Source organism: Streptopelia decaocto (genome assembly GCF_964273445.1).
Source record: "Streptopelia decaocto genome assembly, chromosome: 12".
Classification (NCBI taxonomy): domain Eukaryota; kingdom Metazoa; phylum Chordata; class Aves; order Columbiformes; family Columbidae; genus Streptopelia; species Streptopelia decaocto.
Genome location: NC_138667.1, coordinates 3,762,695 through 4,025,810, shown reverse-complemented (window position 1 = coordinate 4,025,810; position 263,116 = coordinate 3,762,695). Strand labels below are relative to the sequence as shown.

Genomic DNA, 263,116 nt, shown 5'->3' with positions numbered 1-263,116 from the left:
TCTTCTTACACCAGCCCCCATTTGTGCTGGGAGCACACCTTCCCAGGGCCAGCGCTTCTGACACCCCCATGGGGGAGCAGGGACAGCTGGCAGGACAAGCAGGGCTTCACCCCGTCCTGCTCTGCTCCGAGTGACTTCGCCTCACTCCCTGCCGCTGCCCCGGGTGGCAGGACTTTGCCAGCTCTGCACACACCTGGAAGAAGTGCTGTGACACAAAGCCCGGGCCCTAGGTTGGTGGCTGTTATTTCATTCCTCTAACAGGTCCATAAAATAGGGATAATTAAATCTCTCCTAAACTCTCTTCCATTTAAAATAAAAATCTATAGTCCCTATTTCATTAGCTGGCTCTGGGTTTTACAGCTTGATCAATTCCCCTCGCACAGCCCTGGTCCCGGGCAGGCAGACACAAACACACAGCAGGCAGCTTCCCCGGTGCCAATCAATGGGGATTCGCAAAGTCTCCTCTCCCGTTCTTTGTTCCTCACTTACCAAAGGGAAGCCACACGGCGTGGTAGGTAGGGACAGCGTGTGTGGCTTCAGAGGTCAGATTTAGCCCCTGGCAAGAGCAGAGGCAGCAGCAATGCTCCCCCTCTGGCGAGGGAAAACCCCACAACACCCACAACCCCAAAGGCAAAGCAGCCCAGCACGCAGGTGAGGTGACACCTCTCCACTCACTCCAAGGTGAAGAGGGATGAGGCTCAGGTCTCATGGCCAACGGCTGGAATCAGAACCCTCCACAAGCATCAACTGGCAACCAAGAGCAGCTGCTCCTGCTCTGACCTCCCTGCGCATGAAGCAGAAGAGACTCGCAGCAGGGACCCGAGCACGCGGGTTCACGTTCCCTGCCCTTCCCAGCCCTCCGCTGCTGCCCTGCCGTGCGCTGCCTTGCCCCGCTGGCGAGCCAGGCCGGTGGCTGGAGCAGCTGGGCTCCAGATGGCTCTCGGCACCCCGGCAAGCTTCTCCCTCTGCTGCAGCAGGGAGCTACCAGCTCCTGGCAGCAGATGGAGGGACCACAGCAGCAGCGGGAGCTGCACAGACAGCGGATGGGCAGAGAGCCTGCCTGCCCGTGGAGCGGAGATAGTCCCGGGACAGCACCCAGGTGCCACCCAGCACCCATCACACCATTTCCTTCTGCTCCAGATGCACATCCCTCCCTCCCACCCTTGCTCAGCCAGAAAGCAGCAAGATGCCACAGTCCCTGTCCTGCTCGTGCCAGGAAACACCGCACAGGCAGCCCTGACCCCAGCGAGCTCTGCCCTGGCCACACAGTGTCGGTGACACACAGACCACACCACCTGGGCCTGAACCCCCATCCCTGCCATCCCGCCTGCGGGCGGGCCAGCATGCTGGTACCTGCCAGGGGACATGAGGACAGGTCACTGGGACATGGGAACAGCCACACACCAGAGCGCCCAGCTCCCAGCAAGGCTGGCAGGCACAACGCCCTGTCACCCCACAGCAAGTAATTGCACAGCTATGTGCAGCGGGGGTGACACCAGAGCCTCCCAAATGCAGCCAGGCAGCTCCCACCTCACCTCCCATGCCAACACCTGCCCCGCTCTGCTGGCAGCGCTGCCGGAGCACAGGGGCCGCAGTTCACCTGCTAAACCAAACCCACCGCCCGAGGGGTGTGACACCGCAGAGCGTGGCTCCTGCTGCCTGGCCGGCCTCAAAACAGACACCCAAAGGTGACAAACAAAGGCACCCAGCAGGCACTCCGCATTAGCAGTATTTTTAGACACCACTATGGAGCCGGCCTTATTATTTTCATTGCAACGTGCATAATTACCCACCATGCACTGCAGTGACATCAGACGCAGCCTGTTCCCCTCCAACACCAGCGAGGCCAGCGGCCGCTCCGCCTCCCAGGGCTCCCGGCCTCGGGGACCCATCTGTCCCCCCAGGCTGTGCCTGCGCATCTCCCCAGGGCACGGCCCCACCACTGTGCACAGGGGCCAGCGGCAGAACCGAAATGTGTGCAGGTGGCAAGGCAGACCATGCTAGGCAGTGGCACAAAACAGCAAGGAGATAAGCATGGAGACAAGCTCCAGAGCTGCAAACACGCATGGCTGCCTGTACCGGAGCACAGGGCTAGCGTAGAGCTCATGTCCGAGATGCCAGTGAAAAAAATGAGCCATGTTTGTGGGCAGAGGGGTGTCCCTGCACGGAGGGACAGCTCCCGTCTGGCTGCAAGCTGCCTGCGGGGCTCAGCTCCTGCCCGGGCAAGCAAGCTCCCTGCTGCCCGTACCCCGCGTCCTCGGCGGGTCAGGGTTGCAACGGGTCCCACACACAGCCCATGCTGCCAGCACCCACACCACAGGTCCCACCGCCGCGGGTGCCGTCACCCCATCACTTGGTGCTTATTTGTTTCCTACCTCTTCCCCATTTACAACTTTCCGAAGAGTTTCACCACTTCCCCTCCCAGCCCCTTGCACACGCTGGCGGCCCAGCCTGAGCCCGTCCCTGCTCACCGACAACGGGTCACGCAGCAGGGCCCGGGGGCTCGCAGCGGCAGCCGGAGCGTCCCCGGGGTGCCCAGCGAGTCGAGGCCACAGAACCAGTCTCTGCAGGAGCCACCGACTCGAGCCCGGCCGGGGACGCGGGAGCCGCCCGGGGAGCGGCCACGGCCGGGCAGCCCCGCTCCGCCGGTGGCCCCCGAGGGGCGGCAGCGCTCCGGCTCGGCACCCCCTGCCGCGGCCCTGCCTCTCCCAGGGGCTCCCCAAAACCGGGGGCTCCTCCCGCCGGCTGCCGGTGCACTGAGCGTCCTCCGCGGCCACCTCCCCCGGTCCCGGTGTCCCGCGCAGCCACCGCCCCCGCGCCCCGGGCCCCGCGCTCGGCCTCGGCGCACCGGGGCCCCGTCTGCCCTGGGCACCCGTCCCCTTCAAGCCACCGCGCAGCGAGCCCGGCCTGGCCGCCCCCGCCGCGCCCCGGCCCCGCTCGCCGCTCCGCCCGCCGCCCCGCGGGCCCGCGCATCCGCCCCCCTCGCACCGGGCCCTGCTGCGCCCTGCAGCAGCTCTGCCTGCCGCCCTTCCCGGCGCACCGGGGCCGGCCTCCCCACCCCCCTGCACCGGCCCTACCTACCTCCTTCCCCCGGTGCACCGGGGCCTGCCCTCCCCGAGCCCCGGGCCCCGCCCGCCGCCTTTTCCCTGTGCACCGGCCCTGCCCCGCGCAGCCCGGGCCCGCCGCCGCGCCCCGTACCTACTGGAGGCGCGCCCCCGGCGCTTGCAGGCCGCTCGGTGCCTGCCCCGGCCCTGCCCGCCGCTCAGCCCGCTCGCATGGCGCGGCGGCCGGGCCCGCCGGGCTCGGTGTCCGTTCCGCTGCCGATCCCGCTCCGGCCTCGGCCCGGCCTCAGCCCCGCCTCATTGCGCCCCCGCGCCCACCGCCCCGATGGAACCGGCCGCGCCGCCCCCCGCGCCGCGCAGATGGGCGCGCCCACCCCCCCCCGCCGTACTGCACCCAAGAGCGGTGTCGATGAAACCCAGCGGCGCGGCGCGGCGGCCGTAATACTCCGAGTGGCAGCGCATCCCGCCGGCGGCCCGGGAGTGCGCTGGGGAGGGTGCCCCCAGTCCTTGGGAGGAGCCCGGACCCCGCAGGTTCCCAGGGGAATAGAGGCAAAGGGGGCCAGGGCCGCAGAGACGGGGGTCCCACAAGCCCGGGGTCCCACAAGCCCGGGGATGTCCGTGTTTCCCCCCCGGCCTCCAAGCCTTTTTCTGCCTGAGCGGAGCTGCACAATCCACCCTTGTCCCCAGCGGGTCCGAAGTAGGTCAGGAAGGCTGGACCGAGCCCCTGGGGAGGGGAGCAGGTGGCAAAGGGGCGCAGAGGGCCCCAGGCACCCGCCCTTGTAGCTGCAACACTGATTTGGTGCCCACCCACTGTCCTGGTAAGACCCCAGTGTCCCCATCCCAGGGGACGCGGGGAGTTTCCCCAGCCCCTCTCTGGTCCCTGGAGTGGTTTGGGATCCCCCGGCATCCCTGCTGGCTCTGCATCCCTCCTGGGAGCTGGAGTCCCATGGGTGCAGGCTGGGATGGCACCCAGTGTGCGGACCTGAGGGGCTGAGATTGGGGAGGCTGGGCTGGGCAGGAGCTGGGGTATGAGCACAAGGAATAAGGAAGATAAGAGAGGGATTTCTCACCCCTTAATTGCAGTTAATAATTGATAAACATGTTTACTGCAGGAGTCAAAGGTCCCTGGCAGCATCAGGGTGTGCGCACAGAGCAGCCTGCCTGGCAGCATCCCCAGTGACGCGGGTGCAGGTAAGGGATTTCAACCCCAGCCCCGGCCCCCACGGGCACCGTGGTCCATCATGGGGGGAGGTGGGGGTGTCTGTTTGCTGTGGGGCTGCCCACAGGCCATGTCACAAGACAGGGAACACTGTGGTGGTGTCACAGATTGCTCCTGGGCTCCAAGCACTGCTTGCTGTGACCCCTGTTGAGCTTGGGGGATGGAGCCTTCAGCCATGCCCAGGAGAGGGTCCTGGGGTCCCCAAGCACCTCCATGGTCTCCAGCAACTGGTGGCCACCTCTGTCCCCCTATGTCGCGTCCCCAGGGATGGAGCCTGGTGTTTGCTCACCAGCCCAGCTCAGCAGAGCGGACTGCCCCCACCGAAGCCCCTCCTGCCTCAGGGGCTGCTCCCCAGGAGGGATTTGGGGTGCTTGGTGGGAGCCATCAGCCCCAGGCGCTGGTTCTCTGGTGTGTGTCCGCAGGCTCCCTGGCAGGATGGCATTGCGCTCGCTGATGCTGCTCCCCTTCCTCCTGACGGCAGGTGAGGACTTTGCTCAGCAGCTGGAGCGGGTGGGCAGGTGTTGGAAGTGCTTTCAGCCCCCAGCAGTTGTTTTGAACTCCCTGAGGGCAGCTGGGGTCCCCAGAACGGCTGCCCACCCCTTGGGCACCTTGGAACCCCGAGGGCAACCTTGCTGCCTCAGGGCACAGCAGAGTGGGCCAGGCAGCAGGGATGGCACCCAGTGTGGGTGCTGCAGCTGGAGGTCAAGTGTGTGATGGAGATGGGAGGTGTGGGATGAACAGGAGGAAGGTGAGGGGTGGTGGGTTCCCCTGCCTGCCCTGGAGACCCAAATCATGGCTGGGATCCGGGGCTAGAGCTATGTAGGTGCTGCCAGGTGTGGGGTGCAGGCAGAGCCTGGCGCAGGGGTGCTCCTCAGCACACCTTCTCCTTGTAGTTTCAGGCAACACAGCCCCCTTCTTCAACATGACCCTTGTCCACGTGCCCGAGGACCTGGAGCTGGGTGAGTGGGGCAGCCTCGGGGAGGCCCCGAGGTGCAGGAGGAGGGTCTAGGGGGTCCTCTGTCAGGGGCTGATGCCACCTGTGTCCCCAGGCCACCAGGCTTTCCAGCTGACGGCTATTGACCTAGACGGGGACCCGCTCACCTACGGCATCGATGGGGCAGAGTCCTTCTACTTCTCTGTCGATGCCCAGACAGGCAATGTGACGCTGAAGAACTCCCTGGACCGTGAGGTGAGGGCACGGGCCGGGCTGATGTCCCTGCCCAAGCTGGGGTTCTGGGGTGACGAAGAGCAGAGCTGTGAGTCCTTTGGGGGAGCTGCTCATGGTGGTACTGTGGGTCAGTCCCTGGCCCCAAAGCCCTGACCAAGACCTGTCTTGTGTCCCCTCCAGGCCCAGGCCAAGCTCACCATCACTGTCAGGGTGTCTGATGGGAAGAACGAAGCTGTGAGTACCGGGGCAAACCTGGGTGGCTGCACCAGGGATGGGGATGGGAGGGGAGCAGGGGCTCAGCGGGACCGTGGATGAAGCTGGGTGGGGAAGGGGGCTGGAGGGGGGCTTGGCCTGGGGGCAGGTGATGCTGGCTGGCTGTGGGGTGCTAGAGCTGTATCCAGTTGCACCATCTCCCACACTCACGCTGTGCCCTCCCTGATACCCGGTAGGTCTCCAGAAAGCTCACAGTCATTGTGGATGACCGTAATGACAACGCCCCAGTCTTCCAGCACCTGCCATATGAAGCCATTGTCCCCGAGGTACCTCCCCAGGACCACCCAGCCCACGCGGGCAGCAGGGCAGGGGCACTGGGTGGCTCCTGTGGCATAGGTGTGCCAGCAGTGGAACAACAGTGTGCCAAGAACCGGGTGACCCCACACCCGCGTGTGCGGTGATGGTGTGCCTGGGCGTGGGGTGACAGCGCTGCTGGCAGGGGTGACCCAGGAGTACCCAGTGCTGGGCCAGTTCCCAGCGGGCACCTCTGCTCCAGTCCAGGGCGTGGGCGTGGGGACGGGACTCTGCCCTTGTGATGAGTTTCTGATCAAGGAGTGCCTGGGCTGGGATGAGGTTGGATCGGGGTGCAGACAGGGTGTGGGGCTGCGTCTGACCCTGCTCTGGCAGCCCCAGAGCTGGGGTACAACCCCTGCTCCCAGGGAGCCCCGGGGAGGGGTCGGGAGGGGTCAGGGAGGGATGCGGCCTCTGCACAGCCTGAGCAAGGGCAGCAGCTTATCCCTGCATGGCTGTCGGCACTGGGCAGCCCCTGGAGCCCTGCAGGGCCAGAGCAGCCAGAGCACTCACAGCAGGGCTGGCAGGGGCTGGTCCCAGCACCACCCATGCTGCTTTCTCGGGTGATGCCACCAACACCCTCCTGTGCACCCAGGACACGCAGCCCAACAGCATCATCTACACCGTGTTTGCCAATGACAGCGACACCGGGAACGCCTCCAAAGTCAGCTACAGCATTGAGGAGGTGAGCGTGGGGCTGAGCCCCAACACCTGGCCGAGGGTCAGTGTGCTGGGGGGTAGGTGGCTGGGAGGATGCTGGGGGTCCTACGGCCTGCCAGCTGGAGAGCAGCAGCACATCACAGAGAGGGGCACGCCATACCCAAAACCTGCCCCTGAGCCACTTCTGTGGGGCAGAGGTGCTGGGAGACCTGGCCAGGGACAGCCCCATGTCTTTGGGGAAGCAGGGTTCTGGTTCTGCACCCACTGGGCAGTGGGTGCGAGGTGCTGAACAGCTGCAAGCTGGGGACAAGCCAGGTGTCAGGGGGTCCCTACAGCCAGTGGGCCAAGCCTGGCAGAAGCATGGGGATTGAGCCGCCATCTCTGCTGGGGCACCTCTGCTCCCTGCCTTGGTGACACAGGGTGATGTCCCCTGCCCAGGTGATCCCAGACAATGCAAAGAATCACTGGCTCTTCTACATCCTGCCCAACGGGAGCGTGGTGCTCAACGGCTCACTGGACTATGCCAACAACACCTTCTACCAGCTCAAGATCATTGCCAAGGTGGGGGCCAGCTGAGCCAGGGGTGCCGGGCTGCCAGGTAAGAGTACCATGGGACTAACGGGTGTTCTGCTTCCCAGGATGGTGGGGGGTTGCTGCACAACGTGTTGACCTTCCAGCAGAGCTCGACCTACCTGTCCCTGACCATCCGCGACCTGCCCAACCTGGACCCACGGTTCCTCAACGAGCCCTACTCCGGCTCCGTGCCAGAGAACTGCGCCCTGGTGAGGAGCTCACCTTCCCCAGAGACATGTCCCTACCCCTGGGTGGCTCTGGCACCCCAAAGTGTCTGAGCCACTGGGCATGGGGACAGCTGGAGGTGTCAGGGTCCCTGCCCTGATGGCCGTATCCCCACAGGGCACCACTGTGCTGACTGTCACCGCCATGGACAGAGACACGGGGGTGAATGATGAAATCTCCTACAGCATCACCAGTGAGTGATGGGACAGGGTGGGATGGGCAGAGGGGTGTTCAGGCAGTAGGGGGCACGACAGGGACTGGTTCTGGGCTGGCGGGCACCGCAGCCTGTCCTGCTGGCAGAGGCCTGCGTTCCCCAGTGGCCGCAGCCAGTTCCTGCTGTCCCCTTGTCCTAGATGACAGCGTCACCTTTGCTATCAATGCCACAACGGGCACCATCACTGTGAGTGGGCCCCTGGACCGTGAGCAGCTGCCAAGCGAGGAGGTGCTGCTGGAAGTCATGGTGAGCAGGAGGCAGCAAGGGGATCCCCATCCTCTTCCTCTCCGCGGGCTCACCTGACCCACACTCTGCTCCTGCCCAGGCACGTGAGAAGCACCTGGACATCCACGGCAGGGTGGCCCAGACCAGCACTCTGGTGACAGTCGTGGTGACCGATGTCAATGACAACAAGCCCCAGTTCTACCACTGCTCCCTCCCCAACTGCAACTTCTCCGCTGATGCCCAGAACAGCTTCAGGGGCAGCATCATAGAGCACTCCTCCTCCAGACTGCCTGTGTCCGACCTCAGCATCGTCACCCATGACCCAGACAAGGTGGGAGCCTGTCCCGGAAAACCAAGCTGGGGTGCAGATATCTGTCCTTGCTGTACCACCCACCCTCACTCCTGCATGTCTCTCCCGGGCAGGGTATCAACAGCAATTACGAGCTGTACCTGCAGGGCCCAAGTGCCAGCGCCTTCACTGTCTCCCCCGCAAAGATCACAGGCACAGGAGAGGTCCAGCTCCTGGTGCAAGACCCATCTGCTGTGGACTACGAGATAAGCCACGTCATGGTGGTGCAGGTGGGACCCATAGGGCTGCCTCGCCATGGGGACAGTCCCTGCTCCCTGCGTATGCCAGGACACAGGGCACACACAGCCCTTCTCCTGCAGGGCTTCAGAGCCAAAGCAGAACATGGCTCTGCCTTGGCAGCTTCTTTGGTGCAGGAGAGTGGGGCTGGAGTGGGACAGGTCTGTTTCTCATGTTTGGGGACACATGACAGTCACTGTCCCTTCTCCATCCTGCAGATCGTTGCAAATGACACGGGGAACCCCGCAGACTGCTGCTCCACAGCCACCGTGACCATCGACCTCATTGACAGCAACGACCACATCCCTGAGTTCCCCCAGAGCACCTACAACCTGAGTGTGATGGAGAACAGCCCTGATGGCACCGTCATCGCCCCAAACATTACGGTCAGGCACAGGCCAGGGAGCAGGAACAGTTTACAGCCCCCAAGCAGGGCCTGGGCACCCCTGGCACTGCTGGTGCAGCTTGCCTTGAGGGCACTGGTCTTTCTATGCACATGGAAAGGAGACAGTGCCAGCAGGCACACGGGCTGTGGGACCCCGTGCCCATCAGGGCCACGGTTTTGGGGTGCTCACTGCCAGCAGTTGATGCCCCAGACTCATCGCTGCTCTGGGAGCTGAGGTGGATTGGCCAGACACTTCCCTCTCTCTTTTAGGCTTATGATCCAGACAGCGGTGTCCTGGGCCAGATCACCTACCAGCTGCTCCCACAGAGCATGTACGTAGAGGCACGGTCAGCCGCAACCAGGGCATCGTCCTGGCCAGGGGGGCTCCAGGTTGGACCCCGGTGATCGCTCCATGTGTGTTGTAGCCTTGAAATCTTCATGGTGAATGCCACAACCGGGGCAGTGCTGGTGAAGAATGGGAGCTTGCTGGACCGGGAGACACGCTCCATCTACTACGCCAACCTCCAGGCCAAGGATGGGGGCAACCTGGTGGGCACCACTGTGCTGGAGATCACCGTGCTGGATGACAACGACATGACACCCATCGTCACTGGCTCGTACTTCATCTCAGTGGAAGAGGGGCAGAACGTCAGCACGCAGATCCAGGTATGCACCAACAGAGGTAGAGTGGACAATGGGGGGCTGTTGGAGAGGAGCAGGGACTGTCCCCAAGGGGCCGGACAGCCCTGTTCCAGCCCATGACCTTTACAGGCCATTGACAACGATGAGCCTGGCAACCCCAACAGCAAGTTGGGCTTCAGGATCTTGCCAGGACCATTCAGCAACAACTTCACCATCAATGAGATCACAGGTGAGATGCACAGCAAGGAGCCGCTGGACCGCGAGGCCTTGGAAGATGAGCGGGGACAGATGGTGGTGACAGTGGAGGTGTATGACCACGGCGTGCCACAGCGCAGCACCTTGGTGAACGTCACCATCACCGTGGGGGTGAGCCCTGGGCACAAGTGGGGATGTGGTGGGACAGGCAGGGGTTGGAGCTGGGATGTAAGGGCAAGGAGGGGATGTGAGATCCCTGGCTGTGGCAGGGGCACCGTGTCCCCAGACCTTCTGTGCAGGCAGAGGAAATAGCTGATGCAGGGAGGCAGGAGAGGGCTTGTGTGCCTCCTGCAGGCAGGCAGGCAGGCTTCCACACTCCTGTCCCCAGCCTGCTGTGGGGGACCTTGTTTCCTGGAGCAGCTACAGCCATGGACTTTATCTTCTACAGGACGTGAATGACAATGCACCCGTGTTCCTCAACCAGTCATATGAGTTCTCAGTCTTTGAAGACTCTCCAGGTAGAAGCTGCGTGGCTAGGCTTGTGTGATGAGCAGTGGCCCACAGTCAATGCCCACTGGCCACTGAGTGTCTGTCTCCACCTTCAGGGTCCTTTGTGGGTGAGGTGGAGGCCACAGATGCCGATCGGACAGAGATCAATTCCCGCATTTCCTTCCAACTTCAGAGGGGCAGTGGCTCCAGCAACTTCTTAATCCGCTCATCCTACCTGGCGTCAGGGCACTACAGTGGGCAGCTGTCCGTGGACCCTGACGTGTCCCTGGACTATGACACCCTGCAGCCGAAGTTCTTCTCCTTGGTCGTGCTGGCGGAGAACACAGCCGCCGACAATGTGGGGGACACTGCCAACGTCCCGGTGGTGGTCCACATCCTAGACGTCAATGACGAGCCTCCCACCATCCTGCCGGCCTCGCTGCAGGACGTGCGCGTGAGCGAGAACGGCACGCAGCAGGGTCTGGTCCGCACGCTGGTCGCCTCCGACCCAGACACCAACCACTCGCTGGTCTTCGAGGAGCTGGCAGTCGCCTGCTTCAAGGGGGCGAGCAGCGCTGGGGATGTGTGCTGGGACTGGTTCGTACTGACACCCAACGGCTCGGTGCTGGTGAACAGCTCGGACATTGACTATGAGCTGTGTGACGAGGTGGTGCTCACACTGCGGGCTGAAGACCTGTACACCGAGAAGGGCAACCGCTACAGCCAGAACGGTACGGCAGCCCCTGCCCGCTCCTGCCGCCACCACCGGGCATGGTGGGCGGTGGGACCTGCCTCTGCTGCTCCCCAGGAGGAGCTGTTGGGAGCAGGGCAGGAGCTGAGCAGTTTGGCGATGGAGGGAGGGTGTCCCCAGCTCTTTTGGCCCCTGCCACGGGGATCTGAGCCTGTTGGGAGGATGGGGCTCCCACAGGAAGCAGAGAAGGGTGCTGCAGGGCTGCTCTGTTGGTGACTGGAGCTCTGCTTTTGGGGCATTTGCAGAAACCCTAAGGATTCTGATCACCGATGTGAACGACAACACACCAGTCTTCAAGCCCATCTCGGAGACCTTTGGTGAGCAGCTGGGGCTGGTGCACCCTGTGGGCTCCTCCCTGTGCCCACACATGCTCTGTCACCACCCCAGCAGCGGGACCTTCCCCCAGCCAGGGCAGGGCTGTGCGAGGTGCAGGGCCAAGGGCTGTGCGGGGGGCCGCTCAGAGCTTGGCTGAGCCTGGGGGCTGTGTGGCCATGGGGTCTGCAGCAGGTCTGGCTGCACACCAGCATGACCACACTGTCCGCCTCTCTGTCCTTGGCAGTGGTTGTCCCCGAAATCTCTGTTGTGGACCTGCAAGTGGCTACCGTGACGGTGAGGAGCTGTGTGTGTGCTGTCGGTCTGTGGAGCCAGGCTCACCCATCCCCGCCATGGGAAAGTGGTGGCCATACCCATCCGTGCTCCTGCCACGCTTTTCCCACAGGCCACGGATGCTGACTCGGGGCGGAGGGGAGCCATCACCTTCTCCATCGCCAGCGTGGTGCTTGTGCAGGACAACGGTGTCAGCCAGCCCTTCGAAAACCTCTTCAAGGTGGTGACAACGGCCAAGGACGACAGCTACATTGGGAGCATCCAGTGAGGCCATGGGTCTGGGCTGGGGTGGGGGAACGCGGCTCGGCTCCTGCCTGCTGCCAGGCAGAGGTGTGGGCAGGGCCACCGCAGATTGGCAAGGGGACAAAGCCATCCTGGGTCCTGCCCGGGTTTGGTGGCAGGGTGGAGTTCGGAGGATGGTGGTACCCTCCCAGGAATGTCCTGTGGGGTCGCTGACGTCCCTGTCCTCGCAGGGTGGCCAGCAACCTTGATGGCTCGCTGAAGGGGCAATACCATGTGACAGTGGAGGCTCGGGATGGCGAGGAACCAGTGCATGTGGCACAGACCGTGCTGACCGTGAGTGTCACCCCGTCCCCTTGTCCAGGGACGCCCTGCGCCCTGCCCAGCCCCGCTCACCCCTGCTCTGCCCACACAGATATTCACAGTGGATCAGAGCTACCGTGTTCGCCTCCAGTTTGTGACAACAGTGGAGGAAGTCCAGAGTAACTTGGAAAATATCAAAGTGTAAGGGGTGCCGGGCTGGGGCGGGGGGTGCCTGGCTGTGCAGCGGGGGACATGAGCACACAGACCAGCACCCACCGACCATGTCTCTGAGCTTCAGACTGTGAAGGGGACGGGGGCAGGCAGGTCCCCACTGGAGCTGAGGGCTACAGGGGGTCCAGCTGCTCCCCATACCCGTGAGCAGAGCAGCAGGACACCCAGCCCAACCTCACGCCATCCCTCCTGTTCCAGGGCCCTGACCAGCGCCACCAAGGCAGGGGTCTATGTGGTGACCATCCAGGGCTTGGAGGACACCCGCGCCTCCCAGTGAGTGGGGCCCTGCAGGTGGTGGGGAAGGGGACATGGCGGTGGCATCGGGGGAAGGAGGTCACCATGGGGCAGGGCACTGCACCCTGCACCCTGCTCACCCTGCATCTTTGATCCCGCAGGGTGGAAGCCAAGTCGGTGATGGAGGCGTACTTCGTCTACAGCAACGGCACTGCCCTGGAGGTCAACCAGCTGAGCGTGTGCGTGCTGGGGTGGGGGGGACACACGGGCACCATCGCACACCCGCTCCGGCCCCGCTGCTCACGTCTCTGCTTTCCTCGGCAGGCTCATCCAGTCTGACCCACTGGTCCTGGCCGAGCTGGTGAAGCTGGGGCTGGCTGTCATCGTGAGTGGGGCTGGGCGAGGGGCGTGGGGAGACGGCACCAGCCCCGGGTGGGCCTGGGGCTTGGGGGGGATTTGCAGGCTGGGGCTGTGCCCTCACCCCTGCTCTGCACCAGGGCCCCGGGGAGGTGGTCAAGCCCACCAGGGAGACGGAGCTGATCGCCATCATTGGAGGCCTGGCAGCGTTCCTGCTCGTCTTCATCCTCATCATGACCCTGGTCTTGGTTCTCACCACCAGGAGGTACCACACTGCCTGCACCCCCTCCTGCCCCTCATCCTCACTGGCACCCCCAGACCCATCCCCACCCTCCATCCCGCTCCTGCCCACCCCACCCCATGGCCCAGCTGCCCCCTGCCCCTCTCATTTGCCGCATCTCTGGGCTTTGCAGCTACAAGAGGAAGCTGAGTGCGATGAAAGCCCTGAAGGTGGCCACGACGCTCAGCCCTGCCACAGTGCAGCAGGGAGCCGGCATCCCCGGCACCAACCAGTACAATGCAGAGGGGTGAGTGGGGGCTCCCTGCGGCAGGAGGGGACAGCCCAGGCACATCCCCACACCAGGAGCTGCAGGGCTCACTGTCACAGCACTCCTGCCTGGGGAGACGGCTGCCACAGGCTGGACCAGGGGACAGTCACTCACCTGTCACCCATCTCTGGCCAGGGCCAACCCTATGCTGAACCTCTCGCTCGATCCCTCCCATGACCTGGGCTTCCACGAGGACTCCCTCTCTGTGGCCAGGTGAGCTCTGCAGGCAGGTCCTCAAGGCCATGGGGCCATCAGGCTTCGTCCTTGTTAGCCTGGGCCCTCTTCTACCCTCCACCTTCCACTCTCCACAGTGTGAATTCCCTGGATGAAAACACAGTAAATGCACCTGAGGACAAGAACCTCAAGGCCAAAGTGAGTGTGCAAAGAGCTGCTGGTGCCCAGCAGGGAGTCCTGCAACTGCACCCCACATCCCCTCCTCTCTGCTGTGCCCCCTGGGCTCCTGCATCCCTGGTGTCCCTTCATCTCAATCTCCTTGATAGCCCCCAGTTCCTGGGAAGGACAGGGGTGTCCCTGTCCCCCATCTTGGTCCCCATCCCCTCTGAGCGTGGTCTCCTCCTGCAGCAGGGCAATGCGCAGCTGACAGGCCCCGGCGACGAGGAGGCGCTGGTGGCCGCCCTGAACCTGAAGGAGCCCACCAAAATGGCATACATCAACAGCACCTTCACCACCACGGACTTGTGAGCAGGGAGCAGCAGGGCCAGAGCAGGACTCAAGCAGCTGCTTTGGTGATGTTGGGTTCAGAGGCTGGCAATAAACCTGTCCCACAGGGGTCATGGTGTCCTGTGGGTATCAGCCCATCTGTCTGGGATGCTCATCCAGCTTGCGGTCATCTCTCCTGGCACAAGGTGCTGGTTTCGGGCCAGGCAGGCATCAGAGGGAGGTGAGTGTCACCACGGGGCTTGGCCTGGCTTCTTGTCACTGGGAACCTTCCCCGGGCTGCCCCACTGTCCCTGCTCAGCCCCAGGGGAGGGAGGTGCAGGCAGCCCCGCCAGAGGTTTGTACAAGGTTTTATTACCCAACATCCACATTGACAGGTTGGTCCTCCCGCCCCCTTCCTCCCCACAACCCCCCAAAAAAGAGGAAAAAAAAGAAGAAAGTAGGTGATGCAGCCGCGGTGCCAGTATGCCGCAGCTCCGCGGTGCCGCTGTGCCGCCGCTCCGCAGCGCGGGGCTGGAGTGGGGGACAGCCTGGGGCAGAGTGATGCCCCAGGGCTCCTGGCCTTCCCTGCATGGCCATGGCACCGCTCCTGCAGCCCACAGCACGGGGTAGAGCCGGCTCCGGTAAGCACCACGGCACAGAGCGGGCACTAGCTGCGGGCTGGCACTTCAGCAAGTCCTTCACAGCCCTCCCCAGGGCAAGAGACAGCCACGCCGGGCCAAAATAAGCCCAGGATGTACCACAGCAGTTTGGGGGGGCAAGACTTGCCTCTTCAAGAGGGGAAGCAGCTGCACTAGTGCCCCCAGCACCTCCAGCCCTCCTGCACCTCTGCCGAGATGGTGCAGCTCCCCAAGCACCCCCCGTTTGCAGCTTCCTGCCCATCAGAAGCTGGCACAGATCTGGGCCCCCCCTTGTGGGGCCGGTCCTCTGCGCAGGGCCAGGACCCACATCTCAGTGGGATGCCATGGTGCTGCTGGCCACAGGGATGCTCAGCTCCCCCTGCGCACCAACCCCTCACAGCCAATGCTCTCCAGGCCAGTGGGGTGCAGGCAATGTAGGAAAGGTGTTCGAGAAGAGGGTCACAGCCTCACAGGCCACTGGGGAGGAGGTGGCCCCAGGCAGGATGTGCACGCCTGAAAGTGTCTCTTAAAAAGCTCCGAAAAATGCAAACACGGTTCAGTAAAAGCCCCCCTCCCCCCTGCCCTGTAAAACCCCAGCTGTAAAAAGTGGCAGCGCTTTGCAGCCTGCGCAGCCCCGGCTGCTGTGGGGGAGAGCAGCCAGTGGGGCTGGAGGGACCTGCACGGGGACATGCACCCACGTCCCCAGCACACAGGACCTCTCTGGCACTGGGCAGGCTGGATGGCAGGTCAGGCTTCATCCCCACCGCCAGCACTGCGAGCTTGCCCTGAGCTCTGGTGGCCACCCCCAGGCAGGTCCCCAGGTAGGGAGGGCTGGAGGCTGTGCGGACAGACTTCCCAAGTGCCTCCAGCCACAGTGATGATGGGGACAAGCGGCTCTTCACTACAGGTGTGGTTGGCCAGTCTCTCCCATTTGAGATCTGCGCCAGTGCCCTGCGTAGCCATGTCCCCCCAGCTCCAGGGCACCCACGGCAGCGGGGCAGAGGGGACAGGGCTGTGGTGGGCTGGGCTGAATGCCCCCACCCTGGGCAGCCACGGGGACCTGCGTGTGCACAGCATGGGCTGGTCGGAGCATGGCCAAACCCTGGGCTGGTGAAGTGGTGGCACTGTGATGCACCAGCATCCCTCCAGCATGGGGAGCGACACTGCTGCCCAGAGCATGAGCCAGGACAGAGCTCAGAGGAGCCAGCAGCAACTTGCCCGTGGCCACCCTGAGCCATCACCAGACCTGTGTCATGGGCAGGAGATGCCCCAGGAGCAGCCACCTCCGTCTGGAAGGAGCCACGTGCTTCTTCATGCTAAAAAAAGCCACCATGCACAGAAACGTGGCACTCATGTCCGTGGACATCTCCATGGGGCCAGGCTGGTGGGGGGACCTCAGGCTGGCAATGGGACCCCTGGCAAAGGAGACGCCTTGTGCCCGCATGCAGTGCTCCATTACCATCCACCCCAGCCCCAGGAGCCCTGCACACCTGCAGCAGGTGTCTCAGGATGCCACAGCAGGGACCCCTCCCCCTGGCACCCCTACCCCACCAGTGCAGGCAGTGGCTCACTCCATGGCAGGGCCGGCGCGGGAGCAGCACCGTGGCCGCCGGACGTTTTGCAGCAGAGCCCGAAAGACGCTGGGCTGCCCCTTGGCCTCGCCTTTGCGGGGGGCTCCTTTGACGGAGCCGGTGCGGGTGCTCTGTGGGGTCATCACCACCTGCCGCCCATGCTCCTCGATCTGCTTCTCCAGGTGCTTCTGGATAGCCATGCCCAGCACCTCCACCTCCATGGAGGCCCCGTAGACCTCCCACGTCATCCCCTTCTCATCCCAGCTCACCTCCCGGATGGGCTCTGGAGCCTCCTCTGCCACCGTCCCCTTCACATGCACCTCTGGGTACGAGGCCTGCGGGGACTTGGCCACCGGTGTCATGGGCCCAGTGGCCACCGAGCGGGTCTCCACGGGCATGGACACCTGCATCTCTGCATCCTTCTTGGAGGGCTCCAGGCGTGGGGGGGCAGCGGAGCCCGTCTCTCTCTTGGGGAAGGTGAAGGCAGCAGCCCCGCTCGGGGGGCTCATGGGGCTCAAGGCCACTGATACCAGGGATGCTCGGTTGTCCACTTGTGTCCCCATGTCCTGCGTCCCAGCATCCTGTGGTGGGGTCACCTCAAAGGAGAAGGACTCGCAGAGCAGCTTGGCCGTCCGGGGCTGCTGGCTGCTCCCGGCATCCACATCCTGCGCCGGGCTCCCCTCGGCTCTGCCCTGGCCCAGGGCAGCGGGGCTTGGCCCTGCCTCGCTTCGGCCCCCGCTCCCTGCAGTGCCGGCACCAGGGGGCTCTGCTGTGCCCCCCTGGGAGTGCTTGGGATCCTCGTCACCGCCCAGCTTGGGCACAACGCCTGGGGACATCCCCATGCCACCCTGGGGCTGCTCCTGGCTTAGCAGCTCATCTCCTTCGGCACCTGCGACAGGCTCCACAAACGCCACATGTTTGGCAGGAGCCGTTGTGCTCCCAGTGTCCTTGCTGGGTGCCTTGAGGCAGGGCTCAGGTTGGGGCGGCATGGGGGCCGTGCTTTCCTTCTGGGTGCCAGGGCCCCCCATCCCTGCGAGACTGCAGGCAGGGGCAGCGCCACGTGGTCCCCCGCAGCTCCCTGCTGCCACACTCAGCTCCACACTGGTGTCCAGAAGTGTGCCAGGAGCTGGTCCTGTCGGTGATGCCACCTTCTTCTCTGTTGCCAGGCTGGCCGTGGTGCCCTGGGCCTCTGTCTTGACCGCACAGCAGGTCCTCATGGCATGGCCCGCCGTGCCACAGCCAGAGCCAGGCAGGCACTCACCCGCCAGCGGGCAACCGGGGGAGCTGGCGCTGGGCTCGCAGGCGTCCTCAGCCCCGGGCTGGTGGCTCAGCAGCTGCAGCCCCTCGGGCTCCTTAGCACTGCCCATACTCGGGGAAGGCTTCTCCCATGCTAGTCCCACCACGGGTCTGCAAGAGAGAGGATGGGGCAGTGAGGGAGGGGCAGTGCACAGACCCCCGGGCCCCTTGGTTCCCAACCGTTTTTCTCTGTGCCACCCATGACAACAGGTTGGGCAGCCGCCCAGAGCACCCACCAGCTCCAGCACAGGATGGCACCCGGCGCCGCAGGAGGAATGGTGTCGGTCGCTTACCGTAAAAGCCAGCTTTCCCCCGGCGCAGCCAGACTGGGAGCGGGATCCAGGCACTGCTGTGGCTGCCAGAGAGGGGGTCGAGGCACAGGTACCCCTGCGGAGAGAGCGGCAGCTTGAGCACGGCCCCGGGAGCCAGGCTGAGAGCCTGGGGGGTCAGCACTCCCCACCTGCCAGCTGGGTGCAGCACATGGTGAGAGCGAGCAGGGCCTGGGGGCTGAGGGGGCTGCAGGGCATGGCAGGGGCACAGGGCAGCCCAAAAGTCCTCTTCACTCACTGGGCCCACTGTCCCCAGAGGTGGGAGTGACACGTGAACCCCAGCCACAGGAACCCTGAGCTCCGAGCCTGTGCCCCGTGTCGCGGGTGCAGCGAGCTCCCAGCCATGCTGTGCCACGCAGAGCTGGCTGCATGCAGGTACCCCAGCATGGTGGGGGGGACACAGGCCAGTATCACCCAATAGGCACCAAACCCTCCCCAGCCCCACAGGGCAGCCGGGCAGTGGGAGCACAGCAGGGAAGCCCCAAGCTCTCCGGGAGTCCTCAGCTCTCCCAGTGCCAGTGAGTCCCTCTGCAGCTGGGAGCACACGCATCCCGCAGCCGTGGGGCACACCACGGCTCTGGCCACGGCCACTCGTGGGTCCCGGAGAGGGCAGGGCAGGGCAGAGCAGACACGGCTGGAGCCAAGGGAGTCCCCGCGAAGGGAAGGGGCAGGAGCCTGGACCAGGCTCGCACCGACCCCCCGCAGCCACCAGCAGCGGCGGGACCCCGGAGGCAACGATCCAACGCCCCCCCGTCCCCGTCTTCCCACGCAGCACCCCATTCCCGGGGGGGGGGCGTGCTGCCCCGCACCCCCACCTGTTCTAACAGCACCTACGGGCCGGGGTTGGGCGTGCTGCCCCGGTACTGCCGTTCACGGAGGAGCCCCGGCACACGCGTGTGCACACGCCAGCACATGGCTACGGGCACACCCGCACCCACGGACACGCGTGTGCACGCCCTGGCCCCGGTGCTCAGGCTAAGCCTGGACAAAGCCGCCCCGCGGCAGCCCCGGCCCGGAGGAGGCCGCCCCCATCCCCGCCACCCGTGCCGGGGTCCCCGGCGCCGCCGCCCCCCGCCGTGGGGGTGCCGGTACGGGGCCGGCGGCGGCCGCAGCGCCCGGCTCGGCCCCGCCACGTGCGCCCCGGGGCCACCGTTACCTGTGGCGGCGGATCCTCCCGCCCGCTCCCGTCCCGCTCCGCTCGGCTCCGGCGCGGCGGTGGCAGCGGCGGCGAGCATGCGTGGGGCGGCGGCGGCAGCGGGGGCGCAACCGCGCCCCGGGCCGCTTCCCCCGGCTGCTGCCCGCCCGCCCCGGCGCCCCCGGTCAGCGGTGGAGAGGCGAGGGAGGGTCGGCTGCCGCGGGGTCCCGGCTCACAGCCCCCCCCGGTGTCATCGCTGTCACCGCACCGGCCCGCCCTGGGAGCGCCACTCACGCCACAGCCCCCAGTACCCCCCAGCATCAGCACCCCGGCTCCCCCAGGGATGGTCACCCCGGCACCCCCCGGTGCACCCGGGCACAGCGGGGCACATGGCTGGCACCGGCCTGGTCAGTGGGTCCTCAACCCTTAGCGTGGGTCCCGCGGGTGGGGGTGACAGCGACACAAAGCCCTGTCCCCCCTCCTACCTGGTGATGGAGCCGGTCGCTTCCCTCCCGGGCATTACTGGGAGGGGGCTGCACCCCAGCCGGCCCGAGGGACAGGGACAAGGTGCCAGCGCAGCAGGGATGGAGATGGGCTCCCGCGCACCCCTCGCCCAAGGGTGGGGGAGGACGGGGAGGGGAGAACGTCCCCGCTTCCCTCCCGGCAGCGCTTGCCTCTGCTCCCGGGCTCAGGCTTTGTCTAACTCCTTCCCACGCACTCCCGCTCGCGCTGCGGGGGGGAAGGCGGCCTGCCTGCCTCGCCTGCATCCCTGCATCTCCCCAAAACCCTCCAGCACCCCCCCAAAACACCCCAGCTGCCCCCCATCACCCTATGTGTTCAGGATGCCCTCCCTGCCCTGGGGTATTCGCACTGGGGAAGGAGCTACTGATCTATGGGGCCCGAGGGGGACATGCTAATGGGAACCCCAAGATGAGGTTCCCCCATCTTTGGGTTAATGTTAGCAGCATCTCCCTGGCCCTATAGATCTATAGGGTGAGGCTGGCACGATTGGAGCTGGCACACCTGGTTGCTTAGAGACAAGGGAGGTTGGAAATGCTCCTTCCAGTAAACAGCCAGGCTGGAACAAAACCCCGAAGGCTAAAAATAGGGAGGCAGGATATGGAAATAAAATAATAATAAAACAAAATAATGAAATAAATAATAAAATAAAATAAAATAAAATAAAATAAAATAAAATAAAATAAAATAAAATAAAATAAAATAAAATAAAATGCATTGCTTTAGCCCCCCTGGGGCAGAGTGGGGCACCCCCATGTCACTGCTGGGCACCCCAATAGGTGGCTGGGATGGATGGTGTGAGGGTGCATCACTGCACCCATCAATGTGTCCCCCCCGCAAGGTGTTTCTCCCCATCCATGGTCCTGTGTGCTGATCCCAGTCTCACAACAGTGACTGGGTTCAGAGCATGGTGTGGAGCACAGATATGGGTTTACAGCCCTCGCTGCTCCATGTAGCTTCAAACCCAAGCCTGGGCTTGGGGAACAAGGAGGAACAAGGGACACCAAGGGTGGGATGAAGTCCTGACAGAGGAGGGGATGAAAACCTCCCCCACACCCTGCCCAGGACTTTGCCACGGGGCAGGGGGCTGCAGGGCCACATCCTCATGGCATTTGCTTTCACCGGCTGCTCTCAACTCTGCTGACAGCTGCTCTCGCTGTCCCTGTCAGCATCTCAGCACCCAGCACATCCCCATCCCCACCGGGGCTGGCTCGGGGGGTCGTGAGGAGCATCCTCCCCTCCCTGCAGGCAGCCTTCATCCCCGGCCAGCTGCCTCCTCCTCCTCCTCTCCCCACCCGGGCACCTCGGGGCTGGCAGGAGAACAATAGCGAGGAGGATGAGTAAGATGGTCCCCATTGCCTTGGCAACGCACTCCCGCGCTGCCGGCGCGCGAGGAGTCAGGCAGCTGCCTGAAAAGCGCATTCTCCCTCAGCGGAGGGGGCTGCCGGCGCAGGTAGCATGGCAGCCCCCTCCCTGGCACCGTGGCCCACCTCCCACGCTCGCACGGGCAGCGCCACGTGAACACGCCGGGCTCCCCCACAGCCGCCAGCACGTCGCCGGTGCCCGCACACGCCGGTGCAGGCGGGCACACACGCCTGGCACACGGCTGGGCCCAGGCTTGGCTCTGTGCCATCCGGCTCACCGGTGCCTGGTGGTGCCGGGGAGTGCTAAGGCACAGCCAAAAGGGTCTGGCTGAGGGCGTGTGCCGCCTCCAGGGCTGCCGGGCAGAAAGGTGATGGGTTTCCCATGGCTGCTCACTGCTGCACCGCCTTCACGCATGGCTGCCCACGTTACTTGCGGGCAGGAAGGCCGGGGCGAGAGCTGATGGGGTGCTGGCAAATGGGAGTGGCAGGGGCACCAGGGGCACCAGGGGCACCAGGCTCCCATCACCAACTGCAGCTGTGCATCCCACACTGCCCCCCCAGCCTCCCCTCCCCATACTTCCACTGGGAGGACCCACAGGGTGCCCGGAGTTGGGATGACAAGGGCACCAGAAGGAGATCCAAAAGCACCAAGCACCCTAAAAATAGCGCTGCCCTGCCAGCCACCTCAGCACGGAGGTGCTGGGGGGTCCTGATCCCTGCCAGCACCTTCTGCCCCAGGTGCCCAAAGCACAGCCCGTGGCAGTGTCCCAGCTCCGCGGGTGGGAGGGCACTGCGCTGGGGACACCACAGCACATGGCCCGGGGTGCTCCTGGGTGCAGGCAGGGACACAGCCCCGCGATCGGCCAGGGGGCACAGGGGGCATAACCCCCGCTGCTGGGATGGCAGCGTGGGGCTGTGCAGACCCCAGGAGCCGGGTGGGACCGCTCAGCACCCCACGGTCCCACAGCCCCACAGCCACAGCGCCCCCCACACCCGCCCCTGCTCCCGGTTCGCCCCGCCCCCAATGACCCCGCCCCCGAATTAGCCCCGCCTCCTCGCTTTCCCCACCCCCTTCGGGCCATCGTATCCTTGTCAGATCCCGCCCGCATCTCCCCATCTCCCATTGGCCAGAGAATCAGCCAATCAGAAGAGTCTTGCCGTACCCTCCACCCATTCCACTCTCCACAGCGCCCCCCGACGGCCGTCCCGAAGGCCATCAGCCAATCAGAGCGCCGTTTGCTAAAGGGCCTGCCCTCAGCCACCCGGGGCAGCTGTTATTGGCCGCTGGCCGGGCGGAGGCATGGCGGTGGTTGTGCGGGGGGCCGCGGTGCGGCGGCTGGGCCCGGGCGGCCCCGTGGCGGTGCCGAGGCGCTGTCGGGGCACGGCTGGCTCGGCGGGGGACAGCCCCGGGGCCCCCGGGCTGCTGGCCATGGTGGAGGCCTTCTTCAAGCGGGCAGCCGCCAGGGTGGAGACGGGAGAAGCCCGGCGGGGTGGGCAGGCCTGGGTGCGCGGGATCCTGGAGACCATCCGGCGCTGCAGCTGCGTCCTGGAGGTGTCTTTTCCCCTGCGCAGGGACAGCGGCACCTGGGAGGTGGTGCAGGGCTGGAGGGTCCAGCACAGCCAGCACTGCCTGCCCTGCAAAGGGGGTGAGGCCGGGCGCCGTGGCCCTGCTGCCCAGTTCTGTGTCCCTGCCCAGCCCCGCACGAGTGGGCTCATGCTGCGGGGGTCAGGACACATCCTGAGGTGCCCGGGACGATGCTGTCCTTGGTTGCATCCCGCAGGACAGGAGGCACCTGGGGGAGGCAGCTTTGCCACCCTCCACGGGAGCACAATAGTCATATGGCCGCCACCACCCCTGTGTGTGACTCCTCATCCTAAACAGCACATACCTGCTGCCCTAAACACGCCTCAAAGCAGCGACGGCTGTTCTGAGCCTGAGGGGTCCCAGCCTCTTGTCCCCTCAGCCTGAGGCCTCACCGTGCTGCTCCAGCGCTGTTTGAGGTGCTCACCGCAGCAGAAGCCTGTGCGTGTGGGGTGATGGGCTGCGAGGAACCTGCTGTCCATGCTGTGGTGTTCAGGGGGAGTGGGTCTAGCTGGACAATTGCTGATTGCCTATTGTGACTGGATGCTGCCGCTTCAGAAGTGTCAAAGCCTTTCCTACAGCGCCTCTGTACCATTTGCGATAAAAAGGCAAAGACTCTTCATCTCTTCTCTCTCCTTTCCCAGGGGTTCGTTTCAGCAGCTCAATCAGTGTCGATGAAGTAAAAGCCCTGGCTGCATTAATGACTTACAAATGCGCTGTGGTGGGTAAGTACAAGGGGAACGTAAAGCGTGTGTTGACTTGCGCATGGGATGATGCAGCGATACAGCGAGTCAGAAAAGCTCCTTAGATGCTTTGAAAATCGTAAGTGCTCTAGAAGTGCAGGACGTTCCTGTGGGCACAGATGTGCAAGGGCAGGGCTTGCTGTAGCTGCAGGATACATCGCTGGCAGCCCGGGGTGTTTGTGCTAATCAGGGAGCATCAAGCATCATAGTGCTCAGAGACGGTCTCTGCGCCGGGGTTGTCATGGATTCAGCTCTGGCTGCTACCAGCTGTGGCAGGCTCAGGGTCCGCGTCCTGTCCTGCCTTCAGCTCTGCTCCATGGGGGCTGCGTGGTGTTAGGAGGAGCTGTGTGCAGCATGGGGGTGACCCCTGGGATTCGCCAACAAGGTCGTGATTGCCGTTGTCACCTCCTCCTGCCGGGGAGCAGGCAAGCCAGCAGAGAACATCTGTCTGCTTTACCCACTCTTTTCCAGATCTTCCTTTTGGTGGTGCCATGACGGGTGTGAGGATCGATCCGAGGAAATACTCGGTGAGTTTGCTCCTCTCCTTCCTCTGCCAGCAGCTCATCGCTCACGCTCCATTTGCACAGCCCTCCCTCCCCATGCAGATCACAGCAATGCACTCTGACAAGCCGGGGGAGACATTTATAGTGTGTAATGCTCCCCCAACAACTGTGAGAAGCAGCTTGGGGTGGAGCGAGGGGTGGTGAACTCTGATTGATGGGTCAGTGCATCTGGCCAGGGACTCTGAAGGAGAGACGCTCCTGCTGCTGGCTGCTGTGCTGGGGGAATCTGTGCATCAGCGAGGGGTTGGAAGGGCACTGAGCAAAGGGACCAGGAGTTCGCACATCGCTTTTCTGCAATCCAGGGTCCCCAGCTGCTGTGAATTAACCCCCTGGGGACATTGGGGTGTGCCTGTTGTGGTCAAGGGAGCTGCCTGGTGCTGTACCAGGGCCCTGTGATTTGTATTGGGGCCTGTAGTAATAACCGTGTTTTGTTGTTCTTGCGCAGGAACATGAGATCGAGAAAATAACAAGGCATTTTACTATACAAATAGCCAAGAAGGGATTTATAGGTGAGAGTAGTTTTGTGTGTGGCTTGCAGGCAGCAGCTGCCTGGCTGGGCAGGCGCAGGGGCTGCCGTTCACCCACTGCCTGTCACAGCACCCGCCGCTCTGGAGTTCTGCTGCCCATTCACCGCATGGCTCTGCCTGCGCTGCGAATTTGGAGCAGAGTGAACCTCGTGCGGCACTGCGCATGGTGGGGCTGGGTGGGGGCTCACCTGGGCATTATCCTCTGCTCCCACCGGCCCACACAGTCGCAGGGAGGAGTGAAGGTTTCTCCTGTATGTGATAAGAGAGCTCAGTGGGTGCTGGTCACAAGGCAAAGACCTTTACATTCCCTCTTCACTTGAAAGTAGTGGGAAGGGACAAGGCAAAGACCATGTGAAAGCCAAAGCTGTTCATGCCCAGTGGATGGCCCAGGTTGGCCAGAGAGGTGTTGGATGACCCATCCCTGGAGACATCCCAGGCCAGGCTGGACAGGGCTCTGAGCAACCCAATCTGGGTGAAGATGTCCCTGCTCATGGCAGGGGTGGGACTGGATGAGCTTTGAAGGTCCTTTCCAACCCAAACCATTCTGTGATTCTATGAAATCACCTGGCTGTACACATGCCACTGGTTGGAACAGAGCAATCGAATTGCAAAGACAGGATTTGACAAATTTTTCTACCTCCGCAGGACCTGGGATTGACGTGCTGGCTCCTGATCTCAGTACTGGGGAGCGGGAGATGTCCTGGATAGCTGACACCTACAGCCACACACTGGGGTACCGGGTAAGCTCTGACAGTGTTGGTTTGGCACCTGGGATGCTGTGGGCACTATGGAGGGTTGTGCCCAGAGTTGCTTTAGTTTTAGTCAGGCCTTAGGGAACGGTGAGTGAAGCTGCCATTTGGAGAATGTCCTCACTAGAGGACTTGCACCAGGTGAGACTGTAACCTTTGCTGTCCCCATCCTGGCCTCGCAGGACATCAATGCCCAGGCGTGTGTGACAGGAAAGCCCATCAGCCAGGGCGGCATCCACGGGCGACTCTCTGCCACAGGGCGGGGGGTCCTGCATGGCATCGAGAACTATATCACCAACACGGAGTACATGGACCGCATCGGGCTGAGCCCCGGCTTCCCCGGCAAGACCTTCGTGCTGCAGGTGAGTGCTTGGCCCAGCTAAAGCTCTGAGGAGGGCACTTCCTTGGGATCTTTCTGCTCCTCCTTTCCAGGAGAGCTTTCAACCTCAGCTCCTGCAGTTCTGCCTGGACATGATTTCTCAAATCTCTCCTCACCCTGTGGCAGCTGGCACTCCTGCGAGCAGTGTTTCAGACCCACTGCATGCGGAGGGGCAGGGGTGCTGCACTGCTCACACCGCACGGGCGTTCCTGATGTTTCTCTGTACCTGTTGTGTCTGAAAATACTCATCAAATGGAAGCTGTGACCAACTGTCACCTGCACAACAGGCAGAGCGGAGAGGTAGCAGGACACAGTGGGCTCTGCCACACTGGATGGAAGGAGCACACCCCAGGGACAACTTCACATTGCTGTCACCTCCAAACAGGCTACAGCAAACTGAGATGTTACCTACTGCAAAGGTCCTGCTTGTGGGTGCAGCCACCATCCCTTCTGGGTGCTCTGTGGGTCTGGCCCACCTTGCCCAGCAGCCTGGGAGCTCTGTGGGACATGGTGGGTGCCAGCCCTGCGTTCTCCCCTCTCCTTCCAGGAAGGACCTTCCCTTCCCTGCAGCCCAGGGCCTGCTCATAATTGCAGGGAGGTGCTTCCCCCTGCTGTAGCTGCAGGATCTCCTGCTCTGCCAGACACTGCTGCCCCGATCCGCTGCCCGCAGCTGCCTGTTCCCTGCTGAGACCACTGCTCTCTGCAAGGGAGAAATAAACTGGCAACCGCGCAGCTGAAGTCTCGCCTGCGGGCAGCACTCTGCACATCCCTCCAAGCGCTCACTGCCCAGTGCAGCTCCGTGCTGCGGGAGGAGGCTTTGAACCGAGGCTGTGCCCGGAGCTGCTGCGTGCGGTGCCCTCGGGAAGGGCCCTGCCTTCTCTCATCCCTTTGCTTTTTGCACATCCTTCTGCTTCACTGATATGGCAGAGAATGGCATAGCTGAAGTCCTTGGCTACTGTGTGTGTAATTTTGCTGTGTTTGGGGCTGTTTTGGCGGTCTCAGGATCGAGCGCTGCTTTTAGGAGCTGTACCAAGCTGGCAAGCGCTTTGGGGCAGACTGTGCAAAATCATCTGTTCCCGTGAGAAGAGCTGAGCTTTCCCCGTGGCCCTGCCCTGCACCGGTGCTGTGGCAGCTGATCGCAGCCCCTTGGTGTGGGGTGCAGGAGGACTGGTCGGGTTGTGCCTGGGTGCTGCATGGTGTCCACCAAGGGACTGTGTTAATAATCACTGGATCTGCTTTTTATCGAGATCAGCTCTTAGAAACAGAATGGCATGCTGTGCTTGGAACATCATGTCCAGGGGCTCTGGAGGTGATGAAGGCAGGCTGAGCTGGAAGCCCTTATGCCACAGGCTCTGCTTTTCACAACCCTCTAACTAGCCAAGGAGATCTGTCCCACCAGGTCCCAGTCTCCATCCAGCCAAAGCATTCACCAAGAACCGCTATAGGTCAGGGGTTCCTATTTGTGCTTCTCAGCTCACGCTCCTGAGAGGGGGTTGTTACCAGAGCAGCGGGTCAGTTTTCAGTGTTTGTCCCCGGGACGTCCCTTTCTCCAGACTGTCTGTGCTCTGTGCTGCCGTAGGGCTTTGGAAAAGTGGGGCTGTACACCATGAAGTACCTGCACGAGTACGGAGCCCGCTGCATCTGTGTTGGGGAGACAGACGGAGCCATTTACAATCCCAAAGGGATTGACCCCAAGGAGCTGGAAGAGTACGAGCGGGTGAGTTGAGCCCATTCCCCCCAGCCCTTGTTCTTAGGCAGGCTGTTCAGTGCCTGTCTCTGAAATGCCCACGAAGAAGGGGCTGCCTCTCGTCTCCTGCAGAGCCCGGCTCTGAAGGCAGTGCATGATGCTGCCACACCAGGCCCAGCAGTGTTCTCCTGCTCATTCCAGGGCCATGGCACCGTCGTTGGCTTCCCAAAAGCAGAGCCCTGTGATGGCAGCATCCTGGAGGTGCCCTGTGACATCCTCATCCCTGCCGCTGTTGAGAAGCAGCTCACAAGGGAGAATGCTCCCCGGGTGCAGGCAAAGGTACAAACCGCTCACACCACACACCCCCCACAGGCCCTGCCGCAGTGTGCGAGTGACAGCAGCCCGGCCGTGCCTTCACCCTGGGCACTCAGCACCCCAGGGAGGTGTCACACCACCACACTGACAACTTGCCCTCTGCGTGAGAGGGATGGAACATGAGGCAAAGGTGGCAGGTCACATAACCTGGGGAGGGGAGGAAAGCCCAAGCCCTTCCCTTTGCTGGCAGGGAGCAAGGCTTGTTGGAGTCACCTTGGCTGGCTCCATGGCATCCTCAGTGTTCAGTGTATCAGATCCTTCCCGCACGGCAGAGGAGATGATATCCTCAAGGGTACTGCGTGCCACACTGAAAATCACAGGCAGCAGATAAGAGTGAGCAAAGCAGGGGACTTCTACAAACCCCAGCTTTGTCCCTTCACCATGAGCTCTAGGGACCAAAGAAACATGGTGTGCTGGGACCTGGGACTCTGGGACCTGGGACTCTGTCACAGCCAAGGTCTGAGTCTTCAATCATCTCATACAAAATGTGAGGTCTGAGCTTCTGCTCATCCTGAACAGCCCTGGTTGGGGGGCAGGTACCCAGACTGCTTCCACCAGGGGAGGGCATCCCAGCAGCAGGGAGGGCAGCCTGTCACAGGTTTCATCTTTGATATCTTCCACCTATCTCACCCCTTCTCTGCTTGTGCTCTCAGATTATTGCAGAAGCTGCCAACGGCCCCACTACACCAGCAGCACATGAGATATTCCTGCAAAGAAACATCCTGGTCATCCCGGTACGTCCATGCCCACGCACATGGGGAGGTGGTGAACTCATGGCTAATAGCCACACAGTGGTGACAGCTGGATCCAGCTGGGGTCTGTCAGGCTCTGGGATCTGGTGGCATTGATTGTGCCTGTTCCCTGCCTTTCCCCCAGCTCCAGAGCAAATCTCAGATGCTGGTTTCCCATCTGAACCTTGTTGGTTCTCAGCTGCAGCAACAACAGACCATGGGGCTCGTGGCCAGCACTCGAATGTCCTGCGGTCGCTGATGGGCCAACAGCAAACTGCCACATCCTATGGGGTGTCAGAGCAGTGGGTGTCTCTGCTCAGGGCCAGCGCAGAGCCACTGTGGCTCTAGGATTCAGCCATCCCAGTAACCTCAGGATGGCCCCTGAGGGCAGAGCCCAAGGGTATGGGAGAGACCCAAGGCAGAGGAGGAGAGATCCGCAGATCTGTTGTGGGTCTTGGGGTCACCCTAAGCAGCAAATCTGAAGCATGTACTTCCCTCGGCAGGACGTGTATGTGAATGCAGGTGGTGTGACCGTATCCTTCTTTGAGTGGCTGAAGAACCTGAACCACGTTAGCTATGGCCGCCTCAGCTTCGAGTATGAGCGCGAATCCAGTCACTACCTCCTGCAGTCAGTGCAGCACAGCCTGGAGCAGTGGTTTGGCAAGGCCAAGGGGGAGATTCCCATCATGCCGTCTCCGGAGTTCAAGGCCCGCGTGGCTGTAAGTGCCTACAACCATGGAGGTTTGTCCTGGCTCACTTGTCTCACATTCCCAGACACTCCGATCTGCCACCCCAGTGCTGAAAGCTGAGCTTGTGGCACTCACAGAGTCCCCTCACGGTATCACCCCACTGATGAAAGGGATGGGGTGTAGATGCCGTGTGTGGTGGCACAGGCCTGATAATCTGAGAGTGCTGTAGGGAGTCCCTTAGGAGCCAAGCCATGTGCTGGAGCCAGATGCAGATGTGGCAGGTGAAGCTTGGACCACCTGTGGTGGTCATGCACTGAGCAGGGGCCTGTATTTAATTAAATGGGTTCAGAGAACCAAACTCCAGCCTCTCCCATGAAGGACTCACTTGTTCTCCCCCTCAGAGTGCGTCGGAGAAGGACATTGTGTATTCAGGACTGGCCTACACCATGGAGCAGTCAGCCAAGGTACTGCGAGGGCTCCCGGCCTCGCTGCAGAGGCTCTGTGCTGTATTTGGGGGGTGCCCAACCCCAGCACCCCATCACCACTCGCGCTGGGTCAGCCCGAGGCCTGGGGTCATCTAGCCTGTGGTGGCTGTTTCCACTCTGATTAAAGCTTTGTGCTCAGCAGTGTTCCTTGTTGCTGCTGGGTCCCTGTCCCTTTCTCCATTCCCCCAAACTTGTGTTCCCCATTTCCAGGGTTGCTTAGAGGAGCCAGGGTGTACACAGCAGTGCTGGCACTGCTTGGCGGGGGGGGTCTCATGCCATCCCTTGGGGAGGTGACTGCATGAGTGGTGTGCGTGGAGCCCACCTGTGGGCTCAGGGTCTGTCCCCAGGGGCGTGCTGTGGGGCAGAGCATCCCCAGAGCCACTCGCAGGCGGCTCCAGATCTGACAGAGCATCCCCTAGGTTGTTTGGCGTGTCTGGGTGCTTCTGGGGCTCACAACTCTCCTCTCTCTCTAGCAAATCATGACCACGGCTGCAAGATACAACCTGGGCCTGGACCAGAGAACCGCTGCCTACCTGTGCGCTCTGGAGAAGGTGTTCACCGTGTACGAGGAGGCCGGCTTCACCTACTGACCCCGCGCCTGGCAGTGCTGCCCAGGTGCCATGGTGAGGGTCACAGTCCTGCTGCGCAGGGGTGCCCAGGACACTGTGTGCTGCACCATGGGGACACCTCAGTCTCTATAAATGATTGGTTTGAGCATGTTCTCTCCCTGTGCTTGGCTCTCAGCTCTCTGGGGCAGGGGCTGCCTTCCTCCACACCCCTCTGCCCAAGCCTCTTTCCAGCTCCCTGCACACTGGAAGAAGCTGTGCCAATGCTGATTGGAGTCTGTGTGCCCATGGCTGGCAATAATTGAACAAGGGGAGGAAAAAATGCAATTAGCTCTAGGGGAGGGGACAGCCCATGGCACAGCCAACCCCGGGAACATCTCAGGCCATTTAATACTGCGCGGTCGGCGCTGCAAGCAGTGCTGCAACTGGCGCAGAGACGGGGAGCAGAGCCAAGGCGGGGATTTGCAGGCATCAGCAAACCTGTTGTGTGTCCATGCTGACGGCTGCAGCTTCAGTCCTTCCCCACAAAACTGGCAAGCCAGCACGGATGGCGGATTTAATCTGATATTCACAGCAGGGAGACTCAGCCCAGCCTGTGTTGCAGCCACAGGGCTGAAGGCCAGCTGGGGACCCAGGCTGGCTTGGTGGCCCTACCCCGGGGGAGCTAAAGGCCCAAGGGTCATGCTCAGGGTTGGCCCAGGACCCGCCTGCTGTGGTGGGCATCCCTCAGTGGTGTGTGGCAGTCACCTGTCCTTGAGGTGGTCACACTGCAGCTGAGCAAGCTGCCATGTCCCTGTCCCCCTGAGGGCAGCAGGGTCACATAGGAAGGTGGGGACAGCAGAGGAGAGGCCCTCGCTTTGTTCTGCACTTCTAGCACAAGGTCAGGGTGCGTCTCTGGAATGTACCTGACAAACAGCAGCACATCCTGACATGGTGGTGAGCAGCCAGGAAGGCGTCTTGTGCCCCAGCCTCTCGTTCCTTTTCCCAAAACTGTCCCTACTGCCAAAGTGCAGGCCCCCCCCCTCTCCCCAGGGAACCCACAACCAGGACCAGGGGGCTACAGACAAGAGTTGGCTTTATTCACGGACACGGGGGCAGCTGTGTCACTGGCAGCTGCCCTCGTATTGCACATCCAGCGATGGGGGGATATCCATGCCACGTCACAACACAGCGTCGGCACTACGGGACCTCGGGGTGGGGGGCGAGGGCACCGTCACTACCCAGCAGGCTGGGGAACGGGCTTGGACGCCAAGGGTTCACAAAGGCAAAAGACCTGTCCACCCATAGATAGAGAGATATATAAAAAAAACCAGTTCCACGATGACCAGAGCAGAACCACAGGGACACGCGTGCAAGCAAAATGTACAGCAGCCCGCGAGCAGGTAAAACATGCTTTGTACAGACACAGACACACTGGGATGCAGCTGGGGTTTATGGCGCTGGGAGGGAAACAGAGCGATAAACCCCAGCTTCATGGACACACACACGCACACACACCAGCCCGTGTGGGCAGTGCCCACAGCTCGGGCACACGCCAGGGCTTAGGGGCTTGGACATGGAGGGTTTTTCTCATTGCTAGACACGGTACAGAGACACAGACACGGTCCCTTGGAACGGAACTGGAGGAAGAACTCGTGAGCGAACGGGGCAGGGGCACCCCTGCTCCTCCCCGGCACACAGGCAGCGGCCGGGGCCGGCTGGGGAGGAGCAGGGGGCTCCCGGCGGTTCGTTGTGCTGCTGGTGGAAGAGGCGAGGACGGGGGTCCATTATGCCTCTGGCTCGTATTCCTGGTATTCCTCCTGTGGGGTGGGGAAAGAAAGAGCTGGTGAGAGAGCCCAGGTGGGGCACAGGACCCCTGTGCCCCCCAGCCCCCTGAGGCTGCAGGGGTGTGTGCCCAGAGCACTGGGAGCTGGCGGGCTCAGGGCTTTGCTCTGGACAGCGATGGCCACCAGCATGCTGAGCACTGGCAGCCAACACCTCCGCAGCGCCCCGTGCACCCCAACACCCCGTCCCCTCACCTGCGGGGACTCCTCGTAGTTCTCCCCCTCTGGCTCCAGCAGCGGCTCAACCAGCGGCTCCTCAACAGCCTCCTGGGCCACTTCCTCTGGCTGGGCATGAAACAGGAGGGTCAGTCACACGCACACAGCTCTCCACCCAGCACCCACCCTCCCTGCCCCTGCCAGACCCAGGTGACCTTGCAGGGACCAGCAACACACCCGGGATGCTGGAGGGTTCATGTGGGGGGCACCAGTGGGGGGGGCTGGCAGGCACCCCGGGCACACAGCAACCCACCTAGCTGGGAGGTGACAGGCAGGGGCCCTTGGGAGCAGGGCCTGGGTGTTTGTGTCACTGCTTTGCCCCCAACTCCAGCCCCAGGTGGGTGATGGGTGCTGGCACTGTGTGAACCCCCACGGGCTCCAGGCGCTGGTGGGGCCGCGGGAGCATCCTGCATCCCTGGCAGGGGAGCGTGGCGCTGGGTAACCCCTCCCCGGGGCTGGCAGAGCGGCTGGCAGGAGGGAAAGGGGGGCCACCAATCCCCCCATACAGCGGCAGTGGTGGCAGTGGCCTCATTTCTTCAGCGGATGCTATTTTGGGCTAAGCTGGAAGCCAACGGGCTCATGGGGGTGGCGAGATGCGAACCCACTGCCCCTCCCCGCCCCTCCGCTCCCGCAGCTGTCAGGTCACCTCGCAGCCGCTGGAGCGACGCTCTGCCGGCCCCGCGCTGCCAGCCGCCATGCGGGAGCCCGCGCACGCACACGTCCGCAGCCAACACGCTCGGGGCAGCGATGCCTGCCCGCCCCAGGCACAGGCAGAGCAGCCGAGGACCTTCAGGGTCACCACCAGCACGGCAGCAGCCAGAGTGGGGGGGTCTCACCTTCAGGTCTGCGGGGAACTCCTCCTTCTTCACCAGCCCGGTGGCTGCCGCGATGTTGCCAGCGCCTGAGAAGGCTGCTTCGCCCAGCTGGGACGCCTGCTCCTTCGCCTTCTCGGCCACTGCAAGAGCCAGGGGTGCCCGTCAGTGCCCCGCCATGCCAAGGAGGGCTGCCCAGCTGTGGCTCTGTGCCCAGCATCACCCAGGGGGGCTGGTGAGGAGTCACTAGGGAGGATCAGGCCCTCCCTGCCCAGGGACTGGGGGGGGCTGGGACGCTGCTCTGCAGCTGGGCAGGGAGTGTGAGCAGCCACTGCAAATCCTTCGTTGCGGGCCCTGTTATATAAGAGGCTTTAGCCGGGTGACATCAGCCCCTCAATTAGCCTCCGATCTCGTTAGCACAGCCACACTCTCCAGGCCAGAGGGGCACTGTGATGGGGAGCTGGAGGGAACCATACCTGAGGTGACACCTTGCACCACACCTTGGGTTTTACTCCCTGGGGATAGAAAGAGAGAGACAGAGAGGGGGTTAGAGGGGCTGTGGGCTGGGCTCTGCCATGCGCTGTGGCCAGGACCCCAGCAGCGCTCTGCGAGCCAGGGCAGCCTCCTCCCTGCACCCCAGCCTGGCTGTGCCAGGGCAGCCAGGGCACCAAGCACCCACCTGGCTCCCGCAGGCTCCTCCAGTCCCTGCAGCAGCTCAGGCTGGGGCAGCACGGGGCCACTGCCACATGCCCGGCAAGCAGAGACCCCGGGGCCCAGTGCCACGAGGGCACAGCCGGACAGGGTGAACACCAGCTGTGCTGCTGAGCAAAGCCTCCCCCGGGAGCCGCGATCCATATCCTGAGCTGATGCCAATGCAGCACGGGAAGCCCCACAGCTGGAGCAGCTCAGGGCCAGGTGCTGCGGTTGGCCATGCGGCCCTGCCAGACTCCCTTCACGCAGAGCAACACTGCCCACAGATGGCAGGACACCCCCTGGGATGGTGCAGGGTGTCTGCGATGGGGGAAAGGCAGCGGCTGGGGAACCAGGCAGCTCCTGCGGGATGTGGCCTCAGGGCGCTCCTTGAGCTGTCGGACCGCTGTTTCAGACACGCACTCCCGGGCAGGCTGGGGGTCCAGGGCAGGCACGCACCACTGCCTGGGGGAACGGCTGCAGGGCCTCAGGTCCCCCACTGAGCAGGATGGAGTCCCAGCCCCGTGCCCTCCCCGCGCTGCAGGCAGGGGCAGCCTCAGCTCCCTCCCTGAGCAGCCCAGCGCCACAGCCGGGTGCGCAGCCTGCCTGGAGCTGCCTTCTCCCTGCCAATGATGTCTTCAAGGACTTGACCCAGAATGGGCCCCACATGTGAGGGGCAACGCAGAGGGACCCCTCAGCCGCTGTCTGGGTGCAGGGGAGATGCCAGCAGAGCAGTGGTGCCCCAGGTGGGGGGTGTGCTTCAGGACATGGCATCTCTGAGGAGGACAAATGTGTCCCCAGCCCCAGCTCTGAGTCGGGCACATCCCAGCATGGGAGTCACCATCTCCATCACCGTCCCTCTCTGCTCCTGCCCCAGAGCATCCTCCGTGAGGAGCTGCAGCACCCTCGGGCTCACACCACCGAGAGCCGCAGGGGCTCCGGTGGCCCGGGGTCCCATCCCTTCAGCCTGGGGACCGGCCCCGACCCTGCCCCGCCGCCCCATCCTCCTGCCTGCACATGCCCTGCGGGCAGAGGGCGGGCAGGGCACTGCGGGCACCTGTCCTCGGCTCCGGGACAGCCCGGCAGGGTGGTCGTGGTGGGGAAGGAGCAAGCGGGGAGGGGAGCGGGGCTGGGACAGGTGGGGACGGCAGGGGGATGGGCAGGAGGACGCAAGGGCAAAGGCAGGAGCAAGCAAGGGCAGGCAGAAGGGGCCGGCAGGGGCATCCAGGGACGGGCAGGGATTAGCCGGGGGGCAGGCAGGGGACAGGCAGGCCGAGCCGGCCCTTACCGACATAGAGAACGCCCTCCTTGGTCTTCTCGGCGGCCTCGGCCACCCCCTGCTTGGTCTTCTCGGCGGCGGCGACCACCCCCTCCTTGGCCTTGGACAAGCCCTTCATGAACACCTCCATGGCGGCTCTGCGGGGAGAGGCCGCACGGCTTCACCCCGCCCCGGCCCGGCCCCGCGCCCGCCCGCTCCGCGCAGCCCCGCGCCCCCGGTCCCGCCGCCCGCCCGCCCCCGGTCCCGCCGCCCGCCCGACCTGTCTCGCTGGCGGCGGGGACCGGGCCGGGCCGGGCCGGGCTGCGGCGGGGCGGGCTCAGTGCGGCTGTGCCGGGGCCGCGCCGCGGTGCGCTGCGCCGCGCTGCGCCGTGATGCGCGGGGGGGACCGCGCCGCGCCGGCCTGAGCCGGGCTGAGCCGTGCCCGGCCGTGCGGAGCCGTGCCCGGCTGCCCCCGCCCCGCCCCGCCCGCACCGGAGCGGCACGTCCCCCCGCCCGGCTCCGCAGGGTCGGCACCCCCGGCCCTTTGTCGCCCCACCCCACGGGCTCCTTCCCCACACAGTTCAGCACCACCGGGGACAGTCACATCGCATCGCACCTTCTCCCCATCCCAGCCCATCCTAATCCCATCCCACACTGTCCCCACGCTACCCCATCCCAGTCCCTGTCATGTCCCATCCCCATCCTACCCTCTCCCTATCCCATCTCCTCCCAATTCCACCCAATCCTGATCCCATCCACTACCCGCTACAGGCTGTCCTCATCCCATCCTGTCCTCCTCCTCCCATGCCCTCCACATTCTGTACTGTCCCCATGCCAACCCTGTCCCCATCCCATCCCATCCTCATCCCATCCCCTCATTGTCATATCCTCTTCTCATCCCATCCCATTCCCATCCAAATCTGTCCCCACTCCATCCAATTCTGACCACATCCCCTCTACATCCTATTCCACACTCTCCCCATCCCATTCCACACCTTCCCTACCCCATGTTGTTCCCATCCTACCCTGATCCCAGCTCTGTCCTGCCCTGTTTAACATCCTGTCTTGATTCCCACCAGCCACTGTCCCCACCTTACCCCACCCTATCCCCCTGCCTTGACCCCATTCCACCCTGCCCTCTCCCAGAAGGGGCAGGACCAGCAGCCCCTCCCCACCACACAAGTGCCTGCAGCTGGGCTGGCTGCCTCGTCCCATTCGCCTGTGGGCACTTAAGAGCTGGGGGTGGCTGAGGGGGAGCCTGTGCTGGGCAGGATGGCTACAGGGGAGCAGGTGAGTGTTCTCCTTGTGAGCTTCCCTGGGCCTGGCAGCAGAGCCTGGGCAGCCCTGCAGGCAGCACTGCCATCCCCTCAGGGCTCCTGGCTGTGGGGTCCCTGTCATGGTGTGGGGGAGGCCCCTGGGTGTCCCCACCTGCCCTGCTGGGGTGGCCATGGGGCTCCTGGGGGCTGTCTCTCCTTCCCCAGCGGAGGCAAGAGGAGCGGCGGAGGCGACGGAGGGCTCCGCAGCAAGAGCCGCTCCTGCCAGGGAGCCTGAGCAAGCACCCCCTGCAGAACAGGTATGGGGGCTCAGGTGTGGGCAGCCTCTCCCAGTGCTGGGATGGGGGTGCTGGAGCCGAAGGGGGGCTCTAGCATGGCTGAACTCCCCCCATCTCCCTTCCCTCCCCAGGTGGGCGCTGTGGTTCTTCAAGAATGACAAGAGCAAGATGTGGCAGGCAAACCTGCGCCTTGTCACCAAGTTCAGCACTGTGGAAGACTTCTGGGCGTGAGTGTCCCACGGGTGGGCAATGTGCCTACTCTGGAGAGGTCCTGGTTGGGAGCCTCTGAACCGGAGGCGGGTGCTGGCGATCCCTGAGGCACCTCTTCTCACCTGTATCTGTGTCTTGTCTCCACCTGGCGCAGGCTGTACAACCACATCCAGCCCCCCAGCAAGCTCTCATCTGGCTGTGACTACTCACTCTTCAAGGTGTGACACCCCCTCTGCCACAGTCCCTCCTTGCAGCCACCTGTAGCAGTATGGGGGCGCTCTGGGTGCCGGTGGGGCTGGCAGGTGCCCTGGCTGGGTGCTGACAGCTCGCAGAGCTGGCTCTGGCTGGGTGCTTGGTTGCCCTGACCATTCCCTTGCCTGTCCCTAGGATGGCATCGAGCCCATGTGGGAGGACAACCAGAACAAGCGTGGTGGGCGCTGGCTCATCACCCTGGCCAAGCAGCAGCGGCACACGGAGCTGGACCATTTTTGGCTGGAGACGGTGAGTGCAGCCCCACTGGGGCTGGTCTGTGGGGTCCTGTCGGCAGCATTTCCACCTGACACAGTGCCGAGCCGTGGAGTGACTGTCCTGGGCTCCTCTTCTCGTCTGGGCAGCTGATGTGCCTCATCGGGGAGATGTTTGATGAGTACAGTAACGAGGTGTGTGGGGCTGTCATCAACATCCGTGCCAAGGGGGACAAGATTGCCATCTGGACCCGGGAAGCGGAGAACCAGGAAGGGGTCACCCACATTGGGTAATGCAGCTTTGTGGGGGGGCTGCATGGGGCCAGGTTTGGGAGAAATGGGGTCCCTGGGCAGGGAGAGAAGGGAGAAGCAATACTGCCCTGTTCATGCAGTCTGTTCCCTCTTCCAGGCGTGTCTATAAGGAACACCTGGGCTTGTCGCAGAAGGTGGCCATTGGGTACCAGGCCCACGCAGACACGGCCACCAAGAGTGGGTCCCTTACCAAGACCAAGTTTGTGGTGTGACTGTGGGGGGAGTGGGGCACTGCCTGTGGGGTCCCCCTGTCCTGTCCCACAATGAATGACTGCAGCTGAGCACAGTCTGTGTGTCCAGGGCTGGGAAAGGGCTCTGGCATGCTGGGGTGGCTTTTGCTTCTGTCAGGGTCCCCTTGGAGCAGGGGGGGACAATAAGATGCTGTATCCTGTACCTGCCTGCTGGGTGAGCAGGGCTGGGAGCACAGAGCTGGCGCTGCCCAGGCATCACTGTCGACTTGGGGCACTGCATGTCCCCCAGTGCCTGGGACCAGTGTCAGTCTCCCTGGGGCTGCAGGGGTGTTCCTCTGCCCTAGGGGACCCTGGATAGTCCCCAGGAGGATGCTGGGCTCTGTCCTCCCCTGGCCAAGGCTCGGCTCACTGCCCTGTGAGCCTGGTTGTGGGAGTGGGTACCAGAGCCCGGTTCATCTGGGTCAGTTCAGCCTGGGTGGCTGGCTCCTGTTTTCCCCAAGCCCCTGCACATCAGTGGGATACAAGTCCGCCTTCTTGAGAAGACTAGCTCCCCAGCCATAAAGGGTTCATCCTACTCCTCCCACCCTGCAGCAGCCGAGCCCATGCTATGTCCTTTAATCTGGTGGTTTTGACTGTTGGATCTGTCCTTCCCTCCTGCCTATTCATGTTGAGGTGGAGCTGCCTGCTCACCTCCTGGCAGTGCTGTCTGCACCTCTGGCCACACTGTGGCTCTCCTGCAGGAACAGCCTCTTCCATCCCCTCCAGGAGCACCTGGGCAGCTCCAGCTCAGCCCAGGGTTGCACAGTGTCCATGGCAGCACATCCAGCCCATCTGCACTTAGAGCTTGGGGCACTTGTCCCCCTCTGCTGCGTGGTGACCGTGCTGGCTCAGCACTGCCTGCAGCTGGGACTGCTGCCTGCACCTGCGCTTTGCAGGGAGCTGCACGGCACTCAGGTCCTGTGGAGGGACAGAGGGTAGAACCACATGTCCCCCTGTTGCAGTCAGTTGATGTGTGCCTGGCCCCCACTCTGCAGGCAGGGGCTGTGGCCACGGCACCCTGGTGCACCCCAGTGCAGCCCTGTGGGGTTTGCTGGAGCTGGCTCTGTCCTGCCCTGCTGTAGCTTCTCGAGGGCCACCGGTGCCAGGGCTGTGCCAGGGCTCTGCCTGCCCTCCACCACCCCACGTTGCCCGTGTATCAGGGACAGGGAGGGGTCAAGACGAGCTGCCAGAGAGGGGACAGGAGAGCTTGTCCCTGGCACACAGCATGCCAGACCGTGCTCCCATGTCCTCACATCATGAGCTGGCCCTGGGCCGCTTCTCTGTGCGGGTACAAGAGCAACAGGACCCTGCTGCCCTTTCCTATAGGGCAACCAGATTGGGGTGCTGCACGCAGCACTGGCCCCACGGCCAGCAGCAGGGCCAGGCTCGCAGTCCCGTGCCTGGAACGCCTGCGGGTGGGGGAGCTGGGGGTGCTGAAGGGGGGACGCGGGCACAGAGTCCGGCTGCCCCGGCTGGGGCGCTGCCTGCGCTGCCCGCCCGTCGCCACGCGGTGGTGCCGCTCGCCCGGCCTTGGCCAGCTCGGGCGGGCCGGCTGCTGCAGCGGGGCGCCCGCACCGCCCCGGCGCTACAGCGGGGCGCCCTCCGCCCTGTACCGCCTGCGGTGGGGTTCCCCCTGCCTGCCGGGTGCGGGGCGGGCAGCGGCCACGCGTGGGGCCACGGAGTGTGGAGCTGGCACAGCTGAAACTGGGGCCAGGGGGCGGGAGGCAGGAGGGGTGTGTGGGGTGCTGAGCCCCCCACCCAACAGTTAATGGCCCCTATTTGTGTCCCACCCCAGCAGTGGCAGCATGAAGTGAGTGAGGGCCAGGGGCTGCCTGTCCTTCTGCACCTTCAACCTGTCCCTCTGCTCGCCATGACTCCCCCACAGCCATTCCTTCCCTGGCTCTGGGGCTGAGACCCCCAGGTCACACAGGCACACTGTCCCTGTCCCCTTGCCCCATGCTGGATGCAGCAAGAGAGCCATACCCACGGGGTGCCCTGCACCCCACAATGCCAGGAGGCCAAGGTTATCAGGGGAACTGGTGCAGGCTGCCACTCTGCCACGGTTCATTGCCATTCGCATGCAGCCGCGGTGGGATTTCATTTGATGGGAAAAATAATAGGGGCCATTGATCTCCCTGGCTTTGTGGGCTCCTGGCAGCCCTGCAGCCCAGCCAGGCTGGGGGGCTGGCACTGCCCACCCAGAGGCCACCCTTTGGGGACACACAGGTCTCCATCCATAGCCTCTGGACCGTGGGGTCCCTGTTGGGGGGCTTGGAGGGTTCTGGTAGGGGGCGGGCACTCAGGGACCCCCTAGGTGGGCACAGCAGTGACCAGGAGCCACTCGGCAAGTGTGGCAGTGCCAGGGCTGCCCTCGGCCTGCCTCAGGCCGGGCAGCTGTCCCAGCTGGCAGCCGAGCTGGCAGCCCTGTCAATAATCATAATTAAAAATTAATACTAATCAAAAGGGAGAGGCAGATGGCAGCAGACATGCGGCAGGGCTGCAAGTGGGGGTGGGGGATACTGGAGCCAGCAGGACTGACAAGGACAGGGTGGGGGTCAGGGGAGCCATGGGGTGCAGTGGACCAGGAGGGTCATGGTGCTGTGGGGTCTGGTGGGGGGGTGCAGGGTAAGGGACCCACAGGGATGGGGATGTGGGGCCAGGGGAGCTGTGGGGCACAGTGGGAATGGGGACAGCAGCATGGTGCTGTGCTGGCACACGGATGGGGACCCGAGTCTCGTGTGCAGCGCAGGTCGGTGGTGCCGGACTCCTGCCCAGGGTCACCTTGCCGGCAGCTGGCGGGCAGCCAGGGCCGGGCGCTGCCGGTCGGTGCCTCAGCTCGGCAGGCTGCCAACCCAGCCGCTCCCTGCGCCACCGGCTCCATGGCTCCGGCAATGAGGACGGATCCTGCCCCCGGCATGCACCCAGTGCAAGATGGGTGCAGGCACCCAACCTGCTGTGACCGGTGGGCACCGCAGGGTTAAGTCTCCTAAAGTAACTGGGGAAGGAGCTGCTGGCTCCATGGTGCCTGGGCTGGGGAGGAACAGGCAGCGCTGGCTCACCGTGGGGGTGGGCAGGCAGCGCGGCTGCTGGTGCTGGGGCTTTGCCACACGATTCCCGTGGTGCCTGCACCCACCCCCCTGCCCCATCGCCTGCTTGGGGACCCCAGGGATGCACCAGTCCCTGGCGGGGGGAGGTGGACATGCAGGGGACCTCCAACCCTGGGCCCCACCAGCACTCTGAACACCCCTGGGATAACGGATCCCCACTAAGTGCCCTATGCCCTCCCTGCCCACCCTGCCAGGCTGTGCTGGGGGTGCAGGCTAAGCTTGTCTTCCATCCAGAAGCAGCGTGACATGCAAGGAGGGGTACCCAGGGTGAGGGGTACCTACAGCGCAACGTTCCCATGACAACCTCCCTGGAGACAGCAGCCAGTGTGGGAGAAGTGGGAGGCGAGGGGCCCACGGACCCCTCCATGCTCAGGTTCCCACGCCTGACAGGACACAGATGGATGCAGCAGAGGGGCTGCAGCCATGGGTCTTCTTGCTCCTGGCCTCAGGTTCTGCCTGTCCCATCCTGCTCCCTGCCTACTGTCCCTGCAGCACAGGGCAGGCAGGCATGGCAGTGCTGGTGCTGCCTGACTGCTCTGGGCTGCTCCTTTCCAACAGCCGGGTTTGCACGGTGGGGTTGGTATGGAGGGGTCTGCACGGAGGAGAAGGGGTTAAGTGCCTGCAGGGCTGTCCCCAGGGCCAGCCGCAGAGGAGGGGGAGAGTGGGACAGTATCTCCTGCCCTGCGCTGCTGCAGGAAGCCTGTACCTGAGAAGGGTCCCTCGCTGTCACTTCTCATCTGCATGATGGTGGCAACCAGGCTCCTGCAACACGGCTGAGCACTCTCCTTCCCCACAGGGACCGGCTGGCACTTCCCGCTAGGCAGAGGCAGGCGGGGAGAGCAGGCAGGTGGGATGGGGACAGGGACGGGGACAGGGACAAGGGCTGTGTGTTCACAGACCTGCAGGCATTGGAGGCACGGCTGCGGCATGATACTGTGGCAAGCTGCAGGCAGTGCTGTCCCCCACCACCCTGCCCTCCGTCCCCCTGGCCACCACTGCTTTGGGCTTTGCTCTGCTGGCCCCGTGCTGTGGTCTTGGTGCCTCACAGCTGGCTGGCACATGCCCACAGGGCCTTATACCCCCAGGGGCTGTGCCCACGCTGCTCCTGAGCCTCTGCCCGCAGCCCTGTCCCTCTGTTCCCTCACACGATGCCACCAGCTCAGAGTGACCAGCCTGTGCCTCCCTTGACACGGATGAATCCCAACAGGTGGAAAAGGGGTGTTCCATTAGCATCCCCACATCTTCCCAGCATGGCACAGGCACTGGCCGCTCTCCTGGCAGCTGCCAGCCCCGGGGCTGCTGGGGTGCGGGGCACACGGCGGGCAGTGCGCCAGTGCCTTTCCTTTTCCTTCCTGGTCCTGTGCACCCCAGTGTCTCCTTGCAAGGGGCCGGTGATGCTGCAGCCCACGAGCACCACTCTGCCAGCACCCAGTCATGGGGCCGGGGTTCTGCTTGACTCTCTGCCCACCCACCCCAGCACCGTGTCTCTGGCTGGGAGGGCTGGTGGTTCCCAGGCGGTCGATGCACCCATCGATCCCGCACAGCTCCGCCGGCTTCTCTCCCACCGCCCTGCTAATTAATTGGCTGCTGCTGCTGCTGTGGGAGCACTGAGCACCCAGGGCAACTGTGCTGCCTGCTCCTGCTCTGCCTGCCCTGCCTGCACCCACCTCAGACCCCTGTCTGACCCACCTGCACTGCAGAAGGGGGGGTCTGTGTGAGGCTGGGGAGGGGGCTGGCAGGCCCTGGGCTGGAATGAGGAGCACAAATTACTGAGGGGGTGTTTGGGAGGCAGCATATGGCCCCTTTCAGCCCCCCCAGCTGCCCATGCCCAGGACACCCTCCCACTGCTCACAGCTGTGGCTGCACCAGCCCCCAGCCAGACGTGGGGCCGGGGACGAGGACACTGCCTTTGTACCGGGCTGTAATGAGATTTCTCCTTGGCTGCCTGGATAGAAAATCCCAGCCGAAGAACGCAAAAAGCCTCTCTGAGCTCCACCAGCCTCCTGCCCACCATAGGGCACCCGGAGGTGCCTCCAGCCCAGCAGCCACAGCGCTGCTTGGGTGGCATCAGCACCTGTCCTGGCCAGGAGCTCCCCCTGCACTGGCTGGCATAGGACACCTATTCGCCCAGCTCCCCCTGTCCTAGTCCCACACTGCCACTGATGCAGCCACCCCATATCTGGGCTGGGGTACCAGGCACACACCTGGGAACCCCTTCCCTCTGCCTGGGCACAGGCACCAGCATCCCCAGTATCACCAGCCACTGACACCACCAGGTCCCAGTGCCGTGACACTGTGTCTGCAGGACCCATGTGGGCAGGGTGGCACCATGCTGTGCTCTGACTCCTCTAGTTGCCCTTTTTCCACCCATGGCAGCAGTAAATCCATCTTCTTAAAAAGCGGGGAGCCGCTCTGTGGGCACTGGGGGCTGTGAGGAGCGGGCTGTGCTGGGACAGGCTTTGCCATGTGTCTTAATGAAGCCTTTCCTGCCCCCGGCGCTGTGCGCTGTTAATCTACTCTTGCAAATGGCTAATTTTGAAAATCCTCTTATCAGAATTAGGTCCTCAACATCCATATTTATTTATTTTTCATTTTCATAATCTTTCTGTTCCTTGTGTGGCTGGGGTTGTTCTCAGTGGCTCGATTTCTGAGCATCCCTGTGCAGGACGATGTCTGGCATGTCCAATGCCATGCCATCCCATGCCATGCTGCCCCGTGCCATGCTCTGCCACGTGTCCCTCACACGGCACACACATTCCTCACACCTCAGCTCTGCCGCTGATGCCAGCAGCGCCGGTGCCCGCTCACCCTGCTGACCCCAGCACCCTGTGCAGCCCAGACCCTCTCTGGCGCTGGGGACCCAGCTGCATCCTGCTCGTGGGGCCATGAATTATACATTGTTTATTTGTCAGCACCTTCCCTGTTTGTAACTCAATTAAGCAGACGGCGGTTTTGCTAATACAATGGTGTTTAATATTCAACTTCCTTAAATACCACAAATGGATGGGGAGGCAGCGCGCGGGCGATCCATTATACATGAGCTCAAGTACCTATTTAAATATTTGATAGGAGTTTAGAAAATCTCGGGGCTGGCCTTGCCCGCGGCTGCCAGGGCCGGGCAGCAGGTCGGGCACTGCGCGGGCTCTGCCAGATCGGGTGATGGGTGGGCGCTGCTTCGCTTTGGACACAGCACCCAGGGCACACGGTGAGGGAGGAGCGGTACCAGCACAGTTACCTCCCCAGGGAGGTGGCAGCCACAGCCCACAGAGCCCGGGTACCACCACCCACCAGGTGATGCCCTCCTGCCTCCTCCACCCCAACCCAGTTTCTTCCAGGAGCGAACCCTGGCACAATGGCTGCAGCACGCGGCTGAGCCACAACCGCAGCATGCTGGAGGAGAGAATTAATTTTTAATTCCATCTTAATTACTCTGAGTAATAATCCATTTACAGCACCTGGTGGGGCCGGTGCTTTCGGCATCCCCCCGGGGTTGTGGCAGTTCCAGGACAGCCAGGTGCTGAACGCCCTGCTTTGGGGGCACCAAGCCGGACGGGCGCCATGCTCCCCTTCTCGAAGCCTCTGAGTCTATGGTGCCCCACATGCTGTGACACCTCATGCCATCCGGGTGGGTGGTTGGGGGTACCAGGTATCCCCTTGGGCAGGGGCTGGGCAAGCACAGCCCCCTGGTGGCAGGGCTTAGGGCTCCGGCAGCTGTGGAGCAGAATCCGGCTCATCCACCCTCTTGGCTCTTCTTCAGCAAGAGGGAGAGGGAGTGGAATTGAAAGTGATCTCCCCAATCTGTATTAATTAGAGTCTATTAACTTGTCAGCGTGCCCTGCCGCTTCCCCACTGACGGCCCAGCCGTGCTGGCCCACGGCACAGGAGGGACACACAGCGTGATGCCACACAGCCTCAGTGAAGCATCCGGGTGGCACCACATGCTGTGAGCACCTGGTGAGGGACCTGGGCAAAGCCGGGACAGGACCAGGCACTCTCAGCACCCCTGGGTGGGTGGTGGGGCAGGGAGGGTGCGGTGGGTGCCATGTGGTGGGAGTGTTGTTCCTGGCACCACCAACACAGCGCTGGGAGCTGGAAGTCGTCCTGGGAAAGTGGCACAAGGAGCAGATAGGGCTGGAGTCACACCGGGGCCTTGAGCCCCCTCCCCACCGTGCTGCCCCATGACAGCACCATGCTGGTTGTCTCGAGGATGTGGGTCCCATCCACAGCAGGTACCCCCTCCTTGTCCTGCCCTGGTGCCTGGCCAGGGGGTCCGGCTGCTGCGGGAGCCTGGGCTGGGGGTCTCAGCACTGCGGGGGAGCTCACCCCGGTTCCCATGGCAGCCCCCCGGGAGCTCACGTGCAGCACGGTGACTTCAGCGGGAGCAGATGGAGCTGCGAGGAGTAAAAACATCCTGTTTCCATGTAAATGCCATCAGTAATAACGAGCCAGCCTGAAGGAGTGTGGTTATCACCATGCTGGGGCTCTGCCCACAGGGGACCAGGGGTCTCCTCTGCTGGCTGGCCCCCACCAGTGCCCATGTGGGATGCAGGGCTCAGGGCACTGCCTGGGGAAGCACAGTAGTACAGGACTGGGCACCCATGGGCGCCACCCGTTGTGCGCTGCCCTGCTTGCGCACATGGCTGGTGCACAACCACCCAGGAGAACCCTGGCAAGGGGTGCGATGGTGGAAGGTGGCTCCGGCGTCATCCCGGGGCTGTGCTGGTGGTGGCCTCACCTCTGTCAGCACTGACAGAGCTGCGCCGGGACACATGGAGGCCACGGCACAGCCAGTGCCACCTGGGAGAGCCACGCTGGCTTCGCACCCACTTCAGCTCTTTAAGGCATCAGTGTAGCTGTTAATTGTTCCTGGAGCTGCTAATGAAATTATTGCTGTGCGATGCTGGGAGCCGCTTCCAGGCCCTGCCCGTGCCTGGCCCCTACCGCTGGGAAGAGGGGGCTGCTCAGCACTGCTGGCACGGCTCTGGCTCCCACAGAGCTGGGGTAGCACCTCAGGCATCCCGATGCAGCCTCATCCACCTTTGCCCCTCACCCCTTGCTCACACTGCAACGTACCTGCTGGTGATGGCACCGCTGCTCACCAGGCACCTTGGCTGGGTGCAGGGAGGGCACCAGGAGGGAAGGGGCCGCATCCTGCAGCCATGACAGAGCCGTATCCCCTGGAGAGGCCAGCCTGGCAGAGTGTGGAGTGTGGGGTACCTGGTGGCCAGACCCCCACGTCTGTCAGTGAGGTGGCGCCCCACGGGTGGCACACGGTCACACCAAGATGGTGGCCCCACTTCCATGACATTTCCCAGCAGGAGACACCGCACTCGCGGCCGGAGCTGAGGTGGCTGGGTGGTGCAGGGCAGGGTGCCGGCAGGACCCTCTGCTCCTGGGGGCGTCCCCCGCCCACTCGTGGGGTGCAGCAGGGGTTCGGGGCAGAGCGGGGTGCGGGGTGGGTGCTCTGCCGGGGGTGGGGTGTCCCGGAGCGGGCGATGCCGTGCTCGGGGGGAGCACCGTGTCCCCGGCGGGTGCAAGCCCCGGGTGCCGCGTGGGGGGCTGCGGCGCTCGGGGAAGGATGCGGACCCCAGCGCCGGCCCGTGGGGGGCGGGATACAGAGCGGGAGATGCAGACGGGGGGGTGCGGTGCCGGCGGTGCGGAGCGGGGCGGGGGACGGCGGCGGGGGCGCGCCCAGCTGTTGCGCCGTCCCTTCCGCGGGCGGGTCCGCGCTCGCCGCCCCGCATTGGCGGCGCCCGGGCGGAGCGGCGGAGCGGCGCGGCGGCGGGCGGCAGCAGCGGCGGGGCCGGGCCGGTGGCGGTGGCGGGGCCGGTGGCGCCATGGCCCGCTGAGGGCGCCGCGGAGCGCGGCCCGCCCTGCTCCCTCGCCCCGCGCCGCGCAGCGCTCCGCGGGGCGCGCCATGGGTGCGCGGCCGCGCCGCCGCCGGGCCCCCGCCGCCGCCGCCGCCACCGCCGCCGCCGCGCCGGGGCCGCTCGGTGCCCTGCTCGCCGCTGCCCTCCTCGCCGCCGCCGGTGAGTCACCGCGCGCCCCCCGCGGGCACCGGGCTCCGGGCGGGAGGGGCGCGGCGGGGACCGAGCACCGGCACTGGGCGCTGGGCAAGGTCACCCGGGGAGCGGCGGTGGGCGGGCGTCCTGCGGAGAACCGGGTGCCCTCCCGGGGACGGGACACGGGAGGGTCGGGGGCCGTTCCTGGTGTGGAGCGCCCGGCCGGCTGTGGGGTACCGGCGGGTCCGCGGGGTGCCCTCCCGGGCGGGCGGCGTGCGCCCTGCCTCACGGCAGGCGCTGCCGTCCCCCGCCGTGCCCACGCATGGCCGCACACGCGTGCCCAGCCGGCACTGCCCCGGACGCTGGCTGCACCGGGTGGGCTGGCGCTCCCCCGTCACGGCTACGCTCCCCCGGGGTTCCGCAGGTCCCGGGCACCGGTGTCCGCAGCGGATCTGCTCCGCGCACGGGGACCCTGCCCCGCGCACGGCGTCCCTGCCATCACTGTCACCTGGCCGGGACACGGGGGACTGTGGTGACGGGATGGCTTGGAGGGATGCTGTCACGCCGTGGGGGTGCGCGTGGGTGGCCGTGGCGTGGGGGGTATGCGGAGCTGCGTCGGTGTTGCTGCAGACGGGGACGGTCCGGAGTTCGGCTGCCCCCGGCTCTGCCCCCCCAGGGCAGGAGCAGGCGGGTGCGGGAGCGGGCTGGGCCGGACCCCCGGGGCTGGCGGCTGCCGGGCTGGCGGTCGGGGGGTGCCCGGGGCTGGCGGCTGCTGGCAGGTGACACGGCAGCCTGGAAGTGGCGGCTGCAGACAAAGGACCGGGCTGGGGGCGGGGAGCTGCGCGAGGCTGGACGTGCACTCTGCGGGGGGCCCGGGCGGGGGGACCCTCTGCGTCCTGGGGGTCCGGCCCACCGACCCTCCTGCTGCCACCGGAGATGTCCCGGAGCCTGGCCTCGGTGTGCCGGGCAGGCACGGCGGGCACCCAGCCAGGCTGCAGCCCCTGTGCTCCCCGCACCCGTCCTTCCCGCCTGGACACACCAGGGACCGTGCGCCCAGCGCTCCCAGCATGTCCCCATCTGCAGGGGGACACTGCAGAGCCAGCGCGGTGGTTGGCATGGTGGATGGGCACCCCGTCGGTGCAGGAGACCCCATATGGGTGGGTGCTGTGGCTAGCGACCCCCTGCTGGGCACAGAACACTGCTGTCCCCCACGGCACCCACAGGGTCATGGTGACCCATGGGTGGAATCGGAGGATGGCAAGATGGGGGGGGCTGCACCAGGTCACCCCATGCCAGCTCTGCGGCAGGAGGTGTGTGAGGGCCCGGCAGTGGCAGCGCCGGCTCGGGGCAGCGCAGCGCGGGAGCTTGTCCCTGCCGCTCGCTTGGCAGGCAGCTCACAGCCGGCCGCGGCGCGACTCAGCCCAGCCACCTGCGCGGCTGCCGCTCGGCACAGACGTGGCAGGGCTCGGCCTCTGCACACCGGGTGCTGCTCCAGCCTGGCATGGCACGGCATGGCAGGGCACCCGTTCCCAGGGGACACCAAGGCACAGGTCAGGGACATGGTAGCCCAGGTGTCCAGGCAAAGGGACCCTGCCTGCAGCCACGGCTGAGTGTCCCCAGTGTGGTGCCCACAGGGGAAGGGTGAGAGCAGCAGCGAGGGCTGGGGGCTCACCCGTGGACAGCAGTGTGGGGCGAGCACCTGAGGCATGGGAGCAGCCCTGCTCGAACGCCGCACTGGGAGGGGTGTAAGGACACAGGGCAGTGTCTTTCCTCCGAGCTGCCCCTGACCCAGCACTACCATGTGCCATTCCCCTTGGCATCTGTGGCAGCCAGTGCCAGGGCCCAGTGCATCTCCTGCCCCCAGGCTGGCTCTCACCCCAGAGAGTGTGACCCACACTAACTCCTGCCCCAGCCGCTCTGGCCAGGGTCGCGGGCTCTGCTTTCGCTGCATGTGAGCCATATAGGGCTGCCGGCTTCACCAGGCTGCCGGGGACCCTCAGGCTACAGCAGGCAGCCACCCCACAATTTGGTGCTCTGCAGCCTGGCACCCCAGGTCACTGCATCCCGTCAGTGCCCCACAGCCTGCCCCTGGCTGGGCACCGGTGCCTCCGCGGGGCAGGCGGGAGGGCAGGGCAGCAAGCAGAGCTGGCGTGTGCCGGCTGTCAACGCGAGCGTGCGGCAGACGCAGCTCACCCAGGGCTGTTTGTTCTGGCTCGGTGCCACACAGGACTGGCACTACATCAAACCGTGCAGAGCCTGGCAGGTGCCTGCAGGAGGGGGTTGGGGTGCTGACGGTGCCACCAGGGGCTGGGCACCCCCAGAGCCATTGCGGGCGCCGCACAGCCATGGGTCAGCTGAACCCCTATCCCACCTGCATGGCTGGCAATACCTGGGACCACCCTGGGACTGGTTCCGGTGCCCGAGCGTTGATGGCATGGGGACTGCCCCGTGCATGTCCTGCCGTGCCCTACCCTGCACCCGCTGTGCCAACACCACACCGGCTGTCGGCACCACCGCTGCTCCACGCGTCGTGTCTGCCTGCAGACAGGCTGGGCTGGGCTGGCTCCAGACGGGGCACACTGACACCCCGTCTTCAGCCAGTTAGGCCCAGTTGCCCCTTAGCTCCGCTGCCTGCCCACTCTTTGGGCGCTGCTCCCGGGTGGCTGCAGGCAGATCACAGCTCACTCTTGCTCCCCCAGACCCTGCCCACAGGTTAGGGGTCTCAGGTCCCAGCCCCCTCTTGCTGCCACAGGCTTCTGGGATGCCAGGGCTGCTGTCACCACTGTGTGCCACCCGTGGGTGGGAGGAGAGGCTGCAGGGCTGGAACCTGCACCCAGGACCATTGTGTGGCTGGAGGGGCCTTCCCGGCCCCCACTCGTCTCCTCTCCCCACTCCAGTGGGAACGTGGGGATGAGTGTGACCTTGACAGCTCCTCCCGGCAGGACCAGGGCTTGGTGGGAGCGTTGGCTCTTCACTGTCAGTTAAAGGTGAGCCAGGAAAGCCGCTCAGTTCCCCGGGTGTGGGACCCCAGTGACAGCCCCAGCACATGGGGCTGGGCCGGTCCTGTGCCCCCCAAAACCTTCCCAGTGTTGGTGGGGGAGATCCTCCATCCCCCACCGAGCCAGGGCCAGGACAGGACCCTTTCCCACGGGGCAGCGTGGGCCTGGCGTGGGCACTGCTTGGGGCTGTGGGGTGGGATGAGGGTGCAGCCCATGGGGAGCCCTGCCTGCCATGGGACACGCTAATTGCATGTAATGGGGAGAACGTTATCAGCTCAAATCCGTAATTAGGCAGCTCCATTGTCATGCAAACCCGCCTGACTAATTCATTCATAACAAGCGCTTGCTTAATCAGCGCCCAGACACTGCCACGCGCTCCCTGGGAGACAGGCACACTCTGGCCCCCGCCGCCCCCCCAGCCTCTCCCTTGGCCATGGGGCTGGCACACGGGGGTCACACACCTGGGGGGCCAGGACAGTGGCCAGCTTGTGGGGACATGCCAGGAAATTGGGGACACAGCCCTGGAGCAGGCGGGGGCACCCTCGGGTGCACAGTGCCCGTTGGAGCACAGGGGACGAGTCGGCACTCTGTGCCCATTGTCACATCATGCCCGGTGCTTGCCACACGCCAGACTGGCCGGGGGCCGAGCCGTGCTGCCCGGTGTTGGCATCCGACCCTGCTGGCTCCCTGCCCGGCTGGGGCTGGCACTGGCAACCGCCTGGCGTCACCGTGGGGCCTGTGTGGGATGGGAGGGGGGGTGCAGGGGGAGTGTTTGCCGATGGCCAAATGCTCCAGGTAGCGTTGGAGCAGCTGCAGGCAGACGCCGTGGCCCCTGGCTGCGGGTCTGCTGGGGGCAGCACTGCTTCATTGCAGCTCGGAGCCAGGCTCTCCCGGCAGGATGCTGCCCTACTCAAAGCCTCAGACAAGCTTTTGATGGCAGCAAGTCGTGCCAGCTCCCCTCGTCTGTGAGCGGCAGAAAGCAAAGTGCTGTCGGCGAGGACCCCTGTGTGTGGGGCTGCAGGCAGCGCTGGCACTCCCAGGCTCCCCTGGGCACCGCTGAACATCTTCTGCCCTCCCCCTGGTACCCACTCTTCCCTCGTTTAGGCCGACACAATCAGCAGCAATTATTGCTTTGATTACCTGCTGCCAGGGCACAGACCGGGCACTGAGGAAGTGCAAGGAAATCTTTCATCACAGTATCACAGTATCACAGTATGTGCAAGGAAATCTTTCATGTTAATGGCATGCCAGGCCTGGCATGGGCACGGTGGATGGGACGCCAGCTGGGATTGAATGCCGGCTGTAAAGCCTGTGGGGATTTGGGGAGGTCCCCAGAGTGGGGGCACAGCGGGCAGGGGCAGGTGCTGGTGTTGCAGTCCCCATGTCACCGCAGGGCGGCCAGTGCCAGGCAGGGGACAGGGGCACAGGGAGGCTGGGGCAGGGCTGGTGGGGACGGCTCAGTGCCAAGGGTGCCTGCTGTGCAGGTCCTGGCTAGGCAGTGGCGTTTGGGGCAGACCACTGCCACCCAAGTCTTCTCCAGCTCCCTGCTCCCCCCTGGGGCAGCCGTGCTGAGCGGGTGCGCACCAGCGTGCCGGTGTCAGGCTGGCAGTGCCGCAGCCGCCGGCGGGCAGCCTCTTCTCGCCAAGAACACGCTGACCTTCCTGGCTTCTCCCCGCAGCAGGCGCCAAGGCTCCCGGTGAGCTGCTCTTGGCACCAGCACCGGGGCAGGATCAGCCCCTTGAGGACCAGAGGGGGGGGAGCGCCTGCTGGCATGTGGTCCCAGCAGTGCCCCCCCCACGCTAGGCAGTGCAGTGTCCTACAGCCTCTCCCTGCCCAGTAACACCAGTACACAGTGTTTCTGGTGCTGGGGGGAGGCAGGCACTATGGTGAGGGGCTGTGTGGCCAGCTGGGGTGGCAGTGGCTGGGGGGCACATGGAGCAGGGGGGTCTGTGCCTAGGGAGCGGACTGGGAGCAGCTGGGGGTGCCACAGTGAAGGCAGATACTCAGAGCCTGTAGCAGGGTGCCCCCATCCCCCCTGCACCCGAAGGTGGGTGGCACAGCCCTGCTCCCCAGCCCCCTGCCCCTTTGTCAGGCCTGCCCGTGGGCTCGTTAGCCCACGTGGGCGGGGGATAATTGATAATAAAGCCTTGCTTAATGCATTGGCTTTACCAGCTGTGATTTATCTGCGTTGGTAGCAAAGCATGCTCCCAATTACCCGTTCGGCTGCTGAGAGAGCAGCAAGCTGTGCCCCCCGCCACAACAAGGGGGGCCCTAGGGGTGAGTGGGACCCAGCATCCCACTGTCCCCCCCAGTCCCTGTCCCCCATCCCCGCTGAAGTTCTCCAGTTCCTTTTGCCAAGGTGACATAAGCATCTCACCTGTCTCCATGGCAACGCGGCGGCAGGTGAGCGGCGAGGCCGACGCGTGCGGGAGCCGGCACAGCATAGCGTGGGGGGCCGCTGCCCACGGCGTACTCACGCTGTGCCCACGGGCTAGGGGTGCCCACGCTGTGTGGGGTGTCTGTGACGTGGGGGGTGCCTGTGCTGCATGGAGTGTCTGTGGTGTGTGGGAGCCCATGGTAGATGGGGGCGCCTGCAGAGCATGGGGCACCCATGGGATGTGGGGTGCCCACAGGGTGTGGGGCACCCCTGGCACATGAGATACCAGCGGTGGTTGTCACAGGTCCACTGCATGAGGTGGCTGCAGTGCATTGGATGGCCATGGAGTGCATGGGGTGCCCGTTGTGAATGCAGTGCCTGCAGTGCGCAGGGTACCCGTCATGGATGGGGTGCCCGTGGTGCATGTGGCTTCCAGACTGCAGCCCCTCCGCCCCCTCAGTGGGGCTCGCGGCCAGCTGCAGCCTCCCAGCTGTTCCACACGGCTCCGTCCATGACTGCACCGGTGCAGAGCCCCACCAGAGCCCAGCACGGCGCCCAGCGGCAGGACAGCATCCCACCCAGAGGCTGTGTGGGTGCCTGGCAGACCTCTGGCTCTGCTGCTCCCTGCATGTCCCCAGCTTTGCTTGCTGCCTGTGGTCACATCCTACTCAAAAGGCACCCAGCACCCTGGTTGGGTGGGTGGCTGGGGGTGCTCTAAGCCTGTCCTGCCTCCCTTCCCCACTGCTGCGAGCCCAAGGCTTCCCACACCGCTCGCTCTGCCGTGTTGGATGGACACACAGCTCAGCGCCTGCTGTACTCGTTTCACATGTGATTAAAAGGCTTGGCCCTGCAGCACCGCTCCCCCATTCATCCGGTGTGCCCGCCGCAGCCGCCCGGGCAGCAGGCAGCAGCGGCGCCGTGCAGCGGCAAACCTGGTGGTCAATAATGAAATTGGGTTGCCTTTCTGCCCATCTCAGCCCCTTGGTCGGCACGGCCCACGTGCCATCGCGGGCAATGCGATGTGGACGCCCAGGGCTGCCCGAGCGGGAGGCGCCGATGATGCGGCGAGCGGTGCCGCAGCCGGTACTGGGGTCGGCGCTGCACCGGGGACTGCAGCGGCTGTCCGCGCCGTGACCCCCGGGCCGGCCCTGGGCTGCGTCTGGGGGGGTCGTTAAAGCAGTGAAATATGAAATGCCTGTATATCCCCGACAGGGGTTTTAATTAAATTAATTGCCAGCGACATTGTAAAAGTGCTGATGGGGTAATAACTGGCGCGTTATGGTGGCCGTTTATCTTCCCCGCGTAAATGAGCTGCCGCACCTTGCCCGTCCCGGTGGGCTCGGCTGCCCGGCTTGGAGGGGTCTGATCCAGCTGGGGGGAGCAGCGCGGCCTGGAGCCACTGGGGGACACGGCCAGGGCCTGGGGGACCCCCGTGTCCCCCACAGGCTCGTCCTCGTGGTGCAGGCGGCTGTGCCAGGCGGGGGCGGGCAGGGGCAGCGGGGGTCCCGCGGGCGTGTGGGGGCAGCGGGCGGTTGCCAAAGGAAGGCACTTAATTACTGCGCATTCCATCCCATTTAATTGCTTATTAAATCCTAACCAGCCAATTAGCAGCAGCAATTACAGCTTCATTCAGTGACACAATCGCTATTTTATCGTTTGTTAATCAAATGCTTATTTAGGGCCCTGGTTTATTAACTCTTTCTGCAGTGGGCACCGGCGGGGTAGGGGGAGCAGGAGTACCCGGTTGTGTCCAGGCAGGGGGATGTTGGCACTACGGGACCATGTCCCCAGTGCTGCTGTCCCCGTGGGGACCCTGCCTTGGTGCATGGCACCCACAACCCCGAAGGGACACGTGTGCAGCCCTGAGCCACCCTCACCAACCCTGGGGACACTGGGGAAACGCAGCCCCCATGTGCTGTGCCTGTGCACACTCCCAGGTGGATGCCAGTGGCATAAGACGGGCCACACCGCTGTGCCACCCTGCCATGTCCCCAGGGCATGGGCACACACCGCACCCCTCACCCTGCATCCCTGTGGCACCCCAGGCTGTGGCGGGGCAGGATGTGTCCCCCAGCCGGTGCCTTGCAGCGTGCTGGGGAAGGGGGGCAGCGGACACCCCGGCAGGCGTGAGCGATGGCCCTTGTTGGTCACACTACATTTCCTTTTCATTAGCACTAAGTGCGGACATGAGGGATCGGCGCGGGTTCAGCAGGCGCAGCCAGTGTGCGGCTGCTCTCCCTGATGGATGGCGGGGCTGGGAGGGGGCTGCCATATTGCTGGTGGGGGGACAGTGGTGGGGCACCGGGCCACCGGCACAGGGGCATGCCAGGGTGAATGATTGCCCAGCCTGGGCACGCTGGAGGTGGCCGAGCCTCTGTCTCCACACAGGTGCTCAGCAAAGCGCGACTGTGGCCAACCCGGTGTCCGGCGCATCCCTGGACCTGCTGCCGCACTTCCAGCTGGAGCCGGAGGACGTCTACATCGTGAAGAACAAGGCGGTGAGCCTGGCCTGCCGCGCCACCCCCGCCACCCAGATCTACTTCAAGTGCAACGGCGAGTGGGTGCACCAGGGTGACCACGTCACGCAGCACAGCACCGACCGCAGCACCGGTGAGTACTGGCTGACAGGATGGCACCAGCCCTGGTGACGGGCAGGCGTGTGTGCCGCTCTCTGGTGGGGATGTTGCATGGGGCTGGGGCTGCGGGAGCTGCTCCCGGCGTGCTGGGGCTGATGTGCCGCCCGCCGGTGGCAGGGCTGCCGGTGATGGAGGTGCGCATCGAGGTCACCCGCCAGCAAGTGGAGAAGATCTTTGGGCTGGAGGAGTACTGGTGCCAGTGCGTGGCCTGGAGCTCCTCCGGCACCACCAAGAGCCAGAAAGCCTTTGTGCGCATCGCCTGTGAGTGTCTGCGGGTGCCTGGATGGGGTGTGGGGCCTTGGCCCCAGCCTCCCACTCACCCCTGCGCCTCCCCAGATCTCCGCAAGAACTTTGAGCAGGAGCCAACAGCCAGGGAGGTCTCCATCGAGCAGGGCATCGTGCTGCCATGCCGCCCTCCCGAGGGCATCCCCCCTGCCGAGGTGAGCCCCGCCGAGGGTGTCTCTTGCCCGAAGGGACACAGGGCATGCTCCCTGATGGGGAGGTCCGGGTGGGCACCCAGTGACGTCCCTGTGCCCCACAGGTGGAGTGGCTGCGCAACGAGGAGCTGGTGGACCCGGCGCTAGACGCCAACGTTTACGTGACGCCGGAGCACAGCCTGGTGCTGCGGCAGGCCCGGCTGGCCGACACCGCCAACTACACCTGCGTGGCCAAAAACATCGTGGCCCGTCGCCGCAGTGCCTCTGCCGCCATCACCGTCTACGGTACAGCCCCACCGTGCCTGGCCCCGCCATGCTGCTCTGGTGTCACCCTCCCCATCCTGTCCCTCCTTGTGCCCCCGGTCTTGGCGGGATGCTTGATGGGTCCCTCTCCACCCAGTGAACGGCGGCTGGTCAACGTGGACACAGTGGTCGGGCTGCAGCACCAGCTGCGGACGGGGCTGGCAGAAGCGGAGCCGGACCTGCACCAACCCCACACCCCTCAATGGGGGGGCTTTCTGTGAGGGCCAAAATGTGCAGAAAACAGCCTGCACCACCCTCTGCCCAGGTACCCGCCCCGCCTGGGGCACTGCCACCATGCCGGTGATGCACTCCCTGCTGCACCCATCACAGTCCCTGTCCCCCTAGGTGTCTCGTCCTCCCCCCCACCCCGTGTGTCCGTCTCGGCTGGCCCTGGGGCAGGGGAAGGGGATGGCAGGGGGCACTGACCCCCGGCTGTGCCTGCAGTGGACGGCGCCTGGTCGGAGTGGAGCAAGTGGTCGGTGTGCGGGGCCGAGTGCACCCACTGGCGCAGCCGGGAGTGCTCGGAGCCAGCGCCGCGCAACGGGGGCCGGGACTGCCACGGCCCCGAGCTGGACACCCGCAACTGCACCTCCGAGCTCTGCAGCCGCGGTGAGCACGGGGGGGACGGTGGAGCTGTCCGCTGGGATGGGTGCCCATGGGTGCTGACACCCTGCCCCACGCAGCTGCCCCCGGTGCGGAGGACGTGGCGCTGTACGTGGGGCTGGTGGCGGTGGCCGTGTGCCTGGTGCTGCTGCTGCTGGTGGGGGTGCTGGTGTACTGCCGAAAGAAGGGGGGCCTGGACGCTGATGTGGCTGACTCCTCCATCCTCACCGCCGGCTTCCAGCCCGTCAGCATCAAGCCCAGCAAAGCCGGTGAGTGAGGAGGACACTGGGCAGGGGCTGTGCGTCCCAGGGCATCACTGGCCCTGGGTGGGGATTCTGTGCCCTCTGGCATCCCTGACGTAGGGACAGGGACACTGTATCTTAAAGGGTCCTTGACTGTGGGTCAGTGCTTTGTGCCACATAGTGTCCCTGGCTGTGTCCCCTACAGGGTTCCTGGTCCCTGTAGGACCTGTGCCCTGGGCTGGTGCTCTGTGAACCCCAGGGGTGACTGTGCCCCAAGGGGCTGTGCCATGGGGCAGGGTCTCGATGCCCTTTGGACCCCCAGGGGTGGCTGTGCGCCATAGGGTCCTTACCATGGGGCAGGGACTGTGTGCCCCATGCCCCCCAGGGCCAGCTGTGCCACTGCGTCGCTGACAGGGACCCCCTGTCCCCGCCATGCCTGGTGCCACGGTCCCCTGCTCTGTGCCGCAGACAACCCCAACCTGCTCACCATCCAGCCCGACCTCAGCACCACCACCATGACCTACCAGGGCTCGCTCTGCCCACGCCAGGACGGTCCTGCCAAGCTCCAGCTGCCCAACGGGCACCTGCTGAGCCCGCTGGGCGCCGGGCGGCACACGCTGCACCACAGCTCACCTGCCGCCGAGGGCGCCGACTTCATGGCCCGGCTCTCCACCCAGAGCTACTTTCGCTCCCTGCCCCGCGGCACCACTAACATGGCCTACGGCACCTTCAACTTCTTAGGGGGGCGGCTCATGATCCCCAACACAGGTACAAGGGGGCGGGTGTGGGGTGCGGGAGCATCGCCCGGTGCGGGCGGGTTCCTGTGGGGCTCACCCCCCACATCTGCAACCCCCGTCCAGGGATCAGCCTGCTCATCCCACCCGATGCCATCCCGCGGGGGAAGATCTACGAGGTGTACCTGACCCTGCACAAGCAGGAGGAGGTGAGGTAGGTGCCGCAGCTGGGGCTGCTGGGGCACGGGGCTGCTGGGGGGTCTGTCCCTGCTCAGGTGCCCCCTTTGCTGCCCCAGGCTGCCCCTGGCTGGCTGCCAGACGCTGCTGAGCCCCATTGTCAGCTGCGGCCCCCCCGGGGTCCTGCTCACCCGCCCCGCCATCCTGGCCATGGGTCACTGCGTGGAGGCCAGCGCTGAGAACTGGAGCATCCGCCTGAAGAAGCAGTCGTGCGAGGGCACCTGGGAGGTGAGTGTGCGCTGGGGACGAGGGGCTCAGGGTTGGGGGAGGGATGCCCATGCCCGGGGTGCATCTCATCTCTGCCTGGGTGCTGCAGGACGTGCTGCAGCTGGGTGCCGAGCCGTGCACGGAGCTGTACTACTGCCAGCTGGAAGCGCAGGCTTGCTACATCTTCACAGAGCAGCTGGGACGCTTCGCCCTGGTCGGGGAGTCCCTCAGCATGGCGGCCTCCAAGCGCCTCAAGCTGGTCCTGTTCGCGCCGGCCGCCTGCCCCTCGCTCGAGTACAACATCCGTGTCTACTGCCTCAGCGACACGCAGGATGTCCTCAAGGTACCTGGTGGTCCCCATGCAACCCCCCCCGCAATCCCAGCTCGGTGTGAGGCAGGACTGGGCTCCCGGGTGCAGTGTCTCCTGCCTGAGCGCTGCCTGTGCCGGCAGGAGGTGATCCAGCTGGAGAAGCAGCTGGGGGGACAGCTGATCGGAGCCCCCCGGGTGCTGCACTTCAAGGACAGTTACCACAACCTGCGCCTCTCCATCCATGACATGCCCAGCTCCCTCTGGAAGAGCAAGCTCCTTGCCAGCTACCAGGTGAGCAGCCTGGCCGCTGGGTGGGGATGGGGATGCTGGGGGTGTCCCTGCAACCTTGTACCTCCCCCTGTCCACCCCACCCCCCCGCAGGAGATCCCCTTCTACCACATCTGGAGCGGGCTGCAGCCCTTCCTGCACTGCACCTTCACCCTGGAGCGCCTGAGCCCCAGCACCTGCGAGCTGGCCTGCAAGATCTGGGTCTGGCAGGTGGAGGGCGACGGGCAGAGCTTCACCGTCAACTTCAACATCGCCAAGGTGAGGGCAGTGCTGGGGGGGCCTCAAGGGTGACCCTGGGATGGGCTCACATCTCCGCCGCTGGTGCCATCCCCTAGGACACAAGGTTTTCGGACTGGCTGGTCCCCGACAGTGAGGTGGGTGCCCCAGCTCTGGTGGGACCCAGTGCCTTCAAGATCCCCTTCCTCATCCGCCAGAAGATCATCAGCAGCCTGGACCCGCCGGGCACCCGGGGAGCCGACTGGAGGACACTGGCCCAGAAACTCAACCTTGACAGGTGGCCTGGGATGGGGACAGTGTTGGGGACAGGGATGGGGTGGCACAGTGGATGGCAAAGGGGGGCTTCTGTCCTCCTCCCGCACCTTTGGCTGGAGCTGGCATGCCGTGGGACCCTGGGAGCAGCATGGTGCCCAAGGTGAGGCCAGCACGGGGCTGGTCCTGGGGTGCAGAGCCATCCTTGTCCCCTGACATGGTCCCTCTGTTCCATCCCCACAGCCATCTCAGCTTCTTTGCCTCGAAGCCCAGCCCCACAGCCATGATCCTCAACCTGTGGGAAGCGCGGCACTTCCCCAACGGCAACCTCTCGCAGCTGGCCGCCGCCGTGGCCGAGGTGGGCAAGCAGGACGGTGCCCTCTTCTCCGAGGCCGAGTGCTGAGCGCAGTGGGGGCCCTGACCCCACTCCTGGGGGACCGCTGCCATGGGGCAGGGGGGGACCCGGCTGAACCATGGGTCCCTGCTGCCCCACAGCCCCCAGGGAGGGTTGCCTGGCCCCTTGCAAGGATGCCCGTGCCCCACGGCAGCCGGGTCCCCCAGGGGTCCTGCAGCCCCGTGGCGGGGGCTGGGGGGGCGCTGGGTGTGCGTCGTGCGTGCGGTGCCGTCGTGCTGTCTGCGTGTGGGGCCGGGCGACCCCGGGCCCCGTGCCGTGTTGTGTAAAGACCGTTTTTTTAATTCTGTATTAAGTGCATTCAAGTATTTACACTTGGCCTTATGTACATAGCGGTGCCGCGGGCGGGGGGTCTGCCGGACGTGAATGTAAATAAATTGGATATATATTGCTACGTGGGGCTGTGCCCGGCCATGCACTGTCCTCCCCACCGTGTCCCCCAAGGAGTCCGAGGCGTGGAACACAGTGCTTTATTGATGGCAGTGGCGCTGTCCCTAGATCTTAACCCCGCGGCAGGCCACGGCCGCCACGAGCGCAGCCCCCTTGCCCGAGCCATCCTCCGACTGCCTGAAGGTGACGATGCACTTGGGTGCCAGGTCCTTCAGCGTCTGCTGGACGTGCTGGGAGAAGCTGGGATGAGCAAGAGAGGAGGGTGAGGGCTGATGCCCCCATGGCCCCCCTGGACCCCTCCTGTAGGGCATGGGTCCCTGGTGGGTACCTGTGCCACTCAGCCCCACTCACCATGGGTGCAGCTTGTACAGGGTACCGTCCACCCCCACGGTGACAACCAACTGGTCCAGGCCCTGGTTCTGCCGCATCTTCTCCACCACGGCAGCCAGGCCGGCGGCACAGAGCTGGGCTGCCCGCTTGGACACAGTCTGGCACACCTCCCGCACCAGCGTGCTGTCCTCAAAGCTGGCCTGGAGCTCCAGGTCCTCGAGGATGGCCTGTACCTTCCGCAGGCCCAGCCCATCGCTGTCCCAGACACATCGTTAGCATCACTGTCTCCATCCCCATGCCAGGGGCTGGAGGTGACATCACCCTGCATGTGCCCCATCAGTGTAGCATGGCCCCTCTCCTGGGGCTCTGGCTGGGCTCAGGGAACCTGCCACTCACATCTCGATGGTGGAGAGGAACTTGGTCGGGAAGATGTCGTTGGTCTGGAGCTTGGGGCAGGGCTTGCCACGGAACAGGAGCTCTTTGTCCACCAGTGCCAGCAAGATGTGGCGCACGATCTCGCCCAGGTACATGCCACTGATGAGCTTCTCAAACCTGCCCCAGGCATGGCCCTGGCAGCCTTAGCAGGGCACGGCCACCCCCGCCCAGCTCCCTCCCCGCACCGGGGCTCTCACCCACCTCTGCTTGCCCGGGTTGATTGTTTTCTTATCCACCACCAGGTCAAACTCAGTGAAGATGTCATCCAGGCAGCCATTGTCCCCAAAGGCCCCCCACTCCATGTTGATGCACATGCGGCCCTGCTCCCCCTCCACAGTACCCACATTGTGCATCTCCTCCATGTAGCAGGCGTTGGTCCCCGTCCCTGTGGGCCCCGTGCTTGTGTCACCACCACCACAGCCCTGGCAGAGCCGCCTGGCACCCCGTGGCTGTGCCACGCGGGCTGGGGCGGTGGTGAGGGCATGAGGGATCCCCTGGGTGCAGAGGTGCTCCTCACCCACGATGAGGCCGATTTCACATTTGGGATCATCATAGCCACAGGACATCATGGTTCCCACCGTGTCGTTGACCACGGCCACCACCTTCAGCCCTAAGTGCTGCCAAACAGGAAACAGGGACACTTGGCTCAGTGGCACCAGCCGGCTCCTGGGGCTGGCACCACAGGGCGCAGGGTGACACCTCGGGGACAGGGGATGTGTCCTCTGTCCTTCCCTACCTGTTTGCGCTGGGCAGCCTCCCGCAGCAGCTGGACCACGTCCTTCCCCACGCAGTCCGAGGCGCTGAAGCCTTTGGTCCAGGTCAGCAGCACAGCCTGCGAGAGAGGCAAGAGCAGGGCTGGGCAGCCACCTCGTGCCTGGGGACCCCCACATGTGCCTGGGGACCCCCACATGTGCCTGGGGACCCCCACATCTCCCTGGGGCCAGAGCTGCCCCCTCACCTTATCCAGGCCCAGCTGCTGGCAGGGGAAGGAAAAGGTGAAGCCGAGTGGCAGGACCTCACCCCCCAGGTCCTGCTTCAGCTGGAAGTCCATGATGCACTCCACGATGTGGTTGAAGAGCTGTGGAGAGCGGCCATGGTCTCAGAGGCCAAGTTGGGGCGATGCTGTGGGGTCTCCCAGCCCCTTCCTGGGCCCACAGGCAGCAATGGGGGAAGGAAATCCCCACCCTTCATCCCACCCCTCAGCCACAGGTCCTCAGCCTCACCGCCTCGCCGGTGCCTTGCGTGACAGCGGTTGGGATGACATAGATCTCACTGGCTATGCGGATGCCGTCCGCTCCCACCTCCACCATCAGCACCCGGAAATTTGTCCCCCCCAGGTCCAACGCCAGGAATTTGCCTTGCTCTGTGGGGAGCCATCACAGGGCATCAGTGGGGCCACGGCCACCCCAGCACCCCCTTTCCCGGGCCCCCGGCACTCACCGCCGCCGTCGGGCGTGTTGCGGACGTAGGTGGGCAGCATGCGGACAGAGGCGGTGGGGTTGGTCTCCCGGCCCAGCCCCAGGTCCATCTCCCGCCTCATCAGTCCTTGGACACGCTTCAGGTCATCGCGGCTGAGCCGCAGCGGGGCCAGCACCTGATCCACCTCGTGGCGCTGGGCCACCAGGCGCAAAGCCACCGCTGTCACTATGGCTGCCCCCCGCCCAGTCCCATCCGATGTGGGCACGAAGGTGACCTTGCAGTCAGGAGCCAGCAGTGCTGTCACACTCTCCAGGATCTCTCTGAACCTGGTGGAGGAAGAAGATGCCAAGGACAGGGCATGTGGCATCCCGCTGGGGTGGGACCCTGGCAGGAGCCCCGTGTCCCTCCTCACCTGGAGTGGCCCTGGTACAAGTCCCCATCCACCCCCACGTTGACCGTCAAGCACTCCAGCTCCCGGCTGCGGCACATGTAGGTGAGGATGGCGGACAGCCCAGCGGCGCAGAGCGCGGCCGCGCGGCTCAGCACCGCCCGGCAGACCTGCTGCATCCGGCAGCAGTCAGGCTCGCTGGGCCGAAGTCCCAGACTCTCCAGAAGGCTCTTCGCCTTGGCCATGCCTTCCTCCTCGCTGCAAGGGAGAGCACAGCACTGGCTAACAGGGCCACCGGCTCACAGACAGGGACACCCACCCATCACGCCCCTTCCTCCCACCCACAGCAGCTCCTGTTCCCCAGACACTCACTCGATGATCTCCATGGCCTGCCGGGTGCTGAGCACACCCTTGGTCTTCAGGACGTTGATATTGCCCTCGACAAAGACTGCTTTCTCTGCAGCCAGGGCAATCATCGTGTGCCGGACAATCTCCCCCAGGTACAGGGTGCCCACCAGCTTCTCAAACCTGCGTGCAGCCCAAGCTGGGGTCAGTCATCCCCCCCCAGCAACCTAATGGCCCTTTCAGAGCACCCAGGAGTGTCACAGGGGATCGAGTGCTTCTGTTGGTGGGGCCTGGCATGCCTGGGACCTGGCCCTCACTGGCAGGTGGGATCACCTCCTCTCCCCTGGCTTGGAGGATTCTTCATCCACGTGCTGGTCGTAGGGAGTCATGACATCGTTCAGGCTGCCGTCATCCCCGAAGCAGCCCCACTCGGTGCTGACACACATCCGTCCACTGGCCTCTATCGTCTCCACCAGCGATGCTTCAGCCATGAAGCAGCTGTTGGTGCCCTGGTCTGCAGGAGCAATGGGGGTGAGCCCCAGTGCAGCCCCCCCCTAGCACCCCCCACCCGCGGTGCACGCTGCTCACCCACGACCAAGGCGATCTCACAGGGTTTTCCCTCCACGCTGCAGGTCATCATGGTGCCCACAGTGTTATTCATCAGGGCAACGACGTCCACGTTTTTGAGCTGGCCAGGGGCAAAGGGATGCAAAGAGCATCATCAGCTCCTCCCACAGGCGCAGACCCCAGCCAGGCCCCTCCATCCCACAGCCCACCCACCTGCTTGTTGATGGCCGACTGCAGCAACTCCACAACGTCCTTCCCCTCCACGCCACTGCAGCTGAAGTCCTTGGACCAGGAGATGAGTTCGGCCTGTGGAGAGCACGTGGCAGATCCGTTGGCCTCCACCACCGGGCCAGCCCCATTCCGCGCTGATGATGAGCTGAGGAGGCGGCGGCTGTGGCCACAGGTCAGGGTTGTCCCACTCACCTTGTCCAGCCGTGTCTGCTTGCAGCTGAAGGGGAAGACAAAGCCCAAGGGGAGGCGATCCTCCAGTCTGCTGATGTCAGTCAGGAACTTCTGCACGCATTGCGCAATGAAGTCAAAGAGCTGCAAAGACATGGCCAGGGTGACCGGCTGCTCCCCCTTACCCAGTGCCCAGGCTGGAGTCCTGCTGAGCCTCCGTGGTGCTGGGCAGCCCTGCACCAGCCACCCTGTGCCGTGGCCTCCTCATACCGCTTCCCCTGTGCCCTGCGGGATGTCCTCCGGCATGTCAAAGATATTCTGCGTCTCTTGGGGGGACTGGTTGCCGTCGCCCTGGAGGGTCACCCACAGGGTCCGGACGTGCTTCTGGCACAGTTCCACCACCAGGAATTCGCCCTTCTCTACAGGGGAGCAGAGGCGGTGTCAGGCAGAGACCTGATCTGTGGCAGGTGCCCCAAATCTGCTCCTCACCCTGTCCCAGGACAGTCATTCACCCACAGGGAAAGCTCCTGAGAGCCTGAGAACACCAGAGGGGCCAAGGGAGCCAGCTCACGGCCTCTGCCCCTGTGCTGGGGATCGGTAGAGTCCATGCAAGTGCAGCTTATGGACCCCATAACTGGCCAGAGACTGGTGCAGCCCTCCCTGGCGTCCCTAAAGCCACATCCAGTGAGGCGTGTGAGGCTGCAGGTAGCAGAGCAGCCCATCCCCAGGCTGGGCTGTCTTACCGGTGCCATTAGGTGTGGAGCAGATGTAGGTGGGCAGCATGCGGACGCTGGCCTGTGCGTGTGTCTCGCGGCTCAGCCCCTCGCCCATGGCCTGCAGCATGCGGTTCTTCACCACCTGCAGCGTCTCCAGGGGGATGGTGAGCCCCAGCAGGGCTCTTTGTACCTGAGGACAGCTCATTAGGACAGGCCTAAAGGGCACGGGGTGCTTCTCACTGGGTGTGGGGCACGGATGGGCCTTACTGGTGTGCAGGCGGGACCATCAGCTGGGTGACTTGGACGATGGTTCATTGCAGGACTGCATGGAGGGAGGTGGCATGTCACCTGGTGAGCCCTGGCCCGCAGGAGGACAGGACACACGCCTGCCCACACCCAAGCACACAAGCAGGGCTGGGGGGGCCCATCCCCGCCCTGCCTCCCACCTCCCCTCTGCATCCCTGCTCCACGGGGCCGTGGTCTCACTGCCATCACGACCCGGCAGCCGGGAGTGGAGGCGGCAGCTGCGCCCCACGACGGCGAAGCTGCCAGGGTGGTCCGCGGGGGCTGGGGGAGAAGGGGGCTGGCCCAGCCTCGGCCGGCCCGGGGCTCCCCTCCACCTGCAAGAGGCCGGAGGCTGGTCTCTCCCCTGCCCGGGAGATTCAACACCTGGGCGGCAGGAGGATCCTGCTCACCCCCACCCCGGCTCTGCCGGGCAGAAGCCCCTCACCCGTTCGCGGTGCGGCGCCCGGGGCTGCTCATGGCTGCGGGGCGGCGGCGGAGGGCGCCCGGTGGCGGCGCCGGGACCGTTGCCAACGCCGCTGGGACCGTTGCCAACGCCGCTGCCGTTGCCTGGCAACAGAAGCTGCGCCCGCAGGCGTCCCGCCCCGCCCCCGCCATTGGCCGGCCCGCCGCGCCGCCGGCCCCGCCCTGGCCAATGGGCGGCCCCGCGCGCACCGCCCCAGGGCGCCCCCGCGGGAGGGGCCGCTCCCGGTTCCCCTGAGCGCTTTTCAATCTAAGACCGAGTTTTAATTAACTCCGCATCCGCTCATTCCATTAACTAAACAACCCAGTTCATCAGCCTCCCTGCTCCCGGTGAGGGGCTCCGCGGCAGGGACCCCCACGGCCCAGCCACGGGGACCAGGCACACAGCAGCACTCGACCCACGCGAGCCCCCTGGCAGGCACTGTGACACCGAGGACATGGGGACATCACGGTTTTCGCTCCAGCGGTCCCTGCAGCCCCTGGCTGCGGCTGTCAGCTGGCACCGCGGCTGGGAAGGTCAGCCATGTGCCGCTGCACCGGGCACCGCAGCCCCGGGCTCTCACGGCCCCTCTACAACCCAAGGACAGGCCTTGGGAAGCTGATTTTGGACACACCATCTGCCATTCCTCCTCTCCTCCCTCCGGTGCCTCCCATTCCCCAGAGAAATACAGCACAGCTCCTCTGTGTTGCTGCAGTTTCATAGAAACATACATAAATATATTTCCATTTCTTTAACAGAGAGCAAAGCTGCACAGGCACCTATAAAACACACAGTCACTTCTCCACCCGGCATTCCCTGCACAGGTTGTATAAAACATATAAAAGGGGGTGGGAGAACAAGGCTGCGGGTGAAGCGGGGGTACGGCGCCGGGCAGACCCGCACCGCTGGCCTCAGAACTTGCGCTTTCTCCGGCGGCAGCCTTTGGTCTGCTGCTGGCTGCCCAAGCGAAGAGCCGCGTGTGGCTCTAAGTCCACCGCACAGTCCGTGGCTTCTGAGAAGGAGACACCGGGTTTTGGAGGGGAGACAGCGAAAGGAAGGTGCTGAAGGGAGGGGGGGGTGTCTGCCACTGGCTCCCCGGCTCCGGATGAGAGGGTGGGAGGGGACTGTTGGTCTCCTAGTCCAGGGAGGGGGGTCTCCACATCAGCACCTGCAACAAGAGCACACGTCAGCCTTGCCTGGTCACCCTGCAGCGTGAGCCACAGAATCACAAAATCGCAGACTGGTTTGGGTGGGAAGTGACCTCTGGAGATCATGCAGTCCAATCCACCCACTAAAGCAGGTTCACCAGAGCAGATCACACAGGATCATGTCCAGGTGGGTTTGAATGTCTCTGGAGAAGGAGACTCCACAACCTCTCTGGGCAGCCTGTTCCAGGGCCCTGGCATCCTCCAAGTAAAAAAGTTTCTCCTCATATTCAGATGGAACTTCACTCTGTGCCTGCTGCCCCGTGGGCAAGGGGAGGTGGGTGCTGCTGAGAGCATTCCTCTCTGATCCTCTCCTCCTGTCCTTGGACACATGGAGGGAAGCGCCGCTGTGCAGGCAGGGACGGCAGCACCCTGCCACCCCCTAGGAAGCTGGACACCCCTTGATGCAACGGCTCAGAGCACACCCCCATCCCTGCAGACACAGCTGCAGCCAGCTGGCCATGCCAACAGCCAGCTAAGCCCACAGCCTCCCGCTCTGCCCAGTGAGAACAGATCACTTCAAGGGGAATTTGCTGGTCTAGCACAGCCCAGGTCAAGCTGGGACTGAAAGGGGAGAGCTGGGAAAGGGTAGCCCTGACCCAACCAAACAGGCACAGAAAAGAGCTTCCCACCTGCAGACTTGCTCTCCGAGAGCTCCAGCATCTTGAGGAGTCCCTTCCCCTGCTGTCCAGCGTCCTGCCAAGGAGAGGAGAACCACTGTCACAGCACTGCCACGAGGGAGCCCCATAGCTGGGGTGGCCCCATGTTCCCCTGGCCCACGGGGTCAGGCTGGGCACAAGTGGCAGCGCTGCGTTTCCAGCACCTCTAGCTGAGCCCTGCCCCTGGTGTCCAAGCAGAGGCAGCTGAGAGCAGTTAATAAAGCAGAGCCCGTTAAGAAGGGAGGTCAGGGCGCAGGAAGCCAGCCCCAAGCTCAGCCACGGGGCTGTAGCAGAAATGTGGGCACCAGCGGCTCTGCCAGGGCTCAGGGACAGCCCTGGCATTGTGCCTGCGAGAGCCTGTCCCGCTCTGCCTGAGGGCACAGGGGCTTGGTGCAGGGGGTAGGACCTTCCCCCAGGGTACAGCCAGACCAGGAACACACATCTCGTGCCCCCTCCAGCCCCGCAAAATGCAGCCACGCTGGTCACGCAGGCTGAGGGGAGACCAGTTGGCCTGGCTGCTCTGAGCCTTGCTGGCCCAGCAAAGTCCCCTCTCCTGGCTGCTCCCAGCCCCCCAAACTGCTCTAGAAGGAACTAGCACCCCAGCTGCAGGGTTGGAACTGCAAACCACCCCAAAATGGGCCACGGCAGGAACCTGTAAGCCCAACAGTGCCACTAGGAAGCCTTCCAATGGCCCGGCCCAAGCCCAGGCATGACCTGCTCCCTCCATGAGCTGCCACCTCGGCACAAGGCAGGGCCAGAGGAAACACAGAGCCTCGCTGATCTGTCCCAAAGGGCTGCCCAGCCCCAGCACCTTTCTCCCATGCCTGTGCCTGCATGCAGGACCCACACGCCGGCTGGCTGTGGGGTGCAGGGACAAACAGCCCCCACGGAGCCCGTCACATGCAGGAGCAGCCGTGCCCTGCAGTGGTCTGAACCACACAGCGCTTGGCTGTATCCCAGCCAAAATCATCAACCCGAAATCTCATCATTTGCATGTGAATCCCCAAAGGGCTGAGGTCTGTGATGGATTTAAGGGATTATACGAAACTAAGACATCATGTTGCATCTTCATGCTGAGAATCACATTTCTGAGCGCCGGCAAAGCCGCAGCATTAGGGCTTTGCCCGCAGGAACCAGCGGGAAGGCCTGGAAAGACCCTCTCTGTGCTCCCCCGGGACCACCACGAGTGGGGAAAAAGCACAGTGGGGGCCAATCCCTGGTGAGGGACTGAGCCAGCTGCTACCCACGCTCTTGCCTCCCACCTCCCCTAGCGAGGCGTTTCCCACACCCAGCACATCTCCACCGCGCTCGCTCCCCCAGGTTTCTCCCGGGATGCTGTGGTTTGCTCCCAACACCCTCTGCTCCGGCTCTGGGGTCTTTCCCATGGAAAAGGGCTTGTGGATAGAGTCAGATACACTGACTGTGTGCTGCCCTCCGCTCCATCTCCACGCAGCTGAGGAAGCCGGCAGGACTCTGTGCGCCGTCTGGCCGCGGGACAGCCCTGGCTGCCTGCCTGCTGGAGAGGTTCCTGGCAGCTCCGCTGGATTAGCTCACCCCCGGGACTGGCCCGTGCTCTCGCAGAGCATCGCAGGAGGGAGGGCAACAAGTTCTCTGGCCGTGGTGGCTCACAGGGACAGGCAATCCCGCACCAGGTCAGCTCACCCCGTCGACCAGGGAAACCGCTCCTGCCGCCAACCCAGCCCCAAACCTGGTGCAAAGCAAACAAGACACTGTGCAGGGTCAGCCCTCACCTTGGCGCTTCGCAGCCTCCTGGTTCCCTGAGCTTGCCTAGCAGCCTGCAGGCAGCTGTCCACGTGCCTCTGATACTGCAGCAGTGGCACCATTGACTTACAGAGGTAGCACTTCTCACACCTGCCAGGCAGCAAAGGACAGAGCACCGCATTAGGATTCGCCCTGCGCCAGGCTCCCAGACACCAGCGGTGACATTCCTCCTCCAGGCCACGCCACGGAGAAGACACGGTCACCACATCGGGTCTCACTCCGTGGGGTCAGGCTGGCACCAATCGTGAAGACTGAGTGATTATCGGTTTTCCCTGCCTGTTCTTTTGTGTCCTGCTGCTGCAGCAGCGGGACGGTAATCAAATCTGCTCATCTAACTATCTCAAACACCGCTGATTTCTCCCCAGACATAAAGCACCCTGTCAAAATCCACAGAAATGAAGCGCGAGGGCTTTGCAGAGGGGAGTTAAATTCTGCCTGAAAAGCAAACCAAGTGTGTTAAATCAAAGAGACATTTTACCAGGGCTGGATGAACTTGTCTGACTAGTAAATCAAGTCTTTCTCTGCACTGTCTCCATTTTACATCATGCCATGTTGGGAAAGGAATGCAGAGCACATGCTCCTGCTGGGGGGCTGGCACAGTGCTCCTCAAACCCCCTCCTTTGTGTAGAAGATGCGAAGGCTCACGCAGGACGACTGAGTGTGCCTGTGAAGAGAATTATCCTGGGTGAAAGGAAATGAAGGTCAGGCGTGGATTTACACAGCTACACTCGGTTCCACACCAGCTCTCGGCAGGGACTGAACCGTGCAGAAGACGATGCTGGTTCTTCAGGAGGGGAACGTCCACCCAAGCAGCCACTCGGGAATGGACCATCTCCAAGGAGAGAACCAACCCCCTGGGACCAGCCCCAGCAGCATTGTGTTCAGTTTGATAAGCAGAACTCTCCTAGTAAAACTCACCCCAGGCTCTAAAATGCGTACGGAGAGCCCCCATCGAGCAAAACTCTGCAGCACTTTTCCCGTATTTTCTTTCCAGTCAGTGCTGATTACCCAGATAATGTGTCTAAACAGAAGCTGTCCTCTCTATAATTAGCCTAATTCCATTAGTGATGTTGCCATCCACTGTTTGTAACAGCAAAATTGCTTCCATAGCAGGGATTTTGCTGTCAGATCCTCTCTTATGATGCTTTGTGTGGGTGGCAGGAGGAGGGGCTGCATGGGAAGAGATTAAACAAAGCCACTGCTATTCTGAAAGTCTAATTTAATTAAGAATATCACTACAGGTGCCATGTTGACAGCCTCCCTGTCCCAGCCTTTTCTTTTCCCGGGGTTACCAAGCTCAAATCTCCCATTAGAAACCGGCTGAGTTAGCACCATTTCAGCTACAGCTCCCCCCACAGCGGCCAGAGACCGCGCAGCCCTGACCCGCCACGGATTGCACTGAAAGGAAATTAGTGCAAAAATAAACAATCCGAGAGCAGCAAATTCCTCTTGCCTCGGTATAAATATAGCCAGCGCTGCTACACGAGGCACTGAGAGAAGGCAATTTCTTAGGAAAACATTGCCGTGAGGCCAACAGCCAGCATTTATAAAGGAATAAAGGCATCCACAGGCAAGTTAGAACTGAAGCACAGAAACAATCTCAGAGGAGCAAGCATACCTACTTACTTGTCAATGTCCAAGGATGCTGGGCCACTGTCCCTGTTGGCAGCTTTACTTCTTGCTTCTCTCTGACGCCGGGTGAGCACTGGAGGAAAAACAGAAAGGGTTACCTGCCATCCCTACACCACATTCAAATGCAACATGTTTTAATCTCTTCCGTTCAAGGCTGCAGCAGAAGCAATAGTAGAAGGAAAGAATTACTCGAGTGGGACGGGCAGAGTCTTCTTTCCTGCAGAAGAGCCTGCTGGCCAATTCCTTCTTCTGGGGGGATACTAAAGAAGTTACCTTCCCCGGACCGAGCAGCCAGCTAACCATTTCACACCATAACTCATCTTCTGCCAGAAACAGCTGGATGGACAGCATGCAGTTTACAGTCATTTTACAGCTGATGTGCAGCAGCCTGGGAGCAGAGTTACACGGAGTTACGCAGCTGCTCCGGCAGCTCAGCGCCACTCCCTGCCAAACCCAGCGCCGGCGTCTGCTGCGGGAGGGACCGTGGTGACCGTGAGCTCGGGGGCAAGGGGAGCCGAGGGGGCTGCGCGGGGGCACCAGCCTTGCTGCAGAAGAGCGACCCTTGCTGGGGGTCACAGAGCTCACGTTGGAACGGGAAGGTTACAACAATTAGCCTACACTCGCTGCTTTTCCCACGTGAAACGGGGGGTGATGTGAACTATCGTCTGCACACAGCTCTGTGGGGCGTTTGGGTGAAGCGCTGTCGCGGGGCTGAGCATCAGTGGCGCGGTTCTCCAGCTGGCGCCGGCTCCGGCACTCGCGGGCAGGCGGTGAGACCCCAGCTGACTGACACGCTGACCGCGGGTCCAGCAAGTTCTGCTCCTCCCAACGATCCCCGGCAGCCTTTCCAAAAAAGCTCTCCAGGCATCTTCAGGGAGCACGTCAGAGTGTTGTCTCTTTCAGTCGAATTCCTCTCAGCATATTCCTGTTGACATGCCACCAGCAAAGATCCTCAGGGAACATATCAGATAGCTTAGCTTGCTTCACCAGGGACGTTCAAGACTCCAGCTCCAAAACAGATGTCACAGTAAGCACTCTCGGGCAAGCTGGCTAAGGGGATAATGCAGGGAACTATTTTACAGCCCCGTAACAACACTTCCCATGCTCCCACTAGGAGAAAGGCCTGAATCCAAGGTACAGGCACGAAAAACTTGTTATTGTTGGTACATCATCTGTGATAAAGAAATGGCTGCAAGACTCCACTTCCAGAGCATTAGGCAACCCCAGTATCTATCCAGGATGCTGACACCACAAGTCCTTTCCCTTAGCAAACCCCGATCTGCAGCCATGAGCAGCAACAGCACTGCGAGATGCTCAGGAGCTGGTGGGAGACATCGCGTCGAAGAAACAACCCTGAGCGTTTCCTAGGACGTGGGTATCGTCTCGCAGGCGACGACTGATACCAACAGCTCCTTTCTCACAGGCACAGAAGCAGACGTCTCTCTTTAACGTGGAGTGGCCCAGATTCGAAGTGGCAGCCTGACGAGGGGGACCGACAACCACGGCCACCCCCCGGGCCATCCATCCCAGCAACCCAACTCACATGCGCATCTGACAGCGCGGTGAAAGCTGGTCTCCACATCAGCGTGCACTTGTTAATATTCCTTTAACACCGTCTCGGGAGCCTCCTGCACCAGCTCAGGTGTTAATCAGTTCTATTTTCTTCCAAAAGCAGTGAACACATCTGGCGTAACAGGCCCATGTTGGGACCAGCCCTGCAGCTGCCCAGCAGGAGAGCCCACCTGTGCTGCTAGAAGCAGAGGCACAGGAGGGAGAATGGGGCCAGCTGGCAAGGTGCGACCCCTGCCAAAACAAGCCAGCTGCCCACACAAAGGGGGTTCAGAACATGGAAAACACTTGCTGTGGGGAAAACCCCCACCACAGAGCAGTGCTGACCGACCCACTGTGTGACAGGAGCCTTGTAACTCTCCCTGATGCTCTTTGCTGGGTCCAATACACTCAAGAACAACCTTTTCCCTGGCTCGGCATTTCTTCTGGTTGACAAGTCATCCTTGGCCTGCTTGGCTGCAGCTCGCAGCCCGGGGAAGAAGAGCAAACCCTGCCCAGCACGGCCCCGCTGCCAGCACAGCCACCCCAGGCACTCCTGGCGCTGCCAGGTCATTGTCGCCAAGCTCCTTGCCTCGCTGCACAACCCACCTGCGGTTCAACCCACCAGCGCCGGCCCCGCTCTCGCTGTTTCTGCGCGGGATCCTCTCCGTGGTTGGCTCGCCAGCATCTCATCCTTTCTCAGAAGAGATAGAGCTCTCCTCCGCACCCATTCCATTAATTTCTGCTGTATCAGTGCCACGTCTACTGATGTCAGGAGTTTCTTTACAACATCACCAGTGCTGCTGCTGAAGACCGACAGCTGCATCAGGTTGCATTTGAGGCTTTGGGAGGAAGGGATGTACTATATCCTCACTTTCCTGGGCTCACTTGGGAACTGAGAGGTTGGGACCACATAGATGGAAGGCAAGAGGAACAGAGTATGTTCCAAAGCTCAGGACTATTTGCTGTACTCAGTAGTGCCCAAGACTCGCTTCCAGACTGAGAGGAGCGGGTTCCTGTGTTGGCAGCAGCAGGGGCGATGGATGTAGTCACCCTTTGGCCGAGCACACAAAGAGCGAGCTGGCGCAGCACTTCCACAGCCCCATTCATTCCCTTGGAACTAACAGCAGCCAGTGGGCTGGAAATGCAGGACCTGAGCCTTCCCCAGCCTGGAAGAGCAGCTAACGCAACAGCGGCCCTTCTTCTTTATTTACTCAGACCACGGGAAAATGGAAATTCATGATCAGATTTTCATAGTTCCCAGGTATGTGGCAGTCTGGGCATCCAGCCAGGGCAGCCATGTGCGTACGGAGGGGAAGGAGCTGTAACTCATCTTGCCCAGCTAACTCCTTTGAAAACCTGTCCTTAAATATCAGCTGGACTGAGCTGGCCTCCTGATACACAACACTGAAAGACTTTGGTACATGATTAAAAGAGGGAAGAAGAAGAGTAAAACCAGCAAGAACCCATCCTTTTGTAATTTTAAAAGGAAAACCACTGACAGCTATAATCTGCGGGACTGCATAATCTGCGAATCTAGAGACATCAGGACTAAAACCAATTAATAAGTCCAAAGACAGACCAGGAACCTCTGACCCGGTGCACCAAAGGAAAACCGAAGCTGTCTTTTCTTAACGGATCAGGACGTGGGTCAGAAGGCAGAACTTTGATGTTTCTCTCCCGCCAGCGGTTGCTGTGCTCTCGGGAAGCCACGAGCACGCAGCGCTGCAGCGGTACACAGCAGATCTGGACCCACAGAGGAGCTGGCATTTGCTTCAGAAGACAACTCTCCCACCGCTTTCTTAATCCCCACGCATGAGCTTTTGTGCTAGTGATGGAAGCCAAGGCAACAGCCCTTTTGTACCCGCACAGCTGTGCCAGGCTGCTGTCCAGCCTCCGCTCGGAGCTAAACAGCATCCCTGCCTGTTGAACCCAAACCCCGCAGACCAGCCCACAGCCGAGGCCTCTCCCGTGACAGTTCCCTTCACGCAGCCGCTGAGATCCGGCCCGAGGTGCCCTCGAGACAGAGCCCCACAGCAGCTCAGTTCTGCCCCACAGCAGCTCAGTTCTGCCCCACAGCAGCTCAGTTCTGCCCCACAGCAGCTCAGTTCAGCCCCACAGCAGCTCAGTTCAGCCCCACAGCAGCTCAGTTCTGCCCCACAGCAGCTCAGTTCTGCCCCACAGCAGCTCAGTTCTGCCCCACAGCAGCTCAGTTCTGCCCCACAGCAGCTCAGTTCTGCCCCACGTTACGTGCTGCTCCGGGTCCGGAGGCCACGGGCCTGCAAAGAGTCTTGGTGCAAACAACACGGACGTCACAGACTGTTGTGGCTAATAAAGCCTGGTCTCTACAGGGAAAGTGCTAGAAAAACCAGCACTATAAAACCCAATTACTGTGATTTTATCTCAAACTCATTGATCTGCTTAGAGCCATTATTACAGACCAAAATCCCTTTTATTCCAGGCTAGTTTTCTTACGGGGGGATTGTTCTGAACAAGCCAGAATAGCAGAGTAGCAACTCCAAAATAACTACCCTTATAAACATCCCCAAGGAGACGAGTCTGGAAGCAGCGTGGAGGGGCCAGCCTTGAACTCTGTCCTGCCGAAAGCCAACACCAAAGGAAAGAACAAATTCCTTCACGCTGCCAGCGAATTCAAAGCCTTTTCCTGATCACAGCCAGGATTCCCTGGGATCAATGGAAACACTCACAGTCCAGCCACACCAGGGACCCAGTTACCACAAGGCCAAAGACATCCCTGCTGTAAGGCATATTAAAAATTCTGCTCCATTTTGTAGCATGGATAAGACTTTTATCAGTCTTGAGGATGCAAGAGGAACTGTGATAATTTGTGATTTGCCCGAACCAAATCCTTTGCATTAGTAGCTGGTTTGTGCCTGCAGAGAGAACTCCCCACCAAAATTCTGCACTAAGCAGTGTCAGCCGCTACTCTGACTCCTGTTATCTTGACAGGACTTGTGTCATATCCCCAAAGATTTAGTGTAACAGAGACCCTGCATTTTAAAACTACATCAACTCTGCATTAAGATTACATGGTGAAACTTCCTCCTGCTAGAGGAATGCAGAAGTTACACTTCTTGTACTAGCTACAACTTGCTCAAATTGCTTAAACACTGTAGATTTAGGTTGCATTTAATAACCCAGTATGTGACTGAAAATTATATATTCACAACCTGAAAAGTTAATCTTATTACAAGCTACTACTTTGATATTACCTGACATTGTGCTAACACAGACTTTACATTTCAAGCAGCAGCTAAAACATAACTTATTGAATATGTTGATAACCAACCGGTGTATTTGTTCACTTAAGCTCTACAAAGGTTGGCTAAGGAAAACTGACACAGAGAAGACTGCAGAGAGGATTAATACGGGCATTCTGTCCGTGCTTCTATGCCTCACTCTTCACACGAAGGAGAAAAATCTAAGCTCCCAGATCGATACCTATCATTTTGCAATTTTAGAGGAATAAGAGGGAAACTTTTCTGCAATCTCTGGCAGGTGAACAAGCCATTTTTACACATACAAATGTCAGACTCATCGCAGAGTGCTGGCCGTGCTCAGAGCGGTACAGAACATTCCCCTTCTCAGGAGCCCTGAGGGATGTTCACCCGCACGGCCCAGGCACCTGCCACCCAACCACTGGTGGATTTCCTGCAGGTTCTCTCAAAACACACAACAGATGCGTCTGTGAGTCCAGCTTGAAGCATCTAGGACTAGATCCTGGGATAATATACAGCTCACACGCTTTCCAAGGGACTAATAATGTGATGAATTACAAAGCCCATCAGGGAGAAGATATCTCTGTGCAGGAGGTGCTGGAAACACAGGAGCCTCCACTAACACTCCTGGCGGGCTTGGAGATGGAAGCACACGGAGTGAATGAACCTCCCCACACCATGCACCAGATATCCCGAGAGGGACAAACTGCAGCAGCTGACTGCAAATGACAGGAAAGGGGGACAAGTACAAGGAGCAAACACTCAGAAGCCATGCGTGGCAGACCTGGAGTGTCCCTGTCAGCCTCCTCTCCCACGCCGCCGTTGCAGTACATGGCGTGCAGCTCGATCTCCGTAGCTGGAAAGCCTTGGGCACACAGAGGGCACGATACATGATCAGTAGCTGTAGGACTGCGCTCAGACACGGTCCTGTCAGTATCTTCATCTCCATCAGCCTAAGGAAGAAGAGAAAGAAATTAGCCAGACAGTTAATTGTGTTATTTCTATTTTTTTTGCTGCGTGCAGAGCTTCACGCTGTTTGATAGTCTCATAGACTTCTTGTAAAGTTTTATTCTCCCTTCATCATGTACCAACCAGAAATAACACCACTGGCTGAGTAAACCATCCAGCTCTAAACCAATTCTTCTTCCAAAGGCAACATGTCCTGCTGAATCACAGTTAAACCTCCCTGCATAGCCATACACACCATTTAAGGCAAACATCACCTGTACTGCCGCAGAAAAACAGCAAAGCTTCCATTAATCAGGAAAGCTCAGAAGCGAAACTGATGGAAAATTCATGGGGCAAAGCAAGAGTTCAACACCTGACTTGTGCTCATGGGTTTCTGGACACGATCCGCGCTCCGCGGGCGGCGCTGTCTGGGAACAGCCTCCCCCAGGACCAGGAGCCGCTGAGCTCGGCGGGAGCCCCAGAGATCCCCGGGGAGCTCCTCCTGGGAGAGGAGGCGGCTGGCGCATCGGAGGGGACGAAGATCAAGGAGAAAAGCAACACGGTTAAAAATCCACCTCACACAAAATTACTAGAATCGTAGAATCACTTCAGTTGAAATACACCCTCAGGATTATCAAGTTCAACTATAACCTAACCCAACTCTAGCACAAAACCACGTCCCTAAGAACCTCATCTGAACACCTTTCAAACCCCTCCAGGGATGGTGACTCCAGCACTGCCCTGGGCAGCCTGTTCCAATGCCCCACAGCCCTTTCCAGGAAGAATTTTTTCTGATATCCAATCTAAACCTCCCCTGGTGCAACTTGAGGCCATTTCCCCTTGTCCTATCACTTGTTACTCGGGTGAAGAGCCCGACCCCCTCCCCGCTCCAAGCTCCTTTCAGGAATTGCAGACAGTGATAAGGTCTCCCCTCAGCTCCTGTTCTCCAGCTGAACCCCCCAGGTCCCTCAGCCGCTCCCATCACACTTGTGCTCCAGCCCCTCACCAGCTCCGTCACCTCCTCTGCGCTCTCTCTAGTATTTCAATGTCCTTCTTACGATGCGGGGCCCAAAACTGAACACCAGATTCAAGGTGCAGCCTCACCAGTGCTGAGCACAGTGGCACAACCACTTCTCTAGTCCTGCTGGCCACACTATTTCTGATCCAAGCAGTGCCTTTTCGCCAAGGCAAAATGTCACAGCCCATGTTTGTTCTCTGGAAGCCACCAACACTTACTGACACCCTCTTTTTGCATTGGTTACACAGCTGCGAAGGTGCTCCCCAGCCTGCTCCATACGCCGCTGATGTTCCTGAGATGCGGCACACTGCTGCCATCTCACTCAAAGCTACAGCTCTGCCTAGTCAGGCTTCTACAAGACTTCTCCACATTTAAGAAAGAAACTTTCCCCATCTGCCCCCTGACAATGATTAAAAATAGCTATTTAAATATTAATGATGTAGAGAAACCTACAGGGAAATAATAGGAGCGTTTTCTGTTCTTAGGGCTAAGCAGTGACATGTAGACAGCACGCAGCAAAACTGCTGTCTGCTCCCCTCCACCAGTGTGATTGCAGGGAAGCGGTAATTGGGGTCAGCAGAGATGCTCAGTGCCACCGGAGCGCTTTGTCGTATTACTCAGTTTACTACTCGCTTTTCCAAATGAGGGTCTGATCCTGATTTTTACGTCCTGAAGCGAAGGAGGGTGCTTTGTTGGCTCACAGGAGGTATGGAAAAAACTGCAAGACGTGGCCTTAAACTGTGAAACCAACTTGCAAACTGCATTTTTCCCAGACAATGGCTGAAAGGCTATGGCACCGACCCCCAGGAACTGCTCTGGCACTTCCAGGGAGGTTCTCTGCCCTGAATATCTGCGGAGGGGCTGACACAAACGTTTCTCCATCCCAACATGGGCTGTTGAAGCACGTCGCTTACAGCATTAGCACTCGTGCCCCGCTCTCACATCTCCCTGTCACTACATCTCGCCAAGTCCTCACCGTGGGGTGTCACACAGAGGAGCTGTAAAAAACAAGACGTGTCAAATATGAATGATCAGATCAAATCTGCGTTATCCTAGTCAGGCAACACACACAAAAAATATGATGGGAAAAGCAGCAGGCACTGCTCCTTCTAGCTGCCATTTTTACAGCAATCTTGCAAATTCTGCACACCCTGCCCGCCTACATTCGGTGGTAAATTACTAATTTTAAATGGAAATGCAACATTCTGTAACAAAGGACACCACAGTCCCAAAACTGCTTGTACAAAACCTTGCTGTAACAGCCTGGAAAACCTCAACTGCAGAACCAATCACCTCTGTCAGAGGCAGAGACTGCTGCCTCTCCTCTTCAGCAGAGGAAATTGCCTACAAGACATGGTACTTGCAGCCAGCAGCCAGCCAAGAGCGATGCTAGAGGCTGAGCTCAACAACAAGACTCCTGTGTCCTGGCTCAGCATCTGCTCGCAACAATCCGGTCCCAGCGGTGTCCGCAGGCTCCGCGCTCAGCGCTGATGTTTCTGCTGCCTTCCTGAGGGCTGCGGGCTCCGGACCGCTACCTGCTGCCAACCATCATGTTATCGAACAACCCCTAGGAAGCCCCACCATGCCACCCCCAAACATGGGGTCGATCATCTTGGGCAGGACTGTGAGACCTGGGGCACCCTCTGCAAAGCATGAGGGAGGGGGCAGCATCCTGGCCACAGCCAAAGGGGTCACAAACATGCTTTGGTGGTCATGGCTACCTGGCTGAGCACAGCACGGCCGCCTCTCCCCGCCGCAGTGTCTAATTGACCGAACAGCGCTTTGAGATACCTACAGAATGAAAGGCAGATGAGAGGAGAAGCTGGTTTATTAAAAGGCCTGTGACAACGAGACATCGGAGCTGCAGACGCACTGTACAAGCTGCAGACTCCCAGAATGAGCTTTCCACAAATGAATCCTCTTGTCAAGAGCTGTACGAGTCTGTATTCGTGTACCCTGCCAGTGGAGTACTTGGCAATCCCTTTGATATCGCTCTCTAAATTAATAGACAAAGGGAGTTTTATCAGAAGCAGGCACTGGAGTCAGGTGTCAGTACAGTGACAGCTGCAAAGCAATTGCTGCACAGGTGTGACAACACGGGGAAAGGAGCTGCACAACAGCGCACATCTGCATCAGGAGGTAAGACAACGGCCCTGCCACTGACTCACTATTGCTGCACAGAAATCAAGATTTCCAGGCTCAGGTCACTCTCCTTGGACTACAAACCACCACCAGCTCTCAACGCCTCAACGTCATCTTTATCCCAGTCCAGTCGCTGGGTGAACCTCTCCTCTTGGAGATGGCCTGTGGAGAATAAACACCGCTGTAACAGGGGACAGCATGTCAGGACAGGAGTGACTGAGGTTTCCAGGATGCCCCTCACAGCTCCTGGGGTCTCTCTGCATCGCTGACCATCACAGCACGACACCCATGAGCACGGGCAGGTGACAGCGCTGCCGGCCACGCTGCCAGCATCCTCCAGCACCGCAGTGTGCCTGGTATATGAAAGAACAAGCTGGAATTGATAACAACTCTCCAGCTATGGGACTGAAAGGCTCCAGAAGCAGCTGCACGCAGTGCCCAGCCAAAAGGGACCGGAGTTATGAAGCAGGGGAGAAAAGCAAAGAGGGAACTGATGGTGAGGATCCAAACAGCAGACGCCCAGGTACCAGCAAGCCCAGGGGCAATGCTGGCACAGCCCAGCGGAGCCAAGGACAAGAAGGCAGGAGTGGCGACAGGACCCTTTCCCAGCTTCAGGCTCTTTTACCTGCACAGGTGCCTCTCTGCAAAGTTCTTCACTCTCCACCTCAACAGCTTCCAGCGGGCTCGGCTGGGTCTCTGCAGAGAAACACCTCCACATCAGCACGGGTTTGCAGCGCCCCAACTATCTCCTCACTTCTCGATGTGATTTACCCCATTTCTTAACAGCGTTTTCACAGTTTCAAAATGGTTTGTATTTTTTGTTTGTTTTTTTTTTTTTTTTAGACTTGCCACAAATGTTATCAGAGAATGTGCAATAACACAGCTGGATGAGGGGTTAAAAGTCACAGCATGGTGGTGTGAGGACAAAGCCACCGCAGCTTTGCAGCTTCATGGGGAGTGAGACTAGACACAGGGAATGACACTTGCTGGGACAGAGACAAAGCAAGAATAGAGCTCTCCCTCACGTCAAGACAAACAGAGCTCCTGCTCTGTCGTCTGCCTCACAGTCTCACCTTCTCTAGACCTTCACGTCTTCCTTAGCAACAAAATATGCCTCCAAGCAGCACCATGACCTCTCTCTCTACAGCTGCTCGTGAATGGGAGCAGCCTCTTCCTTAATTTTCTCACTTAAAACCCTGGACTGGAAAATCTCAAACATGGTAGGAGAGACCAAGGAAGAAAAACTCATTGGTCCCCAACATATTTAACTAATGTATTTCAGCTCTCATGCTTTACAGAAATATTGACACTGAAAAACCTGAAAATTTCTTGATTGCATTGAAGAGACCACTCCTGACGCCTTCTTTTGAGCGGTCCCTCCATACCAATGTACATCCTGGTGTCTCTGCAGCAGCAAGTCCCCAGTAATCACAGAACTGTCTTAGAGGAGATGGGTCCAAAACCAGGGAATCAAACTAAATTACCCAGATAATTTTAGCCCTGACAAACAGAGCTAGGAAATAAATCTCATTTTGTCCAAATAACTTGAAAAATTTCTTCTCTGAATTAAATTTTAAGTGTGTAACTTCCAGTGCAAAACTCAGAAGATTCTCAAGTGCCTCTTACCTGGGCAAACAGAGATCTCGTCTTCAGCAGAGTTTTCTGTGGCAATATCTGGGCTCCTTTTATTGCCAAGTGGGGTCAACACGGAGAGGCTGTTCAAAAATATAAATATAATATAAATCTCCAATCCAATAGGTGTCACAGCACACACCCGCCTGTCTCAGTTCAGAAGAGCAGACAATGCCATAATTTCCAAGCGGTCAATATGTGATTGCCAGAAATGACTGAGATAGCAGCGAAATATGGGTACAAAATGCTGTCCTAAGCAAAAACCCCAAAGGGAACATTTTTTTCTTCTAGAGGCCCTTGACGAAAAGGCACGAAGGGTGACTATGTCACATCAGGGGAGCAAAAACACCCGCTTGCAACTGTGGGACTCCCCTGATTCTTTCTACTCTTAGAAGATCAGAGAGTTATGCGGATACCAGCACTGTGCTTCCTTCTGTGTGGGGAGGGAAATCCTCAGAGGGGAAAGACACAGACCTGCTTTATCCCACATTACCCTCCCGCTCCTCACACCGCTAATTTTCTCCCTTAATGGCTGTGCTTGGCGCCAGAAGCAGCACGGACGCAACACCAGGCGAGGGGTCCCTGCGGCAAAGTCCGAACAGCATCAGCCCGTCTGTTCCTCCACGCAGCACCGGGAATCGCTCCTCTCATCCCCAGCTTCGGAATCCTCCAGGCTTTTTCCTCCCCCCACGCCGCAGAGTGTCTTTGGGAAACAGGCAGGCATTGCTGAGCAAGTCTGGCACCCATGCTGACACGCTCCGCGCTTTGCGTGGCTCTCTGATTAGTCTGATCAAGTATGCAAGAACACACTTTAAAAACATGAATCCCCACACTGACAAACGGAAGATTTATTAAGCTCAGCCACAGGCCTTAGAGAGGAGAGAACAGCCACTGCTGATTTATGATAAATAACAAAATTCTGATAGGAAATCACAAGTGGCTTTTCTCTCTAAATAAAGCATCTCAAAGCATTTGTTATGAATCCAGGCTGAGCGTGTTTTACTCTGTGTCTAACATCAGGGCTCGCTTCAAAAGGACTCACAAAAAACAACTTGCTATGACATTTATAAAATGGGCTAATCAATTTGAAGTCAAACCACATTTCTTGCTACACCAACTCTCTCCCGGTAACAAAGCCTATAATCATTTATTAAAACCCCAATCTACCGTGCTCCGCACAAAGCGTAAAACAATCAAGCAGAGCGCCCCGCAGAAAGCAAAGCAGCTTCTTCTCGCTGCTGCCGCTTCCCAAACGGCTCCATCACCTCCAGGTGGCTCTGAGCTGCGTTTTCCCATCGAGCGCCGCTCGGACCGGCCGGCCAGGGTGCCCGGTTGTACCCGAGCGAGGACGACGCTTGGCACATTACCAGGAGCCAGATGGCAACACTTAATGTGCACAAAACTGCGAAGAACGCGGTCATTTCTTGCCTTGCTGCAGATGTTCCAGCTGCTCAAGGAGGGGCCGCTGCATCCGGGTAAGTCCTGGCCACGAGGGGACACCAGGAGCTCCTGGATGGCTTGGGGAATGTCCCAAACTAACCCCATCAGCTGCACCAGAGGAAAGAGGTTCTGCTCTTTTCATATTCAGCCCCGGCCTCTTCTGCCTTAAGCAGGTGAGAGGCCAGCGCTGCAGAGCTCACACCTCGGTGCCTCCACGCAGGCACAGGAGCTCAGCCCTCGGCCGTCACAGGCTCATCAGGTTCCTCCTGCTCCCCAGGGCCAACTTTAAGCTTGTTAGAAAGGTGCAAGAGGGATTTTCATACTCTGCACATTGATATTAACTGCTCAGGCCAAATGCTGTTAGATCACAGGAAAGCTGGCAGTTTTGTTCCAAAGCAGGTTTGAATTATAAAGCCCAGCAAATTAAAAACATGACACTATCTGCCCTCTCTTGTAACTTGCTCCTTGAATCCTCTCCCATTTGCCCTTCTTCTCCAAGAGCCTTTGCTGCAGAATTGCCTCCCACAGGAAGAAGAATAAAAAGCAAAAGAGGAATAGGCTTAAATCTGAAGAAAATCATGTTGACTTGTCCCACACCTGTCATCTGCTGAAGCAGCTTTTCTGGAGCACTGCACTCTATCTTTGGCTGATAGGCAGTGCCGTCTGGCTTCCTCCTCCCTCCTTTCCTCTTCAGCAGTAAGACAAGAACATAAAAATACACACAGAAACGCAGTAAACCCTCCACCGTGCTGCCTCTGTGCCTTCCCAGGCAGACCACGTGAAGACGCGGCTATAACTCACCTTCAGCTCACCCACCCACCTCCACAGCTTAACTGCACCATGTCACACAGCCGCAGAGGGCGAGGATCGAGTCCTTCCACTTGTACTCGGATGCACCTTGTTTGTTTTATAAAGCAGCAAGAGTAACTGATCTCTGCTCCCCAGCTGCATCCCACCTCCCTCCCACGCTGCTCCAAAGCCATGTGCTTCCAGGGACACCCAAGAGCAGCGGCTGCAGACCAGCCTGTCCAGCAAGCCCTAAATGCCCCGGGGAGAGTGGATCAGCACCGGTCACCAGAGCGAGCCCGTGGGCCCCACAGTTTGTTATCACTCTCCTCACCTCTGGGCAATTTGCATGGGCTCCTCGTCTTCAGGCGCATCCTCGGCAGGCAGCACCTGGGAGGCCTGGAAAGGAAAATTCTGATGTTATATAAAACAAAATACACCAGGATTTGCTGGGTCATCACATTCTGTCCATGGCACTGCATCCAAGCTGTTATGTATTTTTTTCTGTAAATGGTTAAGTATCCATCCTGAACTAGTCAGTTCATTGCATCCATCTCTCATGTTGGTGTTGCGGTAACGCCCGCCCGGCAGTGCTTTGGGCTCCCTTGCTGCCCAGACACGTTCCAGGACAGTCCATCCCCTTCCACACCCTCTGCCTGTTCCTGGTGTCCACTCTAATACACTTGCAGGCAGCAGCCAAACTCTTCTCCATCTCCATTCGTGCTGAGCTAAACTATCCAAGGTTTTCAGTGTCCCCTTGCACTGCCTCGAGCACCCAGCAGCCCTCACCTCCTCCGGTTTAAAACCTCTTTGCCTGGGCAGGGACGACCTGATCAAGGGGTACAGCTGATGTTTGACCATGAGAAGCACTTTCCTGAAATTTCCTATAGATAAGATCTGTTGCATTTTTCCTGACTGGGAAATCTGCCATCTCATCAAAGAGAGGGAACAGATTAACCTGCACAATCTACAGCTGGTAAATCTGTGTGCATTTTAGACCATTTTTTCTTTTAGCTCTACAACTCTACTTATTCTTTCCTTTAAAATCTGTTCAAAAGCCTTATGCACTGCCAAGGTCAGGCTAACATGCCAGTCATTACCCAGATCCCTTTCTTCTTCGGTGTACATGTTACACTTGCCATTCTCTAATCAGGTGGAATTACAACGGTTTATTAGCAGTCCTTGCTGCCAGGCCCGCGATTTCTCATGCTAGTTCTCAAAGAAATCCAAGGGGTTTTCCTCCCCCTTTCCTTGAGTCTATTAAACTCTCCAAGTTTGATTTCTATCATAGGTTTCAACTTTGATCAGCTCCACTCCTAGATGGTTGATGTACTTCCCCAGCAAGCCCCGAAACAAAACCTCCTGTCACATTTCCCTAAAGTGACTCCAACCCCCAAATATTGGCTTATCTACACTGTTCTTTATTTCTTCACAAGCTAACTCATTATTAACATAAAATACCACACCTCCTCCTTTACTGTTATTTCTCTTTCTCCTGAACTGTGCATATCTTAACAATGCATCTGCCCTGGTCACGAATACTGGGCCAAGCTTCTGTTTTCCCTCGTACATACGCTATATGGTATTACATCAATTCAGGTCACCAGACTCCAGCTCTCCAGAACTGGGTGTTTTCCTTCTGAATCCTTTAAAGACCAAGAATCCCCTAACCTTATTTGCAAGATTATGAAGGAATTGATTCTATTAGCACTGAAGTTTGTTAGTGCAGGTTCACGGGTGACGAGATCTCCTGACAACCGGGATTTGCTCCATGCAAACACCCCTGGGCTGTGAGCACAGTCGCAACCATCAGCCACGGTTGAAGGTCCCAGGAGCCGGTTTCACCACGGGGTCCCTCCAGCACAGCATCTGCACCTTCGTTTCATTGGTACAAGGCATGAGGCTTTTCCAAGGACAGCTTTGAGTCCCCATGGGTGGTTACCGGCCTCAGCACAGCCTAAAAATCTCCCACCGTCCCCATCAGCAAAGCAGCACTGGTGGCACTGGGGGGACACAGGGCAGCACAGGCAGCCGGGGTCTTGGGGCGATGCAGCACGTCAGGGCACGACCGCTCCAGCCCCTTTGTCACTGCCGCTGGAATTGCATTTGATAGAAGGAAAAAAAAATGGAGACGAGGCACAAGCAAACATCAAACATATCGATCTTGCAAGTAAATCACCTTTGCTGGCCTCAGCGTGCGGCTGCACAGAGGCGAGAGGAGGGAGCCACCGCTCAAGCTGGGAGCGATAAGGCAGATGAAAGGGCATTTAGAAATCATTTTCTCTCAAGTAAATAAAAGACTGGCAAATTTTGGGCCGGGGTTGAAAATTTTAAGTGGGCTCCCCCTCCCCCTTTCTTGTTTTTTCACCTGAAAAATATCAGAAAGACCAGATCTACGTGCACGTTATGGCTTTTGAGAAAGCTCTCATGGTCAGGATGAGCGCATTACAAACTCCCACTCAGCACCACTAAAACGTCTTTTCTCCCCAAGAATTAATTAGGTATTAGCATTAAACGGATAACATAAAAAAAATACCCCATAATTTTCAATACTGATTAAAAGTTCACACCCTTCCCAGCTGCTGTAGCTTTCCAAGGGCTTTAGTGTACGCGTCCACAGACCTGCAGCCACCCCAGTCTTCCAGATTAATGACACCTCCATTTCCAAAGGAAAAGACACAGAAGAAAAAAAGCAGTTTGCCTTTAAGAACCTTTCAGGTCTTTTGTATCTATCCTAATGAAATTAAAAAGGGCACAAGTCGGTTTCTTTCCTCTGCAGGTCACCTCTAAGGCTTGTTTAAATCTGTATCTGCTAAGCCCAAGCCAAAGCACTGTCGTGAAAAGTCACATTTCAGCACAGGCTGCTCTGCACTTTTTCTGCAACCAGAAAATGCAGACATGACGTTTTTCCTAAGTGTTCAATATTACAAGACAGAATATAAATATCACAAAACAAGTTAAGCATCTTTCTAACACCAGGGTAAATGATCAAATACACTTGAAAACAGGAACAACAGAGCCAAGGCTTCAGCCATAGAGAAGATAAAGTTATACAATGATCTGGGAGTGAAGTCATTATGAAAAATGAGGGTTGGAAAAGGCTGACACAAACCTAAAATACAGCAGTAATAAATACTTCATCTGACTAGCAATCTGTTTAAACTTAGCAATGACAGAAAGCTGCCTTCCGCTCCAGTGAGAGAGCCCTGACGGAGACAGAGGCTGACACCTAGTGTCTAGCAGACCCAGCGAGCAACCAGAGAGAAAGTGTCCAACCACCAGCACAAGGACGATGAGATGAGCACGGCCGTGATGACAGATCACCCCGGGTGGGCAGGAGACGCCTGCGAGCACAGAGAGTCTCCCCAGGCCATAACCGCAGGACCACAGGGAAAAGAGGTGAAGCACATACGGATGTAAACGAGCACATAGGTGCGCAAGGGAGAGGCTGTGCTGCAAGGACAAAAGCCACATTTCTGTCTGCAAAGGAAAACGCAGAGCTCCCCACATGGCCACAGGTTTGTAAGCGGGTTTGTCAGAGCTGGCGGTGGTCGGCATCATCTCTGTGCTCGCTACTCTGACGCCTGGCCAGGCTACACCCTCTTCAGAAGGACAAGTCAGCTGGAAGCCTTTTATCTCAGTGGTGCATTAATGGACGACTGCCAGGCTGCACAGCAGCCCCTGTTATTTGTGAGCTGGGTACCAGCCTGTACTGTTTTCCTCTCCCTTTCACAGTCAGCTGTGTGGCTAGGGGAAGAAGTCGCTAAATTTAACAGGGGAACATAAACAGCAGTGCCTGCTTTGTAGAAGGGACCAAACCCCAAAATGGACTGGAGAGCAGGACTGCTCAACCTCTGCTCAGTGGTGGAGCTCTTACCTGGCAGTAGCTGGTGGTCGGTTCATCATCAGAAGTGGAGTTCTTCTCTTCTTCCATGCTGTGCCCTGGACTCTCTGCCTCCCTCCTCTTTAAAGGGAGGAGCCAGGTGACGCTCTCAGACTCCTTCTGCCCATCTGGGTCTCCATCTTCTGTATCATCAGCAACCCCGTTCTCCCTGCTTATCTGCTCTCCTTTCACAAGCTCGTTTGTGCTCAAGGAAGAACTGGGCACAACTGGGTTACCAAACTCCTTCTTATGCAATAGCTGCCTCTGAGCCTGCTTCAGGCTCTTCTGGTAAACCTCCAGCTGACACAAGATGACTTTGGTGTACTGGTTGGGGTCCACCCCTTTGGGGCAGAAGGGGATGCCCCAATAATAGTGCACTGTGTCCCTCGCCTCCTCTGGCTTGTGCTTGTCCTCCATCGCATTCAGCATGCAAAGCTCAGGGGTGCTTTTGGGCACCTGGTTCTGCTCTGCTTGCTTTGTGGAAACACAGGCTTTGTGCCCAGGCTGCGAGGGGTGTTCGGTACCTGCTCCTCCACCGCTCCTCCTGGGGCTGCCACACCATTCCGTGGTCCAGCTCTTCCAGAGCGCGGCTGAGCTCCCGGCACTGGATTCTCTCGCAGAATGGCCGGTGCAGGGCAGGGGCTGCTCTTTTGGTTCCTGGCCTGTTGCTTCGGAAGAGCTGGAGGGGCTTGCGAACAGTCTCCGAGGTGTCAGTCGCCAGGAGCCTGAAGTCCCCCTGCCAAAGGTGGGACTCAAAGAGATGAGGTCCTCTCCCAGGGTGCTGGCTAACATGTTACTAGAATCACTTTTTGCTGGTGAGGAAGGCTTTTCACTTGACCTTGTCAGAGGCTGGCCCTTCCCCGGAGACACGATTATGCTGGATACTAGTGAGCTTTCAACGATTTCCTGGCTCAACCTCTTCAACACTACCAGAGGGCTCCGGGCGACATCCGTCTGTCCGTTCCCATCAGCTCTGGCACTCTGTGAGTGGGAGCTGCACTTGGAGGGAGGGGTGTCAGGGCAAACCGCCAGACTCCCCAGGATGTCAGAGCCTTCTTCCTCGGTGGGCTGGCTTCGGCCTCGCACGCCCAGCACCTCTGCAGACAACTGAGGGGTTGCATCGGAAGACTCCGAGGGCTGATAGCTCTGAAAAACAAAAGGTTGATTCTCCGAGAGGTGTGTTCTCCATCAGCAGAGCGTACCAAGGGCTCCTCCAGCATGCTGGTAGCTGTCACCTGGACTGCAGACCTCACCCCGATCAGAACTGTGTGCCCCAAAAGAGGGGACAGCTGAGGTTAGATTCGTACGCCTCACTCACTAGGAATGGTACAAAACAACTACTCTGCAACCACCGTTGTTCCAGCTCACACTGGAAATAGACACCCTGTAAAACCTTCTTCTGTGCAGTTTGGCAAAGCAAGCACGGAAAGCAACGTTGCTGAAGAACCCTAGTAAGCCTCTTCACAGAAGCACACTTACACTAAGGCTCTCAGCAATGGCCTTCCTCAAGAGCTCCTCCTCTTCCTCTTCCTGACAGTTCACTTGTCTGGCTTCTTGCTCACTCATTTTCAGGGCCAGTGCAAACTGTTCCTCTTCAGTCATGTCTGCAACAGAAAAAAAAGAAAAACGTCAACTCACAGCTGCAAGTGTATGTAAACACCCAATATATATCCAACATGGAGCACAAGTGTGATGGGGAGCAGTTGGGGGAACTGGGGCTGTTCAGCCTGGAGAACAGGAGCTGAGGGGAGAACTTATCACTGTCTGCAACTGCCTGAAAGGAGGTTGGAGCAGGGAGGGGGATGGTCTCTTCTCCTGAGTAGCAAGTGATAGGACAAAGGGAAACGGCCTCAAGTTGCACCAGGAGAGGTTTAGACTGGATGTCAGGAAAAAATTCTTCCTGAAAAGGGCTGTGGGGCATTGGAACAGGCTGCCCAGGGCAGTGCTGGAGTCACCATCCCTGCAGGGGCTTAAAAGGCGTTTAGATGAGGCTCTTGGGGACATTGGTTAGTGCTGGAGTGAGGTTATGGTTGGACTCGATGATCCTGAGGGTCTCTTCCAGCTGAAATTATTCTATGTGGGGAGAGATGTCCAAGGGTCTCACCTCCCCAGGAGGAATTCAGAGCAAAACATCCAAACCCCGGCTTTCCTGAAAAGGCGTCACCAAAACCAGAGTAGGCAACGCTGAATTTAAAAAGTCACCCAGGTCAGGAACTTCAGTTTGGGTTTCTACAGCAATCTAAACCCCGACTCCCTGGGTGTACAACAACAACGGGATGTCTTTGCTGCCCTCATTAAACAACATCCTCTACAGCAGCAGAGTGCATGTTCATGGAGAGAGGAAAAGGAGAGATTTATAAAGCATGTTCATTTTTATATCGGGCAGGCTCAGCAGCAAGGCAGCATAAAGAACACATCTTTAATACACAGTTTTACTAGCCAAATAGCACATCTTGCCTTCTGACACGCAGGTACCGGCAATGCCACAAGACACCTGCCCAGGAGCAAAAGAGCTCCCTGTTTTTCACCTCGATTCGCAGGTGGAAAGCTCTGTGGAGGATAATGTTACTTGCTGGGTGGTATTATGGAGGATCTTTCACATGCACACATCCCCCTTCTGCTCACATCACCACCCCGCTGCATCACCAACTCAGTCATGCATGGGAAACAGGTTTCCTACAGTTGTAACTGCTATTTCAGCAGAAAATTTCTTCCTGAAATATTCCTCACTCGGAGCAAACTAAAAGCCAAGACTGGCTCTTTAGAAACAAAGCACTTCGTTATTTTAGAAAACATTTATTTACTTAGACCCAACCCAACACTTTCACTATTCTTCAAATATACAGCGCCTGCAGAATGGAGGGCGGCTTGGAAAACAACTCAACAGCACTCTCAGGAGCTGAAAAAAACCCATCATCTCACTCGAAACAAATTGACAGATTTCCTTCAAAACCCGCTGCCCCCTCCAGGCAGAATCCTGCACGCGCCATCTCATGCATGAACCAAAAGGTTCGCTCTCTGATGGGCCAGAAGAGCTTTAAGAGACGCGATTTGAACAAGAAGGCCGCCCAAGCACGAAACATGCCTGCGCTGCAGCCGGCTTCCAGACAGACGCTTCCCTCCGTAAAGACGCATTCAGAAGTCACAGGCTCCCATTTTCTAACCTGTTCTCATCCTACCGGCTGCCACCAAAACACAGCAGCGCAGCATCCCCCAAAGGGGCCTGGGATGGCTTCAGTCTTAGAACGGGCTGTGCATCGCAGCAGGAACACAAGAGGAGCATCCGCACCAGGAGCACCCGCACGAGGAGCATCCGCACCAGGAGCGCCCACACCAGCAGCACCCGCACCGCGGAGCACCTGCACCAGGGGCACCCGCACCAGGAGCATCGGCACCGCGGGCACCCGCACCAGGGGCACCCGCACCGCGGAGCACCGGCACCAGGGGCACCCGCACCAGGGGCACTGGCACCGCGGGCACCCGCACCAGGGGCACCCGCACCAGGGGCACCTGCACCAGGGGCACCTGCACCAGGGGCACCTGCACCAGGAGCATCCGCACCAGGGGCACCCGCACCGCGGAGCATCCGCACCGCGGAGCGCCTGCACCAGGAGCCCCCGTACCGCGGAGCGCCCGCACCAGGAGCCCCCGTACCGCGGAGCGCCCGCACCAGGAGCGCCCGCACCAGGAGCGCCCGCACCGCAGAGCGCCCGCACCGCGGCAGCCCGGCTGTGCCTTTCCCCAGCTCACGGCAGGATTTCTCCCCACCAGCAGGATTTGAAGCACTTTTGTTCCGTTCTGATCACCAGACGAGGATTCCTTTACATGTACTACTAAATAAGCACTTAGCTTTAGGTTGGGTTTTCTTTTTTTGTTAGTTTTTGTTTTGTTTTGGTTTGGTTTTGTTTTGTTGGGTTATTATTGTTTTGCTTTGTTTTGGGTTTTTTTTTGTAATTGATTTAAAAATTAAGGAAGAGGTTGGAGCGAAGGCAGACTGCAGCGCTCTCAGGGCTCACGGGGATCTTTTGTCCTTGGACAAAGTCACGCTGTGATGTTACAGCCGGGAGGGACCAGGCAGAAAAAACCAAACCAAAAAGGCATCCTTTAATGGAGATCACACAACAGCCCAGCTCCCGTCCCAGAGAGCAGTAATACACAGCATTTCCACAACACCAAACACCTCCCAAGCATTCAGCAGTGATCTGTTTCCCTGCCCAAACCATCACAGGAATCGGGCCAGATCCTGCAAACTCCGACATGTGCAGGAAAACCAGCGCACGCGATCAGGGCCCCACAACACCAGACTTTCCACGTGCTCGAGCTAAAACGAGGGTGTGAGTGTTCACCAGTTCAGGCTATCAACAGCCACGAAGCTTAATAAAAAGCAACATTTTTTGGCAAGTTACTACTGCACATTTTGTTTTCTTCTCCCTCCCTGGCACAGCGATTTCCCCTCTGGGAACAGGGAATGTGCCAGACAAATGCTGCCTCTGGCAAAGAAACTGGCGACAAACAAAATGCACTTAGTGCCCGTTCCAGTTGAGTAGGTGCTCCAGAGACGAGGAAATCTCGAGTTTAAATCCACCTGGTGTTACAGTGGGGAGAGCAAAGAGCAGCTCTGCTCACGCCTTCCCAGAGACCTGACCTGCTTTAAGCTGAGCGGTATTTCGTGCTCCACATCTGATCATTTCTCAGCACCGTGTGCTTTCCTGAACTTTCTGTTGATTGCACCGGTCATAATTAAGTCAGGGCCTTAGCCCCTGACTGGTATGTGCAAACACATCTCGGGGTGCTCCGGGCAGCCCAGGTGAGCTGTGCTCAGTCCAGCAGGAACAGACAGACGGACACGGCGACGGACACAGACAGACGGACACGGCGACGCTCAGCTGGGAATTCTGCACCTCCCACTCCAAAATCCCCCCTCCAGCGTCCATCCCAACCCAGCGTGGAGCTCCCCGGGAACGGGGCATCCCAGACACCCCCAGATGGGAAGGAGGGATCAGGGAGAAAATGTTTTTAAGACATCAGCCCTAAACAAATTAAACCATTTCAGAGCCGTTTAAAATGCTAATACAGCAATTTGCTAAGCGATTTATGTCCCGTTTTGACATTTGCAAAGTGAATTAGATGCAAAACCCCACTAGTTGTAGTTCTAACACTTACTAATAAGAGATTTACTCAAAAATAATGGAAATGCGGGATCTCAGTATTTCCACATATCCAAAGTGCAATTACAGTAAAAACATTCAAATGTGCTTTAAAGCGCTGAGTTCCTCTAAAAGAAGAGAGAGACTTCTTTAGGTTTTGTATTTCCATTTATCCTGTCAGGATGAAACGTCACAGATATATTTTAGTTATGGCTTTAGGTTAAAATGAATAAAACCACAACAAAGCAAAAATGGGAGGATACGCTTTATAACCAGAGTCTGCAAATATCTGAAATTTTCCAGTTTTGAGGAGAAAGAACTTGCTTTACCCAGAAGCACCGAATCTTTATAAAAGACCAATTTGCCTTGCAATTCAAAGAATTTATTTAAAGACGCTGAGAAAAAAATAATTACTACTTCAAATCTTAATTTGCCCAAAAGCAAACACCAAAAATCTAATTATAGCTTCCCATAAATGAGAGAACAAACCCAGCATCACACGGGCTTAAACAAGCGACCGTTCCCCGACCGAGCGGCGCTGGGCACCCCCAGCCTGCGCTTCCAGGACACAGATGTGCACACAAAAAATAAATGCAGTTTTTGCCCCAGGAAGAGGAAAAACTATTATGAAGAATTTCAATATCTAGAAAGACAGCAAAGCTCTGTTATACAAGAGCTATGGAGCCGGCCCTGTCTCCTGCGGATTTTCTGGAGCACAGTGAACACCCTTCATGCAGCACCAGCGCCCGAAACCCAGCGCACGGTGCAACGAGGACATCCGACTTCAGCAAGTCCCTGTTCTTAGCACCATATGGTTGGGCACATCTTAACGGCATCTCTGAGGGGGGGTTCAGCTTTTATTTGGTGTTCTGTTTCTTTTGGGAGAAAAAGAAGAAGAATACAAGCTCTTTCCCCATCTCTGACTTTGCTATCTTACTTGTTCGACACAGGACACGCACAGTGGGTTTCAGCTCCCACAACGAGCCAGGCTGTTTCATGCTATGCCCTTAGGCCTCTATTAAAAACAATTTAATTCACACGAGCCCTCTGAGGACTGACAAGCCCAACTGCTGCTGCTGGCGGAGCACTTTTGTGCTCCATTTTGTTCAGCGATTGCTTTGGGTTTTGCAGAAAACAACGTCTCTCCCATTCTAAAACATTCTGAATTTCACGTGCTGGACAGACAGCTGTCCTGCAGAGCTGCCCAGTCGCTGGGACACACGGACAAGCCTGGCCATGCTCAGCGGTCCCTTCTGCTCGCGCGTCCCCAGCGTTCAGAAATGCTGTTTGCAGAACACAAGCAGGAACATCCCAGCCTGTTCCCTTTAGCATCTCTTTATAGACCTGCTGTCCACGTATACATTTAATTTCTTATTAAAGCTGCTGCTCCTGACCCCTCCACAACCTCCCGTGATAAAAACTTCTAGGAGTGAAGCATTACTTTCCTTTGCCTGTTTTAAACTTATCTCCTGCCATCCATCTCCACCCTGGCTGTAGGCACTGGTAAACAAGAGCTCAGCGTTCAGCTGAGGCGCTGCCTGCCTGACATGGCCCTTGATCCCACCTTCCTCTCCTAAGGGAGCAGCCCCAGGCTTCCCCATCGCTCCTCCGAAAGCAGCTGCTCCATCCCCTCCACAGCTTGGGTTGCCCTTCTCCAGATATCCCCTAACTCCACGTCTTTGAGATCCGCATGGCGCTGTTGCTGTGGGTGCACCAACGCTTTATATAACAGCAAAATGACGTAAACATAATTTCTTGTTCTTAACACCCTTCCTTATGATGCCCAACATTCCTGGCTCCGGCAGCTGCCCCCGCGCTACGAGCCGATGATTTCAGGGAACTGTCAGCTGCGACTCAGATCTTTCCTGAGCTGCGACTGCCGGGTCAGAGCGTCACGACGTTTCAGGGAAAGACAGCAGCAGAGGGGCTGGAGCAGAAAAGCAGTTTGTGACTGACAGCGCTTTCAGATCAGCTTCAACCGACTTTGAAACCCGGTGAGGTACCGACACCCTCGCACGCTTATTTTGGAAGTGCGCTAGTCTGCGCACACGGTGCCTGGGAAGCAAACAAGTGATGGCCTGCCTGTTCAGAAAGGCAGATTTTACCCCTGAGAAGGGTTTTTTCCAAGAGCCGTGCATCCCCAGCCACATCACAGCCCTTCTGCAAGGGAAAATAATCTCTCACACAGACAGCAGAAGCTGCTCGCCACCACTCTCCTTCCCAGCCCCACACCCGGGACCTACGTGCAATTTTCCTTTTAGCAGTGAACTTGGTTCTATCCAGCTGCTGTTTTGTTCTCTTCTTTTGCAATCCACTCTCTTCCTTTGACTCCTGCTGTAATGGAAGAAAAATATAGTGAGTGCATACACTATGTAAGAAATACCACCAGCCCCCTTCCCCCACTACTCAGACACAAACACTGGTTCAAAACCCAGCCTCTATTTGTGTGAAATTTGAATTTCAAACATAATTCAAACACATTCTGTAACTATTAAAAGCTGTGTGATAAGCATAACGAGCAAAAAGAGTTACAGACTGACATAAACAGAGAAGTAGGAGAGACAATAGACTTCATGCCAGTCACCACCATGCTCTGCACCTGCTGCCCATGATTTTGCAGCGAATTTGTTTGGCCTTGCTGAAGCATTGGTATTTGTAAGCATCCAAACCAGAAAAACAAACCCTTTTCATAGCTGAACGTTGCACATCTGTAAACCAGGACTGTTTCCTGCCACGCCGCTTCTAGCACCCAGACAATTTCAGGTGACCAAAACCAGAATCCTGCCCCTTTTTGGGGGACCACGCTAATGCACCCCAAGGGCGGGAGAGCCAGCTGCATTTACTGCTGGTGCTATTCTCTCATATTGTCACAAGTGTTTTATTTTTGATGCTTGAATACTTCAGAAATTTGTCATCTCCGAGGCCTCCCGGAATAACAGCCACACAAACAACCTAAGCGCTCGCTGCTTTAAGCACACCCCCTGCAACAAGAATGGTCTCAGGCTTAATTGGCACACATTTATGCAAGCTGCTGTCCTAACGGCTTAAGCGAGGGCGCACACATTACCGAAGGCTGGCACTGGACCCCTTCCAATTTGTCTTTCTAAGTCAGGTGGGATTAGAATCAAGCTCGGTGTTCCAGGCCGAGCCCCACGCCTGGCCGGGACGGGGCTCCCCACGGCTCCTCCGCAGCCGCTGTTGGTTTTGCTGTCCCCGATCCTCGTGGCAACCGCCCCACACCACCCCCTGTGCCAGGAAAGGCTTCGAGGTGGGGTATGTGGCTTGGGCTACTTTAATGCAAACAGATACACCGCTTATTTTCAAGAGTAATCAATTCCCGCTGTCCCTTGCCCATGTTTCTGAGCCCGTGTTATCCCTTGGACTGTAGCTCTATGCTGAGCCTTGTTCGAGGCATCTCCAGCTTCAGTGTTATCTGTAGATTTTATTAATGTCTATACACCACTTGCTCCCTCTTACAGATCATTAATGAGGATGTTAAAACACACACAGACCTAATATTGATCCTCTTGGCCTCAGCTTTACATCTCCCCCAAATGAGCCTCTCCTCTGTTCATCACCAGCTTTTGCTGACAGTCTTTTAGCAGGATTTCAATCCAGGAATGTTACTATCTAGACCCAATTGAATTATTTATCCAACTAAGATTTTGCAAGATGTACGATTAAGTGGTTTCCTGAAACCCTAATACATTGACGCTTTTACATGCCCTAATACCTGCACCATTCCTCACTTCCACCGATTTAAGAACCAGCTCACAAGGCAGCAATCACGCTTGGCAAGTCCACACACACACTCATGCTACCACCTGAGGGTTTTTCCTTTGACTGACTCCTTCCCTTCCCTACCCAGCCTGGTTTTGGTACCTCGTTTCTAAGATCTGCCGCTGTGTCTCCAAAAGGCTCCTTCACAGCCAGACCCTCTCTTGCTAGGAGACGGATGACAGGCTCTCACTCAGCAGGTGAAATCCCCTCTCTTCACAGGCCCTGGCACGTCGCCCTTTTCCACAGTTTTCTATAAGCCACAGGTTCTAATGCTCTGAACCGCCCTGCCTTGCTCCATGGGGCACCGTGGGCAGCTCACGCCTAAGGGAGCAGGGACCGGTCTGTGGGGTCACACCAGGATTACACACCAGAGGAGGTTAAGCAACAGCTCTCCCCAAAGCCCTGTCTAAGTTCTAAACCTACTCCAGTTTAAGACAGGGGCAATTTAATCCTAGCAGGCTCTGTAAATCCCCGGCTCTTCTCTCTAGGCATCAATCTTCCCCTCATCACTCTCGCACTTGCCGGAAGGTCAGCCCTGACACGCTCATCTGCAGCTCTGTTCCAGGGCACGGCTGTGATTTATGAGCACACCAAACTTTCCACGGCTGCCAGTGCCTGCACGGTGCACAGACACATCGGCGACACGCACCACGGGACAGGACGGGGCTCAAACGCCCCCGGGGTTCAGCCGGGATCGGTGTCCTCGGTTCCACCGCGCAGCCCAGTACGTGCCTCGGCTCCTCGTGCTCCGTCCTGAAAAATCTCGACATTTACAACACTGGCAGGAGCAAAATTATTGCAGGACACGTGTTGTACGAACCTCATACATTTGAGAAAGATGTTTAAATTGCTCGGCAGCGTTCTACTGAACAGCCACGGTACAGCGAACCGCTGAAGCAAATCCAATTAATCCTGATGGGCCAAAATATACACACACATCTCAATTCCAAGAATTCTTAAATCTTCTTTATTTTTAAACCCAGAAAATAAAACGTACCTTTTAATTAGGATTTATGGCTGTTTGTACCTCTGCTGGGAGAAAGCCCCGCAGGCCCCAGAGCATTCTGCATAAATGCAGGCGAGGATGGTGGAAACAGAAGGGCAGAGAAAATTCAGAGAAGACAACAGGGCTTGCTCTTTCTGACCCAACCTTTTAATGCTCATCTGTCTACAAGGATAATAGGAACTCAGGGGGCCACTCAACCAACTGCCTTTCTAATAAGATCACTAGTCCAAAAATAATCTTAATCAATTAAAATATTCCCATACTGCAGCCAATACTCTTAGTTACAAGGTCATCTCCAACACACAACTTCCAAGGGAAAATAATTATTATAGCGGAGGCGAGGTGGGAACTGCGCACCTCTGCTCAGCGCCAGCCTGGAGAGCGTCTCTCCTCCTTTGCCGTCAATTTAAAGCATAATGGCCAGGAGGAATCCAAATTCGCTTCCTGTGTGTCAGGCTCTGCAGTTTAATTTATGATGCTCTCTTATGAGCAATTTCACTGTCAGCATTGTACACAGATCAAGAAAAAAGACAGGTTTCCGAAGTTCCCTACACGTTTAGTGGAAGGCAGCCACTATTCTTCCTTGGGTTTTTAACCTGTTTGGTTTCACCAGACAGCAGGAAATCAAATTCTTGTTTTAAAAATGCTTTTGCACATACTTAAGAGAACCTGACCGCCAGCAGAAACAGCTACAGCTCCACTCGCTTCTAAAAGCCCGTAAATGGAAGGCAGTAGCCAGCCTCCCACAGCCCCGCTCCCTCGAATCCACAGCATAAACCACAGAAATCAGCTTCTGCTGGCTCAGGGAAGGAAAGGCTACAGAAGGATGTCTCCACAGCTAACAGTGCAGACTGCAAAGTCTAAAGGTCTGGGTAATTTTACTGCTCAATAGCAGTTGGGACCATCTAACAATAGGGCACAGCCAAACACCACACGTCCTGCATGGGAAATAGGCAGATGAAAACCAGACTAATTTATTTTTAAAAGCTAATTAGAAGTTGGAAGTGCCACGTTTGGCTCCAGCCAAGGCTGCTGCTGAAATTAATATCACACTCTACTTTATTAGTCTTCGACTTCAGTTCAGAATCTGTTTCAGCTCTGCTCTGTCTTTCAGCTCATTAGAACAAACCTGCTGGAAGTGGAGACTTGAACAAGGAGACACGATGGGGCTCGCGCCAGACGTGTGGTTCCCAACTCACGGGAAGGAGGCCCCTGGAGAGAAAAGGGCTTTTACCGGGCTGCGAGGAGCCTGGATTCGCACCAACCTGATTTCCGAGGAGCGAAGGCAGCAGAGCCGCCTGGGGAGCAGCCTCGCACGCGTTCTCCTCGGGGACTGGAGGCACTGGGTCCCTCGGCAGCGCAGCAGAGCCCGTGGGGACAGCGGGTGCCGCAGGAACGCTCCCGGGTGGCTCTGCTTTGCTTGGACGGTCAGTGGTGCGGGGTGGGCGCTGCCATCCTGGCTGTGACGCTTCCAGTGCCACCATCTCCATAGTAAGATGTCACTCAGGCCATGCCTGGTCCCAAAACAAAGCGCCCACTGCCACGGTTGATGGAGAACAGGACAGGGTGGTGGGTGGGTATTCCAGCCGATGCCCGAACACGCCTCCCTCTTTCTACCAAAACCAGCATCTGACCTGGAACATCAACAGGCGCTGCCATTTACTGCGAGTGGCTCCAAGCACAGGAATACTCAAGCAAAGGGATGTTCCACACCGAAAGGAAGACAGGTCCTGGATGCCACACAGGAACAGATGGCACTGTCACCCTGGAGCCTTGTCCCGGTCCCCAAGGGCTGCCAGAGCTGATGAGTCTGGCAGAAAGAGTCTGTGAGACTTCAGCCAAACCCTATGAGCGGAGGCAGGTACCCTGGGACCGCCCAAAGGATCCACCCAGGAAAAACTGAGCCTTCCAAAAGGTCTCAGAGCGGATCAGCAGCGTTTCGGGATCACCTGCAGGTCAGTCAGATGGCTCAGGATAATTGCTGGGCTGTGCTCCGTGTCCATGCTGGGCCAGCACTCCTGCTGGGTGACTGTCGACCCTCAGACACGGCTTCAGAAAACCTTGGGGGGTCAAAGAGTCTTTATCAACAGCCTAATTCAAACAGGAGGCCTATGAGACAGACCAGAAGCTGCTGTGCTTGGAGAGAGCTTTCTTGGGCACTACTTGAAATATTGTGTATTTGCGGATGATCACCCACTTCTGGTGAGGGCAACCAGTTCCCTGCAGAATTTCAACAGTGGGGGGAGAGAGGAACCATTTTGCTTGTTTGTCCTGTCTGTGTTTCAGAGACACAGTCTGCACAAAGCAGGACATCTCCTCTTGCTTCCACAGAGCCAGAGACGTTGTTCTTATTCTGTCTGACCCTTCCCAAAAAAAGATAAGTGTTTCCCGAATCCAGAATTATATATAGCAGAGATCAGAGAGCCTCACGTCCAGAAAACTTCCTTCTGATGCAGCTCTGCAGATGCCACAGCACAGAAAGCAAAGAGAAGAAAACTTGGCAAAATAACATGGATGAGCTTGATAATCCAGCACGACTGAAAAATTCCTGGGAGAGGCAGCCTGCCAAAGATCATCAAAAGTGAGAAGCTGGAGGCTTTCCAGGTGCAGCTGCTACAAGATCTGCTGGTCTGGAAGCAGAACTGGGGACTTGTTCTATAGATACCTGCCAAGAGACTGCCAAGGAAGAAAGCCATCGAATCAATGATGGCCAAATTGTCCTTGTAGCTTTTGATTCATAAGGAACCATGTCCTAACAGATGCAAGATTAATTGAGAATGTATTGTTCTCTAAAATTGCTATTGATCTGAGCTTCCCACACCTCTTCTTGAACACATAACGAGGTCTTACTAGAGCAAGAACAACAGTTACAAGGTTTGAAATTGAAATTCAACTTGATGTACACTGAAGAGCTGAGATAGTTACAGAAACGAGACAGTTATTTTTTTTTGAGATCCCAAGTAAATCACATTTTTGGGTTTGATTTTGCAGAAAACAACACGACAAGAGACTGTGGCACTGGATCTGGAAGCTGATGACTCACAGAAAGAGACTGAACTGAATAAATCCACTCATTCAACTGACTGAACTGTTGTCACTTAAACAGAACCTAATTGGCTCTTTAACGGCCTCTCTGAGCATATCCTTTTCTGTAATATGACCGATTATGCCATCAGAATTTATTGTTTATAGACAAACTTACAGAACAGTCAGGGAGCCTAACCTTTTTATAGATGTGTTTTAAGAGACGTTTGTTTCCTCTTTTTCAGATACGTGCACATTGAGATGAATAATTGCAGACAATAACAGGTCCTGATCTTTTATGTACTGCAGCAGCTCTTACAGCCGCTGATTTCTTTTTTCCTTATAGGTTTCACAATAAAGGCCAGTGATGCAGCAGACATCTGAAGTTAACTTAGCATATTGCAGATCTAAGGGTTTAACCCCGCTGAACTATTACTGCCATATGTTCCATTCCTTTCAGGGAATTTCCCAATGGGAAAGAACTCAGACAATGTGAAGAAAAAACATCCAATATCATTTGCCCTACAGCTTCCTACTGTTTATTTCTAGTGCTTTTCCCCTCCTCACATGATAATCACCTTATTGTAGAGAAGCATGCTGCAGATGTGGGAGCGAAAGGGACTTGATTTAAGATCTACAGCTTGAGAGTGAACTGAAATGCTTTTGAAAATGGTGGAATTACAAAAAGCAGCTTAGGATCCCCAATCACCAGCCAGCCAGAGCAAAGCCTCAACAGTCATACATCAAAAATTGATTCTAATAATTTCCTCTCGTGTACCTCGCCAAGTTGAGGACAGATTCTCCGGGCTCTGGGTTTCCCCCAGGGACTCATCCCAAAGCCAGCGTAACACACACAGACATTTCAACCTCTTAGGATAAAGCTGATGTTTGTAAGACGATGCAAGGGATCACTGATCTGAGCCTTCATGTCTTAGCCAGGCAAACCCACATCGTGGTTCACCTTTACACCCTATGGAAGTGGGTGAAAAACTCGGGTTTCTGTAATTCAGGATCAGTTTAGCAGACACCAGCTGCGTCTGAGCTACTCGCAAGCCTGTGTTCTGAATCATTTCCTTATCTATTTGCGCATAATAGAGAATCATGTTTCTATGGTTTAGCTGGAAATCAATCAAACAAAAATTATGAAAAAAAAGATTTGTAAAGGGATTGAGGAAAGGTTACTTTTAAATTACGTTTCAAATTCAGTTCTGAGAGGATTTGGTTATCAAATCCCAGACTCATAACTCACCCTCACGAAGCACACCATTCATTTCCTAATCAAATAGGATTTGATTCACCTCATTTATAAGAAAGGGAACGGCACGATACCCTCTGCGCACAGCCCGGGATGCTCAGGCACCATCCTGCAACAGCCCAGCCCAGCCCAGGCTGCACCACTGACCTCTCCATCGCTGTCAGATATGACGATAAACGCATCCACAAAGCTGCGCTTCTTCTTGCCATTGGCTGCGTTCCTCTTCTCTTCCTCCTCATCCTGACCCCGAGAGTCCAGGCCCTCTGAGGGCTTCTTCTTCCTCGGCATCCTTCACGCTGAAACAGAGGGAAAGATTAAAAGCCATTTGTTTCCTTCTGATTTAGATTTCCCCTAACAGCCATCCTTTTTTTTTTTTTTCTTTCTATTTTTAGGCAAAACACCGCAGGCATTAGAACCTTATTACAAAGCATGGTGAACTTAGCGTTACTGGGAGCCACATGTGCTAGTCACCACTCATCTAGTTAAGAATACTTTATTATAGCTGATCACTAAAAAGGGATTTCAGGGGAACAGCAACACAGACCAAAGCCGCTCTGAATGCCCTTGCCCCAAAGCAATGAGGCTTTCCTCTGGCTTCTCTGGGAAAAGCGCCTCAGCAAACCACTCCAAAGCACCACAGGGGGTCTCCCACCCTCCAACACAACCCCAAAGTTCCCCTCCTCAGCCCCACACACCGTCCCTGTCCTGGTGCAGAGCAAACCAGGCTGAACCCTGCGCACCGGAACAAGAAGCCACTGCGGCATGGCCATTTGTCAGCTTTCGTATTCAACAAAACAAGGGGAAAAGGCACATTCCTCAGAGGACATTGGTTTGCTCCCAGCACAGCAGCCCCATGTAAGGCTGCACCAGCACTATGAAAAGGGAAAACGCAGGCGGCAGCGGCAGAGGGGTTGGAAACAAAACAATAGGTTTATCTGGCAGCCAGGATTTCTCAATGAGCATCAGGCTCCGGAAGCCCTCAGCGCAGCCGTGCCCAAACCACTCGTGTTAAAGCAGGCACTTGATGAGCAGGGAGGAACCTGCTGCGCGTTGTTAGTGCAAACCTGAGTGCTCTATGAACGGCACAATCGAGGGCAGGTGCCCGCACAATGCGAGATGGTGCTTCAGCCTCTCGTCTCCTTGCCAGCCCCCAGGCTGCTGGATAGGGACGAGCAGCCGGCGCTGGCTGCTTGCATCAAAAAGGGCTCAGACGAGAGGATCAGGAAGAGATTTCAGTGAACGAGAGCTGCAGGATGGCACACAGAGTTCAACCACCCTTTCCTGTCATGTTTACTGTTCTGCAAATAACTCGACAATGCCACTCGGTGCTTCCTGCACTGTGATCTAAAAGCCTCACAAAGCAGGCTGAGCACCGTCAGCTCTACGTTAGAATTAAACACATGCGGAGCAGTTAAGCAACAAACCCCTCATTAAACACCAGAGAAGGGCAGAGCTGGAAATGCAAGTTAAGTTGGCTGGTTCCCAGACCACTGTCCTTCCACAGGACCATTCTGCCTTCGAGACCACTGAAATAGCTCAAATGTGCTGCTTAGATCTAAAATAGGAGTAAGAGAAGACACAAAAAAGACCCTACATGACCCAATACAGAGCCAAACCCTCCTCTGAAACACCACGAAATTGCAAACAGCCGCTATGTGTAGAAATACTAAGGAGCAAGAAGTTCAAAACCCCCATCAGCGCTAGAACAGCAGCGCGCTGCTCCATCTACAGTCCGAGGCAGCAAGGTGAGGCTGAGAGAGGAGCCGCGTCCCCCCCATCCACAGCCTTCAGAAGCTTCTCTGCCTCCCTTCCTCTGCAAATACATGCACACACATGCCTGGAGACAAAAGATTATTATCCTGGTGAGTCACGATGTGCACGGAAGGTTTGCCGAGCCCTCTGAAGACAGAACATTGCACAAATGGCATGCACGGCTCCAGCAGCAATTGCAACCGCCGCCGCAGTCCGCAAATGTCTGTCTGTTTAGGAAGGGGCAATAAAAACAAGCGCTGCTTTTAGAAAAGCAGTAGCTCTTGCAAAACAAAGCTGTTGCGCTCCAGCTGTGCTGAACTCAGCTCCTGTTGGAATATCCTCGTTATACGTTCTCCATGTTTTATCTTTTGCTCCAAATGGCCTCTTTACCCTCCATGCAGAGAGATGAGCCAGGCAGCTCACACCCAGCTGCCAAGAGGTGCCCCCACAAAGGGGTGGGAACACCCCCTTATCAGAAGAAAAACACACAGACAGGAATTTTAGCAATGGGGAGCAGCACTGGAGAGACCTCCAGGACACCAACCTGCACAAGGTCACCCTGGTTTTGGAGAGACAGCCTGTAGTTTTTACCACCAAAACAAACGCAAACAGCAACAAGCGACTGCCACGCTGTACTTGCTGGGTTTTTAACTCACGCTGGTATCACCAGCTCGTCTCTGACTCTGCGATACATCTTCTGCTTGATGCACTGTGCTAAATAAGAGATCACTGAGAAATATCAGCTGGAGTTATGATGAGTCACCTACCTCCAACATTTAAAGGGAAGGGAAAAAAAGAAGATGTAAGAGATGTAACCACACAACTCCCACAACGCTCCTGAAAATGAAGGGATTTGTGGCAGAGAGAGTCTCTGTAAATGTAACTAAGGGAACAAGACAAGTGAGAGATCACTCGTAGCTGTGCTAGTCTGAGGCTGTGAGTAGGAGAGAGCGGTAATGGCTTTTATTAGACAAGCTGGTGCGGCTGAAGGAAGAAAACAAGCCCCAGAGCAACCCCCCCTTCCCCTGCACGTAGGAACTTCAGCACAGAAGCTGCACTTTGCTTTTAGCGCTCCTGAAAAGGACACTTGCTGGTACCCGAGGTGATGATACCTGCGTTCAGGCTCAGTGAAAGAGGCTAAAGACTGAATTATCTAAAACTACCTCTGCAGTCTGGCTCACACACTCATTTTACAGTTATCCAGGGTTATTTTTTCCAACTCTGAATATAAGAAAATTCCTTTGTAAACGCTCTGACAGCAAAGGTGACCTCCTGACAAGGGACTCGCACACGCCACGCTCCTCCAGTAACATTTTTAGGGATATCCTTGAAGATCCCCAGCTTGTGATTATTTGTCATTTTCCCTCTCATCTATCATTTTGATGAATCAGAAAGCAATTACCGACAGAATAATTCTAAATCTTGACACTGCAGCTACAGACCTGCCAAGCTGTGACAGCTTGAAAAATGCTTGAAAACGAAGCCAAAAAAATGAATGACTCTCATCCCCGGATGAGTTTCTGAGCGGTTTGAGACACAGGCTGTCGCTTTGTAAACAACTCCCCCCCGCCTCGGGAAGAAGAGGCGCGATGCAGCTCGGCCCCACACGTCTCCCTGGAAATAGCACCCGCGGACCCTCGCTGGACCCGGCACGCGGGGCACAGCTGCTGCTCCGCGACCCCCAGGACACGAGGGCTCACGGCGCCGCGGGAGGAGAGGAATTGTTCACGGGATTTATCCGTCTATAGAGCCGGATCTTCGCAAGGCCACAGAGGCCAAGCTCGCCCAAGTTCATCTGCAAACCCCACGAACCGCTCGGCTTCCCTCTGCCCCCGCACGTCCCGCACGCAGCGGCTCTCCCTGCGCGACCCCTCCCCAGCGCCTGCCTGAGGGTCTCCCGTCGCCCTCCCAACCCGCCGCCCTTGGGCACGGGGGCTGTGCAGGGAAACAAGGATGGGGTGAGGGCTACCCAAAAACGGTCACCCTGGGGAGGATGCACGGGGGGAGTCCCTGGTGGGATCGGGGTGAGCACAGGAGGAAGGAGACCAGCCTGGGGTAAATCAAGGGGAGCGCTTGGGGTCAGCCCAGGAGGAGGAGATGGAGCCAGCCCTGCCAGGGGAACCTCGAGGGGCAGGAGCCCCCAGGGCGCAGCTGGGGAGATGGGGCCAGGGCAGAGCTCAGGTTTGGGGGTGGTTTTGGGCTCCCCTCCACAGACAGCCCTGGGAGAGGAGCAGCAGGGGAACGGGCACAGCCCCGGGGAGCCGGTACCAGGGTCCCCTCCGGGGCAAGGGGCTGGGGTACAGACCGAGGGGAGCGACCCGGGTGTCCCTTCCACCCGGGGGCAGCGCTGGGGCCGCTCCCCGGGTCGCCCGGGGCAGAGGCCCGTGGGCATCCCTGGGGAGTCAGCCCCGGGGAAGGGGGCCGGGGAACGGCACCGGGGGATCCCACCGCGGGAAGAGGCGGCCCCGGGCCGGAGGGGTTCGGCGCCCGGCCCCGGGAGCCCCACGGCGGATGGGCCCCGGGCGAGCCGCAGGGCCGCGGCCCGGCAGGCCCCGCGCGGCACAGGTACTCACCGGGCCCGGGCCTCCCGCGGGCCGGCGCCCCGCCCCGCCGGGCCGCCCCGTTGCGCGGCGACAGGCGGCGGCGCCGCAGCCTCCCCGCCGCGCCGGCCCCGGTCGGCGGGTCTCGCACCCGCAATCAAGTTGGCGGCGGAGGCCTCATTGCCCTCACCCAAGATGGCGGCGGCGGCTTCGCGGCGCGTCACGTGGCCTGCGTGGCGGTGAAGCGGGCGGCGCCATGTTGCGGGCGGGCGGCGGGCCCGGCCCCGAGAGGTCTGCGGGCCCCGACGGCTTGTCCTGAGATGCGGCGGGAGGTGCCGGCGCTGTCGCCATTTTCTCAGATCGGTGCCGGACGCTGCGGGCAGGGCAGCGGGCGCCAGTTTCCCAGGAGGACGCGATAGCGGGGGGCTAGTGCCTCAGAAGTTACCGCTGCGCTTAGCGCTGTCACCGCAGCAACAGCTGTGCCGTTTGAACGCCCACAAAACCCAGGCTCCGCGGGGCCGGCGGCGACCACGGTCAACCAGGCCCTGAGGAGCGGCCGACCCCCACCGCTCTGCCCACAACCAACATGGCCGCCGCCGCCGCCTCCCACGTGAGGGCGCGCGGCGCTCTCGCGGGAGGCCGCCCCGCCGTTGCTAGGACGCAGGGGGGCGCGCGGGCGGCTCTCGCGAGAGCGGCGGGGGCGGGGCGGGGCTGGCGGCCATGGCGGACGGGGCCGGTAGCAACGGGGACGCCGCGGGGCTGCCGGTGGGCAAGGAGGCGGGTGAGGAGCCGGGGGGCGGCGGGGCGAGCAGGCGGGTGACGAGTCGGGGGGGGCGGGGGCGGGGCGGTGAGGTGCGGCGCGGCCCCGCTGACCCCCGGTTGTGCCTCCCCCGCAGTGGCCCGTCTGATCCGGGAGAACGGGCACATCTTCACCGAGGCGCAGTGCAAGGTGTGCAGCGCGCTGCTCATCTCCGAGTCCCAGCGGCTGGCCCACTACCAGGTAGGGAGCGGGAGCCGCCGCCGCCGGGCGCCCGGCGCGGCACGGGCTGAGCGGGGCCGGCGGGGCTCTCTCTGCTTTCCCCAGAGCAAGAAACACGCCAACAAGGTGCGGCGGTACCTGTCCATCCACGGCGGAGAGGAGCTCGCCCACGGCAAGAAGATGAGGCTGGACGCCAAGCAGGTGAGAGCGAAAGAGCCCTTTGGGCCAAAATCCCGCCCAGCGGGACCTGCTGGGCTGGAGGGTGTTGTATGGCCTGGGTGCCGTGGTGAATAAACGAAGAAATCGCTCTGGGAAGGGGCGTTGTGGGAGCTGGGGAGCGCGGTGGCGGGTGTGCGCCTGCTGCCCTTTCCGTTTAAATGGCCTCTGTGAGTGTGTCTTCTCCATTTAAACAGGCGCAAGGTGCCTTTTATTGATAGTCGTGCTTGAAAGGACAGGGAGTTCAAGAAGGACAGGGAACTGCTGGAGAGGGTCCAGCGTAGGGTAACGAAGATGATTAAGGGAGTGGAGCATCTCCCTTATGAAGAAAGGCTGAGGGAGCTGGTTCTCTTTAGTTTGGAGAAGAGGAGACTAAGGGGGGACCTTAATAATGTTTATAAATATATAAAGGGTGAGTGCCACGAGGATGGAGCCAGGCTCTTCTCGGTGGCAAACAATGATAGGACAAGGGGTAATGGGATCAAGCTGGAACACAAGAGGTTCCACTTAATTTGAGAAGAAACTTCTTCTCAGTGAGGGTGACAGACACTGGAACAGGCTGCCCAGGGGGGTTGTGGAGTCTCCTTCCCTGGAGACATTCAAAACCCACCTGGACATGTTCCTGTGCGACCTCACCTGGGCGTTCCTGCTCCAGCAGGGGGATTGGACTGGATGATCTTCTGAGGTCCCTTCCAATCCCAAACATACTGTGATACTGTGATACTGTGAAAGGTGAACAGGAATGACAGCTTGTCTGGAATATCACTGAGTAACTGTTGCTGTCAGAGAAAGCAGGTTGGGTTGACCATCTACTGTAGGGTTGTCAAACCCATTTTCAGCGGGGGCCGCATCAGCCTTGCAGTTGCCATCAAAGGGCCGAATGTAATGTTAGGACTGTAACTACTCCTACATTTATACAGTCCTAAAATTACATTCAGCCCTTTGAAGGCAACTGCGAGGCTGATGTAGCCCCCCATGAAAATTAGTTTGACACCTCTGGTCTACTGGAATTCTCGTTCAAGGGCAATCCTTTTTAACTTATCTAGGTTTCCTTGGCGGGTAGCAAGAGCCTGCTGGTCAGTGAAGGCACCACGTTCCACTTGGCCATCTGTCTGCCCAGTGACTCATTTGGGAAACAGATTCTACTTTTCTGATTACTTCAGCTTTAATCCCTAACTCTCCAGCATTTGTGGCGGGGGGAGGGGATAGAGGCAGTTGCCTTTGCACAGGGCTTGGAAATGACGGCTGCCGCCTGCTCCGCTGGCGTCGTGTTGCAGATGACCCAGCTGATATCGATGTTTGTGCTGCTCAGTTCACACCTTGCAGAGGGAGAGGCCGCCTGTTCCAATTCTGCCAGCCACTCGTTTAACCTTGTCCTTAACCCACACAGCCCGGGGCTGCCCCTCCGCCTGGAGCCCTTCACTAACAGATTAAAAAGAGTAATCTGGTGCAAGAACACTCTCCAGCGAAGGAGAGGATGACGCTGCATCGTCCTGCTCAGTCACGTTTCTTCAACATAACACCCAAATGTCTCCGATTTCCTTGTTTTCTCAGACCCCCAAGCCTTAGTGTTTCTTCTCATCCCAAGAAGGCTGGACGAGGTGACTTGCAGAGGTCCCTCCCAGCCTCGGCCACTCTGCGATTCTGTGTGCACAGGACAGCAAGCAGGAAGGCAGCAGTGGGGAAGACAGGAGCAAGTGTTGTCCCATCTGCAACATGACCTTTTCCTCTCCGGCCGTGGCAACGTCCCACTACTTGGGCAAGACTCACGCCAAGAACATGAAGCAGCAGTCCCCCAAAGTAGAAGGTATGACCACAGCACCTCCATGTTCTACCGAGGGGTGGTACAAGCCAAACAAAAAGTTTAGCTGTGTCATTGGACCACAAGTATAATCTCTTGTGAGGATGTGTGTGGTCTTTTCAGTGAAAGAGGGGAAGCCAGCAGCGCATCTCCGGAGATGTGGCCACTCTCAGCAGCCTGCTACGTGGGCTGGCGTTGACAAAAAGTTGTGTGTGTTTTTGTTTTGCTTTGTTTGGGAAAAATGCAGCTTGCAGCAGCATTGTACCCATTGCTGTGTGCTGGGACCAGGAGGGAGCTTACTCTTCAGGCAGTGTGATGTTAAGCCGTAGAAATGCCTGTGACAGGATACGATGCTCGCTAAAAGCTTGCAGGGGCTGAAGTGACTGGTGAAACTCTGATGTGGCAAATTCATCAGGGCTACTCAACTACAAAGATATAACCTCTGAGGTTCAGGAGCTTGCAAGCTGCAGATAGTTGGGGTCTGGGACAGTACAGCTGGGAAGCATCAAGATGTGCTTGTCCCGACCTTATGCTTTTCCTGTGGCACCTGCTGTTGGCTGCTCTTATGGTGGGACACAGTCCAGGACAGACCTCGGATCTGACCCGGTGCAGCTGCCTCCATGTCTGTCCCTTTGCAAGCAGGTGGAGAGAGAAACTGTCTGTCCAGGGCAGGTGGGGGCAGCCGAGAGCCTGGGGTGCTGTAGCTGGTCAGGACAGAGGGAACACGCAGCCTTTGAGTGCACTTGAGCGTGGCAGCTTGTGCCGGCTTCTTCCAGGCAGAAACTGCCCGTCCCACGGGGTCTTCGCAGCTTTGCCAGGTTGTGTCTGCACAGCAAAGGCACCTCTGGGGTCAGGGTGGGCCGTGGGTTGTTTTTGTTCTTTGAAGCCCTTGCTTTTGGGTACAAGAAGAGCCTCCAGGAAGGGGTGGATGTCTGCATGAGTGCTCCAGTGCAGAGCTTCTGTTTGGGTGTGAGAGGAGCTCTCTGGTGCTCAGAAGGCTCCTTGCTGTCCTCTTTGGTACCCGTAGCGAGATGGTGCAGGTTTCTCCATCAGACAGGAGCTGCTTCTCTGTGTGGATCCACTCCATCGGACCTTGTCCCGTTCACGCTATTTCTCAGGCACAACTCGTCGTGACTTCAGTTCGGGGTCAAGTGTTTACAGAAACCCACGCAGCAAAGGGGGACTCACGTTCCACCTGCCTCCCTCTTGCTTCTCCTGGTGATGATAATAGCACGTGGAAGCTCCTTCCTGTCCCATGTTTCTTGAATACAGCCATGGGGAATTTTTAACTCCTCTAAGGAGAAACAAGTAAATCTGGTTGGTTTTTTAACCGTGAAAGTTTTTATGGCCTACTCTGACTTGTCTTACCGCACGCCTTACAATTCTGCAGCGTAAAGGGAAGACGTAGGAGCAGTTTGAATTTATCTAGACATCTTACATTCTGTCTAGGGTTTGGGTTTTAGATGTAGTAGGTTGGGTTTTTTTTAATGTGGATTTTGGGGAAATAAAATGACTGGTTTTTACCTCTGAGTTCTGTGACTGACCAGGAGTTTGGAATCACCTTACAGAAGCGGTGCCTCCACAGAAACATCCTGCTACCCTCCCCACCTCTACCGTGTCTTCTAACGAAGAGAACAAGGACATTACTGACCCAGACAAGTTCTGTAGCCTCTGCCATGCCACTTTCAATAACCCACTTATGGCAAAACAGCATTATGTAGGCAAGAAGCACAGAAAGCAGGAGACGAAACACAAGCTGATGGCACACTATGGCCGAACCCCCGATGCACCAGCATCGTCCTTTATGGGTGAGTTCTCAACAGGCAGGCAAATAAATAAATAGCTGAAGAGCAGGGTGGGAGAGCGATGGTGTGTGTCTGGCAGGTCTTGGGATGAGAGTCCATGCGGAGGGAGCGGGGGAGAACTGCTCGTGATGGGGATCTTGATTACACACTATAAGAATGATTTGGTTGATTTTGTAACCCCTGGCAGCACGAGAGGTTTCAGACCGTCACTATTCGTGACAAGCTTTGGGTTGTGTTTTGCCGTGTTGTCTAATTGGGGACGCGTCCTTTTTACCCTCTGTGCTGGTAATCCAGGGATTTTGGCCAGTACTGTTTCTAGCTAGGTGGATTGCATCCAAAATGGAAAGATAAAAGTGGCATTTGATGCTTAAAAAAACGCATTTGGAGAGGACTAGCCAAAGATGGAAGAAATAGGTTTAACTGCACCTGCTGCTTCAAAGCACATGAAAGCCGGAGAGATTTCTCCCCGAATGCCTCTCTGCCTCTGTGTGGGCACTGCCATCTGATGAACTAATGCATCTCTCTGGAGCAAGCGCAAATGTGGGGAAAAAAAAGAGAAAAAAAGCTATTAAGGAGGAACTTTAGGCAGACAGTTAAAACTCATTTGTTTTATGATCTGCTGCTTGTGAGCGCTTCTACGATATGAAAGCCCTTGGAGTCTGGTGAAAGCATTAGGAGCTCACAGTAAACTCCCTGTTGCTCCCAACAGCCTTCTGTTGGACCGGGAAGCCTAGTGCCTGCTGGATGCTTGAGGTAAATAATAAGCAGACAAATCATCTTAAAATCTTCTTCAAGGGCTTCTTTCTCTGTCATAAAAGCCCACACAAGCAGAAGATTAATCATTCTAATTCTTTGCAGGCCACCTTTAGATACCGGTAGCACTTGTGAGAAATGAGACTCAATTTTCCAAGTGATATTCTCTCCCACGTTGTGTGGTCATGTGGGAGACAGAGAAGGTGCTTGGTATCCAGCGTTACCCATCTGCTCTTTACCTAATTAGTGGGGCCTGATGAATGGTTCCACTTAGTGTGACTCAGGCGCTGGCAGTGGCAGGAGCCACTGGGTGGCAGCGCCCTTGTCTGTGACAGTGACATCTCCATGAAGCCCAGCAGACCCGCGATGCCTATGGCCACATCTCCACGGCACCTGAGCTGCTCAGACGCGGTTTTGGAGCCTGGGCTGTAATGGAGCTGCTCAGATGTGATGGGCAGCAGTCAGGGGTGTTTTCTCTCTTTGCCCATCCCTGCCTGCTGACAGCCAGGCTCGTCCCTAGATTTCTCTGCGGGCATGTGTCTGTCCGCAGGTGAAGGTGTGTTCTTTGCAGCACATCGAGGTGTTTGTCTGCTTGAAGGTCGTCTATGAACTGCCGGTTTGGGGTGCAGTAGCGCAGTTTGGACAACTTTGTGCACACACCTATTGGGTGGGTTTGCAACAGAGAGATCTTGACCTCAAGCGCACAGAGAGGCAGACCCGAGGGCTCTAACTGCTCCTCCGGCCTTTCCCACCTGGGTCCAGCTCTGCTTTGCGACTTGAATGACCCACTGGAGTCTGAGATGTCTCTGGGGGGTGCAAAATCTCTGCTACAACGTGTGCAGTGATTGCGCTGCTCTGCACCCCTGGGGGGAGCCTCCTCTTTCACCTTAAGGGAGTGTTTTGTTTGTGCCACTCCCAGGCAGAGCCCTTCCCCAGCGAGCCAGGATTCAGGAGCACTTCATGTCTTGAGGGCAACGGCCAGGGAGCACTTCATGTCTTGAGGGCAACGGCCAGGATTTTCCCCCGTTAGACGCTCCTGTGCTGAGCTGTGCTGCCCCGCTTGCCTGTTCTGTATCTGTGGCCTCCTGAACTTGCATTCCAGCTGGAGTTGTCACGTTACACAAAACCATTGATCTGTCCAGCACAACTGTTGTTGGTAACTTTTTTTCCTGCAGTTAACTGATGTGCTGACTGTAACCAAACTGCATGAGGATAAAGCTTAATGTTCTCAGTTGGCACCTCAGCAAGGCTTAGCAGAATGCTGCATTGTGGAACTGGACGTTGTGTGTAATCTCCTCTGGCTTTTTTTTTTAAATTGAAACAGTTTAAGCTTACAAATTAAGTATCTCCCTCGTTTTCTGTCATGAGATGTACAGATCTGGTGAAGTGGGAATTTGGGAGAGAAATGGATCCCTAATGCTGAGACTTTTACTGTGCCTGATATTGTGAACTGTTTATCAGAAATGTGTCTTCGTTTTTATAGATAAACAAACCCGTGTTCTGACCAGGAAAGCTGCTCTGGCTTAGCGATTCCAGCAGTGACTGGCCATACAGTGCGATTCTGTGACCTCCCCACCTGGTCAGGCTGTTGACTTGCTATTTGTCTGTGTCCAGCAGTTGTTTAACACCTCCAGCGATTGATTATCTCACTTGTTTCTACCTCAGGCACCAAGCCGTTGGCTGTGTGTGCTAATGCTGGTGTCTGTTTCAGCCGGGAAGGGATACCCCTGCAGCACGTGTAACATCGTGCTCAACTCCATAGAGCAGTACCAAGCTCACATCAGCGGCTTCAAACACAAGAATCAGTAAGTAATCCTTTTGTCTAAGTATCTTCCCAGCCTCGCTGATCAAATCAATGGCTTAACTATAACTGAAAATGCAGTTTTGAATGCGGTTTGCAGCCGACTTGCACAAACCTTGCTGTTCTGCTTGTAAAGTCGTGCTGTTTGTCCTGCCGCCAGGTCACCCCGTCAGCTCCCTCTGCAGACCCCTCTGGCTGCTGCGGGGCTGCACGGGCCCTGCTCCTGCTTTTGCTTCTTGGCTCATTGTGGACCTTTGCAGTGAGGGCATCCAACCTGACACCCTTTAAACACCATTTCTCTAACAACTGAGGTTTTCATTTAATTAAAGCCTGGCTCAGGGGAGATCTGCTTGCCATTCTAATCTCTCCTGGGGTTGCTTGTCTTAAAATTCAGCACGTAGTCAGCACGCTTCAGAAACCTAGACTATAGTCCTGAACTTGCTTTTACAGCTGGTGAGTTAAATAACAGCATCCCCTGCGTATATTATTAATCCGAAAAATTTAGGCTACCAGATGATTAATACCACAAATACTTATTCTGGACACTGTCAAAGTTCAGATCTCTCATTTCAAAGCCTTCACTAAAAGCAGCTCGGTAATGAGGCTGGGTTGGTTGGCAAGGTTCTTACAAGGAAGAGGCATTAGGAAACCCTGCCTGAAGAGAGGACAGACTTCTAGCCAAATTTCCCAGAGAGAACAAGACAAGAACTGAGATCTCTTGTTGTCTGTCTGTGGAACAACAGCCCCGTGGTCCTTTGGCTCTCTGGAGTACTTGCTTGAAAGACAAGTGCTCCATCCCTCATCCTAGGAAAGTTTCAGCCATTGAGCAGCACCACCAGATCAGTGACTAGCAAGTGTCCTGATCTAGAACGATAACACTGAGGATGTTCCCAAAACATGCACATCAGTGTTCCCTTTAAGGACATGGATGTTGTCTTGAGTTCTTGCAACCACACAAGTCCCTTTCAGCTGCTTCTGGATTCAACCACTGCATCATGTTCTGGGCCAGCTTCTGCGGCCTGCAGAGAGCCAGGAGACTTGCTTTGTAATGAAAGCTCTTTAACAGTCCTTGAGCTCTGCAACAGCTAATTCTGCTAAAGGTGCCTGTTTACACACACGCATGGAGGGCTAGGATGCTCTTGGAAGCTTTTTTGGCAAAGTTGTTGACTTGGCTACAGGAGGCTGTTGCTCCACTGGCAGCCCTGCCTGCTGAGCCGTGGTTGCAGCTGGCACATTGCAGAGCGCTTCTGACTTTTTGTTTCTCTTCTCTTCTCTTCTCTTCCTCTTGCTCCCTTCAACATCCAGGATGCCAGGAGCAGTGTCGGTTGTTGGACCGTTCCCACCACAACAGTATGTCCGGGAAGAGTCAACTGCCCCAGGAGGCTACAGTTATTTCAGCCAAGACTTCTAGAGCAAGTTGCAGCACTGTTCTTGGCGTTGTTGGTGACCCAAGAACACACATCCTTTGCCAGCCCACAATGGTTTCATTATCCCTCTGGATAAGCAAAGCCCTACCCTCCTGTATGCACCCGTTGAGCAGAACGGGGACTGAATCTGTCAGAAAAAGGATCCAGCTGGAAGAGACTTGCTAGACAGCAAATACTTCACTCCCTTAGAGTAGTTTTCATTGTGTAATTGCTTCCTGTGAAGGTGGGTGCAGTGTGAGAGGAAGTGTGTATCTGGTATAAGGAGGGTTTGGCAACAGGCTGGTAGCAGCCACCTCCTCCCTCACCAGAGCCAAGAATGGATTCCTGCAGCCGGAGGGCCAGCGCCCCGTGGTCAGAGGCGGCTTTTGCTGGAGGAGAGCTCCTAGATCATAGTGAGTGGTGCTTGTGCAGCATGGACAGGACATGGTGCAGGCTGCCTGGCTTTGGACAAGCCTAAAATAGGAAATAACCAGCATAGCATCTCTTTCTGCGCCTCCTCTGGTCAGGTTTGTGTGCAGAATTTCATAAGCCACCGGTTGCCGTCGGAACCTTTCATGGTACTGCAGCTGTCAGCTCTGGAGCTGGGTTGTTTGGGTCTGTCTGACAAGTAGGTACAAGTTCTGGTGTGGAAAGTGCTGCTGGTGGGAGCAGAGGGCTGCGAGAGGGCTCAGAGCCCCTGGCCCCCCTCAGCCCTCTGCTCTGAGGATTTCCACATGGAAGGAAGTGACTGTTTAGCCTGGTTTCCTATGGAAACAGGTGTACGTGATCATTCACCGTGTGTGTCTTTACCCCTTGTGACTTAAACCCATCTCAGCCAAACTTGGCGGCGGTGGAAATCTCCAAGATCTGAGTGCAATCAGCAGAGGAAGGTAGAGCAGGGTGAGTTCATCTCTAATTCTGTCAGGGTGTGCATGGAAATGTAGTGTTTTCCCTGCTGCCACCAAAATACTCTGGGAAAGGAGGGTTTTAGGGAAAAAGGGAATAAATCTAGATGCAGCAGAAAACTGTAATATGACTTGGTCAAATTGTTAGCTGACTGAAAAGCTTCAAATCCTTTGGAAACCTGCCTTTGTTAGTCCTCCATTAGACACTACTTGCCCAACCCGTTAGTCCTTCATTAGACACTACTTGCCCAACTCATCCCTTCTAAGTTCTTGCACATTTATGCCATCCTGGAAAAGACATGTTCTATATTTCAAAGCCAGAAATTAAGACTGATGGTCTCTTCCTGGTGCTAATGTACTAGATCTGTCAGAAAAGGCCCCGGAAGGAAGGGCAGGCATCTGAGACTGCTGTGTGTTTTGGCCAAGTTCTTTAGATGTTTTGCCTTAAGCTAAGGCTGTGCTTGTTCCCTGCTAACCCACCGCAAGAGCCATGTGCGCTGGGCTGGCCTCGTGCTCAGCGCCAGTGCTCCGAGTCAGCACCCCACAGCTTCGTCCCAGCGTCGGTGCCTCTGTGGAGCTCAGACTTTGCTAGTCCGTGGCAAACATCCTGCTGGTTTTCTTCTGTGGGACAGAAGGATGCGGATGTGGCCCCTCCAAGGGCTTCCGTGGCCGGTGGGGCTCTGTGGGGCTGGCAGGAGCGTGGGCGATGGCTGCGGGCACACCGCGCTGCCAGGGTGGGCTTAGCCAGGCTCGTGCCTCCTGTTGCTTGGCCACAGCAGCTGCTGGAGGGCGGTCTGGGGCCCTTGAGTCCCAGTGATGTGTGCCAGGGCAGCAGCTGATGCCTTTGTGGGGCTGAGAGCTGGGCTTGAGAGGCGCTTCCAAAATCTGGTGTGCGCGCTGGTCGGGTTAAGCAAGGAGAGAGCGAGCTCGTTGCTGATCTCGGTGCTTGGAGCGAGTGCCTTCCCTTCCCCACTCCAGGCCGTGGATGATCTTTGTTTTTCTTCACCCTGCACAGAATCTACCATCTTCTCTTAGGACAGGCTCCTGCTGGTCTGGGTTTGCCTTCCTAATGTTTTCCCGTCTTGCTTCACTGACAAGGTCTGACCTTAGTCTCCTGCTGCAGAGGGAGTCCTTTTAAACCCCGCAAGCTGATCAATGGGCAGAAAATTGCGATGAACGGAAGGAAGCATTGTGTGCCTGGTCGCCCTGGATGGCCTCCAACTCCGATCTCCGCTGCTTGGCTCTCGTCCTGCTGTACCAGGGCAGGTGCCCACTAGATGTGCTGTGCATTGACACCGCGAGGGATCCATTTCCAGCACTGCCCAGTCTGGTGTGTCACTCCTGTCTGTGTACTGACAGTTTTGCCTTCCCCTGTACACAGTGTTTATGTATCTCCTGTTAACCTAAGGTGAAGCTCTCCAAATAGAGTGTTTATTACTACTTTTGGGTGCTGTCTCTCTGCTAGAGCCCTTCCTTGGATTTTACCATACTTCGAAGCAGAGAACAGGATGCAGACACCTTTGAAATATTTGGGAGGGGCAGGAGGCTTGTCTTCCCATGTGTCCTCCTCGAGGCTTTGCGCTCATCCCGCAGCACCCTGAGGTCCAGACAGAGGTGGTAAGTGCCTCCTTCTGTGCTGCTCTGGCAAGTCGGTGTGGCCTTGGGCACAGCACAGTCACCCAGGGGAGGACGGGACAGTCTGGGCTGAGAGACCACTGGCACTTCTGCAGGCTGTTGTGCAGCTTGTGCCAAAACCATCCATGACTGCCCCAGGACGCCGGGCTGTTCCCTAGCACTGCTGTGGCGGCGCAGGAGCAGCGTCACGGCAGTTGTGCTCCACTGCTGTCCATTCGAGGGCAGCTCGCTCCCTGGCGTGGGCTCAGGTGCCTGGGACCAGCTGTCCTGCACCTCAGCGGGCAGGGCTGCAGCAGAGCGCAGGGGATCAGTGTGCCCAGAGCAGTACAGGGCCTGTGCTGTCACCAGGGGTGGCCCCGCTGGTGGCACTGCCATCGTCGTTCTGGGAAGGACAGGCTGTGTCTGCTCCCGCAGAGCGTGGCTCTGCTGGGGCACCGTGCCTGCCGCTGCCACCCTGCGTCCCTCGCTGACCCCTCCCGTCCCCACAGCAGGGCTGTGGCATGTCTGGCAGCTCCCAGCCCTTCTGTGGGTGCGGGTGCTCCCTGAGTCAGGTACAGGGGAGGAGGTGGCAGCTGCAGGGCTGCCTGTGCCTGGCACGTCCCGTTCCCCAGCGGCAGGTCGGCTGGCAGCAGCAGTGCTGGGACAGCCACAACCGCGTGGCCCTGCCAGCCATGCCGGGGCGCAGTGGGCACGGCACAGGGCACGGATCCACCGCCAGCCACGTCCCCCACGGAAGCCCCGCCGTGCCCCCGTGCCACAGCCAGCTACGTGGAGCCTGTGGTCTGAGGAACCGGCTGCTCCTCTGGCAGCATGTATGGCTGGGCCCAGCGTCACCGCCTCAGCTCGGGGGAACGCAGCCCTGGCCGCAGCCCCAACCGCTGCCATCCCTTGCGGCCCCGCTGGCTCCAGCGAGTAAATCAGGTGCAGATGTGGAGGCAAGGCTGGGTGCCTGCTTGCGATTAGGAGCTGGGAGCATCGGGGTGGCCCTGTTTCTGCCTTGCAGCCTCCTGCTGCGGCCACACTGCTGCGGGAGGAGCCCCCAGTGCCTCATGGGGGACAGGGCTCATGGGCAAAGCTCCTTGTTTGGCTCCCAGATGGGCACCATAGTGCCCAGCCCAGCAGATGGTGTGTGCCATGTCCCCAGGGGAAGTGGTGCACGTCCTGGCCCCACGCACCCTGTTCGCTATGCCGGCTGCAGCCCCAGTTCTGCCCAGCACGGGGACAGCAGGACTGCAGCAGGGACGGGACACAGCGCTGCCTGCCTGGTGCTGCTGGGCACAGCGCTTGGTACCTGAATCTGTGGGTGCTCCTGTGCCACACTGGGGGCCTGGCCGAAGTCTGGGGCCCCAGTCCCACAGCCCCCACACTGGGCCCCGCGTTCTTAGCTCCCCAGAGGGAGCAGCAGGTTCATGTTTGCCAAGTTCCGCCTGGTTAAACCTTAACCAGGCCAGGTTGCTCCATCAGTCCCTCCCTGCTGGAGATAAGGATGGGCTGGCAAGACCGGGTCCTGGTGAGGAGTGCTGCCCAGCTGGGACTCAGCCCCAGTGGAGCATCCAGCCTGGGCTGCCTGTCCCTCCGGCTCTGCCCCCCCTGCCTCGACAGGTCCCCGCTGACGCGAGGGCAGTGGGTCATGGCTGGGGCTGGAAGCTGCCGCATGTCAAGGCCAGTGGGGATGGACGGAGCTAGGAGCCCTTGTCCTGGGGCAGCCCCGGACCCTTGAGCTCCAGGGCTGCCCCGCTCCCTCGGTTCAGGGGTGTTCACATCACCCTGGCATGTGGGGTGAGCTTGCTCAGCCTCAGTCCCCCAGACTCTATGTGCGTATGGGGTACAGGGAGATGAGGAGCCTGTGCCCCAAACAACAGCCGTTCAGGGGAAGCCAAGAGAAACTTCCAGGAGGAAAGAGCCCCTCGGGCTCCGGCCCCCCCAGGAGCCACGGTGCCGCGTGCGCTCATGCCGGCCGCAGGTGCCACCGCAGCGGGAGCGGCGGCGAGCGCTGGGGCCAGGCACAAGGGGCGGCTGTGTTCCCGCAGCCCCGGCTGCCTTCCAAGAGCAATATTGTTGGCACCAGGCAGGCTCCCTGCGCCGGCAGCGCATACACGGGCCTTTCATGAGGGGAGTGGGGATGATTTACTGCCTGGGGGAAGGGGCAGGGGTGGGAGGATGGAGCCCTGGTGTGCCGGCCCCGGTGCCCAGCCCCTCATCCGTGCTGGCTGCCGCAAGGCCCGCACACAAGAGCGAGGCCAAGAGTCTGGGGGGGAGTCAAGTCTCCTCAGTTGGGCATGGGGCAGAGCGGGTTCCCCTCTGTGCCCCATCTGCACCATGCCTGCCCCCTCACTGCCCCATCTACAGAGCCCTGGGGATGTGCTCCCTCCCTGGGCGTCCTGCTGCATCTCAGCTCCCACCATCTGTCACTCAGTGGTCAGAGGACGCGTGTCCCTTGCTGTGCTGCGGCTGATGGGAGCAGCTCAGGGGTTGAGGGGGACAGGAGCAGCAAAGGAGGGTGCTGGGGCAGGGGTGCACCTGCAGCACGGGGCACCAGCACTGGCACAATCCCCCCTTGTTAAGCTGCTGCTGTGGCGGGGGCCGTGGCGGTGCTGCCGGCAGCGGGCAGCAGGCGCTGGGGCTCTGCTGCTGTGAAGGGCTTTTTGTTTGCCATCAGTTGCTGTTATAAATCAAGCCAGGCAGCCCGACCCCCGGCCCAGCGCTGCCCCATGGCGGGGAGGGGACAGGCTCCCAGCCATCCATAGCCCAGCCCCACCATGCCCCAGCCTGTGCCCAGCATCACCCTGGCCCGGCAGGGATGCTCGGTGTGACACAGGGCAAGGTGCCAGCACCGGTCCTCCTGCCCCGCTCCCACCGGCACCACGTCCAGCAATGGGGGACCAGGCTGGGATATGGAAGGGATCTGTGCCTATCCCAGACTGTGGCTCCTAGGGGTTCCCCCAAGTCCCAGCTCTTCCCCCAGCGTTCCCAGCGCTGGGAATGACCCCTTCTCTCTGTTTTTAATTTGGTTTCGGTTCGAATCGAGCTGAACCCAACATTTTTCTGTGCTTCCGGCTCGCTGCGGGCTCTGCAGGGGCGGCTGCTGCCCCGTGAAATTGATGTTCTCGTACGCTTCACGCGCCGGCAGGAATGAACAGCTGCCGGGGCTGCCGGCCCTGGGGACCGCTCCACGCGCCCCTGTGCCCCAGTGGGGTCCAGCGCCACGGGGGGGCCAGCACCCCAGGTGGGGAGCAGCATGGGGTGGATGGCGCTATGGGAGATCGTAGCACCAAACAGCCCTTGCAGTGAAACCATGTCACACTGGAAGTTGCTGGTTTCACATGCCAGAGTGGCGTGGACAAAGCTGTGGTGGTATGGTGGTGTGGGTGGGTGACAGTGACAGAGGTGGGTGGGGGGTGACAGTGAGAACCACACGCCACTCACATGACCATGGGCAAAGCTGAATGTGGGGCTCACCATGGCCCCAGCAGGTCTTGCTGGAAAGCAGAAAGAGGGCAAAGCAGCCAGGGAAAGCAGCTCTGGGGCCAGATCCTGACCATGTCTTGGGGGGCCCATTTTCCTGTCTTACTGGCAGCAGGATGCCCAGGGGAACATGTTCCTGGGGACCGTGCCATTTTGGAGGGTCTGTGACCCAGCTTCCTCCAGTGCCCAGAAGTCCCATGTGGGCAGGCGGGCAACAGGGCCTGGGCATGGGGGGATCTGCCCACCCCAGCGCAACCAGCAGCTCGGGGAAAGTGAAGGCGAAGTGTTTATGGGTCAGATTGAGGCCACTCCAACCGTGGCTCGTGGCCTCGTGGTGTTTTACGACACTCCGTTATGGGCTCCTAATGAGGGTCACAGCCACTTTATGGCACCCTCAGCGATAACGCCGCAACTAATTGCAGCACAATTAGTGAGTGGGCTGCCAGGCTGCCGGGCACCCAGCAATGCGCAGCACCCGGCCCCGGCCAGGGCCACCCGTGGGGGTGGGTTCTGCTGCCGTGGAGCCCTCGGCATCTGCGGGGCCGGGCTGTGTCCCTGCTCCCGGCAATCGGGGTGCCACGGGGGAAAGGGGGGGCTGAGGTGGCCTTGTTCCCCTGCCCGCTGTGCTACTCCCTGCGTGGGGACCCAACATGTGGGGTCTGCCTGGGGGGCGGTGATGGGGAGCAGCCCCGGGAGGGATGCTGCGGTGGCAGAGCCGTGCCGGGGGGGTCCAAGGGCCGCCCTCCGCTGCTGGCGGGCGCCAGGGGGGCGGTGATATCTCCCCCCGCCCCCGGCCCAGCTCAGCGGCGAGTCGGTTTGCAAAGGAGCCGGCGGAGCGGGGCCGGTTGCAGGAGCCGCGGCTCGGGGCCGGTCCCCTCCCAACTCCCCCCGAGGGCTCCGGGCGGGGCGGGCGGCGCCGCTGTAACCCGAGCGCGCCCCTACAAAGTGCCCGCGCCCGGCGCGGCGGCGGCAGAGCGGGACCGGAGCGAGCCGGGAGCCGTCCCAGCCCGGAGCCGTCCCAGCCCTGCCCATCATGGGGCCGCCGTGCGGGGCGCGGCAGCGCTGAGCCCGCCGGCCCTCGGACTTTGCCCGGGCCCTCGCCGCGCTGCGCGGGCGGCTCCGCCGAGGGACCCCGTCACCACCGGTAACGCCGCCACCCGCGACCCTCACTCTCGGGAGACCCCTTCCCTCGGGACCCACCGTCTCCCGTCCCTGGGATCCCCTCCCCGGGATCCCCCTCACTCCGGGACCCCCCAGCCCCTGCAGCCCCCCCGTGCCCGGTTAACCTCTCCCAGCGCTCTGGCCCCGCTGCGGCTGGCTGGAAGGGTCGGGTTCCCCGCATCCAACCGGAGTCCCCCCACCCGTGCGCCACCCTGAGCCATCGAGGGATTTGAGGGCTGGAAGGGGTTTCACCTTGCCCAGGGCTCCCCGTGCTCTGTCTCCTCTCCATGCACACCCACTCTCGGCGTGCCCTGGGGACTCTGCACCTCTGCTCCATGGCACCCCAGGGACCAGCCTCCTGCTCCCTGCCGGCGGGTCCCTGCCTGGCCCGGGCAGCGCGTGGCAGGGCGCTGCCTGCCCGGCTCCGCTCATCCCGGCTCTGCCTGTCCCGCAGGGTCGGGGCCACCGCGCCGCAGGGGCCTGGAAGATGCGGCCCCTCTTGCAGGTCCTGGCGGGGCTGCTGCTGGTAGCTGCTGCCCAGGGCAGGGCACTGGAGCCAGGTATGGCTGCTGGGGGGCAAAAGAGGGCTTGGGGGAGGCAGGGTGGGGGTCCTGCTTTCTGAATGCAGAAAGGAACTCCTGGGGCTGGGGGTGCCAGGTGCTCCCCCTGGGCACGCAGCCCCACAACTCTGACTGTGGGGCTGGGCTGGTGGGAGCTGGGACCACCCATCCAGCTGGGGCATGGCATGGGTGGTCAACATCTCCATCAGCCAGCGAGGAGGCGTGGAGGCTGGAAGGAGCAGGGTGGCTCCAGACAGGCTGTCCCTGTGCTATGGGGGCTCAGCTCAGTTGGTGGACACGCGCAGCAGAGAAGGATTGGTGTGAACACCGTGGGCTGCAGTGGTTGTGTGTGGCTCACTGGTGAGTGCAAACACCTTAGAGGAGGTGCAGGCAGTCCATGCCTGTTGGTGGTGTGTACAGGAGAAGAACATGTCCTGGGAGAGCAGAGGCCTGGAGACCCCACATCTCCCCTGTGATAGCCACACAGAGGACGGGGGATGCAGGTGTGTCGCCCCAGTCCCCTGCAAACAGGCAGCTGGGCTGTGGTGGGTATTGCTGCGCTGGCGGTTGGGTGTTGCTGCCCTCCATGTGCACGTGCCTATTGCTGGTCTACAGCAGCCAGGGCCAGCCAGGGCTGGGCGTTCCAGCCATGCTTGGGGCACATGGAGTTTGGAGAACGGGTGGCCGGGAGGATTTGGAGCCCTCGTTCAGTGCTGTGTTCGGCAAAGCAGGACAGGCTCAGGTAGCCTGTACTGGTGTGAGTGGCCTCTGCAGAAGGCCAGTGGCATGTGTGGCCTTGGGCAGGGACACACTGCTGGGGAAGCTGTGTCCCTGCGCCCCGGAGCAGAGTCCGGCCCTTGCCCGCCTCTGGGGTGGCAGAGCTGGGCACTGGGCCCAACCGTGCCATGTGCTGTCCACACCAGGGCAAGCGCGTGGCAGGGTCCTGCTGCCGGGGAGGGATGAGTACTGAGGGGGTGCTCACGGCATCTCTCCAGAGCTATTTGAGAGCCCATTGCTGGAGTCAGAAGAGGAACATCTCCTGCTGGACCCAGGCAATGCATTGCAGCTGTACTGTGATGCCAACCAGAGTGGTGCCAGCGTGGTCTGGTACAAGGAGTCCCGGCTGCTCGTCCCAGGGGGTCGCATCCACCTCCGACAGAGCCTGCTGGAGATCTCAGAGGTCACCTATGAGGACTCAGGGCTCTACGTGTGCCGGGCACGAGGGACCGGGGAGATCCTGCGTAATTTCACCATCTCTGTTGTGGGTAGGAGCCCTGGCAGCACCCAGCATCTCCCTGGGACAGCAAGGCACCTGCTGCCCACCCACCCAGCCCTGCGGGCAGGGATGTTCCCTGTCAACCTGCCTTCCCTTGCAGACTCACTGGCATCGGGTGATGATGATGAAGACAGTGATGGGGACAGTCCCCACGGAGACCGCAACGAGGAGCCCGTCTACAGGCACAGAGGTCAGTGCCGCCCCGGGCAGGACGGGCAGCTGGGGCAGGTCCAGGAGCGCGGGGCATCGCTGCCTCCTGCCCGCAGCGCGAGCGGCTGGGAGCAGCTCTGGCAGCCCCCGTGCTGACCCTTGGCCCCCTCCCACTGCATGTCCCTTGTCCCCCCAGCACCGTACTGGACTCACCCACACCGGATGGACAAGAAGCTGTACGCGGTCCCTGCAGGGAACACGGTGAAGTTTCGCTGCCCGGCCTCAGGCAGCCCCAGCCCCAGCATCCGCTGGTTCAAGAATGGGCGCGAGTTCCGGGGGGAGCACCGCATCGGGGGCATCCGGGTAAGGCTCAGGGTCCCCCGTTGCAACCTCTCCTCCTGAGAGCCAGCTCCCTCGTCACACCTCGCGTCTTTGCCATCCTCCTCTGCAGCTCCGGCACCAGCACTGGAGCCTGGTGATGGAGAGCGTGGTGCCCTCAGACCGTGGCAACTACACCTGCCTGGTGGAGAACAGGTTTGGCAGCATCCACTACAGCTACCTCCTGGACGTGCTGGGTGAGGGCTCCTCGGCATGGTGCTTTTCTGGGCTCCCTGTTCTCCCTGTTCTTGGCAGAGGGGTCAGGGTCACGGGAAAGGGGGCAGAGGAGCCTCTGTTCATGTCGTCTCCACTGGCACAGCCTGCGTGTCCTTCTCACCCAAGGGTGATGGGAATGGAGACCAGGCTGTGGTTGCACTGGTCAGCTCTAGAGTCAGGGAAGGGCTTTCCATAGCTTCTCAGTGGGCAGAGAGGGAGGGAGGAAGGAGCCCCTGCTCTGGGCCACTGTGTTGGTGACACTGCTCTGGTCTCTTCTGTGCAGAGAGGTCCCCGCACAGACCCATCTTGCAGGCTGGGCTGCCCGCCAACACCACAGCACTGGTGGGCAGCGACGTGGAGTTCTTCTGCAAGGTCTACAGTGATGCCCAGCCCCACATCCAGTGGCTGAAGCACATCGAGGTGAATGGCAGCAGCTACGGTCCCGATGGCGTGCCCTACGTGCAAGTGCTGAAGGTAATGGGCGGGAAGCACCCAGGTCACAGATGTCCACCCCAAAGTGGTGACAGGGGGTGCACAAAGTCCCCCAAGAAGGAGGGGTGCTCACCATTCGTCCCTCTCCCTGGCAGACTGCAGACATCAACAGCTCTGAGGTGGAGGTGCTGTACCTGCGCAACGTCTCTGTGGAGGATGCTGGCGAGTACACCTGCCTGGCGGGGAACTCCATCGGCCTCTCCTACCAGTCTGCCTGGCTCACTGTGCTGCCGGGTAGGGGCGGGGTCCTGGGGTGGGAGCTGGGACCCCGGCACACATGGACCATGGCTCAGGCCGACTCATTCGCTCCCTCCAGAAGAGGAGTTGGTGCGGGAAGCTGAAGCTCCTGAGGCCAAGTACATGGACATCATCATCTACACCTCGGGCTCGCTGGCCGTGGCCATGGCCGTCATCATTGTAGTGCTGTGCCGGATGCAGACTCAGTCCAGCAAGCAGCCCCTGGAGCCCATGGCGGTCCACAAGCTCTCTAAATTCCCGCTCATCCGACAGGTGAGTGCCGAGCTGGAGCCCTGGGGGCGTGGGGGAACCTTGGTGACTTACTGGCTCCATGAGTGCCACCTGCACCTGTTACACCTTGTGCACTGCCTCCTGCAGCCCCTCGCCCTGTTGCTCTGAGTGAGGGTCTCTCTGCAGCACCGTTGGGTCTGTGTTTAGCCCCAGAGCACAGAACGGGATGGTTGAGGTGTCTTGGGATCTCTCCGCAGTTCTCCCTGGACTCCAGTTCCTCTGGGAAGTCCAGCACGTCTCTGATGCGTGTCACCCGTCTCTCCTCCAGCTGTGCCCCGATGCTGGCTGGGGTTATGGAGCTGGACCTGCCCCTTGATGCCAAGTGGGAGTTTCCCCGAGACAAGTACGGTGGCGCGGGGCAGGGCTGGGGCTGGGGGCTGCTCTCTCCAGCCTCTCTGGGGATGGCAGCACATGGGTGCTGGATGGGGAGGTGTCCAGCCATCACTGGACACCTCAGCACCCACCGTACCCTGGGGCGCTGGGACTCAGCTCAGACGGAGAGAGCAGCTGTGCTGCCTCTGCCCCTCTGGGTCTGGCTGTGCGGTGACAGGGAGCGGGGCTGTCTCTGCAGTCCCTCACGGTTCTGCCCATCCCTGCCAGGCTGGTGCTGGGCAAGCCCCTGGGGGAAGGCTGCTTTGGCCAGGTGGTGCGGGCAGAGGCTTATGGCATCGACAGAGACCGGCCAGACAGAGCTGTCACCGTGGCTGTCAAAATGCTGAAAGGTAGGAGCTCCCCTACCAGTGTCCCAGGCACAGAGGTGGCATCAGTGCCAGGCTGCGTTGCTGCCTCAGCTGGCATGGTGAAATGGCCCTCTGTCCCCAGACAATGCCACCGACAAGGACCTGGCTGACCTTGTATCCGAGATGGAGATGATGAAGCTCATGGACAAGCACAAAAACATCATCAACCTCCTAGGAGTCTGCACGCAGGATGGTGAGGGGGCTGTGCAGGCAGGGCATGGGCATGGAGTGGGAACAGGGGATGGGGACAGTGGGACTCTGGGCTGGGACAGGGCAGGGGCTGAGCAGAGTGTTTGCCCTTCCCAGGGCCACTGTATGTGATCGTGGAGTTTGCTGCGAAGGGCAACCTGCGGGAGTATCTCCGTGCCCGCCGCCCCCCGACACCCGACTACACTTTTGACGTTGTGGCGATGCCCGAGGAGCAGCTGTCCTTCAAGGACCTGGTCTCCTGTGTCTACCAGGTGGCCCGTGGCATGGAGTACCTGGAGTCCAAACGGGTAGGGTGGCACAGCCTGACCCACGTCCTGGGTGTCCCCCCGTCACTGCAGGCAGTACAGTGTGGGGGTGGCCCTGCTGCTGCCGGGGGGTGCGCCGGAGGGTGGCTCTGGATGTGGGGAGGGGACACACGGTGCTGAAGCCACCGTGTCACACCCCCTGCGGGCGATGCTCCCCTGGCAGTGCATCCACCGTGACCTGGCTGCCCGCAACGTGCTGGTCACAGCAGAGAATGTGATGAAGATTGCCGACTTTGGCTTGGCCAGAGATGTCCATGACATTGACTACTATAAGAAAACCAGCAATGTGAGTGGGGGAGCCTAGGAGAGGGGTGGAGGGGGGATAGGGACCCCCAAGCAGGGCTGAGCAGAGGATTTGTTCCCACAGGGTCGCCTGCCAGTGAAGTGGATGGCACCTGAGGCGCTGTTCGACCGTGTCTACACCCACCAGAGCGATGTGTGAGTCCTGGGGCTGCTGGAGGCTGAGGGTGCTGTCAGGTGTGGGATGAGGATGCCACCAGGCGTGGGACAAGGCAGCGTCAGGGGGTTATGCATGAACTAGAGGGTGTCCATGAGCAGGACGGGGTACACCATGGGGACAGCAGTAGCAGGGCGCATCTTCCCCAGGGGTGATGACACCCGCTCCCATCCCTGCTCCCGCGGCACCTCAGAGTGAGGGTGGGCGAGTCGTGGCCCTGCTTGCCCAGGGAGGGTTCTAGGACATGGCTGACCCGCCTTTGCCACACGTGATCCCAGGTGGTCCTTCGGGATCCTGATGTGGGAGATCTTCACGCTGGGGGGCTCCCCCTACCCCGGCATCCCTGTCGAGGAGCTCTTCAAGCTGCTGAAGGAGGGGCACCGCATGGACCGGCCATCCAACTGCACCCATGAGCTGTGAGTACCGGCCAGGCAGTTGGGCAGGGGCCATGGGAAGACCCCACTAACACCCCGTTGCCCCCAGGTACATGCTGATGAGGGAGTGCTGGCACGCTGTGCCCTCACAGCGCCCAACCTTCAAGCAGCTTGTAGAGGGGCTGGACAAGATCCTGGTGGCCGTCTCGGAGGAGGTGAGTGGTGGGGGATCTGGTGGGTGCTGGGGCAAGGGGCACTGGCGCTGATGGTACCCAGTGCTGATGTCACCATCTCTCTGCAGTACCTGGACCTCTCCATGCCCTTCGAACAGTATTCGCCCTCCTGCGAGGACACTGCCAGCTCCTGCTCCTCTGACGACTCCGTCTTCACCCACGACCCGCTGCCTCCTCACCTCTTCTACCCCAGCGTGAGAACTTAATGGTGGTCAGGGAAGGGTGATGCTGTGGCCGCCTCTGCTCCCACGGCGAGCAGGTCTGGGTTCCCGTGGGTTCTCCGCTTTGCCCGGTGCGAGCGGTGGGCGGGCAGGGCCCCGAGCCGCAGTGCCAGGGCAGGGTGTCCCTCTCTCCAGGCTCTGTTTCAGCACTGAGCCTTCAGTCGTGGTGGAGACCTGCTTGGCATCACAGGGCAGTGGGAGCCAGAGCCTTTCCGAGGTGGGCACAACCTGAGATGCCCTTGGCATCGCCCAGAGAGCCAGGCTTTGGCTAGTGCTTCAGTGGAAGCATCTCTAGGTGGGAGCCCTGCTGCCTGCCAGGCTTCCCGCTGCCTCTGTACATAGCCATAGAGATGAATATTTATGTACATGAAATATCGAGCTGATAAATTATTTTTTTTGAGTAGACCCGGGTGCAGTTTCTGGGCTGCTCCTGTGGGGTGAATGGCCCAGCCAAGCTGGGAAGATGGGTCGGGACCTGCCTCCTTTCTCCCTATCTCCTCACCCCAGCCAGTGCGGGGGCCTGGGAGTGCTCCCGGGTGACACGGAGGCAGTGCCACAGGTGCAGGAAGCGATGTCCCCGCTCCCGCGCCTCCAGGCCCGCTCCAGCACAAAGCACTCCTGCATCTGTTCCCCATTAGCCACTGCTGCGCTAAGCCACCGTGAACTCCGCTACCAGCATCGCCCTGAAACCGATCCCCCAACTGCCGCAGGCTCCCAGGCTGGGAAAGTGCTCTGGGGCCCAACCCTGCATACTGGGGACCCCCCGCAGCCCCCCTGCCTGGGCCAGCCCTGGGACACCAGATAAAAGTGAGTTACAGGCTCTGTGCTGCCTTCCCAGCGCCCCAGCACCCCTGGGAGCATGGGTTGGGGGCTCCAGCCCCAGGCCTTGCTCTGCAGTGCCTGCATTGCCCCTCTTTGCTCCACAGAGCCTGGCTCTGCTGGGAGCATGGGCAAGGGGGCTGCAGCTGTCTTGCCCCCTCCTGCCTGCCCGCTCCCTGGGTCTAGGGTTTCATCAAGGGCTGGGTTTTGCCGGCCGTTAGCCCTGGGATCTTATTTCTTCCTCCAGCTCCCAGCTGCACTCGCAGCCCCCCAGCCTGGAAACCAGCTCTCAGGCACAGCCCGCCCCAAACTGGCCCAAGAAGTGGGGGGCTGCTGGGTGCCAGGGAGCAGGACCTGGGCCCGGGTCTATGGGAATGGGGGGTCCCTCGGTCTTGCCCACTGCTGTGATGGCGCTGAGGTCCAGGTTCTAGTGGGATGCAGCTCGCAGCTGCCCTTGTGCAGGGGGGCTCAGCTCAGCTGTGGGTTGCATGTGCGTTGCCTGTGCTGGGGAGCATGGCGGTTTGCAGAGCCACCTTGGGGTCCCCCCCTCATCACGGCCCCTCGCAGGGCTGCTGGGGGCATGCTCGCAGCCTCCATCCCCAGCCCTGCTCTCCGCTCTGCCATGGCGGGCAGAAGCAGACAAAGACAGCCCACTAGCAGGTGTGAAACCTGCCTGTCCCGGCAGCCTGCCTGCCCGGGAAGGATCCCAGCTGTCCGCTAATGTGCCAGAACCAATGCATTTTGCACAGCCCTGAATGGGGCATTCACATGCCGGAGGGCAAACTGCCCAGGCTGCCCACAGGGGCTGCCCAGCTACCAGCCCTGAGCAGGGGTAAACATGAATGGGTGCGTGGGGAGGGGCTTAAGCCCCTGGGGGCCGTGCCCACCTTGTCCTTACCTCACTCCTGGCTGGGTTCTCCATGCTGGGGGCAGACGGTGCCCCATGCCTGATGTGGTTTGCATGGCTTTTGCTTGCTGGACACTGTCCTTGGAAAATGGGACTACAGCCAATTTCAAAGGGTGAGGTGGAGGTGGGTTTGTTAGTCCTTAATGCCAGGTTGGGGGGACACAAGGGTACATGGAGAGCAAGGACCTGCCACCCCCTGCCACATCCTCACTTTGTCCCTGCTTGTTTAGTATTGGTGCAAGCAGTGCCTCATCCCTACAGTCCAACCCATACCAGCTCAGCCCAGCAATGCTTTTAGGATCCTGGCGGTGCCCAACATTGTCCCCATCTACCTGCCCCATCACAGGGGCCTGGTCCTCACCCCATCCCCGGGCACCTGGGCATCCAGAGCTGCAGCAGCGGGTGCCAGCTGGCTGTGCGGGAGCCGGCTCTGCTGGGCACAGGGCAGCCGGGGCCATGGCTGGGCAGGGAGGCAGCCCAGGGCGTGCCACAGCCCCACGACAACTGCAGGCAGTTTATTGTTTAACATTCCTGGTATTTTCTGTCAGGGCTGAACCAATTGTCCTTAATCCGCCAGGCTCTGCTGGCCAAACAAGTGTGGCTGAGCCACTGGCATCCTGTCCCCACAAACAGTCCCCTTTTGTGAGGGGGATTTAGCGTGTAGCCCAGTAAATCCCGCTGGTTTCCTGAGACAGCGTTCCCACACCCCCTCCCCCATTCTTTTCCCCCCCTCCACTTGCCTGCCCCCTGGGACCTGACATCGCTCCCCGGCCCAGCCATGCCCACGGGCACCCTGCCCGCCCCAGCCCTGGGGACAGGGACCCGCTGCCCACTCTCCGGCTGGGGTCCCCTTTAGATGTCTCTGGGATGTGTTGTGTGGGTCCCTGTGGGACATAAATGGGGCTGAGGAGCTTCCCAACCACCGCCCTGTGCTGCTGGTCCTGGGGGAGGATGCTGTGCTTGGGGGGGATGCTGAGTTGTGGGAGAGATGCTATAGTCGTTATGGGGATTCTGAGTCCTGGGGGATGACAAAATGCCCCAGGGTCCAGGACATGGCTGGTTCCTCGTTCCAGCTCCCGGGATGTGGGAGACGCCTTCTAGCTTAACGACTCTGTTGTGGGGCCGGGAGCTGCTTTTGTCTTTTCTGCCCAAGAGAAAAGCAACCAGATTTTATCTCCGGGGAGAATCTTTGGCTTTTGTGAGATGCAGAAAGCCTCTACCCCCGGGCAGGGAGGGGTGAGGCTGAGGGCGCTGAAAGGCACCAGGTTCCTGCCTCTCCCACCTGGCACTGCCCCTCTGCCAGCTCCTGCCTGTTGTAACCCGTGTCCTACGGCCTGCGTGCCATGTCCTTGTCCCAGGCTTGTGCCCCATGTGGACCACCGGTGCTCAGGCAGCGAAGGAGAAAGAAGAGCCCCCATGGGCCAGGGCAGGGAAAAGGTGCCCTGTTCTTCCTCTCCCACAGGGGAATCAAAACACCAGCAGTTCCCGCATCTCTGGACACTGCACACACACACACACAGATGTAGGCACACACGCAACCTGTCCCCCCTCCCATGTCTGCACACACAATCCCATCCATGCACAGGCCCCTGCACACACACCCTCCCGTGCACACACGCACACTTGCAGCACACTGGACGCGCACAGTGGCATCCCTCTGCACACACCCCTCAGCCTCCCCCATGCACAGAAACACTCTCCCCCATCCCATTAATGCACTCACCCCCCAGCCATGCACACACACTACATCCCACGCACAACCCCCACGCACGCACATACGCAACCCCCGCGCACCCCTTCCACACACACCGCACCCCATGCATATGTACAGCACCCCCTGCTCCCTGCATCCCCATTCGCACACGTACGGCCGCGCACATCCAGCACCCCCCCTTCAAACACACAGCCCGGCTCTCTCGCACCGGCCCGGCAGCGGGCGGCGGGGCCAGCCGGGCTGCGAGCCCCATCTCCTGGCCAGCGGGAGCAGCTCTGCGCAGGGCGGGCAGAAACGGGACGGGACGGGACGGGCAGCACCCCCGCGCTGCACACCCACGGCTTTTCGGCTGGTGACAGTGCTCTTTGCGGCAGGACAGCCGTGGGACTGTGTTGGAGAGGTGACAAGCTCGGCTGGGAAAAATGGTCTGCGGCATGGGGATGGATCCTGGCTCCACTGTCCATCCCATCGCCCTCACAGACGGATGGTGCTGGGAATGGGGCAGGGCAGGGGGATTCAGGCTGCAGAGCTGCGCCATGTCCAAATGTGGTGGATCCTGCTCGTACCCACTCCGGGTGACAGGCACCAGCATGGGGAGGGCATGTGGGCATGGGAGCCTGGCAAACCTGGCTCTGCCTTGGGCGGATGGAGTGAAGTTCAGAGAAAGCTCAGCCTTACTGCCCATTTGGTCTCCTGTACAGCCCTTTCCGCTGTGGGTGGGGGGGCAGCATGTCTGCCTGAAGGCTGGGGGAGCAGGGAAGTCCCTGAGAGCAGCTGTAGTGCCCAACCAGACAACCTGGTCCCTCAGGGACTATCCACATGCTGCACGTGGCTGCTGGGGTGACAGGACCCCAGTCAGCCCCAGCTGAGTGTAGCGCAGGGGCTCAGCAGAGATGAGTCCTGTCCCCCACAGCTCATGGCAGGGGTCTTGCCCACCGCCCACTGTCCCTGTGCATCCCAGGGCTGCTCCTGCCCTGCCTGTCCTTGGGGCTGCCCCCCTGAGATTTTGGGGGACCATGTGAGTGGCAGGGAGGCTACGGGGTGGGGGATGTAGAAGGCCAGAGTCACCCCAGCACAGGGAGCAGATCCTGTGAAAAGCACACTGGCTCAGTGAGGAAAAAACAGGGCTGCTTCTGCAGGCAGATGTGGGCAACCCTGCCTGCTTGCAAGCACCGAGCTGCGGGCACGGAGCTGCCGGTGCTGCTGCCGCAGAGCCAGGCTGAGCCCGGCTGGCTGCCCTGGCTCTCCACCGCTCCATCCCCTGCGGTTTCAAGCCCCGCAAGCCTCTTCCCTGGGGAAAGGGGCCCCCAGCAAACCCTCTGGGCAGGATGCTCTCCTCTCCTCCTCTGCTTCCTTCCTCTCCCCCAGCCGGGCCAGCCCCCTCCCTGTCCGCCGCCGCTCCTTAACCCTTTCGCCCACGCTCCCAGCCGAGTGTCAGCCCCATGGCCGTGGCTCTCAGCCACCCTCTCCAACACTTGGTGCAGGGCCCCGGTGATGCTCCCTGCGTTCATACACCCCACGGGTCCCCCCTGCCCCCCCACATCTCTGCAGCACCTAAATGTCTGCTGGGGGTTGCAGAGCTGTGGCCAGGAGCAGCTCACAAGTGAGCCCAGCCTGCCCATGGCTCCCGTGGGTCCTGCGTGGGCTACAGCTTCCCCTGTGCTGGGGTCTGGGGCTCCCCACCAGCCGGCTGTGACCCCCCCATCTGCCCTGGGGAGAGTGAGCAGGAGCCCCCAGTGCGGGATTGTGCTCATTTCTCCATCGCTGCAGCGGTGGGGAGCAGCTGTGGCGGGAGCTGGAGCTACAGCTACACATCAGATGAGGGGGAATGGGGAAATAGGGCTGCTCCCATGGGGGGACCGTGCCAGGCTGTGAATGGGGACTGGGCCTCCAGAGGGAGCCCGCAGTGCCGTGCGGCTCCATGGCCGCTGGCCTGAACGGCTCCGGAGGCGCCCGGCACGCTCCGGGAAGCCGTCTGGAGCAGGAGAGCGAGTCCGGCTGTGGGACGGGGGTGCTTGCAGGTGAAGCCCAGCAGCAGGGAGGCCACCCCGTGAGGCTGCCGGCTGCCCATGCTCCCCACCAGAGCCCACAGGCAAACCCCTGTGTGGCAGCGGCATGGCCAGCCCACGCTGCCCGCCGTGCCGCACATCCGGGCGGGAGAGTGGCGGCGGACGGGCTGCCATTTTTCTGCTCCTGTGCCGGAAGAGAGGGGCCAGAGAAGGGCCCTTCCCGCGAGCGCTGGCCACGGTGCAGGGAGAGGTGACACAGCAGACAGGGACTGCAGCTGGGGGCATCTCACCACCTGCACCCCACTCCTCCCAACACCAGTGACCACACAGCTGCGGGGAGCAATGATGGGATCACCGTGGGGCTCCACTGGGCACCGCCAGCAGGGCTGTGCCAGAGAGGCAGCGGGATGGGGACATGCCTAGGGGTGCCCCAAGCCACCTGGGGACCACCACCCAAGTGTTACAGGCCCTGCCCACCCGTGTCCCATGGGGCTATGCTGTGCCATGTGCCCATGAGCAAAGGGTTCAGCCCCTGGCAGGTGGCACCCAGGTGGCACAGGGCCGGGCATGGGGCCAGTGCCCAGGCTGGGATGTGTCCCACTGGCACCCCTGCCTCTCTCTGCTCCGCCAGCACAACGGGGCAAATCAGCAGAGTGAGGGCAGTTGATGACAGTCAAGGCCAGGCTGGGGATGGTCCTAAACCTCTCTCCAGGTCAGCCCTCACTCACTGGATCTCGAGCACCTGGCTGTGGGGAGACATTGGGTGCTCCCAGCCTTCACAGGGCCCTACCCCTTCCAGGGGGTTATAAATAAACCATGAGCTCTATTTTGGGAACGTGGCAGAAACGTGTGTGGCAGGTTGCTCCAAAGAGAAAGGAGAAAAGTTGGCTGCTGGGCCCCGCCCGGGTGTGGCCGCCGAAGTTGCCCCCGGGGAGATGGGCTGTGCCAGATGTATTTCCCCTTTCGGGAGCAAATGGGGTGACCCCAGCCATGCCGGGTGCTGCCCCATCTCTGCATGGGTGAGCAGGACCATGTGGATCCAAGGTCTCGGTGCTGAGCTCATCCAGCACCAGGCACACTGCGGTTCCAGCTCCCATGTGTCACCACAGCACGTGGGCACAATGGCCTGTGGTGGGTCGCGTACCACTGGCCGAGCCCCAGGCTGGGATCTTGGAGGTACAAACAAGTCAAGAGCAAAACCTTTGACCATGGCACTTCCTGCCAAGTCACCCCACCCTCCGTGGGTGCGTTGGAATGATGCCAGACTGAACGTGGCGGCAGTTTCTCCACGGTGGTAGCGTGGCAGCCTGGGGACAACAGGTTGGGGACCTCAGCGTGGCCCATCTGGGGCAGGTGCTGGAGAGAAATGGTTGTGCCATTGCCGGATGCTGGCAGGGCAGGAGGAAACACCGGTGCAGGGCCAAAGGGGCAGCAGGTGAAGCCACAAGCCCCTGGAGGAGCTGCCAACATGCACAGGCAGGGAGCAGGCAGGGCACGGGGTGAGATGCCCTGCTGAGGTGCGAACCTGCAGCCGCTCCAGGATGCTGTTTTTGGTGGGCGAAGGCTGCGCCCCAGCGGGGCGGCAAGGGCTGGGCAGCGGGTGCTGCCCGAATGTGCAGAGAAGCTGCTGCCCGGAGCGCGGCACCAGCACGGCCGGGGGTTCCCGCACGGCCCGGCCGGGGGGAAACAAAGGGCAGCGGCGGGCGGGGGGAGCGGGTTCGCCCGGGCAGCGCAGCGCCGAAGCCCCGCGGCAGCACCCAGCTCCCCGCCCGGCACCCCGGGGGGCGGCCGGGCCCTGCCCCCCGCGCGGTCCGGGCAGCACCGCCCCGGTGCCACATCCCTGCGCTGCCCCGGTCGCTGCCCCCCGCCCGGCCGCTCCCGCCCCGTGCCTGCCCAGCCGTGCCGGTGCGGCGGCGGCGTGGCGCGGCGCCCGGACCCGCGCGGCTGGCGGCGGAGACCCCGGCCCCCATCTGGAGGTAGCGACGGAGCCGCCGCCCGCCGCAGGGCCGCCGGCCGGCCGAGGAGGGGTAGCGGAGCGCCGATGGCGGCCCGACCCGGGGGAGCAGGCGGGCTCGGGGCCGACTGCGCGTCGCTCGGCAGCGGGAGGGCGGGCGGGAGCGCGGCGCTCGCTGTCCGGGAGCGGCGGAGCCCGGCGAGGACAGCCAGGCCGCGGGCACCCGGGCGCCGCTCCCCGGCGGGCGAGGCTCGGCACGGCGGGCCTCGGGGAGGGCGACGGCCCGGCTGGCCGGTGCGCGGGTGGGCGGCGGGGGAGCGCGGCCGGGACGCCGGGCTCGGCCCGCGGGGCGCGGCGGACAATGGCAGGGGGTGACCAGAGCCCGGCGGGGGCGTGCGGCGGCCCGCGACTCCCGCCCCGCCGGCTGCCCGCGGGGACCGGGAGCGGGGCCGCGGCCGAGGCGGGGCGGGCGGCTCACACTGCCGGGCAGGAGCCGCCGCCCGCCGGGTGCCCCGCCGGGGCGCAGGGCCCGGCCGACTCCATTTTGTTGGCGCCCGCTCCGCCGCCACTCGCAGGCCCGCGGCCTGACCACCGGCCCCGCGGCCGACGAGGCGGAGCGGAGGGGCAGCTGCCGGCCGGGGCGCCCGGGACCGCAGGTGAGGCGCGGCTGGGCCGCCCCGTCCCGCCCCGTCCCGGCGGGGCTGCCCGGTGCCACCCGCCGCCGCCTAAGATGGAGGCGCGGCCGGTGGGCTCGAGGGCGCGGGGCCGCGCTGGCCGGGCTGCCATGTGCGCCGGGCGGGCCGGGCCGGGCCGCGGGCGGGGAGCGGGGCCGCAGCGGGGCAGGCCGGGCCGCGGGGCGGCCGCTGGCGGCATCGGGCGCGCCGAGGGGGGGCAGCACTGAGCGGCCCCTCCCCCACCCCCCTGGGTTGGCGGCGCGCGGGGGGGGGGGGGGGGCGCCCGCCGGGGGGCGAGGGGGGTGAGGAAGGGGGGGCGGCGCGGGCGCGCGCTGATTGGCCGTCGCTGAACCCCCAAGAGCGGGCGCGGGGGCGCGCGCGCAGGCGCGGGGCGCGCGCCGGCGGGATGGCGGCGGCGGGCGCGCGCATGCGGGGGAGGGAGGAGGGAGGCGGCGGAGCGGCGCTGGTGGGGCCTGCCCGAGCCGGGTCGGCGCGTCTCGTTCTCGGCCCGCACCGGGCGCAGGCGGCGAGCCGGCCGCGGCGGCCGCAGGTGAGCGGCGCCCCGCGGGGCGACGGCGGCACCCGGCGAGGCGGGCGGACCCAAGGCGAGGCAGGCCGGGCCGGGCGACGGGCCGCGGCCTGGGCCTAGCGCGGCGACGGCGGGGCCGGCGAAGCGGAGCGGGCCCCCGGGCGCGGCTGCCATTTTGCGGCGGCGGCCGGGCTGACCCCATTGTGCTGTGCCCGCAGGTGGATGCCCGCGGCCTGGCATGGAGCAGGCCTGCGAAGTGAGCCGCCGCAGCTGCCTCGTCCCGTTCGGTACCTCCCTGGCGGCCGCCGAGGCCAAGGGCGGCCCTTTCGGCGAGGGCCGCGGCCCCGAGCCGCCGGCCATGCAACTGGCCGCCGCCAAGCCCGTCTACGGCCAGGACCCCTCGTCGTGCTACATCCCGCTGCGCCGGCTGCAGGACTTGGCCTCCATGATCAACGCCGAGTACCTCGGCGGCGCCGCCGACGGCGCTGAGGCCCTGCCCGACCCCGACTCGCCGCCCCCCCGCCTCGCCGCAGTGCAGGACCCGGCGGCCGGCGCCGACGGACCCGGCCTGGCTGCCGACGCGCCCCGCGGGGCCCTGGCGTTCCCCCTGCTCCTCCGGGACGGCGGGGAGGAGGCTGCGGAGGAGGACGGCGCCGAGACGCCGGAGGAGGAGGAGGACGACGACGACGACGACGAAGAAGAAGAGGAGGAGGAGGAGGAGGAGGAAGAGGAGGAGGTGGTTGTAGTGGAGGAGGACGGGGAGGAGGTGGCCGAGCCCGGCTCGCGGGGCCGCGGCCGCCCCGGGCCGCAGCAGGGCCCGAGCAGCCCGCAGCCGCCGTGCCTGCAGCCGGCCGAGCCGCTGCTGACAACGGTGCTGGACGGCGGCCCCGGGGACAAGCCGGAGCCCGCGGCCCTGAAGCTCGTAAGCACCGGCGGGGCGCGGGAGGGGAGGCGGGTGGCCGCGGCCGCTGCCATTTTGCGGCGGAGGCCGGCGGGGCCGGGCCGGGCGCCCTCGCAGCCGGCACCCTCGAGGGCGGGCAGCCATCTTGCCGAGGGGACCCTGCCGAGGCGCGGGGGAGCTGCCGGGCCGGGGCCGCGGGCGGAGGCCGCTCGGGCGGGGGTCGCCGGCCGGCGCCGCGGGCTGTCAGCGGCTCCACCGCGCACCTGTGCCCGGGGCGGCCGCGCTCGCCCCGCTGCCGCTTTCCCTGCGGGGTGAGCGGCACCAGCCCTTCACCCGACAAGGGGGGATCGCTGCCAAGTTCGGTGGAGTTTTTTCCCAATTGCAAGGGGTTTTCTTGGAGATGAGGAGGGCAGGAGGAGAGCTCTCCCCTCCAGCATCAACGCTGTCAGACGGCTCTTTGTCTGGCCTGGCTTGAGGTAGACAAGCTGTGAGACTTTGGCAATGGCCAGGGAGGGGCCGTGTCATGGCTTGACAGACCTTCATGGATGGGAAACCTTCCTTGGTACTCAGGCTGACATTTTTTTTCTTTCTGATTTCTCTCTGCATCCCAAAATTCCTTCAGTTCATTTTCTGATACGGTTAATAAGAAGCAAAACTGTTAGAACTTTTGGAGTTCTGAAAGGAGTTAGATGCATTCAACTTTTTTATATAACGTGCTTTCAAATGCAAGTGTAATTGCGGTTGGTTTTCAGTGTGGCATTTTATTTGCAGATATATATATATGTCTATTTCCTGCAGTTCTTCAGTATTTTTTTTCTAAATTTCTTAAACATGCTTTTGAAAGCTTAAGGTTCCTTACTGGCAGATACTCTGAGTTTTAAGTATTACTTGATGCAGGGTGTGAAAATTAACTCGTGGCAGTACTGACACTGAAACCATCTCGCTCTCTTTAATTCCAGTGTAGCCGCCTGTGCCGGACAGACAGATGCTACTGGTGCATGCAGCACTTGGAGAGAAGCACTTGGCTTCCAACTGTGTTCATTTGGGAGCACGCTGTGTTCCTGCTGTGTGTGCTGGGAGATGGGAGCACTTGTCACAGAGTGCCCACGGAAGGGGTGACTTCAGGAAGATACCGACAGCAGCTTAATTTGTTTGTGGCACAGTTTAGGCTCAGCTCTGGTGGCTCCGGGTCTGCAGATCCCCTTGAGTGTTCCGTGGGAAGAATCTGTCTCCTTGCGGAGACTCTGCTTTTAGTCTTTGCAGGTTGGAGGCTACTGTTGGTCTGAGGTTTGTGCATATTCTTAGCTTTGTTTTGCTGAGCAAAGCAGCGATCTCTCAGCAGACATGTGCTCAGTGATGCGGTTGTGGGAGGGTCTCACGTTGTAAACAGAAGCTGGCAGAGGTACTTTCACAACACTTGCCTCTGCTATCAGTGGTTTTACAATGTGCTCCACACAACTGCAGCTTGTACGGTGACAAAAGTGTCATAGTAATTGAGCCTGTTATTTGAATATGCAACGAGGGGTTGACTTTTCAGTAAAACTGCCTTCCTGTCTGCTGTGATTTGACATTCACCTCGCTGAATTGGCCTGGTGACTTAAAAGCATAGTTGCATTCAGTAAAAAAAATACAAAGAAGAAAAGCATTTTTTTTATACAGCTTGAGATCCTTCTCTCCTTAAGTCTTGCATTCTTCCTTTAATAAGTGCACACTGTTTGAGTGGTCCTTCTTTTTAGCCCTGCTGCTTGTGGGATGGAAAGAGAGGGATATTTCTCCATATCACTGAGAGTTAAAAGCTTTCAGTTGCTGAACATGACACAGTAGCTAGAAATAACCAGGTTTGTCTCTCATATTGTGCATTCATGTGGGCATTTAATTCTAGTTTAATTTGGTTTTAGGTAACCCTTGTTTTTTTGAGAGAGAGAGTCTGCTGAAACTTAAAAAAACACCCCAAAACAACAACTATAAACTCCAGGGAGTTTTGTACTGCTCTTTTTAGGGTGGCATATCATAACTGGGCTATTCTTTCGGATAATCCCTTTTACCTAGCTTGATGATGGGGCTCCTCCACCTTACAGTGGCACTGTCTCAGAGCTTTTATTCTTTAAGCTCACAGCTTTGAGTGTGTCCACTGATGCTCAAAGTTCCTCTTTCACCAAGAAGAAAGTGTGTGTGTGTCTCAGACCTCTGTGTCTTCCCCTTGCAAGCTTTAAATTTTTCACCAGATCACTGCGATTTTGAAAAGGCTGATTTCCAAAATGTGGAGAGCGCTTCCAGCAGAAGGGTCAGCATTTGGTTTAGTCTTTAGTGGGATGCAAAGTCCAGCTTTTAAGTAATGCCTCTGGGTAGGTGAGGTGGCGGCAGGTATTGTTTTGCAGGGGATTTGTGAATAGCCCTGGCATCCGCTGCACCAGACCGGGGAGAGGATGCTCAGGTAGCAATTCAGTTGTAAAGAGGGATGCGCATATTCTGAAGTGAAGTTATTTTAAGTGTTGAGTTAATCTTAGTAAAGGTTGACTGGAGTTCTCCATGTCCCCAGAAGCTGCTGCCAGATTTTGTGTTTGAAGAGAAGGAAATTACAGCAGAGGTTGTTGGGTCTTGTTTCTGCTCCACAAGTGAGGATGTAGTGACTGCTGGCAGCTTCCCTGTGCGCATGGAATTAGTTTTGGGTTATCACCATTTAAATTTAAAATGGATGTTTCTGTGTTGTTTTTGGTTTTCTTGTTTTAATTTATGTTTTTTTTTTTTTTCTTTACCACCTTGACTCGAGCTTGTCTTTAGTACTTTCCTCGCCTTTGCAAGTCGTAGAGGTCCTAGACAACATTGTGTGGAGCTGGAGGGAGAATTTGGCCCAGGCTGCAGCGCTGGGGAGGGCACAGGCCGCCACACAAGGTCTGAGCGCCATAGGTCTGTCTTGAACTAGTTTACTTATGAATTGGAGCAGGTGGGCTTGTTTCTGACAGAATTCTCATGCTGAAGTTTTGCTTTTTAATCTAACTTTTGTTGCCACATTACTTGGATTTTGCTTTGCCAGTTTGTTGATTGATTTATTTTTAATTGCTACCCTCAAATTATGTTAGAGTCATTTGGTTTGCAGGGTTGAGCTCTCAGAAGCAGAGAGTTCTTGCCTTCGAGTACGTGTGTGCCACTCTTGGTACGTGTGCAGTCCTGGGTTACGCGTTCACAAGCTGTTTTTTCCACAGGACCCTGATGGCTTCAGGCTGTGGGATGTGCAGAGCTTGCGTGAGGCGCTCACTTAGTGTTGCTTTTCATTCTTCTCGTGCTGTTTCCTCGGTTTCCATCTCCACGCTGTAGGGCTGTGATGTTCGGGTAATGGCAGCAAGGAAATGAGGTACAGGGAAATCCAGAGCCAGATCTTTCATCACTAAGGATGGCTGCTTTCAGTGGCTGGATGTAAGAAATAAATAGGGCATGTGTATAGGGCTGCCGGAAGGTTTCTGCTTTACCAGAACCACACCATATGCACTGTGTTGAAAGTACCGAGGGCCAGCAAAGTCCACTCTTTAAGCCTAGAATTAATCCGTGATGAACTTCAGAGTTCTGTTGCATCCTGCTGCTGTGGGGAGAGTACTCTTGTTAACAAGTGTTTGTCTCCCTGTATGAGAGTTACTCTGGTTCTTCATTTATTAACTGACATGTTTAGTGCCATTTCTCTCTTGGCTATAAATAAAGGAACCAATGCCACGTGATAATTGCTACTCCTTTAAGCATTTCTGAATCTCCTACTACAGACTGTCGATTTGAAGTGTAACCAGCTACTGGTAATGTTATATCCCCGAGACACAATAGGCATGGCAGTGGTTTGTTTGAACGTGGAACATATATTTCCTTGGTCAGTTGACATCTTCCTGGTGAGGAGATTAATTCCTCTGGCTGTCAGTGCCTCCTGCAGGCACAGTCTCCCTGTACGCGCACCTGGTTAGAACAGGCTCTCGCTGTTCTGCTGTCTGTGCACGGCCCATGTTCCACGCAGCCCTCTCTGCCACTGAGATTTATGCTGTTTGGAAGACCTTATTTTTTCTCAGAAAAGAGCACATAGCTGGATCCCACCTGACCATGCAATCTGGTGGCGTCCACCTGTGCTGAAGTGCGTTCGTGTCTCGAGCAGATCTAAACTTACCCGCGAAGGACTTCAGCCATGGTGGGCATCCAGAAAGGATATTTTCCACGGTTGGGGGACTGTCCTGGGCTGTGTTACTGCTCAATCATAAATTTTTGTGGTCCTTAGTGGCTTTGGTGCTTTGTTGATGTGATAGCGCTGCATCACCTCCTTATTGTGGTGGTGCGAGCGGGTGGGTGTTACGATGCTGTGGCAGCAGGACAGTGTGCCCAGGGTGTGAGGAGCAGCTCGCTTTGGGTGACAGCTGTTTTTTTTATCAGTCTATAAGATCCAGAGCTCTCCTGTGCAGCGGAAATATTGGAAATATTTATTTTAGCATTTGGCTGTGATTGCTCTTAATCTTCTTGTTTCATTTGTATTTGTTCTCTAATCTAGTATTGCTGATTAGGTATGAAATATCTGTGTATCTGATGTTACAGGAAGACCTGTGGTTTCTCTCGTAAATATAGATGTTCTGGGTATCTGTCATGTGGAGTCAAACTTGAATGATCGATGCCTTTGCAGTTCACATGGGGCCACGTAGCTCTTTGAAGCTGAACACGTCTGTGTGCAAATAGCAAAACCAGAGGTATTTTATTGCAGATTGGACAGTCTCAAAGGTGAGCTTTTGCTGAATATAATGGCAGAAACCTCTATGTTATTTCTGCTTTCTGTATTTAAAATTTTTAAAAGAAGTTTGGGTGAGAGAGACTTTGTTCAAGCAATGTCCTGGTTCACGTACTGTCCACAGTCTTTAATACTTCACGGCTCTAGTTCAGGTTGTTGCCAGAGGAGTGTAGACTTCACTCAGCTATTCAGCAGGCAGGTTGTGCTCTGTACGGGTGGCATAATTAATACATCGCCTGCTACTGCTGCAGGAAGGAATGGCCAATGGTACCAGCAAAATCAGCTCCTACAGGTGCTTTTTTAGGATGTGTGCTGCCTCTCAAGGCCTGTGACCTCCGCTGACCATCTTTGTATTTGCTTGCTGCCCATTTCCTTTGGAAAAGTGCATCTCCCAGAACCTGAGCTTTAATTTTTTTCTAACAAATCTTGTGTTGTTGATGGTACAGTGATTGTAGTTCTGCTGTTACAGCTGCTTCTTAGCCCTTGCTAAAATCAACCATAGTGGCTGGGTTTGAAGCAGTTGTGTTTGACTTCAGGGCAATGTAGTTGTGTTTTGCATGAAGTCACAGCTCTGGTTGCCTCTTGTAGTTCGGCAGCTTCTCCTTGCACCCCATTCCCAGGAGTGGGGTTAAACTGTGTGCTGTGTAAGAATTACTAGTGGGTTTTCTTTAATATCCCTATGTTAACTGAACAAATCTGTAGCTCACTGAAGAGGTGTCAACTCTGGATACAATTAACAAGCTACTTGAGCCCCAAGGAAAAAAGTGGTATTTTCTGAGTTATAGTTAAGACAGTGTTTCTTAAAAAGATATTAACTCAAAAATCAGTATTACGGGTGATGATCAACTTTCAGCCCGGCTGTTTAGAATATACTTCTGTTTTTCTTGCCTGTGACTGTCAGCTTCATGTATATAGCAATTTGGATTATTTTTTACAGTTATTTGCCAGGGCATTTAGAAAGGCACAGGGAATAGAAACACCTGAAGAAAGAAACTCAATCCTAGCAGGGGGAGGCTTGTCCTGGGAGTTAAAAAAGAACCCCGAACAAGTTAATGCCATTTTTCATACTAGAAAAATATGACCTATGTTTTGTTCTGTCTGCCCAGAGCCATCTGTACTGTGCAATGCGGTCTTCGCTCCGTAAAATAGGAGTTAAATCCTTTATGGTGGTTAAGGCATTGCCAGAATTTCCAAGTTAATGGGTAGAAAAGGTCTGTAAGAGAGTCTGCTTTGAATTAGAGTAGCAGTTTTCAACCTCTATTGATTTGTGGACTCCTAAACGCTTCCCAGGTGCAGACTTTTGTCTAGTGAATTTAGACCTATCAACAATAGCCTTGCTTGCTTTCATATAATTTCATGGCATCGGGGTATTTTTTTTTTTTGCAGACTGCTGAGTTACAGAACGTGTTGCAAATGTGAGTTCAGCGTCTGACCTGTGTGGATTTTTGAGCCAAACTTAGCGATGCTTTTGTGCTGCTGCAGGAGTGTTGCAAGAAGGCTCGGGAAAAGTTGCAGTTTGCTTTGCTGAAATAGTTCCTGCAAGTTTAAATGTTGCTTCACTTTTGGGTGTGTTGGCGTGAGTGAGGTGTTGGGGTTCAGGTCAGGCGGCAAGGTGTGGAACATCAAAGCGATGGTTTGGTGCTGGTGTTGTGGGACAGCACGATGACCAGAGCAATTAATGGTTTAGCCTGTGGGGAAGTGAGTCCAGTGTGGGTGGCATGTCCTGTGCTTTTTAGGTTTGGAGATTTCTGAACATAGTCTTTGCAGTTGTTTTGGGGGATGATAGGAGCCTCCCTTCTCAGTTCGCGAGGTTTGTCGGTAGTGCTGGAGCCATGGTGCTGAGGGGGTGTTACTGGAGACACATGTGGGGCACAGGTGTGTGGTTGGGGTCCCTCAGGAACATGTCACACTCCTTCTAGCAGGTGACTGCAGAACGGGAGCTGAGTGGTGGCATGAAGGAGTTTGGTGTGGCTGCAGAGCTCTGGTGCAGACTGGGAAGTGGAGAGTTGGGCATCCCACCGGTTTGGTGCTGGGTAGGAGCTCCGGTGTTCCTTGGGCTGATCTGAGCGTGTGCTCCTGACTGCAGTGCCCAGGAGAGGGGAAGGTGAAGATGCTGCTGTGTTGGACCTGGAGGGCGATGCCCCAGCAGGTGCTGGCTGAAGTTCTCCATTGTTACACCAGAACTCTGGTTTCGGTGTGGCTGCTCACTGTACCTTTGCAGCAGTGATTAAATGTGCGACAGAGATAAAGATGGACTCGGTACACATCCATCTCGCGTGTGTCCAAAAGCATTGATGAAGCCAGGAGGGATTTCAGCACGCTTGCTTTGCCTCTATTGAAGGATGGAAAAGCGCTTGTGAAAATTGATGGGCTGGCTTTCTGTGATTGTTGTGAATATTGCATCAAGATCTATTTCACTCGGGTGTTTGGGAGAACGTCAAAAAGAAATGAGGGAAAAGTCCTTGTGTGTCTTCTCTATTTCCCAGCCCTTGTGAGGGCCAGTGGGCCTGGCCAGGCACCTTCAGTGCTGTTTGTAGCATGGCCCAAGCCGCAGTTTTGTACCAAGTTGACCTGCTCGGCTTGTTGCCTGGTGTCGTTGTGGCTTGGGCAGTGATGAAGCTCCACAAGCCACAAATGAATGGCTTGTCCGGCAGCCAGCGGCATCCACAGCTCTGTTTGTGTGGGTGTTTGGTAGGAAACTCGTTCTGGGGGTTGTATTCAGTATCTGGCGAGTGCTGCTGGGGGTGGCCTGTTCACGCTGCTGGGGCCTTCAGAAAACAAATTTTATACATAATAAAATAGCAGTGTAGCTAGTATTAACTTTCAGACAGTCATCGGAACTAACACACTGGGGGCTTGTTTTTAATTTTCAAACACAGCGAATTTGATTTTTGTGTATGAGAAACCAGAAGTGTTGAGGTGGGCAGAGCAATCCATCACAGTGGTGCATACTAGCCAGAGGATGGGGTGTCTCTTGGTTTGGTATTTTTTAGGAAAAAGTGAATGGAGAATTCCTTGCACAAAGATACCTCAGCACACTGGAACAGTTTGTTTGGAAATGTAAAGGAGCACAAAAGTAAGGCTGAAAAGGGAGCAGACCTGATGACCTGGTTTTAGTTTGGGATTTTTGCTAGTTCTCTGACATGATATTTGTCAATTTTTCTTTGTGAGACTTTGCAAAGTTCTGGTAGTGCCTTCAGTTCCTCTGTTGCTTGAATCAATTAAATCTGTATTAAAGAGAACTTGGTTTATCATTTAAAATGTATGCAGATAACCAGCATGGGAGTTTTTCCTCTGCTTCAGGCAGTGGTTTGGAATCATCTGTGTGTGTGTGTGTCTCTGGATTTCTCTCCACTGGGGACAGGGGTGAGATGGGACCACTCCTCTCCCACCATTGCTGTCGGGTGCATTTCTGGTTATTGGGATGAAGTGCCAAATCTGTATGTCACACTGCTGTTCTACCCAGTCTGTAAGGAAAAGGATCTTGGTTAACCAGTTATCTCTGTGTCTGAGGCTTGGTGGTGTCCCCTCGGTACATTCTTTAAAATCTGTACATTTATAACTTCTGAACTTGACAGAAGTGCTTTGGGATGTGTGAATTATTTTTTATCAGCTCTCTTTATTTTAACCTTTATAGTAGTTCTTGCCCTTTGCATTTGTAGGCTGCCACAGTCTGCAAAAGAAATAAAAAATACTCCTAAAAACCAGCCAAAGACAACAAATACCCACAAGCATGCAGATAACAGAAGTTTGCCTTGTATCATAACCTCCGCTGTAGTTTTTGCTAGTGAACATTTAATTAGTGAGTATTTAACACCTCGGTGTGATAATGGTCCCAGATAAGAGGCAATATCCTTTTTTCAGACACAGACGTGGGTCAGACGCCTGTTTGCTTTTGGCTGCCGTGCTGCAGCCAGAGCACCGGAGCGGTGGGGGCACCGGAGCGGTGGGGGCACCGGAGCGGTGGGGGCACCGAGCATGTCCTCAGTGTGCAGCACTTGGCTTTGCGTTGGACTTGGCGCTTGCCATGAAGTGCCGGTGTGGTGGTGGTTCTGGTGATGGTTTCGGCAGACAGACCCTGCAGGTGTTGTGGTTTGAGTGGTTTTTTTACATAATTACTCCAGTCGGGTTTAGCCCTTTCCCGTGCAGGGGTTTGTTTATTCCTGTGAGCACTGCTGCTCAGCCTGCGCCAGTGCCGCTTCAGCATCGCAGCCTCTCTCTGTAAAGGCTTAAAGCTCGTGGGCTTTGTAATGGCACTTTGTACCAAGAAAACTTTGATTGATAGCCTCTTCTTGCTCGACTTCAAATGCCTCTTAAGCTATGAAGTAGATATAATTTAATTTTCTTTTATTTTTTTTTTTTCAACCAATTTGGTTTTGATTTCAGAAAAGCTTCTTCAAAATAAGAATCTTTGCTAATGAGAATTTATTTTTTTGCTTTTATCACAAGCAGTTATTAGTTTCAGTTCTTGACTTTGCTTCAGCATTGTTCTTAATCTCATCTTCATTTTATCTTGCCATGCAACATTCACAAGCAGAGATTATGTCCCAATTCCTGCCTTTTTTCCTTCTATCCATATTCGTTCGTTTCTCAGTGCATGAAATAATGAAGAGTGGATCACTTGGACTTCTTTACACCTTCCCATCTTAAGAGCAGGACAGTGGTAGGAGTTGGACTTTTATCCAGTGGACTTGGGACAGAGGGATAAGCCTGACCTCAGAGGGCTGAACTTGGAGCTGCTTTTCTTTGTCTTCAACTGGAAGTTAACTCAATGACGTTGAACTTCAGCTGGAGTGAAGCCCCATGTCGTGAAAACGTTAAGGATAGCTTTAGGAATGCCCTTCCTGGCAAATTCTGGGAGAGCTTTTAACAGAGAGAATTTGCCCCAGTTGCTGTCCCTCCTTTGCAAGGGCAGAGGGTGAATCACGGGCTGTGCGATGGTGAAATGGCCTGAGCTGGGGGCATCAAGGCACAGCACACCGTGACCCACCCGTGTGCCGATTGTGGAGATACTGCCCATAGTGGAGTGTTTGGCCCAGGCTAATCCAGCTGCCTTCAAATATAATTTCTCCCTCAAGTTTATTTTGTTAGATTATTGTTTTTTTCTTCTGGTAAAAAGAGCTGTTGATATTCAGCCGTATGGGTGGGTTGGTGGCTTGCAGGAATTAGGTGAACTCCTTGTCATCTCATTCTGTTCAGGAAAACACTAATATCATTGAACTTTATGGAAAAAAGGTGGTGCTGAGGAACACAGCGGACTGACCCTCACAAGGCTTCCAGTTGTAACTGATAAGAAGTAGATAATGGGAACAGCTTGTTTGCAGTCCTGGGGGCAGTCGGGCTGCGGGGAGGAGCACGAGAGCTGCTGCCTCAGGAACGAGCGGGTTTGTAGAGAGCACTGGAGGCTTCTGCGGTGGAGCTGCGGCTGCCCCGGCGCTGGTGTGTGCGCAGGCTCGTGTGCGGGGTGTGCCGGACCTGGCAGCTGCGAGTGCGGTGAGATCTGCTCAGAGATAGCCCGGCATCTGCTGCAGGGCCCTGGGCAGGTATCTGCTGCTCTTAGTGTCATTGTTTATACTGTATTGTCTAATTATCGTTTGGATGTGGCTGCCTCCTTTTATTTTCTTCCTTGGCTTTGATTCTGTCCACTTCGTGCCTGAAACAGGCTTGGCAGGATCTTTCATTATTCTCCGGGGTCAATGGCTTCCTTCTTGCTTTTCTGCGTCCTTCTTGCACACAATCTCACTGCCCCAGCCTTTCTCCCAAAGCAAGTTCTGTCCCTTGCTGCGTTGAATGATGTCATGTTTGTAACTAAGTCAGGAATAAATTATAACAGGGCTATTTTGACCAAATGTTTCTGTGGTGGCTTTCAAAAGCAGGTCTGAATTTGAAGTGTGCAGGGCTACGATGGCTGCAGGTCAGTGCTTGTGCTCTGCACAGCCTGACTCTTTGGGTACACGATGTTCAAAATGTTGCCCTGTGACGATGTCGCCTGGCCGGTCAGGCCGTGGTGGCACACGGGGTGTCCGTGCCGCGCTGTGCTGGAGGTGACAGTGCTGCTCCGGTTGTGACACAGGTGACCGGCGCTGCAGGACAGGTGGACCCCATGGCCATCAGTGTGCTGTGTGTTTGTGGGCTTGTGCTTTGTGCCACCTCTTCCAGCAAGATCAGTGGGTTGAACAGCAGCTTCAAGTGACACAGCCGAGAGTGGTTACTGGATAAGTGTTATTTTTGTAACTTTTAGACAATGTGGTTATTTTAAAGGGAAGAAGATTGAGAGACAGTCGAGGATTGACAGTATGTGCACAATAATAAAATCACTTAGAAATATAAGCTTTCTTTGCTTGATTGATGATCTTAAAGGTCTGTTTGATATTTGCGTATGATGAGAATTTCTGGAGGGCAGAGATACTGCTTGTGCGGTTGTTTTGTGTATGGGAAAGCCTGCTTCCTCATGAAATACCCAGTCAGTGCTCAGCTTCACTTAGTGAATTGCAAAAGGTGTGTTTGGTATAGTACAAACTCAGGAGGTGTTTGTCAAGGTAGAAGTGTTCGTGTAATCCTTCCGCTGAACCTCGGCTGGTGACCCCTTCCTCAGTGACAAGTGGTCATTTGGGATCCACAAGTTACATTTTTGTTCTTTCCAAAAATAGCGCAAAGTAATCTGAAATACTGCGTATCACCTCCAGTTCAGCTTGTCCTGTCTGAGCAGCAAATTAATGCCAAACACTTGATAACAGGGTAGGCGGTGCTGACGCTCTGATGATACAAAACCCAAGGGAGCTCTGTCCTCCCTCCCTCACCAACCCAGGCTCCTGCCCGCTTTGAATTTCATCGTCGTATTTCCACTGGAGTCACAACGTGGTACCGAACTGGTATGCAGTGGCTCATAAGTTTTGTTGTTATTAAAACACTTGATCATTTCTGTGCTCTGTAGGCAAACACTCGCTGCTCTGACCATATGTAGGGATTACATCTGAAGTTGGTTGTGTTTAAAAAAACATGGGCTTTCCCTCACTCACCGAAAAGTCGTCATTACTGCAGGGCTCCATTTTTGGCCATCGAGATATATTAGCAATTTGGTCTTGGCATAGTAAATGTTAATTGTAAAAGGAATGAAATTTGTTTTATTCTGACCCAAGAAATAAATGCTTTGGGGGCTGTAATTCTGGCATCACACAGCCGAGTATAAAGGAAGAGGCTTGCTGTACCTGGAAATAACTGCTGCTTGCACTCCTGATAGTTGTGGGTTGGTATTTTATGTTACAAATTGTAAAAGTGCCTAGCAGATTTTTTTGTCTGTTTTCTGTGGTAATGTGTAGGTGTCTCTAGCCAGGTAGTGGGATTTAGGGAGAGTAGAGAGGAAAATCCTGGCTCAGGGCTCTTCCTTGGGAATGGGAACCGAGCTGCCTCTTGGACCCACTGGTGGGGCCAACATCTGAGTGCTGGGATGGAGGGAGCAAACTGGGAAGGAATGAGAATACAGGAGTGGTAACTGTTTAAGCATTGTCTGAAGAGTTTCTTGAAAGCCACATTTTCATCAGGTGCCTGTGTGGGGTATTAGGGGGTGACAAAGAGTTGATGTAAATGCAGACTTGCCTCTGAGCGGGGGTTGTGGGTGTCCCTCGGATTGGATCAGTGTGAATGGCTTTGGCAGATCTCCAGCGCAGTTTTACTGTTCCATCCAGCTGCCTGTGCTCAGGTTACAGCTGTCAGTAGGTTGCACATACATTGTGTGTGTACCGGCCACCACATTGGAGATCACTGGTTATGATATACATGTGCACTTTAAAGCCTAGGGTTGAAAAATATGTAAAAAAAATTTGAGGCAAAAGTCACGTTTAGAAGAACACAAGATGGAAGTAGACCAAAAGAATAAGTTTTTTGCATCTGAAAGCGCATCCGCATTTTAAAAGCCACCAGCAAAGGCAGCACCTCTGGGTCCCGTGCTCACGGATGAGTATTTTTGTTCCAGAAAAGGGTGTTTGTGGCGGTGGAGGGTGCAGCGGCACAGCGAGAGGCTGCGCCCGCCGCTGCTTCACGCGCCCGCTCTGAGCTCCTGCCCAGCTCTAAGTTGTTGCGTGGCTTTTGATGATTGAGTGAGAAGAATTCCAGCAATGTCATCTGTAACATCATTAACTGCTTTTTTTCATGTAACAGAGAACTTCATTCTTTTGGATTTTCTTTAACCACTTGAAGAAAACCCATTAAACTCAACCTGAAGTGGAATATACCTTTTATTAGAGAGGTCTGTTATGTTTTAGTTGCTGGGATGTTGAGCTGTGAATTGCAAGAGCCGTGCGGCAGGAATGGTGGTGAGCAGGACGGAGCAGTGAAGCGGGAAGGTGCGTAGTTGTGCTGTGACAGCTTTAATGAGGAGCAGATTGCTGATTCTGGTCGGCAAAAATACCCGCAGCACTTCTTAGAGTTCATAAAACGTTGAACCCACCTGAGACATGTTGGCTGGTGCTGGTGAGCAGGCAGGACACCCTGCAGTGGACACGGGGACTTGTGTGGCTGTGCAAACCTGTTGTACCCCGTCTTGGCTTAATTAGTCGTGATGCCAGCAAGCTCCTGAGTCCTCCTTTGGGCAGAGCTGGTGCCTCATCCAGCCGGGGGGTGAGCTGGGCACACAGGGGCTCTGTGCCCCGCTTCTCCACAGCGAGACACAAATGGCGTTAAGCAGTGTCAGGTTTTTGTGTGGTGAAGGATTTTGGCATTCTTGAGGTCGCTGCGCAGCCCTGGGAAGCAGAGAGGGTTTGGGTGACTCCTGTAGAAGTGACACGTGTGCGTGGGTTTTGGAGACAGGCAAAGTCTGTGTGTCCATCTGTCCTGGAGGGAGGACGACTGCTGTTGTGCTCCCTTTCTCCTGCTCTGCAGTTTTGGGGCAGAGCAATGGCAGTTCTGCTCATCTAAATTAAAAGTTTCTGATTATACCCGCCTCTGGTTTCAAATACTTTGGTTTAAAATAGTTCATGGTGAAGTTTTTCCCTGGGCACATCTGAGAAGCGGGGAAATTATTAGCTTGTACATACCAACTGTGTTTTGTTTTTAATTGATAAACACTTGATTTGCTGTTCTCATCACTTCCTTCCAGTCAGAAGGATTTCATTGTCTCTCACTACTACTTTTTTTCCCTGCATGATGCAACCTTTGAAATGAACAAATTGGTGTTACTGAAGTACTGGGGCTTAGTAGTGACTCCAAATATTTACCTGTTCAAATGCGTGAAATTCGAGTGCAGTCGTTTACCAGAGGTCATGTTCTGTACTAAAAAGAAGGTGTAAGAGCCACTAAATAAAATCAGGACTTGCTTTTTGATGTAAACGTCTCTGGTGGCCAGATGGCATCTGGGGAGGCAAATACCTTTAAAAGCATCTGGAGCTTTAGTGATTTCTTGTGTTCTGGTTTCTCCCCAAAGATCCAAGCCAAGAAGAAACCTACTCCAGTGAAGTATGAAGTTGGGGATCTTGTTTGGGCCAAGTTCAACAGACGCCCATGGTGGCCATGCACGATTTGTCATGACCCAGTGCTGGACTGTCACTCAAAAATGAAAGGTACTGTATCTACTCAGACCACAAAGTGGAGGTGTTGTATGTGGCAGGGTGCTGCAGTTTGTCATTAATGTACAAAAAAAACCAAAACATTTCTGGCCCTTGAAAGGTATGAAGAAATAGGCTCTTCTGTGGAAGACCTGGATCTGTAAAGTTAGGCCTAGATCAAGGAGATGACAGGAGGAAGATGGGACTGAGGCTGATGACAGTGGCACATGTTGGACACGGAGGCTTTTCACAGATTATAGGAAGGATGAGTAGGTGGGCTGAGCACAGGGCAGCGCAGAAGACAGAGCAGCCTCTCGTAAAAGATCTGCAGAGAAAAAGGAGGTGGATCGGGGGGGAGAGGACAAGGGTGAGCAAGCAGAGCTGGGAAACCTGGAGTGTGTGAGGACGTGGAAAGTTGGCCAGGCTGGGAGAGAGGGAGGATGGGAGGCTCCGAAAAGCAGGGAGTGGGGTCGTGCGGTGGAGCTCCGAGTGCCTGAAGGTGTGCTGGGAACGTGGGAGAGGAGGTGACTGCGGTTTTGGTCTTCTTTGGCACGAGGAGGCAAGAGGCTGTTTCTGGGGAAATAACGGAAAAACCTGGAGATGGAGCCATGTATGTGAAAGTGTGTCAGGGGAGGAGCTGGGGGAAAGGAGGCAGGGAAGTGTAGGTGAGTGATGGAGAGAACAGAGGGGAAGTGAGTTTTTTTGAAATTGCAGCTCATTTGAAGGCTGTCACCGCACTTTTTAGAATCCCACTGGCTGCTGTGGGGAGACTGCCACGAGTGGAAGGCTTATGTATTCTTGGTTTTCCCTCCTGATTCTTTTTGTCCTGTGGGCAACTGGAAACCCCTTGAAATGGTGCCGTCTGCCACTGGCAGCTCTGTAGGCTGGTGAGGTTGCCACTCACCCATGTGTTTCTCTGCAGTTTTTGTGGCCAAAGCACCAAGTGACTTTTTTTTTTAGAGTGGCCATAGCTCAGAGCCCTCTGCTATTTTCTCTAGAGACATGTGTCTCTTTTCCTACATTGTGTTCACGTCATCCCCAAGTCTTATTGCTATAGTCTCCTTACTTGCTATTTCTCCACCTTCATCCTTTGGGAAGCATCCATCCTGATTCTACATAATACTGGATGTGTTGTTTTAAATAGTCCCTTTTGAACTCTCAAATTCCTGTCAAAGATGTTGCTGGAAAATATGCTAGACATATATTCTCTCCCTGCATCTCCCTCTGTGAAATTTTGGACAGTATTTAATGCATATAGCTGTCCAGTAACCCCCTCTTAGAAGAATGATTTCTAATAAAGAAATTCTACAGGGAGGAAACATGCTATTAAATTCCAGCAAGGTCTGACCTCCAGCTCCATGATAGAATCTCCCATCATGTTTTACCTGTGTTCAAACCAACAGAGCTCTGGGGAAAATGGCATTTTCCAGTTGTGGCTGTGTGGAATCTGTTCATCTCCCCGATGCCAAGGTGGCAGAGCGGGTGATTCTGAACTCCGGTGCTTTCGGGCAGGGGCAGCAGCTGGGCTCTGTGCCCTCTGCAGGAAGCACAATGCTCCTGTCTCGGCTCTCCCGTTGCCAGGGGAACGAGCCCTTCAGAACAAGGCAGGTCGCTTCAAATTCATCACTTGTGCAGAAACCTCTTCTCCTAGATTTGAGATGTGGTGTTTTGTTTAAAGCAGTTTGCTTTTTCTCAGCAAGCTCTTGACTCAAAGATTTTTGGAGCTGGAGGCTGGAGGCTCAGTGGCTTGAGTCCCAGTGCTGTGAACGGGAAGGAATGAGTCCGTCATCTTTGCCCTTGGTTCGATGTTGCCCTGGGTGTTATTTGTCATCCTCTGCGTAGCCTGGGTCGGAATCTCTATGTCACAGTGCTAAAGGCTGGGCTGTGCTGGCGCTCCTGGAAGAGGCAGCACAAACCAAGCAGGCTGCAAAGTCTGGGCTGTGTGTGCAGAGGGTGAAGGTGTTCCCAGGAGAACATGGAGCACGCTGCAGCGGAGCGCAGGGACAAGTTTCTATCCCTTGTTCAGGCCTTGTTTGCTCTGTTGTAATGCTTGTAACCCGTCCTTTTTCACCAGCACACCCAGTACCAGGTCAGTTCTTAACCGCACCGTGTCTGTTCACCATTCTCGCATAGAAAACACTTTTGAAAAAATCTTTGATTGCATCCGTATGATTGAGTTTCTCCTCTTGCTCTGCACCTTTGTGCCCAAAGTATGGAGATACTCATTGCAACTAACATTTTGTCGTTTTGCACCTGGTCTTTGTAGAGTATGTGTGTACTTATTTAAATACTCTTCTTAATGTTTTATGTCCTGAATAAGAGTTTGTATGAGAACAAAGCATTGAACAAGATGGGATATATCATAGTGGGGGAGGTTCCACCTGCATGAGTAAATCCTGTCCAGAAAGATGTCATTTCTGGGTGTTGACAGCACACTGCTGCCTTTGCCCAACAGTCAAGTGGACTGGACTGTTTAATCATTAATCAGAGAGCAGCAAAAAAGAAATGTCCTGCATAGGATGTTGTGTCTCCCAAAGAAAAAAAAAAAAAAAAAAGATATTTCTGCAATTTTTTGCAGCCAAACTGCAGTCTTTGCTCTAGGGAGATGACCCATCTTAGACCTGTTTATCAATTGTTTGTAAGAAAATAAATTAGACAGTAGCAACACAGAGATCAAAGGGGTCTCTCTTAGTCCTGAGTAGGAATCCCCAGAACTGAGAATGTTACTAAGCAAAAAGTAGTTGAAAATTAATTGGCAAACTGTTACTGATTTCTGTGATTCTTTTTGTCTGATTCTGTCATATGCAAGGGGTAATTCTGTTAAATTTCTCAAAATAGTTTCCAATCGGAGACCTTACCGAGAGTACTATGTGGATGCCTTAGGAGAACCTTCGGAGAAAACCTGGGTTGCTGGGAAAGCTATTGTCCTCTTTGAAGGAAGACATCAGTTTGAAGAGCTGCCTGTGCTCCGGAGGAGAGGAAAGCAAAAGGAAAAAGGCTACAAACATAAGGTGAAAGATCTGTTTTCTCTATGTATTTGATCCTTTAAATCTGCACAGTACAAAATGTTCCTTTATCCTGGAATTGCACTTTGACAGCTTTCTTCTGTGGCAGCGACTGCAGCAGCACAGCCAGGGAAGTGATTTGTTGCATCCTTACAACAAGCACGGTTTATAAGCTGCCAGGAGTTTCCAGGCTCTCTTTCGTGTCGGGGCGTGACCTGCTGCTGTTCTTGCCCTGGGCAGTTCTGAGAGGCAGGAGAGTCCGGTCTCTGTCGCTGTGGGGTCTGTTCAGCATGCAGCCCCCTCCTGACGTGTTACCCGGCGCTCCTGCGTGACTCCCTGTGCTCTCTGGCAGCCTCTTTTGGCCGATCTGAAGCAGAGGTGGAGTTGCACGCTTCGCTAGATCACTGGCTGAGATAAAGCAGCGGGTATTTTAGCTCTGCTTCAGTAATTCTCTTCACAGAAAACTGTTAGGACTTATAATTTCACTTGGGAAACGCTTTGTCAGTGAGCCTGTGGGAATGAGTTTTGTGGCTCATCACATCATCTCCGTTTCCAAATGTAACGGCGCTGAGCAGTTGTAGCCAGTATAATGGAACGTGCCCCAGGGCTCTGCTCTCCTTCTTCTGAAAGGTGACGGGAGAAATTAACATTTTTAGAAATGCTGAAGTGAAGAAGTACAGAGGCCACTGCATTACTGTGAGAGAGCAGATAGTCATACTAGGCAACGGTGTCTGATTTCTGTTTTTTCCCAGGAGGTTTATTAGCAGTCACATACTTATTTAATCTGATGGTTTTGTACTTACATAAGTTAAGTACATAACTGCTCTTGCAGATGCGAGTTCCCAGGTGTAATACCCTCATTTGGTTTTCTTTTTCCAAGGGCATGTTTGGTATCTTCTCTAAAGACTTCTCCTTGTGTTCCCAGCCCCCTAACTACTAGTTATATGCTCCCAAGTAACTTTCCTGGTCGTAGAAGTGCTACATGGCTGGAGGTTCATCCCATATGGAAATGGCAGTGCTGGTGTGGCTGCACTAGAGGGAATTAAATGTTTGTTGCTCACATAAATGTCCAGGTTTGCATCCATGGAAGCCAAGATCTGATGCAAAGCTGAGAGTTTTTGGCTGGTTTGCTGTCAGGCTCCATGAAACCTCTTAATCTGCTGAGATTTTGTTGGTGTGGGGTCTTATTAAAGGAAAAGTGTCAGAAATTTGAGTTGTTCCTTCTGTCTTGGAATAGATTTTGATTTTAGAAGCAGTTGTGAAACCTTTGATTTGTTGTTGTGCAGCCAAAAACGACACAGGCAGATAAGAAACAAGTTTCTTGCTGGTTTTAGATGTTAGAAGAAGTTCCTGTCCGGTATGAAGAGGGCTCTTTGTTTTATGCTAAAGGTGCAAAGTTAAAGCTGGGAGACTTGTCAGTAATAGCTGTCTTGAATTTGATAGGGTACACTTCAGATGTGTGTGTATATCTCATGTTTGTGCAAAGGTGAGTTGATGGAAAGGGAACATTGAATCGTGCTCCGAGTTCAAGGCATGCAGGAAGAATCATGAACGAGCAAAGCAAACACGACTGCTCAAATATTTTGAGGGAGATCATGCTGCATTTGCCTTAAGAGGCCTGTTGGCTGTTCCTTTTTGTTTTTGTGCCAGGGATGCATACTATATGCATTCCCCTTTATGTTCAGGCTTTGCTGGAATGCCAGGACATCTGGTTCCTGGGAGACCTGTGCTTGCTGGGACCTTTTTGCTCTTTTGGGAATGCACAGGGGTCTTTATTAGGCTCAGTGGGCGTGTGGGTTACTTACCCAGGAGCAATATTTTCTGTGTCCATTATGCACAGTCTCTGGGAATCAATGTGATTGCCTTAAAGACACAAGATGCAGGTTTTTCACTCTGTTCTGTGCCTGGTGCACCTCAGTCTCACTTTTACCTTGTTGATTACTCACTCATATTTATTTTTTTTTTCCTCCTTTTTTTTTTATTTCTCCTCCAACTTCAAGGTTCCACAAAGATTTCTGGCTAAATGGGAAGTCAGTGTTGGGCAGGCAGAAGACATTCTTCTCGGGGGGCCAGAGGATCAGAAGTGCAGCCAGAACTCCAGCGAGCTGGACAGCGAGAAGGAAGCGCAGGCGGAATACTACACCAATGGCCCTGGAGCAGAGCGGGACAGGCAGCTGAACGGCTGTTTTAAATCCTTGGCGTTTGACTCCAGACACCCGGCCAGTGGAAAAGGAAAATTGCACATGAAGCCACATCTGAAAAAAAGTTCTGACAGCAGAAAAAGGACTAGAGTAAAAAAGAGTGGCGTAAGAGTGGAAGGATCCCGGGGAGAAATCCAAGGAAAAATGACGGAGAGTATAGTTAGAAACATGATTGTTGGAGACCTTCCAGATAAACACGCATCTCATGAACTTCGCCGGATTGTCAACAGCCTAACAGTGTCTGGGAGCACCAGGGAAAACCATTTGCTTTCCTCCTTTGGAGAAAGACGTTTTGAGAAGACACCTTTGAAACCAGACTATGAGAATCGTAAAAGTGATGCTCTGAAGAATGCTCTCCAAGGAGATTTGTTTTCCGGTGCATCTTTGGAGAGAGAGAAGAGCTCCCTGGGCATTTTGTGCAGTTCCAAATTACAAATACACTATTCTGCATCTGATGCTGGTATTGAGAAAAAGCAAACTGAATCAGATTCATCCTTGTCCCTCTCAGATGGTGGGAACAGTGATGTAGATACCATGGACCAAAGTTCAGAGAGAGCTTCTAGCGCTCTTGAAGTTAGTGATTCTTCAGATAAAGTGGAGAAGGAATTTCCTATGACGTCAAGTGGAAACATTAAGCTTTCCATGTATCTTTCTCAGAAGAGCAACAGAAGGGCCAGGAAGAAGTCATACAGAGACTGCAAACCTCTGGGAGGTTCGGTGACCAGCAGACTTGATGGTGGATTTGCGGATGGGGAGCTTGAAGTAGGCTTCTCTGATGCTGAGATGTCATTGACGGCGCTTGAGTGCTCTTCAGATGTGAGAAATGACAATCTTTCCCTAGCAAACAAGCACACTACTCCCCAAAGCGTTACCAAGGATAGCTCCTGGCCTGCTGTTGTAAATCAAGCAATCTTAAAACCGAAAAGCATGAAATTGCCCCGAATCGGGAGTATAAAATGCAAACATAAAGAAAAAGTTGCTGGGTCGGAGCCTTCTCTTGCAGAAGAGGAGGGTGACGTGAATCGCTGCTCTTCTGATACCAAAGGTTTCTCTGGCCTTCAGAGAGATTCTCTGCAGAGAAGCGGAAAAGCTGATGGTCAGAAACTGTTAAACAACGTGCACGAGAAGCCCAGGGATTCTACTGAAATCGAAACTGCTGTGGTGAAACACGTCTTGTCAGAGCTGAAGGAGCTGTCGTACCGGTCCATGGGTGACGATGCTGGTGACTCTGGTGCTCCAAAGGCCACAGTACCTTTGCTTTTCTCTTCTGCCTCTGGTCACGGTCGTTTGCCTATTGAGCCAGATTACAAGTTCAGCACCTTGTTAATGATGTTGAAGGACATGCATGACAGTAAGACAAAAGAGCAGCAACTGATGACTGGTCAAAATATAGTCCCGTTTCGAAATACCAGCACAGCGGACGGTTCTGGAAGCAATTCTGCGAGTGGTCTCAAGTCCTTGTCTGTTGTAGGTCCCCCATATAAAATAGAAAAAAATGGAGATTGTGTCCAGGAAACAGTAAATCCAAACTCCGCTCTAAGCAACTCCTCATTTTCACGCAATCCTCCAACCAAGTTGACGGGGATTGGTACTAGTAAAAGGGAGCCCGCGAGTACTGCTGTTTCTGGGACAAATGGCACAAATTGCGTGCCCAAACGCAACTGTTCAAAATCTAAGCAGTCATCAAAGCTTGGAGATAAAAAAGTTTCAAACAGAAAGGACTTAAAACCAGGAGGGCCAAGTAAGTTGCTAAGTCGGTTATCCAGAGATTCAGGAGAACATGCATTCCGCGTGCACGGTTCGGTTACCAGGCCTCTAGGTAATGAAGCAGAAGATACTGAGAGGAAAGAGTCTGTTGATTTAACAGAACATTCAACTGATGAAGACTCTGCCTGTTTATCTGATGACAATTTAGATCGTATTGGAAGGAGCCCTGAAGCTGGTAGAAATATTGAGAGCTGCACTTCTGCTGAAAATGGGGAGAGTCCAGACTTGGATTCAGAGGCAAATAGTGAGAGCTCTCTTGGTGATGAGTCTAATGATATAAATCACGTAGCACCCAAAAAGCGATGGCAGCGTTTTAACCAAAGCAGTGCTAGATCTAATAAGCACATCAGTAGATCTAGGGAACAAGGAAACTTGGAGAGTGCCTTTGGCCTGAATTCTCGTGGCTTTTCACTGAAGGGAAAAGAGTGCTTGGGACGTAGGCATTCCCCTCATTCAAAGGTGCTTGAGGGAGACCTGACAGGTCAGGACTATGAGAATCGTTTAGACTTAGTTGAGAAGCGTTTGAATGTATGTGGTAAGCCAAACAACAGTGTGATGGACTCAGAAACAGAGCTTGGCAACTTTGCTCCCCAGTCTGAATTCTCTGCACAAGGTAAGGGAGCTGGACGTGCGCCAGAGCGTGTATTTGTATCCATTTTATACTTTTTTCATTTAAAGCATAAGTTATGGAACTTGAGGCTGTTTGACAACACAGAGATGTATATATCTGCGCTGAAAAAAGCATGATGTGTTGGTTTGGGGTTCTCTGTAAGCCCGGAGAACAAAGGCAGCGCAGCAAATACGGGATTTTGCTTAGCTTTTTGGTCAGGAGGTTGAAATACATTGCAAATGATTAGTTCCTCCACAGTGAAAGGTAAATTAACATCCTTCAGGGTTGTGGGGTTTTTTTGTTTGGTTGGTTTTTGTGTTTTTTAAAAGAAACCCAACTTGTTCCCTCATAACGTGTTCCTTAGAGCCATGTGCTGCCTGTTGGCTGGATAGATCAGCGCTACAAAGTTGTGGGAAACTGAGCCTCAGTGGCTGCTCTTATTTACTTTTTTTCCTAGAACTGTTTGACATAAGAGTCTGTCTTTGGTTTGTTCCATAGCATTTCATCAAGACAGCGTATTGGCTGGGTTTTTTTGGCATTTTAGTGTGGAAGTTTATTAGCTGCTAATAACAAATTGGGGAACCCCACGGATTTCCGAGGTCACGCAGCCTTGTATGTCCCACCGGGATGGGGACATTTGGTAAAGGCAAAAAAAAATGGGTGTGCATGGAGAGAATAGGTCCAGCAGAACCGTGTTCAGCTCACACCATCCTCAGGCTTCTGCAAAGAATCTGGGGAAGTAAACCTCTATGAAAACAACAAAGTGAAATTTTTACATAGATTTTGCCAAACTAAATTGCTCTTATCTATTTGCAGTATCATAAATTAATATAACTTGATAGAACTTTGAACCCGGGTGCGTTTTGTCACTTATGTGTTCCCTCGGTGCACATTTTGGTGTGTGTATTTTGCTATTAGTGGTTGCTGGAGGTTGCCTGCACCTCTGTTTCAGCGTGGAAAAAGGCTTAGTGGTTGTAGGACCTGCCCAAGGCAGGTCACAGCAGGCACAGAAAACCAACCCGTAGGGTGTAACACGTGGGGTAAGAGTTCTAGTTTGAAATCATGACAAGCTTAATCATTCACTGCCTCACAGGGCTGTGGCTGCGTGCTTTTGAGACATAATCCCGAACGGAGCAGGCGAGGGGCTGTGCCGGGGCTGTCGCAGGAGCGTCCCAGCCCGCCGGACGGAGTGAGCTCTGTTTGCACTGACACGCGGCCAGATTCTCGTGGCTTCATGATGGTTTTGCAGTTGAAGCATCCCTGTAATGTTGCTACATGAGATGTAGATGCAAATCTACAGAGAGCTGCTGAGAGGTGGTGATGTTGGGGAGAACCAGCAGAGGAAGGCGGCAGGTCCTGGGTGAGGTGACATCGGGGAGAGGAGCACAGAGGGACAAAGCGAGGGCCTGGCTTTGCTTGTAGAAGTGACAGGTCAGCAACCGCAGTGTAATCTAATTCCCCTGCCCTAAATAGCACGTGAGCCTGGAAGCAGAGCTGGACCTTGTCTAGGCCTGTGTGCCCCAGGAGGCACCGGAGCTGCTGGTGGTGGTGAGTTAATCTCTAATGCCAAGAAAAGCCCATTTGTAGAAACCAGTCTTCCTTTTCTATCAGCCACGGCCAATTCTGTAGAAAGTAGAGAGCATGATGCTGTAAGCCAGACTAACAGCAGCTTCCAGAAGAGGAGTTTCTTCTCCTTGCCAAAGCTTTGAGAAGAGGTGGCTGATCCTCATCCGCAGCAGAGTGTCGTGTGGGAGATCCCAACAGTTTGCAGTCACGACCACATGGTTTTCGCTGCAAACTTTGAGGTGCAGTTTAGAGCAAATAAGGCAGAAGTTAATACTGGTGGAATTTGCTGACATAAAACATTTTTATAAATAATAGTTTCGTCAGGTACGTGATTTGCCAGTGCTAATCAGACCGCAGTTTGGATTCTTGTACAGGATTTGCTTTGGGGAAAAAAATGCGGTTAAGCCAGCCCTTCTGGCACAGCGCTGCGCTCCGCTGGGGCTCTAAATAGCCGCCCAGTGAGGATACTCCTCTTATAATTGCTTATGTACTGAAATGTGTATTTCACCCAGACACCTGTGCAGAGCGTTAATAGAGGCTGAAAATAGCTGTGTTTGAGAAAGTTGTTCCTTCTCTTTAGGCCAAGTTTGACGTTTTCATGCATGTTTAACCACAAAGCCACAATAAAGTGTAGCGATCTTGTCCAACATCCCTGTTCTGAAGTGTTGTGCTGGAATGCTTTGTTATAAAATGTTTCCGTTTTAAAGAAGAAAAAGCCACCTCCTACACGTGAAAAGAAGCAAAGAGAATATTTACCGTTTGTTCCTAAACTTCCAAGAGACTGTAGATGTTTTCATGAGTAGGAGAAATCTTCTGACAATATTATTTAGTAATTTTGCAAACTAATGAAGGGGAAAAGTCAAAGGTGCTCTGGGAAGTGAGAAAAAGACAATAAACTTCCATTGTCTTGCTTTTGCGGCTTGCAAACGTAGAGCATCAGGGCTCTTTTTTTGGAGCTTGCCATGCGGTGTGAGGTGGTACAGCATGAGTGCGTAGGTTTGGATCGAGGAAATACCTGTTACTGGGTTTCCTTTGCGATGGCGCAGCCTTGTGCAAACAGACATCTGAGCCCCGAAGAGCTTGCGGTCACTGGCCCGGGCTGTTTGCTCCCTGATCTCATTGTGGAATCTATTGTCAGGAAGCAAAGGCAATAAAAGCGCTTGCAGGAGCAGGTGGGGAATACAAGGCTCCTGTGGTATACACAGAAATAAGCCAGGGAGGAGGGGAAGGGAAGGAGTTAGGCTTAAGTGTTACTAGTGAAACTAGTAACTGTGCCGCTTGATGGGAAAACAGCATTTCCACGTGCCCCTGCACTAAAACTGAAAGTGTTTAACAGCAAAACTAGCAACAATGAGTCCAAACTGCGAATAGAGTTAGGTTTTAGTAAAAGTACTGTAGTTTGTCTAGGGAGACATTGGGTAAAATGCCAGGAGCCTCTTAGTCAAGATATCTAATGTGTTTTGATTTCTTACCTGAACCGGTTGAAGTCCCCTGGGTCGTTAAAAACCCCACCTACCATGTCAGGATTATGGAAAATAGGAAGCTCAAAAATCATAAGGCTGTATCAAAGAGAAAGAAGTATCAGGTCTCTTCCCACATGGAACCTCTGGAAGAGGAGGCAGGAACAAGTATTATCTGCAGATCATGAGGAGAGTCTTGGCTTGTGGTCAACTCAGAAACACAGTCTTGAAGCTGCTTTCCTTTTTCTTAGTACATGCAGAGAGGAAACGCCTTAGAAAGCCAAGTAAACGGCTTCTGGAATATGCAGAAGAATATGATCACTTATTTGCACCCAAGAAAAAATCAAGGAAGGGCCAGGAGCAATTGCAAAAGGTGGGTGAAGGCTGACGTGATCTTCGTGGTTATTATTCTGGGCTCTGCTCTGTGTGCTTTTGATGCGTTCTTGCTGTCTGCAGTGCCGTGCAGGATGAACGTTTTCACCACCATATTCTGCTGTGCTAGGTGAATTCTGTGGTGAGGTCTGAATTTGAAGGAGATCTTCCTGCACAATGCAGTCCTGACAGAGATACCCAGCGGGGGCCGAGTCCTTTGGTTTCAACTCCATCTTCAACCAAAGAGTCCCCTCCCATCCTCGAAGCAGAGTGCTCCTTCTCAGAACTAGGATCTCATTCTGCTGATCCCACTGATCGACTTCTAGAAGGACCTTCAGACTTTCCAGAGCTGGTGCTGTCTTCCTCAGATGTTTCTGAAGTTTCTGCTTCTCCAGATGCAGACGAGAGATTCTTGAAATCAGGTAAGCGAGAGTTTGTGTCATTCTGCTCCTGTAAGTCAATATGTCACAAGTTCAGCGGAAATTGTTGCTTCGGTCAGAGCAAAAAGGTCAGTAGCTATTGATCTGTTAGTTTGTTATAGCTTTGCTTCGTTTAGTGACCGTTACTGGTGCTGGGAAGGGAGAAGGGGCAGGTGCAATGGGTGAACTGATGAGCTGGATGATTGCACGCTTTTAGCTTTCTGTAGAGTACAATGGTCCTCCTTTGGTCCTGGCACAGAACACCCCTTTGTCCAAATGAAGAAAGTCACAACTCCTTCTCTTGAGTCCTTGCCGCCTGTGCTTGCAAACAGCAGCATTCCTTTAGCTTGAAGGTCTCTTTCGGCTGTTAAAACCCTGGGGATGAATGTTCCGTGCTGAGGGTGACAGGCAAAGTCTAATCCACGCAGCTCGTGGGGTGGCCTTTTGCTCTGCTCGTGAGCTCGGGGAGTTGTAGCACAGAAATCCCTCTAGGAAAACGTTTTTCTTAGAGGTTCTAAGGATTTATAGAAATTGTCAGAGACTTGTCTTAGCAGCAGGCCAGGGCCTTGGCTTTCAGTAAGGCGTGGGACACAAAGAGGAGTGCGGTCCGATGGGTTTTTTCCCCTTTCCAACATGCTGTCTACTTTGCAGTATGTTCATTCTCTGGTGGCATCTAGAGACATGTCCAGAGTAAAAGCCCTGGTGTTCTGGCTGTGCTGACTTGGCAGGAACACTGTTCCTGTTCTAAAGGGGCCTGTGGTCAAAAAAATTAAACCAAGCAGGCAGAGAAGTATGGTCAGTGAGAGATCAGGTAGCCGGTTATGTTTGAGGGCAGAGGGATTGCCTTTGGGTGTCAGATAGGAACGGAAAGTTGGAGCGAATTAAAGGAGGAAAAATGGGGGATGCGAGCCTGAGGTTGGCGATGCAGGCAAACAGTACAGGGTGCAGCAGCTGGAGTGAACGTCCGTCTGCAGAGCTCACGTAGCTCTGCCCGCTGCCGAGGAAATTCACCTCTGGCTGAAGCACGCGGAGCCCGAGCCATGGGCAGGGACTGGGTGTGGGGACAATGCCAGGTTGTCCCTCCGTGAGGTGTCTGCGCATAAATGGTGTGTGCAGAGGTGCCACAGAGCACACAGCCAAGGCTGATGAAGCGAGCAGATGCACAGGGCAGGACAGGTAGCAAGCTGTTTCTGCCAAGTGTCTCGCACTCATTTTTTGGTGGTCCTTTTAAGTTTATACTATTGCCACAATTAGTGTGGATAAGCCCAAGTCTAATGACTTGTTGCCTCTTGAGTGCCAGCAAAAGGCTTGACCAGGAAACAGTGCAGGTCACAGCTGCTTTGTTTGGGGTGTCTTTCCCAGGTGGTTTTCACCTTCGCTGTGCGCAGCGTGGATGCTGCTCTGAGTGGCGTGGGAGGGGAGGCAGGACTGTATTTTTCAATGATGGGACTGACTCAGGCCAGATCCAAATGGTTGGGAAATTATGATCTGAATCGTGCTGGCACGATGTGTTACCTGCCAGCATTGACTTCATAGTCTCTCTTCTGCGGGTGGATTTTTGTGTTGCACGTTGAGGTATGTCTGAAGGACATGGCAGGCTGGGGTCTGTTGTGGAAGTTGTGCAGAAACAGGCGATGGACATCTCTGCCCAAGGAGCTTGTGATCCCAAAGACAGGGTGAAGCAGATTTTTGAACTCTTGGCTGATATTTGCTTAATGGTCTTGGCCTGGTGGAAGAAAACCCTTGTTTATCTGATGTGAAGAGTTTCATTGCAGGAAACTTTGAAAGCAAGCGTCAAAGGAAGCCCACGAAAAAGCTCCTGGAATCCAATGATTTGGACACTGCCTTTATGCCAAAGAAGGAGGAGTGGACTCCCCCAAAGAAGGTACTTTCCTTCCAGCGCTGTTAAAAAACAGATAGAAAATTAGTCTAGACAGCAAACTCTGCTGAATGAGACACAGTGCTGTGTCTTTTTGTTGGCTGTGACCCCGGAGCAAAGGTCCACCCTTCCCAAAGGTGCTGGTTGCCGTGTTATGATGAAGAAATCTGCTGAATACAAATGTGTTCCCCACCCCTCCCCACTTGTAATGGGGATTGGGTAATTTTGGTTGTAAAATCTCCTGTCTTCATTGAGTTATATGGAAAAAAGAGTCATTTGGATGCTGGCTGGGAAGGTTTGAGCGGAAATGTCCTGCGCAGAGGCTTTCTGTCACTGTTTTGTTGCAGTGTAGCTTGGGCTTGAACTTCAAGCTTTGTCTTTTTCCATCAGCTTTCTTCTGAGCAGTGTTTCCTTTATTACCTTCCCAAGTGAGCTGGTGAATGGTATGTAAGTACAGAGCTTGTAGCAGGACAGAGGCTTGAGTTTTATCAGACGTAGCCTACGTACAGCGCTTGGTGCAGATTTTTAAAGGCAGTGCTGCTCTTCTTCACTAAATACTTGATATCCAGTGGCACAGTTTGGAAAAAAGCAACTTGTAGAGAATTATTTTGGGTGGTGTACCTGCACGAGACTCGTTGCCGCTGTTTCTGAGCTTGATTAATAACAGTTTTCCTGCTTTCCTTTTCCTCTGTGTGTGGCACAGTCTTAATACAGTTATCATGGTTGCAGTGATGCGGAGGCCAGTGTATTTCATTATTAAGCTCCATAAAAGTGTAAAGCCAGAAGAGAGTCTCTCTTCCCAGCACCTTATAGGGTGTTAGCAGCCTTTTTGGGAGAGCTCAGGCGCAGCAGATGATGCTGCTGAGCACAAGACGCAGCAGACTCAGCATTCTGCCCTGCGCAGAGGCCGACTGTTCCGTGTGGGATCTGTCACACACACAAAACAAATGTTTTCCTGCAAAGTCGCTAATCGCTGGCGAATTAATGACCTGAACTGTAAGATAGACATTGCAGTCATTTGTGAAGTCTCTGAGTGGCTGAGGAACATGCATCTCTGATCTGCATCTGGTGACCTGACTGTTGTGTATTTGCAGAACGCTGGCCCTTCAGAGAGCGACAACTCCGAGCTCTACTCGCCAACCCACTTCTCGGACCTGGGAGAAGGTGAGTGAGTGCAGGGCTGTGGGGATGGGCTGGTCACGGGTGGGTTTCTGTGTGTGTCCGGGGCTTTCAGAGGGCTCTTGCCTCAGCTGAGGCAGTGGCAGAAGAAATAGGTATGGAGATTGTTGGGCCGAGGTGCTGTCATGTCTTTGGTTTCCCTATGGAAGGTGGAGATGGTGAGCTCTTACTTCCATGGGATATTCTTACCTGTAGTCTGGGTGCTTGAAGGACACTTGTCAGCCCGGGTCTTTACCAATACGCTGTTGTTCGCCTGACGACAACGCTGTGACCAGGCTTAGTGGTGTCTGCCCTGTCCCACGGGCAGTTGTGCAGTTGCATTGTGCTCCCCCCATCTGCTTTTGTGTCACGTTGGTATCAACATGAGGAAGTTTTAGTTGCAGTGCGGTGGGAGAGGGTGTAATTATCAGCATTTGATGAGCAACATAAGCTTTGTGTTGGAAGCATTTATTTTCTGCTGGGGGTGTGTCTTGGGAAAAGTCAGTAATGTTGTTCAGCAGCCTAACAAAAGCAGCTTAAACCAGTGTGAATCGGTGGTCCACCCGTGGCTGCAGGACAGGGGGCTGGCTGCCTGCAGGCTGGTGTTGCCCCAGCCTTTATGCCCTCAAAGACAGTAGGACCCAGCCTGAAACTCTCAGAAAAGGTGTAGAGCTTGCTGCTGGCACCTGTAGCAAGGGAATTATTTCTGCATTTTCCTTGAGTGGTCTTTCTGTTGCATCTCAGCTTCTGAAAAGCTCTTGGAGAAGCAGCGGAAGCGGAAGAGACAGCGCCATGCCTCTGCAATGCATTCCAAGAAGGAGAGAAATGAGGAGGGGCTGGGGGAGACCCCACACTCTGAGGTACTGTTGGGTCTTCCTGGGTGCTGTCATTCCTGTAACCTGTCTGCCACTTCCCAGGGCATTGGCAGAGCCGAGGCCTGGTCATCTCTGGCTGGCTGGCCTGTCAGTTGGGATTTTGTCCCACTGATGTAGCTGCATGAGCTGGGGCTCAAGCTGAAGATACCACCTTGTTTTAGTAGCTGTTTTGTGATGACTGCTTAACTTAGGCTCAGTTTTTAAGCTTCTACTCAGCTAACTCTCCAGAAGAGAGGCTGTTCTGATGGAATTGGGTTTTGCCTGGCACCTTGCTTTGCACCTCAGAAGGTCTAACTGCTGTAAAAGATCTCTGGTGGTGGGAGTCTTGCCCTTTTTTGCACCAGTATAAAGCACAAACACTAGACTGTGGACTTCAAGCCCTTCTTCCACTTGCCCCTGCACAGCAGGGTCAGCTAAGAACCATGTTGGAGGGCATGGGGGGGACTGTCTGTGACTGCTCACAGGAGCCTCTGATTACATTCTGCCATCCAGCAGAGCTGGCATACAAATATCTCTGACAAGCACATTTTGCCTTTTAGGAATGAGCCAGGTATCACCAAGTGTAGGGGAAGCAAGACTTTTCCTGGGAGAGGCTGGACACCTGGGCCTCTCACCATCGCCTCCCACTTCCAGTGGCCCAGATTCAGCAGCAGGCTGTTCTGTCAGGATAGTCAGTATGTATTTCAGGAGCCAATTATAGACATATATTGTTATATTTGTTGTTGTTATACAGCGTCCAGGAGAGCACAAACGTCACAGCACTCGTCTGAGCAGTGCCAGCCACACTGCTGCTACTGCTTTTTGAAAAGGTTATTCCTGCTGGGGATGATAAAGCGGGGTAGTGGTCCTGTGCTGCTGTTAGTGCTCTTTCTAAAGTGTGCTCATCTGGAATCATGTTTCAAAGAAGCCTGTACAAATACATTTGTCCATGATGGGGGGTAGTTAACGCGGTCTGCAGTTAGGCACCTACTAAAGCATTGGCTCAGCTCTGAGCCGGCAGATTCTCTGTGAATGTTTCATGGGGAAGAAAAGAGGGGGCAGGTCAGAGCAGCAATGTAGTTAGGCCATGGCTCTGAATCCTGCACCCGCTGTTGACTGCAAATGAAGCCCAGGGAGTCAACTACCTCCATCCAGCCTTAGACATCTGTGTTGGGAACCTGAAGTTGGGTATGGTAAACCATGCCAAAAAAAGCCCAAAATAAACAAACAAACCCCACACCGATGCTTGGCACCTTTTGCCGGCATCCTTTTCTCTGTGATTGTATCTCTTGAGTTGCTGTGGTGAGTGTTCGCCCCTTGGCTTAGGTGAGTGTGTGGGTACTGGTGAGTATTAGTGGGCTGTGGAGATGCAATAGAGCTTTCCTGTGAGATTTGGACAACCCATGTCCCTAGGTGACTTTCCACATACCAGGCAAGGAACCCCACTTTGTTGTGAACAGTGCTGGAAGAAATAGTCTGATACAGCACAGTGGAGCCTTGGACCCAGCTGCTTTCAGAGGAAGAGAGGGCAGAGGAAAGCTTGTCTGCCTGGGCTGAACTAAGCAGCTTTCTCTGTCTTTGCCTGTCCATGGAGCCAGGAATGCAAGTTTGCAACGTCAGGGCAGCAAGAGACTGAGAGAAGGGGATGGAAAATGCTGTTGAAATGGTTGTCAAGGTTGTGAGCCAAGGTCAGGCTGTGCCAGAGAACAGGACAGGCTTTTGAGGCTGTGCCAGATCCAGCAGCACAGATAGCTCTGGAGGAAGACCCGAGAGGGGAGAGCTGCCCTCTCTAGGAGGTACGTGGTTTTGCAGGGCTTGTGCTGGGTAGGGGAAGGAGGGGGAACAGCACAACAGGTTGTTTTGAGTGCTGGCCTTGGACAGCCATCTACTCCTCCCCTTTCACAGAGTGCAGGTGTCTGGCCTTACCCATCCTGCCTGGCTTTGATGTTCCCTTCCCTGTGCAGTTCTGGGAGCATTGATTAAAATAAGGCCAAGATCCTGGCATGGGAAACATGCAGATTTGCCAGCTGTTTGCAGAACCAAATGGGCCTGGTTTAGGCTGAAAGAGTGGGGCTAGGGCATGCTGTGCTATGCTGGGCAGTGTGGGCCCAGTTGTTAAAGCAGCATTGCTGCTTGCAGATGCTTTCAGATCTGACCAGAGAGTTGCTGGTTAATCCTCTGTGACTCCTAGGTGTATTTTACCTTCCCATTCCAATAACATGTGAAACACGGCCGTCAAGGTTCAAAACAAGGAGTCCTGGCAGCCATAGTAGAAAGCGGCCTGAAGGATGGGAAGACCCAAGCCAGTTCTAAATCACTTATACCTCTGTAGCAAGTCTGATTATGCCTCCCCTGTTCCAAAACACTATCTTGAAACCTTAGCTGAAGCAGGAAGGTGGTGCCGCTGAGCACAGGGGATGAGTTGGGTGTTCACCAGCACCCTGCCCCTCCTGACAGGGACCCTGGTGACCATGAGGGGGGCTGAGCTCACTTTGTAACACTGGGCCCCAGTGTAAGCAGAAGCTATAGTTGATATCTGCCCATACCAGTAGCTGATTAACTCTGCTCTTGTTCTCGGTTACAGTGACCTCTGCAAGCCTGAGGTCACTGCTGAGCTGAGCAGACAAGGGAGAACCTGTGTAGGAGGACCTGAGCTGTACCCAGTCCTTGGAGCACTGGTTGCTGGTGCTGCTCCTGGAGGTTCCGGGAGCCAAAGCAAGTGTTTTGGACAGAGGGCTGCCTTGCAGCAGACTGTAATTCCTAGCAGAAATACTAGCAAGTGTGTCATAGCGCTTAGCTTGAGAAGATGCTATTGCATATAAAGGCAAAGGTGGCTGTCGTGTTGTAGATGGACATTTTACCAACACCACAGAGATCTTTCCCTTCCCTCTGCCAGGCTGTGTGGTAGGATGGCAGCAGCTTACGTGCCCCTTATCAGTATTCCCACAGGCTGCATCGCTGCCAGCTTTCCAGTGAGATGCTAATGATAGTCTGTAAGTCTGTACGCTGTGTGGTATGTTGGACTGGCAGTAGTCTGTAGCTGGGACTCTGCTCTTCTTTGTGCTCGATAAAGAAAATTTATACCATCCATCTTTGTATTGTGTGCTGTAATATACTGTCAGTGCACCTATGCATCATTGCTCTGCAGAACTCACATGGCTTTAAAGTGTTCTCAGAGAAAAGCGTACTGCTGCATTTAGGGAATGAAAGAAAAAAACAACCAGAGGAAGCACCATTATCTGATCTGAATGCTAGCTCCAGGGTCTGCCAGCTTTAAACTGTAGGAGATGTTTATGTCCTTGTTTTGCCCATATTAATAATGTGTTCAGAGGGCTTTCAGTTCAGTTTACAAGCTTTAGTAGCACCACAGCTCCCATACAGAAAGTGGTGCAAAGCTCCCTCTCCCAATCGTTAGCTGGACACCCAGCACGGAGCAGGGCTGGAGGGGTGGGAGTGGTGCCTGCTGCTCCTGCCAGTGCTCTGGGTCCCTCACAGGGTCTTTCGGGTGAACAGTTGGTGTCTGGACACGCACTGGGTGTGGGGCGTTGACCCAAGAAGAAGCGGGGAGCTGCGCACCGAGACCACTCAGTTCACTGCAGTGAGCTGGGATGTTAAAAAATAGGGTCTGGAGTGGCAGCTGGTGCTGGTGAGGCCACTGAGGTGTTGCCCAGGCTGTCCCCAAAGGCCTGGAGTCTGTCAGGGTGGCGATCCCTGTCCTGGCAAAAGTAAAGGCAGTGCTGCCCTGTGCAGCTGCAGGACAGGAATATCTTGTGGTAGAAACAAGCGTCTCTAGGATACCTGCTGCTCTCCTTCCCTCTCACAGTGTCTGGGCTGCTCCCATGGACACCAGGTGTCCTTCTACCTTGGGAAGCCCTGTGACAGGATCCCTGACTGACCCCTGAGGGTGCGGTTGGGTCTTCACCATTGGAACCCCTCTCCTCAGCAGGATGCTGTTTCAGCAGTAGATGTTATGGTCGGTGCTGCAGTACTCGTACAGGACAGATGCTCATGAAGGACTCTGCCCTGGCAGGATGGTGTAAATGCCGGGCTGCACTGTTCTCTTTGGCGCTGGCCAGCTCATTCTTACCAGCACAGCCCTCGGGTACCTATGTGTCTGTATTTTACGTGAGCTAGAACAAGCTGAGACAAGTGTGGGGAGAAGTCTGGCTCGTTTGCTGGGTGGAAACTGCAATAAAGATAATTTGAAGTTTTTTGTTTGCATTTCCAGGGCAAGCAGACATTAGCATGTAGGATGCTTCAGGCTATTCCAGCCTACCTGGTTTGTTTGTATGCAGGGCATTACCTTCTTCAGAGAGAGGTTATGCACAGGAAAATAATTGCGTTGAGCATGTATTTTTTTAATGATGTAGTAAACTCTTTTCCTTGTGAGTCTTTTGGTGGAAGTGCATGGGGGATGTTCTCTCTGGGGTGGGTAACATGCACCGACCAAGTGCCAAAGTTGTTACATGCTCAATGTCTGAATTTGTATTTTCCAAGTCAGGACAAGGAACTACTGACAGTGCTGATTATGGATTTCTTTTTAAAGGGGGAGACATCGGTTCATGGGACTGCTGCAAGCCCCAAAGAGGGTAATGAAGAGGGGTCAGAGAACGACCACGGAGTGCCTTCGTCCAAAAAGATGCAGGGGGAGCGTGGAGGAGGAGCAGCTCTCAAGGAGAATGTGTGTCAGGTAGTGTCCTTAAAGAAATCTCTCTGAAACTTTACCACTGTAAAGTGTGTTTGTGTAAGTTCTAGGACATGCTGGTCCCACAGATAAGCCCAGGTAGCCTCAAGGTACTTATTGTGGAATTAACCAGCTTTTTGTGCTCTGAATTGAGCCTTTCCTCTGCGATTGCCTCTCCTCCTGCTAAAGTTCACAGATGGTAGTGAGATGTAACAGACGTAGGATTCGTTTTAGCAGATGTGTGGTAGCAGGGACTGGATGGTGAATGGCAGCAGCGATGCACAAATTACCTGAATGAACTAACACAAGGAGAATGTAGCAGTTTTCCACAGGGGGTCTGTGCTGGCAGTCCTGGCCAGCACGTGGATTGTTGCTGCCTTGGATGAGTTGGGGACGCTCAGAGCTGCCATTGTGCTTCTTTCCCCACAGATCTGCGAGAAGCCGGGGGAATTGCTGCTGTGTGAGGCGCAGTGCTGTGGTGCTTTCCACCTGCAGTGCCTTGGGCTCTCCGAGATGCCAAAGGGCAAGTTCATCTGCAACGAGTGTTCCACAGGTACAGCAGCTTTTATGAGTGCGGAAGGATGGGGACTTGCTACGCACTTACCTGGTGCTTCCTTTGCTGGAGTGATGTGCCCACAGTAGGGCTGCTAAATAGCTCTTGGTCTTCTGATTATTAGTCTGATGTTTTAAAATGACTTACTAATTAACTGGTCTTACTGTTAATTCAGGCGTGTGGAGTGTGAAGAAGTGAATGTCCAGGATCTGGTGGGAAGGAGAAGGGGAAATTCTTATCTGAGACTAGAGAGAGGGCTGGAAAGGAGGGAATGTCTAAGCAGGAATGTTGACTCTTGTTTTTCTACTTACTTTTCCCTGACCTGGAATCACAACTATAGTTTTTTTTTTCCATCTGGAGTTTTATTGCAGCTGCAGACGGACACAGCCTGCTGCAGAGACCTGTGCTTTGGGACAGCTACAGCAGGTTGCGAAGCTGTGCCGTGCTAACACACAGGCTGGTGGAAGCATCAAGTCTTCATTTATGTGACCGGTGTTCCGTCTGCTGCTCTTTCTCCAGGGGTCCATACCTGCTTTGTGTGCAAGAGCTGCGGGGAAGATGTCAAACGGTGCTTGCTGCCCCTCTGTGGGAAGTATTACCACGAAGCGTGCATACAAAAGTATCCACCCACAGTCATGCAGAACAAGGGCTTCCGATGCTCCCTACACATCTGCATGACTTGTCATGCTGCTAACCCAGCAAACATCTCTGCATCTAAAGGTACCAAAATCTTCTAGAGGGGTCTAGGGGATGCAGTTAGAAGCCTTTTCTTTGTTCCACGTCCACTGTGCAGTTACCTGGTCCACTAGTTCCTCATGTTGATGTTCTGTCCTTGCCACAGCGCTCGCTGTAGCGTTTGCGGAGGAACAGCCTCTCTCAGGAGTGCAAGGGGGTGTCTGTGCGCTGCTCATCAGCACTCCTGATGGTCAGACACAGCAGCTCAAATGTTCTCGTCTGCCCAGACACTCGGATGCCTGCACGTCCAGCGGTGCCACATGCCTCTCTGGGTTTTTTAATAAGTCTGGAGCTATATGGACACTCATGTTTTTCTTATGTACTTTTTCTCACCCTGCCAGCGCTGCAGACAGTGCCTGCGTAGCAGCATTGGCTACCAAGGCAACGGCACAGAGAGCAGCATAGTAAAAACTGTGATATTGGTCTAATTGTCCTGTTTTTATAATGCAAACTCTTGACTTGTCATAGTGACACCCTTGGGTTGAGCCTCTCAGGGAAACATTGTTTGAGCTGTTGTCGGCAATACCTTGACCTTTATCTCACATGATTAAACTTCAAACTTCTATGTGACTGCCCTGTACATTTGCTTCTAAAGATGCCTTTCTTTAAATTCTCAGTATCTTAGGATGAGTGGCAATAAGACCAGCTCTATTTTTATCCTCACGGTCTGTGTTAAAGTTGTCTTTTTTTCCCCACACATCAGTATTTGGTGTGGAAGATAACATTGAGACCCACAGCCCACAGCTGACCACTTCCCCACCGAACGTTTGCGTTGTGTTCCTCTGGCTGCTGGTTCTCAGTGGTCAAATTTACCACTTCCCTCCCACCTCTTCTCCCTGTTCATAGTCTCCTGTGAGGAACTGAAAACAGGCTTGAGAAACCTTGGGTAAATTAGGCCTGTAGGCAATTCAGAATTCTCCCTTCTGGAATTTCAGGTTAAAAATCTGATAAAGTGGAGAGGCAAGTGCTGATGTTTTCAGAAGCTGCACGGATTGGTTTCATTGTGCACAGCTAAGCACTTGGAACACCCCCTATGTAATTACTGTCTGAGTTGATTACTAATTATTTGTGTATGATAGGAAGCAGTCCCGGGCTGTGAACTCTTGAACTGTTTCTGCATAGCATGCAGGGTGTTTTTCACCTCTAAATAATGCAATTGTGTATATGTTATATACAAATATGTATTTTTAAAATATATAATATTAAAATATGTATAATTTGGTAGGAATCTAGTGAGTTTGTCATGGATGGTCTGTTTCCCTTTCTGAAGATCACCTGTAGTTGCTTGTTTTGAGCTTAGGTTTCAGTAGAGACTTGTGTTGGGAGGAAAGAAAATCTCAGCCTCCTTTAGAGGTTCACTGTGTTCCCAACGTGTTCTGGTGCCAGGTCGCTTGATGCGCTGTGTGCGATGTCCGGTTGCATACCACTCCAACGACTTCTGCCTCGCCGCCGGCTCCGTGGTCCTCGCCTCCAACAGCATCATCTGCCCCAACCACTTCACTGCACGGAGGGGCTGCCGCAACCACGAGCACGTCAATGTCAGCTGGTGCTTTGTCTGCTCAGAAGGTGAGACGAGCTGTTCTGGGTCCCCTGTCACCAAGTGATGCGCTGACGAGAAGTCACTAGAGCAGGCAGAAGCTTTGCTAGTCCAGAGTGCGCTAGTGAGAACTAAAACAAGTTGCCTTCCCGTGCAGCCCGTTGAAGTCCAGCTTCAGGCTTGGACTTCTGGATCCTTAGAAGGGTTCTTCTTGCAGCGTGAATAGGGCACAACTTTTGAAAAGGATTTGCACAAGAGCATCATGCCCTATTCTCTGCTGTATCTGTCTGGGAATGTGGAGTTCAGGACTCGTGCGCAGTGACTCTGATAATTCCTCCTCCTTTTCTTTGCAGGGGGCAGCCTTTTATGCTGCGAGTCGTGCCCGGCTGCATTTCACCGTGAGTGTCTAAACATTGAGATGCCAGAGGGAAGCTGGTATTGTAATGATTGCAAGGCAGGCAAAAAACCACACTACAAAGAAGTAGTCTGGGTGAAAGTTGGGCGCTACAGGTAGGTGAAGGTAGAACAGACTTGTCCCCATCCCTTCTTCATGCAGTGCTCATGGTGACTGAGGTGAGAAGCTGCTCCTCTCTGCAGGGTACAGTGCAGCAGTCTCTGGCTTTTTTGCATGCATTTAGCGGCTGGTAAAGTGCGTGTTTCCATCTCCAGTAGCCTCTTGTCTCCCCGCCAGCCTTGCTGGTAGCCCTCACGCACTTTTTCCCCGTGTCTCCACACAGTAGCGTGCTTCTGAGGTGGTTGGCAGTGAGGAAGCCAGAGGTTTCATCTGCCTTTCCCTGTGTTGCAGGTGGTGGCCAGCTGAGATTTGCCATCCTAGGACAATTCCTGTCAACATCCAGAAAATGAAACATGACATCGGCGAGTTCCCCGTGCTGTTCTTTGGCTCCAAGGATTACCTGTGGACACATCAGGCCCGTGTGTTCCCTTACATGGAAGGTGATGTCAGCAGCAAAGACAAGATGGGGAAGGGCGTGGATGGCATATACAAGAAAGGTAACTTGTCTTCGTCCAGGGAGGTACATGTTCTTTTTCTGTTCATTCCCGTGTGGTGAAGTAGCGTTCTTGTAACAGGAAAATGTCACCTTAGAGCTAAAGTCCAATTAAATTTGTAGAATATGCTGCTACTTATCTATCATCCAGCACACTCAGAGTATTTGTTGGTCTGACTCCCAGAGAGGGAGAAGGGTGTGCAGATCTTGAATGCTTCTCCAACTCTGACATAGCCACTCTAAATCTGAGTGAGCTGCTGCTTTGTTGGCGTCTGTATATAAAAATGCACTTGAGAGTTGTGAGTGCAGCTGCCTGACACCTCTGCCCAAAAGCAGGCAAAGCCAGCTTACAGTTTGGATGCTTCCTCCCCCATGGGCAGATCCCTCCTGCCCTACTGCATTGGCCTTTTGTTCACGCTCCTCTGGTGAACCTCGGTCTCTGAAGGACGCGGCCGGGGGAGCTTTGTGGGTTGAACTGTCATCACTGGGTGGACACTGGCAGCCCAGCTCCATGTGGCCAGAGGGAGTTCCTCCTAACACAACCTATTATCTCATTTAGCTCTTCAGGAAGCTGCAGTAAGATTTGAAGAGTTGAAGGCACAGAAAGAACTGAGACAGCTTCAGGAAGACAAAAAGAATGACAAGAAACCTCCTCCCTACAAACACATCAAGGTGAGGGCAGGTGGCGGGGGGACAGGTGTGGAAGTCTTGAGCTGTCGGTGCGGGTGATTTGCGGGCTTCAGGGTGGAATGGCCAAAGCTTATGTCCACCCATCCTGGCCTTCTAAGGAGATCAGCACATTGGGGTCCGTCCCAAGGAGCACCACAAAATACACTTGGGATCCTTCATCACATCGGGGTTGTGGCTCACCCAGGCATGGCCCTGCTTTGGAGCTGGTTTTGTACTGGCAGTGCCTGGGAGAGCTGGGCACCCTGGTTGCTTGGAGCGGCAGTGCAAGAGCCAGCAAAGGCACTTCTGTCTGTCTGGTGGCAGAACAACCTAATCCTGTGAGTCTTGTCACTCCAAACAAGGTGATGAGCTCAGAGACTGAGTAAGAGCTGGGAAGCAGCAGAGAACACGAGTGAGAAGGAAGTTCGGAGGTGAGAGGCAGGACTGTAAGAGGGAGCCTGTGTTGAAGAGATTACTCAGGGTTTTCTGCAGGGTTTGCCTTTAAGCAGTGGAGGAGGATCAGGACTAGGCCAGCCTTGGGCAGGCTGCCAGCGCCGAAACTTTGCTCTGTGGTGGGACTGGATACATTGTGTGGGGCTGGAATAGTTTTGCTAAATGATCCCCTCCTTTCGTGTTCTGGGAGAGGAAAGGGAGACAATGATGTTGCTCACCCAGGCAAAGAACAGCAAGGAGCTTTTCTTCGGTGTCTGTCTCCAAAGTCCTGACTCTCTGTTAGCCGCATTCCAGCGTTGGCTGCCATAACCAAAACCAAAGAACCCTGCTTGTGCCACAGACACTCTAGTTGCATCTCCACCTGGTGCTGCACTCTGCTTCCTTCCAGAGCAATTTTTAGAGAGCTCCTTGGCCTGACTCTGAGCTCCTCTTTGGGCCTTCCAACCCCAGCCTTGTCTGGTTTTTCTTTCATTTACAGTTGGGTAGAGAGCAAACCGCTTGTGGCCTGGTGTGTAGGCATGCTCTCTCTACTCTGTCACAGGCAGGCCAGCCTGGTTCTCACAGGGACAGCCAAGAGCACAAACAGCTGGAAGGTAACAGAATCAAAACTCAGGGCTGTAAGGAAAAGCTTATAACTGTGTACCTCTTGAAACTGTGTGCCCAGAAGTAAATACGTGCCTGTCCTTGTGTCCTTCTGCCCCTCGCTGTAACCAGCTGGCACTGCAGCCTGTCAGACTGTAGGCAGGGTCTGAGCATAGCGGTGACTGTCAGGATAACTTGTTGTCTTTCTTGTGCATTCAAGGTGAACCGGCCGGTGGGTAAGGTGCAGATCTTCACTGCAGACCTGTCCGAGATACCGCGTTGCAACTGCAAACCAACAGATGAAAACCCGTGCGGCCTGGACTCGGAATGCATCAATCGCATGTTGCTCTATGAATGCCACCCCATGGTCTGCCCTGCTGGGGAGCGCTGCCAGAACCAGTGCTTCTCCAAACGCCAGTATCCCGAGGTACAGATTTTCCGCACGCTGGCACGAGGCTGGGGCTTGCAAGCCAAAACAGACATCAGAAAGGTACATACTCTTGTTTCTGCATGTGATTTTCTGTTGCCGCTTCTCTCTTGCTCAGTGTTGGTTTCAATAGATCAGAAAAACTGCTGTCTTCCATAATTTGAAGATGACTTCTTGCCATAGAATGCCATTTAGGAAAGAAGTGTATGAATTTGACTTTCCAATCCTGACAGGAATGTTTTGGCTCAGCTAACCAAGAAAATGGTTTGCATGTTGGTGTCCCACAGGGTAAGGAAGATCATTGCTCCATCTGTCTGCTCATATGGACAATAGGCTTTATGAGTACACCACAACACTGGCCCAAAAACAGTGCTCAGGATTTCCAGACAGGGAGCAGTGATTATACCTCTCCCCCATTCTTGAATAGCCAGACTTTTCCAGCATGAGAATCTTCATCCAAAACTGAAAACATGGGTTGGCTCTTCTAAAAGGGTAACGTCTTGGAAATGGCTACTATTGCTGCCGAAACTGGTATCTCCAGCTAGAACACTTGTATATATCTTTTTACATCTAGAGAACAGTAGTTCTGTGGACACACGTGTGTGCTGAATAAAGAACGGTAAAGCAAAGAGAACCCCAAAGCTAAGAAAGGGTGAAGTGGAAGAGGACAGTTAGCATAGAAGGAGAAGAATGTTTGAAAAAGGAGTGGGGACAATGCAGGAGGGCTTATCTTTCTGCTGTCCTCTCGATAGCAGGATGAAAAAGTGTGAGTCTGTCCTGTTGAGGCTTTACTTTGTGCTGTGATGTAGGTTAAAGGATCTCTCTTGCCATTCCACACGCCTGTGGTGTTTCACTTTCAGCAGGCAGTCTGGAAACAGCAAAACCCAGTTATTTATGGAGGCAGCTGGCAGCCCCAGAGGAGCAGAGCTGGGGATCCCTTTGCTGGGTGCAGCGCAGTCTCTGCTGCACTTTGCTGCAGGGAACTCGGTGGGTTTGCTGCAGGAGCAGGTGCTGTAGGTGCATCAGCTGCTCCGTGGGGTCGGTCCCCAAAGGGTATTGTTTCCAGCTGGAGCACTGTTATGCTGTGCTTTGAGCTTCTTGTGGTTTACTTTTATGCTGTCCAGGAATGTTAGTTCTTTCCATAGCACAAAGAACAATCTGATAGCTGTTGTTGCTTTATTTAATTGATTTCAAGTTATTCGTTGAGTGCGTGAAACGGAGGAATGATTCAGGGCTCTTGGATTATAGGTCAGGCTTGTTGCAATAGCAGAAGGGAAGATGTTTATGAAGAGATTTCCACAAAGGAAACGGGAACTAAGTTTTAGCACAAAGGTGGATGTCCCTCAGTCCTGGAGGGAGCTTCTCTTACTAGTTTGTTGTTTTCTCTCTGACAGGGTGAATTCGTTAATGAGTATGTTGGGGAGCTAATTGATGAAGAGGAGTGCAGAGCCCGAATCCGCTATGCTCAGGAGCATGACATCACCAATTTCTACATGTTGACACTGGATAAGGTATGTGGAAGGAATTTCTCTTGCCAGGTTCCTAGGCAGAATTAAAATGATTGCAAAGAAGGCACGATAGGGGGTTTTCTCCAGCAAGTAAAGAGGTGATGAGAATTGCTCATGAGCTGGTCTGCATTTCCACTACAGAAAAGACTAAAAGAATCAACATGCAGTAGAGAAATTTGTTTGATATCAGGATTAGGAGGAAACTCTGAACTGACCACTGGAGATTGTTCAGAAGAGGTGAGGCAGTTGTCGGAGCGCAGTAGTACTGCACTCCATCGTAGATGCTGTTTCAGCATAACGAGGTGAATTTGTAACCTCAGAACCCTTCCCAGAGCTGAACTGTGGAGTGTCCAGAGGAGGCACCAGTCCTCAGGTGTACAAGTTTTGGGCACAGTGAGACCCTCCTAAATTCAGATCCCAGGTCTTGCTGATCTAAGTAAAACGTTGGAGTTTGTTACCCGACAGACTCCTCAGTGATCCTGGAGGCCGGGTTGTTGGTGTGAGCTCCCGACTTTCAGAGGTGAGTAGTTTTGTCAGCAGCTTTCCACACTCTGTCACTCAACCTTGGAAAGATTAGAAGGAAACCATGAAAACGGGTATGGGAAGAAGCTGTTGAGTGTTGGACAGGATAACAATGGGACTGTGTTCTGGGTCTCCCCTCTTCTTGCTGGAAATTCAATGAGCGTATCTTGTTCTCCTTGTCTGGCTGATGAGTGGGAGCTGGGATAAAACTGAGTGTTAATATCTCCCGCGGTATTACAAACCCAGATCTCAGCTGCAGCCGCCCTCTTCTCTCTGACTCAGTCTAACAAATGGTAGCGTGCTGCACAGGAGTGTACCTCACACGTGACATGCTGTTCCTGTTTTCCTTCTATACATTGACGTACAAGAAGTAGGAACTGGTATTTTGCTTTTAAGCAGAAGTCAGGGTCTGGAGCCTCAAGTGATGCCTTGGAAGCGTGCTGGTGTGGTGGCTGTCCAGCACTGCCACCGCAGGGAGGACTTCACGGAAAGCAGCGGTAGCGCTTTCCTGGCTGTTCAGGACCCTGTGGGTCTTTGTAGAGGAAGATGATGGTGCACAGGAGACTATTGCTGTGTGACTTGCCAGTGCTGACCAGAGACATCAGCCTGTGGAACCTGGTAGGGTGTGGGTTGATTGTCCAGGCGACCCCGCAACACCTGCCACTTGTATTTGGTTAAAACATGTGTACGTACTCAGGTGTGTTGCAGACATAATCAGATGCCTTGCTTGTGCTTTTCCCTCCTGATTAATGCTTTCCTGGCACACTGGTACCTGGGCTGCAACAGCTTGAGCACGAAATGACAGTTGATTAAATGTGTTTTTCTGTTTTGTTGTTGTTGTTGTTTTGCAATTCCAGGATCGAATCATTGATGCTGGACCAAAGGGCAATTACGCTCGATTCATGAACCATTGCTGCCAGCCAAACTGCGAGACTCAGAAGTGGTGTGTGAATGGCGATACTCGGGTTGGGCTCTTCGCACTTGTGAATATCAAGGCTGGTAAGGAGCCCCGCTCTGTCGGTGCCGCAGGTACAAGTGTGGGAGTGTTTCTGTAAGGAAAGAGGAGAGCTTTGTAGCTCCATGGGAAGATATTTTATTTTTGTTTTCTTATAGGCAGACTTGACACCAGTACTGACACAATGAAACACATATGTCCATGGTATAAATGGAGGTTCATAGTTCTAATTTACACGGTCAAAAAGTGGAACTAAGCCCGCTACAGCTTGGGGGCGAATGCTCCTTTTGGCTGTAGGATGTGGTAGGAGTGTGGGGTTGTGCTGAATTTCCAATCCACACAGGAGATGAATAGTTGGAATCCTTGTGCAGCCAGTCATTCATGTCAGTATCTTTCACAAGTGCTTTTACTCAACACTAAGACATTCTGCCCCATCGGTCATTACAATTTACTTGGTTTTGTTCTGCTTCTGTGCCAGGGACTGAGCTGACTTTCAACTACAATCTGGAGTGTTTGGGAAACGGAAAGACCGTTTGTAAATGCGGTGCCCCAAATTGCAGCGGCTTCCTAGGAGTACGGCCAAAGGTATGATGCTTTCTTTAAGCTTTTGTTCTTCCAAATGGCCTCTTTGCATAGATGTGTATCATTTGATGTGGAGATCTTAGGAAGACTAATCCCATCTGGTTTCAGTGTGACCATGAGAACACTGCTTGAAATGAGTTGAATATGCAAGTTTTCATTCTGAGGGAGCAGATCTTTGACCTCAATTATTAGAGTTTGTATAAACAACGACAGGATTTTACACCAAAAGTGTAAATAATTTTTTTTTCAGAATTTTCCGCTTATTATCACAGCAATTTCTGCTGCACTAGAGCAGCAAAGGGCAGGCATGGGCAAGACTTCCATCGGATAACCAAGAAACCACAGCTCAACTCATTTCCCAAAGTAAAGGCCGTAGTAAATTGTGAGCATGCAAACTCACATTCCTTCAGCCTGGAGTTATTTCAGAGCCACAAGGCCTCTGCATCACCGTCTTTGCTGCAATAAGAAAGTTCCTGTTTTTCCTTCTTTTAGTTAAGCGACTGAAGTTTACACGTCAGACAGGAATAATAAATTGGCCATATCTCTAGTAGAAAAATCACTAGCTTTTTGAACTCACTGACTTCTGAAAGCTTTGTTTTGTAACTGGAATTGTTGCAGCAAAAGGAATTTATTTCAATTACCTCCTTGTGTGAGCTGGTTCTCATTGGGAAAAGGAGAATAACAGGAGCTGTTGGCCAAGTTCCCAGCTGTCACCAGCTAAATCTGTGTCTCAGCTGTTGGGTTTTGTTTCAAGAGCTTCACCAAATCAGTCTAATCCCTTTGCTCTGGCATGTGGGAACTGGTGGCTGACTCACCCACGGTTAAGGGTTAAAAGCTCCAGCACCACAGTTGTTAAGCCCTGTCAATATATAATATAGGGAAGGTTTTTTGAATCCTCCAGAGAGCTTAGTTCAGCAGAAAGAATTAACTTACGATAGGAAAACAAATGTCTTCAGAAGTTGACAGATGAGGTGAATTACACATCTGGTGCATTTAGTTCGTTTTTGGGTTGAGATGTAGAGTTCAATTGATTTTGTGCTGCTCCTGTGTTATACATGGCTTGAGTGTCGTTTTTTGGCCAGAAATTGCAGGTTGCATGATGGAAATCAGCGAAAGGTGCCCTTTAGTTGGCATTGATGTTCTGTTGAGATGCCTGAGGCGACTCATTCCATCTTGATGAGGTGGGATAAGAAACAATACCCAAGGAAACAGTACCTTGGTTTTTTTTGGTTGTGTTTGTTCATGTTGGTTGGTTTTTTTATTATTATTATTTTTTAACTTTTTTTTTTTTTCTAAATTAGTCACATAGTAGACACATTTTTAAGCTTCCTGAAGATACAACAAGACAAAACTTGGCTGATTATACTCAAGTTCACTCTTAAAAGTGACCTTTCTGACTGGGAATCACTTAGTCCAGCTGTTAGACCTGGCTTAGACATTCAAATTAGCTGTGAAAGGTTTTTCTTACTCTCTTTGTAATTAGATTGCCAAGGTACTAGACACTGAGAATAGGTGGAATAGCTTAGATGGAGTGATTTCCCTGCCTGCATTCTCAGTGATAAGAGAGGCCAGACTGGTCCCCATTGTCAAGGGGAATGATGGCATGAAAACAAATACCCACATGTGAAGGGGAAGGAAACAATCAAGAAATGAAACTCCCTGGAGGCAGGACAGCTGGATAACCATGGCTACATGATGGTAGGTCTGGAGGCAGAGGTTTTAAATGTTTTAAATGTGGTTTTGTTTTTAATCTTGATAGGAGAGGAGCGGTCTGAGGACCTGGCTGGGGAGGGGGGAGGCAGCGTTGGAGGAAACCTTGGGCCAGAGAGAACACTTAAACCATTTAGATGCGGATCTTGGGACCAGTTGTGGTTATGTCCTTACTGCTTGTGACACAGCTGTTGGGAGCACAGTGATTGAACTGTACTGGTGACACAGATCTCTGGTGTCACCGGTGCTGGAGAAGGAGAGGTGGGAGCAATCGCAAAGGAATAACTGGTTATAACTGGGGAGCGGCTGGAGATCAGTCATGGGGTACATCAGAGTGTACACCTGGAGGGTAACAGCAGAAACAAATCCGCAGGGAGAAGGTCATCGGTGGTCTCTCGTGGTGGAGAAGGAGCTTTTGTGCAGGACTGAGCTGCTGTGGTGACGTGGCTGTGAGAAAAGGCAAATGCGGGCAGCGCTTTGGGAGGGATTTCCCGTTTTTTGGAGAAGTGTTGATGCCACTGTACACGGCTTGTGAGGCATCGTATGAAGTAAAGTGTATGATTTCTGTAACTTGTGTTTTGGAGAAATAAACTCAGTAGAGGCAGAGAAAAGCCATTGGGAAGCGTGGAGGTGCAGACCGTGAAAGCGTTTGGTTTGTGAAAAGGAGAATGTGTCCTGGTGGTAACTTCAGGGAGAGAAAAACCTGCAGAACAAGATCAATGTTGACACAAACTCAAATAGCTCTGAAAACCAATCACAAATAAATTCAGACTGAATATACAGAGGGGGTGAGGAACATCAAAAAGTGCAGGAAGGCCTGGGGGAGCCCATTTGTGAGAGTCACACATGCGAGGAGACCCAGCTGCTGTGACTGGGGACCTGGAGAGTCAGCGAGAGGTGGCACAGGCTCAGCGACAGCAGACAGCCCCGGCTCCTCCTTCTGCTCTTGCTAATTGTATAGATCACATTTCTAACCAGGCTTTGGTACAGAGTTCCCAGGCTCTTTCAAAAAAAAATTGATACGAAGAAATAAACTTAACAGAGTCAATTATGCTGTTAAGCAGCATTCTTTATTTTATCAGTGCTGGGGAACAGTGGGGATCATCCTCCATAAGTGCTCCAAAGACTGGATGATCTTGCGTTACTTATATTCACATAATTATTACATATGCATTACAGTTTGTGAAAATTTGATGTACAATACATCTATAATTGATGATGTTAGTTGTAATTGTTTAGTTTCTTGCTTACAATACATAATTATTAGTTAAATATAAACTAAGCACTCTGCTTCTAAACAATGTATCCCTTAATCTTCTGTCTCTCTTGTCCTGCAGAAGGATCTGAAACTTTTAAAATATCCCTTCATTTTGCAGGTAGTCAGAAAGCATTTATCCCATGTCAATTAGTTAATGATGGGTATGTCTTCTGTAACTTAATCACAGTAGACATGAATTTGGCAACTTCTCTTTGAAATGAGAACTGTGTGCTGCAGTAAATTGTTTGGGAAATACTCAGAAGTTACATACGTTTCAGGTGTGGCTGGCAGTGGGATTTTTATTTGCAGGTTTGCAGTTACCTCCAGCGTAGCAGAAGCGAACAGACAGAAGGGGCAGAGACCTGCGTTAACTGGTGTTATTTCACCCGCAGAGCCAGCCCAGCCTCACCGAGGAGAAGTCCAAGAAGCTCAAGAGACGGCCACAGATGAAGCGCAGGTCGCAGGCGGAGGTGATGAAGGAACGAGAGGACGAGTGTTTCAGCTGCGGGGATGGAGGGCAGCTGGTTTCTTGCAAGAGGCCGGGCTGCCCCAAGGTTTACCACGCCGACTGCCTCAACCTGACCAAGAGACCTGCAGGTCAGTGCCCTACGCGGCCGCGCTCAGCTCTGGGCACGGCGCTGGCTCGAGGTGTCCCGGGCGCTGCTCACCACATCGCACTCGCTTCATAGCGTCTTAAAATGCAGAAGAATCTCTCTCGCTTGAACAGACTTTGTGGCACAACCCTGGTTTGCACCCCACTGTGACTGCGAAAAGATTGTTTGCTGAAGGGGGAGCTGGTCCTTGCCTGAGCAGCGGAGCTTGGGATCTGACCCGGTCTGTGGAGCATCCCAGCGATAGCTGAGGTGTTGGTTCCTCAGCCTGGCCGCTTCCCCAAAGTTAAACACAATTGAGTGAATTGATAGGAGTTGACAAAAACGTGTTAGATGTGTGAATAGAATTCATAGTTAAGGAAAAGAATGATTCCAAAGCGTATTCTGGTTTGTCTTGAAATGAGGACAGAGGTTGACATAAAAAATATTCAAAAAGTATTTCTTATTGAGTGCAAAGAAAGAAATGGGCTCCCTGTACAAGTGATGAACCAGTTTCTAGTTCATTAGTAGCTCAGTGAGTGTAAAGTTATATCCATTAGAGGAAAATATTGAAGTTGCATTTAAAACTCTTTAAGGAGCTGGTTGAGGGGAGTGTTTCCTCTGTTGTTTCAAGTTGCTTTGGTTACTAAAGGAGTTCCTGGGACCTTTAATGATTGTTCAGGTTTAACCAGTGCTCAGAAAGGCACGAAGTCTGACCTGGGTCTTGGTAGGCCAGTTATCCCCACATCTGCCAGGCCGGGAGGGTGGAAAAGCTGATGCTGGCATCAAGTGCCTAAAGAATTAAATGGCAAGAATATAAACCGTAATAGATGGCAAGTTTTTAGTTAGAATAACTCTTCAAACCTAATTAAGGGTTTTTTGCCATGATGATAAATTTGGTTAATGAAAGCAACTGCATTGAAGTAATTTGTTTAGGGGGCTGTAAATATTTTGATTTAATGCTCTAAGTGTTGTCAAAATGAGGAATTCTCTACGCAGCTCTGGGCAGTGTTCTCTGAACACATGGGGCAGGCTCAGAAGCGTGAAAGCAGCCTGCGGAACCAGCGGCTGCCGGAGCCACCGCGACGGAGCGTCTGTCAGCGCCCCCGGCTGCATCGCCACCGAAGGCGTAGAAAGACCAGTAGCTTGTTTTATAGATGGGAGAAATTATGAGCGTGTGTGTGTGTGTGTGTGTTAAGTTTTGGGGAGAATTGTGTTTATGCAGAAGAGCTTGGATTGCTTATTGCACAAGCGCTGTAACAGAACAATGTGAAAGCTGAGGGGGACATGGTTCGTTTGTACAGAAACATCCTGGGTCAGGGTGAGGGAGTCCCGGATATCATCTTTCTGTTCATTTTTATGTGTTTAGGCAGGGAGCTGTAACATCCCAGCAGCTTTTCCTGTGCTTTGAAATCTCCAATAAAGGAGAATCCAGCATTTAGCCAGTTCCCCTGCTTCCCATTTGAAAAGTTTTGTCTTGAACAAACAGAGACTTGCCCTCTCTCTGATACCATTTTTTATACACTGGGAGACTGTTACCTCCTTAGTCCTTTTCCTGCTTAAACACAAGCTCTCCTTGCAGCTCTTATTTTCTAATATTATTATTCTTGGTCTGCTCTGGACCGTGTCCCACCTGCCTATGCATTTTTTTAAACTGTGGTAACAAGAGGATTTTAAACAGCATTGCAGCCGAGGCCTTGCCAACGCTGGCGGAACAGAATAATTACGTTTCGTGTTTTACATAAAATATCTCAGGAAATGAGAATCACTTATATTTATGTGATGTTTGTGATTTGCCCTGTCATCCTTGAGTCCTCTTGTCGTGATCCTGTTCACGTATTTAGTTTATTTCTTCCTCCTACCATCATGCTTTGCTCTGATATTTATTTCATTGCACCTTGTTGGTGAAAGAGCATCTGTCCAGTTTAAATCGTGAGCCTGTCTAACCAGATTTCTGCAGTTCCTTACAGCCTCACTATTATCTACCCATTTTTGTAAGGGTATTTGCTGTTCTGCTTCTAGAAACTGGAACTAAAGTACGCACTAAAATAGACTCCTGAAGGACATCATCGGAAGTGCCCCCTCAGTTTGCCATTAATAGCAGTTTTCTAAGAATTTTCAGCCAGTTGTAGCCATTTTACCATTTTTGCGCGTAGGTGGTTGTTTTCCTTGCCCGCTCTTTACAGTTATCATACAGGACGTGAAAGGTTCAGCACTTTTTACTTCAGATGTTTCTTCTGCCATGGGCATCGCTCGAGTAATTGGAATTTCCTGCTTGTTTGCATGTCACTAATTGTGTGATTACTTCCGAGAGCTCCAATGCTCGGGGCTGTCTCTGGAGAGGCTGCTTATTCATTAGGTCTTTTATCCTGTCAAAGACCATTAGAGTGGTTTGATAGGATTTATCCTTCCTGCAACTCTACTGGCAGGTTTTGACTTACTTTATTTTTCCATACTTATAAATGACCTCTTACAATAATTGTCCCAGAGTCTTCACAGTGGCCGAAGTGAGTGTTGGCGGTTGCAGCTTTGGCTGGGGGAGCCTGGGGCCGAACCACTGAGATCATCTACAAGTGAAAATTTAAAAAAGGGGTCTCTGAACTGTAATGGTTTTATTTTGTTGTGTTTCTTCATGATGATGTTGATGCTGGTGGTGAATAGATGGGACGTGGATGCAGAGCTCCTCAAGGAGCAGCCTGCCTTTGTGATAAGCAGTATTTTTTTATCATGGCCATATACAGAGCTTAAAGAAGATGCCTTTAGTACAAAGACAACAGAAACTTGTTCCCTTGTGATCACTGCCCTCTCACTTCTTCTTTCTGATAAACAGGAAGGGAGGTTGTTGGCCCAGAGTTAACAAAGACTTAGATGAACCTGACGCATCTACTTTAAAAGACCATTTGGTGTGCTATACACAGATATTGCTACTGTCTTCTGTGGGAATCGGAGCCGCGGGGGCGTGCAAGCTGGGGGTCTCTGCACCTCTCTGGGTGCCCTGTCAGTGTTGTGGTGGAGCCAGATGGGCGTTTGGCCTGACCTGCCCTGCCGTGGCTTGTGTTTGTCATGATTATCATTGCTCTTATTGCTTCCAGGGATGCAAGTACCTGGGAGCTGTGGCAGAAACTGAGGATGACATGTAGAGTTGTATGGGAGTATTACAGGGGTGTTCCCCTTGTCTCTTCCCTGTGTACCCCTCCTAAGGCCTGTCTTTTCTCCTGTGTCTGTGCTGCAGGAAAATGGGAGTGCCCGTGGCATCAGTGTGATGTGTGTGGTAAGGAAGCAGCTTCCTTCTGCGAGATGTGCCCCAGGTCCTTCTGCAAGCAGCACCGGGAAGGCATGCTCTTCATCTCCAAGCTGGATGGACGTTTAAGCTGCACAGAGCATGATCCCTGCGGGCCTAACCCTCTGGAGCCAGGAGAAATCCGTGAGTATGTGCCTCCCATAGAAGCCCTGGCTAATGGCGAGGACACGCAGCCGCCGGAGCAGCTCCCTGCAGACACAGACCTGAGCGTTCAGCCTCTGGACAGCCCACCTCAGTCTGTGGCCCTCAGAGTGCAATCTCCAGAAAAGCCCCCCGCCACCCTAGCACTGAGGCTGCCGCCGTCAGACAAGCCCACCACCACCCTGGCCCTGCGGCTGCAGCCCTCAAACAAGCCCCCCACCACCCTGGCCCTCAAGCTGCCTCCACCAGATAAACCACCTGCCACCCTGGCACTGAGACTGCCACCGTCAAATAAACCCCCCACTACCTTGTCACTGAGGCTGAAGCCATCCAACAAACCCCCCACCACCCTCTCGCTCCGGCTGCAGCCTTCGGACAAACCTCCCACCACCCTGTCGCTCCGCCTGCAGCCGTCGGACAAGCCCCAGGCTGCCCTGTCCCTGAGGCTGCAGCCAGAGAAGCAGCAACCCATCATTGTAGCGCTGAGGCCTCAGCAGCCCGACAAACCTCCCACCAACGCGGTGCTGTGGCCGCTGGACGAGTCCTCCGGTGACGCCTCGCAGTCTGACCTGCCGAGCAAATCTCCTCCGGGAACTCCACAGTCATCGGATGAGTCGCTTGTCACCGCTGCTGCCCTGCAGCTCCAGCTGTCGGACGAGCCTCCTGCTGCCGCCGAGGTTTTGGAGTTATCGGACGAGTCTCTCCTTGACACCGGGAGCCAGCACCCTGAGCTGCTGGAGGAGTTCCCAGAGAAATGCCTGCATCCTCAGCTGTCGGACAGACTTCTCAGCGTGGCAGGGACCCTGCAGTCCCAGCTGGTGGATGAGCCTCCTGCGACCGATCAGCCTGAGCCTCTGGACAAAGCTCCTGCCCGGAGTCCGCAGCCTCAGTCTGTTGAAAAGGCTCCCGGCTTCATGGTGCCGCAGGTCCCAGCATCAGAGGTGGCTCCCGGTGCTGGGGTCCTGTGGCCTCTGCCCATTGGAAAAGTCCCCAGCTCCCCGGTTTCACGGATTCTGCCTATGGAGAAGGCTCCTGGATCGGCTGTGCCCTGGCCCCCACCTCCAGAGAAGGCTTCCTTCTCCGGGGCAGTGCGGGTCCCCGCTGTGGAGAAGGCTCCCAGCGCCGGGCCGCCCCGTCCCCTGCCTCTGGAGAAGGCTCCTGGCTCCCGGTCACCACACATCCTGCCCATGGAGAAGCCTCTTGGCTCGGGGGCCCTCCGGATCCCACTCACACAGAAAGCGCTGGCCCCTGGGGTGCTGCGACCGCTGCCTCCGGAGAAGGCTGCCGACTCTGCGGCCCTGCGGGTCCTGCCTTCGGAGAAGGCTCTTGGCTCCGGGGTGGCCCGGCCTCAGCTCTTGGAGAGGCCACTCACTCTTACAGCTCCGTGGCCTCAGGCGTCGGACAAGCTGGCAGCTGCCGTGGCTCCTCGGCCTCAAGCCTTGGACAAACCTCCGTCTGCGTCGGCACTGAGGCTGTTGCTGTCGGAGAAGGCGCTGCGGCCTGTCGACCAGAACGCTCAGCCGAAGGAAAGAGGAGCCCCAGGTGTGGAGCTGAGTCCCCAGCAGAAAGAGAGGACCATGTTAGCTGGGGAGCAAATCTCTTGGTCTGCTGGGAAGGCGGTGATGCATGTTGGACCTTGGCCTACAGAGAAACTACAGACGCATGAGCAAACCCACTGGCCCACCGCAAAAGCGCTGACCCCTGCAGAGCAGTCTCCCCGGATAGCAGAGAAACTACCAGAGCCGACCCTTCAGCCTGGCTGGGAAGTGGCCTCAGCCCCCACAGAGCAAACCCCTTGGACATCAGAGCGATTGCGTACGTTTGAGCAGACCCCTCGGCCAGCGAGGGAAGCGCCGGTGCCCCCGGAGCAGATGCAGTGGCTTGTCACAAACCTTCAGACAATTGACCAGATTTCTTGGCTGAGTGGAAAAGCAAAGACTCCTCGGGGCCAGGACCCTTTGCCTGAACAAAACACAGCGCTGGCCTGTAACCAGGATTCTGTCTGTCATGAGTTGGCCGACTCAGAGCCAAAGTGAGGTTGGTGAATATGGGAGACAGGTTTCAGTCTTTTAATGTTTAGGGAGGGGGTCTTTTTTTTGTTTCTTTTTTATTCACTCCCCTGAGCCCAGCCCCTGACCCGTGCACATCCCATCCGTATTCTCTCATGACGTGAGCAAGGACATTCACAGTCTGAGTGTGGCCCAGCCGAAGGGAGAGAGCATCTGTGACCTTTTCCTCTTCCTTTTACAAATGGTAAAGCTGAAATAAAGAGTCCACTCTGGGTAAAAAAAAATCTCCAATTCCATTGGAATAGTCACATTACTGATTCAGCATGTTCGAGCTTCAGGTCTGTAGGCGGGTTCCCCGGTACAGCCAGGGGCCTCGCTCTCGTTACCGTGTTTAGAGGGAGCAGATCTGTCAGGCTGCCCAGGACCAGAGGTGTTCCAGGGATCAGGCGCTGAGCAGTCAGTGTGTGCCCTTGCTGGACTCTGTGGAAGAGGGAAGGGGTTTATCTGTCGTCTGCCCTGGCCTCTGTCCCTGTAGGGTGTTGCTTTTCGAGGTTGGTCCATACGTTCGCTGGGACATGCGGCGTGCGTGGGTCACCGAAGGACAGGTATTGTCTCTAGCGGAGCTGGGAGAGGAGCTCAGTGCAGTTTTCTCCAGCAACAGGCAATATCCATTCAGGCTCCTTTGTACAAAACTGCAGGTGGCCAGGCCTGAGAAACAGGGAATCTGGAGGAGGTCAGGGAAAGGAGGTCTTGGAAGAAGCCATCTGGCTGTTTTGTCATCCTTGTGTCTTAGTCCTTTAGCACAGTACATGCAGTGTCTCCTGCATTTGAAAACGTTGTGACCTGTAAAGCAGCAATAGCAGAGCAGGGCAGAGTGGCGTTTCCTCGAGGTGCTGAGCACCGTCCCAGCAGGGTGCGGGTGCTCCCTTTCAAATTTCCATCCAGTCTCTTCTTGACTTGTGTCGTCACCAGGAGCCAGCAGACTGAGCGGTCCTTTCTCCCCTCAGACGTGTTCAGGACGTGTTCACGCTGCACCTGGTCTTCCTGGCAGCGGGTGCACCGCTGAGCTGCAAACGGAGCCCGTCCCGGTCACCGCGCAGCGCAGAGGCGAGGGTGCCGTGGCTGAATCGGGACCCATCTCGACGCCTTCCCCTTGGGTAGCTTCTGGCTTAACTCTTCTACAACCAAAGGAGACTTGAATTAACTGGACTGTATTGGTGTGCATGTGTGTGCGCGCGTGTGTCCTTCCAACTGAATAGTAGTTCTCACACTGGAACACGATGGGCTCCAGCACCTGGCTGGCTTTCTTGTTTCCTCTTCTCCTTTTTCCAGTTGAGGAGATGCTGAGTACCTGGTGGGTGTCAGGCTGGCGTCCAGACTAGACCTGCTGAGAGCGTTGAGGCAGAAGTTCACTTGGCTGCGGTATTTGCAGGGCAAACAGTAGAGTCCCAGGGACCTGCGGAGTGTCTGGCAGCCACCGGCACCCTCGCAGTGGGGAGGAGGACGGGCATCCCGTGATGGGGACCGTGTCCTGCCGAGGACACGCTGCTGACCAGCGCCGTCCCGCTCTCACAGCGCGTTACCTCTGCGGCTCCTGAGCTCTGCCAGTCCGGGTGCTGCAGCCTCGGGTCTTTGTTCATGTCACCAGAGCCTTGTGCAGCCCCGTGTGTCCTTCTCCTTCTGTACAGGTCCCTGCAGGAATGGGAGCACGTGGCTCCAGGCCGACCCTCTCCTGCGATTCGGGAGCACGTCCTTGTTCCCGCCTGGCTTGCAAATGCCGCTGCTCCCAGAGCAGGCGGTCGGGAGCTTTGTGGTGTTCTATGGAGGGAGGCAGACGCTTGTACTGACACAAATCCCCATCCGTTCTCCTTTCCTGACAACGTCCTGCTGTACAGGCTGGGTGTGCTGGGCATGAGGGGACGTCACCAGTGCTATGGTGCATCTCTTCTTTAGTCCGAATCATTTCAGATCCTCTGTAGAATAGCTAGCGACGTCAAAAAGCTTTATGGCTTATGGAAACTTACTGTGTGATGTTTTTTTCCGGGAAGACTGGCAGGTTGGTTCCTGCTTGCTGCTGAAACTGGGAAAATGCAAGCAGCTTGTGTTTCTGCGTGACTCCTGCACAAAGGGAATCAGGACAACTCCTCAGAGCCATTGAGAGAGAAGATAATCTAAGGGCATTCATTAACTTTTTTAAACAAAATTTTAAAATGGTCATGAGGTTCAGTATATTAAGTATTTATCATGTGTGAGAAGGAAAATAAATCTTGAATTTACATTTATAGGCCTTCCCATGAGCTGGACTTAGTCATGTAGATTGTGTAAGTAGGGTTGCCTCGGTGCCAGCCGCCCAGCCAGCTGCAGCTGTAACCAGAGTACCCGCGCCGCTCTGTCCACCTCCGCTTCGCGTTGTCACGTGTTCACTTAGCTACTTGTTTCATGAAAAATAAACTGTGAATATTTTTGGTGCAGGCTTTTTTAAATCTGTAAAATGGAGAAGTTCTCAATGGATTCTCGTAAGTGCAGGTTTGAAAAATCATTTCTATAAATCATGTGCTCATGTAACAGGGTGTGAGGTTCACAGCAGCACCTTCCACGCAGCAGGCTCTTACCCTAAAGCTTCTTTTGAACAGTGAACGTGGATTTTAACTGTTGCATGGCGTTGCAAACCCACAGCCTTATTCCTTGCGTCTGACCGTACCCCACCTCTCTTCTTGTCTCCTTTCACGCCTTTTCCACAAGGATCCAGGTTTCTGGCTCGCGACCTCCCAGCTGGAAAGTTGACTTCAGTGTAGCTGGGAGGCTGCTCGGTGAAGTTGGTGTTTGGAAATGCAACTGAAGGTAGAAGCCAGCGAGCTGCTCATCCCTCCTCATGCTCATTGGGCCCCTGGGCAATGCTCTGTGAGGTCAGGATGGCATTTCAGGCATTGGTGGGGCTTGCAGGGGTGCTGGTGGGAGTGGCTGTGCTGGGTCACCTCAGTGGGGCCTGGCCAGGTGTGGAGATGGGGCCTGGCAGCCCTGTCCTGCCCACCCCACCATTGTCAGCAGTGGGAGTAAGCAAACAATATTATTATCACATGCCTGCCTTCATCAGCAGGGAGAAATGGGAAGCAGCTCCAGGCAACACAGCCCCTTAGAAAGGAAATATGGGCTTTCCAGCACTTGAGGAGATCGTGGCTGTTGGTGGCAGCTGCTGGTGGTGCCTTGGAGGAGAAGAGGGAGATGTCTGTACGGACCGAGTCGGGTTCTTCTTCTGCGGTTCATTGCTGTCTTTGGAGTTCTGCCAGTTTGAATCACTGGGGTGTTTTTAACGTAGAGGAAAGCAGCAGGTAACAAACCCCTGGCGGATGGTTCCTGCGGGAGAGACGCTGTGCAGCTCTGCTCCCTGCGCCGGGCTGGGGCTGGCGAGGGGCGCGGGGGCTTCGCTGTGCTGGAGGGATCTGATCCCTTGGCCGCCAGCAGTCTCGGGTCAGGTGTAATTGCACACAAGGTGGGAAGGAGGTGACTCTTGTGTTGATTCGCTGTTGTGAGAGTTGTAGAAGCAGCATCAAGGGTGTGATGATTTGTGCTCAGAGCCGTGTCCCTTTCCCTGCTGTCCTTGGGAGGCTCACGGGAACTTCCCAGGGTCACGAGCCCACTCCCACTTGTAGGAATGGATCCCCCTTCCCAGTTCCGAAAGGGATGAAGGATTTGCTCCCATACAAACGCTTCACGGGGCCGGAGGGGAGCGGGCACTGTCCTGCGTGGCTCGTCCCATCAGCACCGCTCGCTGGGCTGGTGCCCACTGGCAAATCCAGCCAAAAAGCAACCGCTTTAAGGGATAATCCCATACTGCGCATCTTCAGATACTTAACTAGCTGATAGTAGCTTGCTTTATTGCTCTTCTTGAGTTAAAACTTTTCCTATTTAACAAAAAAAACCCCACAAGAACCAGATTCACTTCAATGCACAAAGTGTCCGGGTGGTACTGTGGGAGTATGTGTTATAATTCAGGGTTAAACCCCCCCAGCCACAGGCTTCGCTTTGAAGGTGTGACTTATTGAAATTCAGGAGATGAGAGAGATGTTTGAAGGACAGTAACATACCAAGGTGAGATAATATGGATTTAGGGTGCTAGAAGAGCTTCAGCTCCACAGAAAAAGGAAGAAAAAAACAAATCAACCGTAACCCTGATGCACGTCGGCAGCGGTTTGAGCTGAGTGTGCTGCGCCGATCCTGCCCGGGGACTGAGAAACCTCAGACCTTCAACACCTTCTGTTTATATTTTAATTTCAGCCTTAACTTTGGATTTTGCTTGATGTTTGGAATAACTGTAATTGTAACCTGCTTGTAATGTGCTTTGCCCTAAAATTAACTGATGAGGCTTTCAGCCTTTGCCAGCCAGTGAGTGTTAATGCAAAGTGGCAAACCGTGCAGCTACTCCGAGAGTACAGAGGGGGCCGGCGAGGGCTCACGCCGTGTTTGATCCCCCGGGCTTTGTCTGTGCTAATGAATCCCCTGTGACAGTGGTGATGCTGGTGGCAGGGCCGGGCTCCCGGGGCTGGGAGGTGGGATGCTGGAGCGTGGGGACAGCTCTGCCGCTTGCCTGGCTTCATCAGTCCCGCCGGCGCGGTGGCAGCGCCCTCGCTTAGCAGGAGGTGGGGAAAGGACAATATTTCTGCTGCGGATCCTCCAAAAGCGACCTAAGCCAAGTCCGGTGCAGGGGGACAGCGTGTGTGAGCTTGGGCTGGAGAAGTGGCGGTGATGGACAGTCCCTACAGCACTGAATCTACCTCCTAGGGAAATCTGAGAAATGGGTGTTGCTATGTCCTATTTCAAGGTAAAGTTTTAACCAGTTTGCCCTTGGCGAAGCACTTGGGCTATTGTGGTGCTATTGTAACCGTTGGCAGCTTAGCACAGTAGGGCTGGACTCGCGGCCCTCGGCCCGCGGGATGGTTTCCCGTCCCTGGTCGCCGGGGCTGGGCTTCGGCGTGCGGGCAGGAACGGGACGAGGCGTGACTCGGTTCCTTCGGTTTATGATGGTTTTGAGACCCAAACCAGCGTGCCAGTGGGCCCCGGGAGCGAGTGGAGCCACGTGAAGCAAGGCAGGCGTCCGCTACTGCATGTTCTTTGTGTCCGTTTGGTACTGAGCTGGTTTCAGTTTTTGGTTTTGTTTTGTTGGGTTTTTTTGTGTTTTGTTTTGCTTTTTTTTTTTTTTTTCCCCTGATGTTTCCAAGTTGTTGACTTCAAGGAACTGGGTTTTGTGAATTTTTTTAGACACTGGGAACTTGTGAAAAGGAAAAGCAGCAGCACCGGGAGGCTCAAGGTGGCTGGAGCTGGGGGTGGCCCCGGCCGTGCGGGGGGGAGGATGGCAGGTGTGTGTGCTGGCGCGGGCAGGCAGGAGCGGCTCCTTCAGGCAGTGGCGTTCCTGGCCCTGCTCAGCTCTGGTACCACCTCCAGCGCCTCGCGACACACCCGATGTCACATACCGCGCCTGGCTTCGACTGTCCCCTGCCGCCCTCCGGTGCCACATGCTCTCAGCTGCAATCCTGCTGCCAGCTGGGCTGGGGGCCCCGGCGGGGGGGTGCAGGAGGTGTCACTGCACTCAAGCAGCGGCACAAGCTGTGCTGAGGCCACGAGCAGGTTTGCTTGGAGCGGGGAAGCCTCGGTGCGAGCAGCCCCACGCTGGGGGAGCCCCCGTGGGGTCCCATCCCACGGGCTCAGCCAGAGGGCAGGAGTTGGGGTGCTGGGGCCATCCCGAGCAAACGCTGCGTGGGGGACGCGTGGGCGCTTGGCCCTGGCCAGGACTCCTCTGTCGGTTCTAAGCGGGGATGCCAGAGCAGGTGGGAGAAACCTACATAGTTCCAGCATGTATATTATTTTTAGAAGAGGGAGAGGGGAGAGTCTTGGACCATTGATTACTTTCATTTTGCTCCCCTTAGACTGTTGGCTGTGTATGTGAAACTTATAATGAAAAGAGGGTTGCCCTGCCCAGGTGCTCCCAGAACATGTACTGTAATTCTTTGTATATAGATGAAAAATTACTGTAAAGTAAAGTTTAACTTTACTCTTGATGTCCTCTTGTGGTTTGTCTCGCCAAGGGGCGGGGGGGCCCGACAGCCTCACACAGCTCAGACCACAATGCGTTTTATTTACATTGTACACCTTAAGAGAAGATGCTTAAATAAAGCTGTGAAGAGTCAGGCAGCATCTTCGAGAGAATAAGTTAACGGCTGTTGCTGGGCCACAGCAGTGACTGGGGCAGCAGCTCCTCTGAACACCGGGAGGCGGGGAGAGGGTCCCGGGGTGACAGCCCACGGCTCCGGCGCTGCGCGGAGCCTCCACCACCCCGCACGCCGGAGCAGAGCAGTCAGTCCATGGACTGCGTGCCGCGACGGGCCCGTACAGCTAAAACACAGCAGGTAAAAATCCAGAGGAGTGGTGCAGGCCGGCTGCCCGGCCGGGAGCAGCAGTTCCCTTTTGGCAGGAGGTCTCAGTGGTGGCAGCAGCTGTAGAAATAGGCGCCGCTCCGCTGGCCCAGGTCAACGCCCTTCTCCTCTGGAAGAGAGCAGGGGCAGGCAGCTGCTGGCAGCCCACAGCTCCATGCCACGCGGAGCCCAAAAGCTGCAGGTCCCTGGGAAGGGGTTTGGTGTCCCCCCAGAGCAGCGGTGGGGCTCACGGCTATGGCACGGCCCAGCGCTGGAGGCACAGCCGGGCTGAGCGTGCCTGGGCAGGCGCAGAGCTGAGCGCCGGTGCCGCAGCCGGGCGAGGCTCCTGCCGGCCCAAGCACCAGGGCCACCCACAGCCCCGCAGGGCGGGCTGGCCAAGCTGAGCCTGGCCCGAGCAGCACAGGACACCGCGATGGGGCCCAGTCTCTGCAGGACAACCCCCGCACGGACCTGCGGCAGCCCCAGCGAGCTGGGGGCCAAGGAAGGGCCCTGCCAGACCTGCAGTGCTCATCCTCTCCACAGCACCTGCGCCCCCCGGCGTGGCAAAGGACGGATCCTGCTCCCTCACCTGTCATCACCTGGAAGGCGGTGAAGTGCACGTAGTCCTCGGCTACCTTCTGGAACAGCTCGTCTGGGGGAGGGCGGGCAGGGTGGGTGTGAGCAGCCCCAGCGCTAGGCAGAGCCCCCCAGCCCTGCCCATGCACCATCAGCAGCATGGAGGCTACTCACCCACACTCTGGCCGGTCTTACTGGAGGTCTCGAAGAGCTCTGCCTTGATCTCTGCAACGAGGGCCGGGGTTGGCACCAGGGGCAGGACACAGCGCCATGGGCTTGGCTCCCCCAGAGTCACCCCTGGGGCACGGCTGGTGACAGCGAGCTGGCGGGACACAGGGCAGCTCCGCGCTGTCCCCTCGGCCCAGCTGGTCACATGCCTGCCCGTGTCAGGACACGCTGTGCCCAGGCAGGTCCCTGGCAGAGCCAGCGCCTCAGCGCGCAGGGAGCCGGGCTGTGGATCCAGGGCCGAGGCAGAGCCCCTCGTGCTCCCCAGGCACACGTGGATGCTGCAGCTCCATACTCCCCAGGCCCCCCACCTGCTTGGAGCTGCGGGAGCCTGGGAGGGGCCAGCACTGCCCAGCCCCAGCATCGTGGTCCCGTGCGGTGCCCGGACGTACCGTCGGCATAGTCCTGCACGTCGTGGAAGTCGACCCCGCGCTTCCTCCTGTCCTCCTCCAGCAGGTCGCTCTTGGTGCCGCACAGGTAGATCCGGCAGCCCTGGGGCAGGCAGAGGGGCAGAAGGGATGTGCCCACAGGCCCAACCCCACCACCGGCTCCCGTTCCCCTCCGGTGAGGCTCCGCAGCCCCCCCGTGCCTCCAGCCCGGCCGGTACCTCCTCGCAGTTCTGCAGCTCGTTCACCCAGAACTTGGCTCGCTGGAAACTGCTGCTGTCGGTGAGATCTGAGGGACAAGGGTGAGACCTGTCCCGCCCTGGTCTGCCGACCCCCCGCTGCAGCGCCCGCCCGCCGGCCCGGCCCTGCCCGGAGCCCCCGGCCGCCAGCCCCGTGCTCACCGTAGCAGACCACGGCGGCGCGCGCCCCGCGGTAGTAGATGCGGCTCATGGCCTCGTAGCGCTCCGAGCCGGCCGTGTCCTGGGGACAGGGGAGCGCTCAGCAGGTGCGGGGGACCGGGAACGGCACAGCCCCTGGCCCCGCGCTTACCCAGATCCCCAGGGTCACCGCCTGGTCCCCCACCGATATCACCTTGGCCACGAAGGCGGCCCCGATCGTCTGGAAGACAAGGAGGAGCAGCGGTGGGGATCGGCCCGGGGACGCGGCGGGATCCTGCCCGGGGGTGCGGGGGCACACGGCCTGGGAACGCGGGGGAACGGTCCCGGGACACGGGGGAGGGGACAGGACACGAGGGGGCCATCCCGGGAGCACGAGCGGAACGCGGGGGGCACCGTCCCGGGCATATGGAGGAGCGGGCACGGGGGAGCCCAGCCCGCGGGCGGCCCGTCCGGGGCCGGTGCCGGGGCCGGCGCGGTCACTCACGTTCTGGTAGGGCCCGGGCCGGAAGCGGCGGTGCGCGCAGCGCTCCACCAGGCTGCTCTTGCCCACGCCCTCCTGCCCCAGCAGCACCACCTTGGCGTCCACCCGCCGCCCGCTCATCCTCGCGCCGCCGCGGGGCGGGGCCGCGACCGGGCGGGGCGGGGCCGGCGCGGAGGCAGCGGGGGGCGGGGCCAGAGGCGGAAGTGCGTGGGGCGAGGCGGAAGTGCGCGGCGGGGCGGAGGCGGCGGGCAGAGGCCGCATGGCGGCCGCCCAGCAGGCGCGGGCCGGAGCGGGCGCGGCGGCGCGGCCCTGAGCGGCGCCCATGGGGAAGTACTGCGCCAGCCTGGGCGTCCTCAAGGGGCCCTGGGACCAGGTGTTCGCCGCCTTCTGGCAGCGCTACCCCAACCCCTACAGGTGCGTCGGGGCCTGCACCCCCCCCACCCCCCGGGGCCTCCCCGCGGCCCTCCGCCCTCCTTCCCCTTCCCCAGCGCCCACCCCGCACCCTCTCCCCCGGCGGACCCCGCGAGATGCTGCCCTTCCCCCCGCCAGCCCGTTCCCGGTGCCCCGCGGGGCCGGGCCCTCTGCTCGCTGCCTCCACAGCCTTCTGGGCTGGGTGCTCCGCGCCGGCCGTTCCCGGGGGGCAGCTGGTTCCCCCTCTCCCTTAAATCCACGGCTTTTTTTCCCCCTGCCCCCCCACGCAGAGCCTGGCGGTTCCCAGCCCGGGAAGGGGGGTTTTAGCTGGGAGCAGGATCTGATGTTTTCTTCCCCCACCCCGTTCCAGCAAACATGTCCTGACTGAAGACATTGTGCACCGGGAGGTGACGGCGGACCACAAGCTGCTCTCCCGGCGGCTCCTGACCAAGACCAACCGTATGCCTCGCTGGGCGGAGCACTTCTTCCCAGCCAACGTCGCCCACTCCGTCTACATCCTGGAGGACTCTATTGTGGACCCCAAGAACCGAACCATGACCACGTTCACCTGGAACATCAACCACGCACGTCTCATGGTAGGTGCCTGTGTGTGGGTGCGCGGCCGGGGGCTGCAGGCTGCGGGCAGCGCCCACAGCTGGGCTGTGCCTCGTGCAGAGGGTGGAGGAGCGCTGCGTGTACCAGGTGAACCCGGAAAACAGCAACTGGACCGAGGTCAAGCGGGAAGCCTGGGTTTCTTCCAGCCTGTTTGGCGTCTCACGGGCTGTCCAGGTGAGTGCTGCCAGCTGCCCCAGCAGTGCTGCGTACCCTCTCTTGGGAGGAGCCTTAAAACTGCTGCTCCCCCCTGTTCTACCCCTTCCCTGTGCTGTTTTTTCCACCATTTCCCCCCATCTTTGTGAGGTCAGGAGCACCCAGAACCATCACTGCTGGTGGGCATGAGCCTACCGTGTGTTTGGGACTGGTCAAGCAGAGACAAAGGCCTGGGGGCTGTGTGTGATCAGGGGGTTGGGCTTGCACCTTCACTGATTTTTCCCTTGCAGGAGTTTGGTCTGGCCAGGTTCAAAAGCAATGTGACCAAGAGCACCAAGGGATTTGAATACGTGTTAGCAAGAATGCAAGGTGAGCACCTGAGGGCAGGCTGGGGCTGACGGGAACGGGTCTCCTGGATTTACAGGTCACACTGGGAACACTCCAGTCCACAGGGAGGTCATGGCTTGAACTCATCACACTGCAAAATCCTCATCCCTTGCCTTTGCTCAGGCGTCCTGGCACAGCCAGCTCATCCTGAGCAGCACAGCCAGGCAGCACTTACAGGACTGGAACACAGGCAGGAAGGGGACGTAATATGGCAGCAGTCACATGCCTGCAGTTCCCCTTCCTGCTGCGCCCTGACGCGGGCGGGTCAGGAGCGCCAGGCTCGGCTTCCCCCTGCGTGGGCAAATCACCCCCAGCCCGAGGGGATGGGGCCGATCCAGTTTGCGTCAGCCAAGACTCCTGTGCTGGGGCAGGGCGGGGACCTGCTGGGGCTGGGTTAAACAGCTTCCATGTTACAGGAGAAGCTCCGTCCAAAACACTGGTGGAGACAGCCAAGGAAGCAACCGAGAAAGCCAAGGAAACAGCTCTGGCTGCTACCGAGAAAGCCAAGGACTTGGCGAGCAAGGCGGCCACCAAGAAGAAGCAGTATGTGTGAGGGGCCAGGCACCGGCTGCGCCAGAACAGATAGGAGCCTCCTTGGGTTTTATATTTTTAAAGAAACTGTACAAGTCTGACAATCAGCTGCTGTTCGACCCTTTCTGAGATGTAATTATCATTAAATAATCTACTCCCAACTCTGATTTGGCTGGGGCTGGCCCGGAGCAGAGCCCAGTGCTGCCCTCCGCTGCCAGGGTTTTGGGCTTGCAGGCAAGACACAGGTGTGGGTTTCACTAAGTGCCTTTACTAGAATAGTGTTGGGTATGTACAACAGAGCCGGGGCTGGGGGCGTGAAGGCAGGTTGCTTAATGCACTCGTTTCCCCTTCCTGGCTTGCCGTGGCAGCAGAGCCTTCCTGGAGCCGCATCTGCTGGGGCTGTGCTGCCCCATGCCAGGTGGCCCCTGGCCCCCAGCCTGCCCAGGGGAGATGGGAGGGTGTCCCCACGACAGCTGGTCCCTCTTCCAGTGGGTGCCATGGTGTCTTGCCAGCCCAGCGTGCCCAGCGCTGTGGCCAGCACCGCTCAGCAGTCCAGCTGCAGGGGGCGAAGCTGGGTGCTGGCCCCTGCCCGTGGGCCCTGCCCCAGGCAGGCGTGATGAGCCCAGCGGAGGAGGCTGCGTTCCGGGCGGCGGGTAGGGAGGAGGCAGACAGAGCAGGGCGGGCTGTGTGCGCTGTCAGGATGTGGGGCTGCAGGGGCTGGAGTAGCTGTGGTCCCTCCCGGTTCCAAAGCCGGGCAGCAGGTCCCCTCCGAACACCACACTGTCCACCTCTATCTCAACATCCTCTGGGCAGCGGGGGAAGTTGGGTCAAGCCCTGGCAGCTTCACCTTCCCTACCCACCCACTCGCACGCCACTCACCTCCCTCGGAGGGCTCCGAGAGCTGGGACGAGTCCAGGCTGTCAGCCCGCGCCCGTTCCCCACTGGCGGGCGAGAGCAGCCACTCCAGCCGCCGACGCAAGCTCCGCTGCTGATTACGCAGCCGATCCTTGGCCTTCCGGGCTCTCAGCTCCTGCTCCTCCAGCCTCTGCGGGGATCCAGGGGGCCATAAGCAGCCCTGTTGCCACTCAGGGCACTCCAGCTGGGGCCAGTGCCAGGGCCACCCTCTCACCTGGATGTGAAGCCGGGCTCGGTGCAAGAGGCTCAGCGTGGAGGGACGGGCCGGCCCTGCCGGCACCTGCTGCTTCAGCCGCTCCAGGCAACACCGGAGCTGGGCTCTCCTGTGGCCGGAGGGGAGAGGGACGACACGGTGGTCAGCCCCGGGAGACCACGGGCACGGCCACCCCCGGTCCCGCCGCTCCCAAGTACCTGTGCTTCTCCAGCGCGTTGTGCACCGACCTGCGGGAGAGCCCCCGGGGATCAGAACCGGCGCTACCGGCCGCCGCCAGCCCCCTCCTCCCCAGCCCTGCCGCTCACCTGACGCTGCCCACGGCCCGGCGGGACCGCGCGGGGCACAGCGAGGCGTAACCGTGCTCGGCCTCGGCCAGGCCCGGCGGGTACCGGGGAGCGGCCGCCCCGCAGTCCCGCCGCTCCAGGAACTCGGCCGCCTGCAGCAGCACCTGGATGCTGGTGGCCGCCGGCTCCATGGCTGCGGGCGGCGGGCCGAGCTGCGCGCCCATTGGCTGCCGGGCGCCCCGCGGCGCTGACGTCAGCGCGGCGGGGAAACAAATTCGGGCGGGAAAGCGCGTGCTTCAAATTTGAATCGGCGGGAGGGACGCGGCGGGACACGCCCCCTGCCGCTCGGCCCCGCCCCCTGCCGCTCGGCCCCGCCCCCTGCCGCTCGGCCCCCGCCCCCGCGCGGCGCGCCCGCGGTTGTCGATGCGTGTCTGTGTGTGCGCTGTCACGCTTCGGCGCGGTCACGCGTGTGCGTCCACAAACAGTGCTCTCCCCCACTGCCACTCACCCACTCGGGACACCCGCTGCCCCCAGCCCCTCGCCCACCTGCCCCGGCGCACACCCCCTCCCGCATCCACGTGTGTCCGTGGGCCGGCTGCCCCCCCCCCAGCTCCCCCAAAATTGCCGCTCCCAGCGCCGCAGGGCCCGGCCAGGCGGGTTTAGCCGTTTATTAACATCGACCGGTGGGGAGGGGGGGGACCGCCGCGCCCCACGGGCGAGGGCCAGCTCCGGGCACGGCCCCGCGGCACCCGCCGTCATGTGAGGGCTGTTTGTGCCGTCTCGGGCCAGGCCGGGGGGAGACTCTGCCCCGGGCCCAAGAGCAGCCAAAGTTCACCTGAAAAAAAACCCACCACGAAGCACATTTCCCGCGGCGGGGCAGACGGCACGTGGCTCTCCAGGAGCGGGGCACGGCCCCAGTGACCGGGTGAGGCGACCCCGCGCCCACCGCAGCCCCGGCCACGCCAGCGTGGGGCATGGGCTGCTGCCCTGCGTGAAGTGCTGCTGCCACGAGTGGGGGGTCCTGCCGCCAAGCCCACGCAGCGCCCCCAAGGGGGTCGTGGGGCTGTGGAGCCGCTCAGCAGCTCTGGAGCGGCCACTGTCCCCCGCGGTCTGTGGCCTCCTACAGATGCAGATCTGGCACGGGGTCCCTCACTGGCTCCAGGTGCGCCGAGGCACGGGCGAGAGGTGCGCGGTGTAGCAATGCGTGCAGACACGCACGGGTTTCGGCTGGCCGTAGTGCGGCAGTGCCGTGGCGTGCGGTGAGCAGCGGGCACAGAAGATCTGCCAGCAGAGAGCCAGAGCGGGTCTGAGTGGAACCGGGTCCCCGGGGACCCCGAGCCCCCCAGCCCAGCCCTGTCCTACCTTCCCGCAGCTGCGGCAGTGGTGCCTGCGGCGCAGCAGGGTGAAGGGCGAGCGGCAGGCAGAGCACTGGCTGCACATGCTGTCCGGCACCCACTCGGGCAGGCGGCGGGCACCTGCTGGGCAAAATGCATCGGTAAAAGCCACAGGGGTCCCCCATCACCATCCTGGCTCCTGAAATGTCCCCATCCCCTCAGCTGGACCCCAGGACCAGCCCCAGGCCAGCACCCTGCTCTGATGCTGTGGCACCCTGGGCACCCCAGGCAGCCTTTTACCTGTCCTCTGGAGCCCGGCAGCCTCCGTGGGGCTGGAGCAGAGGGGACAGTCGGCGACCCGAGGAGCATCTACCAGGTGTGGGTCACCATCCTCTTCCTCTGCAGGGACAGAGGCTGTTGATGCTCCAGCCAAACCAGGGCTGAACTCAGCCCCATAGCAAATACCTCCACGGGCAAGGCTTGGGGCATGACCAGGCAGCTGTCAGACACCCTGGCTGAGCGTCATCCCCACGCCTGGTCCATGCCTCATCTTGCCAGGGATGGGTGATGGGCAGGACAGAGAGAAGCCATGCCCCGTGTCCCATGTCCCCGGGGATCACTCACGTCTGGCACCCGGTTCCTCCAAGGGCTCTGCCTGCGAGGCAACGATCTTGAAGACAGTTTTTAAGATGCTCCGCAGGTCACTGGCAAAGTTGGTCTGGAGCTGATCGGCCACCCCTGTGCCGGGAGGGTGGGGGTCAGGGTGCTGGGGGGGTCAGGGTGCTGCAGGGGGTGGCAAGGGAGTCACTCACCCGAGATGCAGACGAAGAGGGTGTGCAGCATGTCCTTGGTGCTGCTGTAGCGGGAGCGCAGCTCCAAGCCGTGGGCAGCCGGGGTGGCATTGAGCCCAGGGCTGCTCCCAGGGGACTGGGGGCTGCACGGGGAGGAGGTGAATGTCACCCCAGAGGTGGCACGAAAAGACCCTGTAGCAGCAGGCAGGATCTGCCAGCCCAGCCCCGCTCCCCCCGATACACACCCCCAGCGCCGGGCTGTGCCCGGGTCGTCCACCGCGCTGGAGGGTCCCAGCTGCGCTGTGCAGGTGGGGGGCAGTGGGGGGGCACAGGGCACCTCCAGGAGGCCCCAGGGAGCAGGGTGGTCCATGGCTGCCCCCCAAGCTGGAGGGGTGGCCGGGACACAGGGATCCTCTGACTCGGCTGTGCACAGGCTCCTCTCCAGCAGGCAGAGCTCCTCCATCGACAGCACCTGCAGCAGGTCCCTGTGGCGAGGGGGTGGCGTCAGCCCCACGTCACAGCCCCACTGCTGCCCCACGGCTGCTCTTGTGGGTGCCCGTTGCCCCAGACGCATACCTGATCTTCTTCAAGAGGTTGTAAAAGGGGCTGAAGACCTGGGACATCTGCTCAGGGCTCTGCTCCAGGCTGAGGGGACCCTCAGGGTAGATGAGGAGGCCGCTGCAAGGGGACAGAGTTCGGCTCATGTCAGGGGTCTGGTCCCCCCACAGCCCAGGACCCCGGCTCCTCAGAGAGGGGAAGGGGCTGGTACAGGGTGGGGAGCACCCAGCTACCCCCCAGGGCCCAGCACCCACCTGATAATGGCCAGGCGAGGGATGGTGAACATCAGCAGTGGTTCGTAGCCATCGATCATCTCCTGGGTCAGGTAGCCCAGGCGCAAGGCTCTGGGGGGGACACAGAGCGGGGCTGAGCCCCAGGACGCTGCCCCATTCACGGGGCTGGGGTCCCTGCTGCCCCCCTGCCCAGCACACGGTGCTCCTCACCTCTCCACCGTCTCGCAGAAGAGCACAATGATCTCCTGCTGTCTGTAGATCTCCTCAGGAGACTTCACCGCCACCAGGGAGGACACATAACTGGAAAGTCAGGGGGACTGTGAGGCTCCTTCAGCCCTGGCACAGGTCCCTCACCCCAGCAGCCCAAACCTGGCCCCCACCTCAGCTCAAACTCTGCGAAGAGCCAGTCGAACTGGATGAGCACAGCCCGGACGGGCTCTGGGTAGGAGCCGGGCTGGCTCAGGCTCTGCTCCCGCAGCACCGTCCGCACCAGTTCCAGGCTGCACAGCAGGTTTCTGGCCTGGGCCCGCAGCTGCGCCCCGTCCATCTCCTCCACCTCCAGGAAGGTCCCGGCCAGGAGACACTGCCAGGACCAGTGGCCATCAGGAGCCAGCACCCAGGGCAGCCCCTGTCCCCAGGGTCAGCCACGGTGGGATGCGCCATCCTGCCTGGTGCCCATCACCCCCAGCCTGGGGGAGCTGGACCCCACTGCTCGCCCCGGGGGCAGCATCCCTGGCTCACCTCAGCAGCAAACAGCATGTGGTTCCCCAGGTTGTCCACCAAGAGCTCCTCAGGGAACTTGACCAGGTAGTCACGGCTGTGCCGCTGTGTGGGGATGCACTCCTCCATGATCCGCTCCAGCACGGCCAGCAGGTGAGCCTGGGGAGGGCAGGGACATCACCCGCAGCTCCCCGGGGACACTGACGTCACACTGGAGCCCAGGCTGCCCCTGTACCTGGCTGAGGTGGAGCTGGTTGAGGAGCACCAGGTACTGCTGTGGGTCCAGCTCAGCATTTAGCCCGTTGATCTCAGCCACCACCCGTGTCACTCTCTCATCAGCAAAGAAGAACTGGGAGAGCAGGCGGGGGTCGGAGCGCTGCGGGGAGAGTGAAGGAGTGATGGCAGGAGCACCCTGCGGCTCTGGGCGCCAGCCCAAGGAGACCCCAAATCTCCAGTGCCCCAGCCAGGCTGGTTAGGGGCTGCTGGGATTTGCTCCCCTGCTCCCAGTCCCCCCTCAACCACCCACTCAGGAAGGTATGTGGGACCCCCACGGTGGTTCTGGCTTGGCCAAGCTGTGCTGGGTGCCAAGCACAGGCAAGGAAGCAGGCAGGCATCAGCCGAGCCCTCCCGGGGAGTGCCGCCATCCCCACCCAGCCGTGCCTCAGTTTCCCCAGGCGCAGAGCAGGATGAACAAGCTCGGCTGCATCCTGGCAGCGTGGGCATGGATCCGTGTGCGCCCGTAAACACCAGCTCAGGTGAAAGGTCCGCGGGGAGCCCCCGGCGGGGACCGGGCAGCCCGGAGGGACGTTCCTCGCCCCGTCTGTCCCCCATACGCCCGAGAGGCCAGAGGGACGGAGGGGACCCGGGGGAATGTCCTCGCCCCGAGAGCGGGCGGCGCCCAGACGGGCGCAGAGCTGCCCGCTGCTGCTCGCACCCGCCGCACCCCCGGGGCCGGACGCCGCCTTCTCCTCCCGCACCGCCCCGGGGGGCCTCCGCCGCCCCTCCCGCGCCCGCTGCCGGCGGAGTCCCCGGGCAGCCGCCACGGGGCGGGGGGCGGCCCCGGCGCGACCCCCGCGCTCTCACCTTGGGCCGGCGCAGCCAGCGACGGAGGGCGGCGGGCAGCATGGCGCTCCCCAGGCTCTGCCGCCGCCCGGCTCCCCGCGCCCGCCGCTCACCGACGGGGCGGGCCGGCACCTGGCACCGCCCGGGGGCGGACCGGGACTGTGTCCGCCCAGCCCGGGCACCGGGACGACCCGGCGGACCGGCCCCCGCCCCGCCAGGCCCAAGGCGAGACCCGGGGATTTCCCGCTGCTGGGTACCGGGAGGCGGCCGCCACTCGACGGACCGGTTCCCCGTGGCCAGGCGGGCGAGAGTGGCTCACCGTGGGGCGGGCAGGGTGCCCCCGCGGCTGCCCCGGCTCCCCCTCCCCGTTGCCGCACCTCAATCTCTGTTTCTGGCTCCAGTTCCCGACTGCCCCCCCAGACTCCCAGCTCTCTCAGTTCCCTGTCTCTTCCCTCCCAGCTGCCCTCTCCCTGCGGCTCCCGCAGCACAGCCGGTGCCTTCTGGGGACAGGGACACCCCAGAGATCCAACCCTGCAGCACCCCTAGCCTAGAGCATCCCCGGGATGGCAGGGGGCAGTGGGGGGAGGCCCCTGCAGGCACCTGCCTGGTCTCTGCAGCACGGGGTGCGGAGCAGGGTGCTGCAGACGGATGGGGGCAAAGCGGCCCCTTGGCAGATCAGAAGGGGCTGAGGGGCTCAGTAGAGGTCCCAGCGGGTGCTCAGGGCGCTGGGCACAGCAAACTGTCTCAGCCACGCTGGAGGAGGCAGCTGCCACAGGATGTGGGTGTTGATAATTCAGGTGGCTGAAAGCCTAATGGGGTGGATTCACAGGTAAAAAATCCAGCAAGGACGTTTAAATAAACACTTCCTCGTGTTGAGGGAGTCTCTGAGTCATGATGGTCCCACAGCACAAAGGCTGAGCTGGCTGGGTCTGGGTGCAGGGCTGCCTGGGTACCTGTTTGGGCTCTGTGTATCCCCATGGGCTCCAGCTCTGATTTTGGCCAGGCAGCACGTCCTGCTGGCTGTGGCTGCCGGTCCCAGTGTGCACAGTGAGCCCAGAGCAACCCTGTATAGGTTACAGTATCACAGTATGTTTGGGATTGGAAGGGACCTCAGAAGATCATCCAGTCCAATCCCCCTGCTGGAGCAGGAACGCCCAGGTGAGGTTACACAGGAAGGTGTCCAGGTGGGTTTTGAATGTCTCCAGGGAAGGAGACTCCACACCCCCCTGGGCAGCCTGTTCCAGTGTCCGTCACCCTCACTGAGAAGAAGTTTCTTCTCAAATTTAAGTGGAACCTCTTGTGTTCCAGCTTGATCCCATTACCCCTTGTCCTATCATTGTTTGCCACCGAGAAGAGCCTGGCTCCATCCTCATGGCACTCACCTTTTATATACTTACAGACATTCATAAGGTCCCCCTTAGCCTCCTCTTCTCCAAACTAAAGAGACCCAGCTCCCTCAGCCTTTCTTCATAAGGGAGATGCTCCACTCCCTTCAGCATCTTTGTCGCCCTACTCTGGACTCTGCAGCAGTGCCCTGCCTGTCCCACAGCCGCTGTCAGTGCTGCCCATGGCATTTTGGGGGGCACAGTGGGCTTTCCTTGGTGACCGAGAGCAGGGGGCTCCACGTGTCCCTGTGTCACCAGCACCACGCTCTGTTCCACCACAGGAGGGCAGCTCCAGTGACAGGAGGTGTTGTATGGAGTGAGGTCTGGCCTCATGTAGACCAAAGCTGTGACGGGTGGTTTTGGAGTGACACATGGCCCCCAGCTGTGCTGCAGGGTGACACTGAGGCTGGCAGGGAGGTGGGGGGCTGAGCTGGCCCTTAGTTCTCCCCGGGGGGCACCTGGGGCTGTGGGAACTGGTGGGACTGCACGGAGGATCAGCAGAACCCCACGGGCAGCCCGGGAGCGGGCAGCAGCGGGACGGCCGGGATGGGAGAGCGCGGAGCCGCGGGTCGTGGCGGCGCCACTACCTCCCCCCCGCCAGGTGGCGCGCTGTCGCGCAGTTCTGCCCTCTCCCAAAATGGCGGCGATGGCTTCACCTCTCTGGGCCTTCCCTCCTCCCTCCTTCCCCCCGGGCAGGGGCCGGACGGGCCGCGCCGCCATATTGGCTGTTGTCCTGGCTGCGGCGGGCGGCGGGCCGCGCTCGCCATGACTCGCAGGCGGAACAAGGCGGCGGCAGCAGCGACGGTGGCGGGTGTCTCCGGGCCTCGCCGTGAGAGGGTGACGGGTTCCGACGCTGGGCCTCCTCCCCCTCCTCCGCCACCGCCGCCCCCACCGGAACCGCCCGCCCCGCCTGAGGTGGCGGCAGGAGCGGGCGGCAGCGGGGAGCCCGGCAGAGCCTCCGCTCAGGTACCTGCGGCGGGACGCTGGCGTTGAGCGGCTTCAGCGGTGCGGGGCTGGACAGGGCCCGGGAGGGCTGGAGGCTGGACCGCGGCGGAAGGCCCTGCCCAGCCCCGCTCCGAGCGCGGAGCATCCCCGGGCACCCGCGGTGCCCCCGTGTCCCTCTCCCGGGTTTGGAGGCTCCGCCGCGCCCTCGGGGCGGTGATGGGGTGTGCCGAGGTGGGGGACACCGCGCCGAGGGGAGCGGGAGGTGCAGCCCCAGCCCTTTCCCGCGGGGCTTGGCTGCCTTGCGGCTGTGGGAGCCGCGTTTGGCGACATCGCGGGGCTGGTTTGGGTCCGTGGGTGCGCGGGCAGGGCGGCCCCTGGCGCTCCTGCGGCCGCAGGTGGGGAGCGGCTGTGGGCTGGGGGGTGTGGGGCTGCAGCGGGTCGCGGGTGGGTGGCCGGGGTGTGTGGAGCTGCAGCGGGTCGCGGGTGGGTGGCTGGGGCGCTGGGCTCCCGCCGCAGTGTGGATCCCAGGGGCTGCAGCCGGTGTCTGCCAGCAGCTCAGGGAAGCTCGACTCAGCCTTTGCTGGAGAGGGTGAACCGACCAGCGAGCCTGGCTCCCACCATCGCCTGCTGCTCCCCCTTGGCAGCACCAGCAGCTCCCAGTGGCGTGAGAGCGAAGGGTTCTCCCGGCTCCGGGGTCTGTGCACCCCTTGTCCCATCCCTGCATGCAGGGACATCTTGTCGATCTGCCCAGGGGACTCGTGTGCGCTCCGGAGGGCAGAGCCCCGGGCTCAGGGACAGGCGCGCTCGCCCAGGTGGCACAGCGTGCGTCGGGGCTGTTTCCACAGCTTCTTCTCGCGGGAGGGTCCAGCCTTACTGCAGTCCATGGCAGGTGGCAGGCATCTGCCAAATGGTCTCCCGCGCCTCTGGCTGCCTGACGCCCCTCGCCGTGCCCGGCTGCTGCCGCCCGCCCCGGGTTGCGGGTGGGCAGATGCGCTGGGTGTGTTGGGGAGAGCCGTCCTGTCACCCGCTGCGTGCAGCAGTGGCCGCATCTGCCGCTGCTGAGACACAGGGTGGCCTGGGAGCCGCCTCCTCCCCGTGGCCGGGTGGGCAGGGGGGCTGTGCCCCCCCTCTGCTCTCCTTGGCCTCTGACCTTTGCTTCACCTTGAGCCTGGGAGACGCCATCTGTTTCGCAGCAGCAGTTCAATGTGCGGCTCATTGTCGCGGGGCCCTGCCGCGGCACAGACAATGGGGGCCCCCTCGCCTGCGCCACGCTGGGCTCGTCACGGCTGTCAGGGCTCCGGCGAGCCTGTGGGCTGTGGCCCCGGCTCCTGCCGCAGCGCCCGGCGGGAAACCCCAACCTGGCTGCCCCATGTGGGGAGAGCGCGGGGCAGTGCTGGGGACTGCACCCCACCCCACAGGGCTGTGCCGCTGGCTGCACAGAACAAAGAGGCTGGCGGGAGGGCCCGGGGCTCTCGGGTAACGTCGTGGGTGGTCTGCGATGGGTGAAGAGGTGGGGTTGTGGTTGCCAGACACCCCGCTTCGTATCCCTGCAAGGTGATTTCTGTAGGTCTTGCTTTGCCATGCACATCCCCTTGGTCCTGCCGTACCAGAAGTGACAGTTGGAGTTGCTGGTGGCCACCCAGCCTTGCTTGGTGGTGGGGCTGTCTCTTTAGCATGGTGTGGTCTTCCCAAAGGTCCAAAATGCGTGCAGTTGGCATGTGGCAGGCTGGCAGCAGCTGGGCAGCCTGAGGCCGCTCTCCTCCGGTGGGAGGAGGTTCAGTCCCCATGTAGCTTACAAGAAATTCTCTCATTTGGTGTCAGCATCCTGAGGTCTCATTTGCTGCCTTGTCTGCCCTGCACCTGTGCCGACCTGGGGCCCTGCCATGTGTCAGCTGACGTCTGGGGTGACTCGTGGTCTGTGTGTCCTTCTGCAGGTGCTGCCCACCGCCAACCAGTCAGTTCAGACATGCTGCCTGCTCTGTCACCGGGAGCGCAAGGACTGGGGAGGGCCATCCCACAATGGGCTGGTTTCCCCGGGCGAGAGGCTGCCACCGGACTTCGTGCCAACGCTCGTGCAGAACCTCCTGGGAGAAATGCCGCTGTGGATCTGCCAAAGCTGCCGGAAGAGCGTGGAGGAGGAAGAGCGGCGGGCGGTGCAGGAGCAGGCCCTGGCGGTAAGCGGTTATAGGGCTGGGGTTGGAAAGGCCGGGACCGTAGCTCCCAGGACCGTGGCGCTGATCACCCTGCTGGATGTGCGGGTCCCCTCCTCGCTCGGAGCCGAGTGCCTTGGACATCCTAGCCCTGCTGCTCCCTGCAGCCACGCTGCCCTCCCTGGGCTGCTGCTGCCTCCGTGGGGAAGCGCTGCGGTGAGGCAGAGCGTGGCACCGTGGAGGCTTGTCAAAGCCACCAGCCCTGCTCTGCTGTGCATTGTGCACTGTGTCACCCCAGCCCCAGGGCTGCCCCCCACCCTCACGCCGGGTCTCCCTGGAACAGTAGCGTGTGCCAGGGCACGTGCCTGCCCGTGTGTAGAGCTTGGAGGCAGAGCAGCTCCCTCCTGCTTGGCTTTATTTAACGGTGGCCTGGTTTGAGTGGGACTAGGGCATGGCCCAGCCATGCTGGCTTGGCCCTGGGAGCCCAGCTGTGTTGCTGTTGGACAGAGGGGCTGTTTTCTGTCCCCAAGGTGGTGACAGGAGTGGTCCCCATGTGCTGAGCCCCTGCTTCAGGGCCTTAGAGGGGGTCTTGGTGCAAGTGCCATGAGGCCAAGGACCTCCCGCTTCCCCTCTCGCCCTGCTGCTGCTTCACTCTGTGTTTTCCTTGCCAGGTTTCGTTATCCCACACATCATGCAAGTCACAGTCTTGTGGGGGTGGCTCCCACTCCCCTTCCTCCTCCTCCTCCTCTTCTTCCTCCTCGTGTCATGGGAACTCAGGGGACTGGGACCCCAGCTCTTTCTTGTCTGCTCACAAGCTCTCGGGCCTCTGGAACTCGCAGCACACCAATGGGGCAGCGCAGGGCAGCCCCCTTGGGGCCCCCTCTGCTGCACTAGGTGAGTTGAAGCCGGCTGTGGGGTTGGGCAGAGCTTTCTGCCCACTCCTTGGCTTGGGCAGTTTCCTTGTGGGCACCCGTCTGGTAACAGGGGTGGGCAGGCTGGGCCTCTGCCAGTGCCAGCAGGACGCCTGGGACTCTGCAAAGGCCAAGGGTGCAGGGGGCCGGCCCTAGCTCCCCTTTCCTTCCAGGTGACAAGCACCCAGGCCTCGCTCTCCCTCCAGAGTGCACCAGCCAGACGCCTGCCGTGGCGCCGGGGCTCAAGGCCTGTCCCTACAGCCACGCAGCCTCCCCCGCCGCCAGCAGCGCTGCCCCGGGCTCGCCTCTGCCTACCTCACTCGACTTCTGCAAGACACTGCCGAAGCAGTTCAAAAGCATGTGCCGGAGGGCCACCCCGCCAGGTGCGTGGCCAGGGGCAGGGCTGGCTGTGTCCTCCTGGCCTGCAGCTCCACACAGCCCGCGCTGCCCCAGCACCTTTTGCCTTGCTCTGCTCTTCCCAGTTCTTGTGGGGAGACATGGTGCTGCTGAGGCCCCTTGTGAGCAGGGGTGGCTTCTAGCCCAAGTGTCCTGCTGCCTGGGGGGGGCAGGGTTTGTCTCACAGAGAAGTGGCCTGTGCAGAGGTGGTGGGTGGCCCTGAGCCCAGCCCTGGCCAGTGCAGGACAGCTGGTGTCTGACTGTCTCTGCTCCTGCCCCTCTGCAGGTGAGGCCTTCCACTCCTCGGAGCATCATCAGCACTCGGACCTCACTGCTCCTCCTAACAGTCCCACTGGCCTCCCCTCCCAGCCGCCGGCGCTGATCCCCTCCAAGCCGACGCCTGCCCATCCGGGGCCCTTCAGCTCCCCACCCCACGTCCCACAGGCCGCGCTCTTCCCCATGCCCAGTGCGCAGGCAGCAGCCCCGAAGCCGGCGTCCGAGTCCCCTCCCACTGGCACGATTTCTCACAGCCTGGGGTCGTGTAAGAGCCCTCACCTACCCCCTGCCAACGTGCCGCTGCTGAAGATGCCACCTCCGCTGTCAGGCTGTGCTCACCCCTGCAACGGGCACTGCAGTACGTCGCTCATCCCTTCTCCCTCTGCCCACCAGCTGCCCAGCTCGAACAGGTGAGTAGAGGAGCCCGTGCCTGTGTCCAGCCTCTCTCCTCGCTGGGCAGTGCTGCCCTTTCTCCCACCTGTGCCCACGGATGCGCTTTTCCCTGTGGAGGGACTGGCTGCCCTGACGTGGTGGTGTGGGGAGCTGCTGTCTGTGTGGGCCAGTTCTGCTGCTGCAGACCCCTGGTCTCTGAGGGTCAAGCTCTTTCTCTCCCCACATGTCTTCTCCCTGCGGTTCTCCTGTAGTAACTGTGGTGCAGAAGAGACTGTGCTTGCTCCTTCTCCAGCTAAAAGACCCAAAGGAGCCGCCCGGTCAACCTGCTGTTGGCCAACAGGACTTTTGTCAGTGAGACCCGTCAGGCAGCTGTGGCACTGAGCAAAGGTCCTTGGAAGATGAAGCCTGTGGATTTGTGGTTCTGCTCTCCTGCTCCTCCGGCCCTTTCTGGGCTGCCTGTGCCCTGGAAGAGAGCACGCTGAGTCGCGGGTGCTGGTCCCTCTCTGCTGATTAGTGCTCCCTGTGGAGGGCGAGCCGGGTTCTGAGCTGGAGCTCGAGGAATGGTGCTGTGGGCCCTGCCCGGGGCTCCCTGGCTCTGAGCTGGGGGTCTGTGCCTGCGGGAGCCGGGCCTGCCTGCGCGCGGGGCTGTCTGGCAGCTGCATGCGGTTCAGCGTTCCTGGGCTACCTGCCGCCCCCAGTGAGTACCGGTCCCTGCCCTGGAATCAGCTGGTGGCCTGGCAGGGGGACGCTGCTTTCTGGGGCTCTGGTGTGCCAGCCTCCTGCCTGCCAGAGGCCCTGGGGGGCGAGGAGCGACAGATGTCTTGTGCCGTGGGCTCCTCTGGCATCTCCCCTGCAGGAGGAGGATGCAGGGAAGGGGGTTTGTCTGTGAATCCTTCTGCTTGGGCACGAGCTGCCCTGGGGGGGATGTTCCTAAACATATAGTGTGGGGCAGTTTTTGAGACCACCGGGCTCCTGCTCACCTCTTGCCCTTCTCCCCTTCTCCTCAGGGACCCCTCTTGCAAAGGGCACAAATTTCCCAACGGTACCAGCTGCCACCCGCCGCAGCCGTGCGAGGCAGACGAGGGGCTCGGGGAGGACGAGGACAGCAGCTCGGAGCGCAGTTCCTGCACCTCCTCCTCCACCAACCAGAAAGACGGGAAGTTCTGCGACTGCTGCTACTGTGAGTTCTTCGGCCACAATGCGGTGAGTGAGAGGCTGATCTGCAGCCACCCCTGATCCTTGTGCTCTGCAGTGAGATGTTACACGGTCTGTGTGCCGAGAACGCAGAGGTGGGCACATTGGCCAGGGCTGTTTCCTGCCACCATGTGCGTCCCTCCTTCATTTCCCTCCTGCGTGCTGGTCCCCTTGTTCCCTTCTTCCAGCCGCCTGCCCAGCCCTGGGGCTTGGCACAGCTGGCCAAATCCTGCAGCTTGGTGCTGGGAAAGAGTTCAGTGGGGGCTGTGCCAACTTGTCTCGCTGAGACCTTGGGGAACGGAGCATTTGGGGAGGTTGGTGGGGGACGAGTGGGTCGTGCTGGCTTTGCGTGCCGCCTGCCCTGACAGCACTGCCCCCCCGCAGCCCCCGGCCGCTCCCACGAGCCGCAACTACGCTGAGATCCGGGAGAAGCTGCGTTCGCGCCTCACCAAGAGGAAAGAGGAGCTGCCGCAGAAACTAGGGCACAACAGTGGCTCGGGAGAGCCTGCTGTGGACCACCGCAACGTGGACGAACTGCTGGACTACATCAACAGCACGGAGCCCAAGCCCCTGAACAGTGCCAAAGCAGCCAAGCGGGCACGGCACAAGCAGAAGAAGAAGGTGAGGCTGGGCGGGGGGAAGCGCTGCCTGGGCACAGGCTGCAGGAGAGAGGTTAGGGGAAGACTGTGCAGGGCTTTGCCTCATCTCCCTTACATCCATTTGGTGTCCTGAACGCTCCGTCCTTTGTTGTCCCTTTCCTCTGAAGTGGCAGCAGTGCCTGGCTCCATGCAAGGCTTCCCCTGTGCCCCCAAAGGCCAGGCCAGCCCAGACTTCCCCGGTGCTCTGGGCTGCGCTGTCCTACCTGCTCTGACAAATGCCACACATCTGTGGCAAAGAGAAGCGATGCCGTGACAGCTTCTGCCAATGCCTTGTGCCCAGAGCAGTGTCTGGTGTGCAGTGTGGTGGCTGTTGTGGTGCCCAGAGGGGACACACAACAGATCGGGCACTGTGGAAGATGCGGGGTGGCTGTGTTGAGCACTGGCAAAGCTGGTGCATGGCAAGCCAGCCCCATGGGCTCCTCATGTGACACTGCGGCTCTGGCCACCCACCCTTCATGGCACCTGTGTTGCAGGAGAAGGAGAAAGCCCAGCTGGAGGCGGAGGCCCAGAAGCGGGCAGAGCGTGTCCCTGCGGCCAGCCAGGCCAGGGAGCCGCCTGAGGAGAAGCTGCTGGAGTGGCCAGAGCTGGAGCTGGAGCAGGTGAACAGCTTCCTCAGCAGCCGGCTGCAGGAGATCAAGAACACCATCAAGGACTCCATCCGGGCCAGCTTCAGCGTCTATGACCTCAACCTGGATGTCAACGACTTCCCCAAGAAGGCAGCTGTCCTGGAGCAGAAGAACCTGCTCTCTCACCTCAACGGCTCCTCCGACTTGCAGGACATAGACCTGGCCTTGGCCCCGCTGAGCCTGGGCCCTGCCAAGAGCCAGGCGCTGCTGCGGGGCGAGCCGGGCCCCCGATGGGGCGAGGGCCAGGGGGAGCCACCGCCAGCCCCGGCAGCCGAGAACGGCGTGGTGAAGCGCCTGAGCGCCGTGCCCAGCCTCTCCCGCATGATCTGGGTGCAGTCCAAGGCTGCGGACTCTGCCGCCGACAGCAGCGGGCTGAGCCTGGAGCCCAAGGAGGGGCCGCAGCACAAGGGGCCAGAGCCGCCGGAGCCAGTGCCTGCAGGGAGCCGGCAGCGGAAGAACAAGCGGCAGAGTGGGCAGGCGAAGAAAGGGGAGGGAGCTGCTGCGGCTGCTGGGGGCCAAGCCCGGCTGGAGAGCCCTGGGGCGAAGGGACAGGTGCTGGGAACCAAACACCCTTCCAAGGCCAGCGCCGCAGAGCCGCAGCGGGCAGGTGGCTGTGCCGAGCCAGGGGAGAGCGGCAAGGGGCAGCCATGGGGCAGTGGCGGCCGGACGGAGAAGGAGAGAAGCAGCGAGTGGAAAGGCCGGAGGGGAGAGGGCAAAGCGGAGCTGCTGGAGCTGGCGCAGCAGCCGCCTGCACCCCCTGCCCTGGGGGGCTCCCCCCAGCCCAAGGGCAAGAGCAGGAAGAGCCGGAACAAGGTGGAGAAATCCAATACCTCAATTGGTGAGTGAGTGTCAGGAGCGCCATGCTGCACTGCCCTGCTCTCAGTGGCCCTTTCTCCCTGATTCCCTGCATATCTCCCTGTCCATCGCCTCCCCGCCCTGTCCCCACTGCCCTGCCAGCCCCCTGCCCCTCCGGCAGCGCTGACCTCTGCTCTCTTCTCCGCCAGATGACGTGTTCCTGCCCAAGGACCTGGACGGGGCCGAGATGGATGAGACTGACAGAGAAGTGGAGTATTTCAAGAGGTGAGGGGGGGCCGTGGGGAGCTGAGCGCTGCCTGGGGAGAGCAAGGGGCTGGTGCTGACCAGGACTCTCCTCTCCCTGTCAGGTTCTGCCTGGACTCGGCCAAGCAGACACGGCAGAAGCTTGAGGTGAACTGGACCAACTTCACCCTGAAGAAAACCACTTCCAGCGCAGCCCAGTGAGGTGCGGGGGGGGCCACCCCCCACCCACGGCCGCTCGCCTCTCCTCACTGTGCCCCCGCCTCGCCTCGGTGGGGTCTCCTGCTCTGCGGGGACCCCGGTGCTCTCCTGCCCCGCGGGGACCCCCGGGGCTCCCCCGTCCTCCTGCCCCTGCCCGCGGGGTGACCCCGGCCGTCCTGTCCGCCTCCCCGCAGGCGCCCGGCCCCCTGTGCCGCGGGGAAGGACCGTGCTGGACCCAATAAAGAACTTTTTAATTTTTTATTTTATTTAAACCCCGCTGTCTGCTGCTTTCTGCCGTGGGGAGGGTTAAGGGCAGCGCCGTGCGCCTTCTGCGGAGATTTGGCCGCCGAGGCGACCCGTCGGGCTCTCCCTCTGCTCCCGCGCGGTGCGGGCGTGGCGCCGCGTTGCTGGGCAACGGCCCCAGTCCTTCAGCCGTCACTTCCGGCGCGCGGGATTTACATCCGGGGCGGCGCGGCGGTTGCGCGGAGACGGCGCCATGGAGGCCACGGCCGAGCGGAAGGTGCGGCCGCTCGGGTCCGGTCCGGTTCTGGGGGGCCGGGCGGCGCCGGTGCCGCTCCGGGCCGGCCTCACCTCGCGTCTCCCCACAGAGGCAGCGGGAGGAGGCGGCGGAGACGTCCGACCTGTCCGGGGAGGACGATGACGACTACGTGCCCTACGTGCCCGTCAAGCAGCGCAAGCAGCAGATGGTACCGGGGGAGCGGGGCCCGGCGCTGGGGGGAGCGGGCTCCGAGCGGCCCTCCCGCCGCTCACTCCGCCGCGACCCGCTCCCTTCCAGCTGCAGAAGCTGCTGCAGATGCGGCGGAAGGTGGTGTCGGAGGAGGAGCAGCGGGACAGCGGCAGCGAGCAGCGGGGGGACGAGGACGACATCCCCCTGGGGCCGCAGTCCAACATCAGCCTCCTGGACCAGCACCAGCACCTCAAGGAGAAGGCGGAAGGTGGGAGAGCGGGGGGTGGCCGGGCCGGGCAGCTGTCGGGAGCCACCGAAACCTCTGCACTGTTTCCCTGACTCTCTGCAGCTCGGAAGGAGTCGGCCAAGGAGAAGCAGCTGAAGGAGGAAGAGAAGATCCTGGAGAGCGTGGCAGAGGGACGAGGTGAGCGCGGGGAGCTCCGTGTCCCTTGGAGCCCTCCCTAGAGCTGGGCAGCAGCAGCATCACCCGCCTCACGGCACTCGGGGATGTTCACACCTGGGGGTGCCCTGACCTGATGGGCTTTGTTCTTGCAGCTTTGATGTCAGTGAAGGAGATGGCCAAGGGCATCACCTACGATGATCCCATTAAAACCAGGTGCGATTCACAGTACAGAGGTTATTTTTCTGAAAACATCACTTCCTTGTGACTGAGGAGAACTAGAAGCCGTGCAGCCCAGTGGGAGGAGTGCTGGCTTCTCTCTTGCTTCATTGCCTGGCTTCTTACTGCTGTATATAAATTTGAAGGCTGTTGAGCTGCCTTAGATGTTATTTTATATGTAGTTAAGATTTGCTAGAGTGCGTTTATATTAAACTTGAATACTTGAGATGGATCTTTACACCTTGGTGGTGACTAACTTAGAGGAAGAGACTGAGTGAGCCCACAGAGCCAGCGCTGCTTGAGGCAGCGTCAGAGAAATGACCGAGATGCATGCAAAAGATTTTGGCATGTTCCATCCTCAGACTGTTCTGAGCTGCGAGCTTGGGACTTCTTACTGAGACTCTGGGGAAATGTTTGATGTGTGGAACTGGTGTGGATCTGTTCTTGTGCTCACACCAAGAAGACTCTCAGGGTTCCCTTTTTTCCCAGGTGCGTTATTTGAGCCTGACAGGGGTTTCCCTGGGCCTCCATAGAGGCTGCTGGCTCTGGAGCCTGAGCCTCGTCCCGCACCCCAACCTTTCTGTGTTGCCTTCGCAGCTGGAGAGCACCTCGTTACATCCTGGGCATGTCGGAGGCGCGGCACGATCGCGTGCGCAAGAAGTACCACATCCTGGTGGAGGGGGAGGGAATCCCGCCCCCCATCAAGAGCTTCAAGGAGATGAAGTTCCCAGCGGGTGCGTTGGGAGGGGAGTCTGGCCGGGCAGGGGGCGGAATCCTCCTGGGAAACACGTGTCAGCGAGCAAAGCTGTTGGATCTTTGACGCTCAGTTTTGGCAGGGTCACAGCTCAAATTAACAGTGGTGGCTGTGTCACCTGGCTGCTGGCCCAAGGGACGTTTGTCACTGATGGAAGAGCTGCTGCTGGGACCTGAGTTAGAGGGGAATTTGGGGAAAACTTCAGGTTGTGAACAGACGTGTCCCTTGTTTCCTGACAGCCATCCTGAGGGGCCTGAAAAAAAAAGGGATTCAGCAGCCAACGCCCATCCAGATCCAGGGCATTCCCACCATGTGAGTGCTCTGTGCCTGTTCTTCCTACCGCCCACCCCATGCTGTGAGCCGGGCGCTCTGCCCTGGTGACAGACGTGCCCTGTCACCTCACTCAGCCCAGGAGGTCGGAGTCGTTCTGTGATGCTCTTCCTCACCACTGGCCCTGTTTTTCCACCAGCCTCTCGGGAAGGGACATGATTGGCATCGCGTTCACTGGTTCTGGGAAGACCTTGGTGTTTACCCTCCCGGTGATCATGTTCTGCATGGAGCAGGAGAAGAGGCTGCCCTTCTCCAAGCGAGAGGGACCCTATGGACTCATCATCTGTCCCTCGGTGAGTGTCGGGGGCACGGTGCTGTACAGGAGGACACTTATTGCTGTTTGGTGGCAATTATGGATCCTCCCTGCAGGGACACGTAGGAATGAGTAAGTTTTGTCTCTGCAGCGGGAGCTGGCCCGGCAGACCCACGGCATCATCGAGTATTACTGTCGCCTGCTGCAGGAGGACGGGCTGCCCCCCCTGCGCTGCGCCCTCTGCATCGGGGGCATGTCTGTCAAGGAGCAGATGGAGACCATCAAACAGTGAGGCCTTGGATGGGGTTGTGGGGCTGGAGCTGTGCCACTCTGTTTTCTGGCAGGGGATTGAGGAGTGGCTTTGGGAAGGTGCCAAGTGGGAGTTACCTTCCCTATGTGTGGGAACCCAAGGACCTTCTCTCGTCTCCCAGTGGTGTGCACATGATGGTGGCAACTCCTGGCCGCCTGATGGACCTGCTGCAGAAGAAGATGGTGAGCCTGGACATCTGCCGCTACTTGGCCTTGGATGAGGCTGACAGAATGATTGATATGGGCTTTGAGGGGGATATCCGTACCATCTTCTCCTATTTCAAGGTACTGAGCTGGCACAACACGAGCACCTTGACACTCAATCCCTGTACCCACCTGGTTCGGTGAATGCTAAATCCTCGCCCACACTGTGTTCCCTGTGCAGGGCCAGCGGCAGACCCTCCTCTTCAGTGCCACGATGCCCAAGAAGATCCAGAACTTTGCCAAGAGTGCCCTGGTGAAGCCCATCACCATTAATGTTGGGCGAGCGGGTGCTGCCAGCCTGGACGTCGTGCAGGTGAGGTGGTTGGGATCTCCCTCACGCCTGTGTGGGAGGCCAGCACTGCGCAGGAGGGCCCTTGATGCCTCCTGTGTCAGGGAGCTGGGGTGCCTGGCCCTCCTTCCCCAGGGGTTAAGGGCTACCAAGCAATGGCAGTTTCTCTGCTGCCTGCCTGACCCATCTCTGTGCTTGTTCCTAGGAAGTGGAGTACGTGAAGGAGGAGGCCAAGATGGTGTACCTCCTCGAGTGCCTCCAGAAGACCCCACCACCTGTGAGTAGCGTGCTCTGGCAGCACCGCAGCCCCGCAGCACAGGTGGAGCTGGCAGTGGGGACACAGTGTGACGCTGCAGGGCTCTGCTGTGGGTGCGGTGGGCGTGTGAGCAAGCCGTGCTGCGCGTACAAGCGGGTCCTGGGCCAGAGCTGTTGTGTGCTCCGCTCAGTGAGCGCGAGTGGGTTTCCGGGGGTTTGTGCTGGTGCCAGCGCGCAGAAAGGCGGCTCTTCCATGGTGTCCGTGCTGCGGCAGGTGCTGATCTTTGCCGAGAAGAAGGCAGATGTCGATGCAATCCACGAGTACCTGCTGCTCAAGGGTGTGGAAGCTGTGGCCATACACGGAGGAAAAGGTCAGTGAGGGTGTCGGGGAGCCCCTGGCCACGGTGTGGCCCTGCCTGACCCTGCTCCTGCTGGGCTGGCAGGTGGCACAGGAGGTCTTGGCATGCAGCAGTTTGTGGTGGTGTGAGGAAGGGCTGTGGCAGGGACAGGAGTGAACACCATGTTGTATGTGGCAGATACAAACGTAGCGCAGCTCCCCGTGGACCCAGAGGTCCCTCTGCTCCTTTATTTGGGGAAAGGCTGCACAGGCCCTCTCACTGGGGGAGCCCTGGTTGAGCGGTGCTTGGCTTGAGGCCACTAGGTTGTTGCAGTAGGTGGGACTGGGAGCTCTGCCTTTGCTGATCTTCTCTACTGGGCCTTTGCAGATCAGGAGGAACGGACAAAAGCCATCGAGGCCTTCCGGGATGGGAAGAAGGATGTCCTGGTTGCCACTGATGTTGCTTCCAAGGGCCTGGACTTCCCAGCCATCCAGCACGTCATCAACTACGACATGCCGGAGGAGATCGAGAACTACGGTGGGGATTGGGCTCTGGGGGGGACCCATGAGGGCCTGTTGGGGTGCGTGCAGAGGCCAGCAAGGCTCTGAGCTTGTCCCTGCCGCGGCTGGGGGCAGGGACAGTCTGTCACGTTGCATTTGTCCAGGCCTAATCCTGTTTCTTTCTCCACAGTTCACCGTATCGGGCGTACGGGCCGTTCAGGCAACACTGGCATTGCCACCACCTTCATCAACAAGGCCTGTGGTGAGAACCAGCGCGGGGCTGGGGGCTGCCTGGGGGGGCTGAGGCTGCGGGAGGCGGCTGGGTGGTGGGGCTGCCTCTGCCTTTGTGTGAGGGGTGATCCTGAGCGAGCAGGGACGAGTGGTGATGGCCCGTGGAAGGCAGATGGTGGCGTGGGGCAGTGCCCCTGCAGAGCTGTGTCTGACCCATGTCTCTGCCCCCAGACGAGTCTGTGCTGATGGACCTGAAGGCCCTGCTCCTGGAGGCCAAGCAGAAGGTGCCACCTGTGCTCCAGGTGCTGCACTGCGGGGATGAGACCATGCTGGACATCGGAGGTGAGAGACCTGGGCTGGCACAGGGTCCTCCCGCAGGACTGTTGAGATACCTGCGTTGCGAACAGGACCCCCAGCTCCTGCTACGGTTCCTCTTCTATGAGGACAGGCTGAGGGAGTTGGGGTTGTTCAGCCTGGAGAAGAGAAGGCTCTGGGGAGATTTTGTGGCCATTAGTACTTAAAAGTGGCCTATAAGAGAGAAGGGGACAGACTTTTTAGCAGGGCTTGTTGCAATAGGACAAGGGATGATGGTTTTAACTTAAAGGAGGGAGATTCAGCCTAGACATGAAAAAGAAATCTTTTACAAGGGTGATGAGAGCCTGGCCCAGGTTGGCCAGAGAGTTGGTGGATGAACCATCCCTGGAGACATCCCAGGCCAGGCTGGACGGGGCTCTGAGCAACCTGAGCTGGTGAAGATGTCCCTGCTCATGGCAGGGGGGGCACAGGGGGAGCTGGGAAGGTCCTTTGCAACCCAGAGTGATTCCTGTGTGGGCAGCCCGGTGCTGTGGCGGTGGGGGTAGATGCTGGCATAGCCCCTCTGTTTCTGGGGTGGGGGGCTGCTCTCTTGGCAGGGCACGGCTCCCCCTGACCTCATCCCTCCCGTTGCAGGCGAGCGCGGCTGTGCCTTCTGCGGCGGCCTGGGCCATCGCATCACCGACTGCCCCAAGCTGGAGGCGATGCAGACCAAGCAAGTCAGCAACATCGGCCGCAAGGACTACCTGGCCCACAGCTCCATGGACTTTTAGCCTGGGGCACGTGCTGCCCAGCACTCCCCCGGCTTCCCTGGGTTCCCTGTCAGCCAGAGCAGCGCCACAGCTGCTCTCGCCTTTCCCAAGCCCAGGGGCCCATCCTGCACTACTGTGGCCCCTTCTCCAAGCATTTGGTCACCGAGGCTGTTGCCAGCCCGGTCTGACAAAGCTCCTGTCCTGGGAGGAAATGTGTGGAGCTGCTGCAACAGCCCGTTACATCAGCGGTGTGTTGGGCAAGCAGGTGGCGGTGCCCAAGGAGGGGAGGAAGCCCTACTTGGGGCGGGTGGGCTGTTGCCTGCTGCCCCTGCCCGTCCCCTGCAGTGGCGTGGCTTGGGTTTTAATGTTGCTGCCCCCCAAAACCTCTCAATTTCTGCGGGACTGTCCCCATTACCTGGTTGTGTGCCTCCTCAGCTGTTCCCATATCCCCCAAACACGCTCTGATGCAGCAGAGCGAGGCCGAGTCGGGTGGTACTCTTAGCGCTTCCTGCGCTCTGCGTGCGTTCTGCCCCACTGCCCCTCTGTGAGGAGGAGGGCGGACAGACGGGCATGTCCCGTGGCCCAGGCTCTGCCCCTCATCCCACACACCGAAAAGGGGAAGTTGCTGCGAGAAGGAAGTCTGCCCCGTGCGCTTGCTTCAGCTGCAGCCGTCACATTTTCTCTGCTGCTGGTGGCGTGAGTCCCTGGTCCTTGCGCTGGCTGCCAGAGCGGCGCTGGGTACATGGAGAGACCGGTGAAGGATGGGATCCTCTATGTGCAGCACTGCAAATTTGGAAAGGTAAAGGGTGGATTTGGGGCTGGGTACAGGGTTTGCCCTCATTTTTTCTTGATCCCACGCTGGGCCCTTGGCAGCCTGGGACAGGGGGACTGCGCCAGACCCAGGAGCGGGGCTCTCTGCGCAGCGAGGGGACTCGTCCATGCAGGCACCTGCTGGGGCTCAGCCCTGCGTGCGGGGTCCCTCTTCTCGCTTGGTCTCACTGTGCGGTTCGCAATGAAACAATAAACGCGTGTTAACGAGGCGCAGCTCCAGCGTGTGTGTGGGAGTGGGGCAGCACGTGGGACACGGCTTTGTGACCTGGGGGACCAGCGCAGTCCACAGGGCGCCCCTCCCGGCTTAGCCTGCTGCCCTGGGCCCTCAGGGTGGGCACCAAGTGCTGCAGCCCTCTGGCCACGGCGTGGGTGACACAATGGGGGTCCCTGCAGGGTCGAGACAGCTCTGGGGAGCTGTCAGCCGGGTGCTGGCCCTGTCAGCACACCGGCCATGCCTTAGCAGCGTCCCCTCTGCTGCATTGGGGTGGCCATGCCCCTGGGGGGTCTCAGTGAATGTACTGGGATACAATTGCACTCCCACCTCCCCACCAAGCAAGAGCCAAGTCCCAGAGCCAAACCGGGCAAGCCCTGCATGCGTGGGGCCAGTGCCCGGTGTGTAGGAGGCAGGCAGGATAGCGAGGGTGGGTATTTTGGGTGCCTGGTTTGTGCAGGGCGGAGGTTCTGCTGTGCTTGCGAGGTGTGCAGGGGCACGCGCCCCCTCTATCCCATGACAGGCTGGGAAGCTGCTGGTGCCGCAGAGCCTCCCCTGGGAGGAAATGGGCTGCGAGCTGCAGGGCCTGGCCGTGCTTGACAGATGTGAGTGAGGCTGCCAGCAGGAGCCTCAGCAGCTTAAAATGGCTTTAATTTGCATCAGGGTCTGTCCTGAGAGCAGCGCAGGAGCTCAGCTGCAGCAGCAGCAGGCCAGCACTTGCAGCGGGGAACAAAGAGCAGGACCTGGTGCTCAGCAAACTGGGAGCGTGACTCACCCAGCAGGCCAGGCCGAGCTCACCCAGGGGAAGGCTCCCCCTTGCCCCGGCTTTGGGACCGCGCTGCCCGGCAGCTCTGGGGTCTGCACTGTCCCGGCTCCCCGTGGCCTCTCACGGCGCTCTGCAGGTGCAGGCTGGGACACCCCCCTGCCTCCTCCTGCCCCATACAGCTCTTCCTGAGCACTGTCAGCCCCACGTGGAGGGCAGCACTGCGAGGACGCAGCAGGCAGCTCTTTGCTGACCTTTTTTCCCTGCCTGTGCCCTTGCCGTGCCTCAGAGGTCCTGGAGAAAGATGCGAGCCCAGCTCTTTGCCGCCAGCCCCTCCGGTGTGGCCCGCATGGAGAAGTTTGACGTGAGGGATGATGGCACAGCGCTGGACAAGACCTCCCTGCGGCGGTGCGCCCGCCGGGTGATCCGCCTCTCGGACTGCATCTCTGTGGGCCCAGCAGGCACCGAGAGCTGCCCCAAAGCCACCGCTGCCTTCTACCTCACCACCACAGAGAAGAGCTACGTGCTGGCAGCTGAGCGGCGGGATGAGTGGATCACCCAGCTCTGCCAGCTGGCCTTCCAGGTACCGTGGGGTTCAGCATCGGCAGAACCCCTTGTGCTGCTCCTGGCTCGGGTGAGCTGGGCTGCTCTGAGGTGAGTGGGCAGGCAGGGGGGCTTGTGCTCCCCCTCACATTCCTCTGTTTCAGGGTGCAAAGGAGACTGCGCAGAGCAGCACCAGGACCCAGCCCAGCTCCGCTGTCCCCATGGAGGAGAACTCCCTCTACGCATCCTGGCAGGGCTGTATGTGCAGGGGCGGTGGATGGGGAGGGGTGGGTTCTGGCTCAGTGCTGCAGTGCTGACCCTCGCCTTGCTCTGCTCCCACAGTGACCGAATTTCCAGTGCTGGTGGTCCGGACAGACGCGTCCGACCGCTGCAGCCTGCACGGGCACTACCTGCTCTCAGCCCTTCCACAGAGACTGACACTGAAGGACCCGCAGTCCCACCAGCCCCTGCTCACCTGGCCCTACGCCTTCCTCCGCAAGTTCGGCCAGGATCAGGTGGGTGCCCCACTCCCTCCCTGGGGCTGCTGCCTGCCCTGGGTAGGTGCCAGCCCCTCACCCTGCCATCTGAACCCACAGGCCATCTTCTCCTTCGAGGCTGGACGCCGCAGCGACTCCGGTGAGGGCACCTTCACCTTCAGCACCCCACGGGCCCTGGAGCTCTGCCGGGCTGTGGCTGCCGCCATCGCCTGCCAGCAGCAGGGCAAGGATGCCCCAGACCTCCAGCTCTTCTGCACCCCAGATCCCCAGCTCACTGCACAGGGCCCTGAATCCCAGCCCTGGGGCTCCGGAGCTGAGGAATGCCAGCCCAGCCCCACCCTGGGGGGGGCACAGCCTGCCTCCCATCCCCCCACCAGTCTCCTCCACTTCCCCACTCCAGAGCCAGAAGCCCCAGGCCCCATCGTTTACGCCTCTATCGCCCGGGGCCAGCAGCCCCTCTGTGGGCCAGGGCAGCCGGGCCCTAGCGAGCCCTGGGCCGGGGGGAAACTGCTCCCCGAGCATCTCTACGAGAACATCTTCACCGCGGAGCCACGTCCTGCGGGGGCAGAGGAGGAAGAGGAGGAAGGGCAGTGGGAGCTGGGCTGCCGGCAAGCCCCTGAGGGCCACAGCAACGAGGTGGGCCCCCTCTATGACAACCGGGCTGCCCTGGCACAGCTGCCGCGGGGCAGCCCCCAGCCCCCCGAACAGGGCTGGAGCCGGGTGGGGCAGGAGGCGCTACCGGGGCGCCCTGGGCACAAACCCCAGAGCAACCTCCGGGCCAAGCTGGTGCGGCTGCTCAGCCGAGAGACCCCCAGCCCCCAGGACTGGGCCTAAGGCCGAGCTGGACGCTGTTCGCTGGTGTGGTGCGGTGAATAAACAGCCTGGGACTGAGTCGGCTCTGCCGCTGCTGCGGGGGTGGCCGGGGGTCGGTGTCAGGGCTGAGCATGGGCAGCTCACCCCTCCCCCCCAGGGGGCGCCGCCGTGCCCGCCCCGGCAGGCAGGCGCACGCAGTGATTGGCCGAGCCGTCCGCTGGCTCCGCCCCCCTCGATCCTATATAAGGCCGGGCCGGGGCTGGCGGAGGCGGTGCCCGAGTTCGAGTCCCACGTCCACTCCCTTCTGCTCCGCTCCCCGCCGAGGCGCCGCCCGCTCGGCCCCGCTCCGCCGGCGGCTCGGCCGGCCGCGGGTGAGTGAGGGAGGGAGGGAGGGCCGGGCCGGGGTCTCCGTCCCCGCCCGGGGGTGGGGGGGGCACAGGGGGGATTAGGGTTGGGGCCTGGGTCTGAGGGAGGGCGGTTGGTCGGGGCGGAGCGGAGCGGGGTCTCCGTGGGGCAGGTCTGAGCCTAAGGCCGGTGATGCCGTGGGGTAATGCCGGGAGCCCCATGGGGCAGGGCCGGTGTCCCCGAGCCCAGGGAAGGGAAGCTGTGTAGGGTGGCATGGGGAGAGGAGGCTGTGGGGGTTCCCGTGGGGCAGGATGAGGAGTGGGGCTGGGGCTGTCCCATCAGCCGGGCTCTGCTGGGACCCCCAGCCCTCGGGGACCGCCCGCCCCTCCCGGCCGCCCCGGTCCCGCCGCCTCGCTGGGGCTTGCGCGGCTGCCGGGCGCCGGGAATGCCTGACACGCAGCTTCCCCCGGCCCTCCCGAGCGGGGAACGGGCTGGTGTCGTCTTACACGCCTTATATAGCCCGCACCGGCCCGGGGAGAGCGGGGGCACGCTGGCCCCCGGCCCTGCAGCCTCTGCCGCGTCGCGACTGGGAACCCGCTGTCCCTAGTGAGGGGTGCAGAGGACACTGGGCCCCCGAAACTGGCCCTGTCCCCTGCCTGGCAGCGGCAGGAGGAAGGTCCTGGGGGGCTTTAGAGGGACCCGGGAGCTCCTTCCAGGTGAGGGTTGGCCCATCTGCCCGGAGCCTTGGCCGACTGACAGCTGTCAGCAGCCCTGGTGGGCACGGGAGCACAGGGATTCCCTCCCCGCCGCAGCCCCGCTCCGTGTGCGGAGATGGGCTCGCTCCCAGCCAGCATCTGCTCGGCCGGCTGCCGGAGCGCCAGCCTGGCTGCTCTGCCAGGCGCCTCAGGTGGCATCATGCAGTTCCTGCATGGTTGCTGCTAATTCACCTGGGAAAAATGCTTCTGGTTCCCATCCCGAACCTGCTGCTGCTTTTCTGTGGTCTGAAATGGTCTCAGCTTTCAGCAGCATGAGTTTTTGGGCTCCTGCAAGGGGCCCACAAGCTGTGGGTGGCAGTGGGGCTGTGCCTGGCTCCCTGGTGCCAAGCAGTGTTAGCCTGGGCTCCTCGGCTCCGACGCTGCTGGAGGAGATGCTGATGGATTTGGGGAGCGTCTCTAACCACAGTGTAGGATGGTCAGGGTGGAGCTAGTGCTGGAAATGTCACCTGTCTCCTCCTGCCCCATCCTGCTAGGCACTGGGCCCCCTCCTCGCCTGTTCTCCCTGCATTGTTTCCATGTACCCTCATGCCAGGATCACACCCTCTTCCCTTGCAGAGATGGGTGATATGGAGTCCTACAAGGTGATGCTGAATGGGCCGGCACCCTGGGGCTTCAGGCTGCAGGGAGGGAAGGATTTCAGCATGCCGCTCTCCATCTCCAGGGTAAGAGAAGCTGAGACCAACAACACCCATCCTTCTGCCACCTCCGCAAGTGGGAGCCACCACGGCTGTGTCTGTGTGGCTGAGGCAGAGCTGTGTGGGGGATATGGATGAGCTGGGGCCCCGGGAGCGCTGCATCCTGCCCCGTCTGGCTCTTGGAGCCTTATCAGCTGCGGTCTGGCACGGGGGTGTTCCGGGCAGGGGACCGCAGATGAAAAATGCTGCACAGCGTCTGCAGAGTCATTCTGGCTGCTTTTGGGGCAGGGGAGGCCCCTTCCGGAGCATGCCCGCTGCAGGGGGAGGGGAGCTGCTCTCACCGTCTCCGAGTGGCGGGTCTGGCTTCCCAGTCTGCACCACAACACCAGGCTCAGCTTCCCAGGACCTGACTTGTGCCCTCCCGCCTTCTCTCCTGCTGCGTGGCTCCCAGCGCCGCAGTTGAGCTGGCCCTGGAACGGGCAGGGAGGGGAGGAAGCCTGCGCTGCCTGCAGTGCTGCCTGCATTGGGATGTGGCTCTCTCCACAAAACCAGCTCATTTCTTCAGTGTAAGCAAGAGCCATTTGTGCTGCTGGCTGCTTGTGGCCGAGGCACCTGGTGTGAGCTGTGCTGGGTGTGATGCTCGCTCAGTCAGAGTGTGGCCCTTGGGCACGTCTGGGTCCCTGTCCCTGGGCAGCCTGGTCCCACGGGTGGGTGCTGGCTGTGGCTCTGGCCACACAATTGCCTTATAAGCCTTGGAATGCAATTGCATTGCCTGTGCTGCTGACGCTCGGGCAGCTGGCAGAGAGACCATTTCTTGAAGGACGGCTTTGCTTGTGGCACCGAGTGCTGCGTGGGGTCCTGCCCCCGGCACGAGCCCGGCACCGTGTGTCTGTCCGGGAAGGTGCGGGTCTCCGCAGCACCCCAGCGTGGAGCAGGGACCCTGAGGGCACTGTGCAAGGCTGGAGTCGCCAGCGCCGCTGCCCCAGGGCCTGCTGATCTCTGCCGAGCACACAGAGACGGCTTCATCGAGTTTATTCTCTAAAAAATGTTTCTCTTGGCTGCAAGCCAGTGCTTAACAAAGGGTCTGGTCGGATGGAGGAGCCTCCCAGGGCCTAGGGCAGGGGCCTTGTGTAGCAATGGCCATGCTGTGCAAGGAGCCCAGCACTGTCCTCGGGGCTTGGGCAACACTGCTGTCCTGAGCAGGGCAGGCAGGAGCAGCGAGGACATTCCCAGGGGGTGCAGCTGGCTTTGAGGGGCTCTCTAATGAGGCTGGGATGTGCGGCAGCCTGGTGTGTGCTTTGTTTCTTGGCTGTGTCCATCACCATGACACTGCTGGCCAGCTGCAAGACCACTTCAGATCAGTGGTCATGCAAAAGAGGTGCCGCCCTGGTCCTCTGCGCACACACCTCCTGTGGCAAGGGGCTCTGCTTGGGATCCTGACACCTCGGCCAGGTGGGGTGTGAGACCAAGAGCCTGAGCTGCTTGTGGTGGAGCTGGGGTAAGGGCTGGTGTCTGGGGAGCTGGATGCTGGGTGGTGCATCCCGGCGTCTGCCAACTGGGGAAGAGGACGGACCCTTGGTGCTGCAGGCGGGAAGGTGCTGGGGGATGCTGCCTGAGCTCTTGTTCAGGCACCTGACTCCCCTCCGTGCTGGGTGACTGTCTGGGGCGTCCAAGCCCTGGGCAGGGGCAGCCGGTGGGCACCTCGCTGGGTGCGGTGATGGAGGCGCAGGGAACAAAGAGCTGGCTGGGCGGAGAGGGGAGGAAGGAAGCCTTGGTTAGCGGGGCTGGGTGGGAAGCAGGAGGCCTGGCACTGCTGTGGCTCCCGGCACCTGCCGAAGGGGTTTCCTGGCATGCTGGTGCGGAGGGGGCAGGCCAGCACAGCTGGGCTGGGTGCGGTGGCGTGACACAGCCTGCTGTGCTCCCCCCTTCCCAGGCAGCCGGGTGAAAGCTTCTCCCAGCTCCCGCTCCTGCCTCCAAACCCACACAGCCGCCCTGCGCCTTCCCCAGCCCTCCAGGGCAGCAAGCCGGGGCTTGCAGCAGCATGGCCAGCAGCTGGCCGGCGCCACTTGCCGCCCAGGGCACCCTCCCATGCCGGACAGGAGGAATGGGTGCTGGGCAGCATGAGGACACCAAAGGGGGTACCCGTGTCCTCCTGGGGATGGCAGAGAGATGCAGGTGGAGACAGGGTGCGCCCAGCCCAGGCGTGGGGTTTGGCCTTGCGTGGGGGAGCACGGCTGTGGGCGAGCCGGGCCCTGCGCGCGGGTGAGGAGGAGCCAGGGCTCAGCGGCAGGGATTTTTCAGCCCTCTGATGGTGCTGGGAATCTGGCTCGCTCCTTTTATGTTCATGTCGAACAGGACTTGAGGAAATACTTGGTCCGGGTCCAAACGCCTCAAGTTCTTCCATGCTGAAGGAGCAGGAATGGCTGCAGTCTGCCCACGTCTGTCTGTCTGTCAGTGCCTGGGAGCTGCGTGTGGTGCTTGGGACCTTCATCTGTGCGTCCCCGGCGGGAGGGGAGGGCAGGGCAGCCTCTGCTTGCTGGCACAGGGCTGACGTGGAGCTGTGCTGGGGGCAAGATGCGTCTCCAGCACCGTGGCCGGGCAGGGGAGCCCGTGGCCGTGCTCCTGGCTGCCCCGGCGGGGCGAGGGCTGGGGGAGCAGTGTGGGTGGGGGCGGGTGTCTCCCTGCCCCGGGGGGATCCTGCTCCTCTGCGGGATGAGGTAACGTCTGTGCCTGCTGACACCGTAAGGGGAAGGGTTTGGGAGCGGGGGCAGCTGGGGAAGCGCTCGGAGATGCTCCCCCTGCGCACCCCAGGCGAAGGGCTGGAAATGCCTGTGGTTCTCAGCGAGACGTGGGCTGCCCTACAGCCCTGACTCACCCCAGGGCTGTGGGGACGGCTCCGAGGGGTGTCAGAGGCTGAGCCTCCTCGGCTGTTTGACATCGACAGGGCCCCGGTGCGCTGGTGGGGACTGCAGCCGTGCCACAGGGCAGGCGCTGGGCAGCGCTGAGCCCGCTGCTGCTCCCAGCTGATGTGCTGGGAAACCCAGGGTGACCCATGGGTCCCCACCTGCCCCTGGGTCAGGCCTGTGCGTGTGTCCTGTGCCAGGACGGGCCTCCATGAAGGGCCCTGGGCTCTGGCAGACCCCTGCCCTTGTGGGGATGGGGACGTCCCTCCGCTCCCACGTTGCCGCTCGGCCAGCCCGGCTCTCCCTGACTCTGTCTGTCCTGCAGCTGACGCCGGGCGGGAAGGCGGCCCAGGCCGGCGTGGGAGTGGGTGATTGGGTGCTGTACATCGATGGGGAGAACACCAGCTCCATGACGCACATCGAGGCCCAGAACAGGATCCGCGCCTGCGGGGACAGGCTCTGCCTCACCCTGAGCAGGTAGGGTTCGGGGGTCCTGCAGACCTGGGGTTGGAGCAGAGCCAGGGCCCTCTGCCCAGGGCCGTCTCCTTGCTCGGAGCCTTGCAGCCCCTGGCTGGGTCCAAGGGCTCTGCTTGGCTGGATGAGGCTTAGCCTGGCTGCCGGCTCTCACCTGCGAGCCACGAGGCAGTGCCAGCTGGCCATGGCTCCCCTCGGGCAGGTGCTGCATCCCTGGGCTACCAGCGTCTCGGTGGTGGCTGGACCAGTCCCAGCACCTGCCCAGCTATCTCCTCTCTTGCAGAGCCCAGAACCACCTGGGGAAGCCGCAGAAGGTACGTGTCGCTCCTGGCGCTGCAGCAGCAGCTCAGCCTTGTCTCAGGGGAGGGGAATCTCTGAGTGTAGACGGGCAAACAGACTTTGTTCCTGGGGCCCACAGGTTTCTGGGGGAGTGGGGTGTGTTTGGAGGGCTGGAAAACTCCCTGCTGGAGGAGCAGCTCTGACCTCCGGCACTGCAGGGGATCGGAGGGAGCAGGGTCTGCCAGCGGGTGGCCGGGCCCCCGCTGCAGCCTGTCTGTGTCCCACTGGTGCTGGGTGTGGGCAGGGGTGCAGAGGGGCTGATGCGGGGGGGAGGCTGAGCAGCTGCAGCACAGCCTGGGGCCCCGTGTTTGCCGGTGCTGGGAGTGCCCTGGCACAGGAAGGCAGGGCTGGGCCCAGTGACTGGTGGCTCCTGACCAGAAGCCACCTGCATGTGTTCAGCTTTGTACCGCGGGACAGTTGCGATCAGCGCGTGTGCATGCACTGCCCTGCCGTGGGCAGCAGTGAGTGTCTGGGGTACTGAGTAATCCTGCAACAACCCTTGGGCCGGGCTTGTGACCTACTGTTGCTGGGCTGGGTGCCCTGCAGAGAGGTGCCAGCCTGGCAGAGCCCGGTGTTCGAGGTGCATGTGCTGTCCAGCTTTCCTACCTGGCTGCCTGCTGCGCTGCCCCTTGCATGCTGCTTGACATGTGAGCCCGTGTCTGTGTGTTTTGTCTTGCTCAGGACTCACTCCCCTGCTCTGAACCCCTGAAATATAACTTCGCTCCCAGCACTGCCCTCAACAAAACAGCTCGGCCCTTTGGGGCCAGCTCACCTCCGAATCTACGGCCCGGGCTGGTGACGAAACCCGTGACGTACGCACCCCTGGCGCCTACCTGCACCCCCCAGCACAATGGGTATGTTGCTGTCCGTCCTGCTCCCTGAGGATCAGGGGAGCCCCACTGCCTGGCCCTGCTGCGCCCTGCATGCCAGGCACCCATGGGTGGGAGTGGGTGACAGTGCCCGTGCTGGGGTCCCCTGATGGCTGGTGCTGAGGTAGCACAACAGGACTGTCATGTGGGGACACACGGTCACGCACATGCTGGTCCCTTGCCTGGGGATGTGTCAGCCTGTGGGGAGCCCTGTGGGGCATGGCACGGCGGTCACAGCAGGACACTCGCTGGCGTCTGTGGTGGCAGGGAGGCGGTGACTGCGTTGTGGCCACCAGCCAGCACCTGTCCCACAGGTCCCCTGGCTGCCGGGCTGGGCCGGGTAAAGGGAAGCCCTGGAGCCCTGCACAGCACCGTCCTTGCCCTGCTCACGGGGAAGGAGCTCCCACCTCCGCAGGCTGCCCACCTGGCTGCTGCGTGTCGGTGGCCGCCAGTCCCTGCCTCTCCTGCCAGGAGCTGCTACAGTGCCCCAGCACTGGGTGGTGGGGAGGGGACACGGCCCTGGCTGCCCTGGGCACCCAGGTCTGTTCTGCGGGGCTGGGGGAGGCATGCTTTGGTCTGTCTGTGTATGCCCCTGCTGCCCAGTGTTCTCCCAGCCCTGGGCAAGCTGGCTGTGGGTCTCAGGGGCAGATGGACTGGTGCAGGCCATAGGAGAGCTCTAGAAACTTCTTGGGTGCTGTGGGTCTAATTTCGCCTTCCTTTTTCTTTCTTTCTCTCCTCCCTTTCTCTTTCCCTCTCCCCTACAGGTGCTGAGCCTTGACAAGTCAGTAAGCCTTTTGCCTGTTCTCTCTATCCTCCCTGCATGCCTCTTCCCTGCTAATGCCCCCTTCTCGGGGGCAGGGCCAGCCCAGGGACAGGCAGCACACCTGCCTGGGGGTCAGTCCTGGCAGCAGCTGCCCTGGCCTGGCCGGGAGCACTGCCTGTCTTGCTGGGGCCCTGGAGTGTCTTCATGGGTGGTCACTTCCCTCCTCCCTGAGATGTGGCTCGGCTGGGCAAGGGCTGCCAGGCTGTGCTGGGTACCCTGCCTGGTGCCAGGCAGGTGGGTGGCACTGCCACTGGCAACGTAGGTGTTCACTGGGCTCTCATGCAGCTTTAGTGCTGGTGATTTTTGACCTTATTCTTGCCCTATCATGTCCCCTCCTGACCTCTTGGGACAGTCTCAGACTGCCAGAAATGGATGGTCAGGCCTTAATGGGCCCTGCCTACATGGAGGAAGAGTATGGGCTGTGGGGAGAAAGGCAATATGTGGTATCTCAGGTACTGGTGTGCTGTGGGTTCTGTGCTTGAGAAGGTGTGGGGCAGCTCCCGGGAGGTGATGCTGTGGGGATCCGTCTGATTTGACAGATGACTCTGTCACTCATAGGCAGCCTCCACAGCCACTGGCATCCCCCAGCACCCCCACGTATGACCCTGTGAAGTTGCAGCTGATAGAGGACGCTGTGGACTGGCAGCCCCGCATCGGGAGAACCCAGTCACGCTCCTTCCACAAACTGGCCCGGCTGACGGGCACAGACAGCCGTAAGTTCCCGCAGGGCTCAGCGCTGCGTGGCTGCCCGGGGGTGCCCGGCTTTGCCAGGCTGAGTGGAGCTGGGTGAAGGCCCCGGTGCGTTGTGGCACTGGAGTGTTGGTTTTGACCATGTGTGTCCCATGCTCGAGTGTCTGAGCTGTTGGGAGCTGATTGGGACTGTGTGTGGGTCATGGTGGTGCCGCTGGGCTGGGCCGTGCTTGCCCCATAGCTGGGCAGGGCTGAGTGCTGGGGCAGGAGGGCTGTGGGAGGAGAGGTCAATTTTTCCTTCCTTTCCCATCCTGCTGTCTCTTGGCCATGGTTGCCACAGACTGACCCTGTCTCCTCATTTCTTTCCTGCTGCGCTCAGTGGAGGATCATGAGGATGAGCTTGTTTCAAAGCCCAGGTAAGGGGTGCGGGAGCAGCAGGAGCCATGGGGCTGCATGTCCTGGGCTCAGCCCATGAGACTGTTTTGCCCTCGCTGCTTGTGATGAGTCCAGGCAAGCTCTAAATCTTTTGCTTTTCTTCTCACCTCTCCTCCTCCTCCTCTGTCCTCCCTTTCTCTCTCTGTCCTGTCCCTGTCCCCAGAGCTGAGCTGTTGCTGCAGCCGCAGAGCTCCCACTGCGCTCACCCCGAGAGCGACTGCTCTGACCGTCACCTCGGGAGGGTCCTGCCCACCCCCTGCTGCCAGCCCAGCTGTCCCCAAATGGGGTGTCCGTGTGACAGATGTGCCGGGCAGGACCCGCTGGTCACTGCTGACACTGAGCTGGGGAGCGCAAGCTGCACCGTTGCTTCTTGAGCAAACGGGATGTGGAGGAGGCTGTGGGCACAGGCAGCACCTTGCTGGGGGTGTTGGGAGGTGCTGGGCAGTGCCTGGACCTGGGGCACGATGTCCCGTGAGCCTGGCGTGGGGCTACAGGCGGCCGGGCAGAGCTGGGTGAGTGTCGCTGGCTTCTCTGTGGGGCTGGGGGTGTGTACAGGTGGGTTGTCTCAGACATGGGTCACACACTTACTGTTGTGCCGCCGATTTTCTGACAATGCAGGGATGTCTGTAGACCTTTCACGGGCACGGTGGAACAGTGGTGAGTGCCAGGGTCTGGCAAGGGAGGTGGTGTGTGTGATGGCACGTTTGGAGTCACTGCCCTGCGCCGTGGTGCTGGGCAGGGAGCATGCAGGGTGCTGGCTGAGCACCTGCCCTGTGTCCCCCGCAGGCAGCCCTCGCAGCCGCCGGAGCCCCCCAGCACCCCCGTGTGCGACCCCGGGAAGCTGCGGCTGATGGAGGACGCTGTGGACTGGCAGCCCCGCACCGGGACCTCCCAGTCGCGCTCCTTCCGCAAACTGGCCCGGCTGACGGGCACAGACGGCAGTAAGTTCCCGCAGGGCTCAGCGCTGCGTGGCTGCCCGGGGGTGCCCGGCTTTGCTGGGCCGAGTGGAGCTGGATGAAGGCCGTGGTGCGTTGTGGCACTGGAGTGTTAGTTTGGGCTGCGGTGTCCTGTCCTGGTGTGTCTGACCCGTTGGAAGCTGCCAGGGCTGTGTGTGGGTCATGGTGGTGCCGCTGGGCTGGTCAGTGCTCTGCCCCATGGCTGGGTAGGGCTGAATTTTGGGGCAGGAGGGCTGTGGGAGGAGAGGTCGGTTTTTCCTTCCTTTCCCTTTCCTTCCTCTCCTTTTCTGCTTTCCATGGGTCTTGATTGCCACAGACTGACTCTCTCCTCATTTCTCTCCTGCTTTGCTCAGTGGAGGATCATGAGGATGAGCTTGTTTCAAAGCCCAGGTAAGAGGTGTGGGAGCAGCAGGAGCCATGGTCTGCATGTCCTGGGCTCAGCCCACGAGTCTCGTTTGCCCTCACTGCTTATGATGACTCCAGGCCAGCTCTTTGTCCTGTTGCTATTTTTTCTCTCTCCTCCTCCTCTGTCCTCCCTTTCTCTCTCTATCCTCTCCCTGTCCCCAGATCCGAACTGTTGGTGCAGCCACAGAGCCCAGTGATCGCTCAGCGACTGCTCTGACCGTCACCTCGGGAGGGTCCTGCCCAGCCCCCCGCTGCCAGCCCGGCTGTCCCCAAATTGGGTGTCCCTGTGATAGATGTGCCGGGCAGGACCCGCTGGTCACCGCTGGCACTGAGCTGGGGAGCGCAAGCTGCACTGTTGCTTCTTGAGCAAACGGGATGTGGAGGAGGCTGTGGGCACAGGCAGCACCTTGCTGGGGGTGTTGGGAGGTGCTGGGCAGTGCCTGGACCTGGGGCACGATGTCCCGTGAGCCTGGCGTGGGGCTACAGGCGGCCGGGCAGAGCTGGGTGAGTGTCGCTGGCTTCTTTGTGGGGCTGGGGGTGTGTACAGGTGGGTTGTCTCAGACATGGGTCACCCACTTACTGTTGTGCCGCCGTTTTTCCAACACCACAGGGATGCTCGTGGGTCTGTCGGGGGCACGGTGGAGCAGTGGTGAGTGCCAGGGTCTGGCAAGGGAGGTGGTGTGTGTGATGGCACGTTTGGAGTCACTGCCCTGCGCCGTGGTGCTGGGCAGGGAGCATGCAGGGTGCTGGCTGAGCACCTGCCCTGTGTCCCCCGCAGGCAGCCCTCGCAGCCGCCGGAGCCCCCCAGCACCCCCGTGTGCGACCCCGGGAAGCTGCGGCTGATGGAGGACGCTGTGGACTGGCAGCCCCGCACCGGGACCTCCCAGTCGCGCTCCTTTCGCAAACTGGCCCGGCTGACGGGCACAGACGGCAGTAAGTTCACGCAGGGCTCAGCGCTGCGTGGCTGCCCGGGGGTGCCCGGCTTTGCTGGGCCGAGTGGAGCTGGATGAAGGCCATGGTGCATTGTGGCACTGGAGTGTTAGTCTGGGCCGTGGTGTCCCGTCCTGATGTGTCTGAGCTGTTGGGAGCTTCCCAGGGCTGTGTGTGGGTCATGGTGGTGCCGCTGGGCTGGTCAGTGCTCTGCCCCATGGCTGGGCAGGGCTGAATTTTGGGGCAGGAGGGCTGTGGGAGGAGAGGTCGGTTTTTCCTTCCTTTCTCTTTCCTTTCTCTCCTTTCCTGCTTTCCATGGGCCTTGATTGCCAGAGACTGACTCTCTCCTCATTATTTTCCTGCTTTGCTCAGTGGAGGATCATGAGGATGAGCTTGTTTCAAAGCCCAGGTAAGGGGTGTGGGAGCAGCAGGAGCCATGGGGCTGCATGTCTAGACACGGGCTCATCCCACGGGTCTGCTTTGCCCTCACTGCTTATGATGACTCCAGGCCAGCTCTTTGTCCTGTTGTCCTCCCTTTCTCTCTCTGTCCTGTCCCTGTCCCCAGAGCTGAGCTGTTGCTGCAGCCGCAGAGCTCCCACTGCGCTCACCCCCCGATGGGCACGGCCAGCGCTCAGCGACTGCTCTGACCGTCACCTCGGGAGGGTCCTGCCCACCCCCGCTGCCAGCCCAGCTGTCCCCAAATGGGGTGTCCGTGTGACAGATGTGCCGGGCAGGACCCGATGGTCACCTCTGGCACTGAGCTGGGGAGCGCAAGCTGCACTGTTGCTTCTTGAGCAAACGGGATGTGGAGGAGGCTGTGGGCACTGGCAGCACCTTGCTGGGGGTGTTGGGAGGTGCTGGGCAGTGCCTGGACCTGGGGCACGATGTCCCGTGAGCCTGGCGTGGGGCTACAGGCGGCCGGGCAGAGCTGGGTGAGTGTCGCTGGCTTCTCTGTGGGGCTGGGGGTGTGTACAGGTGGGTTGTTTCAGACATGGGTCACCCACTTACTGTTGTGCCGCCGATTTTCTGACAATGCAGGGATGCCTGTAGACCTTTCGGGGGCACAGTGGAGCAGTGGTGAGTGCCAGGGTCTGGCAAGGGAGGTGGTGTGTGTCATGGCACGTTTGGAGTTGCTGCCCTGTGCCGTGGTGCTGGGCAGGGAGCATGCAGGGTGCTGGCTGAGCACCTGCCCTGTGTCCCCCGCAGGCAGCCCTCGCAGCCGCCGGAGCCCCCCAGCACCCCCGTGTGCGACCCCGGGAAGCTGCGGCTGATGGAGGACGCTGTGGACTGGCAGCCCCGCACCGGGACCTCCCAGTCGCGCTCCTTCCGCAAACTGGCCCGGCTGACGGGCACAGACGGCAGTAAGTTCCCGCAGGGCTCAGCGCTGCGTGGCTGCCCGGGGGTGCCCGGCTTTGCTGGACCGAGTGGAGCTGGATGAAGGCCGTGGTGCATTGTGACACTGGAGTGTTAGTTTGGGCCGTGGTGTCCCGTCCTGGTGTGTCTGAGCCGTTGGGATCTGCCAAGGCTGTGTGTGGGTCGTGGTGGTGCCGCTGGTCAGTGCTCTGCCCCATGGCCGGGCAGGGCTGAGTGTTGGGGCAGGAGGGCAGCGGGAGAAGTGGTCTGTGTTTGCTTCCTTTCCCTTTCCTTTCCTTCCTTTCCCCTCCTGCTTCCCATGGGCCTTGGTTGCCACAGACTGACCCTGTCTCCTTGTTTCTCTCCTGCTTTGCTCAGTGGAGGATCATGAGGATGAGCTTGTTTCAAAGCCCAGGTAAGAGGTGTGGGAGCAGCAGGAGCCATGGTCTGCATGTCCCGGGCTCAGCCCACGAGTCTCGTTTGCCCTCACTGCTTATGATGACTCCAGGCCAGCTCTTTGTCCTGTTGCTATTTTTTCTCTCTCTTCCTCCTCTGTCCTCCCTTTCTCTCTCTATCCTCTCCCTGTCCCCAGATCCAAACTGTTGGTGCAGCCACAGAGCCCAGCGATCGCTCAGCAACTGCTCTGACCGTCACCTCGGGAGGGTCCTGCCCAGCCCCCCGCTGCCAGCCCGGCTGTCCCCAAATGGGGTGTCCCTGTGACAGATGTGCCGGGCAGGACTCGCTGGTCACCGCTGACACTGAGCTGGGGAGCGCAAGCTGCACCGTTGCTTCTTGAGCAAACGGGATGTGGAGGAGGCTGTGGGCACTGGCAGCACCTTGCTGGGGGTGTTGGGAGGTGCTGGGCAGTGCCTGGACCTGGGGCACAATGTCCCGTGAGCCTGGCGTGGGGCTACAGGCGGCCGGGCAGAGCTGGGTGAGTGTCGCTGGCTTCTCTGTGGGGCTGGGGGTGTGTACAGGTGGGTTGTCTCAGACATGGGTCACACACTGACTTTTGCGCCGCCGTTTTTCCAACACCACAGGGATGCTCGTGGGTCTGTCGGGGGCACAGTGGAGCAGTGGTGAGTGCCAGGGTCTGGCAAGGCAGTTGGTGTGTGTGATGGCACGTTTGGAGTCACTGCCCTGTGCCGTGGTGCTGGGCAGGGAGCATGCAGGGTGCTGGCTGAGCACCTGCCCTGTGTCCCCCGCAGGCAGCCCTCGCAGCCGCCGGAGCCCCCAAGCACCCCCGTGTGCGACCCCGGGAAGCTGCGGCTGATGGAGGACGCTGTGGACTGGCAGCCCCGCACCGGGACCTCCCAGTCGCGCTCCTTCCGCAAACTGGCCCGGCTGACGGGCACAGACGGCAGTAAGTTCCCGCAGGGCTCAGCGCTGCGTGGCTGCCCGGGGGTGCCCGGCTTTGCTGGGCCGAGTGGAGCTGGATGAAGGCCGTGGTGCATTGTGACACTGGAGTGTTAGTTTGGGCCGTGGTGTCCCGTCCTGGTGTGTCTGAGCCGTTGGGAGCTTCCCAGGGCTGTGTGCGGGTCGTGGTGGTGCCGCTGGGCTGGTCAGTGCTCTGCCCCATGGCCGGGCAGGGCTGAGTGTTGGGGCAGGTGGAGAAGTCAGTTTTTCCTTTCCCTTTCCTGCTCTTTCTGGGTCTCAGTTGCTGCAGCCTGACTGACTTTCTCTCCTCATTTCTTTCCTGCTGCGCTCAGTGGAGGATCGTGATGATGTGTTTGTTAAAAAGCCCAGGTAAGCGGTGTGGGAGCAGCAGCAGGAGCCATGCATGGTGCTGCACGTCCCAGGCAGGACTCTGGGCACTGCTGGCTCTGAGCTGGGGATGTCAAGCTGTGCTGTGGTTTCCTGGACAAAGCGGGTGGGGGCAGCTGGTGGCATTGGGAAAACCTGGCTGTGGTTGTTGTGACATTTGGCAATACCTGCACATGGAGTGCGATGCCCCGTGAGCCTGTTGTGGGGGTGTGGGGCGGCCAGGAAGACCTGGGTGAGTGTCACCGCCTTGTCCATGAGTGTCAGGCCCTGTGTGGAGGCAGCAAAGGGACTCAGGACTGGGGGGATCATTCTGTGCCCTATGCAGCCAGGCAGGATTGTGCACAGCTCCTCTTTCGCCTTCACCTCCCCATGATGCTTCCTGCCCTCGCACTGTGACCACTGGGTCCCGTCTCTGCCCCATTTGCTCTGCCGCAAATAAATGCTCTGGTATTTGTAGGCGTCTCTTCCTCGCCTTTTCTGTGGAGAGGCATAGAGCCACCAGCTCTCCTTCCGTCCCTGTCCCTCTCTTGGGTGGGCCATGTGTCTCTGGCCCTGGCTTGCCCTGCCTGTTTCCACACCCGACGTGCCAGCAGCCTGCAGGGTGGGCACAGCCCTTGCCCCTGCCAGGTCCAGCCTGGCCCTGCCTACCTGGCAGGGATGGTAGAGCCCTGCCTGTCGGGCCCTGGGGTTCCCTCTGTGGGGTCAGGTCCAAGCCCCTCTGCACCCCAGTGGGGCTGGGGGCGACCATCATGTGAGCGGGCAGCCGGAGTCCCTGCTCAACCTGGAGCAGCGTAGAGCTGGGTGTGGGGCCCTGGCAGCCCTGTGCTCCCTCCCGCCACTCCCCACACCACTGCGATGGCTTCCAGAGACCCCTGGGCCACTGCGTCTCAGCAGGGCTGAAGGCGCTTGGCTTGTTCCCCCACCACCAACCCAGCTACTGGCTGGGCACGGGAGCTTGGCCAGCTCCTGCCTGCTTGTCGGGTGGGGGAACCCTTCCTGTGCCCACAGACCCGCTGGGCAGAGGAATCGAGTGGGGCAGACTGGATTAACTGCTTGTTCTGTAGCCAGGTCTCCGTGCTTGACCAATCCCCAGGAGCAGCAATGAAGACGGAGCCGGGACTGGGTGAGTAAACATTTCCTCTGGGCTCAGGGGGTGAGGTGCAGGGATGCCAAGGGATGTTGCTTGCCCAGCCCTGGGTGCTGGGAGGGGGCTGCCGAGGGCTCAGGTGCACTGTCCTGGAGACTTTCATGTGCGTGCAGCCCCCAGGACCCCCACCGCCACCCCTGGCCCTGCCAGCCGCCCACCCTGGGCTGTGGACCCTTCGTTCGCTGAGCGCTACGCACCAGACAAGACAAGCACGGTGGTGAGCAAGCACAGCCAGCCAGCCACGCCGACCCCCATGCAGAACCGCAGCTCCATCGTGCAGGCGGCGCAGCAGAGCCCCGAGGGGCCTGGACGCACACCCCTCTGCTACAAGTGCAACAAGGTCATCAGGTGAGCCCTGGCCACCGCTGCCACCGCGCCAGTGTCCTGGGCTCCAGCATGGCTGATGTGGCTCTGTCCTGCTGCAGGGGACGCTACCTCGTGGCTTTGGGACATTATTACCACCCCGAGGAGTTCATCTGCTGCCAGTGCAGGAAGGTGCTGGATGAGGGGGGCTTCTTCGAGGAGAAAGGCTCCATCTTCTGTCCCAAATGCTATGACACGCGCTATGCACCCAGCTGCGCCAAGTGCAAGAAGAAGATCACTGGGGTAAGTGTCCCTCTGCATGCTCCACACCTCCTGTCCCTGCTTACCTGCTGGTCCACAGCTCTGTCCCTTCCCATCCTATTCTAATCCCCAGGGATCCCTTGTCCCTTTCTGCCCTGGGAGGAGGGAGTTCCCCGTGGTCCAGGGCAGTCCTGCCGCTGGCTGACAGCAGTTCCCCTCCAGGAGGTGATGCATGCGCTGAAGATGACCTGGCACGTGCAGTGCTTCACCTGTGCTGCCTGCAAAACTCCCATCCGCAACCGTGCCTTCTACATGGAGGAGGGACAGCCCTACTGTGAGAGAGGTAGGACCTGATAGCCCCATGTGCCACCCTACATGGCCCTGGGGGCACCAGGAACTGTTTGGGTTCAACATGTGACCATGGGAGTGGGGGGCGAGTGGCCCAGTGATGTGGGACTCCTCCCAGGCCATGGGGAAGGCAGGGACCCCCCTCCTGTAGCCCAGAGCCCTCCATCCTGGTCCTCTCTGGCTGCTGGGTAGTGCCATCATTCCTGTGTTACCATGGTGATGATGGAGGATGTACATCAAAGGCGAGTGCTGCATCCTGGGAGATGAGGTTTGCCTCCTCCCTGCGGCCTGGTGGCAACCAGGGCCACTGTGTACAGCACAGGCATCTCGTCCAGGTGTCTTGGACATTGTCCCCCTGGGGCTGGCAGTGAGTTGTCCCCAGGCTGTCCCTGTGGGATCTTGGCTGTGCTGCAGCCCAGCTCGCCTGAGACAAGGGGCTGCAGTGCTGGGGAATGCTGACCCGTGCTCTGCCTCTTCTTGCAGACTATGAGAAGATGTTTGGTACCAAGTGCCGTGGCTGCGACTTCAAGATTGATGCTGGGGACCGGTTCCTGGAGGCGCTGGGGTTCAGCTGGCATGACACTTGCTTCGTCTGTGCGGTGAGCCCTGTGCCTTCCTCCCTGGCTTCTGGTGGTGCCGTGGCTCTCCCCAGCAGTCATTCCCTGCATGGGGTGCACCATCAGCGCAGGGTCCCTGCTGCTATGTGGTTTTCCCCACTTGTCTCTATGCTGGTGGCTCGGGCCCCTGCTCTGAGCATGCTGCTCCTTGGCATCTGTGTGATGCTGGTGTTGAGCCCTGAGTCGTGCTGGGGGGACCTTGGGTCTGGCTCAGCCCCCCTGACCTGACCGCCTGCACTCTCCTCCCCAGATCTGCCAGACCAACCTGGAAGGGAAGACATTCTACTCCAAGAAGGACAAGCCGCTCTGCAAGAGCCACGCTTTCTCCCACGTGTGAGGGGCAGGAGTTCAGCTGTGCCCACGCGTGCCCCTGGCCCTGCATGCTCCTTTCCCCCCACCTGCTGCCCCTAGGGAGCCAGGCTGGGCCTTCACCCCTTCCCCTTGCTCCTGCCTCTCTCCTTGCAGCTTCTGGCCTGGCTCCAGCCTGGGTGGCTTCTTCTGTGCCCACTAACTGGCCCTAGGAGCCCTAGGGAAGGTCTCCTGCCCCCAAGCCATGCAGCATGGTGGCTGCAGCTGTGCAGAGGCTGGAGTCGGGGAGGGTCAGTCACAGCAGGGCTGCTCCCTTGCTCGGCTGGGGCCCAGCTGCCTGGCAGCTCAGTGTCAGGGCAGGAATGCTCCTGACATGTCCATGAACATGTGAGGACCAGCCCCCCGGCCCCCTTCCAAACTCTCCCCCACCTTCCCCGCTGCCTGCTTAGTGTGTGGGGCTGGAGACCCAGCCCTGCCCGCAGCAACCGCCCAGCCATCCTGCAAATTGCTATGGTGGCTTCCTACCCCGGCTGTGTGTCAGGTGAGGTCTGTGCCCTGTGTCCCCCCACCCAGCCGGCCTGCTGCTCTTCTGGGGCTGGCGTGCAGCAGCACCCCCAGCCCGCCCGTGCTGGGGAGCAGGGCAGCATGTGCTGATGGCAGCCGGCCAGCAGGCTCCCGCGAGGCTTGGGAACAGCTTCCTACCAAAGAGCGCCTGCCACCACCGTCCCGGGCCTGTAAATTCCTCTCCCAAACCCACACTCTCCAGTCAGGCTGCCGCTGATGGAGCCACGGTGCTTTTAGTGCCTTTAATAAACACTTCTCTGCAAGTGCCGGCTGTGTCAAAGCCTGCGGTTTCACCGAGCGAGGTGCGGCCAGCTGTGAAGGTCATGCTCAGCCCTTGCCCTACTCGCCTGTGGGGCCTGACTCAGCTCCTTCCAGCTTCCTAGGGGGAGTCTTCGCCTTGGATTTCTCCTCCTCTGCCTGTGTCAGCCTGGGCTGGACCCCTCATGTCAGCTGGGTCTCTCTTTGTAGCAGGCAGGACCACTAACAGGGGTGGTAATTAATCTGGGGAGCAAAGCTGCAACAAGGGGAAATGGGACAAATACCTGACCCCGGAGGGAGGTCCCTGTTGAGCCAGTGGTGTCCCCTTGTCCCTGCTGTGCCCTGGCCCCAAGTCCTGCGCAGAGGACAAGAAGTCATGGGGCACGTGTGGGCCACGTGCACCAGCTCTGGGCGCATTCTGGTGTAGAGCAGCCAAGCGTTTGCTCATGCGATGCAGCTGCTGTCCCAAAGGACGGGTGTGAGGCCGCGCCGGCACCTCCAGCTGGAATGGGCTCCAGGGCAGCGGGTGTGGGAAGAGCCACTCCTCCTGCTCTGGCAGCTGGAACGGTCATTAATAATTGCAGCTCTTACTGCGATGAGCAATTGTAAGGAAAATTGTCTTGTCTACTGGAAGGTTCTGCCGGGGGCAGGAGCTGGCTGTGGGAAGCCAAATGCCTCCCAGCATCACCCAGAGCTGGCCTGTGGTGTGTTGCCCTGTCTCCCTGGTGCCAGCGCAGAGGTGTAAAACCCCATGAAAGATGGAGAAGGGAAAGTGGGAATGGTGGAGGCAGGCCAGGGCTGGGACACACGCAGGCAGTGGGGTGGTCACACCAAGGAGGAGCAGGACACGGCTGTGAAAAGGGGCAGAAACAGCCAGCACCTGTCTGGCAGGGCTGGCACAAGCAGGGGTGTGCATAGTGCCCAAGCGTGAGTCCTGACTGCAGCCAAGGTCAAGGGAAAGTGAGGAGACTGCGGCCCCACGTGAGCGGCCACCGAGCCAGGCCTGTCTGAGCCGGGACAGCAACCCATGAGCGGAGGGCAGGGAAGGGGCAGGGGAAGGCAGCTGTGTGGGACGGAGCCTGCTGGGGTAGCACAGCTTGAGAACAGGTTGTGCCAGCCCCCGGGGTACTCCGACTTGGAGCGGGGCCAGGGCAGAGCTGCGGTGCCACAGCCGCCTGCCTCTCCCCGAGGGAGAGCCGAGCGTCTCCCCCGCGCTGCTGTGCGGCTCAGCCACCGCGGGCTCGGCCCCTGCTGCTTGGTGCCCTGTTGCCTCTGGTCCCTACTGATGGTGCCTCTACCACCCACGGTGCCTCTGTGCTTTGCGAGAGCAGCTCTTGCCCACCAGCTCTGCACACCATGTGAGGAGCTTGTGCACAGGCAGCGGAAGGAGGGTCTCGGGTGGGCTGCGGAGGTGGAGCCTGGGGAGGGGCTGCGGCCGCCCCGCTCTGAGAACAAAGCCCGGCGGCGGCAGCGGGCTGGGGGCTCCCACCACATCCACCCCCAAGGACAGCTGGGCCGCCCGCGGGGTGCCTGCCACAGCCCCGGCCCCTCGCTGGCCCCGGCAGCTGCTCCACAGCTGCTCACAAACTCTTGCAGGCTCTTAGGGCGGTTCCAGCCCTGGCCTGGCTGGGAAACGCTGGTGTGAGGAGGGTGTGCAGGCGTGGGGGAAACAGGCAGCACAGGCAGGGCCTGCAGCACCCTGTTCCACATCCCGCCGAGCCTGGGGGGGCTGCTCTGAAGGGCTTGGTTTGGGGAAGGGTCACAGCAGCATCAGCCCTGACCTGCGGCGATCAGGCCCTACACAGGGACCCCTTCGGCATGGGTCTGGTCCGGGATACGGGCAGGGTGGGGGCGGAGGAGGCAGGGTGGGGCAGGGCGATGCTGCCTGCCCTGGCAGGAGGATGTGGACCCAGCTGGGGGCCAGGCACATCCATGGAAGCCAGGAGCCCCCGCAGAGCCCTGTGCTTGTCAGTGCAAAAGCAACTTTGTGGGTTCACACTGAAGCAAAAGATTCTGGAAAAGGTGCCATTGTGCACATCCTGGCAGGGTCCTGAGGGGACCAGGCGTTTGGGAGCAGGGGGCTGTGTTGGGGAGCAGCTGGGAGCAGCAGGGATGGAGGGGCACAAAAGCAGCAAAGGGCCCCCCACAAAGGCTGTGCCCACCAACACCTTGTGCAGCAACGAGGGCACAGCTGGGTGTGTGGGGCAGAGCCCACTGTGCTACGTCCTTGGAAAGGAAACCTCGGGGCACAGGGTCTCAGGGTGGAGGGCACCTGAGGGCGCAGGGTTCCTGATGTGCCGTGTCCCCGGGGTCGAGGGGATGCTGGAGCCGAGGAGCGTCTGGGGTGCAGAGGAGCACCCAGCATTTGAGGTCCCCGGGATGCAGGGTCCCCAGGCAGGGGTAGTGCAGGATGCAAGGGAGAGCCCACGGTGCAGGTTTCCGGGGTGTGGAGTCCCGGAGGGGGAGGATGGCCCCAGCTGCGGGGACAGAGCAGAGCCCGGGATGCAGGTCCCCGGGGTGCAGAATCTCGGGGGCAAGCCGTGTGCGGGGGCAGCCCGGGGCGGGGCGATGCTGCTCGCACCCCTGGGGTCCCGGTGCGGTGCCCCGCGGTGCAACCGGCAGGATGCCCCGGGGGCGCCCAGAGGGCGCGGCGGGGGCCGGGGTGGGGGCGGGGGCCGGGATGGGGGGGGCGGAGAGGGGGGGCCGCCGTTCGCGGCGCTAGGACCGGGCGCGGCGGCGGGCGGAGCCTCCCCGCCGCTCGCCCCTCCGCCCGGCCGCTGCGGCAGTGTCTCGGAGGCGGGCAGGCGGCCGGTCCCTCCGGTCCCCCCCGGCAGCATCCCGGCCCCGCCATGGCTGGCGTCGGCTTCGCGGCGCACCGCCTGGAGCTGCTCGCCTCCTACCAGGACGTGATCGGCGAGGACAGCCCCACCGACTGGTGAGCGCGCCCGCCGCCGCCCCTTTGTCCCCGCCGCCGCCGCCGCCCTTTGTGCACGGAGCCGCCCGGTAACACCGGCCGCGCCCCGCGCCGCGCCTCCCGCCGCCCCGGGCCCGCGGTGCCGGGAGCCCCGGCACACAAAGGCGGGCGGGGCGGCTGGGAGGGGGGGTGTGCTCGGCCCGCCGTCCCCGGTGTCCGCACCTGCCCGCCGCCGCCGCACCGGGCCGGGGCGCGGTCCCCGCTTTGTCTGCGCCGGGCCGGCACGTGCGAGCGCCGGGACCCACCGCCCCCGGGAGCCCCCGGAACGGCCCGACCCCCCGCCGGGCAGCGAGCGTGGGGAGCTGGGGGTCCGCGCACGGCGGGGAGGGCCCGGGGTTCCCCCGGTGCCGGGCCCGGCCCCGGGTCCCTCGCTATTGTCTGGAGCCGGAGCCGCGGGCAGGGGCGCCCGGGGCGGGGGATGGGACTGAGGCGTCCCGAGCCCGCCCCGCTCTCGGCCGGTCCCGGCGGTCCCCCGGCAGCGGGCGGCCCCTCTGCCCCGGCGGAGCGAGGTCTGAGGCCGCGGGAGTCTGGGCATCCCCCTTCGGCCCCCGCAGCTCCCGGGGTGCTTCATCCCCGGGGGGTCGCGGTGCGTCAGTCCGGGACCACCCTGCCGGGCTGGGGCTGCTGCGGGCTCCGGGCTGGGGGTGGTCTCCCCCGGCAGGAACCCCCGGGCTGCCCTGCCCTGTTTGCACCCCCCTGGCTGGGCACCCCCTGCTGCGGGCACCGGGACCCGGCCGGATCCAGGCCCTGCTTCAGCCGGCACAGGAGCCCACAGGCAGCAGCTCCCCACTGCCACCCCGATTCTCCCAGCGCCCACCCGCATCTCCCAGCCCCATCCGGGCGCCATGGGGCTGGCCGCTCCCGGGACCCCCTCTTTGCCCCCCCAGGGTGCCTGTGCCATTCATAAGGGGGATGCTACCGGCACCCTGGGGTGCAGCTTGCTGGGCAGTGCTGGGTGCATGCTGCTCTCTGGTCAGGGTGCCTACCGTGCACCCAGCACCCTGCCAGTGTGCTCCCACCCCCAGCCAGGATGCACGCCGCTCACTATCCGGGTCCCTGATCATGGGACAGGGTTGAGAGTCCCCTAGGCTGTGTGGGCCTGGGCAGGTCCTGGTCCCCGCCAGCCCTGGGTCTCTGGGGAGACCCGTGGTCCCACTGCCAGCCCAAGGGCACCGTGGGCGAACACGGTGCGTGTTGCCAGCCAGGAGGCAGCTGTCAGCCCTGGGTACATCTCGCTTCCCGGCATCCGCTGCAAAGGAGCCCTCCCTGCCAAAGCTGCTGAGAGCAGCAGAAACGGTTCCCGGGAAGGCAAGCACTGGGGCTGGACCCCCAGTACCTCCAGCACTGTGCCCCAGCTGGGCAGCATCCTTGGGACTGAGCTCACCCCATTGTCACCAGCTTCTCCATCCGATGGTCATCAGAGCGCCCAGCACTCGGTGCCAGTGGGAGCAGCATCCCTGCTGCAGGGCCCAGCGCAGGACGAGGGGCGGTGCTGGGGGGCGGCATTGGGCAGGGGTGATGGGAACCATCCCCCTGCAGTGGTCCAGCATAGCTGAGCCAGGGGCTGCGAGGACACTGCTCTGGAGCCGGGTCCTGGGCTCTGGTGCTGGGGGATGCCGTGCTCTCACCCGCCCGGGATCCCTGTGTTTAGTTTGGGATTCCCACCAGCTCCAGCCCGGTCCTGGAGGGTCCGAGCATCCCCTCCCCCTGCCCGGCCCCGCGGAGGCTGCTGGGGCCTATTACTCGATTGGAAAGGAATTTGGTGCTTCTTTCTGAGCACGCTGCCGACTCCCTGGAGCTCCCAGCCACATTGGAAACACATGTGCCCGGGCTGGGGCGGGTGGGCTGGGGCGATGCTCCACCTCAGCCGTGGCACGAGGGACAGGCAGCTGTGGGTGCCCTGGGTGTTGGCACCCATGGGCTCTGGTGTGCCAGCTCTGGTGAGCAATGGGGCTGCACAAGGGCAGCAGGGCTGCTGTCCCTTTGGTGGGGTGATGGGGAATCCTTGCTGGAGTCCCCCCACCATGGGGATCCCTCCTCCCTGGGCTGCATGGGGCACCTCACCCAAGCCCCAGAGCCAGGGGATGGGAATGGCCTGTATAGGGCAAGAGGAAAGGATTAAAGCCTGTGGAAAGGGGTAAGTGATGCATGATGCTACCTTCATGTGTCATGGCATGGCTGGTCCCTGCAGCCGGTGCTGTTGGGCTGTAGGTCTCTGGGGCACCCCTGGGGAAGCTGCTGGCCCCAACGTGGCCTCACTGGCCCAGGGACCAAAATTCTCCAGATCCTCCATCCCAACACGGGGTCAGACCATGCCATTGGGCTGTGCTCGGGGCCAGGCTGATTTCACAGTGGTGCCTGGGGTGATGGGACCCTTGCCAGGCTCTGGCTGCCCTGGGAGCACCCAGGGGTGCAGGCAGCAGCACCGCGCTTGGGTGCCACCCTGCATGGCGGGGTCCTGGAGGGGAGAGCAGACAGTGGGTGCCCCCAGGCTCTACTCTACTTGTTCCCTCCCTTCTGCAGTCAGCTGCACCCCACCCTGCAAGCCCCCAACCCCTGCCTGCCACGCTGGGCTCCCCCAAACTGCCGCTATCCCCCCATTCCTGGGAGGTCACAGCAGGTTCCCCCAGGCAGGGGCCACGTTTACAGACAGGGGCTGCATTTGCTGCCCTTCCCCAGCACAGGCATCACAGACGGCGCTTTGCAGCTGCTTTGCCAGCTCCATGGCCGGGAGCCGGCGCCAGCTGGGGCGGCCGATTAGCGGGATCGGGATGTGTGGATTAAAGTCAATCTTGTTGGTGCAATTATCTGCAACTCTATGCCAGGGGCTCAGGGGGCAGTAGCTACTGTGGGGTGGAGGGAGGCCCCCACGGTCTTAGGCACCTGCCTGCCTTCTCCTGTTTTTTCAGCTCCCAGGGTCCAGCCATAGCCTCAGGTTTTGGGGACTCTGTCCATAGGGCCCCCCCCGATTCCCATCCCCAAGCCCAGCCTCCATCTGGAAGCTGCAAGCTGGGGTGAGGACAGCTCAGCCGGCACCGCGGGGATTTTGGTGCTCCAGCAAGCACTGCACGGGCGCCGCCAGCCGAATGCCGATCGGCAGAGCCACCCGCCTGCTCCGGCGCAGGGAAGGTGGGGGGGGCCAGCACGGGCGGCCCCGGCTTTCTGGGCGCAGTGCGTGACGGTGGCAGGTTTGGGCGCCTGCCAGGCCCCGGCAGGTCCCCGCTGCCTGCCTGCCTCCCCCGCTCCCCTCTGCTAATCACCTCGTCATCGGGGTGAGCTACATCCCAGCTGGGATGGGGGGGTTGCCATGGCAACAGAGGATGCTGGTTGCCTAGCAACACCCATCCCTCGCCCACCCGCCCTGGACTGATTTGGCATGCGTCCTGCCCCCCCATAGCTGGCTGCCCGCCCCTGGGGAGGTGCAGGCTGGCGGGGGTCCCCACGAAGCCCCGGAGGGTTTGGCTGGAGCACGGCAGGAGCAAGAGGGGGTTTTCCATCCACTGGGAATGGTTTCTAAGGAACAGTCTCCATGACGGCCCCATCACACCCCGGCGGCACATTGATTTGCTGCTGCTGGTGCTCTGGCGTCCTCCCCCGGCCTGGTGCCTGCTGGGCCGGTTGCTCACGCAGCCGGGCATGTGAGTGGCTCTGAGTTCCCGGCTGGGGCGTGGGGCTGTCCCCAAAGCCAGTCGGTATCAGCGGGGTCGAGGGGGGACAGGGACAGGCGTGCAAGTTGCTGCAGGGCCACAGCAGCACAGAACAGCAGCCTGTGGTCTGTGGGCGGCATTGCCCAGCTGGTCCCTGTGCCCAAGTGACTTCTCTCTGTCCCCAACCTCGCGACCCTGCTCCACAGCTGGCAGGGAGGTGAATATTCCCTACCTAAAGTCCTGGCAGCCTGGCCCTTTGTGGTGGCGATGGTCAAGGGGTTGGGGTGGCTGGGTGATGCATGATGCTACCAGATGTCCCCAGCTTGGGGACATCTGGCTGGCCCCCACAGGACCTGCCCTGACCCCAGTGTTAGCAGGATGGGGTGGGGTCCTGCCCCATGGTCCCCCAGCCATGGCTCACCCACACTGTCTCCCCAGGGCCCTCTACACGTATGAGGATGGCTCCGATGACCTGAAGCTGGCAGCGTCAGGAGGTAAGGTCCTCTGTCCCTGCCGATGGCTTGGCTCTGCCGGCGTTTTCCCTGGCACGGTGCCGGGTGGATGTGGGCTGACGGTGCCATTCCAGGTGGAGGTTTGCTGGAGCTCTCTGGCCACTTTGAGATCCAGAAGGTGATGTACGGCTTCTGCAGCGTCAAGGACCCTCAGGCTGTGCTCCCCAAATATGTCCTCGTCAACTGGGTGAGTGGGGGGGCCTATCCTGGGGGAGGCTGTGCCGTGCCCACCGGGACTGCAGCGTTGGTGGGGACATGGCTGGGTATGAGGGAGGAGCGCGTGGTGTCTGGGGGGTGTGGGTGCCCCACAATCCTGCTGTCCCGTGGTGATCAGCGGGGTGGGGGTCACCCTGCCGCCTCTCCCCGGCTCAGCCCCTCCCTGGCTGCTGCAGGTGGGCGAGGACGTGCCGGACGCGCGCAAGTGTGCCTGTGCCAGCCACGTGGCCAAGATCGCCGAGTTCTTCCAGGTGTGTGACATGGGGAAGGGGATGATGCTGCTGCGGCTCAGACCCCAGTCCCTGATGTCTGCTCGCCACCCCCCCCAGGGCGTGGATGTCATTGTCAATGCCAGTAGCGTGGAGGACATCGACCCGGGGGCCATCGGGCAGCGGCTCTCCAACGGGCTGGCCCGAGTCTCCAGCCCGGTGCTGCACCGCCTGCGGCTGCGGGAGGATGAAAACGCCGAGCCCGTGGTAATGTCCCCATGCTAGCGGTGGTGATGGTGGCAGCCGTAGGACATTCCTCCTGCCCAGGGCTCCTGTCTGCCACAGCCCATCACCCCGTGTGCTGCTTACCGTTATTCCCCCTCGCTGATCCCAGCCCCTCCGCCCCCCCTGCCTCTTGTCTGTCCCAGGGCACCACTTACCAGAAAACCGACGCCACCGTGGAGATGAAGCGGCTCAATCGGGAGCAATTCTGGGAACAAGCCAAGGTGGGGTACAGGGGTGGGAGCAGCCCCTGGTCTCTGAGGAGAGGGATGAGCCACCGATGGGCTGATGAGCAGCTCTGTCCTTCATCCACCCCCCCCCAACAGAAAGAAGAGGAATTGCGTAAAGAGGAGGAACGGAAAAAGGCCCTGGATGCCCGGCTGCGGTTCGAGCAGGAGCGGATGGAGCAGGAACGGCTGGAGCAGGAGGAGCGGGAGCGGCGCTACCGGGAGCGGGAGGAGCAGATCGAGGAGCACAGGCATGGCGGGGACGCGTCCCGTGGGACGCGGGAGGGTTGCGCACATGCTGTGAGCGTCTGGGTGGGCACGTGGGTGTTCGTCCCCACCGAGGATGGGGCAGGGCAGGGGTGGCGGGCAGGGGCTGGCAGCAGCCGGTGCCCAGCCTCTCCTCTGTGCCCCCATGGCAGGCGGAAGCAGCAGAGCATGGAGGCGGAGGAGGCCCGGCAGCGCCTGAAGGAGCAGTCCATCTTCGTGAGTGCCGTGGCGGGCGTGGGGCTGGGGCTGGAGCTGGAGCTGCCGCCTGGCACCACGGCCAGGGAAGGGCTTTTCCCAGTGGTGTTCTTGGGGTGAGGGGTGACGCCGCATCTCTTCCCAGGGAGATCAGCACGAGGAGGACGACAGGCAGCAGCTCAGGAAATCAGAGTCGGAGGTGGAGGTGAGTGCGGCGCTGGCTGTGCCTGGTGCTGGTCATAGAATCGCAGAATCACAGGATGTCCTGAGCTGGAAGGGACCCACAAGGATCATCGAGTCCAACTCCTGTCCCTGCACAGGAGACCCCACAGTTCACACCGTGTGTCTGAGGGTGTTGTCCAGTCTCTTCTTGAACACTGTCAGGTTGGGGCTGTGACACCTCCCTGGGGAGCCTGTTCAGTGTCCAGCACCCTCTGGGTGAAGAACCTTTTCCTAATGTCCAACCTAAACCTCTCCTGGCACATTTTCTGCCATCCCCTCGGATTCTGTCCTTGGTCACTAAAGAGAAGAGTTCGGTGCGGGCTCCTCCTCCTCCCCTTGTGAGGAAGCTGTAACCCCATGAGGTCTCTTTGTCTCCTTTTCTTCAGGTCCTTGCTCCCCAGCCAGCGGTGCCCACAGCTGGATGGGGACCCAGCTGGGGCGGTGCATGGAGCGTGGTCCCACAACCCCACACCACCAGGGCAGTGGGTCTCAGCCTCTTTGTCCCTACAGGAGGCTGCTGCCATCATCGCTCAGCGGCCTGACAACCCCCGGGAATTCTTCAAGCAGCAGGAGCGGGTGGCGTCGGGCAGCAGCGAGGCCGTCTCACCGGGCAGCCACAGGACAGGTGAGGGGCTAGGGGGGCTGTGGGCACCGGGGGGGCACAGAGAGGCCGGGGGGCTGTGGAGCAGGTGAGTGCAGGTGCCACCGGGGCTCCCACAGCTCAATGGGTCACAGCAGGATCTCGAGGGACCCCAGCTGTAACGTGGGGAAGTTGTGTCCCCTCTGTGGACACTGGGGGTGTTGGGGGGCATGAGGAAGGCAAGGGGTTGTCCTGCTCTGCTGTGCCACCGTCACTGCCACCACACCACACATGGCCCCTGCAGCTGGGGCAGCTTGGCAGGGACTGGATGCTGGGGGGATCTTCAGCAAGGGGGGGTCATCCTGCTCGCTGTTGTCTGCTCACCTGTCACGGCACCGTGCTGGCGGCTGGGGTGGCAGCGTGGTTGGTGTGGCTGAGATGGTATCTGGGGGTCTGGGGTGGCCTGGGAAGGAAACTCTTCCCACAGGGGCAGCTGAAAGGGGCAGGAGAGCGTCGGGCAGCTGTGGGACACTTGCCGTGCTCCCAGTTCACGGCCCATGGGGCACCCCTCATGCCCCATGGTGCGCTTGCCCCAGGATCCCCACTGCCAGGGTGGGTGCCTGTGGTGGTGTGGACACCCCGCTTTTGGGTCGGGGTGATGCCAGCAGGTCCTTGGCTGTGGCAGTGGGGCTGTCCCTGGCCATGGGGAGGGGGTGGCCAGGCAGGGGATGTTCCGCAGGACGGCTGGGCTCCTCCGCAGTCTGAGGTTCAGCCCTGGGACTCTCTTTGTGGCTCTAGGGCAGGGCTGGCTGTCCTGGTGGGCACCTTCAGCCATGGAGCTGTGCTGGGGATCATGCTGGGGTGCTGTGCCATGGGGCTGTGCCATGGGAGAGCCTGTGATGTGTGTTCTTGCTGGGGGTCATGCCATGGGCTGTGCCATGGGCTGTGCCGTGGGCTGTGCCGTGGGGCTGTGCTGTGGGTCGTGCTGTGGGCTGTGTGTTGCGGCCAAGCTGTAGCGTCGTGCCGTGGGTTGTGCGGTGGGTTCATGCTGTGGGACCATGCTGTGCCTGAGCAGATAGTTGGCCCCATGGCTGTGTCCAGTTCTCTCTCCCCACCTGGCCAAGCAGCGCTGCCTCCCATCCTTCTGTCCTGCTGTCTTTCCATCCTCTTGTCCCACCATCCTCCTGCTCTCCTGTCAGTGCTGCCTCCCATCCCTCCATCCTCCCGTCCTGGTGCCCTGGTGCCCCGGCCCCGCTATGGCCGTGCTAAGCAGGGACTGACCCATCTCTTTGCTCTCTCTCTCTCCGTCCGTCTGTCTGTCTTTCTCTCAGCAGGTCGTCTGCACTGTCCTTTCATAAAGACAGCTGACAGTGGGCCGCCTTCTTCCTCCTCCTCCTCCTCCCCCCCACGGACCCCCTTCCCCTATATCACCTGCCACCGCACCCCAAATCTCTCCTCTTTCTTCCCATGTAGGTAGCTGGGAGCCCCTGGGCACAGAGCTCCGGGGGGGCTGAGCCACAGGCATCCACCCCACAGCCCACCCAGCCCCACGGCACGCCAGGCCGGGGGGTGCGAGGACAGAGCCGCGGGACTGATGGTGGAGGCAGTGCCCTTTCCATGGGCACCCCAAGGGGGACGGGCACCCCAAGGGGGCTGCGTCCATGCCCACGGGCACCCTACACGCCCAGCTGGGGCTGGCCCATGGTGCGCACTGTGGCCTGGGGTGGGGAGACGTGCAGGCTGGATCTGTGGGACAGGTTGTGCCTGTGGTATGGGGAGGGGGCCACCAGGCAGGCTGTGCCCGTGGGGCAGACGTGAACAGGGCAGAGCTGCGCCTGGGGAGATGATGAAGATGCTGGTCTGCCTGTGGGATGGAGCAGGCTGCGCCCATGGGATGGGGGCACGGGGCAGACAGAGGTGGGCTGTGCCCGTGGGGCAGAAGTGGACAGGGTGTACCATGCCCTGGATTGCACAGGACAGTGCTCACGGGGCAGCACGGGATGGACGAGGCTGTGCCCAGGGTCATGTGGGGCTGTGCCCATGGAGCAGAAGGAGCCAGGCAGTGCCTGGGGCCATGTGCGGTTGTGCCCCTTGGCTGAGGGGTAGCGGGCACAATGCTGTGCCCATGGAGGAGCGGCTGTGCCAGAGCCCAGCTGGGCAACGCATGGGCAGGGCCGGCGTGTGCTTTGGGAGCTGCAGGGCTGCTCGTCCCTGGCAGAGAGGGGCTGCAGCTGTGTGGGGCGAGTAGGGGTGGCCAGAGCGGGGGCATGGTGGTTGCTGCACCCCCGGGCACCTCTGCCCTGCCACTGCACGAGGGGATGATAAGGTGGCAGGTGCACTGTGGCATACATTTGTCAGCTCATGGCCGGGTTGGCACGTGACAGGAGCAGGGGAAGTGCTGGGGTGCTGGTGTACCCCGGTGTGGGCAGCCCCCCACACCACCTCCCTGTCTCCCTTGTCTGCAGGCAGCCACTCGGACGCGTACCGCAAGGCCTCGGCAGCGGGCTGCAGCCCCTGCGAGTCCAGCCCGGCCGCCACGCCGCTGGGTGAGCCGGGCACCCGCGCCTCGGGTGACGAGACGCCGGCAACGCCCAAAGGTGGGCGCAGGGCTGGCGCTGCCTGCCGCTGCCCGGGCACGTCCCCATGGTCCCCCCCAGCACATCCCCCTGCTGCAGTCCCCTCGATGCCTCTGCGTCCCCCGCTGAGGTCCCCATGCTGCAGCCGTGCCAGCCTTGCTTGCGTCGCTCGGTGCATCCATGCTGTCCAGTGTCTGTGCTTTGGTGCACTCCCCGCCGATTCTGCTGTGTCCCCCCAGTGCATCCCCACCCTATCTGCTGCTTGTGCTGGTGCATCCCTGCTGTTTCTGCTGCACACCCCTCCATGACTCCCCTCCCCATCTGCAGTGCATTGCTCCAGCCAGTGCACCTCTGCACTTGCCAGTTCATTCCCCCCCCCATCCATACATGCACCCCCATATCTGCAGCATCACCCCAGTGCCTCCACCCCCCAATCTCTGCTGCATCCCCCAATATGATTGTGCCCTATCAACTCCTTTGCGCTGCATGTCCTTGCCAGTGTTGCTGGTTCCCTCCCTGCATCCCCTGTGCATCTCAGTTTTCCCTTCTGCATCTCAGTGCTCCCCAACCCGTCCCTTCCACATCCCCCAAGTCCCATGCCTCTCAGCCCAACACCACCCCCAGCCCCTGTCCCCAGGCAGGTCCCAGCCACCCACCCTCCCCAAGGGATTGCTTTGGCGCTTCCAACCCCCCCACCATGTCCCCTTGGTCCCCTGGTGCCCTCAGTGCCCTCACTGCCCACCCATCCCCACAGCATCTCCCCACTGAACCCAACCCAGCGGCCTGCCCACCCCAGCTGCAGCTCTGTCCCCACTGACTGTTGTCCCCCCCCTTGCAGACTCCCCCAGCCCCAGCACCCAGGAGACCGGGCCAGCCGCACCTGAGCAGCACTGGCCCTTCCCGGGACCCGAGGACAAGGCCACCGAGCCCCCTGGGGACGAGCCCGGCCACAGGCCGGCATGGACAGCGGGGGGTGACGCCTTGGGGGACCTGGTGACCCTGGAGCCCGCCGAGTCCTCCTCACTGCCCACAGCCACGGAATCCCAGCCCGGGGAGACCCCCAACCCTGAGAGCCTCATCGACCTGTGGCAGAGTGACGGGGCCACCCCAGCCACTGCCTGGCCCCTGCCCACCACCCCTGTCCCCGAGGGCCCCCCAGCCACGCTGCCCGACGAGGGGGCCCTGCTGAGCCTGGACGAGCTGCCTGAGCCCCCCGCCACCTTCTGCGACGCAGAGCAGGAGGAGGAGGAGGTGGCCGGTGGGGGGGACCCCCAGCCCCGGGGGCTCGGCTGCCAGCCTGCCCCTGAGGAGGACACCCCCGGCCGAGAGACCCCCCCCATCACCAATGGGGAGATGGCCCCCAAGGATGGGACACCAGGTCGTGGGGAGCAGGTGAGCATCACGGAGGGGGTGGGAGGGTGAGAAGGGGAGGGCGGGGGGTGTGTTGGGGGGGTGACACGGTGGCGGGGTGGGGGTCCTGATCACCTGCACACCCCCGCCTCCCAGGCCAGTGAGGGCTATTTCAGCCAGTCCCAGGAGGAGGAGGTGCCCCCTCCCGAAGAGCCATCGGCCAAAGCCCCCCAACCCATCTTCTACAACAAACCCCCAGGTGAGTGGGGACAGTGGAAGGGGGGGGTGGGTGTCTGTCCCTCCATGGGGCACCCCACACCACCCTGACCCCCCCCGCCTCCCTGTCCCCCAGAGATCGACATCACATGCTGGGACGCAGACCCCCTGCCCGAAGAGGAGGAGAGTTTCGGGGGGGGCCTGTAAGCACAGGTCCCTCTGCCGGCACAGGCAGCCCGCCCCGGCCGGCGCGGGGGGGCTGCAGCTGGGGGCCGGGCCCCCCTCTTACCCCACTGGGGCCCTGCAGGATGAGGCCTCTGGGTGGGGGCCACCCCACTGTGCCCCCACCCTGGGGCACCTTTTACAGCCCCCCCCCCCTTATCTCTTTTTTAAGTTGTTGGTAGGAGCCGTGTCAGCCCCCAAGTTCCCCCCCCTTAGCAGTGACCCCCTGCCCCAGTGAGTGCCCGTTCGGCGCGGGGGGCGGGGGTGCACACGCATCCCCTGTCTGGCTGTGGGATGAGGTCCTTGTTCTCTTCATGCCCCCAGGGAGCCCCCCAGTACTTTGCACGAGTTCAAAAAAAAAAAAGGAATAATAATAATAACAATAATAAATGAATATGGCAATAAAAATGACCTGACCGAGGCGAGGCCGTGGCTGGCGGTGCCCCTCTCCCCGCCCCCCCCCCCCCCCAAATCCCGGCAGGGAGCTGGCGTGGGGCTTTTGCCCTCCCCCCCTCCTTCCTCGCCGGGAGCCCCCCCGCTCCCCGCTTGGCCCCCGCTTGGCCCCTCTCTCTCCCCCTTACAGCAACTGTTTTTGGAAAGCACAAGTTCTGTACCGGCAGTGTGCTCATGTCTGTTAATAAATAAAGCGACAAAGCGACTCCCATGGGGGCTGCAGCCTGCTGGGGGGGGGGGCAGGGAGTGCTGGGGGGGACAGCTACCGTCACCCCTGGGGGGTTCTCATGATGCCAGCCTGGCAGGAGGCAAACCCGAGCCACAAACTTTTATTCTCAAACTGTAACAAACAAAAAATTTTAAGAAACAGAGCAGAGTCTGGGTCCCCAGCACCCCCGGCCATGGGGGGGCCAGCAGGGGCCAGACGGGGAACCAGCCCCTTCCGTGCTGGCGGCGATGGCCCGCGCCGGGGCAGGCGTCCCCAAGGTGACACAGGCAACCCAACCACCCACCGCTCTGGTGCTGGAGGGGCACCTGCGGCAAGGTCTGGGGGTCCCTGGGGCCGCCGTTAGACAGCGGTAGTCCTGCCGAAGAGGGGCATGGAGACGGGGAGGTGCCAGGGTCCTGGCTCGTAGGTGTCCCTGCTGCTGAGCTCTGAGTCCGTCCAGCTGGGAAACATGCGGGGGGAGCACTCTGCCTGCAGGTAGAGGTCCGGGCAGGCAGGGCTGGGGCTGGCCGAGCGGGGCAGGTGCAACGCCGAACCGTAGCCGGCGTCCAGGAAAAGGGGTTTGTAGCTGGGGGGCTGCTCCTGCTTCTCCAGCCGCTCGTGGCTCAGGAAGGGGGCATTGATTTTGCGGTAGAGCCCCCGTGTGTCCATCAGCACCTCACTGTACGGTGGGGGGGGCTCTGCCATCAGCAGTGCCTCCTCATAGCACGGCGGCTTTGACAGGTCTGACTCTGCAAGGCAAAGCCCCCCCCGGACCCCGCTGCCATCAGCACTGCGTCCCAGCTCTCGCACTGCACCCTCCCCGTAACAAGGGGGAGACGTGCGCTCTGCGGATGCCAAGAGCCCCCCCAGCTCCTTACCATGCCGGCAGCTCCAGGGCCGGGGGGGCGGGATGTGGTGGGGGTGGTGATGGTGGGGCTCGAGGCGCAGGCGGTGGGGAATGGCGATGCCGGGGGGGCTGCCCCCGTAACCCTCGTAGTGCAGCGGCTCCAGCTCCAGCGCGCGCAGGCTCTGCTCCCGCAGCCGCTCCTCCTGCTGCCGCTTCACCCGCCGCCGCAGGTAGCTGCAGAAGCAGCACAGCAGCACGATGAGCCCCCAGATGAGCCAGAAGCCCGCGAAGCAGGTGAGGAAGGTGTAGGTGCCCTGGGACATCACCATCTTGGCTGCCGGCCCTGCGGGGAGGCCCCTGCCTCTCCCTGCCCTCGGGGTGGGGGACGGGATGCTCAGGGCGGCGGCAGGGCCAGGGCGGGAGCCGATGCTGTCAGGGCCGCCGAGGGCATCTCCTCAGGCCGTACCCGGCGGCGTCTCCTCCAGCCCGTGGGCGCCTGCCGTCAGGGGTCCATCCTCGCCATGGAGCCGGGGGGGCTGGAGCGGGTGGGTCAGGCCTGGGTGCGCTGGGTGGGTGGTGGGGCAGGGGGCTGGCAGGGCGGGCGACGGGGGAATGGGGCCGGCAGGGTCCTGCTGCCCATCGCTGGGAGGGGGCCCTGCAACGAGACAGACCCGAGCGTGAGCGCCATGGGGACCCGGCCGCCTGTTCCCATGGTGACTCGCTCCACATGCGCAGCGGCACCCGCAGCCGGCGTGGAGCTGTGTCCGGCCCCACGCGAGCCCCAGCTGTCGCCCCCACGGCTGCAAACCTGCACACCCCCCCAGCACCCTGCCATGGTGCTGCCGGCTACCTCAGGGTGGGGGACACATGCTGTGGGCCCTCAGCATCAATGCCCTCAAGGTCACGGGGCATCCACTGGCATCTCATCCTACCCACCCAGCGCACCCTGAATCGGCTGCAGAGCTCGGGCACCCCAGCTCCTGTGCTGCCCAAAGCGGGGTGCCCCGGGGACGGCTGCCCGCGGCACGTGGTGCTTGTGGGAGCACATGCACTGTGGCCGTCACTGGCCTTGCGGTCACCAAGGAGGGTCAGGGGATGGTGGCACCTGACACAACGATGCAGGAGAGGGGTGGTTGGTGCCAATGGGAACTGTCACCTCTGCCAGGTCCCTGCCTTTAGGCAGGCTGACAGCTCGGTCACATCGAGCTGAGCACTGAACAGGGACAGCTTGTGCTGATGGGGGCTGTGCACATCAGGGAGCGGGGAGCAGCACCCATGGGTGATCGCAGGCAGGCACGTAAGCACCCATCAGGATGATTATTATCGTGGTGTGGGAGAGGACGGGCTTGCCATCAGGGAGCGGGACGAGCGCTGGAGCAGTGGCGGCTGAGGGCTGGGTGACCACAGAGGTGCCACCGCTCCAACGTGCCTCCGCTGGGCAAAGGGTGAAGGGGCATGGGGTCCCCGGCCACCCCGTGGGGCAGGGCCACGCAGCCAGCGAGGGCACCATGGCGGGGTCACCGTGTGCCAAGGGGTCTGGTGGGGCAGCGGGGCCAGAGGGCCAAGCCCAGCCGGAAGGAAGGAGGGACGGGGAAGGAAGGCGCCAGGGAGCCCTGGCCACACTCTGGCGGGCAGCTGTGGGCAGCACAGGCTGCTCCATCACGCAGACAAAAGCAGAGGCAAAGGCAGCGTCGGGATGTGGGTCTTTGGGCAGGGGGTGCCCCAATCCTTCACCGCTGCCCAGCTAAGGCTAGTTTGGTGTGGCCACAGCTCGCCGGCCACGGCTGCAACAGGCTCCCCGCCGGCAGCCTGGGTATCCCCAGGGGGACACCGTGCGGGAAGGGCCGTGGGTCGAGCACCGGAGTAACGGCCGGGGGGACACCGAGAACAGGGGCAGGGCGGGCTGGTGGTGCCTGGGGACCGGGGGCCTTTGCAGCTGGGGCGTGCGGGGGGAGCGGGGCTGCCGGAGCCGGGGACGTGCAGGCTGGGGGAGGCGCGGGGCCGAGCTGGGAGACACCCACGCCGGGCGGGGAGCGGATCGGCCGCTCGGCTGGGAGCAGCCTCGGAGCCGGGCCCTGCCGGTATCCTCGGGCCGCCCCGCTGCCCCCAGCCGGGCCCCGCTGCCCGCGTCGCATCCCCGCTCGGTGCCTCCGGCGGGAGGGGGACACCGCGGCGGGGACCTCCCCGCTCCCGGTGCCGGGCGCGGCTGCCCCCTCCTCCTCCTCCTCCTCTTCCTCCCACCTCGGGTCGCGCGCCCGCCGGGGACAGACCGGAGGCACGCGCCCCGGTACGCGCCGCGCGCCTCCGCCCCGGCCCCCGCTTCCCGGTGGCGGCGGCCCCACGCGCCCCCGCCCCGCCGCCCCCGCTCCGCGCAACAGGCGGAGGCGCCGCGCCCGCTCCCTCCGCGGCTCCCGTTACCGGCGGCGGCGGCGCACGTGGCTCAGGCGGCGGGCGGCGGCTCCATAAGGCGGCGGCGGCGAGAAGCGGGGGGGAAGGGGGCCCGGTGCGCGGCGCCGCCGCCGCCTCCCGGCGCTGCCTTTGTCTCCGGTGAGCGCTCCCGCGCCGCCGCCGCGCACCGCCCCGCCCGGACTCCCGCCCCGCCGCTCCGCCCCGCCCTCGGCTCGGGGAGGGACCCGGAGCCGGCGGGCCCCCACACCCCCCTCCCCGGCACCCGCCGCCGAGCGGGGGCTACCGGCAGGGCCCCACGGGGCTAGGGGAACGGGCACGGCCAAGGGAATTCCCCCTCCCCGGGGAACGGCCGCGGGATGCCGGTGGCGTGATGGCCGTGGCATCCCCGGGAGTGGCCGCGGGAGCCCCACGGGGTGGGGGCTGGGGATGCCCGGGGTCCGGGGCCCTGCGATACCCCATGGGGCAATGCCATGGGGTCCCCCATTCGGTGGCCGTACACTTGCCAGGGGCTCGCTGTAGGGCGCCGGGGGTTGCCAGCCACCCACTGCCCCTGGTGCCAGCCACAGTGTCCTCAGGGGGTGACGGCCATGTGCTCCCCCAGGGTGATGACCTTAATGGCCCCTGCCACAGCCCTAGCCCGATGGGCCACTGCAGTGAGACACGTGGCTGTGCCGGGCTGGGGTTCCAGCCTGGCCCCGAGGACAGCAGGGGTCAGAGGTGGCACCAGGTGACACAGCAGGCTGCCCTTGGGCCACCCCCCTCCGGGGCTGCCCTTGCCCTGGTGCAGATCCCTCGCTGGCCTGGCCCAAGCGCTTCCCCCTCTGCACTAGGGCTCCCCCGGCCATTTGCTGTTTGAGATGGCATCAGCTCTTCTCTGCTGTGCCTGGTGGTCACGGTCCCCATGGGAGACCCCCCCGGGTGCCTTGGGACTGTGCCCAGCTCAGAGGCAAGAGCACCCGCTGTCCTTTCACTGCCCTGCTCTGTGCCAGGCCTGGAGGCGGGGGGGTGACTGGGTGCGGGTGGCTGGCCGGGGTGACCCATGCCGTCCATGACCCCGCTGCCGCTTCCTCCCCGTGGGCAGGGCGGCGGGCGCCCACTGCAGCCGCACACACAGCGCATTGTTCTGCCGGAGCCCGGCCGGAAGGATTTCCTCCGTCCTGGCCAGGGGACCACCCAGGGATGCTGGGCACCAGCAACTTGCTCATGGCATGGCCGGGCAGAGCGGCTCTGGCAGCTGGCCGAGCCCTGTCACCTCGCTCAGCGCAGGGCCGTGGTGGCCACGTCTCCCCCGGCCACCTCCTTGGCTCTGGCCCCAACTCACCTTGCTGGAACTTGTCTCCTATGACCGGACCTCACAGCGTGGCCGCGGCAGCCCGATGGTGCCGGCTCGATGGTTGCGGGGGTGCCCAAGCCGCACCCAAGGCGGGCAGGGGTCTGCGGCCATGCAGGGGAGTTTGGGTGCTCCCTCGGGGCATGGGTAGCGCGGAGGTGGTGGGCATGGCGAGAACCACGGGCATCGTCAGGCCAGGGCGAGGGCGAGCAGGGGGAGCCAGGCCTCCGGCCCCACCAGCACCGGGGGCCGGGAGCTGCCTTCCCCTTCCCCACAGCAGCGGGGGGAGGCAGGCGGGGGAGCGGTCCCCGAGCCACATGGTGGGCTGGAGGAGGAGCCGTTGCCCAGGCAACAGCTAAGAGCATCCTTCACCCTTGAAAATCGTGTGCCCGTGCTGCCTCCACAGCCCCACGGCTCGGGGCAGGGCCCAGGACTCCCCAGCACCCCGAGTGCCCTCCTGGAGTTGCCCAGGCCCTGTTGTGTCCACATAACCCAGACCCTGTGGCTCCAGCTGTGCACCAGCACCCCTGTGCCCAGACCCTGCTCCCCCAGAGCAGGGACAGGGATGGGGAAGATGCACCCCACAAAAGCCAGGGCTGGGACACCACTGGGCAGTGGGGGAGCTGGGGGCGGGCAAAGCCCCTTCCACACCACACTCATGGCTTGGCCACAGGCTGCCCACAGAGCCACGCTGACCGTGTGACAGACACCACTGACATGGTGGTGACCCCAGGACCTCTGTGCCAAGGTGCCACAGCCCAGGC

At 59.0% G+C, this 263,116-nt stretch overlaps 20 protein-coding genes and 1 long non-coding RNA gene across 46 annotated transcripts; 14 read left to right on the top strand and 7 right to left on the bottom strand.

Annotated features, from left to right (window-relative positions):
- Positions 1–4,713: 4,713 nt before the first annotated feature.
- Positions 4,714–14,179, top strand: CDHR2 (cadherin related family member 2; the record flags this gene model as incomplete). The annotated part of the gene is made up of 31 exons (XM_082063422.1): positions 4,714–4,762; positions 5,175–5,240; positions 5,331–5,470; positions 5,630–5,683; positions 5,899–5,988; positions 6,609–6,698; positions 7,112–7,234; positions 7,312–7,455; positions 7,589–7,664; positions 7,825–7,931; positions 8,011–8,241; positions 8,334–8,489; positions 8,715–8,882; positions 9,152–9,213; positions 9,307–9,547; positions 9,653–9,889; positions 10,167–10,236; positions 10,324–10,938; positions 11,204–11,275; positions 11,518–11,567; positions 11,677–11,828; positions 12,038–12,140; positions 12,220–12,308; positions 12,537–12,611; positions 12,734–12,811; positions 12,897–12,957; positions 13,070–13,194; positions 13,343–13,456; positions 13,613–13,690; positions 13,789–13,849; positions 14,060–14,179. The coding sequence occupies exons 1-31, from the start codon at positions 4,717–4,719 to the stop codon at positions 14,177–14,179; spliced, it is 3,894 nt and encodes a 1,297-aa protein (XP_081919548.1). The 5' UTR covers positions 4,714–4,716.
- Positions 14,180–22,289: 8,110 nt separating this feature from the next.
- On the top strand, positions 22,290–30,089 carry LOC309445289 (glutamate dehydrogenase, mitochondrial-like; the record flags this gene model as incomplete). Its single annotated transcript, XM_082063919.1, has 12 exons — positions 22,290–22,635; positions 23,216–23,296; positions 23,786–23,841; positions 24,323–24,386; positions 25,050–25,144; positions 25,336–25,515; positions 27,112–27,249; positions 27,421–27,558; positions 28,248–28,328; positions 28,829–29,044; positions 29,416–29,478; positions 29,973–30,089. The coding sequence occupies 12 exons, from the start codon at positions 22,290–22,292 to the stop codon at positions 30,087–30,089; spliced, it is 1,575 nt and encodes a 524-aa protein (XP_081920045.1).
- Positions 30,090–31,145: 1,056 nt separating this feature from the next.
- Positions 31,146–35,198, bottom strand: SNCB (synuclein beta). The gene is made up of 6 exons (XM_082063804.1): positions 35,145–35,198; positions 34,895–35,022; positions 33,393–33,431; positions 32,941–33,059; positions 32,084–32,173; positions 31,146–31,864 (listed from the first exon to the last, which is right to left on the bottom strand). The coding sequence occupies exons 2-6, from the start codon at positions 35,013–35,015 to the stop codon at positions 31,832–31,834; spliced, it is 402 nt and encodes a 133-aa protein (XP_081919930.1). The 5' UTR covers positions 35,016–35,022; positions 35,145–35,198; the 3' UTR covers positions 31,146–31,831.
- Positions 35,199–36,136: 938 nt separating this feature from the next.
- EIF4E1B (eukaryotic translation initiation factor 4E family member 1B) lies at positions 36,137–37,614 on the top strand (the record flags this gene model as incomplete). Its single annotated transcript, XM_082063918.1, has 7 exons — positions 36,137–36,154; positions 36,346–36,437; positions 36,548–36,643; positions 36,781–36,844; positions 37,014–37,127; positions 37,241–37,380; positions 37,500–37,614. 7 exons carry the CDS (start codon positions 36,137–36,139, stop codon positions 37,612–37,614), a joined length of 639 nt encoding a protein of 212 aa, XP_081920044.1.
- A 16,689-nt stretch (positions 37,615–54,303) lies between these two features.
- On the top strand, positions 54,304–59,011 carry UNC5A (unc-5 netrin receptor A; the record flags this gene model as incomplete). The annotated part of the gene is made up of 16 exons (XM_082063917.1): positions 54,304–54,340; positions 54,506–54,727; positions 54,871–55,014; positions 55,090–55,193; positions 55,295–55,475; positions 55,591–55,758; positions 55,938–56,102; positions 56,177–56,365; positions 56,807–57,106; positions 57,199–57,286; positions 57,369–57,537; positions 57,626–57,859; positions 57,968–58,117; positions 58,208–58,372; positions 58,450–58,628; positions 58,847–59,011. 16 exons carry the CDS (start codon positions 54,304–54,306, stop codon positions 59,004–59,006), a joined length of 2,655 nt encoding a protein of 884 aa, XP_081920043.1. The 3' UTR covers positions 59,007–59,011.
- A 483-nt stretch (positions 59,012–59,494) lies between these two features.
- HK3 (hexokinase 3) lies at positions 59,495–64,373 on the bottom strand. The gene is given in 18 exon segments (XM_082063537.1): positions 59,495–59,645; positions 59,757–59,990; positions 60,132–60,287; positions 60,372–60,555; positions 60,688–60,787; positions 60,907–61,002; positions 61,129–61,248; positions 61,394–61,533; positions 61,611–61,915; positions 62,002–62,235; positions 62,350–62,505; positions 62,656–62,836; positions 62,911–63,037; positions 63,040–63,195; positions 63,313–63,432; positions 63,559–63,707; positions 64,032–64,194; positions 64,272–64,373. Coding segments are annotated over 18 exon segments (2,805 nt in total). The 5' UTR covers positions 64,320–64,373; the 3' UTR covers positions 59,495–59,509.
- Positions 64,374–65,459: 1,086 nt separating this feature from the next.
- Positions 65,460–105,596, bottom strand: UIMC1 (ubiquitin interaction motif containing 1). Of its 7 annotated transcripts, none has more exons than XM_082063360.1 (13): positions 105,358–105,596; positions 101,023–101,171; positions 94,054–94,144; positions 88,143–88,267; positions 86,658–87,809; positions 83,115–83,179; positions 80,549–80,637; positions 79,548–79,618; positions 75,599–75,767; positions 70,022–70,100; positions 68,365–68,485; positions 66,587–66,650; positions 65,460–65,917 (listed from the first exon to the last, which is right to left on the bottom strand). In XM_082063360.1, the coding sequence occupies exons 2-13, from the start codon at positions 101,161–101,163 to the stop codon at positions 65,661–65,663; spliced, it is 2,424 nt and encodes an 807-aa protein (XP_081919486.1). In that variant the 5' UTR covers positions 101,164–101,171; positions 105,358–105,596; the 3' UTR covers positions 65,460–65,660. The 7 variants fall into 7 exon arrangements, with proteins under 7 accessions (XP_081919486.1, XP_081919484.1, XP_081919485.1 ...); XM_082063358.1 differs by lacking the exon at positions 105,358–105,596 and adding an exon at positions 105,201–105,348 and having other exon boundaries at positions 100,950–101,171; XM_082063359.1 differs by lacking the exon at positions 105,358–105,596 and adding an exon at positions 105,201–105,348.
- Positions 105,597–105,771: 175 nt separating this feature from the next.
- ZNF346 (zinc finger protein 346) lies at positions 105,772–114,067 on the top strand. 2 transcript variants are annotated; one of them, XM_082063364.1, is made up of 7 exons: positions 105,772–105,948; positions 106,064–106,167; positions 106,252–106,347; positions 108,019–108,169; positions 109,711–109,971; positions 112,433–112,526; positions 113,828–114,067. In XM_082063364.1, the coding sequence occupies exons 1-7, from the start codon at positions 105,888–105,890 to the stop codon at positions 113,931–113,933; spliced, it is 873 nt and encodes a 290-aa protein (XP_081919490.1). In that variant the 5' UTR covers positions 105,772–105,887; the 3' UTR covers positions 113,934–114,067. The 2 variants fall into 2 exon arrangements, with proteins under 2 accessions (XP_081919490.1, XP_081919491.1); XM_082063365.1 differs by having other exon boundaries at positions 105,784–105,948; positions 109,732–109,971.
- Positions 114,068–114,126: 59 nt separating this feature from the next.
- Positions 114,127–116,273, top strand: LOC309444980. The gene is made up of 2 exons (XR_014185191.1): positions 114,127–114,828; positions 115,932–116,273. It is a non-coding gene; the product is annotated as an uncharacterized lncRNA (long non-coding RNA).
- Positions 116,274–120,924: 4,651 nt separating this feature from the next.
- On the top strand, positions 120,925–127,637 carry FGFR4 (fibroblast growth factor receptor 4). Its single transcript, XM_082063557.1, has 18 exons — positions 120,925–121,077; positions 121,549–121,654; positions 122,650–122,919; positions 123,031–123,120; positions 123,277–123,443; positions 123,532–123,655; positions 123,958–124,148; positions 124,262–124,400; positions 124,483–124,676; positions 124,892–125,037; positions 125,295–125,416; positions 125,517–125,627; positions 125,741–125,931; positions 126,113–126,235; positions 126,317–126,387; positions 126,685–126,822; positions 126,890–126,995; positions 127,082–127,637. Exons 2-18 carry the CDS (start codon positions 121,582–121,584, stop codon positions 127,217–127,219), a joined length of 2,394 nt encoding a protein of 797 aa, XP_081919683.1. The 5' UTR covers positions 120,925–121,077; positions 121,549–121,581; the 3' UTR covers positions 127,220–127,637.
- A 7,002-nt stretch (positions 127,638–134,639) lies between these two features.
- On the top strand, positions 134,640–195,594 carry NSD1 (nuclear receptor binding SET domain protein 1). 6 transcript variants are annotated; one of them, XM_082063697.1, is made up of 24 exons: positions 135,756–135,861; positions 136,059–136,762; positions 150,907–151,042; positions 153,866–154,038; positions 156,033–158,613; positions 161,888–162,009; positions 162,139–162,430; positions 164,203–164,312; positions 165,401–165,470; positions 166,209–166,324; positions 170,865–171,008; positions 171,432–171,555; positions 172,075–172,275; positions 173,677–173,856; positions 174,181–174,337; positions 174,633–174,838; positions 175,394–175,506; positions 176,759–177,028; positions 178,360–178,476; positions 179,853–179,994; positions 180,429–180,535; positions 183,893–184,097; positions 187,323–189,569; positions 190,549–195,594. In XM_082063697.1, exons 2-23 carry the CDS (start codon positions 136,079–136,081, stop codon positions 189,566–189,568), a joined length of 8,496 nt encoding a protein of 2,831 aa, XP_081919823.1. In that variant the 5' UTR covers positions 135,756–135,861; positions 136,059–136,078; the 3' UTR covers position 189,569; positions 190,549–195,594. The 6 variants fall into 6 exon arrangements, with proteins under 6 accessions (XP_081919822.1, XP_081919821.1, XP_081919823.1 ...); XM_082063698.1 differs by having other exon boundaries at positions 190,514–195,594; XM_082063696.1 differs by lacking the exon at positions 135,756–135,861 and adding an exon at positions 134,640–134,659 and having other exon boundaries at positions 187,323–195,594.
- Positions 195,595–195,651: 57 nt separating this feature from the next.
- On the bottom strand, positions 195,652–198,187 carry RAB24 (RAB24, member RAS oncogene family). The gene is made up of 8 exons (XM_082063705.1): positions 198,018–198,187; positions 197,685–197,753; positions 197,537–197,615; positions 197,357–197,424; positions 197,142–197,241; positions 196,699–196,749; positions 196,538–196,600; positions 195,652–196,078 (listed from the first exon to the last, which is right to left on the bottom strand). The coding sequence occupies exons 1-8, from the start codon at positions 198,132–198,134 to the stop codon at positions 196,014–196,016; spliced, it is 612 nt and encodes a 203-aa protein (XP_081919831.1). The 5' UTR covers positions 198,135–198,187; the 3' UTR covers positions 195,652–196,013.
- A 28-nt stretch (positions 198,188–198,215) lies between these two features.
- On the top strand, positions 198,216–200,272 carry PRELID1 (PRELI domain containing 1). Its single transcript, XM_082063701.1, has 5 exons — positions 198,216–198,428; positions 198,796–199,021; positions 199,101–199,214; positions 199,484–199,562; positions 199,997–200,272. The coding sequence occupies exons 1-5, from the start codon at positions 198,337–198,339 to the stop codon at positions 200,131–200,133; spliced, it is 648 nt and encodes a 215-aa protein (XP_081919827.1). The 5' UTR covers positions 198,216–198,336; the 3' UTR covers positions 200,134–200,272.
- Positions 200,273–200,367: 95 nt separating this feature from the next.
- MXD3 (MAX dimerization protein 3) lies at positions 200,368–201,762 on the bottom strand. The gene is made up of 5 exons (XM_082063702.1): positions 201,546–201,762; positions 201,438–201,467; positions 201,241–201,349; positions 200,991–201,156; positions 200,368–200,916 (listed from the first exon to the last, which is right to left on the bottom strand). Exons 1-5 carry the CDS (start codon positions 201,746–201,748, stop codon positions 200,807–200,809), a joined length of 618 nt encoding a protein of 205 aa, XP_081919828.1. The 5' UTR covers positions 201,749–201,762; the 3' UTR covers positions 200,368–200,806.
- A 415-nt stretch (positions 201,763–202,177) lies between these two features.
- Positions 202,178–206,336, bottom strand: LOC309444963 (lateral signaling target protein 2 homolog). 2 transcript variants are annotated; one of them, XM_082063320.1, is made up of 13 exons: positions 206,244–206,336; positions 205,396–205,536; positions 205,182–205,319; positions 204,821–205,023; positions 204,651–204,740; positions 204,462–204,551; positions 204,226–204,327; positions 203,895–204,134; positions 203,671–203,792; positions 203,483–203,596; positions 203,159–203,257; positions 202,887–203,002; positions 202,178–202,805 (listed from the first exon to the last, which is right to left on the bottom strand). In XM_082063320.1, exons 1-13 carry the CDS (start codon positions 206,283–206,285, stop codon positions 202,674–202,676), a joined length of 1,629 nt encoding a protein of 542 aa, XP_081919446.1. In that variant the 5' UTR covers positions 206,286–206,336; the 3' UTR covers positions 202,178–202,673. The 2 variants fall into 2 exon arrangements, with proteins under 2 accessions (XP_081919446.1, XP_081919447.1); XM_082063321.1 differs by having other exon boundaries at positions 202,887–202,999.
- A 1,908-nt stretch (positions 206,337–208,244) lies between these two features.
- FAM193B (family with sequence similarity 193 member B) lies at positions 208,245–216,680 on the top strand (the record flags this gene model as incomplete). The annotated part of the gene is given in 11 exon segments (XM_082063306.1): positions 208,245–208,278; positions 208,281–208,573; positions 210,487–210,726; positions 211,374–211,596; positions 211,787–211,996; positions 212,296–212,695; positions 213,686–213,881; positions 214,257–214,493; positions 215,005–215,995; positions 216,162–216,237; positions 216,321–216,680. Coding segments are annotated over 11 exon segments (2,997 nt in total). The 3' UTR covers positions 216,418–216,680.
- Positions 216,681–216,859: 179 nt separating this feature from the next.
- DDX41 (DEAD-box helicase 41) lies at positions 216,860–222,983 on the top strand. Its single transcript, XM_082063319.1, has 17 exons — positions 216,860–216,934; positions 217,023–217,121; positions 217,211–217,370; positions 217,452–217,526; positions 217,658–217,718; positions 218,319–218,455; positions 218,715–218,787; positions 218,945–219,098; positions 219,210–219,346; positions 219,490–219,652; positions 219,753–219,884; positions 220,066–220,137; positions 220,390–220,486; positions 220,841–220,990; positions 221,144–221,215; positions 221,416–221,526; positions 222,133–222,983. Exons 1-17 carry the CDS (start codon positions 216,911–216,913, stop codon positions 222,267–222,269), a joined length of 1,854 nt encoding a protein of 617 aa, XP_081919445.1. The 5' UTR covers positions 216,860–216,910; the 3' UTR covers positions 222,270–222,983.
- DOK3 (docking protein 3) lies at positions 222,923–226,079 on the top strand. Its single transcript, XM_082063322.1, has 5 exons — positions 222,923–223,047; positions 224,343–224,636; positions 224,761–224,854; positions 224,939–225,111; positions 225,193–226,079. Exons 1-5 carry the CDS (start codon positions 222,991–222,993, stop codon positions 225,925–225,927), a joined length of 1,353 nt encoding a protein of 450 aa, XP_081919448.1. The 5' UTR covers positions 222,923–222,990; the 3' UTR covers positions 225,928–226,079.
- Positions 226,080–226,192: 113 nt separating this feature from the next.
- PDLIM7 (PDZ and LIM domain 7) lies at positions 226,193–242,750 on the top strand. Of its 12 annotated transcripts, XM_082063307.1 has the most exons (21): positions 233,652–233,783; positions 234,140–234,176; positions 234,359–234,707; positions 234,814–234,852; positions 234,982–235,136; positions 235,505–235,541; positions 236,167–236,205; positions 236,335–236,489; positions 236,859–236,895; positions 237,525–237,563; positions 237,693–237,847; positions 238,218–238,254; positions 238,880–238,918; positions 239,048–239,202; positions 239,549–239,585; positions 240,668–240,726; positions 240,864–241,098; positions 241,176–241,356; positions 241,537–241,657; positions 242,146–242,261; positions 242,530–242,750. In XM_082063307.1, exons 2-21 carry the CDS (start codon positions 234,149–234,151, stop codon positions 242,614–242,616), a joined length of 2,100 nt encoding a protein of 699 aa, XP_081919433.1. In that variant the 5' UTR covers positions 233,652–233,783; positions 234,140–234,148; the 3' UTR covers positions 242,617–242,750. The 12 variants fall into 12 exon arrangements, 11 of the variants coding, with proteins under 11 accessions (XP_081919434.1, XP_081919436.1, XP_081919442.1 ...); XR_014185190.1 differs by lacking the exons at positions 241,537–241,657; positions 242,146–242,261; positions 242,530–242,750 and having other exon boundaries at positions 233,645–233,783; positions 240,871–241,098; positions 241,176–241,315; XM_082063312.1 differs by lacking the exons at positions 238,880–238,918; positions 239,048–239,202; positions 239,549–239,585 and having other exon boundaries at positions 233,655–233,783.
- A 3,436-nt stretch (positions 242,751–246,186) lies between these two features.
- DBN1 (drebrin 1) lies at positions 246,187–257,755 on the top strand. 2 transcript variants are annotated; one of them, XM_082063441.1, is made up of 15 exons: positions 246,187–246,345; positions 250,470–250,525; positions 250,618–250,730; positions 250,936–251,010; positions 251,089–251,235; positions 251,397–251,474; positions 251,577–251,728; positions 251,897–251,960; positions 252,085–252,144; positions 252,672–252,786; positions 254,076–254,214; positions 255,211–255,338; positions 256,156–256,709; positions 256,824–256,926; positions 257,020–257,755. In XM_082063441.1, exons 1-15 carry the CDS (start codon positions 246,260–246,262, stop codon positions 257,088–257,090), a joined length of 1,941 nt encoding a protein of 646 aa, XP_081919567.1. In that variant the 5' UTR covers positions 246,187–246,259; the 3' UTR covers positions 257,091–257,755. The 2 variants fall into 2 exon arrangements, with proteins under 2 accessions (XP_081919567.1, XP_081919566.1); XM_082063440.1 differs by lacking the exon at positions 254,076–254,214 and having other exon boundaries at positions 246,192–246,345; positions 255,207–255,338.
- Positions 257,756–257,872: 117 nt separating this feature from the next.
- Positions 257,873–259,206, bottom strand: PRR7 (proline rich 7, synaptic). Its single transcript, XM_082063626.1, has 2 exons — positions 258,645–259,206; positions 257,873–258,515 (listed from the first exon to the last, which is right to left on the bottom strand). The coding sequence occupies exons 1-2, from the start codon at positions 258,940–258,942 to the stop codon at positions 258,127–258,129; spliced, it is 687 nt and encodes a 228-aa protein (XP_081919752.1). The 5' UTR covers positions 258,943–259,206; the 3' UTR covers positions 257,873–258,126.
- Between the last annotated feature and the right edge of the window lie 3,910 nt (positions 259,207–263,116).

Coding starts and splice junctions, on each gene's coding strand:
- SNCB (XM_082063804.1), bottom strand. CDS start 35,015: ATGGAGGTGTTCATGAAGGGCTTGTCCAAGGCCAAGGAGGGGGTGGTC. Junction 33,432..34,894: donor GGAGGGCGTTCTCTATGTCG/GTAAGGGCCGGC, acceptor TTCTATCCCCAG/GGAGTAAAACCCAAGGTGTG. Junction 32,174..32,940: donor AGTTCCCCGCAGACCTGAAG/GTGAGACCCCCC, acceptor TTTCATGCCCAG/CCAGAGGAAGTGGCCCAGGA.
- UIMC1 (XM_082063357.1), bottom strand. CDS start 98,086: ATGGAGATGGTGGCACTGGAAGCGTCACAGCCAGGATGGCAGCGCCCA. Junction 75,768..79,547: donor GCAGAGAGGCACCTGTGCAG/GTAAAAGAGCCT, acceptor CTTCTTCCTTAG/GCTGATGGAGATGAAGATAC. Junction 70,101..75,598: donor GGCTGACAGGGACACTCCAG/GTCTGCCACGCA, acceptor TTTTTCCTCCAG/TGCTCACCCGGCGTCAGAGA.
- ZNF346 (XM_082063364.1), top strand. CDS start 105,888: ATGGCGGACGGGGCCGGTAGCAACGGGGACGCCGCGGGGCTGCCGGTG. Junction 106,168..106,251: donor AGCGGCTGGCCCACTACCAG/GTAGGGAGCGGG, acceptor TGCTTTCCCCAG/AGCAAGAAACACGCCAACAA. Junction 108,170..109,710: donor GCAGTCCCCCAAAGTAGAAG/GTATGACCACAG, acceptor GTGACTGACCAG/GAGTTTGGAATCACCTTACA.
- FGFR4 (XM_082063557.1), top strand. CDS start 121,582: ATGCGGCCCCTCTTGCAGGTCCTGGCGGGGCTGCTGCTGGTAGCTGCT. Junction 124,677..124,891: donor AATTCCCGCTCATCCGACAG/GTGAGTGCCGAG, acceptor ATCTCTCCGCAG/TTCTCCCTGGACTCCAGTTC. Junction 126,388..126,684: donor TACACCCACCAGAGCGATGT/GTGAGTCCTGGG, acceptor ACGTGATCCCAG/GTGGTCCTTCGGGATCCTGA.
- NSD1 (XM_082063696.1), top strand. CDS start 136,079: ATGGAGCAGGCCTGCGAAGTGAGCCGCCGCAGCTGCCTCGTCCCGTTC. Junction 136,763..150,906: donor AGCCCGCGGCCCTGAAGCTC/GTAAGCACCGGC, acceptor TTCTCCCCAAAG/ATCCAAGCCAAGAAGAAACC. Junction 180,536..183,892: donor TCCTAGGAGTACGGCCAAAG/GTATGATGCTTT, acceptor TTTCACCCGCAG/AGCCAGCCCAGCCTCACCGA.
- RAB24 (XM_082063705.1), bottom strand. CDS start 198,134: ATGAGCGGGCGGCGGGTGGACGCCAAGGTGGTGCTGCTGGGGCAGGAG. Junction 197,425..197,536: donor CGCCGCCGTGGTCTGCTACG/GTGAGCACGGGG, acceptor CTTGTCCCTCAG/ATCTCACCGACAGCAGCAGT. Junction 196,601..196,698: donor TAAGACCGGCCAGAGTGTGG/GTGAGTAGCCTC, acceptor GCCCTCCCCCAG/ACGAGCTGTTCCAGAAGGTA.
- PRELID1 (XM_082063701.1), top strand. CDS start 198,337: ATGGGGAAGTACTGCGCCAGCCTGGGCGTCCTCAAGGGGCCCTGGGAC. Junction 198,429..198,795: donor CGCTACCCCAACCCCTACAG/GTGCGTCGGGGC, acceptor ACCCCGTTCCAG/CAAACATGTCCTGACTGAAG. Junction 199,563..199,996: donor CGTGTTAGCAAGAATGCAAG/GTGAGCACCTGA, acceptor TCCATGTTACAG/GAGAAGCTCCGTCCAAAACA.
- MXD3 (XM_082063702.1), bottom strand. CDS start 201,748: ATGGGCGCGCAGCTCGGCCCGCCGCCCGCAGCCATGGAGCCGGCGGCC. Junction 201,468..201,545: donor CGGGCCGTGGGCAGCGTCAG/GTGAGCGGCAGG, acceptor GCTCTCCCGCAG/GTCGGTGCACAACGCGCTGG. Junction 201,157..201,240: donor GAGCCCGGCTTCACATCCAG/GTGAGAGGGTGG, acceptor GGATCCCCGCAG/AGGCTGGAGGAGCAGGAGCT.
- LOC309444963 (XM_082063320.1), bottom strand. CDS start 206,285: ATGCTGCCCGCCGCCCTCCGTCGCTGGCTGCGCCGGCCCAAG. Junction 205,320..205,395: donor ACCAGCTCCACCTCAGCCAG/GTACAGGGGCAG, acceptor TGCCCTCCCCAG/GCTCACCTGCTGGCCGTGCT. Junction 203,793..203,894: donor GGCACAGCCCGGCGCTGGGG/GTGTGTATCGGG, acceptor CTCCCCGTGCAG/CCCCCAGTCCCCTGGGAGCA.
- DDX41 (XM_082063319.1), top strand. CDS start 216,911: ATGGAGGCCACGGCCGAGCGGAAG. Junction 218,788..218,944: donor ATCCAGGGCATTCCCACCAT/GTGAGTGCTCTG, acceptor TTTTTCCACCAG/CCTCTCGGGAAGGGACATGA. Junction 219,099..219,209: donor GACTCATCATCTGTCCCTCG/GTGAGTGTCGGG, acceptor TTGTCTCTGCAG/CGGGAGCTGGCCCGGCAGAC.
- DOK3 (XM_082063322.1), top strand. CDS start 222,991: ATGGAGAGACCGGTGAAGGATGGGATCCTCTATGTGCAGCACTGCAAA. Junction 223,048..224,342: donor AGCACTGCAAATTTGGAAAG/GTAAAGGGTGGA, acceptor GCCGTGCCTCAG/AGGTCCTGGAGAAAGATGCG. Junction 224,855..224,938: donor CTACGCATCCTGGCAGGGCT/GTATGTGCAGGG, acceptor CTGCTCCCACAG/TGACCGAATTTCCAGTGCTG.
- PDLIM7 (XM_082063307.1), top strand. CDS start 234,149: ATGAGGATGAGCTTGTTTCAAAGCCCAG. Junction 234,177..234,358: donor GAGCTTGTTTCAAAGCCCAG/GTAAGGGGTGCG, acceptor CCCTGTCCCCAG/AGCTGAGCTGTTGCTGCAGC. Junction 236,206..236,334: donor GGGGGCACGGTGGAGCAGTG/GTGAGTGCCAGG, acceptor TGTCCCCCGCAG/GCAGCCCTCGCAGCCGCCGG.
- DBN1 (XM_082063441.1), top strand. CDS start 246,260: ATGGCTGGCGTCGGCTTCGCGGCGCACCGCCTGGAGCTGCTCGCCTCC. Junction 252,145..252,671: donor AATCAGAGTCGGAGGTGGAG/GTGAGTGCGGCG, acceptor TTGTCCCTACAG/GAGGCTGCTGCCATCATCGC. Junction 256,710..256,823: donor CACCAGGTCGTGGGGAGCAG/GTGAGCATCACG, acceptor CCCGCCTCCCAG/GCCAGTGAGGGCTATTTCAG.
- PRR7 (XM_082063626.1), bottom strand. CDS start 258,942: ATGGTGATGTCCCAGGGCACCTACACCTTCCTCACCTGCTTCGCGGGC. Junction 258,516..258,644: donor GCCCTGGAGCTGCCGGCATG/GTAAGGAGCTGG, acceptor TTTGCCTTGCAG/AGTCAGACCTGTCAAAGCCG.